This window comes from Trachypithecus francoisi, unplaced genomic scaffold, assembly GCF_009764315.1.
Source record: "Trachypithecus francoisi isolate TF-2019V2 unplaced genomic scaffold, Tfra_2.0 Lachesis_group3, whole genome shotgun sequence".
Lineage (NCBI taxonomy): Eukaryota > Metazoa > Chordata > Mammalia > Primates > Cercopithecidae > Trachypithecus > Trachypithecus francoisi.
The window spans coordinates 41,594,454-41,873,298 of NW_022681468.1; the positions used below are offsets into that span (position 1 = coordinate 41,594,454).

The 278,845-nt window shown below is 40.9% G+C and overlaps 3 protein-coding genes and 2 non-coding genes across 10 annotated transcripts; 2 read left to right on the top strand and 3 right to left on the bottom strand.

Moving 5' to 3' along the window:
- Positions 1-25,409: 25,409 nt before the first annotated feature.
- LOC117069494 (glycine-rich protein DOT1-like) lies at positions 25,410-27,301 on the bottom strand. The gene has a single exon (XM_033187792.1). The coding sequence runs from the start codon at positions 27,273-27,275 to the stop codon at positions 26,739-26,741; it is 537 nt and encodes a 178-aa protein (XP_033043683.1). The 5' UTR covers positions 27,276-27,301; the 3' UTR covers positions 25,410-26,738.
- Positions 26,702-209,532, top strand: PPP2R5E (protein phosphatase 2 regulatory subunit B'epsilon). Of its 6 annotated transcripts, none has more exons than XM_033187787.1 (14): positions 26,702-27,303; positions 30,705-30,868; positions 125,358-125,554; positions 157,765-157,866; positions 164,266-164,358; positions 184,167-184,297; positions 185,541-185,600; positions 186,885-186,993; positions 188,750-188,803; positions 188,907-188,957; positions 190,987-191,106; positions 196,271-196,398; positions 198,693-198,794; positions 204,789-209,532. In XM_033187787.1, exons 2-14 carry the CDS (start codon positions 30,712-30,714, stop codon positions 204,886-204,888), a joined length of 1,404 nt encoding a protein of 467 aa, XP_033043678.1. In that variant the 5' UTR covers positions 26,702-27,303; positions 30,705-30,711; the 3' UTR covers positions 204,889-209,532. The 6 variants fall into 6 exon arrangements, 5 of the variants coding, with proteins under 5 accessions (XP_033043678.1, XP_033043680.1, XP_033043679.1 ...); XM_033187789.1 differs by having other exon boundaries at positions 198,693-198,779; XM_033187788.1 differs by having other exon boundaries at positions 30,708-30,868.
- LOC117071906 lies at positions 99,009-99,150 on the bottom strand. The gene has a single exon (XR_004432631.1).
- LOC117071683 lies at positions 100,551-100,653 on the bottom strand. Its single transcript, XR_004432441.1, has one exon. It is a non-coding gene; the product is annotated as a U6 spliceosomal RNA (small nuclear RNA).
- Positions 209,533-264,096: 54,564 nt separating the features above from the next.
- On the top strand, positions 264,097-269,933 carry GPHB5 (glycoprotein hormone subunit beta 5). The gene is made up of 2 exons (XM_033187794.1): positions 264,097-264,300; positions 268,722-269,933. Exons 1-2 carry the CDS (start codon positions 264,097-264,099, stop codon positions 268,908-268,910), a joined length of 393 nt encoding a protein of 130 aa, XP_033043685.1. The 3' UTR covers positions 268,911-269,933.
- Positions 269,934-278,845: the final 8,912 nt, after the last annotated feature.

Sequence of the window (278,845 nt, forward strand, 5' to 3'; positions counted from 1 at the left end):
ATGTTACTGCCTACCTGTGGGAAAGAACTGTCTCTCTGTTCCTCCTACTTCTTACCCTTTAAATGCAAAGAAACAGCAGCAAGAAAGAAGCTGAGGAAAGGACTACTAATATTTTAATCAATATTCATTGAAATAAATTTGTACTAAGCACTTGCTTAGTACCAATGCTTAGTACAAGCATTTGTGTATGTGGCCCAAATCCAATCCATGTAATCATAATAGTCTATCAAAGCAGCAATGCCACTATTTCAGTAAAGAAAGCGTTTTTACGGTCGGGTGCAGTGGCTCATGCCTATAATCCCAACACTTTGGGAGGCTGAGGTGGGTGGATCACCTGAGGTCAGGAGTTCAAGACCAGCTTGGTCAACATGGTGAAACCCTGTCTCTACTAAAAACACAAAATTAGTGGGGCATGGTGGCACATGCCTGTAATCCAGCTACTCAGGAGGCTGAGGCAGGAGAATTGGTCGAACCTAGGAAGGTTGCAGTGAGCCGAGATCACGCCACTGCACTCCAACCTGGGTGACAGAGCGAGACTCTGTCTCAAAAAAAAAAAAAAAAAAAAGTTTTTAGGCCAGGCACAGTGTCTCACACCTGTAATCCCAGCACTTTGGGAGGCTGAGGTGGGCAGATTGCTTGACCTCAGGAGTTCAAGACCAGCCTGGGCAACATGATAAAATCCTGTCCTTACTAAAAATACAAAAAAAAAAAAAAAAATAGCCAGGTGTGGTGGCATGTGCCTATAGTCCCAACTACTTGGGGGCTGAGGTGGGAGGATCTCTTGAACCTGGGAGGCGGAGTTTCAGTGAGCTGAGATTGTGCCGCTGCACTCCAGCCTGAGCCACACAGTGAGACCCAGTCAAAAAAAAAAAAAAAAAAAAAAAGCTTAGGATGAGAAATAGAAAGTATTTCTGTTTGTTTGTTTTATAAGTTCATTTGATGTATTGGACGATCAGTGGTTAGTTCTCATCCACACTTACTGTAGAGTTTTGAAAATGGTAACACGTACATGGGTAACCAAAGTATAGAGCTTGTTTGTTGAATCTTCATCCTCATTATCCCTGTGTTTTCTGGACACAGGGATACAGTATGGGACAATCCTTATTCCTTCGGCCTAAACAGCTTTGTTGAGCCTAGTATCAATGTGCACATCTGGAGTGCCCATCTCCTTCATGGCAAATTTTTGGATCTCTTTGAGCGCCCAAGGGGCACCCTTCCTGAAGCCCATGCTATGGATGCGCTTGTGAATGTTGATGGCAGAAAGGCTCTTCTTGCCATCCTTCTTTGCAGGAGCCATCCTGCTGGGCCCAAGCTGGAAAGCAAGAGAACTACAGATTGTGGGAGAAAGAAAGCAGCAGTTCCCTGAAGGTATTTCTTGAAACACTGGAGGATAATAGAGCTAGCTCAAATGGGAATAGATGAGATTTATAGCCACTCCCCCCATCCCTGCAGCATATCTACTTTAAATTCTTGATCATGTTAATTTGTAGGTCTTAAGGCATTACATCAAAAAATCACAAATTACATCGCGAGCTAAGCTGAGGAGTTTAGCAAGATCTCATAACCTGTCTGGTTCTCTGACTTATTAAATGAGAGGTCAGGACAAACTGAGTTATCAGGGACATTTTTTTTTTTTTTTTTGAGACGGAGTTTCGCTCTTATTGTCCAGGCTGGAGTGCTGGAGTGCAATGGCACAATCTCGCCTCACCATAGCCGCCGCCTCCCGAGTTCAAGCGATTCTCCTGCCTCAGCCTCTCAAGTAGCTGGGATCACAGTCATGTGTCACCACACCCGGCTAATTTTGTATTTTTAGTAGAGATGGGGGTTTCTCCATGTTGGTCAGGCTGGTCTCAAACTCCCAACCTCAGGTAATCCACCTGCCTCAGCCTCCCAAAGTGCTGGGATTATAGGCATGAGCCCCCACGCCCGGCCAATCTGGGCCTTTTCTGCTCAAACATTGCAGAAAGGAAAAGGCAGAGATAACTAATGATGTCAATGACAATACGGCAGTCTCTTCCCAAACACACTCCCAAGCTTTTTTCATTGTTGTTGTTGAGACAGAGTGTTAGTCACCCAGGCTGAGTGCAGTGGCACCATCTCGGCCCACCAAAACCTCCACCTCCCAGGTTCAAGCAATTCTCGTGCCTCAGCCTCTCAAGTAGCTGGAATTACATGTGGGGAAAAGAAAGATCAGCCTGTTACTATGTCTATATAGAAAGAAGTAGACATAAGAGACTCCATTTTGTTCTGTATTTGAGATGCTGTTAATCTGTAACCCTACCCCCAACCTCGTCCTTGCCAGAGACATGTGCTGTGGTGACTCAAGGTTTAAAGGATTTTGGGCTGTGCAGGGTGTGCTTTGAAGTACCTGAAGGCAGCATGCTGGTTAAAAGTCATCACCATTCTCTTAATCTCAAGTACCCAGGGACACATACACTGCGGAAGGTCGCAGGGACCTCTGCCTAGGAAAGCTAGGTATTGTCCAAGGTTTCTCCCCATCTGATAGTCTGAAATATGGCCTCGTGGGATGGGAAAGACCTGATTGTCCCCCAACCTGACACCCGTGAAGGGTCTGTGCTGAGGAGGACCAGTAAAAGAGGAAAGAAGGCCTCTTGGCGGTTGTTGGCGGTTGAGATAGAGAAAAGCATCTGTCTCCTGCCCGTCCCTGGGCAATGGAACATCTCGGTGTAAAACCCAATTGTATGTTGTTTACTGAGAAAGGAGAAAACCGCCTTAGGGCGAAAGGTGGGATTTGCTAGTGCAGTGCTGCTCTTTATGCACTAAAAATGTTTATGAAGATGTTTGCATATGCATATCAAGGCACAGCACTTTTCCTTAAACGTATTCATGTCACAGAGATCTTTATTCATATGTCTTACTGCTGACCTTCTCCCTACGATGATCCTATTATCCTGTCACTCCCCTTTCTCTAAGATGGTAAAGATAATTATCAATAAATACTAAGGGAACTCAGAGACCGGTGCTGGCGTGGGTCCTCTGTATACTGAGCGCCTGTCCCCTGGGCCCACTTTTTCTTTCTCTATACTTTGTCTCTGTGTCTCATTTCTTTTCTCAAGTCTCTCGTTCCACCTAACGAGAAATGCCCATAGGTGTGGAGGGGCAGGCCACCCCTTCAATTACAGGCACGTGCAACCACGCTTAGCTAATTTTTGTATTTTCAGTAGAGACGGGTTTCACCATGTTGGCCAGGCTGGTCTCAAACTCCTCAAGTAATCTGCCCACCTTGGCCTCCAAAGGGCTGGGATTATAGGAATAAGCCACCACACCTGGCCTCAAGCTTTTGTAATGAATTGGTATAACAAGCTAGAAGTTACTGTTGAGCAGCATCTCTAGAGAATTTTTCATTTCAGTTATACTTTCAACTCCAGAATTTCTATTTGGTTATGTATAGAGAAATATGTATTTCTAGCTCTTCATGTCTTCATTGAGATTCTATATTTTTTTGCTGAGACATTTTTCTCATGCTTTTCTTTAGCTTTTTTTTTTTTTTTTTTTTGAGACAGGTTTCTGTCCTGTCATCCAGGCTGAAAAGCAGTGGTATGAACATGGTTCACTGCAACCTTGAACTCCTGGGCTCAAGTCATCTTCCCACCTCAGCCTCCCGAGTAGCTGGGAGTACAGCAGGCGAACATCACCACGCCTGGATAGTTTATTATTTGTTTATTGAGACAGAGTCTCGCTCTGTCGCCCAGGCTGGAGTGCAGTGGTGTGATCTCAGCTCACTGCAACCTACGCCTCCTGGCTTCAAGCAATTCTCCTGCCTCAGCCTCCCAAGTAGCTGGGACTACAGGTGCCCACCACCATGCCGGCTAATTTTTGTATTTTTAGTAGATACTAGGTTTTACCATATTGGCCAGGCTGGTCTCGAACTCCTGACCTCAGGTGATCCACCCACCTCAGCCTCACAAAGTGCTAGGATTACAGGCGTGAGCCACTGTGCCTGGCCTATTTTTTTTTTTTTCTTTGAGACACAGTCTCACTCTGTTGCCTAGGCTGGAGTGCAGTGGTGTGATCTTGGCTCACTGCAACCTCTGCCTCCCAGGTTCAAGCAATTCTCCTGCCTCAGCCTCCCAAGTAGCTGTGACTACAGGCATGTGCCACCATGCCTGGCTAATTTTTGTATTATTATTATTTTCTTTTTAGTAGAGACGAGATTTTACCGTGTTGGCCAGGCTGGTCTTGAACTCCTGACCTCGTGATCCACCCACCTTGGCTTCCCAAAGTGCTGGGATTACAGGCATGAGCCACTGTGCCTGGCCAATTTATTTATTTTTTTGGACAAGGTCTCACTCTGTTGCTCAGGCTGGTCTCGAACTCCTGAACTCAAGTGATCCTCCCACCTCAGCCTCCCAAAGTGCTGAGATTACAGACATGAGCCACCATGCCTGGCCTAAAGATATTTTAAATATCTTACTTAAAGTTTGGTAAGTACAAAGTCTAGGCTTCCTCAGGGAGTTTCTGTTGACTGTTTTCTCCCTGTGCCTGGGACACACTTTCTTGTTCTTTGCATGTTGTGTAATTTTCTGTTGGAAACTGAGGAGTTAAAATAATATAACATGGCATAATATAACATGGCAATAATTGAAATTGGATTCCCTTCTTTCCCCAGGATTTTTGCTGATGCTATTTGTTTAGTGACTTCCTGAACCCATGTTGTAAAGTTTGTATTCCTTTTTTCTTTTTTTTTTAGAGACAAGGTCTTTCTTGGTCTTCCAGGCTGAAGCACAGTGATGTAATCAATCCTAGCTCATTGCAGCCTTCAGTTCCTGGGTTCAAGCAATCCTCCTGCCTCAGCCTCCTGAGCGTTTAGGACTATAGGCAGGCACCACCACACCCAGGTAGTTTTTTTTCTTTTACTTTCTTCTTTTAATTTAATTATTGATTTTTATTTCAATAGGGTTTTGGGGAACAGATGGTGTTTGGTTATGAGAGAGGAGAGAGAAAAAAACCCGGTCCGGCAGCCAGTTAGGGTGGGTCCTCGGTGGAATCCTTTCAAACCAAAGAACAGCCTGCAGGCACAGATAAGGGAATTCGCACAAAGGGGCTTGCCTACGACATGCCCACAGTCGCACAGATAAGAAAGGTTGCACAGGTGACTTGCTCAGACATGCTCACAATGGAAAATTCTGTCTTCCGACACTTGCGTAGTAAGGGGAACAAAGCATGCGCACTAGGACAGGGGTAAGCTACCACAGATTCATGCCTTATGCAAATGAGATGCCCAGCCTTCACTGGTTTCTTATAAAAGCCTTTGCATTTAGCTGTAGAAAAACGGCAACCCTCTTCAGGTCGCCTCTCCGCAGCGGGGAGCTTTCTTCTTTCTTTTTTTTTTTTTTTTTTTTTTTGAGGCGGAGTCTCGCTCTGTCGCCCGGACTGGAGTGCAGTGGCCAGATCTCAGCTCACTGCAAGCTCCGCCTCCCGGGTTCACGCCATTCTCCTGCCTCAGCCTCCCGAGTAGCTGGGACTACAGGCGCCCGCCACTTCGCCCGGCTAGTTTTTGTATTTTTAGTAGAGATGGGGTTTCACCGTGTTAGCCAGTATGGTCTCGATCTCCTGACCTCGTGATCCGCCCGTCTCGGCCTCCCAAAGTGCTGGGATTACAGGCTTGAGCCACCGCGCCCGGCCTCTTCTTTCTCTTATTAAACTTTTGCTCTAACCTCATCCTGGGTGTCCGCACTCCTTAAATTTCTTGGTCGTGAGACAAAGGACTCCGGGTACTACCTCAGGCAAGGAGAGACTGCTACGTTGTGGTGCATTGGCAAGACTGTAACATGGATAAGTTCTTTAGTGGTGATTTCTGAGATTTTGGTGGACTCATCGCCCGAGCAGTGTACACTATATCCAGTGTGCAATCTTTTATCCCTCACCCCCCTCTCACCCTTACCCCTGAGTCCCCAAAGTCCATTATATCATTCTTATGCCTTTTTGTCTCTTTCTATATTTGCGGGGCGTTGGGAGAGATGGAGTCTGGCTCTGTTGCTCAGGCTGGAGTACAATGGGGCGAGCTTGGCTCACTGCAACCTCTGCCTCCCAGGTTCAAGAGATTCTCCTGCTTCAGCCTCCCAAGTAGCTGGGATTACAGGCACCTGCCACCACGCCCAACTAATTTTTGTGTTTTTAGTGGAGACAGGGTTTCACCACATTGGTCAGGCTGGTCTCGAACTCCTGAACTCAGGTGATCTACCTGCCTCAGTCTCCTAAGGTGCTAGGATTACAGGCGTGAGCCACCGCTCCCAGCTGAGTCTCTTTCCTTTTTCTTTTTAAATTGTTGTAGAGATAGGTCTCGCTATGTTTTCCAACCTGGTCTCAAATGCCTGGCCTTCCAAAGACCTGAGACTACAGGTATGAACCACTACACCTGTTATGCCCAGACCGTTTATTCCCCAAAGAAGACCACCAGAGTCCAGAGTCAAAGCCAAGCGGCAAGGATCTTTACTGCAAGTTCGAACTTGGTCCCTCTGTTCCACAACATACAAGAGGGCCCCGAACAGTGCGTGCGCTCGCTTTTTATAGCCCGATGTAGATGGGACTTGTAAGGTTACAGAGGAACAAGGGAATTCTTTAGGTTACAGCATTACAATTGGTTAACATATTAAGTTATACATTTAGCGGTGATCTATTGGTTCCCGTGCTTTCAGTAAAACTACAAACAGCTGTGTCGTTATCAGGGATTTTTCCAGGTGGTGTTTGTACTGGGCTCAGGAAGTTGAGAGATATGGGAGATACATGGTGTTTGTACTGGGCCGAGGAAATTGAGAGATATATGTTGTTTGTACTGGGCCCAGGACTGAGGAATGTGCCTGATTTCTTTCACACCCAGCCAAGTCAGTATTCCTTTTCAAGGGTATGGCACTGAAATCTGTTCAGTTAGCTTAGTAGTCAGCTGATTATTGGACCAGAGTTCCTCAAATTCCAGGAACCAATAAGTCTCCCAGTCTTTCCTGAGAGACTGTGCGTGTGGGGGCCTGCTTTCAATGCTCAGGCAGGATTTTCACAACTCTGCCTTAGCCTTTACTTTATGCTTGTGAAGGGCCTCGGAGTCTGACAGAGATGAGAATATAGGGACTTTCAGGCATTTTCTGGGCAAGTGCACAACCTTGCACATGCTCAAGGACTTGTAGATTCCAAGGAATGTGTTAAAGAGTTTCCCAAAGCTCCCTGTGGATATCTTATACCTCAGCTTTTGGAGTCTCTCTTTTGCCCAGGCTGGAGTGCAATGGCATGATCTCAGCTCACTGCAACCTCCACCTCTTGGGTTCAAGTGATTCTCCTGCCTCAGCCTTCCAAGTAGCTGGAATTACAGGCACGTGCCACCATGCCTGGCTAATTTTTGTATTTTTAGTAGACATGGAGTTTCAACATGTTGGCCGAGCTGGTTTTGAACTCCTGACCTCAGGTAATCCACCTGCCTCAGCCTCCCAAAGTGCTGGGATTACAGGCGTGAGCCACCGCACCCAGCCTCCAGATTTTCTTTTCGTGGTTTTTGTTCAGCTTCCGGTTTGCTCCAGTTGTTAACATTACCATAGCAACTGTAATGTTAAATAATTGTTACTGATGGTTTTTGACCAGTGCCCTCAGGGATAAGACTTTTTGCACTGAGTTCTAAGATCAAATAAAGACAAGCCCTGTGACTGGAAGTTTCCAGGGAATTGTCAGGCAGGTCAAATGATGAGAATTCTCTGTGAATGGTGCTTTGGGGAGCTCTAAACCCATTTGGTTTTCTACGGTGGCTGCTAGACTGTTCGTTCACCATGACACAGAGTAGCTGGTTTTCAAGATTGCTGTGGACCCAAAGAGATGGGGAGGGGAATAGGACAAGATAAATTGTCACAAAGTTCACTGTTCTTACCAAGATTCAGCCATTTTTCTTGAATAAATGCTCCTGGAATTGCTGCAAAACTTTTGTTATTGTACAGTGTTCCAAAGAAATTGATTTTGACAATTTTTGTCAGTGTTTTCAGTGCTCTAATGAAAGAGTATCTTTTCAAAAGTCTTTACTCTGTCATTCCCTCTGATGACACTCCAGAACCTAAGGAAGATATACCTAGTGGTTTCTATATGCTTTGGATGGTTGTAGGCTCATCACAGTTCTAGAGAAGAACATGGAACTTGTTTCATCTTTCTCATATCACCAGTGTATTGTTACTCTTACTGTATATTGTGCACTGGAAAGCCCTGCATCTCAGTTTTACTATTTGACAAGCTTTTCAAGTTTTAGAATACATTCCATTTATTTATTTTATTTTATTTTTTTGTGGTTTAAAACAAGACCTTTATTATCAATATAAAAGTTGGGGTGGGGGAAGAAAAATAAATACATAAAACAAGATACTTGTACTTATTCTATTAATACTGTTGACATCATATTAGTCTTTTTTTTTTATACTTTAAGTTCTAGGGTACATGTGCATAACGTGCAGGTTTGTTACATATGTATACTTATGCCATGTTGGTGTGCTGCACCCATCAACTCGTCAGCACCCATCAAATCATCATTTATATCATGTATAACTCCCCAATACATTCCATTTATTAATTGAAACCCAATTGGCCGGGCGCGGTGGCTCAAGCCTGTAATCCCAGCACTTTGGGAGGCCGAGACGGGCGGATCACGAGGTCAGGAGATCGAGACCATCCTGGCTAACACAGTGAAACCCCGTCTCTACTAAAAATACAAAAACTAGCCGGGCGAGGTGGCGGGCGCCTGTAGTCCCAGCTACTCGGGAGGCTGAGGCAGGAGAATGGCGTAAACCCGGGAGGCGGAGCTTGCAGTGAGCTGAGATCCGGCCACTGCACTCCAGTCCGGGCGACAGAGCGAGACTCCGCCTCAAAAAAAAAAAAAAAAAAAAAAAAAGAAACCCAACATGCTGTCTAAATTTGCATCATTAGGGAAATTGATCTGGTTGTGTGATAATGAAAGAAAGGGGAGTGATTCTAGATTCACATCTAATTTCAAATCCTCTTGTATGTCTTAGAAAGTTAACTTTACCCTTCGAAATGTCAGTTTTTTCATTTGTAAATAATATTACACCTACTTCCTGGGGTTATTGGAAGAACTCGGTAAGAGTCTAGCATGACTGCACAGGATAGGTGCCTAGTTAATACTGACCTCTCCTCTCATTCCCTCCCACCTCTGCTAAATAAAGGGCTCGATTTCTTTAAAATTAGTTATAGTTCAGGCAAATAGAAAAAAATGACATTCCCAGAAAAATAAGAAAGAGAAACCGAAAAATGTGTCAGATGATTTTTGTTGTTCATTTGGCAAATTGTATGTAATCTTCTGCCACTGCAATCAGCAATGTCCCATTGAATCAATTTACTATTCAATTACTGAACCATTAGTAAATCAATCTTTCTGATCCATAAACCAACTCTCAATCATCTAACTTTGAGATTACTCATACATTATGTCTCCTGCATATTAGTACTGCCTGGGTTTCGTGTATTTCACTGCCCATTCACTTCTTTATCATGTAAAGTGTCAGTATTAAAACCACACAACTTTGTGGTCAGCAGATTAGGAAGTATGTATTTTGAAATTTAAGATCAGGCTGGGCGCAGTGGCTCACGTCTGTTCCCAGCACTTTGGGAGGCCGAGGCAGGTGGATCACCTGAGGTCAGGAGTTTGAGACCAGCCTGACCAACATGGAGAAACCCCGTCTCTACTAAAAACAGAAAATTAGCCGGGTGTGGTGGCACATGCCTGTAATCCCAGCTACTCGGGAGGCTGAGGCAGGAGAATTGCTTGAACCCGGGAGGCGGAGGTCGTGGTGAGCTGAGATCATGCCACTGTGCTCTAGCCTGGGCGACAAGGGCGAAACTCTGTCTCAAAATAATAATAATAATAATAATAATAATAATTTTAAAAAAGAAACTGTCCCCATGATCTCATTAGCTACCATCAGGCCCCACCTCCAGCACTGGGGATTACGTTTCAACATGAGATTTGGGTAGGGACACAGATCCAAACCATATCACTATCCAATTGTATAATTTAATATTTATTATCTACCTCAGTACATGCCCAAAGATATTCACTACTAATAGTTCCATGTATATCCTTCCAATACTTTTCTAGGTATTTACAGGTGTGTGTTTGTGTATGTGTATGTGTGTACATAACATAGTTTTCCCTAGTATACATAGGATACTACTTTATTTATAGTTCTGTAGCCTGTTTTTTTCATGTGACATCACACACATTTTTCCATATAATATACACCTCCCTTATATATTTTTTCTCTCTCTCTGTCTCTTTTTTTTTTTTTTTGGCATTCTGGAGTGGGCCCAAAACATCTCCCTTATATCTAATGGCTGCCTAGTATTTTATAGTATGGATGAGCCATAATTTAATTATCTTGAAGAATCTCGCTCTTGTCGCCCAGGCTGGAGTGCAGTGGCTCCATCTCAGGTCACTGCAACCTCCACCTCCCAGGTTCAAGCAATTCTCCTGCCTTAGCTTCTTAGGTAGCTGGGATTACAGGCGCTCGCCACCATGCCCAGCTAATTTTTGCCTTTTTAGTAGAGACGGAGTTTCACCATGTTGGCCAGGCTGGTCTCGAACTCCTGACCTCAGGTAATCCACCTGCCTCGTCCTCCCAAAGTGCCGGGATTACAGGCATTAGCCACTGTGCCCAGCTGTTTCTATATTTTGTTATTGAAATTCTGCAGTGAATATCCCTGGTGAACATTAGCAGTATTTTTTATGAAAGAGTTCTGGGGGAGGATTATTTTTTATTTTATTTATTTACTTTTTTGAGATAGAGTCTTGCTGTATCATCCAGGCTTGAGGGCAGTGGCATGATCTCAGCTCACTGCAACCTCCACTTCCTGGGTTCAAGCGATCCTCCTACCTCAGCCTCCCAAGTAACTGGAATTACAGGTGCATGCCACCACACCTGGCTATGTTTGATATTTTTAGTAAAGATGAGGTTTCACCATGTTGGCCAGGATGGTTTCAAACTTCTGACCTCAAGTGATCCACCTGCCTTGGCCTTTCAAAGTGCTGGAATTATAGCTGTGAGCCACTGTACCCGGCCGGGGGGGGGGATTTTAAAGGGAAAGACATTCTAAGAATTTATGCTTAGTAATGAAAGAAATCTCAAAAGAGACATGATATACTCTTCTGTGTCAAATCAACATATAGCAAATTCATGTAGATAAATCACAAAAGCACTAAAACTGAAATGGAAAAAATAAGCAAAACCCACCAATAGTCAATTTGCAGAAAAAGAAATACCAATGACTACTAAATACATGGAAAATATTTTATTTTATTTTATTTATTTATTTATTTATTTATTTATTTATTTATTTTTTTGAGACGGAGTCTTGCTCTGTCGCCCAGGCTGGAGTGCAGTGGCCGGATCTCAGCTCACTGCAAGCTCCGCCTCCCGGGTTCACGCTATTCTCCTGCCTCAGCCTCCGGAGTAGCTGGGACTACAGGCGCCCGCCACCTCGCCCGGCTAGTTTTTTTGTATTTTTTAGTAGAGACGGGGTTTCACCGTGTTAGCCAGGAGGGTCTCGATCTCCTGACCTCGTGATCCGCCCGTCTCGGCCTCCCAAAGTGCTGGGATTACAGGCTTGAGCCACCGCGCCCGGCCGGAAAATATTTTAACTATTCTATCTCTGTAATCAACAAGATGAGAGGAGAAAGTGAGTAACAGTGTTGGCAATGTGGCATAACTTTATCAAAAACTTAAAAATATGACCAGGCACGGTGGCTCAGCACTTTGGGAGGCTGAAATGGAAGGATCACTGGAGGTCAGGAGTTCGAAACCAGCCTGGCCAACATGGTAAAACCCCATTTCTACTAAAAAAAAAAAAAAAAAGCAAAAATAAATAAATACATAGCCGGGCCTGGTGGCCTGTGCCTGTAGTCCCAGGTCTGAGAATCGTTTGAACTTGGTAGGCAGAGGTTGCAGTGAGTTGAGATCTCATCACTGCACTCTAGGCTGGGCAAGAATGAGACTCCGTCTCAAAAACAACCACAATACAAAAAGAACTTAAAAATATTCATATCCTGGGGCCGGGCACGGTGGCTCATGCCTGTAATCCCAGTACTTTGGGAGGCAGGAGCGGGTGGATCACGAGGTCAAGAGATGGAGACCATCCTGGCCAACATGGTGAAACCCCATCTCTACTAAAAATACAAAAATTAGCTAAGTGTGGTTGCACGTGCCTGTAATTCCAGCTACTCTGGAGGCTGAGGCAGGAGAATCGCTTGAACCCAGGAGGTGGAGGTTGCAGTGAGCCGAGATCATGTCACTGAACTCCAGCCTGGTGACAGAGTGAGACTCTGTCTCAAAAAAAAAAAAAAAGAATTCATATCCTTAAACCATGAATTCTACTTTCACAAATTTGAGGAAATAAATATGTCATAAGTAGACACCCATTGGGTACATCTCAGGGCTACTGCTCCTACTCTTCTCCCCACCACCCCCAAGTGAAGAATCATCCAGCCCAAAATGTCAAGCTCCTTCTCCTTTTCTCCTCCAATGCATCTGAAAACCGCGGAAAGCCTCCCAACACTCATTTTGTGCAGTGAGTCTCCTATCCTGACCACAGCGGATTGGACCAGGTGAGGGTACCTGAGCTAACCTGGGCTAGGGTCGCTTTCCCAGGAACTTTGAATTAACACTAAGGGATCCTCGCTTATGTTCTGGCTGCTCTATTAAATGGAGACAATGCAAAAATGAGAGCTTGACCTGCCATTTTGCCCAACCTAGCCTGCCCCTCAGAGAAAGTGAGAGGAGAATGACTGAAGTCCAATCACATCAAGGGACAGAGACAAAAAGGCCTGCGTGCTTTTCCATCCTATGGCTAGTCCCTGCTTGCTGAGGCTAAGTGCATCCCTGCCCGGAATCCTAATAGCAATTATCCCCCTGTGCGTATGCCAGCTCCAGTAGGTCCCTGGTAAAGCTCCTGCTGCTCCAACTCAGGAGAATCCCAGATCCTGATCAGTGCCTCAATATTACAGAACAGAGGGAGTGAGGGAAATATTTAATTTCCAACTCTGAAGGTCTGCCATGGAGAAGAGAGGAGCAGAAGGAAGAACTTAATACTGGTGGAGCACTTAGTAAAATGAAAATAAATATTCTTTTTTTTTTTTTGAGATAGAGTTTCGCTCTTGTCTCCCAGGCTCGAGTGCAATGGTGCAATCTCGGCTCACTGCAACCTCTGCCTCCCGGGTTCAAGCGATTCTCCTGCCTCAGTCTCCCGAGTAGCTGGGATTACAGGCGCCCACCATCACACTCGGCTAATTTTTGTATTTTTAGAAGAGACAGGGTTTCACCACGTTGGCCAGGCTGCTCTTGAACTCCTAACCTCAGGTGATCCACCCACCTCGGCCTCCCAAAGTGCTGGGATTACAGAAATGAGCCACTGCACCTGGCGAAAATAAATATTCTATATGAACCACTTTAGATAGTTCCTGGCCCACAGTAAACAATCCTTTTTTTTTTTTTTTCTGAGTTGGAGTCTCGCTCTATTGCCCAGGCAGGAGTGCAGTGGCACAATCGTGGCACAGTGCAACCTCAGCCTCTCAGGTTCAAGCAATTTTCTTGCCTCAGCCTCCCCGGTAGCTGGGGATTACAGGTGTGTGCCACCACATTTGCTGATTTTTTTGTATTTTTAGTAGAGACAGGGTTTCACCATGTTGACCAGGCTGGTCTCAAACTCCTAACCTCAAGAGATCCACCCGCCTCAGCCTCCCAAAGTGCTGGAATTACAGGCGCAAGCCACCGTGCCTGGTCTCTCATAGTAAACAACACTTTAAACAAACAAAAAGCAGGCCAAGTATGCCAGGCCAGGCATGAAGGAGAATTCCGAGTATAACCAGTATCACCGCCTCTCTTTCTCTTTTTTTCTCCTCCTGATCATAAGATATTGCACCAAACTCTGGGCTTTCATAGTAATTAGTCCTCGTTCATAACATCTTGTACTACAGTAGAGTGATAGTATTTTTTTTTTTTTTTTGAGACAGAGTCTCGCTCTGTCACCCAGACTAGAGTGCAGTGGCACTATCTCAGCTCACTGCAATCTCCGCCTCCTGGGTTCAAGCAATTCTTTGCCTCAGCCTCCCGAATACCTGGGATTACTGGTGCCCACCATGCCTGGCTAATTTTTTTTGTCTTTTTAGTAGAGACGGGGTTTCACCATCTTGGCTAGGCTGGTCTTGAACTCCTGACCTCGTGATCCACCCGCCTCTGCCTTCCAAAGTGCTGGGATTACCGGCATGAGCCACCAAGCCCAGCCGAGTGATAGTATCTATGTCTTTTTCATATTTGAGTTGCCCCAGAGTACTAAGTAGGTACTTCAACATATGGAATGTTATGTATGAGGGAATGATTAAATACAATAATGGAAATTTGGTTAGGAAACTTCTATATGATGTGTTTGAAAGGCTTATGGAAATATACTGATCATCATGAGATGATGAGTTCTCTTGAAGTTGAGCGTTTGCCACAGTTTGCCAATGAAGGCAATGACTTTTAGCTAATTATAACTTGTTTCATTTTAGGGGTCAAGACAGCTGTGATTATATACTTTGAATGAGTCTCTTTCAATGCATTTTTTTTTTTCAAAAATACTTTTTCATAAATACTCTGTTCCATTTGCCAATTGGCTTGTTAACTGGGTCATTAATCTTCCAAATCAGAATATATGCTTCCTCGACTTAGAAATGCCATCAAACAGAACATTTTCAAGTACTGGAGATGACTATTGCCTCTATCCTTGTTTTCAAAGCTCTTTAAACCGAAGTTTCCTACAACATTTTCTGCTCATTAAGAAGAAAGTTTTTCTAATGCTAGGGCATGTTAAAAAGAAAAATCTTAAGACACAAAAAAATAAGCTTGATTTGGATTCACACTGAAATTTAACTCTACCTGCAAAGTGTGCTTCTCTCCAAAGACAGAATAGGGTTTCTTTATGTGTTTTGAAAAAGACTTAAATATCAAGGGAAACGAGCTGGAAAGGCATTATGTTTTCTAGATACTCTACACAGCACTATATATAGACTGGAATGTGTCGAACAGAGGTCCCCAACCCTGGGCCACAGACTGGTATCAGTCCAAGGCCTGTTAGGAACTGGGCTGGACAGCAGGAGGTGGGCGGCAGGCAAGGTGGCATTACTGCCTGAGCTCGGCCTCCTGTCAGATCAGCTGCAGCATTAGATTCTCATAGGAGCACAAACCCTACTGTGAACTGTGCACACAAGGGATCCAGGTTGAGTGCTCCTTATGAGAATCTAATGCCTGATGATCTGAGGTGGAACAGTTTCATCCTGAAACCACCTACCCAAGTCCCCACACCCCAGTCAGTGGAAAAATTGTCTTCCACAAAACCAGTCCCTGGTGCCAAAAAGGTTGTGGACTGCTGGTATAGAGGATTTCCATGGGGGAAAGGTAATAAACTAGTTTAGAATTTCAGCGCCTTTCTTCTAGTTAGAATTCCTACCCAAGCTCTGCCACTTACTAGATGTATAACCTTGGAAAAGAAACTTAAGCTTTCTAGCAGATGTGGTGGCACCTGCCTGTAGTTCCAACTACTTGGGAGGCTGAGTCGGGGATTGCGTGAGCCCAGGAGTTTGAGGTTACAGGGAGCTATGGTTGATTCACCGAACTCCAGCCTGGGTGACAGAGATTCTGTCTCTAAAAATAATAATAAAGGCTGGGCGCGGTGGCTCATGCCTGTAATCCCAGCACTTTGGGAGGCCGAGGCAGGCAAATCACGAGGTCAGGAGATCGAGACCATCCTGGCTAACACGGTGAAACCCCGTCTCTACTAAAAATACAAAAAAATTAGCTGGGCATGTTGGTGGGCGCCTGTAGTACCAGCTACTCGGGAGGCTGAGGCGGGAGAATGGCGTGAACCCGGGAGGTGGAGCTTGCAGTGAGCCGAGATTGCGCCACTACACTCCAGCCTGGGGGATAGAGCGAGACTCCATCTCAAAAATAAATAAATAAATAAAAATAATAATAAAATAAAGAAACTTAAGCTTTCTGCATCTTAGTTTCTGCATCTAAAAAAATGGAATAATAGTGCCTACATCGGCCGGGCACGGTGGCTCAAGCCTGTAATCCCAGCACTTTGGGAGGCCGAGACAGGCGGATCAAGAGGTCAGGAGATCGAGACCATCCTGGCTAACACGGTGAAACCCCATCTCTACTAAAATACAAAAAACTAGCCGAGAGAGATGGCGGGTGCCTGTAGTCCCAGCTACTCAGGAGGCTGAGGCAGGAGAATGACGTGAACCCGGGAGGCGGAGCTTGCAGTGAGCTGAGATCCGGCCACTGCACTCCAGCCTGGGTGACAGAGCGAGATTCCGTCTCAAAAAAAAAAAAAAAAAAAAAAAAGTGCCTACATCAATAGGCTATTTTGAGGATTAAACAAGATAATACGGTCAGGCTTGGTGGCTCACGCCTGTAATCCCAGCACTTTGGGAGGCCGAGATGGGCAGATCACTGGAGGTCAGGAGTTTGAGATCAGCCTAGCCAACATGGTGAAATCCCATCTCTACTAAAAATATAAAACTTAGCTGGGCATGGTGGTGGGTGCCTGTAATCCCAGCTACTCAGGAGGCTGAGGCAGAAGAATCGCTTGAACCTGGGAGGTGGAGGTTGCAGTGAGCCGAGATCATGCCACTGCACTCAAGTCTGGGTGACAGACTGAGACTCTGTCCCCCCCCCCAAAAAAAAAACACCAAACCAAATAATAAAACAAAACAAAAACCAAAATAATACAAGTAAAGTGTCTGCCACAGTTCCTAGCTCATAGTGTTCAATGAATGGGAGTTATAGTGATGCAGTACTTGGACCATTGTTTCTACTTTCTTCACTTTATGATCTCATAAAAGGTCACAGTTAACCTCTGTATCTTATTAGTCTTTCCTTTGTAAGACAGAGAAAATAGTAGCCATATATTCAATTACTTGGATATACTAGTAGCAAGTGACTTAAACACAGAGATAACTTGGTATATAGTGTGAAAAGACCTGACCCTTGGATGAACAGGATTCAAATTGGTTCCACTCATTACTAGCTGTCTCACATTGGGCAACCTCCTTGATCCTCAGTTTTCTTATTTTTGAAATGAAAATAATATGTATCTACAGAGTTAAGGCTTAAATTAAAAAGTGCATATGAAAATGCACTAAATTGCTATGCACATGCTTGCAGTTATTTTTACCAGTACCATATGAGATTTTTACAAGTACCATACTATGCATTGTCCTTATTGATTTATTTTGTTTCAATAACAGTGTGCTCAGATTTCAGTTTTCACCCTCTTTTGGTTGTCTTGCCCCTTAGAATGTGTTAGCTCTGATTTGTACTATGTTCATAGATTTTACCCAATTATATTGATATCTCAAAAACAATGTTCTTTCTCTATGATAGACAAGAAGCCTAGATGTAACACTCAATCGTAGGTTGCATTTTCTAAAACATGGCCTTGGTGTATTAAGAGACTTAGTAAAAATAACCTATTGAAAAGCAGCATACAGTTTGCTAAATAAGGCTTATTTCCATGTTTAGTAGGTCATTGCCCTATTCTTTCCTTGTGTTCTAGAAGGATTTAACTCTATATGCATAATTCCTTTTTCAATTTTTTTTTTTCCTGAGCTCCCTGTCACTTAGCAAATGCATAGTTTTTATTTTTTATTTTATTTATTTATTTTGTTCGAGACACAGTCTTGTTCTGTTACCCATGCTGGAGTGCAGTGGCACCATCTTGGCTCACTGCAACTTCTGCCTCCTGGGTTCAAGTGATCCTTCCACCTCAGCCTCCCGAATTGCAGGGATTTCAGGTGTGCACTACCTGGCATGCACTACCATGCCAGGCTAATTTTTTGTATTTTTAGTAGAGAGGGAATTTCACCATATTGCACAAGCTGGTCTTGAACTCCTGACCTCAAGCCATCTGCCTGCCTCAGCCTCCCAAAGTGCTGGGATTACGAGTGTGAGCCACCATGTCTGGCCAAAAATGCATAACTCTTAAGAATATCTTCTTTGAGTTTAAACTTTTAAGAAAAACAGAAATCAGCCGGGTGTGGTGGCTCACACCTGTAATCCCAGCACTTTGGGAAGCCGAGGTGAGTGGATTATGAGGTCAGGAGTTCAAAATTAGCCTGACCAATATGGTGAAACCTCTTTCTACTAAAAAGTACAAAAATCAGCCAGGCTTGGTGGTGCGCACCTGTAATCCCAGCTACTCAAGAGGCTGAGGCAGGAGAATTGCTTGAACCCAGGAGGTGGAGGTTGCAGTGAGCCGAGATCACACCACCACACTCCAGCCTGGGTGACAGAATGAGGCTCTGTCTCAAAAAAACAAAAACAAAAACAAAAACAAAACAGGAATAAATTACACTTGATCAATTACATTAGGAAAGAACTCCTGGCAGGGTCACTTTAAATTATTTCCTTTCATGCTTAAGATTCATAAAGGTTTCATTTAGTTCTCAACATTTAGAAAACCTCAGATTCAGGGTCGAAAAAGTAAACTGAAGCTTGAAGAGGTTAAGTGACTTGCCTGCCAGTATTCTTTTAGGTGTCCATTGTAGAAATCAAACTCTACAGTAGCTTAAACAAAAAAGGGAATTTATTGGCTCATATAACTGAAACTAGCTTAGATATAGCTGAATCTAGCAGTTCCAACAAGGCTGATGGAACTTGGCATTTGCCAAAGTCTCTTCTAAAGGATTGGCTTCCACTAGGATGAAGGAAGGAAAAGGGAGACAGTTATAAGTAGCTCTAACTTATATCATTTCATGGTTTCTGATCCAAGAGGAAGAGAGGCATCCCTCCTCCAGCATTCGAAAAGCAAATCTTGGGGAAGACCTAGTTGAGTCATGTACCCATCTTGAGTCATGTACCCATCTCTCTGGGGGAGGAGGGAGGGAAGAAGGAAGCACCATGAGTAACAGTCCCATCAGAATCACATGAAGTGAGGGAGGGTGCGGGCCTCAAAGCAAAAGAAGGGGACGGTTGGGAGGCACATATTCAAAACACTAAGGCCAGACCATTATTAAAGGTAGGGCTGGCCGGGCGCGGTGGCTCAAGCCTGTAATCCCAGCACTTTGGGAGGCCGAGACGGGTGGATCACGAGGTCAGGAGATCGAGACCATCCTGGTCTACACGGTGAAACCCCGTCTCTACTAAAAATACAAAAAACTAGCCGGGCGAGGTGGCGGGCGCCTGTAGTCCCAGCTACTCGGGAGGCTGAGGCAGGAGAATGGCGTAAATCCGGGAGGCGGAGCTTGCAGTGAGCTGAGATCTGGCCACTGCACTCCAGTCCGGGCGACAGAGCAAGACTCCACCTCAAAAAAAAAAAAAAAAAAAAAAAAAAGGTAGGGCTAGGATGATAAACTGGACTCTCAGTCCTGGTGCAATTTTAGAGGTTACAATGAGGAAGAGAAATAGATAAGCTTAGAGCAAAAATACTTTGAGCCTCTTTTATTTTTTGTGTGCTTGTTTTTTGAGATGGAGTCTCACTCTGTCACCCACGCTGGAGTGCAGTGGTGCGATCTTGGCTCATTGCAACTTCCACCTCCCAGGTTCAAGCAATTCTCCTGCCTTGGCCTCCAGAGTAGCTGGGATTACAGGTGTGTGCCACCATGCCCAGCTAATTTGTGTGTGTGTATATGTGTGTGTGTATGTATGTGTATATATAATATATATATATATATATATATATTTGAGATGGGGTCTCTCTCTTGTCGCCCAGGCTGGAGTGCAGTGGTGCCATCTCGGCTCACTGCAAGCTCTGCCTCCCGGGTTCATGCCATTCTCCCGCCTCAGCCTCCTGAGTAGCTGGGACTACAGGTGCCCACCACCACACCCGGCTAATTTTTTATTCTTTTATTTTTCGTAGAGACGGGGCTTCACCGTGTTAGCCAGGATGGTCTCGATCTCCTGACCTCGTGATTTGCCCGCCTTGGCCTCCCAAAGTGCTGGGATTACAAGCGTGAGCCACTGCGCCTGGCCTAATTTTTGTATTTTTCAGTAGAGACAAGGTTTCCTATGTTGGCCAGGCTGGTCTTGAATTCCTGGCCTCAAGTGATTTGCCCACCAAAGTGCTGGGATTACAGGCGTGAGCTGCCGTGTCTGGCCACCTCTTTTTTTTTTTGTTTTTTTTTTTTAGAGACAGGGTCTCATTCTGTTGCCCAGGCTAGACTGCAATGGCATGATCATAGCTCACTGCAGCCTCAAACTCCTGGACTCAAGTGCTCCTCCCATTTTAGCCACCTGAGTAGCTAGGACAACATTTGTGTACTACCAGACCTAACTTTTAAATTCTTTTGTAGAGATAGGGGTCTTGCTATGTTGGCCAGGCTGGTCCTGACTTCCTGGGCTCAAGCCATCCTCCCTCCTTGGTCTCCCAAAGTTCTGGGATTACAGGTATGAGCCACTGCGCCCAGTCTGAGCCTCTTTTAAAGAATATGTATTAGAATGAAGGGCCGGGTTGGTGGCTCACACCTGTAATCCCAGGACTTTGGGAGGCTGAGGCAGGCAGATCACTTGAGATCAGGAGTTCAAGGCTGGCCTGGCCAACATGGTGAAACTCTGACTCTACTAAAAATACAGAAATTAGCCAGGCGACATGGCATGTGCCTGTAATTCCAGCTACTCAGGAGGCTGAGGCAGGAGAATCACTTGAACCCGGGAGGCAGAGGTTGCAGTGAGCTGAGACTGTGCCATTGTACTCCAGCCTGGGCAACAGAGTGAGACTCCATCTCAAAAAAAAAAAAAAAAAAAAAATTAGAATGAAGATAGAGCTCTGAAATGAAGTCAAATAACCATTTTGTTCAATTTTAGAAGTAAACAGATATTCTAAAATGGAAATCCCTGCTATTGCTAATGAATGCTCCCCCACACACATTGTCTAATTTAGTGTGGAAGTAGATTGAGAGGCATGCCTGTGATTTCCCTGCTCCTTGTTTTCTTCCTGTCACAGGGGGTATGCCAGAAGAAAATTTTGAGGGGGAAAAAAAAAACTCAACAGAAAACTTCCTAAAGTTCAGTTTTTAGATGGATAAGGAATTCTTAAAATTATTTTTTATGTTTTTATTTATTTATTTTTTTGAGACAGAGTCTTGCTTTGTCATTCAGGCTGGACTGGCACTATCTCGGCTCACTGCAACCTCCACTTCCCAGGTTCAAGCTATTCTCTGCCTCAGTCTCCCAAGTAGCTGGGACTAGAGGCATGCACCACCACACCCAGCTAATTTTTGTATTTTTTGTAGAGATGGGGTTTTACCATGTTGGCCAGGCTGGTCTCGAACTCCTGGCTTCAGTGATTCACCCACCTCGGGCTTCCAAAGTGCTGGGATTACAGGTGTGAGCCACCACACCTGGCCAGATAAGGAGTATTAAAAATAAGAAAATAGATGACTGTAGTCATAAGTAGTATTTATCAAGCAGTTAATAGATGCAACGCACTGTAGTAAATGCATAACATCATTTCAATTTGATGAGTATCCTGAGTTAGGAATTGTTAGTCTGCTTATTTACAGGTGAGGAAACCAAGGCTGGAGGAAAGGGTTAATAATCTGCCCTATCTCCTGACTGTCAGAGCTAAGATAACTTTGGATTTCAGAGTGGGTTCTCATCATCATGCTTATTATTAGGTATAGCTTTAAGCTCATTTAATTGTGTAATTTGATTATTTTACAAACAAAATTATTGCTTATGGTCCATTATTTTGTATTTTATCCTGTACGAAACAAAGGACACTTAAAATTGACTTTCTCTTCCTGTTTTTTTTCCAACTCTGCTTCTCTGTTGGTGATATAAGGTCTCTCCATCTTGATCCATCAGTGACACAGGGCTCTCACTAAGGACAGCGCAAGGGTCCTCTGATAGTCATCTCTGGAATGCAGCTTAAACTGCTAACTAGGGAACTGGAACACCTAAACACTTTAAATCTCAAGCAATAATTATACACATTAATCACATGGAAAGCTACGAATAAGCCACAACCTTTGAAGCACATCTCAAAATGTAACCAGAGTATTTAAACTGTGACCCAAGAAAATGTCACTGCTGAGGATGTTTCCTGGTGGGTAAATGTAACTCAAAGAAATATGACACCAAAATCCCTTGTCTCCAGTAGCCATGTGTATACTTTTTCTTTGAGAGGGAGTCTCGCTCTGTCACCCAGGATGGAGTACAGTGGCATGATCTTGGCTCACTGCAGCCTCCACCTCCCAGGTTCAAGTGATTATTGTGCCTCAACCTCCTGAGTAGCTGGGACTACAGGCGCGAGCCACCACGCCCGGCTAATTTTTGTATTTTTAGTAGTGACGGGGTTTCACCATGTTGGCCAGGCTGGCCTTGAACTCCTGTTCTCAAGTGATCTGCCTGCCTTGGCCTCCCAAAATGTTGGGATTACAGGTGTGAGCCACAGCCCCTGCAGTATATACTCTTTCTACTGTTTTCCTAAGAGGCAGCTATTGCCTCAGGCTTTCTCACCCTCACCATTCTTTCCTTTCAGTCCATGACCAGCTTTATGTACACACTTTCCCCCACCCCGCTACTCCACACACACCAAACTAGACTAGTCTACCTCTGATAATGATATCTAATCAGCATAGGTCTTTTCCTCCTCTACTGGTTGACAATTGTTCTGACAATGCTTCTACTTACTATTTTAGTCCTCCTTTAGTTCACCAGTCAGCCATCATTTGATAGTCAGTGCCTTTGTCTCATGACATGACTAGCTCACTAGTAGATTCATGATAAGCTCAGTTTTGGTATCTGGGAAGTGAATGCTTTCATCTGAGAGCAATAAACTACATTTTGTCACTAGATAATGGCCTCTCAGATGGCTATAATGTTTTTCTTTTTTTTCTTTTTGTTTTTTGAGATGGAGTCTTGCTGTCACACAGGCTGGAGTGCAGTGTCGCGATCTTAGTTCACTGCAACCTCCGCCTCCTGGGTTCAAGCAAATTCTCCTGCCTCAGCCTCCCGAGTAGCTGGGATTACAGACACCTGCTACCAAACCCGGCTAATTTTTGTATTTTTAATAGAGATGGGGTTTCACCATATTGGCTAGGCTGGTCTCGAACTCCTGACCTTGTGATCCACCTGCCTCGGCCTCCCAAAGTGCTGGGATTACAGGCGTGAGCCACTGCGCCTGGCCTATGTTTTTCTTTACAGCCTCCATCATGTCACACTACAGAATCCAACTCCTGGGCTCAAGTGATCCTCCGACCTCAGCCTCTGGAGTAGTTGGGACTGCAGGCATGTGCCACTGTGCCTGGCTTCCAAACTTCTTTTTTTTGAGACAGGTTTTCACTTTCTCTCTCAGGCTGGAATGCAGTGGCATGATCATGACTTACTGCAGCATGGGCCACCTGGGCTCAGGTGATCTTCCTACCTCAGCCTCCCAGTAGCTGGGACAACAGGAGCATGCCACCAGGCCCGGCTAATTTTGAAATTTTTTTTCGTAGATAAGGGGTTTCACCATGTTGCCCAGGCTGGTCTCTAACACCTGGACTCAACTGATCCACCCTCCTTAACCTCCCAAAGTGCTAGGATTACAGGCACTAGCTGTGACACCCAGCCGAAAAGATTCTTCCAAATATGTGTATTTGCCCATAAAGTACAGACATATGCTACCATCATTAGCTTAACTCAAATCAAAATATACACTTAGAGAGAAGTTCAATTCTCAATAACAGTGGATGTAGCCCGGGCACGGGGACTCACGCCTGTAATCCCAGCAGTTTGGGAGGCCGAGGGGGGAGGGTGGATCATTTGAGGTCAGGAGTTCGAGACCAGTCTGGCCAACATGGCGAAACCTCGTTTCTACTTAAAATACAAAAATTAGCCAGGCGTGTTGGTACATGCCTGTAATCCCAGCTATTTGGGAGGCTGAGGCAGGTGAATTGCTTGAACCTGGAAGGTGGAGGTTGCAGTGAGTTGAGATTGTGCCACTGTACCCCAGCCTGGGCGACAAAGCAAGACTCCATCTCAAAAAACAACAGTAAAAAAAACAGTGGATGTAAATTTACATTTCAAGTAGCCTTGATTTTTTTGTTTCTAGTCAAAATTTGGTTGAATTTATTTGATTGGTATTTTACTTTTGAAAAGTGGCTGTCAAAGATTTGATACTGGGCCGGGCATGGTGGCTCACGCCTGTAATCCCAGCACTTGGGGAGACCGAGGTGGGCGGATCACAAGGTCAGGAGTTTGAGACCAGCCTGGCCAACATGGTAAAACTCCTGCCTCTACTAAAAATCCGAAAAAAAAAAAGCAAGATTTGATACTGAAGAGTCAGTTCTAACATTTTCTTCTTGTTCTCCTGTGCTTTCTTTGCCAAGGACTCTTAAGAGTCATTTGTCTGTTTTATGAGGGTTAGTTTAATTAAATTTAGATAACATAATCAGTAAGTCCATTTAGCTGAATCCAGAAACTACAATAAGTCATATGTTGTCAGGGGCTGATTGGGTGGGCCCACCACTGCCAACCCCTAGGAATGGGGCAACTCCCATTTACCCTGAAGACATCTCCTATGCTGTTCTAGGCCAAAGCACCATTCCATGTATTGAGGGCACAGCCATTCACTCTATATAAAATAGTAGCTGACCGTAATGCCTTTTAGATTAAAATCAAACGTAAATATATTTCCTAATACTTTCTTTTACTGCATCCCAAATAGATTGTCTGGCGCTATTCTTGGAGTACCCAAACCCCTGGGATACATGGGAGAAATTACTGGTCCAGAGAACAATTTCTCACATAGGCAAGGATGTTTCCATTTTAAAAAACCTGCTCATTTCAGTTGCTCAGCCATTTTATAGAAAGTGAAATGACTTTGAAATGAATTGTCTTTATAGAGATCCATAATTTGCAAGCAAAATCCCCACTCTGTGACATGTTCTAAGCAACAGCTGTGAGAATTTCAAACGTGCACTATGCTTTTAACAGTTCAACTGTTGCCAAGGGAAATTGAATTGGCTTCAAAATCTTCCTTGGTTTTAATTCTGCATTTACCCTCAATCAAAGATTGAAGAAACAAGTCCTTGGGTGGGACACTGAACTTTCATGAAGACTGTACAGGATATTGAGATATGGAAATTTAAGGTTCTTGAGGGTAGGAACTAGACTGCTGGTATTCTATAGTTCATACTTAGTGGTAATGAACTTTATCACGGCAAACGTGGGCACTCGCCATAACAGTGGCCAATCATCTGGAGTCAGTAGGGGGAGCCTGCTTCCATCTAAGAGTCATCTTTTCGTTTTCCATTTCAGTTCAAAGCAGGAATATTTTTATCTTTCATGGCACAAAATTATTTTTCCACTCAAGAGCCATTTCTGGGAGTGTGCAAAGAAAATTTCAAAACTCTAGTGTTTAACAACACAAACAGGAGAAATGCAAATGCATTTTTCGTTGTCACTTGTACATATGGTACATATAGTTTTTATCTATATATAGCTCTATTCCCTAAACGTATCGAAAAGATGATATAATGCTGAGGGAAAAAACTAGGCTACAGATCGACACACATTATTAATATAAAAAGAAAAACTACTAAAAGGAAGTATGCAAATACTGTAGTTGGTTATCTCTGAGTTGAGAAAATATGAATGTTAAATTTTTATTGTTCCCTCCCCTCTCCATTTTCTAAGTTTTGAACAACTGGTACTCTGACGTTTGTAGCTAGCATTAATAATTTCTTTCTTTTTTCCTCTCAAAAAATGTAGGTAGGATGCATTCAAATACGTTAATCCAGGAATATTATCTGGAAATGTACCATTTGGCCGTTTGCATTCACCAAGCGTACAAACACATCTCCAAATATCACTTGTTCTAGATAGATTTAAGTAGGCTTCTCCATTAACTCTTTCGAGTCCAACTTGCCAATTAAAATCTCGAAACTCCTAGTTTGGAGCTGGGTCTTTCCGAGCTCTGAGCAGTCGGCTGACGGGGGGGGGGGGGGAGGATTTTCTGAATGAACACACTGCAAACTGTGGCGACAGCGTTTTCCCACCTGCATTAACTAAACAAGCGTTGGCCTCAACGCTCCAGGGGTCTGATATTCAAAACAGACGTTCAAGAAAAAGGAGACGAGGTGAGAGAATTCGAAGGTTCAGCGGAGAGCGACTGCTGGGGGTTTCAAGGGACCCATTTACACAACCAGTGGCGCACCGGCGCGGGCCGGAGGTCTTATTCCTGTCTACGCATCGCAGGGTCCCGTCCAGAGTGGGGCTCCTCTAAGCCCTGAGGGGCCACACTAGCTGCAGGGCGGGATCAAGGCTCGGGGGATCTCCCATCCTTAGCCGACCCATGCCCTTGGAACCCTCTGGTCCAAGACGACTGCCGCCAAAGCCTCCGCACAGCACGGAAAGCCAGCCAGCTGATCTGCTAGTCTTACACCTCCCGGAATTTAACAGCTCCTCTCAGGCCCAGCGGCTTCCCACTTCAGCCTGCCCTACCGCTGGGCGGAAGCGGCGGCCGCACAGCCAGAGATCGCGGCTGCATCCGGGTCCCTCACGCTTCGGCCCAATCCTCGACCTCCTCTCTTCCCACTCTCCTGTTTCTCCGCCCTCCTGCCGCCAATCCCTGATCATGTCTCAACCGAACGTGCTGTCAGGGGAGTGAAGGCGGATACTGGCCAATGAGGCCTCGCTTCCCGTTTGAAGTCTCCAGTGGGCGGGCGCCGGAGGCGGGCGCTGCTGGCCAGAAGGTTCGGTTGCGCGTGTGCCATGGACTCAGCCGCCCGGTGATATTGACAATAGGAGAGAGAAAGGGGCATTGACGGGGACCCACCGTGGGTAGCGAAAGGTGGCTCTGGCAGCGGTGGCTCCAGCTCCTGCGGCTCCTCCTCCTTCTCCTGTCCCCTTCTCTTGCTGCCGCTGCAGATCCAGTCTTCCTCCCTCCCTTCCCCCCCTCCCCACGTCGTCGCCGCCGCCGCCGCCGGGTCCGGGGCAACTAGCTGAGGCGCCGCCCGCCAGGAATGTGAGCGAGGAGCCACCGGCGGAGCCGCAACGGGGTCGGTGCCGATTTGATGGGACGGGCCCGCGGGGGAGGATCGTGAGGCCGCCGCCGCCACCGGAACGCTGAGGTTCGGGTCCGGCCGTGAGGCCTAGAGGCTCCGCCGCCGCGGAACCGGAGGGACCCCGCACCGGACAGCCGTCGCCCCGGGCTCCCCGCAGCTTCCCGGACCTCCCCGTGCACGTCCCGGTCCCGCCGCCCGCCCCCGCTGCGGCCCCCTCGCCCGTCTCCCGCCCCTCCAAGCCACAGATCATCTTCGGATTCTTCCCCAGAAGCTTCAAGGTAACTTCGTCCCTCCAGCACCGCGGCTCGCCCGCTTCTCTTCTTCCTCCCGGTCCTCCTGGGGGACCTATGGGGCACCGGCCTTGGGAAGGCCTGGCCGGGCAGGCGAGGGGTGCGGTGGGGTGGGGTGCAGGAGCGGGAGCGCCCGTCCCACTTGTCTGATTTACCTACAAATGCTTCTGATGATACCTCTCATTCACTCTGCCCCCTCCCCCCTTTTTCTCCACCTTCTGGGATTGGAGGCGTTTTTTGCCCCCCTTTATCCACTGGCGGGGGCGGGGAATAAAGGGGGTTTGGTGTGAGGAGGATTCTCTAGCAGCTTATCTTCTCCAGGGCTTGGGGTGTGGGTTAGAAGCAAAGGGTGTATGTAAGCATCCCCACAGACAAACCTCTTCCTTGTCTTTCCCTACTTCCCCTTACCCGCTTTGGATTATCCTGAGGCATGGAAATGCCCTGTGCCTGCTGATTAGAGGATGATAAAGCTTCGGGCACCCTGGCCCAGGGCGAAACCTGTTTCCCTGGGCTTTGCACGGACCCGCTGTTACCTTACGTTCAGTTTTGCAATGCTTCAGGGTTGCGATCCTTGACACTTATTCTGGGCCTCGGGCATAAGGGGTAAATGATTTTTTAAAAAGCTACCTATATATCGTCTGTAGGGATGAGAGATGAGGGATAAAGAAGAGACAAAAAGAGCGATGGAGGAAGAGGATTTACTGAAATTTTGTAGTGTTAAGAGTTAGAATGAAGTCTAAATAATTCACATACCCGATTGGAAAATCAGCCCCTAAATTTACAACGTACAAATAAGATGTGGAGCTTTTGGCTGATGCAGTCATTTTGATATTTTAAAGTGATCTTAACATCTATAGTCATTCATAGTTTGTGATTCTGTTTTGAATCCATCACATTATATTAAGGCTAAATTAGGTGGATTTTTAAAAACTTTTTTTTTTTTTTTAAAACTTTTTTTTTTAAAGAAAACCAAAGAAGACTTCCAAATTCCAAACGTCAACATCATATATGTGTGTGTTTTTAAATATTTTTGTTATATTTTCATTGTCAAAATCCACGTAATCCAGGTAACTTTTTATTCTCACGTGTTCACGAAGAAATTCCCTTACTCTTTTATTTAGAAGTTAAAAACCGCTTGTCTTGTGTATTGGAATGACAGGTGAGTAATTGCATTTCAGCATTTCCCCCATATGCATTATTTCTATCCGAGTCTGCCATTAGTCTTGCATGGAACCTCAGTGCCATGGAAATGATGGCATCTGTTTAAATTGGTGAATGAAATTAAGCTTAACGCTTGTTACTTTCAGGAAATAGCCTTCATTTTAGTAACTCAAGAGGGTTAAACAATGCAAAAGTGCTGTTCGGTTCCATAAGTTTAATGGAATGAAAATTGGTATTTGATGATGAACTAAACTTCAAGGTCTAAACCTCAAGGGAACTCAACTTGGTTGTTTCAGTAGGCTGTGAATTTATGTTTTTAGTTCAACTTTGGTGCTTGATTTCCTCATAGTTTTTATTAAGCTTTAATAACGTAAGGTGGCTTCATTCAAAAAGAAGACTTCTTTGAAATGTTTTAATTATGCCTTTTATGTGTTTTGTTTAAAGTAATCTAGCCTGTCCTCATTTGCAGTGTGGTATAGTTTATCACAGCTTACATAGCACATCCCATTAAAAGTTATGCCTAGATAGTTTCAGTAGTAGTAAATTTCACCTTGCTCTGATACATTGGTATAGATTCTTGAAGTACACTAAGGGTTTTAACTCCAGAACCCATTCATAATATTAAATATCTTGGGAAAATGTATCGATGGAAGTTTTCCAGCCACAGAATAGCTCCAAAAATTACTTGAAGATGTGAAGAGCTTTGCAGTTAGAAAATGGGCAGGCAGCATAGATTTCTTTAAGCCTCAATGAATATCTTTAATGCTTATAATGGAGTGGCACAATACATTAGAGTTCTGATATTGTTTCCATGATACTTATATTATTTTCACCAAATTTTCATGTTTTCCCATTAACATATGACTTTTCTTTTTTTTTTTTTTTTGAGACGGAGTCTGGCTCTCTCGCCCAGGCTGGAGTGCAGTGGCCGGATCTCAGCTCACAGCAAGCTCCGCCTCCCGGGTTCACGCCATTCTCCTGCCTCCGCCTCCCAAGTAGCTGGGACTACAGGCGCCCGCCTCGTCGCCCGGCTAGTTTTTTTTTGTATTCTTTAGTAGAGACGGGGTTTCACCGTATTAGCCAGGATGGTCTCGATCTCCTGACCTTGTGATCCACCCGTCTCGGCCTCCCAAAGTGCTGGGATTACAGGCTTGAGCCACCGCGCCCGGCCTTCTTTTCTTTTCTTTTTTTTTTTTGGAGAAGGAGTTTTGCTGTTATTGCCCAGGCTGGAGTGCAATAGCGCACTCTCGGCTCACTGCAACCTCCGCCTCCTGGGTTCAAGTGATCCTCCTGCCTCAGCCTCCCAAGTAGCTGGGATTACAGGCATGCGCCACCACGCCTGGCTAATTTTTGTGTTTTTTTTGTTTGTTTGTTTTAGTAGAGATGGGGTTTCTCCATGTTGGTCAGGCTGGTCTCGAACTCCTGACCTGAGGTTATCTACCTGCCTTAGCCTCCCAAAGTGCTGGGATTACAGGTGTGAGCCACCGTGCCCGGCCTTTTTTTTTTTTTTTTGAGATGGAGTCCTGGTCTGTGGCCCAGGCTGGAGTGCAGTGGGGCCATCTCAGCTCACTGCAACCTCTGCCTCTTGGCTTCAAGCGGTTCTCCTGCCTCAGCCTCTCGAGTAGCTGAGATTACAGGTGCAAGCCATTGCACCTGGCTAATTTTTGTATTTTTAGTAGAAACAGGGTTTCACCATGTTGGCCAGGCTAGTCTCCAACTCCTGACCTCAAGTGATCTGCCCACCTCGGCCTCCCAAAGTGCTGGGATTACAGGTGTGAGCCACTGGGCCCAGCCCTTTTTTTTTTTTTTAATACAGAATCTCACTCTGTCACCCAGGCTGGAGTGCAATGGCAGGATCCTGGCCCACTGCAACCTCTGCCTCCCGGGTTCAAGCGATTCTTCCACCTCAGCCTCCCGAGTAGCTGGGATTACAGGCACCTGCCATCATGCCCAGCTAATTTTTGTAATTTTGTAGAGATGGGATTTCACCATGTTGGCCAGGTTGGTCTTGAACTCCTGATCTCAAGTGATCCACCCATCTCAGCCTCCCAGGGTGCTGGGATTACAGGCGTAAGCCATTGCACCTGGCCAAGATAAGACTTTTTTTAACTTTAGCACATATTCGCATTTTCATGAACATCGTATATGGGAATTTTAGAATTTGTGTAACTCACATGTATGCTTCCACCTTGGGAATGTATGGGTTTATGATACTTCTTTCTCTTCAGTAGGGATATGTCCTCAGCACCAACTACTCCTCCATCAGTGGATAAAGTAGACGGATTTTCTCGGAAGTCCGTCAGAAAAGCCAGACAGAAGAGGTCACAAAGTTCCTCACAGTTTAGGTCTCAAGGCAAGCCTATTGAGTTAACACCTCTGCCGCTGCTAAAAGGTAAGGCTCATGACCAGGTGATGCATTCATTCTTTTTCAATTGATCTTTCTACATCTATATATAATATCCTTTTTGTAGAGTTTTATATGTATTGCAAATTGAAGGGATGGGATACTTCACACACATTGAAGTTCCTAATGTGTTACCAGATATACCCACTCTCCTTTTTAAAGGGTCAATTTAGTCTGTCTTTGGGCAAGTTAAAAGAAACTTATTATCAGGAGAATATCTCACATTGATGAGTAGGTAAACTAAGTACTAGAAAAACTTTAAGATATCTGCGTTTGTGTTTTTCATTTTTTCTTCTGTTGACATTTAGGTGGATACATTTTATGCAATGACAACTGCAGATTATGCTGCTTTAGGAAGTAGACCCTAGTAGAGAAGATGGTACCATTCATTAATTTACATATAGAAAATGGTATTTGGAAGAATTCATTTTTAAAAATCAAGAAAAACATTGTCCATTTATAGTTGTTTACATGCACTCTTGTTTTCAGATAGTACAAGTAGAAAAGGTATATGATGATCATACTTGTTTAGTATGATCTTTTCTTTGAAATTTGTTCATTTTTTAATTTTTACTTTTATCTTTTGAGACAGAGTCTCCCTCTGTTGCGCAGGCTGGTTCACGGCAACCTCCACCTCCTGGGTTCAATTTATTTTCCTGCCTCAGCCTCCCGAGTAACTGGGAGCACAGGTGCCCACCACCATGTCCAGCTAATTTTTGTATTTTTAGTAGAGACAGGGTTTCACCAGGTTGGTCAGGCTGGTCTTGAACTCCTGACCCCAAGTGATCTGCCCTCCTTGACCTCCCAAAGTGCTGGGATTACAGTTGTGAGCCACTGCGCCTGGCCTGAAATTTGTTACAAACAAGTTTTTTGGTTTTTTTAAAATTTTCTTTTGAGATAGTCTCATGCTGTCACTCTGGCTAGAGTTCAGTGGGGACAGAGTGAAAGTGTAGGATGAGGCCGGGCATAGTGGCTCACGCCTGTAATCCCAGCACTTTGGGAGCCCGAGGCAGGTGGATCATGAAGTCAGGAGTTCGAGACCAGCCTGACCAACATGGTGAAACCCCATCTCTACTGAAAATACAAGAATTAGACAGGTGCGGTGGTGGGCACCTGTAATCCCAGCTACTCGGGAAGCTGAGGTTCAAGCTGCTTGAACTGGGAGGCGGAGGTTGCAGTGAGCCAAGATCGTGCCACTGCACTCTAGCCTAGGTGACAGAGCAAGACTCTGTCTCGGGAGAAAAAAAAAAAAAAAAAGAAAGTTCAGGTTGAGGCTCACTGTGGCCTCTACCTCCTAGGCTCAAGTGATCCTTCCTTTCCTGAGTAGCTGGGATCAACTTCCCAAGTAGCTGGGGCTGCAGGAGCATGCCACCACACCCAGCTAATTTTTCCGGTTTTTTGTAGAGATGGGGTTTTGCCATGTTGCATAAGCTGGTCTTGAATTGCCTTGGCCTTCCAGTGCCAGGATTGTAGGCGTGAGCCACCATGCTTGGCCAACATGTTTTTAATATGAAGAGGTTTTTCTAAATTAGGCATTTCAACTTTTGTTTGGGTATGTGGTTAGTTTTTGTCCCTTTTAATTTGCATCATGTTTGCTTCCTGTTCATGAACAAGTGTTGTTTGAAAAATATCAGAACATAGCTTTTATAGTGTGGAAACTATCAGAGTTTACCTTTGAAGGTGGATGTTTATGTGCTTAATACTGAAGAATGGGAGAAAGGGGATATGAACAACACAATGAGCTTTAGTGGCTTGGAGGAAACCAGGCAACCTAGTTTGCTAGTTCATTATTGCAGACTTATTTCTGTAACAGTTTGTGAATTCAGAAGGTATAAGAAAAACTGGAATGTAACCGGAAAAGATCCTCAAAATTTAGCTTAGGGTATTTCAAGCTTCTATTTTTTCCATATGAATACTTTTTTTTAGAAAGGGAGAGAGATTCATGAATAAGATTCCAATGTTTATACAAAATTTTTGGAAACTGAATACCGATTACTGTAAAGATGATTTATCTACCAGTCAGTAAAGATGAGCTCCTATGAACTTTGGGGGAGACAATTTTGACTAGAGATTTTGCTGGTAAAAATGAAAATAGTCATTATGAGGCTTTGGAAAGAAAATGAAGGAAACACTCTAGATTGAACTATGCTTGAAATACAAAGTTGGGAGACACTGATGTTTAGTAATTTATTTAATCTGAAGTAGATACGTAATAGCTGTTAACGTCTGTATCTGTGAAGGACTTCATTCTGAGGAAGCCAGTTAAACTTTTTTTTTAGGATTAGAAGGAATTTAAAAACTTACACTAATTTCTTGGATCTTATGGTAAACAAATAAATTAGGACTTCACTGATCACTCATAGTCAGGGTATTAGTTTTGTGGGTAGTGAAAAGCATGCATGAGAACAATTTGGACACATGCTTTTTTGTTTGTTGTTTTTTCTTTTTTTTTTTATTATACTTTAAGTTCTAGGGTACATGTGCACAATGGGCAGATTTGTTACATATGTATACATGTGCCAGGTTGGTGTGCTTCACCCATTAACTCGTCATTTACATTAGGTATATCTCCTAATGCTGTCCCTTCCCACTCCCCCTACCCCATGACAGGCCCCGGTGTGTAATGTTCCCCTTCCTGTGGACACATGCTTTAATGTCTTTTTTCTCAGTTTAAAAAATTATGGTAAGGTATACATAACATAAAATTTACCATTTTAACCATGTTTAAACGTGCATTAAGTACCTTGACATTGTCATGCAACCCTCCCTACCATCCATCTCCAGAACCTTTTCATCTTCCCCAACTGAAGCTCTGTACCTATTAAACACTCACTTCCTGTTTCCACGCCCCCAGCCCTTGGCAACCATCATTCTGTTTTTTGTCTCTAGGAATTTGACTACTCTAGGTACCTCCTGTAAGTGATGCCATGCAATATTTGTCTTTTTGTGACTGGCTTATTTCGCTTAGTCAAGTGTCTTCAGTGTTCATCTCTGTTGTAGCAGGTGTCGGAATTTCATTCTTTTTTGAAGGCTGAATAATTTCAGTGTCTAGACATACCGTATATTTTTTAATCCATTAATTCATTGATGGACTCTTGGGTTGCTTCCACCTTTAGGCTATTGTGACTAATGCTGCCGTGACCATGACATACAGATACCTGTTTAAGTTCTGGCTTTTATTTCTTTTGGGTATGTACCCAGAAGTGTAATTGCTGGATCATATGTTGAATTTTTTCAGGAATTGCCATACATATTGCCACAGCAACTGGACCATTTTTCATTCCCATTAACAATGCATGAGGGTTCCAGTTTTCTATATCCTCACCATCACTCATTTTCTGCTTTTTAATTTTTTGATAATAGTCATTATAATGGGTATGAAGTGGTATTTCAGTGTGATTTTGATTTGCATTTCCCTAATGATTAGTGATGTTGAGCATCTTTTCCTGTGCTAATTGGCCATTTCTATATCCTTTTCTCACTTTTAAAAGTGAAGTCTGCTAGTATTGCCAGTTTTCCAAGAACTCTGCTTTCCAAGAGTGTGATTTTTTGACCTTGTATATTTTGCCAGCATGAGAGAATTGGAGAGTAACAGGACTATATACTCACAAACCTAATTCCAGATTGACTAACAGTGATTGTTAGGTAGTAAGCACATTCTGGATAAATATTCTGGAAAGTATTCTATAAATTAAGTATCCATCTCTGTCTATAGAATAACATAAGGAAGTATAATCAGCAATAGACTTCAGTAATGTATATTTGCTCTTGATTTTTTAGGAAGTAATTTATGGAATATAAAGAAAATATAGGAGGAATTTCTTTTCTAGGATTTTATTTTTTTGGCCATTGCCTTAAGAGAAACCAGGATAAACACTATATGCATGCTAAAGGATAATTATTGATTTAATTTTCTGTGGTATTGCTTTGACTAAATTGGGTTAATTTTATTTGGGGTACAATATAAAATGTGGTTGAATTTTGTGAATTGTTTTAAATAATGAAGTAAAAGAGGTGTCCTTAAGGTCTTTAATTTCAGGGGAGTTTAAATACGATAATTATATAAACAGAATGATTATATAACTCGTCTTTTTAATATGTCATTTTTGAATGCTCACTCATTAATAACCACTTGTTTTGTGCATATGCATTATCAGATTGTCTATTATATGCATCAAAGTCTTTGACAGATTTATAAATACTGCATTAATTCTTAGCATTTTAAAGTCTGTTCGCTTGCAAAACTGCAACATAATGTGAAGGAAAAGTTTTTGTTTTGCTCTATTTCTTTTTTTTGAGACCAAGTTTTGCTCTTGTTGCCCAGGCTGGAGTACAGTGGTGCCATCTCAACTCACTGCAACCTCTGCCTCTGGGTTCAAGTGATTCTCTTGCCTCAGGCTCCTGAGTAGCTGGGATTACAGGTGCCCACCACCACACCCGGCTAATTTTTTTGTATTTTTAGTAAAGACGTGTTGGCCAGGCTGGTCTCAAACTCCTGATCTCGGATGATCCACCTGCCTTGGCCTCCCAACGTGCTGGCATGAGTCACTGCACCCAGCCTATTTTGCCCTATGTCTAATAGGTGGGGTTTTGAAATCTGTATCACTGATGTTATTTCCTGTAGAAAGCAACACCACCTGTAATTCTGTATAAATATACCTGGTTTTTTTTTCCGTATCTGTGTGTTAGGAAATTATAGGATGAACTTTGCAAAGATAGACATTTACATTTTGCCATCTTTGTATGCTTTTGTGAAAGTGTTTTTAGAGAGTCTTAACATTTTTGAGATCGGGTATGGTGACTCATGCCTATAATTCCAGCACTTTGGGAGACTGAGTTGGGAGGCTCGCTTAAGCCCAAGAGTTTGAGACCAGCCTATGCAACATAGGGAGACCTCATCTCTACAAATAATTGTAAAAATTAGCTAGGGGTGGTGGTGTGCGCCTGTGGTCCCAGCTTCTTGGGAGGCTGAGGTGGAAGGATTGCCTGAGCCCAGGAGGTTGAGGCTGCAGTGAGCTGTGATCGTTCCACTGTGTCCAGTGTGGCTAACAGAGTGAGACCTTTGTCTCAAAAGAAAAACATTTTTTTCTTTGAGTCTAAAAGATTCTTACTCATCCACTGATAGGGAAAACCTAGTAGAGGTTTAGTGCCTTACTTGCTTGAAAAGAAAGTAAAATCTTGGGGGAGGTCGGAGGGGGGGCATTTGAGGTCAAGAGTTTGAGACCAGCCTGGCCAACATGGTGAAACCCCATCTCTACTAAAAATCCAAAAATTAGTGGATGTGGTGGTGTGCACCTATAATCCCAGCTACTCAGGAGGCTGAGGCAGGAGAATCACTGGAAGCTGGGAGGTGGAGGTTGCAGTGAGCTCATATTGTGCCACCATAGAAATACATAGACATAGACTCTGTCTCAAAAGAAAAAAAAAAAAAAAGAAAGTAAAGACTTGGATACTTTCCTTACACTTTCGCACAGCAGGACATGAAGCAAGCCTTGATTGTTACCTAGGTAAGTTGTTGAATATGACAGTCAAACTGAACACTTAGGCAGACACACAAACACACACGCACACAAATTTATGTTGATAATAATCAGTGGTAGGACCACCTGGTTGGGTGATTTATGTTCTCTCCTCACCCCAACCTCCCATGCCTCATTTCCTTGCATTGACTTTAAGCGATTCTGTAAGTTTAAATTTGGGTGAATGTTTTTTGAAAAATACTGCCTCTTTGAAGATGGAATTATAGTGAAAGGAGCATTGTTATTTCTTTTTTTGTTTGTTTTTTTGAGACAGAGTCTTGCTCTGTCACCCAGGCTGGAGTGCAGTGGCTCAATCTCGGCTCTTTGCAACCTCCGCCTCCTAGGTTCAAGCAATTCTCCTGGCTCAGCCTCCTGAGAGTAGCTGGGATTACAGATGTCTGCCACCACACTCGGCTGATTTTTGTATTTTTAGTAGAGACTGGGTTTCTCCATGTTGGCTGGGCTGGTCTCCAACTCCTGACCTCAGGTGATCCTACCCACCTAGGCCTCCCAAAGTGCTGGGATATTGGTGTGAGCTACTGTGCTCAGCCGCCATTGTTATTTCTTGTCTCACAATTCATTATACATTTCCGAGGCATTTTGCAGATAGTCTGTACATTCACTTTTAGATATTCTTGCAACTATGATGACTAGAGGTCCCATTTAGCAGAAAGAAACCCTTTGCCTCTTTGGTGTTGATACTCTTTCTCTAGTGAAAACACTTAAAAAAAAAAACCCACCATAGTTTTAAGGTTCAGCTTACATTTTTACTTTTTAGGGTGACAACTTGTAAGAACTTTAAAAATTATAATTTGAAACTAGATTTCGTGCCTTTTTTTTTTTTTTTTTTGAGACGGAGTTTAGCTCTTGTTGCCCAGGCTGGAGTTTAATGGCACAATCTTGGCTCATCACAGACTCCACCTCCTGGGTTCAAGCGATTCTCCTGCCTCAGCCTCCCGAGTAGCTGGGATAACAGGCATGTGCCTCCATGCCCGGCTGATTTTGTCTTTTTAGTAGAGACGGGGTTTCTCCATGTTGGTCACGCTGGTCATGAACTCCCGACTTCAGGTGATCTGCCTACCTCGGCTTCTCAAAGTGCTGGGATTACAGGCGTGAGCCACCGTGCCTGGCCGTTTTCGTGCCTTTTTAATGATTGGGTTGGTTAATTGTTTTTCGTCTGTATCTGCTTTGTGTATAGTAAAGCAGGCACATGCAATGTAATACCAGATTTTTATAACGAGTGAATACGCTAAAACCTAGTTAGGATAAGAGTAGTCTCTTCAGAGGCCAGGTACAGTAAGTAGCTAACACCTTTAATCTCAGCACTTTGGGAAGTCGAGGCGGGAGGATTACTTGAGCCCAGGAGTTCAAGGCCAGCCTGTGCAACATAGCAGGCCCATCTCTAAAAAAAAAATAAAATAAAAAATTAGCTGGGTGTGGTGGTACATGCCTGTAGTCCTAGGTACTTGGAAGGCTGAGAGAAGATAGTTTGAGCCCAGGAGATTGAGGTTGCAGTGAGCTGTGATTGTGCCACTGCACTTGAGCCTGGGCAACAGAGTGAAACCCTGTCTCAAAAAAGAATAGTCTCTTAAGGAATAATGTCATCGATTTTAGTGTTTACTACGCTCCATGTCGTGGTACAGTGTCGCATGGGCTTTGTTGGTCCACAAGAGTCCTTGCTTACCTCTAGCTGGGTTGCCTTGGACAAATGAGTTAACTGCTGAAAGCTTTGGTTTTCCTTGTCTGTAAAATGATGATGATGATAATAGTCAATAGATGTGACAATGCTACATTCAGTAAATACTAGCTGTTGTTATTTAATGGGGGTTTCAGAAGTTAGAATATGAATAATATGAAATTTTTATGATATTTTCCTAGTAAAAAGGTGGAAATTGGAAATTTCTCTGAAAATTATGAAGAGCATATTTTTGCAGCCACAAACGTTTTTCAGCCAAAAAAATTGAAAGAAGCAGTTTTTAAGTATGGTGAATTTAATAGAATAGCTATTCTAAATATCTTCACCTGAAGAGTTTCATCTACTGTATTAGTATCTTGCCATGTTATTTAGTGTAATGCTTTTTATTTTTTATTTATTCATTTTTTGAATAGATAATACAGCCATATGGTTCAGATTTCAAAGGTTCCGAAAGGATGTGTAGTGAAAAACCTTCCATCCCTTCTCCTAGTTTCCCTTCCCAGAAGCAACCAGTCATTATATTCTTGTATAGTAGATATAGAGATTCTTAAATCCTTGGTTGGATTTAAAATGCAGTGAGCAGCCTAAAATTATGTGAATATTTTGTATGTGTATATCCATTTTAAAAATGGGGAATCAATAGCATTTTTCAGATTCTCAAAGGTGTATCTGACTTGAAATGGGTTAAGATCTGTTGATCTAGTTTGTACCTTGGATTAATGATGTGTGTTCTTTAGGCATCTAAGGGGTGTGTGTCTGTGTGTGTGTGTGTTTTCAGAGACGGAGGTTCGCTCTTGTTGCCCAGGCTGGAGTGCAGTGGTGCGATCTCGGCTCACTGCAACCTCTGCCTCCCAGGTTCAAGCCATTCTCCTGCCTCAGCCTCCTAAGTAGCTGGGATTACAGGTGTGCGCCACCACACTCAGTTGAATTTGTATTTTTAATAGAGACAGGGTTTCACCATATTGGTCAGTCTGATCTCAAACTCTTGACCTCAAGTGATCCACCCATTTTGGCCTCCCAAAGTGCTGGGATTACAGGCATGAGCCAACACACCCGGCTGTGTGTGTGTGTTTTTAAAAAATAACCATAAGCTTTACTTTTGAACTTAAAGAACATCTATATGTTAATAGATGTTAAAGTTCAGTTTTAGACCCTTTGAAAAAGTGTGGTAATAATTTTTTTGGGGGGAAGCAATTTTAAGATCTTGAACAAAAGCAAGTGCCAAACTATGTTATGTTTTTCTTTCCTTTTTTTTTTTTTGAGATGGGAGTTTTGCTCTTGTTGCCCAGGCTGGAGTGCAATGGCGCGATCTAGGCTCACTGCAACCTCTGCCTCCTGGGTTCAGGAGATTCTTCTATATTTTTATGTGTGAAAGATTGTTCCCTATTTTAATGAAGAGATATTTCATTCACTTTTAGGCAGGAATATATATTTTTTAATATACCCTAATAGTTTGCTTCTGTAGCATAGATAAAATTATTGTACAGAGTTTTATGTGGGCCAAAAGAAACTGGCCAGGCATGGTGGCTCACACCTTTAATCCCAGCACTTTGGGAGGCTGAGGTGGGTGAATCACTTGAGGTCAGGAGTTTGAGACTAGCCAGGCCAACATAGTGAAACCCCATCTCTACTAAAAATACAAAAAAATTAGACAGGCATGGTGATGCGCGCCTGTAATCACCTACTTGGGAGACTGAGACAGGAGAATCTCTTGAACTGGGAGGCAGAGGTTGCATCACTGCACTCCAGCCTGGGTGACAGAGTGAGACTCTGTCTCAAAAAAAAGAGAAATCGAGAGTCAGTGTACTTGATATATTCATCACTTAAAAGTAGGATAGAAGCTTGCATTCATATTCATCCCATTAAGAATTAATTACTTAGTTCTGGCAGGGTATTGTGCCTTATGCCTGTAATCCCAGCACTTTGGGAGGCCAAGGGGGGCGGATTGCCTGAGGTCAGAAGTTTGAGACCAGCCTGGCCAACATGGTGAAAACCCTTCTCTATTAAAAATACAAAAATTAGCCGGGCATGATGACACGCGCCTGTAGCCCCAGCTGTTCGGGAGGCTGAGGCAGGAGAATCGCTTGAATCCGGGAGGCAGAGGTTGCAGTGAGCTGAGATCGCACCATTGCACTTCAGCCTGGGCAACAAGAGCGAAACTCTGTCTCAAAAAAAAAAAAAAAGTTCTTAACTTAGGGTTCATGGATTTCTGGTTGGGACAGTGTGCATCTGGATGGGCTTCAGGGTTTCTAGACCCTCCTAAAATTATATGTAAAGTTTCTGTGTATGTGCATTCTCTTTTTTTTTTTTTTGAGACGAAGTCTCGCTCTGTCGCCCAGGCTGGAGTGCAGTGGCCGGATCTCAGCTCACTGCAAGCTCCGCCCCCCGGGTTCACGCCATTCTCCTGCGTCAGCCTCCCTAGTAGCTGGGACTACAGGCGCCCGCCACCACGTCCATGTAGTTTTTTGTATTTTTTTTTTTTTTTTTTGAGACGGAGTCTCGCTCTGTTGCCCAGGCTGGAGTGCAGTGGCCGGATCTCAGCTCGCTGCAAGCTCCGCCTCCCGGGTTTACGCCATTCTCCTGCCTCAGCCTCCCTAGTAGCTGGGACTACAGGCGCCGGCCACCTGGTCCGGCTAGTTTTTTTGTATTTTTTAGTAGAGACGGGGTTTCCGGGTTAGCCAGGATGGTCTCGATCTCCTGACTTCGTGATCCGCCCGTCTCGGCCTCCCAAAGTGCTGGGATTACAGGCTTGAGCCACCGCGCCCGGCCAGTTTTTTGTATTTTTTAGTAGAGATGGGGTTTCACCGTGTTAGCCAGGGTGGTCTCGATCTCCTGACCTCGTGATCCGCCCACCTTGGCCTCCCAAAGTGCTAGGATTACAGGCTCGAGCCACCACGCCCGGCCTGCATTCTTTTTTGGAGGAGAGAATTCATTGCTTTCATCAGATTCTCAAAGATTCAACCCTTCCATTCACGCTGTCTCTCTATAGTTAAGAACTTTTGGCTTAGACTAAATGGGAATTGTGTTGTTACTATTTTCTGAGTATTGTGTTAGCTGCTATGCGTGCACATATGCATCTACCCTTACCATAAAACACTGTAAGGCATAAACAGCATTCATCATAATGTGCATCCGTCCAGTATGTAACCTGGATATTTATATGCAATATTTATATGCAAGACAGAGCATATAAATATTGAAGTGCCAAATGAATGTTCTCATAAAATGAGGTGGTCCTTTTCTACCTAGAATTTTCTTTCCCAACTCCTTATCATTCAAGTTTTAGCTCCAGTGGGACGTCCTTGGGGACTTCTTTGATGAGTTTAAAAAATAGTTTTTGGGCTGGATGCGGTGGCTCATGCCTGTTATCTCAGCATTTGGGAGGTTGAGGTGGATGGATCACCTGAGATCAGAAGTTCGAGACCAGCCTGGCCAACACGGTAAAACCTCGTCTCTACCAAAAATACAAAAATTTGGGGGCATGGTGCTGTGCACCTGTAATCCCAGCTACTCAGGAGTCTGAGGCAGGTGAATCACTTGAACCTTGGAGGCCGAGGTTGCAGTGAGCCGAGATCATGCCACTGCACTCAAGCCTGGGCGACAAGAGTGAAACTCCATCTCAAAAAGAAAAGAAAACAAAAGTCTCTGGCTGGGCACGGTGACTCATGCCTATAATCCCAGCACTTTGGGAGGAGGCAGGAGGATCTCCTGAGGCCAGGTGTTCAAGATCAACCTGGGCAACATAGTGAGACCCCTGTTCCTACCAGAACATTAAAAAATTAGCTGGAAATGGTAGCATGCACCTGTGTCCTGGCTACTTGGAAGGCCGAGACAGGAAGGAGGATTGCTTGCTGTAGGTGACAGCAAGACTCTTGTCTCTTGGGAAAAAAAGTGTTTGAAGTTTCTATTACTCTGCTGCTTTCTTATAATCTGTAATTATTTTATCTTTGTTTATTCACTTGTCTGATATATCTCCCCTTCCCCATTAAAATACGGTCTTCTTCCGTGTAGAAATCTTGTTTTTCTTATCTCTAGGGCTTAGAACAATGTCTTGTACATAATTGGCATTCAATAAATATTTCTTTTTTTTTTTTTTTTTTTTTTGAGACGGAGTCTCGTTCTGTCGCCCGGGCTGGAGTGCAGTGGCCAGATCTCAGCTCACTGCAAGCTCCGCCCCCCGGGTTCACGCCATTCTCCTGCCTCAGCCTCCCGAGTAGCTGGGACTACAGGCGCCCGCCACCTCGCCCGGCTAGTTTTTTGTATTTTTTAGTAGAGACGGGGTTTCACCGTATTAGCCAGGATGGTCTCGATCTCCTGATCTCGTGATCCGCCCGTCTCGGCCTCCCAAAGTGCTGGGATTACAGGCTTGAGCCACCGCGCCCGGCCTCAATAAATATTTCTTAGTAAATGAATGAACATTTTTAGTTCACATTTAGGTTGACTTAGTTGACTAATAAGTAATAAAGGCTTTTATTTTTCCTTCATAAATATGTAAGCCCCCTTTTTTTTGTTTTCAAAACCCAGGCCAATTTTATTCAAAATAAAATTTTAATGCCAATTTTTTAACTTATAATTTACACAAAATTATAAACTTCTTTAATGAAAACTTTTTGTTTTGAAAGGATCACATTGCTGAGTGTTCACTTAAAATCTTGAGTGGGTTTGTGCTTTGGTAATTCTGCACATTTCAGGTTAAAAACATAAGTGGTATCTTCTATAGAGAGAATGGAGTGGATTTTATAGATGACAAACTTAGAGTGATTCCTTTTACTTTGCAAATTCATCGCTTTCATTTTACAAAAGTTAAGACGTTAAGTCCAGTGAAATCCTTCTGTTCTGCGTATTTGAGGACTGATAGGCTAATCAGATCACCAGACTTTATATAGTTTAAGAGAGAATAGCATATCTGAATATTATAATGGACTTTCAGAGCAGGGTTTTATGGGCAAATGTTCTCTGATTTGTAAAACTTACATTTTATAATAATACTGGCTCATAATAGTAATTAGATTTTGTAGTGCTTGAAAAAGATCAGTAAAGGTTCTAGATATTTCGAATAGGCTAAAGTAGTTCTTTCGTTTGCAAGTGATGACATCCTCTTTTAATACTTAGAAATGGTTTTCTACCTTTTGTATCTGAAGATTATTTTTTTGAAAACTTATATGGAATCCTATTTTTATGTTACAGTAGAATTAAGCATAGTTTCCTTCAGTAAGAATGTAAGCCCTGGGGTCACACATACCTAGAGTTTGAATTCTGAGTCCACCATTAGAAGCCATTTGACTTTTTTTTCTTTTTCTTTTTTTCCTTGCATTGTCACCTGGCCTGGAGTGCAGTGATGCTATCTCGGCTCACTTCAACCTCTGTCTCCCAGGTTCAAGCAATTCTTCTGCCTCAGCCTTCTGAGTAGCTGAGATTATAGGTGCCCATGACCACGCCCAGCTAAGTTTTTGTATTTTTAGTAGAAATGGGGTTTTGCCATGTTAGCCAGGCTGGTATTGAACCCCTGACCATGTGATTCACCTGCCTTGGCTTCCCAAAGTGCTGGGATTACAGGCATGAGCCACCAATACCTGGCCAGAAGCTGTTTGACTTCTAAGCCTTGGTTTTCTTATATCTAAAACTGGGAGAGTAATAGAAGCCATATCATAGATTCAAATTAAATTCCAGAAAGCAGGTAAAACATTTAGCCTAGTGCTAGATACATTGTATGAGTTGAAGAATATTAACTAGTATAATGATAGGAAAACTGCGCTATGGGAAATGTTTACTAATGTCTTTTAGTTGATTTTTGTTCCTTTAACACATTACATGGATTCTTTCCATTTAAGGAAGAAAAATATGGAGTATATACAACTGTGAGAATTATACTTTTAAAGCAAAAAGGAGAAACTAGTTCTTATGGAACAATCTCAGCATTACTGTTTAGTTAATGTCAGTCTGAGACAGATTTGTTGTTTCTGGAATCAGAAGTTAAAGTGGCTAATGTAATTATTTTCAAGGGAAATTCCATTTATGGAGCATTACCAGGTAAAATTATTATTAGATAAACTTTTTTTTTTTTTTTTTGAGATGGAGTTTCCCTCTTGTTGCCCAGGCTGGAGAGCAATGGTGTGATCTCAGCCCCCTGTAGCCCCCATCTCCTGGGTTCAAGTGATTCGCCTGCCTCAGCCTCCTGAGTGGCTGGGATTACAGGCATGTGCCCCCACACCTGGCTAATTTTTTCATTTTTAGTAGAGACGGGGTTTCACCATGTTGGTCAGGCTGGTCTCAAACTGCCAACCTCAGGTGATCCGCCCGCCTCGGCCTCCCAGAGTGCTGGGATTACAGACATGAGCCACCTTGCCCAGCCTAGGTAAACTTAATTTGGAAGTTGTTAGGCCGGGCATGGTAGCTTACACCTGTAATCCTACCTAGCACTTTGGGAGGCTGCAGGTGGGAGGATCGCTTGAGCCCAGGAGTTCAAGACCAGCCTGGGAAACATGACAAAACTCCGTCTCTACAAAAGTTAGGAAAATTAGCCAGGTGTGGGGGCATGCTCCTGTCGTCCCACCTACTCTGGAGGCTAAGGTGAGAGAATCATCTGAGTCCGAGAGGTCAAGGCTGCAGCAGTGAGCCAAGGTCACGCTGCTGCACTCCAGCTTGGGTGACAGAGTGAGACCCTGTCTCAAAAAGAAAGAGAGAAAGAGAGAGAGAGAAAGAAAGAAAGAGAGAAAGAGAGAAAGTTGTTTACCAGGACAGGATCTTCAAACGTTTTTGTGATTGCTTATTTCTATCAGAGACTATAACTTCAGCCCTCTCCTTATATTTGTCCTATTATACAACATGAAAACATATACAGACATAGAGATGTTTAAAAAGAATGATATCGAACAATATGAAATAGAGTACTAATACTTTTGTGCCTCCATTTCTCTTGCCCATTCCCTAGCACACACACACTGGTCTGGAACACAGCTTTGTTTTGATATTTAGATTCAAAGAGAGAACTTTCTCTTTGGGTTTTGAGCCATGTGAGTTTTGCAGCATTTTATTTTGAACCAGCAAAGGACTTAAGAGGGCCAGGCGTGGTGGCTCACTCCTGTAATCCCAGCACTTTGGGAGGCCGAGACAGGCAGATCACTTGAAGTCAGGAGTTCGAGACCAGCCTGGCCAACATGGCGTAACCCCATCTCTACTAAAGATACAAAAAAAATTAGCCAGGTGTGGTGGCAGGTGCCTGTAATCTCAGCTACTTGGGAGGCTGAGGCAGGAGAATCTCTTGAACCCATGCGGCGGAGGTTGCAGTGAGCTGAGATTGCACCACTGCACTCCATCTTGGGTACAGAGCAAAACTCCATCTCAAAAAAAAAAGAAAAGTTGAATGAGAAACTTCTTTCTTAGTGTACCTTCTTGAGGTCTTTCATTGGCTTTTAAGTTTATTGCACCTTAAGGAAACAATCTGAATTGAGGATTTTACCAGTTTAAAGAGTATCCCAGATGGCTCTTTGTTGATGGCTCTTATCTTGTGGTCAATGGGTGAGTTTTAGAGGGCCCTTGACCCTCTTGAAATTCCAGGGAGTATTTTGTGTTTCTGTGCAGACTGACACTTTTCTGGACAAAGGTTTAGAGTTTTCATCAGGCTCTCAAAGGAGTTTCTCCAAAGGCTAGGAACAGTTGCTTTGGGTGGTTGGCATGTTTTCTCACTCAGAGTGGAGACAGAGAATTTGTCATCTCTCTCTGTAGAAGGGAGCTCTCGTGACTAGAGGTTTCTTCTCCTATATTCCTTTCCTGATTTTTAATTCTTTTTGATACCAAATAGAATTTTAAAAGGTAGTTGAAGGGAGAAGTTACTACATGACTCTAGTGTGTGCTTGGCTGGAAAATTTTGATCTGCATCCTTTGAAAAATTCAGCTGGGTGAATAGGAATACCAGTGATAAAATTGAGTGTGCCTGTAAAGAAACATTTTTCTGGAATGGCTGTGGACCTAGAAGAATTTGGGAGGAGAAACTCAAGTTGCTTCTGCTGGTAAAGAAATAGGTTAGCAATCAGTGAAGAAGAGATGTCTGTTGGTTTTTTGGTGTGCCAGGCAGTGTACCACATGGCGTCTCATTTAAGCCACATGCCCAACACCAAAAACAAGAGATGTTTACTTTTAACTGAGGGCAGAGTAACTTGCCCACTCCAGCAGGGAGAGCCAGGGGTGGGACCCTAGGCCCATCTGGCTCTAAAGCTGGTAACTTCCTTGTTGTGGCTGTTAGCCATAAATGTGTGCAGGTGAGAACAGCTAACCACAATCTCGCTCATGCTGTGCTGGGGGTGATTTACGTTTTTGCAAGTACTCTAAAAATTACGAGGAGACTGAAGGTGGTGAGAAAGCAAAGCGGAGAAGAGAAGAATGAGGGGAGCAGCCAGGCCTACAGCAGCACTGTGGTTGGTGATGGGGAGAGGTGTGGCGGAGTGGCCGGCTGTGGGCTCTGGGCTCCTCAGGAAGGCTGGCCAGGCTGGGGAGCTGGGCACAAGACGCTTCCCTGGGCCCCCCTGTGCAACTCATGCTGTGTCCTGGTGAAGCCATGTCAGTCATGTCAGTCACGGAATAGTAAGGAAGGGTTTGGTAAACTGGTAGCATTCTGGCTGCCGTGTCCTTGAACACTCATTCCTCCATCTTTGGGGAACTAACTTATTGTAGGAAAGGGTCTAGGTTCAAGTCTAGGTGATAATCCTAGCTTTGTGAACTGAGATGCGTTATTTAAACCTCTTTGGAACTTCAGTTTCCCTTTTTGTAAAACGAGACTCATGCTGCCCAAGGTGGTTGTGAGGAGTAAGTGAGGCATTATTGGTAAACTGCCTGAATAGTGGTTGGCTGCTTAATAAATATGCATTCCCTCATCTTTCTGTTTGCCATTGATCTTTCTTGAAGTCAGCCCTGTGGACTCGGATCTTGTTTCAGAATATGCAGTGTTGTGAGAGAAGCAATCTGGCAAAAGTTCATCCGTTATGTAGGCACCATGAAAGACTTTTATCTCACAGTGATGTTAAATTTTAATTTAATTAATTCAGGGCTGCTTGTGCCTGGAACACTGTTCAAAGTAAAATGTTAAAACATTAAAAAGAACATGTAGCAAATTGAGACTTGGCACCATTTCAGGAAAAGTACTGTCTTCTAATAAGGGAGATACAGGCTCGAATTAACCTTTTACTGAAGTGCCCCCAGGAAACAATATCTGGCAATAGTAGGGCATACTTCTCCACCATATCTTATGAGGAAATATAGTGAGAATTCAGAGTAGGTTCAGGCTCCTAAGGGCTGTCTTCTATTAGCAGTGTAGAAATCACAGCTGTTGTGTGCCTTACACATCATAAGCACACAACACTCTTTTTGAATGAATGAGTATTTTGAATGCAAGGATATTTATAGCAAAGGTGAAGAGTTTTTTTGAGGGTCAGAAGGCTACTTTTGATCTTTATCTCATCAAATTAATTTTTCAGGAAGATAGCCATGCATCAGAAGGACTGGTGTTTTCTCCCAATTTGTGAGCAAAGATCAAAAGGACTGGAAAGCCGATTGACACAGGGGACTTTTTAAAGTAGAAGGAAGTTTCAGTACTCCCTGTTCTGTGAGGTGTTCCATACATTCATGTGCACTTGTCTCTCCAACTCAAGCTACAACTGATACAACTAACTGGTGTTTTTTTTTTTTTTTTGAGACTGAGTCTTGCTTTATTCACTAGACTAGAGTCCAGTGGTGTGATCTCAGGTCACTGCAACCTCGCCTCCTGGGTTCAAGGGATTCTCCTGCCTCAGCCTCCTGAGTAGCTGGGATTATAGGCATGTGTCACCACGCCTGGCTAATTTTTTCATTTTTAATAGAGATGGGGTTTCTCCATGTTGGTCAGGCTGATCTTGAACTCCTGACCTCGTGGTCTGCCCGCCTCCGCCTCCCAAAGTGCTGGAATTACAGGCATGAGCCATCACGCTCGGCCAACTAACTGGTGTTTGTAACAGTAACCCGTCATCCAGAAATAATGCTCATTTCACTTTAAGAAAGTTTAAAGATCTTTTAATCAAAAACAGTTTAGATGAAGTTCTAAAACTTATGTTGAATAGAGCTATATTGTATTATATTTAGATTTATGTCTTAACATTTTAAAAGGCAGTTCAAGTAACTGGAATTTATTTTAACTGTATTGGTTTAGTGAGATGTTCTAGAAATGGTATATGCTTTAGATACTCTTGGGCTTAGGAGTGGTAGACTCCACTCATACTCTTGAACTGTGGCAAGATATGAATAAAATAAATTATACGCATGTGTTTTTCTTTTTCTTTTTTTTGTTTTTTGAGACAGAGTCTTGCTCTGTCGCCCAGGCTGGAGTGCAGTGGTGCGATCTCGGCTCACTGCAAGCTCCGCCTCCCTGCTTCACGCCATTCTCCTGCCTCAGCCTCTCTAGCAGCTGGGACCACAGGCGCCCACCACCATGTCTGGCTAATTTGTGTGTGTGTGTGTGTGTGTGGTGTGTGTGTGTGTGTGTGTTTTTTGAGACGGAGTCTCGCTCTGTCACCCAGGCTGGAGTGCAGTGGCCGGATCTCAGCTCACTACAAGCTTCGCCTCCTGGGTTTACGCCATTCTCCTGCCTCAGCCTCCCGAGTAACTGGGACTACAGGTGCCCGCCACGTCGCCCGGCTAGTTTTTTGTATTTTTTTTAGTAGAGACGGGGTTTTACTGTGTTAGCCAGGATGGTCTCGATCTCCTGACCTCGTGATCCGCCCGTCTCGGCCTCCCAAAGTGCTGGGATTACAGGCTTGAGCCACCGCGCCTGGCCGTGTGTGTGTTTTTTAGTAGAGATGGGGTTTCACCGTGTTAGCCAGGATGGTCTCAATCTGCTGACCTTGTGATCCGCCTGCCTGGGCCTCCCAAAGTGCTGGGATTACAGGCGTGAGCCACTGCACCCGGCCATGCATGTGTTTTTCTAAACGTGTATGAAGCAAACAGCTGTGAAAGAAGTTCACCTAGGACCTGGCTAACTCATTCTCCTCCAAGGGGTTTAAATTCTCATTTTTATAATTGTTAACAGTGGGCTTTGCAATTCTGTCCATTTATTCATTCGTTCAACACATTTCTGTTGAGCCATACGATACACCAGACACTGTTCTGGGAATACAGTGATGAGCATAACAGGATTGGTCTCTGATATGGAGTGATAGATATTAATCAACTGAACAGACAAAGATAGAATTCCAACAATGGCAAGTGCTTTTGGAGAAATAGGGGGGCATTCAGGGAAGGTTTCTCAGAGGAAGTGATTATGCTGAGAAAAGAAGACAGGACGGGTAGGTTGATAAGGTTCTTCTCAAAAGACTGTTGTAGCTGGAGATCAGAGACTGGATGGGCTATTAAAGTTTTCTGGGGCAAAATCCTCAAGGCTGAATTAAGAGGTTGTCTGTAGGAGCCAGGCACGGTGGCTCACGCCTGTAATCCCAGCACTTTGGGAGGCCAAGGTGGGTGGATCCACAAGGTCAGGAGTTTGAGACCAGCCTGACCAACATGGTGAAACCCCATCTCTACTAAAAATACAAAAATTAGCCAGGCGTGATAGTGCATGCCTGTAATCCCAGCTACTCAGGAGACTGAGGCAGGATATTGCTTGAACCCAGGAGGTGGAAGTTGCAAAGAGCCGAGATCATGCCGCTGCACTACAGCCTGGGCAACAGGGCAACTCTGTCTCAAAAAAAAAAAAGAAAAGAGAGTTTGTCCTTAGGCCAGGCGCGGTGGCTCATCATGCCTGTAATGCCAGCACTTTGAGAGGCCAAGGTGGGTGGATCACCTGAGGTCAGGAGTTCGAGGACCCCCCGCCGGCCAACATGATGAAACCCCATCTCTACTAAAAAAAAAAAAAAAAAAAAAAAAATTAGCTGAGCTTTGTGGTGTGTGCCTGTAATCCCAGCTACTCGGGAGGAGAATCACTTGAACCCGGGAGGCAGAGGTTGCGTCTCGAGAAAAAAAAAAAAAAAAAGTTTGTCCTTGATTCCAAGAACATTTGTACACCCTCAAATATACAACCACAGAATATATAAATCACCTCTAGATCCCCCACCCAGTCATAAGGAATAATATTTTCTCTTTTTTTTTTTTTTTTTTTTTTGAGGCGGAGTCTCGCTCTGTCGCCTGGACTGGAGTGCAGTGGCCGGATCTCAGCTCACTGCAAGCTCCATCTCCCAGGTTTACGCCATTCTCCTGCCTCAGCCTCCCGAGTAGCTGGGACTACAGGCGCCGCCACCTCGCCCGGCTAGTTTTTGTATTTTTAGTAGAGGCGGGGTTTCACCGTGTTAGCCAGGATGGTCTCAATCTGCTGACCTTGTGATCCGCCTGCCTGGGCCTCCCAAAGTGCTGGGATTACAGGCGTGAGCCACTGCACCCGGCCATGCATGTGTTTTTCTAAACGTGTATGAAGCAAACAGCTGTGAAAGAAGTTCACCTAGGACCTGGCTAACTCATTCTCCTCCAAGGGGTTTAAATTCTCATTTTTATAATTGTTAACAGTGGGCTTTGCAATTCTGTCCATTTATTCATTCGTTCAACACATTTCTGTTGAGCCATACGATACACCAGACACTGTTCTGGGAATACAGTGATGAGCATAACAGGATTGGTCTCTGATATGGAGTGATAGATATTAATCAACTGAACAGACAAAGATAGAATTCCAACAATGGCAAGTGCTTTTGGAGAAATAGGGGGGGCATTCAGGGAAGGTTTCTCAGAGGAAGTGATTATGCTGAGAAAAGAAGACAGGACGGGTAGGTTGATAAGGTTCTTCTCAAAAGACTGTTGTAGCTGGAGATCAGAGACTGGATGGGCTATTAAAGTTTTCTGGGGCAAAATCCTCAAGGCTGAATTAAGAGGTTGTCTGTAGGAGCCAGGCACGGTGGCTCACGCCTGTAATCCCAGCACTTTGGGAGGCCAAGGTGGGTGGATCCACAAGGTCAGGAGTTTGAGACCAGCCTGACCAACATGGTGAAACCCCATCTCTACTAAAAATACAAAAATTAGCCAGGCGTGATAGTGCATGCCTGTAATCCCAGCTACTCAGGAGACTGAGGCAGGATATTGCTTGAACCCAGGAGGTGGAAGTTGCAAAGAGCCGAGATCATGCCGCTGCACTACAGCCTGGGCAACAGGGCAACTCTGTCTCAAAAAAAAAAAAAAGAAAAGAGAGTTTGTCCTTAGGCCAGGCGCGGTGGCTCATCATGCCTGTAATGCCAGCACTTTGAGAGGCCAAGGTGGGTGGATCACCTGAGGTCAGGAGTTCGAGGACCCCCCGCCGGCCAACATGATGAAACCCCATCTCTACTAAAAAAAAAAAAAAAAAAAAAAAAAAAATTAGCTGAGCTTTGTGGTGTGTGCCTGTAATCCCAGCTACTCGGGAGGAGAATCACTTGAACCCGGGAGGCAGAGGTTGCGTCTCGAGAAAAAAAAAAAAAAAAAAGTTGTCCTTGATTCCAAGAACATTTGTACACCCTCAAATATACAACCACAGAATATATAAATCACCTCTAGATCCCCCACCCAGTCATAAGGAATAATATTTTCTCTTTTTTTTTTTTTTTTTTTTTTGAGGCGGAGTCTCGCTCTGTCGCCTGGACTGGAGTGCAGTGGCCGGATCTCAGCTCACTGCAAGCTCCATCTCCCAGGTTTACGCCATTCTCCTGCCTCAGCCTCCCGAGTAGCTGGGACTACAGGCGCCGCCACCTCGCCCGGCTAGTTTTTGTATTTTTAGTAGAGGCGGGGTTTCACCGTGTTAGCCAGGATGGTCTCGATCTCCTGACCTCGTGATCCGCCCGTCTCGGCCTCCCAAAGTGCTGGGATTACAGGCTTGAGCCACCGCGCCCGGCAGGAATAATATTTTCTCTTCACGTTTACATATTTTTTCTTTTTTTTTGAGACAGAGTCTCGCTCTTGTTGCCCAGGCTGGAGTGCAGTGGCGCGATCTCGGCTCACTGCAACCTCTACCTCCCATGTTCAAGCGATTCTCCTGCCTCAGCTTCCCAAATAGCTGGGACTATAGGCATGTGCCACCACGCCCGGCTAATTTTGTGTTTTTAGTAGAGACGGGGTTTCTCCATGTTAGGCTGGTTTCGAACTCCCGACCTCAGGTGATCTGTCCGCCTTGGCCTCCCAATGTGTTGGGATTACAGGCGTGAGTCACTGCGCCTGGCCTCTTTTTTTTTAGAGTCTCGCTCTGTCGCCCAGGCTGGAGTGCAGTGGCGCGATCTCGGCTCACTGCAAACTCCACCTCCCAGGTTCATGCCATTCTCCTGCCTCAGCCTCCCGAGTACCTGGGACTACAGGCGCCCACCACCATGCCTGGCTAATTTTTTGTATTTTTAGTAGAGACGGAGTTTCATCATGTTCGCCAGGATGGTCTTAATCTCCTGACCTCGTGATCCGCCCGCCTCAGCCTCCCGCAGTGCTGGGATTATAGGTGTTAGCCCAGCCTTTTTTTTTTTTTTTTTTTTTAAGTGAAAGCAAGTTTATTAAGAAAGTAAAGGAATAAAAGAATGGCTACTCTGTAGGCAGAGCAGCCTGCATATTCTTATGTTTTTATTGTTTCATGTGATGATTTATAATAGCATTATGATGGAAGATCACTTTGAGGTAGTCTTATTTTTGGAGTTGGAATTTTAAAAAGTTATCTTGTCGTGGTAACATTGTGCTTACTGTATTTTTATGATATTGAGGTTTCCATGAAAACAAGTTACTTCATCATTGCTTGACCTTTAAAAATATTGCTAATTTGGCCGGGCGCGGTGGCTCAAGCCTGTAACCCCAGCACTTTGGGAGGCCGAGACGGGCGGATCACGAGGTCAGGAGATCGAGACCATCCTGGCTAACACGGTGAAACCCCGTCTCTACTAAAAACTACAAAAAACTAGCCGGGCGAGGTGGCGGCGGCTGTAGTCCCAGCTACTCGGGAGGCTGAGGCAGGAGAATGGCGTGAACCCGGGAGGCGGAGCTTGCAGTGAGCTGAGATCCGTCCACAGCACTCCAGCCTGGGTGACAGAGCGAGACTCCGTCTCCAAAAAAAAAAAAAAATTGCTAATTTACTTTTAGACCATAAAAATGAAATGTACCACAACAAAAACATCAAATCTCTTAAAAAAAAAACCTGTAAATAAAATCTGTGCAGGCACTGTGGCTCACCCCTGTAATTGCAGTGATTTGGGAGGCTGAGGTGAGAGGATCTCTTGAGGCCAGGAGCTTGAGACCAACCTGGGCAGCAGAGTGAGACCCCTGTCTCTACAGAAGAAAAAAAAATTAGCCTGGCATGCTGGTAGTCCCAGCTCCTCCAGAGGCTAAGGCGGGAGGATCCCTTGAGCATAGGAGTTTGAGGCTGCAATGAGCCGTGATTGTACCACTGCACTCCAGACTGGGTGACAGAGTGAGACCAATAAATAAACAAAGAAACAAATCTGGGCCAGGAATATTGGCTTATGCCTGTAATCCCAGTGCTTTAGGAGACTGAGGCAGGAGGATCGCTTAAGGCCAGGAGTTGGAGGCTGCAGTGAGCTGTGATTACATCACTGCACTCCAGCCTGGGTAACAGAGTGAGATCCTGTCTATAAAAAATAAAATTAATAAAATAAAATCTATCTGTAGGCTCAGTTATATGTTCTGTGGATGCCACTGTGTTGTTAAAGTACACAATCTTAAGTTTTTATGTGTTTTAATTCACTATTTTATGAACTACTGCTTGGAATAGTGGGGAACATAATGCAATAGATTTAATTCATTAAGAGATTAAAAGTTGAGAAGATTAGATCTAGTATTATCGTCAGTACCAGTTGAAGTTCATTAAATGAGAACAGTAAAACCGCAGTTAGGTGAAGCAATTAACATTGGTGGTGTTATGGTTACTGTGAAGACTGGAAAAATAAATAATTGAAAGTATTTCAAATTTGACAAATTGAATGAAGTTAAAAATTGAATCCACCTCCTTGTCACTTGCTAATTTTAAATTTTCCTGAGCTATTATAATTTAAATTATTGAGAATTATCTGCACTGCATTTTGTGGGTGGTGAAAATTGAGTGGAGTGAGTGCTTTACAGTACCAGTGCTTGAAGCGGAACTGGATTTGTGATGGTTTACATAAGGAAGAAGGCATCATCCATGATTATGTCAGACTCTGACCTGACAGAGAGTCTAACAAAACAAATAAAGGACTATAGAGTTTGGGGCTTTTGATAGTCAGTGCTTAAATGACCACTCTTGTACCTAAATGGTTAATTAATTTCAAAATGTTTTTAGTCATTTCATGGCTAGTCAGACGTTGTGCATTCCTGTGAGCCCAAATCTATATTTAATATCAAAATATTCTTGGTAAAATTATGTTTTTTCACAGTTTTACTTAATGGAATATTCTTTTTCATTCGTGTGTTAATGTAGGGCACTACACCTACATTTCTTGACTAGGAGGATATCCTATTTTTATTTTATTATTTTTTTTGAGCAAGACTGGTAATAATTATGTACTGTCGTAACAGAATAATTTTACCACATCAGGGTGGCATAGTTAACAACTGATATTCATTAGTGCCCACAGATGCAAGGATAGTTGACCAATTCTCTGCCTCTTAAATAATACATATTTTTTGAGTCATAAGACTTAGGTTTCAAGTGGATCCTGTAAAGTTGATCTCTTTGTATGCTACATTTAGGGAAGTGAGTGTTTGTTTTTAAAAATCTATTTAGTTTGTCCATAGACTAAATTGTTTAAGCAAAACAATATATCACTATATATTATATATTAGGTTTGCTATTGAGCTCTAAAAAGCATTCAAAAAGAATTTTTGAGTGAAGTAACATTTGGAAGCTGTCAAACTTAGTACATTTCTCAAACGAACGATTAGCGTAGCCAAATGTAAGCTGCTTTGCTCTATGACAGATGTGAAAGCATTGTGTTCACCTGTCTTCCCAGCTGGTGTGTGTTGAGTTGGGGAGGTTGGAGATTGGGGAATTGGATGTGTGTGATGATCTCGGCTATCAAGAGCCTGTGAAACATTGGGATTGGTGGTGGTTGCCAAATGTAAGAAACAGGTTGATGCTACGTGGACAAATAGGAAATAGCTATTAACCTAACACCTTTCATTCAGTGGGAGCATTGAAAAGTCTTTTAAACAAAATCCAAAGAAGTTGCTAGGAGTTTTGCAAAAGTATCTTTGCAGCAGGTGGCTTAGAATATGAATTTCATGTTGTGTTAAGCATTTTTTCTTCATCTGTGAACTTTTACTTAAAGCTATTTTTATGAACTGAAATTACGGATTTGTTGCATGCATGCAATTTTGATTAGCAATGAAACCTGTATTTAGTCTATATTCTAACTTAGATTTTTTCTTTTTCTTCCCCATGCGAAGTTATGGTTATTACAATGTCCAAAACACTCATTTCTCATTCTTATCTCAAGATAATGAGTGTTGTCATTGACACGTCTTCAGTTTCTGTTGAGATAAGAAAATGTATTCACCCTTGTGGAATTTTCCTTTCATAATGAATTTATTTTTTTTATTTTTTTTATTTTTTTTTTTATTTTTTTTTGAGACGGAGTCTGGCTCTGCCGCCCAGGCTGGAGTGCAGTGGCCGGATCTCAGCTCACTGCAAGCTCCGCCTCCCGGGTTCACGCCATTCTCCTGCCTCAGCCTCCCGAGTAGCTGGGACTACAGGCGCCCGCCACCTCGCCCGGCTAATTTTTTTTTGGTATTTTTTAGTAGAGACGGGGTTTCACCGTGTTAGCCAGGATGGTCTCGATCTCCTGACCTCGTGATCCGCCCGTCTCGGCCTCCCAAAGTGCTGGGATTACAGGCTTGAGCCACCGCGCCCGGCCTGAATTTAAATAAAATAAGTGGCTATGACCTGGTATGGTGGCTCACACCTGTAATCCCAGCACTTTGGGAGGCCGAGGCAGGTGGATCACGAGGTCAGGAGTTCAAGACCAGCCTGGCCAACATGGTGAAACCCCGTCTTTACTAAAAGTACAAAAATTAGCTGGGCGTGGTGGCAGGCGCCTGTAATTCAAGCTTCTCCAGAGGCTGAGACAGGAGAATTGTTTGAACCCAGGAGACGGAGGTTGCAGTGAGCCAAGATCACACCATTGCACTCCAGCCTGGGCAACAGAGTGAGACTCTGACTCAAAAAAACAACAGTGTCTGTGAATGATAATGTTCACAAAAACAACATTATGTATGTTTGAAGTAGGTATGTAACGAGGGAAACCAAGGCTCCAAGAAATCACTGACGGTGCAGAATTCAGTGAGTGTGATTGAATTGGAATGTCAATCAGAATTGTTTTCTAGGTTATCTTCTTGACTTGGTAGATGCTGAAGTTTCTATTCTCCCTCGAGTTCTTACTTGTTATTCTAAAGAATTTGAATAATTCTCAGACTCTTAAGTGAAAGCTTCAATCAGAGGAGGGTATTTCAGTTGTATTTCATTGCTATTTGACTTCAACTTTATTGAAGCTTGAGATAGTGTCCCATATAGTTGTTTATTTTCTCCCATCTGTTAACACTTTTGACATTTATTTTTTTCTTCTGTTTTCCCCTCTCTTAGTAGTTTTGCAGGTGGGCTTGCTTAGGGTTGTACAGAGGTATGGCCCGGTCAGAAATACAGAAGTGGCATGGGAGCTAGGGAGACTGAAGATAAAGACATAGAGATACTGCATGTTCAGCAGGGTAGAGTTATGGAAAGAGGGATAGGTTTGGGAGCTAGGCAGAAATCTTAGAATTCTAGTCAGTTTTCCTTGTAAGCTGGGTGACTTTGGACAGATGACCTTCTCACAGCCTCTGTTTGCTTATCTGTAAAGTGATGATAATATCGTCTGCCTTGCGGGATTCATTTTAGAGGTGATGTATGTGAAATGCCTAGAGTAGCAGCTAAACGTGATAGGCGCTTGGTAATTGACAGTTGTCATGATATTTCCATCTTTGAGGTCAGAGGAATGGTCAGTATTCCATGTCCATTTATGATTGTATTCTTGCTCTTTAGGATAGTGCCTCCTCTCATCTTCACTGCTTAGAGTACCTCCTGAGGGAAACCATCCTTTCAGGCAGAAAAGGAATTCTTCATGTTTTTAAAGCAGTGCCGATTCTTACTGTAGTATTGCTTCTTACTCATTACTTTTTCTTTTCTGGTTTGCATCTTAAATATTCTTCTAGAGAGTCTCTCTCTCTCTCTCTTTTTAATGAAGAGAGTTTTTGTGTAATGTAATGTAATAAACTGAACATAGCTTTAAAGGCAGAGATGTATGATTATGGCTTGCTCTGGTTAGCAGGAAAGGTGTGCTTTGGACAGAGCATAGTCTGTGAAAGACCCATGAGTATCAAAGGTGGCCAAATGCTTTGAAAGACTCTGGGCATAAGGTTCCTTTTCTGGTTTTATCATCAATCTTTTCAGTTGTGACTGAGAGCTGGCGGTGTCTGGCATGTAGGAGGTGTGGAATAAGTATTTACTGAATGAATAAATATGATGATACTTCAGATATGAAGATTTAGTGGGGTCTAAATTTATTGGGTAGTATTTATTTGATTAGATTTGAAGAGCAGAAATAGTATACAAACATTAAGTGACTTTTGGTGCAGCCTTGACAATAAAACAAACTCAGTTTCCTGTCATATCTGGGGCTTAGACTAGACAGAGATTTGTTGGTTCACAAGAATTGCTGCTGGCATTAACCTGGCACTTTGCAGTTCTTCTTGAAATATGCCATAGAAAACATTGGGCTGGAGCCCAGGACCCAAAGAGCACAGTACCTTTGTGTCTGGGGCATGTGCAAGTGGAAGAGTGAGCTGAGGGAGAGGGTGTGATATTCTAGTCCTTTCTCTTACCCTGGCCCCTCTTGGCTTATAGGGATTCATATCCGCTCAGAGGCCCCAGTTCTGGCTCATCACCATTAATGAAAGATAAGCGCTATGTAAGTTCCTTCTCTGGTCTTCCGTGTAATTTCCCTTCCACTCATATGGATACCCAGGCTCTCTGTTTTTGTTTGATGTGTGTTCAGGAAATAGAAAAAACTTATTTTAATTCCAGCTTTCAGTAAACAATTAGAAAGGAAAAGTTTCTGTTTGTTGTTGCAGGAACCCCTCCCCGCCTCTATCCCCTGACTCCCAGCCTCTACAATCGGTTCATTTTTTTTTTTTTTTTTGAGACGGAGTCTCGCTCTGTCGCCCAGGCTGGAGTGTAGTGGCTGGATCCTGGCTCACTGCAAGCTCCGTCTCCTGGGTTCACGCCATTCTCCTGCCTCAGCCTCCCAAGTAGCTGGGACTACAGGCACCCGCCACCTCGCCCGGCTAGTTTTTTTTATGTTTTAGTAGAGACGGGGTTTCACCGTGTTAGCCAGGATGGTCTCGATCTCCTGACCTCGTGATCCGCCCGCCTCGGCCTCCCAAAGTGCTGGGATTACAGGCTTGAGCCACCGCGCCCGGCCCATTTTTTTTTTTTTTATATGCAGGAAGTGAATTTTAGGTTCTCCATGTTTTTATCCCTTCGTTAGTGTGTATAATTAAGAGGTAACAGGATTTGATGTGGTTTTCTAAAGTTTTTTTTTTTGTGTGTGTGTCCAGGAGAGCTTTTATTTGTACGGAACAGTTTTAAAAATACAGAATAAAATAGCTTTATCTCTACTATTATTCACAACATCTGGTCCAAATATTACATATTTTTAAAATACTTAAACGTTTAATGAAGCCATGTTAGAAAAACAATATGAAAATTCTTTTTAAAAACTCCATAAAAGAATTACACATCTCAAAAAACAACCCCACCCCAAATACCCTCGGTATGCAAAATAAACATAAAAAAAACAAAACTCCAGAAAGGTATACATAGCCAAAGTCAGTCACAAAAACTCAAGGAAAATATAGGCATCCCCACTGTTTTAAGAACAGTCAGAAATGTATTAAGGTGTCAAATGAAGACTGTTACTAACGAACAGAAAAGGAGAGTCATTTGAACTGTCAGTAAGATGGCAACATGGGGAAGGGTGTCCTAACTGCCTGGAAACACGCACAGCAATGCTAAGGACGTGGGAGGGTAGAGTGATGCTGAAACACAGTCAACACCAACCAGAAAGGACGGGAATGCCTGTGAGGCTGCTGAAAAGAGACCCCCAACGCTGGCAAAATCGGGTGGCCCTTCTTGCACTACTCAGGTTCTGACTGCAGGAGGGGCAGAGGGTGGTCGATGTCCTAGTCCCTGTGTCTAAAAAAGTAATGAGGGGACAGGGTACAACAGGCAGCACGTAGAAAAGAGTCCCTGGGCTCTTTTCCAAAGCCAAGGGGAGGCTCCCTGGAGAAGTGAGCTTTGTGAATGCTCAGGCCCAGAGCCGCACACGAACGCAGCGTGCAGCAGGTGTGGCTGGGCGTGCACAGCTGGCGTCCAGTGACAGCCATGCCAGGCCTGTGCCTGTAGCAAGTGTACACCCCATGCATGGCCACCCCCAGGATGCTACTTCTTCTCTGGCCAGATGGATTCTGGAATGAGGCTTCTGCTATCGCTCCATATTCACCTTCAATCTGGCCTGGGTTTTCTAAAGTTTTATGCAACATGAGAAGCACACTTAGTGAGTGGTTCATATTTTTGAAAGATTATACAGTATTTGAGGGGAGATTTTCTTTTACCGGAACCCCATTTTCCAAGTTCTTCATTTTGCTGGGCATAATTTGATAAGACTTAGCCTATCTTTGTCCCTTTTACTTGAGGGCGATGCAGTGTGTATTTTGAATACGCCAGTGCGTGATCCTGAGAGGCCTTTCTTTGGTGAGTGTATCTTCAGAAACAGAATCAGGATCCATCTTCAGAAATTTTCTTTCTTCCTGAAGACTCATTTCCACATGTCAAGTATAAACTAGGCCTATAAACTCTAGTGAGTGGTTTCATGTAACCATCCAAACAGTTTCTGTTTCAGTTCCAAAAAAGGTAATTTTTTTCCTCCAGCCATTAAATAGCTCAGTATTTTTTGTTGTTGTTGTTATTGTTTTTTTCTTGGCAGGGGGCAGGGCGGCCGAGAGTGGGGTTTTCCACTGCTGCTGTTGGGTTTTCTTTGGTGATAGGTGATGAGATGTTTCAGAAATCAAGCCATCTTAATACTAGTTGTTTAAAATTCAATATATAATACTAATGTTAGGTTTTTACAGAGTTTGAAAAGCTTGACAGAACATTTATAGGTAGGGAGGATTCTACTTAATTTATAAGGGTAGCTTGGAAGATACGTTTTAGTTTTCAGAATTACAGTATGTGACAATTAACTTTGTTTTAAAAATTTTTTTATTTTTTATATTACGTTAGTTATCATAAGTAACAGCAATTAATTTGGAAAAGAGAAATGGCCTAGAAGGAGATACGAGGAAACTTAACACTGGTCATCTTTGGAGAATAGGAATGGAAGGTTTCACTTTCTACCTTGACATTAAAAAAATTAGTTAAAAACAGAATGGTAGTTATGTGTCTTAAATCTGCCTTTCCAATTAATAGAAAGTAACAACTACTGAGAAGAAAAATGATATCTATGAACATTGGTGATCATCACATTAAGCCTTTGTATGATCAGTTACAGAGTCTGCCAGAGACTTTCAATACAGCATAAATGCTTTCACTCTTAAGTATTATTTGTGGTATGTATGTTTGTCCTCTATCCTTCCATCCACCCAACATCTGTCTACCCAGCTATCTGTATCTGCTAAGAAAGAGAAGTGCAGCTTGGTTTCTTTTGTGTGAGGAAAGAGCTTAATTGCTCCTCTATCTAGATGATCTTGAAAGAGCATTATTTTTGATGTTTGGCAAGAGGGTAAAGTACTTAGTAGTTTTCAACAATGGTGTGTGGGACATTGAAAAGGTAAATTGTATTGGTGTGAAATCTTTTATTTTCAGTGTTCTGAGATTCTTTTTTTTTTTTTTTTAATGACAAAGTCTCGCTCTGTCATCCAGGCTGGAGTGCAGTGGCAGAATCTCAACTCACTGCAAGCTCTGCCTTCCAGGTTCAAGCGATTCTCCTGCCTCAGCCTCCTGAGTAGCTGGGATTACAGGGGTGTGCCACCATGCCTGGCTACTGTTTTGTATTTTAGTAGAGATGGGGTTTTACCATGTTGGCCAGACTGGTCTCAAACTCCTAACCTCATGTGATCCACCTACATCCGCCTCCCAAAGTGCTGGGATTACAGGCGTGAGCCACTGCACCCGGCCAAGATTCTTATCTTGGTAATTTTTTGCACAGAGAACTCAGCTCCCTATCGTACCACATTTTAATGAGCTACACGGTAATTTATGACTTGTGCTCTTTCCTTTTCTAATCAGCTCATCAACACCAAGACCGTTCTATGTCAATTTACTTTAGAATTGAAATTTTACTTTTTGTATATTGCTGTTAGGTGGCTTGTATTTGATTTGGGGGATGAATAGATTTTGAGTCAGCTTTTGCTGCTTAACAAACCACTCCACAACTTGGTGGCTTAAAACAACAGCCATTTATTTAGTTCACCATTTTGTGGTTTGGCAATTTCAGCTAGGCTCAGCTATGTGATGGTTCTCATTTCCTCTGGGCTCACTCATGAACATGCCGTTAGATGGATAGTCTCACTCACGTATCTGATGGTTGGCTAGTGCTACAGGGATACCTGGGCTTTGTGAGTCTCATCATCCAGCAGGTTAGCCTGGGCTTGTCCACGTGGTGGCTTATGGGTTTCTCTAAAGCAGTAAGAGAGGGCAAATGCAAATGCTTAAGAACTTTTCAAATCTCTGTTTGCATCATGTTTGCTATTGTCCCATTGGCCAAAGTGAGTTGGCCAGCTGAAATTCCAAGGATGGAGAAAAACTCTACCTCTTTGTGGGAGGAGCTTTAAAATTATACTGCAGTGGCATGAACACAAGGAGGGAAAGAATTTGTGGCCATTTCTACAATCTGCCATAAATGTACTCGGGACTTCCCACCTTGGTTCAACGGATATTGTCTTTATTTTGTAATATGTCTAGAATCCAACCACTTCTCACTATCTTCTCTGCCTCCTTTGCTACCTCTTAGTCCAAACCACTATCATCTTTTGCGTCCCAACAGGTTCCCTGCTGCTTCCATCTTTTCCCCTGTGTTCTACACAGCAGCCAGAGCAAGCTTTTAAAAATAGAAGTCAGATTATGTCACTCCTCTGTTCAAAACCTTCCACTGGCTTCTCATTTCATTCAGAATAAAATTTAAATTACCTTCTGAGGCTACAAAACTTTACATGATGTGGCTCTTTCTTTGACCTCATCTTAACTCACTGCTCTTAGCCACACTCCCTCCTTGCTGTTTCTCAAACACACTAACAGGCCGTAGGGCTTTGCATTTGTGGTTTTCTCTACCAGATACTCAGCATGTCTCATTCCTTTACTTCTTTAAGGTCTCTGTTTATATGTCACTTTCTCAGAGAGGCCGTCAATGATACACTATATAAAATAACATTCTTGCTTACCAGTCTCTGGCTTGCTGTATTTTACTCCTTAGACTTATCACCACCTGACAATTGTTTATTTTCTATCCCCTCCAGTTTGACTGTACGCTCCATGAGGGCAGTGACCTTGAGTATTTTGTTTGCTGTTTATCCCTAGTACCTAGAACAGTGCCTAGTGCAGGGTGTATGCCACTTAAGCCTCAGCAGAATCACTGTCCAGTGACATTCATCACCTGGTCTTAGTGTTGGCTCATCCCTAGAAGTGAGGTGAGGTCTGTGTCCCATTGTTGCTGGGCTAGAGGCAGCTGATTTCCTCCCATTCTTTGATGCTCAGCTGGACCAGTATTGTGATATTTAAGGAAAGGTTCATCCTATCCCCTTTTGCCAACAAAAGTTTAATTTGATGACTTTGTGGTCATTTTTCTTTATAAATACCCATCTTCATGGATTTAAATATATAATCATTGTATGCTTATGGTTTACATAAGTGTATAAATATTCATATGTATGTTTTTTTGAAGAGGATGGCACATGGAGCAAACACTTTTTACTTAGGCATGGATGCTCAGGTAGTGGTGTTGATGCCTTCTTTGTGTACTCTTGAAATTTCTGCAAGCTCCCAAACCTTTTTATACTCAGATCTATGTACCAAATTGCTCAGGTCCCAGTGGGCCAGACTTCCACTGAGTGTTAGCTAACTCAGGGATAGAGTTGCTGTCCTTCAAGTATAATTTGTCTGTCAGATGGCTTTCCCATAGCTGATTCTCAGGCTTTGAATATGGATTCTGTTAGTCCACAGGCATTGACTCCATTTGCAGGTGTGTGTTTGTAACATATAGTCAAACCTCTAACATTTGGAATAATGAGATGAGATGGGAATGAGTAGGAGGAAGGGCAGCCTGGTTTAGTGAAATATGAGAATATTTAAAAATAGGCCTGGCACAGTGACTCACGCGGCCTGTAATCTCAGCACTTTGGGAGGCCGAGGCGGGTGGATCACTTGAGGTCAGGAGTTCAAAACCAGCCTGGCCAACATGGCAAAACCCTGTCTCTACTAAAAATACAAAAATTAGCTGGGTGTGGTGGTGTAGATCTGTAATCCCAGCTACTCGGGAGGCTAAGGCACGAGAATCGCTTGAACCTGGAGGCAGAAATTGCAGTAAGCCGAGATCGTGCCACTGCACACCAGCTTGGGTGATAGAGCAAGACCCTGTTTCAAAAAAAAAAAAAAAAAGAAAGGAATATTTTAAAATAAAGGCAATTATGTTAATTATATGATTTTTAAATTATAGCGCACGTCATAGACTAAGATACAACTGGGATATGAGTCCCATAAGCAACTGTAAGGGAAATATTTGCAGTCTACACAGGCCTAGAGAAGAAGTGAAGGATTTTAAGCAGCAAAGTCTGTGTAAGAGTTATTTGACTCAGACTTTGAAGGCTAAAGAACCAGATAAATCTAATTTCTTGAAACCTTTGATTTAGAAAAGTTACTGATTTTTATATTAATGGACCTGAAGATGTTCAGGTGCAGATTAACTTGTACTTAATTAGAATCACATTCTTCAAGTGTAAAATAGAAATTTTGCAGTGGAAAAGCTGAGACATGTGATTTATCTGCCTGGCTTCTTCTGGACATTAAGGTAACTCTCACTGGAGATGTCTCCCATTCCAGAAGTGGACATTTATGTTTCGCTGCCCCAAAGCTGGTTGAATTAGAAAGCTGGAAAGCAAAGCAAGAGCTTTAAATATTTAGTGGAAAGAGGGTGCTGATAATGACAGTTGGGATTGTGGGGCTCTTCTGGACTCTGGGTTCTTATGAGAGGAAGGGTTAAGAACATCCCCTTTTGGGGAAGACAAGCTAGGACTTCAGTCCAGTTTTGCCGTTTACTATTGGAGTGATCTTAGATAAGTTATTTAACCTCTATGCCTCAGTTTCCTTGGTGGTAAAAAGGGGGATAATGAGAGGGCTCATACTTTAGAGTTGTAAGGATTCAATGCAGTGATATGTGGGAAAGGCTTATTGTAGATGCTCAGGAAATGTTAGCTAATATATATAGAAGGCCTATTTTCTTAAGAATTCACGAAAATGATACCAGAAGGGCTTAAATGGGCACCCAGGACACAGTTTTATGTGCCATTGTGGTCCCTATGAAACTAGTGAATATATGCAGTTGTTTTGTGAGAGTGACAGAACAAAGAGTGACAGAGGGAGGGGGTTGCCATAGCATTGGGGTAAACAAGTGAGCGGCGTGGTCTAGAGAGGAAAGCATTTGTGTGCACAGTGGCTCCAAAGAGGTGTGTGAGGTGTGCAAGGAGGGAAGAGCATACACCTGGTAATGGGGGCCTGAGAGCTGCAGGGGTTGGAAGATAACACTGGTATGTGTAGAAGTGTGTGTGGGGGTGGGAAGGAGGGTGGAGTAAGGATTTATGGGCTTGGATCAGGCTATTATGTTGGATCCCAAAGGCATTAGGTGCCACTCAGGCTAGATCTCTACAAAGGGGAATAACACAAACTGAGGCTCCAGAAGAAAAGAGTTCTTTCTGTGGGTTTATGCTAGATTCCTAGGGTCAGGCTTCTCAAACTTATCTAATCAAGTGCCCCTAGGCATAAGATAGTTACCCTTGCTGGGACCTGCCCGGTGGCTCGCGCCTGTAATCCCAGCACTTTGGGAGGCCAAGGTGGGCGGATCACGAGGTCAGGAGATGGAGACCATCCTGGCTAACACGGTGAAAACTCATCTCTACTAAAAAATACAAAAAATTAGCCGGGCGTGGTAGCGGTCGCCTGTAGTCCCAGCTACTCGGGAGGCTGAGGCAGGAGAATGGCGTGAACCCGGGAGGCGGAGCTTGCAGTGAGCCGAGATCGCGCTACTGCAAGGACTCCTGCCTGGGCAACAGAGTGCAACTCCGTCTCAAAAAAAAAAAAAAAAAAGAAAAGAAAAAGAGAATTACCCTTGCTGCAGTTTTTTTTTGAAGTCTTGTTTTTTTTATTTTTTATTTTTAAAAATTCAGAGATTTTTACATTTCATAATATATTTGTTTCTTTTCATTCTAAACACTGGTGTTTTTAGTAAAGTTAATCGCACCAAGGGAGAAGTGCCATGTTTATCTTATGGCTTCTAAAAGAAACCCACACTGCCCTTCTTTTTTTTTTTTTTTTTTTTGAGGCGGTGTCTCGCTCTGTCGCCCGGACTGGAGTGCAGTGGCCGGATCTCAGCTCACTGCAAGCTCCGCCTCCCGGGTTCACGCCATTCTCCTGCCTCAGCCTCCCGAGCAGCTGGGACTACAGGCGCCCGCCACCTCGCCCAGCTAGTTTTTTGTATTTTTAGTAGAGACGGGGTTTCACCGTGTTAGCCAGGATGGTCTCGATCTCCTGACCTCGTGATCCGCCCGTCTCGGCCTCCCAAAGTGCTGGGATTACAGGCTTGAGCCACCGCGCCCGGCCCACACTGCCCTTCTGAGATTAATCCAGGAGCAAGGTAATTAACAGTTAGGGTAGTTGGATGCCAGGAAAGAGAGAGGTCTTTAGAAGGGGCCTTGTACTCATAGCAGGTAGGCAGTTGGTATTCCCTCATTGCTTCTTCTAGGCCTCTGCGGCCCCAAATCCTTTCAGTAAGGCAACTTGTGGTTTTTTGAAGGCCCACTGACGGTCCTTTAGTGCTCACTGCTTACCCAAGCTACTGAGATTCTTCCTTGTGCCCACTGCAGCAGTGGCCCGGGACAGGAAGTAAGGTACATTTAATACTCTTGTCCCAGGCTGGGCGCCTTGGCTCACACCTGTAACCTCAGCACTTTGGGAGGCTGAGGTGGGCGGATCACTTGAGGCCAGGTTTTCAAGGTTCCTCTATGCTGTGGCATGTGTCAGCACCTCATTCCTTTTTATGGCTGAATAATATTCCATTGTGCCACATTTTAAAAATCCATTTATCGGTTGATGAACATTTGGGTTGTTTCTGCTTTTTGGCTGTTATAGATAATGCTGTTATGAACATTCATGTACAATTTTTGTGGACATACTTTCAGTTACCTTGGGTAAATATTATACCTAAGTGGGATTGCCGGGTCATATGGTAACTCTGTTTTAACTTTTTGAGATATTGCCAAACTGTTTTCCATAGCAGCTCCACCATTTTACATCCCCGCTAGGAAGGCATGAGGGATTTAATTTCTCTAGATCTTTGCCAGCACATGTTATTTTCTCTCTTTTTGATTATAGTCATCTTACTGGGTGTGATTTGCATTTCCTGGATGGCTGATGATGTTGAACATCTTTTCATGTTCTTACTGGCCATTTGTATATCTTCTTCGGAGAAATGTCTGTTCAAATCCTTTGCCTACTTTTGGATTATCTTCTTGTTATTAAGGTGAAGAATTCTTCTTATATTCTGGGTATAAGTCCCTTATCAAATATATGATTTGCAAATATTTTCTCCCATTCAGTGGGTTGCCTTTTTTTGATGGTGCCCTTTGAAGCATGGAAATGTTTACATGCTCAGAAAATATTTGTCAAAGAATGAATGAAAGAAACACTACCTTTTCTTGAAAGTCTTGCCTTACTTTACCCAACGTTGTCATTTTGTCTCTTGGATACCTAGGGTGTATGCTTTTTTCGTGCTGATTATAATACTCCCCACATTGCTTTGTAATTTATTTGTAGTATTTTCTCCCTCACCCAGTGATACCTTGGGAGGCAGATGCTGTGTCTACTATGTTCCTAACTGAGTTTTGGGTGTGGGTAATAGGGTAGTATGTGGTGGTCACTGAATGTTGCCTGAGTGAATGCATGGATTTCTCTGTGGAAGCCTGTCAAGTGAAAGAGGGGATGCATCTGGTCCAGATTGTTGGTCTTCAGTTTTTATGAACCAGCTTAGATTCAGATTGTAGAGTGTATGCAGAAGGCTGTGATTCTCCAGCTTGCAGTCCATACTTTATCAGGGACTGCTTGGAGGCAGATGAGCTCAAAGAACTCAGCCTCCTTGCATGGGCTTCTAAGTGTGGGGAAGGGGTGGGGAGAGCAGAGTGAATGGCAAAGCGTTCAGTGTGTGAGCGGGTTGTCATTATTAATGTATTATAATAATACATTATGTTTATGTGAATTTCTTTAATTTTAAAGTGGTCACTACCAAGGTGAATTGTCTTCTTAACCTCTATTAGAGGTGTAAAGCTGCTTTTGGCATCTTTGGAAACTTCTTTTGGAGCTACCAGATTAGATGATCTTAGTAATATTTATTTATTTATTTATTTGACAGAGTCTCACTCTGTCGTCCAGGCTGGAGTGCAGTGGCACGATCTCGGGTCACTGCAGCCTCCGCTGTCTGGGTTCAAGCAAGCATATCTGGCTAATTTTTGTATTTTTAGTAGAGGCAGGGTTTCACTATGGTGGCCAGGCTGGTCTCAAACTTCTGACCTGAAATGATCCACCCGTCTAGGCCTCCCAAAGTGCTGGGATTACAGGCATGAGCCACCACGCCTGGCCGGTCTTAGTAATACTTTAAGATTTCTTTCAGCTCTAAGATTTCATGACTCAAAACTTTGTCTTCCCCGTGAAATCTTTCTGATTACTTTAGTCCTTAATGATCCCCATCTTCTTAACCTAAGTCATGCAAGACATATTTATGTGAACAGCACGGTATCATTCATTCATTCATTCAGCAAACATTGCATTAGGAACTTGGCTAGATGCTGGAGGAACAAAGATGACCAAGACAGCATTTATTTAATGATGTTTATTGAACACATATTTTATGCTATGCCCTGGGAGTAAAGGGTGACTAAGACTTGCGAGGCACTTGCATTCTACAGGCCATTGCTTTTCATGGATGTAGGTTTTCTTTTCCCAATTAGACTGTAAGCCTTGTTTTTTGTATTTCATTCCCCCAAACATATAACACGATGAGTAAGTAGTTTCTCAAGCAGTACTTGATTGACTCCTTTTCCCTCTTTTTTTTTTTTGAGGTGGAGTCTCACTTTGTCGCCTAGGCTGGAGTACAGTGGTGAGATCTCAGCTCACTGCAACCTCTGCCTCCTAGGTTCAAGCCGTTTTCCTGCCTCAGCCTCCCAAGTACCTGGGACTATAGGCGTGAGCCACCACGCCTGGCTTGTATTTGTATTTTTAGTACAGGCGGAGTTTTGCCATATTGGCCAGGCTGGTCTTGAACTCTTGACCCCAAGTGATCCTCCTGCCTTGGCCTCCCAAAGTGCTGGGATTACAGGTGTGAGCCACCATGCCTGACCAATTGACTTCTTAGATGTGTTTGCTTTTTGTTTTTGTTTTTGATTGCCAAGAAAAGTTTTGCTTGCCGAGAAAATGTGAGAGGTTTTTGGAACTTTGAAATTTATAATCTATACAATACGTATAGGTCTTGGGCAAGTGGATACTCAGGTGTCATGGTGGAAATAATCCATACCTGTGCCTGATTCTTGATTGGGAAGAAAAATTTGGAAGTAACTTAGAGAGTGAGTCAGAACTTCTCATATTCCCTAGCTCTTTTAATATATTTCATTTCTGAATAATGAAGTGATGTATTCAAATTTTGCACTCAGAGGACACTGGCGTGTGATTTTGGTACTGCACGCTTAATCAGAACTTGAAAGAGTTTTTGTTTTGCTTTGCTTTGCTTTTAAAACTAGGACTCTGGGCCGGGCGCGGTGGCTCAAGCCTGTAATCCCAGCACTTTGGGAGGCTGAGACGGGCGGATCACGAGGTCAGGAGATCGAGACCATCCTGGCGAACACGGTGAAACCCCATCTCTACTAAAAATACAAAAACTAGCCGGGCGAGGCGGCGGGCGCCTGTAGTCCCAGCTACTCGGGAGGCTGAGGCAGGAGAATGGCGTAAACCCGGAGGCGGAGCTTGCAGTGAGCTGAGATCCGGCCACTGCACTCCAGTCCGGGCGACAGAGCGAGACTCCGCCTCAAAAAAAAAAAAAAAAAAAACTAGGACTCTGCCCTTTTTAGTAAAGCATATTGAGGGTCGGAGAGGCATACTGATTGGGATTTTTCCAAGTGGTTTTCCTCACATCCCGACATCCGAGTCTTTTAAATAAGGACTTTCAAGGCCCTCATGCAATTCTGGTAGTTTCAGTATATCTAAGAGAAGACAGATTATTAATGATTTTCAGATGTGAAATTCATTAAACTATATAATAAATTAAAGTGCTTTTGGGGAAGGATAATGGTAGGGAGTATTGAAACAGAACATCTAAAACAATTGTTTTCCTTGCAGTGTTAACATGTGATATAAATGTGGTGTTTTTGTCTTTACTGCTTGCCTTATGTTACCTCCTTGCTCTGGAACAGTTGTTTTCAGACTTCAGTGTGCATAAGAATCACCTGAGAAATTGGTTGGAGTTGTTGATTTGCTGTCTTTTACCTGGGGATGTGCAGTCCAGATGGTTCAAATGCTTTTTGAGCAGACTGGATATTGCTTTGGAAGTGTCATAATGTTCGTTTCTAACCTCTACATAGTGGTCTGTTCCTGCCTGTCACCTCACACCCCGCATTCTTCAATGACCTCAGTGCCTTTGCTCTATTCATTCCTCCCAAGATGGAAATTCATCTTCTGTCTCCTTAAGGCTCAGCTCAAGAGGAGGCCTTCCCAAGAAGCTTTCTGCCTAGTCTAGCTCACTCTGATGATGCCTTTCCCAAAATCCCTCTGTACATGCAGTAGTTGAAAAAAAAAAAAAAAAAGGCTAACTTTTGCTGTTTGGCTCTTGTAGGTATTATGTAATTTTTTATTTATGGTCTGTATTGCTCGTTGGACCATTCCTGTATATTGCACTGCTTTACTGGTTATCTTGGTTATCTTTCTTTTTTTTTTTTTTATTTTTTGAGATGGAGTCTCGCTGTGTCGCCCAGGCTGCAGTGCAGTGGCGCGATCTCGGCTCACTGCAAGCTCCGCCTCCCGGGTTTACGCCATTCTCCCACCTCAGCCTCCGAGTAGCTGGGACTACAGGCGCCCGCCACCTCGCCCGGCTAGTTTTTTTTTTTTTTTTTTTTTTGTATTTTTAGTAGAGACGGGGGTTTCACCATGTTAGCCAGGATGGTCTTGATCTCCTGACCTGTGATCCGCCCGCCTCGGCCTCCCAAAGTGCTGGGATTACAGGCTTGAGGCACCGCGCCCGGCCTGTCTTGGTTATCTTTCAAGGTTCCCATGTACAACTTCAGAGATTGTGCAGTGCATAGTATTAATGTGCTGTTCCTCTGTCTTTGTATTTTTGTTTTTGAGATGAGGTTTCTTGCTATGTTGCCCAGGCTGGTCTTGAACTCCTGGGCTCAAGGGATCCTCCCGCTTTAGCCTCCTAAGTAGCTGTTACTATAGGTGTGTGCCACTACACCTGGCTCCTTTGTCTTTCTATGTAAAAAATAGTTTATTTCTCTTAATAAGATTTCAAGTGCCTTGAAAGTAGGAATAATCTTAGATTTTGTATTTTTCATAGCATCCAGTAACTTTATATTTAGCCTTCTCCTCCTTCTCCTCCTTCTCCTTCTCCTCCTCCTCCTCCTCCTCCTCCTCCTTCCCTTCCCTTCCCTTCCCTTTCTCTCTTTCTTCGTCTTCCTCCATCTTCCTTCTTCTCCTTCTCTTTCTCCTCCTCCTCCTTCTCTCCTTCTCCTTCTTCTTTCTTTCTTTCTTTTTTTTTTCTAATTTAAGACAAGATCTCACTCTCACCCAGGCTGGAGTGCAGTGGCGCCATCTTGGCTCACTGTAACCTCCACCTCCTGGGCTCAGGTGATCCTTTCACTTCAGCCTCCCAAGTAGATGGGAGTAAAGATGCGTGCCACCAGGCCTGGCTAACTTTTTAATTTTTTGTAGAGGTGGCATCTGTCCATGTTGCCCAGTCTGGTCTCCAGTTCCTTGGCTCAAGTGATCCACATGCCTTGGCCGGCCTCCCAAAGTGCTGGGATTATAGGCATGAGCCACTGTGCCTGTCTTCTTTCAATATTTTTAGTCTGCCAGGCATGGTGGCTCATGCCTGTAATCCCAGCACTTTGGGAGGCCGACACAGGTGGATCGCCTGAGGTCAGGAGTTCGAGACCAGCCTGGCCAAGATGGTGAAACCCCGTCTCTACTAAAAATACAAAAATTAGCCACGTGTGGTGGCGGGCGCCTCTCCCAGCTACTTGTCAGGCTAAGGCAGGAGAATCACTTGAACCCGGGATGTGAGGTTGCAGTGAGCCGAGATCCCGCTGCTGCACTCTAGCCTGGGCGACAGTTCAAGACTCTCAAAAAAAAAAAAAAAAGAAAAAAAATTAAAATCAGTTTCATATAGTGGAAATATGGTGGTATTCTTTTGTCTTATTTGGGAGAGTAGAACTGCACTAACGGAAATGATTTAGGATTCAGCCACAGAATCTGAAATTTGTTGAATTTTTTTTTTTAATTTTTAGAGCTCATTTTCTACCTGAGCTTCATTTCTGTTAAAGTTTTCTAAGTATGCGACAAGTAATGTTTTAAGAACCATTAAGGTACTGTTCATTGAATATCGTCTTGTAGAATATAATGTTGCTAAAGATTTTGATGTAAAGATTCTAGTTAGAAGCCTTGAGCTAAGTTTTTCTGAATCTTGCCCTGCCAGCCCTCCCACCCTCCAATTTGGTTTTCGGTGTTCTTAAAAACAAAAAACAAAAAAACAAAAACTTGTTTAAAGTTACCAGAGTCATGCATGTATTTTTGTAGAAAATACAGATGAACAGATGATTACCACTTCAAACATTTTGGTGTGTATTCTTCAAGCTTTTTTGTAGGGGTAGTGGTGGTGGCAGCTGTGTTTGTATGGGCTCATGGTCTTACTAGACCAAAACAATTTTTTTTGGAGGACTACTTCTAGCCTATCCCAATATAGTAATTAGTCTGATAAAAATTTAATAAGTCATCACTGTGGTAATTTATGATGATGCCTTTTTATCAAGTCAAATTGAGTAATTGACTTATCTAATTAGTAGTAGTAGTATATCTCCTAGTCAGATCAGTGCCTGGTTGACCCACAAGACAAAACTTTTGAATATAAAGCAGTCTTCTAGTGTATTAGGGAGTATGTGCTTCTGCTTTAATAAACTGTGTATCCTTTTTGAGAACCACTGAGGTGTGGGTGTTTTTTGTTGGTTTGTTTGTTAATTTGCTTTTTAAAAAGTATTGAAAACTGAGCCAGAATAGTTTTGCTTATAGTTTGAGGAAGGAGAGTGTTCATGTTCAGCTTCTCTGCATTTTGGAGAATGATACACAACATAATGTGTACGTTTCTCCAGTTGCGTTTTCATCCGTCCCATTTTCCAGGCAGACTAGAATCCATGTAACTGCTGACTAGTGCCATTACACAGTGACACCAGCTCATAGGAGGAGTATGGTATAGTAGAAGAGAACAGGCCTTGGAGATATGCGGCTTTCTACCTGTACGTGACCCTTAGCAAGACCTTCTTAACCCCTTTGAGTCACAGTTAAGCTTATCTGTAAGATAAGAGTAAGCCCAAACACAAAGGATTAATTTGATGGATAAAGTCTTAAGGTCCCGCCCTGTTTAATTCCTTACTTCTCCACATGGCCTACCATGAACTACCACCTTTATGATGGCCAGCAGGCATGAATTATCTTGAACTTCATTTTCGCTTCTATTTAAGTGGAGAAGATATCCCTTTTCCTGTTTATTAAATTCATTTTTCTGTCTCCTGGATTTCTCTCTGCTGCCTCTTCACTTTATGGGTGATCTCTTTTTGATTATCCTGGCTCTCTTTGTCCTTTTCTTCTTGGTGAACTCTTATTGATCTGACATGGTCACCTGAAGGAAGGTAGCCTCCTGTGACTTCGCCGGCTTCAGGGAGATGCCCTGTCCCCAGCACTCTTACAGCACTCTTCTCACAGTGGCTTTTGAGGTTTACTCGCCTGGTTTCCTAGTACAATGTAAGCTCCCTGAGGACCAAAGATTGTCTCTTCATTTACCTTGTGCAGGGCCTAGGTTAATGAGTTGAATGAATGGTGAATGGCAGCTCTAAAGAAAAAGCGCATAATTTTTGATTTAGGAGCAGTATCCAAAGTGCGTTAAGATCATGGACTCTGGGGCCATGTTGCTTAAGTTTAGACCCCTGCTCAGCATGTACCCTTTGACAAGAGCCTCAGTTGCTGCTTCTGTAAAGTGGGGCTAGTAACAATAGTACTTATTTTATAGTGTTATTGTGAGAATTAAGTGACCCAATAGATGAGTAGGGTGGAGAGCAGTGTGGCACATAGAGAGTGCTCACTTAAGAATTAGCTCTTTACTGTATATGTGTGTGTGTGTGTGTGTGTGTATATATATATATATATATATATATATATATATTTGGATATAGAGACTCACTCAATCTCCCTGGCTGGAGTGCGGTCGTGTAATCTTGGCTTACTGCAACCACTGCCTCTCAGGCTCAAGCAATCCTCCTGCCTCAGCTTCCCGAGTCGCTGGGATTACAGGCATGTGCCACCACACCTGGCTAGTTTTTGTAATTTTTGTAGAGACATGGTTTCACCATATTGCCCAAGTGATTTTCCCGCCTTGACCTCGCAAAGTGCTGGGATTACAAGCGTAAGCCATTGCACCCGGCCTAGCTATTGACTATTACTGTATTTCATGAGCTTTCAGACACCTTTTTCTGATAGTTTTCTATTGATTTTTGCTTTTATAAAATTTTATAAAATTTCAACATGGTAATATTTATCCTACCTATAGATGGCATTTGAGTATTGTGGTGGGAGTATTTTCTTTTTCTTTCTTTTCTTTTTTTGAGACGGAGTCTCGCTCTGTCGCCCGGGCTGGAGTGCAGTGGCCGGATCTCAGCTCACTGCAGCCTCTGCCTCCGGGGTTCAAGCAGTTCTCCTGCCTCAGTCTCCTGAGTAGCTGGGATTATGGGCGCATGCCACCATGTCCGGCTAATTTTTGTATTTTTATTTTTTATTTTATTTTATTTTATTTTTTTTTTGAGACGGAGTCTGGCTCTGTCGCCCGGGCTGGAGTGCGGTGGCCGGATCTCAGCTCACTGCAAGCTCCGCCTCCCGGGTTCATGCCATTCTCCTGCCTCCGCCTCCCAAGTAGCTGGGACTACAGGCGCCCGCCTCGTCGCCCGGCTAGTTTTTTGTATTCTTTAGAGTAGAGACGGGGTTTCACCGTATTAGCCAGGATGGTCTCGATCTCCTGACCTTGTGATCCGCCCGTCTCGGCCTCCCAAAGTGCTGGGATTACAGGCTTGAGCCACCGCGCCTGGCCATTTTTGTATTTTTAATACAGATGCGGTTTCACCATGTTGACCAGGCTGGTTCGAACTCCTGACCTCATGATCTGCCTGCCTTGGCCTCCTAAAGTGCTGGGATTACATGCATGAGCCACCGTGTCCTGCCAAGTGGGAGTGTTTTCATCATGCCACCTTCTGTGGGGTCCTCATGGCAAGTGAGATGTTGAGCAGGATGAGTCTTGTCACCCTCAGAACTTGGAGAAGGGAAGTTATGGGTGTCAGGAGGCAGGGCAGCACCTCCTGCCTCTAAATCTGGTGCCCTCTGCTTCATGCTGTGTTGATGGTTCCATTTAAAAAAACAACTTCCAGCTGGGTGTGGTGGCTCACATCTGTAATCCCAGCACTTTGGGAGACTGGGGCAGGTGGATCACTTGAGGCCAGAAATTTGAGACAAGCCTGGCCAACATAGTGAAACCCCATCTTGACTAAAATTACAAAAATTAGCTGGGCATGGTGGCGTGCGCCTATAATCCCAGCTACTCGGGAGGCTGAGGTGGAAGAATTGCTTGAACCCAGGAGGTGGAGGCTGCAGTGAGCTGAGATCTTGCCACTGCACTCCAGCCAGACCGACAGAATGAGACCCTATCTCAAAAATATAAAAATTAACAAATAACCCCAATTTTTATTCGGAAATAATTTTAGACCTAAAGTAGCAAAAATAGAGACTCAGACTGCTTCCCCTAATACTGGCAACTATCTTTTCCATTGTTTTTTATTGCTGAGTATGGTTCCGTTTTGACTATATCTCACCACCATATTTTTTAACAGCTTTATTGAGACGTAATTCATGTACTATACAGTTCACTCTTCAAAAGTGTGCAATTCATTAGTTTTTAGTATGTTCACAGAGTTGTATAACCATCTCTATATTTAGAACATTTTTATCACCTCAGAATGAAATTCTGTACCCATTAGCAGTCACTCCTCATTCCTCTCTCTACCTTTTCTCCCCAGCTACAGGCAACCACTAACCTACTTTATGTATCTCTGGATTTGCCTATTCTGGACATTTTATGTAAAATTTCCACCATCATTATATCTCATTAACATTTTCTGTGCAGGTCCTGGCTCTCCCTCTTACAAGTATCTGACTGTGGCCTTGTCATTTAATTTGTCTCTGCCTTGGTTCCCTGATTTGTAAAGTGGGAGATAATAATAGTATGTAGATGTAGGGTTGTAAGAATTAAATGAGTTAACATGTGAAAAGCAGTTGGCTCCAATTTGTACTCTATAAATTTTAGCTGCTGTTACACTAGGATGTCATAGTCTTTCTTTTCTTTTTTTTTTTTAAGAGATGGAGTCTCACTCTGTCACCCAGGCTGATTGTATAGTGGTGCAGTCATAGCTTGCTGCCACCTTAAAGTCCCAGGCTCAAGAGATCCTCCCACCTCAGCCTCCTGAGTAGGTGGGACCACAGATGCACTACCATGCCAGGCTAATTTAAAAAATTTTCTTGTGGAGGTGGCAGTCTTGCTATATTGCCTATCTATGTTGCTCTATTGTCTCAAACTCTTGGCCTCAAGAGATCCTCCTGCCGTGGCCTTCCAAAGCCTGCTGTGTCCACCCAGGGATCTGTCATATTTTTAACTGGTTCATTTATAGTCTTCCATATTGGTATTTATTGTTTCTGTGTCATTACCAGTTAACCATACAAGTATGTAACAATTATTCATATCAGTTTTAGTATTTTGTCCTACATCCTGAGTTTAGAATTTAGTCAATGTGAACTATTTCCTGTCACAAAGACTTAGTTGGTAAAAAGAACTGCAGCATTTGGCATTGTAAGTATGCATCTTCATTTGGCACCTTAGTGTATTTATTTGAATGAGAGGTGATGTACCCATCTGATTTAGTTAAAGTCAAAATAAATCTAGGGCATTGGTTTCTGAAAACCCAAGTTTTGCTTTCATTAAAGTGAATTTCTTTCAAGAAAAGTTGCTTTTGAAACTAATTTTCTAAAAACACATTTATTTCTCATAGACTTTCAAGATCAAAGAGGAGATAAGAGAAATTCATAGTGCCCAAAACATACCCATCCCCACCCCCTCTATAGATGGGAAAACTGCTGAGGTATAATTTGAGTGATCTGCAGGATAGTTAAATGAAGCTTGAGAAATATCTGTTTATAATAGTTATACATTGTCAAAATAATTTTCAACATAAATAATGAGTCAAATCCAGATTAGGACGTGGCAGAGGGATTGTGAAACACCGGACAAAAAACTGGAGATATTGGGCTAGGAACCAGAAGGTCTGGGATCAGGACTTGTTACTAGTCAGCTCAATGACCCGGAGCAAGCCACTTAAGTTCTTTGGGCCAGTTTCCTCATCTGTAAAATGAGACAATTGCACTAGAATAGATGGTCTCTTGGGGCTTATCCAGAACAAACATTCCATGGTTTCTTTCTTTCTTTTTTTTCTGAGATAGAGTCCTGGTCTGTCTTCTAGGCTGGAGTGCAGTGGTGCGATCTCAGCTCACTACAACCTCCTTCCCCTGGGTCCAAGTGATTCTACTTCCTCAGCCTCCCAAGTAGCTGTGATTACAGGCATGCACCACCACACCTGGCTAATTTTTGCATTTTTAGTAGAGACGAGTTTCACCATGTTGGCCAGGCTGGTCTCGAACTCCTGACTTCAGGTGATCCACCTCGGCCTCCCAAAGTTCAGGGATTACAGGTGTGAGCCACTGCACCCAGCCTTATTTCTCATAATAACAAGATACTACCAAATATTGATTAATTTAGAGAAATCTCTAAATTTGTGTTTTTGCTGCTCTTTTTCTTATCCTTATTACTGCCATAACCCTTCTAGTTTCACAGTGAGGTGGCTATTTTATGATTTGTATTTTTACATTTCTGCTATCATATATATTTGTCTCTCTTTTAGACAGCTCTGACCTGTGATACGTTCAAAATTGTATTAAGGTTGTAGATACAGATACTCTGACTGGGTAGTGGAGCTCAAACGAAAACCAACCTTCTCTCTTTGGTGGTGGAAATGGAAGCTGGCACATTCTGTGTTCCAGTGTGTCCTGGGGCCTTTTTATGAGTAGCTGCATTTCTTAAAAAATGCCTGTGATGAAGTAAATGTGCACATATAAATGATTTTCATGACTAATTTTGATTTTAAATTTGGAAATACAGTTTTATAGGGGGAAAACATTGGTACCTGACACACAATAAATTTTCACTTACGATTCCTAATATTTACTTTAAAGAGCCGTTCTGCTTGTAACTAGGCAGTTTTATATTTCATAGTCTCTGCCAGTGGTTTCTAATTTTGGGCCACGAATGCTGGAGAGGTATATGAAGTTGTTATAAGGGATTTGATTATCCAAATGAACCCCTGTCTGCAGACCGATTTGTGCTGGTGTTTTTCAGATGTATATAGGGATTTGTGACTAATGAAGATTTATTTAAGGCTGGATCATGCCTGTGATCCTAGCACTTTGTTAGGCCAAAGTGGGAGGATTACTTAAGGTTGGGGAAGTCGAGGCTGCAGTAAACCATGTTTGTGCCATCTCACTCCAGCCTGGGTGACAGAGTGAGACCTGTCTGGAAAAGAAAGAAAAGATTTATTTGAAAGTACTTCCTGAATTCATAAAAATGTTTTGTTATTGTGTTTTCTTTAGTGATATTAATAAAGATCCAAGACACTTAAAAACCTTCCAAAGGTTCATATATACAAAGCTTGAAAAACATCCTTTTCTAAAACCATGTCAAGCAAAGCATGATGTAGACTGAAAAAGAAAAAAGAAAAGAAAAGGATGTCAAGAAGTTAGTGAAATGGACAGAGAAGTCAACCTGATAGTATACATTTGTTTAAAAGCATGCATATATTACATAGTTTCTTCTGTAAGTAGAACTTAGAGAATTTAAGCAACCTTTGCTTTTTCACTGAATAAAAACCACACTGTTTGTCTTTAGGACATTAAGTCTCAAGAAAAAAACAACAAACATTTAAAAAATCCCTCACTTGGTTGATACTACCTGAAAAAGCTCTCTAAATTATAAAGAAGTGATACTAAGTTCATTTCTGATAAGATGGTTAGTTTTGTTGACTGAATTGACATCATGCTCAAAATAATACATAAGCTTTGGAACTAAATTCAGTTATTGCCAGAAGTTCACCACATGCCAAATGTATTATATTCTAAGTGAATAAGAAAATGAGATTTATTGATATTCATAATAGAAATATTGAACAGTAGAGAAGTGTGATGCCTGGTGATGCCACTAACATGAGTATGTTTCTGGCCATTAGAGGAGGACGTTGTATGACATCTTGCATCCATCATTGATCTATCTTTCCACTTTCTGCAAAAACACTGAGCAGTTTCATGTGTGTGTGTTTTTTATTTTTTTGAAATGGAGTCTCCCTCTGTTGCCCAGGTTGGAGTGCACTGGTGCAGTCTTAGCTCACTGCAACCTCTGCCTCCCAGGTTCAAGCAATTCTCCTGCCTCAGCCTCCTGAGTAGCTGGGATTACAGGCATGTGCCACTACGCCCAGCTAATTTTTGTAGTTTTTGTAGAGACGGAGTTTCGTTTACCATGTTGACCAGGCTGGTCTCGAACTCCTGACCTCAAGTGATCTACCTCTGCCTCCCAGAGTGCTAGGATTACAGGGGTGAGCCACCGCACCGGCCAGGTTCATGTGTTTTTTTTTTTGTATTTTTTTTTTTTTTAGTAGAGACGGGGTTTCACCATCTTAGCCAGGATAGTCTCGATCTCCTGACCTCGTGATCCGCCCGTCTCGGCCTCCCAAAGTGCTGGGATTACAGGCTTGAGCCACCGCGCCCGGCCCATGTGTTTTTACACTCATGTAGTTACCCTGTATTTTTTTAGTTATCTTTGGAGATGGAAGAGATGTGGATAATCCAGAGATGATGCTTGTAGTCAAGAAAGAATAATTGTGGCCTTTTGATGGGGAGCCAAGTTTTATGAAATGCCACAGAGTCAGTCTTCAGATCCAGGGTTCTAATTGGCTAGAGATCTTCAAAGTTATTTTGCCATATTGTTGTTTGAAGGGAAAGGAAATACTATCACACGTTGATATATCTCTATATAAAATGGTTAGAAATGGTATCATATAGGTATTGTATGTTTGTGATCATAACTGCCTGAATAAAGATTAAAATGTCATGGGAAAATAGGAAAACTTAAACAGAAGGAAATAGAGATAGTTTATTTTTAGCAATTTAGAATGTTCCATTTAAAAGCAGTTAAACTGGCTAGAGCTGTGGGCAGGGGGAGGGGTACTGTGGTGGTTTAAAGGCCATAGCTATTATGGTGAGTGCCTGACATTTTGATTTGAAGTATGTCTCTCTGCCTGTGTATTTTAGAACTAGAAAAATTCTTGAAAAACTACCTTTAAAAAAAAAAAAAAAACTGTGTACCCAGATAAAATAGTGTGTTATTCCAAATCTAGAATTGAGATTTTAGTTTTTATTGTTAGTTCTGTCAGTCTTTCAGTCATTTGGCTTCTTTCTTTCTTTCTTTTTTTTTTTTTATTATACTTTAAGTTCTAGGATACATGTGCACAACGTGCAGGTTTGTTACATATGTATACATGTGCCATGTTGGTGTGCTGCACCCATTAACTCATCATATCTCCTAATGCTATCCCCCCCGCATTTGGCTTCTTTGCTCGTTCTTTTAAGATTTAAGTTGGAGAAGAAAAATCACATCCATTAGTTTTGATTACTCAGATCAATAAATTGAAAAGGAAAATTAGAATCATTTAAATTTGACTGCATATGATGAAATTCTGCTAAATTAAACTATAAATTACATGTTTATTAAGCACTTAATAAACACTTACTAAAACAGTGTTCTAAATTGAACTATTTCCCTCTGTATATTTTCTTAGTTATTGATGGGTTATGGTTCAAGAGGGGAGCTGGGTGAGGTTTCTTAACTCTTTGAGGTTGGTTTGGCAAATTTCATTAAGCCTTAAGTGGCTCACTCTTTTCTTTTGAGTTAGAGTCTCACTCTGTTGCCCAGGCTGGAGTGCAGTGGCATTGATCTCGGTTCATTGCAACCTCCGCCTTCCAGGTTCAAGTGATTCTTGTGCCTCAGCATCCTGAGTAGCTGGGACTACAGGCGTGAGCCACCATGCCTGACAAATTTGTGTGTGTGTGTGTGTGTGTTTAGTAGACACAGGGTTTTACCATGTTGACCAGGCTGGTCTCTAACTGCTGACCTCAGGTGATCTGCCCGCCTCGGCCTCCTGAAAGTGCTGGGATTATAGGCATGAGCCACTGCACCTGGCCAAGTGGCTCACTCTTGAGGGCTCAAGCAGTGTTGGCATAATGTTACTGGATAGACGGTGAACACCAATACATCCCAGTGTATGATGCAGAATAATCCACAAAGCATGATTTATAGAAGTAGTGATATTTACCAAAGAAAATCCTAAACACTTAATTTGTAAAATGAACAGTGCAAATTATTTTTAAGTCTTGGTCTTGAAAAATACTGTAAATGGCTTAAAAAACGTATGCTTGGCCGGGCATGGTGACTCATGCTTATAACCCCAGCACTTTGAGAGGCTGAGGCGGGAGTATTGCTTGAGCCCAAGAGTTGGAGACCAGCCCAGGCAACATAGGGAAACCTTGTCTCTACAAAAATCAAAGAAACTAGCCGGGCATGGTGGTACGTGCCTGTTGTCTCACTTACTTGGGAGGCTGAGGCAAGAGGATCATTTGCACCCAGGAAGTCGAGGTTGCAGTGAGCCATGATTCCACCACTACACTCCAGCCTGGGTTACAGAGAGAGAGAGAGAGAGAGAGAGAGAGAGACCCTATCTTGAAAAACAAGCACCCAAAAATGCTTGCCAAAAAAAAATGAAAACAAATTAGTGTGCATTCTTTTAGACTTTTTTGTCTATATATACACATATATGTAGACATTTTTATTTTATTTTTTTTTAAATGGAGCCTTGCACTGTCACCCAGGCTGAAGTGCAGTGGCACAATCTCAGCTCACTGCAAGCTCTGCCTCCTGGCTTCAAGCAATTCTCCTGCCTCAGCCTCCCTAGTTGCTGGGATTATAGGTCACCACATTGCCCAGCTAATTTTTTTTTTCTTCTTTTTGTATTTTTAGTAGAGATGGGGCTTTACCATGTTGGCCAGGCTGGTCTTTACCTCCTGACCTCAAGTGATCTGCCCGTCTCAGCCTCCCAAAGTGCTGGGATTACAGACGTGAACCACCGTGCCTGGCCAGACATGTTTATTTTTATAAACATAGTACTGTACTCTTTCTCTCTCACTATATATATTTCTATGATTTTTTTTTTTTTTGTCTTTGAGACTGACTCGCTCTGTTGCACAGGCTGGAGCGCAGTGGCATGTTCTTGGCTCACTGCAACCTCCTTCTCCCAGGTTCAAGTGTTTCTCCTGCCTCAGCCTCCCAAGTAGCTGGGATTACTGGTGCACGCCACTGGGCCAGCTAATTTTTGTATTTTTAGTAGATATGGGGTTTTACCGTGTTAGCCAGGCTGGTCTCAAACTCCTGACATCTGGTGATCTTCTGCCTGCCTTGGCCTCCCAAAATGCTGGGATTACAGAGATGAGCCACCATGCCCGGCCTTTTTTTTTTGTTTTTTGAGATAAGGTCTGGCTCTATTGCTCAGGCTGGTGTGCAGTGGCGTGATCTTGGCTCACTGCAGCCTCCGCCCCTTGGGCTCAAGCTATCCTCCCACCTCACCCTCCCAAGTAGCTAGAACTACAGGCATGCACCACCATGCTTGGCTAGTTTTTGTATTTTTTGTAGAGATGGAGTTTTGTCATGTTGTCCAGGCGTGTCCTGAACTGGTGAGCTCAAGTGATCCACTCACCTCAGCCTCCCAAAATGCTGAGATTACAGGCATGATCCACCATCTTGGCCTCTGCGAATGTTTCATTTCCTACTGAAAAGGTTGTCATTTTTTTTGTTGTCTTTTTTTGTTAAATGGCTGTACAGCTGGGCGCGGTGGCTGACACCTGTAATCCCAGCACTTTGGGAGGCTGATGGGGGCAGATCACCTGAAGTCAGGAGTTCGAGACCAGGCTGGTCAACCTGGTGAGAGACCCCGTTTCTAGTAAAAATACAAAAAATTAGCCAGGTGTGGTGGTACACACCTGTAATCCCAGCTGCTCAGGAGGCTGAGGCAGGAGAATCACTTAAACCCAGGAGGTGGAGGTTGTAGTGAGCCGAGATAGTGTCACTGCACTCCAGCCTGGACAACAGAGTGAGACTCTTGTCTCATAAATAAATAAATAAATAAATGGCTGTACAGTCTTCCAAGGTGTGAATAAGTAGTAACTTACTTACGGCCACTTTCTTACTGATAACATCTGGAGCATTTTTATTTTACTGCTGTTGTAAACAACATTGGTGGGGAACTACTTAAGACATATCTCTGTGTTCACATAGGGGAGTATGTCTATAAGATAAATTCTTAAAAGTGGAATTCTGGGTAAAAAATAAAAGCCTTGGTAGGTGCTGCTACATTGCTTTATACATTGCGTTTTACATTTCTAGTAAAGTATTTGAGAATACCTTCTTCCTACAGTTTAATTTAAACAGCTAAAATTTAAAGCTATAATTTTAAAAAGAACAAGTAACCTGACTTTAGGAGTTGGAACATCATCTGAATACTTGACCATCATTACTGGTTAATCGGATTTTTAGAAGTTTACAAACTAAATTAGTGAGGCAGATACCATTACTTCCACAGTGATTTAAGAATCCTGTGTCATTTGAAGCTTACCTGGTTAATATTCCTAGAGTACTTCATTATATTGTTATCCTTCATGTGTGGTAATATCAGAAATTTTGTCAGAAATACGTTTTGCCACATGTGCAAAACTAACAGCTTGAGTACAGTTTGTCACGCTGGATACAGTGTAAGCAGCCTTTATTTAGCAACTGTTATCGGGGTCTTTGCTCCCTACTGATGATTCTCACCTAGGGGTTCTTTTGCACCCCCGCTCCCCCCCCAACACAGGGTAATTTGGCAATGTCTGGAGATACCTGGTTGTGACACTTGAGTGAGGAATGAAGTCGGAAACAGTAAGGACTTGCTACTGGCATCTAGTGGCAGACAGGCCACGGATGCTGCTGAATATCCTACAGTTCACAGAAGAGCTGCTCACAATACATAGTTATCTCGTTAGCTTGGCTTGGTGGCGAGTACCTGTAGTCCCAGCTACACAGGAGGTGGAGGCAGGAGGATCACTTGAGCCCAGGAGTTTGGGGTTAAAAAAAAAAACAAACAATCCACAAAACCAAAAAATAGCTATCTGGGCCTGACTGTCAACAGTGCTGAGGTTGAGAAACCCTGCTTTACACAAAGGAGTTAGGGTGCTCTATCATACAACTATCTGATGATTCCTTTGCTTAAACCGATTCTACCCTATTTCTTTTTTTGTTTTTTGAGATGGAGTCTCGCTCTGTCACCCAGGCTGGAGTGCAGTGGCGCGATCTCGGCTCACTGCAAGCTCCGCTTCCTGGGTTCACGCCATTCTCCTGCCTCAGCCTCCCGAGTAGCTGGGACTACAGGTGCCTGCCACCACGCCCAGCTAACTTTTTGTATTTTTAGTAGAGACAGGGTTTCACCGTGTTAGCCAGGATGGTCTCGGTCTCCTGACCTCGTGATCCACCTGCCTTGGCCTCCCAAAGTGCTGGGATTACAGGCGTGAGCCACCGTGCCCGGCTGATTCTACCCTATTTCTTATGGCTTCATGCCACACTCACCTTTAGTAGATCAGAATTTCTTGCCTAGAGTGGCTGGCTGCTCTTGACTTTGTGTTGTTGTTTCTAGCTTTTTCATGTTTTGCTCAGTGGTAGGGACAGGCAGGCCAATTTAGTAGAGCTTGGCAAAGTGAAGCCTGGTATCTTCTATGAGGCTATAAAAGTTGTCTAAAGACTCCATGTCTGGTTCTGATAAGGCTCCTGGTGATTTCTGGACTGGAAGACTTGGCTGTCATTGTTTTGCTGTTAAGTACCCCTTTCCACTCAGATGTAAAAGTAAAACACACACATGCCACCATCCTTCCCAACCAAACCAAAACAACAACAATAAAAAACCCAACAAACAGGCCGGGCGCGGTGGCTCAAGCCTGTGATCCCAGCACTTTGGGAGGCCGAGACGGGCGGATCATGAGGTCAGGAGATCGAGACCATCCTGGCTAACACGGTGAAACCCCGTCTCTACTAAAAAATACAAAAAAGAAAAAACTAGCCGGGTGACGTGGCGGGCGCCTGTAGTCCCAGCTACTCGGGAGGCTGAGGCAGGAGAATGGCGTAAACCCAGGAGGCGGAGCTTGCAGTGAGCTGAGATCCGGCCACTGCACTCCAGCCTGGGCGGCAGAGCCAGACTCCGTCTCAAAAAAAAAAAAAAAAAAAAAAAACCCAACAAACAAAAACAAAACACTTGATGATCAAGGAGAGCCTAAGATAACTCTTCTTATTCCACATTTCAAGTTTGTGCTTGATCTGTGCTATCATACAAGAAACCCAACTGGTATGACTGTCCTGAGTGCATTTCCAGTGAAGAGGCTGGGAGAGTCCAAAAGAATGTTTTGAGTCATCAGATCCTTTTAAAATGTCAGATTCTTTCCATGGGATTAATTTAAACCTGTTATGACCCTTTAAAAATCTTTATAAGAGGCCTCAGAGCCATAATAACGTGAAATACTGCTTGTTTAGTGAAAGTCTTCCTAAAGAGCACCTTTATATTTGGTTTAATTCTTTACATTGTCAACCATCATGTAAGAGTCAGTCAGGAATTTTTGAGTCCTTAACTGGAAAGAACAGCTGCGTGGTGCAGAAAGTCTCATGAAGTAAGTCTCCTTATGAATAAAAAGGAAGCTGTCCCATTAGAAAATAAAGCATTATTATTTTTTCTTCCTTTATCATGACAATTTAGGTTGTATTAGGTGTATATAGAGCATATATATAAAGCAAAGCATATTACGTATTTATAAAGGTGTAAAAAAATCAGTGTGCCTTTAAGATACACTTGCAATTCTTGTTCGGAGGTAGTAAGCTGTAGGTCAGGTTATTGAAGAACAGAGAATGATTAGGTTTCTTTTGTGAACACAGAGTAGAAAGTTTCTGGGCTCTTCCAGGGCCTAGCGAATGGAAAGTTTTCCCCTTTGTTTCTTGATGTGTTTTTTTGTCCCCTTTGTTTCCTTTATTGTCTTACTTTAGTGCTCCCTAATAAAAATATGATACAGACCACAAATGTGGGACACATATGTAATTTTAAATTTTCCAGTAGTCAGATTTAAAAAAAGTAAAAAGAAACAGAAGAAATTAATTAATTAATTAATTTTTTTGAGATGGAGTTTCATTCTTGTCAGCCAGACTGGAGTGCAATGGTGCGATCTCTGCTCACTGCAACCTGTGCCTCCCGGGTTTAAGTGATTGTCGTGCCTCAGCATCCTGAGTAGCTGGGACTACAGGCGCGTGCCACCACGCCTCGCTAATTTTGTATTTTTAGTAGAGATGGGGTTTTACCATGTTGGCCAGGCTGGTGTTGAACTCCTGACCTCAGGTGATCTGCCCACCTTGGCCTCCCAAAGTGTTGGGATTATAGGCGTGAGCCACTGTCCCCAGTCTGAAATTAATTTTAATAATTGCTTTCTTTAACTCAGTATATCTAAAATACTATCATTTCAACATGTAACCAATATAAAAATGAGCTATTTTTAGATTCTTTTTTTCACACTACATCTTTGAAGTCTCATGTGTATTTTATATTTATAGCATACCTCAGTAAGGACTAGTCATATTGCTGTTTTTTAAAATTATAGATTCAGGGAGTCCATGTACAGGTTTGTTACATGAATATATCACTCTATGCTGAGGTTTGGATTTGAATTGAACTTGTTATCCAAATAGTGAACACAGTATCCAGTGGGTAGTTTTTCAACCCTTGCCACCTGGCTTCCCCCTTCTGCAGTCCCCAGTGTCTATTATTCATATCTTTATGTTCACGTGTACCCAATGTTTAACTCCTACTTATAAGTGAAAATATGCGGTATTTGGCTTTCTGTTCCTGTGTTAATTCAGTTAGGATAATGACCTCCAGCTGCATTCACGTTGCTGCAAAGGACATGATTTCATTCTTTCTTATGCTGCATAGTATTCTATGGTATATATGTTCCACTTTTTTTTTTTTTAAATCCAGTCCACTGTTGAAGGTTGATTCCATGTCTTTCCTATTGTGAATAGTGCTGTGATAAACATGAGAGTGCAGGTGTCTTTTTGGTTGAACAACCATTTATTTTTCTTTGGGTATATACCCAGTAATGGAATTGCTGGGTCAAATGGCAATTCTGTTTTTAGTTCTTTGAGAAATCTCTAAACTGCTTAACATAGGGGCTGAACTAATTTACAATTCCATCATGTGTATGAGCGTTCCTTTTTCTCTGCAACCTTGCCAACATGTTATTTTTTGACTTTTTAATAGTACCCATTCCGACGGGTATGCGATGGTATCTTGTGATTTTGATTTGCATTTCCCTGATGATTAGTGATAGTGAGCATTTTTTTTTTTTTTTTTTTTGAGACGGAGTCTGGCTCTGTCGCCCAGGCTGGAGTGCAGTGGCCGGATCTCAGCTCACTGCAAGCTCCGCCTCCCAGGTTCACGCCATTCTCCTGCCTCTGCCTCCCAAGTAGCTGGGACTACAGGCACCCGCCTCGTCGCCCGGCTAGTTTTTTGTATTCTTTAGTAGAGACGGGGTTTCACCGTGTTAGCCAGGATGGTCTCGATCTCCTGACCTTGTGATCCGCCCGTCTCGGCCTCCCAAAGTGCTGGGATTACAGGCTTGAGCCACCGCGCCCGGCCGTTAATAGTGAGCATTTTTTGATAGGCTTGTTGACTGCTTGTATGTCCTCTTTGAGAAGTGTTTGCTCATGTCCTTTGCCCACTTTTTAATGTGGTTGTTTTTTTCTTGTTGATTTGCTTGAGTTTCTTCTAGATTCTCGATATTAGTCCTTTGTCAGATGCATAGTTTGCAGATATTTTCTCCCATTCTGTAGGTTGTCTGTTTACTCTGTTGATAATTTCACTGTGCAGAAGTGCTTTAGTTTAATTAGGTTCCACTTGTCAACTCTTGATTTTATTGCATTCCAGAATGATATTTCCTACGTTTTCTTCTAGAATTTTTATAGTTTTGAGATCTTACATTTAAATCCTTAATCCATCTTGAGTTAATTTTTATATATGGTGAAAGATGTAGGGGTTGAGTTTTGTTCTGCATATGGTTAGCCAGTTTCCCCAACACCATTTACTGAATAGGTAGGACTAATCATATTTCAAGTGCTCAGTAGTTATACATGGCTAGTGGCTGCTATATTGGTTAGCACAATTTTATTTGGCCTAGTTCTTCTACTCTGCAAGAATTTTACTACTTATTAGCTAGAGGTCATTCAGACATAGGTATTCATATACTAACATATACATAAAATTTAAGGAAAAAAGTATGTTTATAGTTACTTACCTCAGCTACTTGTTTTTAAGATACACAGAATATATCATGTTTCAGCATTGTAGGTGATGATATAAATTGGCCTGGACTTCATTGGATTTGTGGCTGTATGTGTGCCACTTTTCTAGTTACATGTGTTCTTTAAACATTGATATGTAGCTGAGAAAAGCATCACTCAAAGAAAAGGAAGATGACTTGTACTTGAATTAAAGTCTGATATACCATGGTAGAAATATTCTAAATCTCGGTGTCATCAGGAAACTTGTTGATAACTGAAATTAAGAATTTTGATATTGGCTAGGTGCAGCAGCTCATGCCTGTAATTCCAGCACTTTGGAAGGCCAGAGGGCAGATTGCTTGAACTTAGGAGTTCAAGACCAGCCTGAGCAATGTGGCAAAACCCCATCTCTACAAAAAATACAAAAATTGGCTGGAAGTGGTGGTGTGCACCTGTAGTCCCAGCTACTTGGGAGGCTGAGGTGGGAGGATCACTTGAACCTGCGAGGTCAAGGCTGCAGTGAGCCATGATTGGGCCACTGCACTCCAGCCTGGGTGAGAGTGAGACTCTGTCTCAAAAAAAAAAAAAAAAAAAAAAAAGGAAAACAACAACAAAAATTATGGTATTTGGTGACCAACATTGAGTATGGGGCTATATAAATCCATGAAGAAGAGTTTTGGGACAAATAGTTTGTATTGAGTGAGGGTATGTGAGAGGCAGTGATACTTGAAAAGTGAATTAGCAGTTTTTTAAGTTCATTTTTTTACTTTCCAAATCTTCTTCGGTGAGCCTACATTACTTTTACAATCAGAAATAAACTACCCCCCCAAATTAATGCAAAAAGTAATTAAATCAAAGCAAGAACAAAACCAAAAAACCAATACCACCAATAGTACACAAAAGTAAAGAGGTTCGAAGACCTGGATTCTAATTCTGGTTCTGTTGTTAACCATCTGTGATTTTGGATGAGTCAGTTAACCCCTCTGGGTTTCCACTTCTTCATCTATAAAACCAGAAATTAAAGTTGCTTAGATTCTTTAGGTCTTTTTGGTCATACAGTTGGGTAACACAGTTCCATGATAGCTTTCATGAAAGTCTTTTTGGGAATTTTTAATTTATATTTATATTTTATTTATTTAAGATGGAGTCTTGCTCTGTTGCCCAGGCTGGAGTGCAGTGGTGCGATCTTGGCTCACTGCAACCTCTGCCTCCTGGGTTCAAGCAATTCCCTTGCCTCAACCTCCTGAGTAGCTGGGACTACACATATGTGCCACCACACCAGGCATTTTTGTATTTTTAGTAGAGACGGGGTTTTACCATGTTGGCCAGGCTTGTCTCGAATTCCTGACCTCAAGTGATTTGCCCGACTCTGCCTCCCAAAGTGCTGGGATTACAGGTGTGAACCATAATGCTTGGCCCTTTTTTTGGGAATTCTTTAGAAGGAATTAGAAAGTCTAGGAGATTCTCCTAAAATCATTCACATGGCTGGGTACAGTGGCTCACACCTGCAATCTCAGCACTTTGGGAGGCCGAAGTGGGAGGACTGCTTGATCTCAGGAGTTTGAGACTAGTCTGGGCAACATAGCAAGACCCCGTCTCTACAAAAAGAATAAAACAAAAAATTAGGTGGACATGGTGGTGTGTGCCTCTAGTCTTAGCTATTTGGGAGGCTGAGGTGGGAGGATTGCTTGGAACAAGGAGTTTGAGGCTTCAGTGAGCAATGATTGTGCCACTGCACTCCACCCTGAGCAACAAAGCAATACCCTGTCTCAAAAAGAGTCATTCACATAAATGCCTGCTAAGTAGCAAGCAGTGCCCTTTGGCAGGAAAGCATTTGGAAGAAATTGTCCTAAGTAGGTGTGCGGGTGAGATGGGGGTGGAAAGAAGCAAAAACATGAGAACGAATAATAGAAATAAAATATTTATGTAATACAGTATAATGTAAAAGGTGCTTCCTGGTTTTGTGTCTCATTTGATGTCATTTTTTATATTGGAGACATAAGGGAGAATATAAGGAAGCAGTTGAGACCGTGTGAAAGACAAATAAAGAAGAGGAAGTTACTAAAACCTTGATGGTACTGTAATAAGGCAGTTGGAGTCACCTGAGAAAAGAATATTTGGACTGAATCTGAGAGGAAAATTAAGAAAAAGTGATTGTGTTGAGATGATCAGTGTGAGGATGGAATCCTGAAATTAAGTGTTGTTGAGCTGTAGAAATAAGAGGAAGTATTCTTTGACAGAGTGAATACATACAGCATATACTGTTGGGATTATTACTGGGTTTAAAGATGTTTTGAAAGGTGAAACACTAACTCGTTTAGAAAGGACTAAAATTACAAATTTGTTAAGACCCTCAAAACATAGATGTACCTCTCAGGCTTATATAGCAGTCTCTGAATGCTTTTCAGAAATCATTAGATTGATTTCAAAATGCCTACATCGTTGGCACTGACTTTTATCCACACTTTGCACTTCCCTTATTTTTAACCAAGCTTCTATTCTCCAAACTACTCACCTGAAGAAGCAAAACATCTATTGATGTTACCGGCAACCATGTTTAGGAGCATTGGAGAAAAAGACAAGAGGAATTTAAGAGAGGTGGGGTAAACGGTGATAGTTTTAATTCCAAATCTGATTTCCTACTGGACTGTATCACATTTCTCATATTTTAAAATGTCTTAACAACTTGAGCTAATGTTTATTTTCACTTTCAAGTAATATGACATTATGGAAATTGAGGCAATGTGTTAAAATACTAGGATACTGGTTTTGTGTTACTTTTCTCGACAGATAACTTTCTTAGATTCTTCCTAAGGTAGGAAATATTCTTGTTAGAGGGCCTGGGTATAGATGTGGGTTTATGGGCAGCTGTATTGGAAATACATTATTTGTTACAGGAGCATGTGGGTTTGAGACAGTTCAGCTGTATTCATGTTATGTGCTGGTCTCATAGGACTACAGGGATACAGATATAATTATATATAATTCAAGAGGGTATATATGATTGCATGATACAGTCAAATTAAGTGCTGTAAGAGAGATGCGAGTGAGGGGCCCCTGCGGCTCAAAGGATGGGAGAGATCACATCAGGTTCAGGGAATCAGCCAGGAAAGTCTTCATGAAAGAAGTGACATTTGAGAGAATCCTCTAAGAATGGGTGGAGAGAGAGGCTGGAGCGGAAAGGGGCTTTTGAAGTAAACAGATCAGGGGTCAGACATGGGGTTAGCTGAGCCACAGACTGGGACTTAGAGTTTATGCGGGATGGTGGGGAAAAAGGAAGCGGGAAAGCAGAAACAGGATAGGAAAGGAAATGGGAGGGTGGGAAACAGTGGAGTACTGTGGACCACGTGTGTTTTGCAGCTTTATATTCTGGTATAACCCAAATGATTTTGTTGGTAAACACTTGTGATGGGATTTTATATCTAGTGTGTATATAATTTAGTATACATTTCAAAATAAGAATACTGGCCTATATACATAATAGGTGTTTATGTATGAATGTGTGTGTAATTGATACCAGAAAAGAGTGCTTCTTTTGGGATTTGTTAGGGAACCTACCATTTGTGCAAATGTTTCTACTTGTGAGCACCATGAAAAAAAATTGCTCCCTGGTAGAAATGTTTAAAGGATCTGTGTGTGTGTGTGTGTGTGTGTGTGTGTGTAATGGGGAAAGATAGATGGGTGGGGTGGGGGGAGGAGAAATCAGGAGAGGGGAGGAGAGAAATGGGAATTGGGAAAAGAGGATCTAGAACTTTAAAATGTGATTAGGGTACATTTTTTTAGAGGAAATGCCTTTAGGGCACTTCACCATCAAAAACGTTTGTTGTCAGCCAGTGCAGTGGCTCATGCCTATAATCCCAGCACTTTGGGAGGCTGAGGTGGGCGGATCACCTGAAATCAGGAGTTTGGGACCAGCCTGGCCAACATGGTGAAACCCTGTCTCTACTAAAAATACCAAAATTAGCTGGGCATAGTTGTTCATGCCTGTAATCCCAGCTACTTGGGAGGTAGAGACAAGAGAATCACTTGAACCCGGGAGGTGGAGGTTACAGTGAGCTGAGATCTTACCACTGTGCTCTAGCCTGGGTGACAGAGGGAGACTCAGTGTCAAAAAAAAAAAAAAGTGTTTGTTGTCAGTATATGTACAATGACAAAAACAATAGTGTTAATTCTTATGAATTACTAAAAGTTAAAACACTTGCAGACTTTTATTTTTCTCTACCTTAAAAAAAAATCGTGGCTGGCCGGGCGCAGTGGCTCATGCCTGTAATCCCAGCACTTTGGGAGGCCGAGGCAGGAAAATCGCTTGAACCTGGGAGGCAGAGGTTGTGGTGAGCCGAGATCACACCGTTGCCCTTCAGCCTGGGCAACAAGAGTGAAACTCCGTCTCAAAAAAAACCCCCAAAAAACAAAAACAAAAACAAACCATGGCTTATTGCCTGTAGTGCCAGTTACTCTGGAGGCTGAAGCAGGAAAATTGCTTGAGGCCAAGAGTTCGAGACCTGCCCGAGCAACATAGTGAGACCTCCATCTCTAAAATAAATAAAAAAATAAAATAAAATAAAATGGAAGAGGGCATTCATATATCTTAATTCATATTGTTGCCAGTATGCTTTTTATTTTTATTTTTAAAAGAGTGTAGCAGTACCAGTTCTTTTGTGAATTAGCTAACAGGCTAAAATTCTTATTTATTTATTTATTTATTTATTTATTTATTTGAGACGGAGTCTCACTCTGTTGCCCAGGATGGAATGCAGGGGCGGGATCTTGGCTCACTGCAACCTCCGCCTCCCGGGTTGGAACAATTCTGCCTCAGCCTTCCAAGTAGCTGGGATTACAGGTGCCCGCCACCATGACCGGCTAATTTTTGCATTTTTAGTAGAGACAGGGTTTCGCCGTGTTGGCCAGGCTGGTCTTGAACTCCTGACCTCAGGTGATACACCCACCTCAGCCTCCCAGAGTGATGGAATTACAGGTGCGCACCACCAAGCCCGGCTCAGGCTAAAGTTCTATAAAAGAAATTGATGTTTCATTTGGATAGAATGTTTACTTTTGTGAAAACAGTACAAGTAAAAAAGCTCTTGAAAGAAATGACTGTTGAATTTGAATATATTAATTGCTTCAGAGGTATTTATTTTTCTTAAAGCGCTGAAAAGCTATTTAATTTTAAAATAAGAGTGCTGTTGCATTGTTCCTTAATACAGAAGCATTGTTGAAAGTGCAACCTCTCAGGAAAGATGAGCGAACTTGTTTTTTGTGGGTAGTTCTTTGCTGCTTAGGATTCCTGTAAATTTAAAAGATATTATTGGCTTATATGTTGTTATTGTGAATTACTAAAATATTAGGCCATAAAAATCTAACTTTGTGGTGCCCTGATAATGTTTTTAAATCTCTCCGTATCTTTTGCTAGCTTAAGGAAATTGGGAAGGACTTTGAAAATATACTTGGCCTAGACTTAGAATTTACTGTGTCTGGCCTTCCTGATCTTTTGAGTAGGTTCGGAATACTTCTCTTTGGTTTGAATTATAATTTTGTTTCTTGTGGTTCCAAAAGTTATCTGTAACAGCCTCGTTTTTGTCATTGCCTCATTCTTAAGAAGCTGCTTTTTTTGCTTTTGGTTATTTGTGGGGGTTTGACACAGTGTATGCTTAAGATAGATGAAAAAAAAATTAATAATAGTGTTCATGTGAGCAAGTTCTTTCTGAAAAAGGAAATGCTTAGAAATCCTTGGTGCTCTTCTTTATGCTTGATACTGTTCTTTATGTGTGTGCGTGTGTGTGTGTGTGTCAGAGGGGGGGGGAGAGAGAGAGAGAGAAAGAGAGAGAGAGAGAGAGAGGTGGATCATATCCATTCTGATGCCTTCAGTTTCCCTTCTCAGGCTTTTTAGTCTGTATCTCCAGGCTAGAATTTCCTCCAGTCCAGACTTGTATTTCTAGCTACTGCTCGGTCCCTTTCACAGGTTTCCTCCCTTTAGGGAGTGGCCCCATCATCTCCGTCGTGGCCTGAGCTTCATTGCTTTGGGCCCTGAGTCTCTCTGCTTCTAACTGCTTGGGAGTTGTGGTTTTTTTTTGTTTTTTTTTTTGACGGAATCTCACTCTATCACCAGGCTGGAGTGCAGTGGTGTGATCTCGGCTCACTGCAACCTCCGCCTCCCCAGTTCAAGCGATTCTCCTGCCTCAGCCCCCCGCTATAGGCGCGCGCCACCACGCCCGGCCAATTTTTGCATTTTTAGTAGAAACAGGGTTTCACCATGTTGGCCAGACTGGTGTCGAACCCCTGACCTCGTGATCCGCCCGCCTTGGCCTCCCAAAGTGCTGGGATTACAGGTGTGAACCACTGCGCCTGGCCTCAGGAGCTTTTTGAGTTTGTGCTGCTCTCTCCTTCCCCAATCTCGGCTCTGCTCTTTCCTTTCTTCCTGTTGTGGGAGTGTCAATAGGTCTCTGTCTCTAGCGTGGCCCCTGTGGACCCACCTTTGGGAGCTGCCTCCAGGAGCTGGTAGTGTGCTCCCTTGGCCCCCACAGCAGAAATGGAAGCTCTCGGATCTGAACCTGCCCAGCTTCTCTATAGTGGCGCCCTCTTACCTCCTCTAGGTTTACTGCCTGCCATGAATGTGCTGTGTATGTGCACCTACCTCTCTGTGCCCTTTCTGCACGGGCTATTTATTCTCTTGACTGGGAGAGCCCTTCTTCGTCTTGTGATTCTGGCCAACATCTTTTTGCTCTCTCAAGAGTTGGCTCATATATCACTACCTCTTTGAGGGAGAACTAGATATCTCCTCCTCAATTCCCACTGAGAGCCTTAATCTCCTATAGTACTTACCACAGTGATGTCATAATTAGGCAAATATCTATCTTTATGTCTGCGAGCGCATTCTATTTAAAATTGTGACCCCCCTCTCCCCATGTTCCTTTCCTTACTCTGCTTATTTTTTCTCTTGCACTTGTCCCTTTCAACATACTGTATGATTTTTAAAAAAAACTTTATATTTTAAAAGTACAGACGAGATCTTGCTATGTTGCCCAGGCTGGTCTTGAACTCCTGGGCTCAGGCAATCTGCCTGCCTCAGCCTCCCAAAGTTCTAGGATGACAGGTGTGAGCCACTGGGCCTGGCCTGTATTATGTTCTTATTTGTAATGTTTATTATCTGTGCATCCTGCCTGAGCGTAAACTCCAGCAGGACAGTGATCTTTGTCAGTTTTGTTCACTCAGTATTGTCGGTACCTAGAACACTGTCTGAGCCCTGGAAAATGCTCAAACTATTGAAGGAATGTGTATTTGTATGTCGAGGGCCCAGCTCACAGTAGGCACTGGGTAAATTAAACTGATGATGAACAGTTTATTCTGTTAGATTTTCTAGCGGGTGTCTGACTATGCCCTGTTTTGGTACTTAAAAGTAAATATAATTAAACACTTTTTGAGATTTTTATGCATTCAGACAAAATGTTTTGTTAACAGTCTGGTTTACTCTATTTATTAGTTTCAGATGTCCCAGTCAGCCAGATGTGTTTCATGCCTTCTCGTATTACCCCCCTTTATTGCGTGAACCAAAACCCAACAACTAAATAAATTAATATTTCACCAAAGGTCATGTTTTCAGAATACCATCTAAATAGAGGCTAAAATCACGCATGACCCATGGCAACAGTTTGTTGTTGTTGGTTTTTTTTTTTTTCCGAGACTGAGTCTCGCTCTGTCACCCAGTCTGGAATGCAGTGGCGTGATCTCGGCTCACTGCAACCTCCGCCTCCCGGGTTCAAGCAATTCTTGTGCCTCAGCCTCCTGAGTAGCTGAGATTACAGGCATGTGCCACCACTCCTGACTAATTTTGTATTTTTAGTAGAGACGGAATTTCACCATGTTGGCCAGTCTTGAACTCCTGACCTCAGGTGATCCGCCCACCTCAGCCTCCCAAAGTGCTGGGATTACAGACATGAGTCACAGTGCTCGGCCTCCATGCCACCAGTTTTCAAACCTTTTTGCTCATATAGGCTTGAAAGAATTTTGTAAAACAATGTATTTTTTGTATTGATTCTGAAAAGTTTTTTTTTTCTACATGTTTACATAGTTGCATAGCATGTAATTTCTAGGATATTTTAAAATGTTGACATTTAATAATTAAACTGTTTCGTTACTTTTATTTATGTATTTAATGATACTTGTGGACAGCAATTTGTTTCCTACCATCATCTTCTAAAAAATTGAATGAATTCTTTAACTGTTTGCTTGTTGAAGTTGTATTTCCATTGTACTCCAGAATTTTGTCAGAATAAAATATATTTTTAGACTGGAAAGTCTTATTAACTGTTCACCCTCTCATACTTCTCATACTTTAAAAATATAACATTTTAAAATAAAAAAAGTTAAAATGTCTTGTGACCATGAGGCTCTAAATGTTAACTGAATTCAGAAGTAAACAGAATTTGCCATTGCCATTATCACATAATTCAAACTAATGTAAAGGTATTATGTTTTGATAAATGATTGTTAAAAATTTAGTTATTGGAAATGTATCTCAATGAAATACACAGGACTGTGGCTTTTTTTTTGTTTTAAATTAAAGAAATGAGCTCTTCATACATGGGTGAATATTTTATTATTGCCAGAATGGGGATTTAGCATTTTTTTTTTTTTTTCCCCGAGACGTGTCTTCCTCTGTTGCCCAGGCTGGAGTGCAGTGGTGCAATCTCGGCTCACTGCAACCTCTGCCCCCTGAGTTCAAGCAATTCCCCTGTCTCACCCCCTCTAGTAGCTGGGATTACAGGTGTCCACTACAACGCCCAGCTAATTTTTAAATTTTAAGTAGAGGTAGCGTTTCAGCATGTTGGCCAACTGGTCTCGAACTCTTGACCTCAGGTGATTCATCCGCCTCAGCCTCTCAAAGTGCTGGGATTACAGGTGTGAGCCACCACACCCGGCCAATTCTATTTCATACTCTTCTTTTTTTATCGTGATAAAGCACTGATAAATCCTAATTATATAAGTAAGAGATAGGAATGGGAAGTGTTCTGTTATTGCAGCATCACTCAATCCTTTGAACTATTTCTGAATTATGTGTCAAAAATCAATTATCACCAAAAATTATTTTTGGTAACAACTGGTTAGATCCTCCTTCAGTATTGTTGAAAGCAGATAAACTACTAGATTTGCGAAAGAATTTGTTTTCCAGTTGTTATTTTCTTAACACTCAAACTGACCCTTTGTTTGGTGACAGAGAATGGAAGTGAGCTGTGCTAAGGTTTGGGATCAGTGAGCAGGTGTGTTTCTCCTTTTAATGTGAGAGAAGGAAGATTTTGAAAGGGAAGCTGAAAAAGGAGAATTTGCAGTGCCATCACAGACAAGATTTCAGGCTGGTAGTTTTAGGATGGAATACATAAAAAAATGGAGTCTTTGGCCAGGCACAGTGGCTTATGCCTGTAATCCCGGCACTTTGAGAGGCTGAGAAAGGAGGATCGCTTGAGGCTAGGAGTTTGAGACCAGCCTGCGCAAGAAAATGAGACCCTGTGTCTGCCAAAAATAAAAAAAATAGCAGGACGTGGTGGCTTGTGCCTATAGTCCCAGCTTCTTGGGAGTTTGAGGTGAGAGGATCCCTTGAGCTCAGGAGTTCGAGGCTGCATTGAACTATAATCACTCTACTGCACTTCAGCCTGGGTAAGAGTGAGACCCCACCTCTTTTTTTTTGAGACGGGGTCTCGCTCTGTTGCCTAGGCTGGAGTGCAGTGGCGCGATCTCGGCTCACTGCAGCCTCTACCTCCCAGATTCAAGCAATTCTCCCACCTCCACCTCCCGAGTAGCTGGGATTATAGGCACACCAACACACCCGGCTAATTTTTGTAGTTTTAGTAGAGATGGGGTTTCACCATGTTGGCCAGGCTGGTTCTGAACTCCTGACCTCCCGTGATCCACCCTCCTTGGCCTCCCAAAGTGCTGGGATTACACAGGCATGAGCCACTGCACCTGGTCGAGACCCCAACTCTTAAGAAAAAGAACATTGAGACGGTGGAAATGGATTTCCTTAAAATTATCTGTGGAGTAAGATTGGTAAAAGATTGGTAATTGTTGATCCTGGGTGATGAGTATGTGAAGGTTTATTATACTGTCCTTTCTACTTTTGAGTATATTTTAATATTTATGTTACAAAAAGGAAAAACAAAGCAAAAATTCTTTGTGGAAAGTTTCACCATGTATGCATTCAAATTTGAGTAGTGACCTTTGGCGCCACTAACACCATTAGTCTGAGTGTTAACAAAATAAGGCATTCTTTTAGGTTGAACTAGATGAAATTTCCAATATTTGACCATCTTGATGTATAAAATTGGCACTTGCATATGGTTTAACCTAATCTTTTATTGCATATATTGGTTCTTCCCTCTCCATCGGTTTCATTTCACTAACTGGGACTCAACTTGATGGCTCAGGGAGAATTTTTTTTTAGGCTCTCCCATTCTCAGAGATATCCTTTTCAGTTAAGATTTGTTGAAAAGAATTTTAGTTTGTTGTCAGTATGGTGTTAGGTGCTATATAGACTGAATTAGACAGGCAGCCACTTCTTAACCCTGAAGAGTTAAGTTATGTTTTGTTCAGTGTCTATTCTAAGTGTGGACAAACAAATCAGTCAGTTCATTTAGCAAGGGCCAAGTGAATGGAACTAGAATGGGGACAGGCAGGTGAAGCTTCCACCTGAATAGTACCTGAGAAGTTGACTTTATTTATTTATTTATTTTTACTATAAATGTGTGAGGTAGGAAAACAAGGCTGCCCAGCTCATGGCAGTTCTGAGGATGATCCTTGAGGGCTGATGTCAGCCTCCAGTCTTCCCTCAGGAGAAAAGCACCCTCCCTCCCCCACCCACAGCACCATGTGAGAGAGGCCCTGGAAGTTGGCTTTATATAGAAGTTAATCTTCCAAAGACCTCAGAGTGTATCTCTCTATGTTTTCATCTTTGTTATGAAACCTGGGATTAACAGACTGGAGATAGGTATTGTTCTTAATGATTTTTTTCTTTCTTTCTTTTTTTTTTTTTTGAAACAGTCTCTAACTCTGTCATCCATGGTTTAGTGCAGTGGCATGATCTCAGCTCACTGCAACCTCCTTCTCCTGGGTTCAAGCATTTCTCATGCCTCAGACTCCCGAGTGGCTGGGACTACAGGCATGGACCACCATACCTGGCTAATTTTGTTTTTGTATTTTTAGTACAAGATGGGGTTTCTGCATATTGGCCAGGCTGCTTTTGAACTCCTGGCCTCAAGTGATCTGCCCGCTTCAGGCTCCCAAAATGCTGAGATTACAGGCATGAGCCACTGTACCTGGCCAATTTTTTCTTTATTGGGAAGGAGATTGGCATCTAGAGAAGTTAAGTGACTTAATCTCCTCTCAGGGTAAGTCAGCATTGGAGCCAGGTCTCATGGTTTCTCAGTGTGTACTTCATATCCTAGATCAGTGGTTCTCAAAGCATGCTTTGGGGATCCCCAAAGGTTCCTGAGACCTTTTCAGGGGTCTGTGAGGTCAAAACTAATTTTATAGTAATACTAAGACATGATATGTTTTTCCCTCTCTCATGAATATACTGTGTTTTCCAGAATCTACGTAACCTGTACCGTTGCAAGAAATTGAAGCAAAAGTGGGTTTTGGGAATCCAGTTGCTTTCTATTAAGCCAGACATTAAAGAGATGTATAAAAGTGTAACATGGTGCCACTCTTCTCACTCATTTTTTTGAGGAAAATGTAGTTTAAAAAAAATATTTACAATTGTATTGAAATGAATTAATAAATATTAAAATTTTTCCCATTTTTAATTTTAATGTGGTAAATGTTGGTAGATATAATCCATATTTTTAAAAAGCTCTTTGAGATCCTCAATAATTGTGAAACCAAAAGTTTCAGTGAGAACTCTGGGTTTCAGTTTCATCATTCTCAAAAAGAGGCCAGATGTTAGGTTGTAGAGGACCACAAGTTGTCATTCGATGTGTTCCAAGTCATTTGAAAATAGTCTGTTTTCAGTTCTACAGGATAGATATCCACATCATAAAACCTTTATTCAATTTGCCCTTCTTTGGTTTCCTTATATGTAGTTTCAGCAGGTAACCAAGTATTAACTGAAACTAAGCCGTGTCATTTTTATTTCCCCATTTGAAGTGGGAAAGCAACCTCAAGTGAATATTTGAAGGATCTCCAAGCTGAATTGTTTGTCCATGTTTTGCGTAAGAGCAATATTAGTTGGATTTCATTGTTTCTTTCATGGATTTTTGGATTTGTAGTTTCAGTATACATTTAAAAATTGTATATATATATTTTTAAATTTTTTTCTCTTTAAAGGGGCCATGCTAATCTTCTCTGTATCATTCCAATTTTAGTATATGTGCTGCTTCAGTGTACGTTTTTATTAAGAGCTTTTTCAGTAGGATTCTGTATTGTATAGATAAGAGACCCTTAACCTTATGGCTGCCTTACACTTTTCTTTGAAAAGGTTTAAGGACCTTTCTTAAAATTAATATTTGCATTTATTTGGCAATTAAGTTTTATAGGTAATGTATCTAATTTGTTTTTCCCTTTTTAAAATTATTTCCTCTTCCCCTCTCCTTCCCATCTCCTTTCTCCGTTGCTGCTTTTTTTCTCTCCTCCCCTACTCTCTTTTAATTGCCAATATGACCTTGGGTGAAATACTTAGTCTCTGTATATCTTGGATTCTCCATTTGTAATGTGTGATGTTGTGAAATAATTTCTGTAAACCACATAGAACATTGCCTGGCTCATTATCAAGGCTCAATAAATGTTAGCTGCAGTTTTTGTTGTTGTTATCATTAAAGCAGGTTGGCAGTTCCTGGAATGTATTGAGTACTCAATAAATGGTGGTTATTTATATTATTTAATATTACCACGTTGCACATTTGCTTTTAGATGGTCTATTGTGTTTGGCTGAGGCAGATGTGTAGTAGGTGTAGTAGTAGTATTATATGCCGTCCTGATTTTTTAATGATAATGGTTTTCTTTTTTATGAAATGGTGCAGATGCTGATACTACATGGCTGTAATCCAAATATTTAGTAGGTATTGTGGCCTTTATAAGCCTACTCCCGAGAACAGCCCATGAATTAAATGGGAGGTGTGGAGATTTGGTCCTTGTAAATCACCGTTTAGAAATGGAGATGTATTGGATTCATATTTTGTGTATAGTAAAGTCATAAAACAGACTGTACTACTTTACAGTCTAAGTGATTCATCTTGTTCTTAGTTTTCAGCTGTTAGTGGACACTAGTCAGGTATAATATTCTTATTCAGTTAAGTTTGTGTTAAATATATGATCTTATTTGTGAATGTCATGAATAAGTAATTTATAGATTATTTTATGATTACTAATTGTTAATGGATCTAAAGGCACTTAAAATTTTAAGGATAGAAGAACAGTGACCACTAGCAGTATGAGTTCTGTGTGCTGGTAATACACCCACATAGTAGGGCATTGAATGCCTAAGAACTGCTAACCATTGATTGATTAATATGACTATTACTTGGGTGGATAGTACAGTCTGATTTAGAAGTCAGAGTATGGTATGTGATATTTGAACTGATTCAGCAGGGATTTGAAAGTCTCCTTATTAGAGGATATGCTGTTAATAATATAAACTTTAGTGGAAGGAGGAGTGGTCTTTTTGTAGCCTATAGGATATGTGCTTGAATATAGTCTCTGTTACTGAAATATATGTAATTTTGAGCAAATCCTTTTTCTTTGGTGAATTTGGGTTTTTCAGTTGCAAAGTAAGTATCAAACCTAGCCAGCCTAGCTCACTGGGTTGATAGGATCATTACATGAAATAACTCATTTTAATCCAGTGTTGTGCCTTCCATGAGAACAACAACAACAACAACAACAAAAAGCAAAAGGAGGGGGAAAAAAGAAGAAATAATACATTTTGAGGATGCTTGAAAACCTTGAGCATTATACAGGTTTAAGTTAGCATTCTTCCTACTTTCAAATGTGAGGGCATCGTTTGTGGAATATTCTGACTCCAGCTTGTGTTAATGCTTTTACTTTTTTTGTTGTTGTTTAGGTTTATCAATGACATATACAAGATTTGAGTATCATAATCCTCTATTTTTATGGCCATTACTTGAAATGAAGAATGTATGTATTCAAGTTTGAATATATAGACATGCATACAATAGCAGTGCTGTTCATGACCCTGTAGTTAAGGATTTGTCAGAGTTTCCACTGTAAACTTCCCTTTGAATGTTTTTTCATTTTAGCTTGGCTTTCCTGTGGGTTAAAATTATAGGGCCTGAATATTTTTGGATGGAAACTTTTTCCTTCTTTTTAATAGGGAATGAATGCATGCTATTAAAAAAAACTATCTTTTCTTACATTTTTAAAACATTTTATCATGAAAGTTTTAAAAGCCACTTCTAGGCAGCTTTTTTCTTTAAATCATTGTGTTAAATGTTGTGACTTCATCCCTATAAACAGTTTTTCTTTACCTTTGTAGTTTTTCCTCTAAAAATTGTCAGTCTTCAATGTATTATCTAAATGAGAGATTATAAGTAATTTTTGTAAACTAATTGTAAGATATAAAAAACAGTCATATATTGAATATCTGGATACCCATCCCAAGTTAAGAAAAAGTAAACTGCCTAGAATTTATAAGATTCCTTAGACTTTCATCACTAAAATTTTTCATTGGTCTTTGATTTAAATATTTGTAAAGTGTGTTGGAAACAGGCCAGGACTTAGACTGCCCCTTTATGTCCAGAACACCCCCTTCTAATGGGTGTCATGTGGTATGTGTGTTCTGGTCTCACATGACCGGATTGGGTGGCTCCATGATCCAAGACCATCCAATCTATAGACAAGGGGTAATGTGGCCCAGAGCTTCTACCCAACAGAGATGAGAGTGAAATGGTGTTCCAGCAGAACCTTTCTCTAGGGAAGTTTGAATTTGAGAAAGAGTTGTCGAAGGCAGGAATAGATGCTGACAGACCCAAGAAAAAAAGAAGCAAAGAAGTGATAAGCCATGTTGATAGGGCAGGGAGGGTGAGGTGTGCGTTGATCTGCCTTGATCATCGCTTCACTTAAATTACTGTTGTCAGGGCCACCTCCGTGTCTCATGTCTCTCAGCAACATTGGACACTTGTCCACATTTTCTTTGTGGAAACATGCTCTTCTTTGGCTTCTGTGACCCTGCTCAGGTTTTCCTTTTGCTTCTGGCTGTTTCTTATTCTGTTAGCTGGCTCTTCCTCCTCTACTCAACTTGTAAGTGTTGGGTTTCTTCAGAGCTCCTTCTGCTTCACTTTCTGCACTCTTGCCACAGGTGAGTTCATCCGTCCTATTGGCTTTAAGACCACTTATATATTACCATTTATATATGGTTGGTGCCCACATTTCTTTTCTTACTTTTTCCCCCCCAAATATGACATTCCTTTTGCTTATTTTATTTTTTTTGAGATGGGGTCTCACTGTCTTGCCCAGGCTGGAGTGCAGTGGTGCAGTTGTGGTTCACTGCAGCCTCAACCTCCCTGGGTTAAAGCCATCCTCCCATCTCAGTATCCCAAGTAGCTGGGATTACGGGAGCATGCTACCACACCCAGCTGAGGTGCCCACATTTCTATCTCCACCTCACCCTTTTCAGACTTTGGTCTTGTATATACAATACATCTCCATGTATATGTCTTATAAACATCTCTAATATAACACATTGTCAGTGAAACACTTGATTTCCCCTACCAAACTATTTCTTCCCTCTTTTACCTGCTGACTCCGCTGTTCACCCAGGTGCTCAAACCAGACAACCACGGAGAAGTGAGGTAAGTGCCAAGAGTCACCTTTGACCCCTCTCTGTCTTAGTCACTTTTCACCTCTGTACTCTCCCCCCAGAGTAGTTTCTATCAGCAAGCACAACTGATTCTACCAATTCTTTCTACAGTAAATTATCTCTTATTTGTCTACTTTGTCTCCAGTCCTTATCATGATTCTATAACAGTTGCCTCCTGTGTAGCTGTAGTCTCCTAACTGGTGTCCCTGTTTCTTATCTTGCCTCTTTTCCATTCATTCAACTCATAGTGACCAGAGTGATCTTTTTAACAATACAAAGCATATTCATGTTTCTCCCTTAGGTTTTAATAATACAAACCATATGCTCACTCCAACTTTATTTTTTTTTTATTTTTTGAGACGGAGTCTCGCTGTGTCGCCCAGGCTGGAGTGCAGTGGCGCGATCTCGGCTCACTGCAAGCTCCGCCTCCCGGGTTCCCGCCATTCTCCCGCCTCAGCCTCCGAGTAGCTGGGACTATAGGCGCCCGCCACCGCGCCCGGCTAGTTTTTTGTATTTTTAGTAGAGACGGGGTTTCACCGTGTTAGCCAGGAGGGTCTCGATCTCCTGACCTGGTGATCCGCCCGCCTCGGCCTCCCAAAGTGCTGGGATTACAGGCTTGAGCCACCGCGCCCGGCCGCTCACTCCAACTTTAAAACTATCATGATTCTTTACTGAATCTGGAATTAAATCCAGGTTCCTTCTCTTTACCTTTCACTATTTTCTTTTCACCTTGGCTTTTCTATTGCACTTTTTCTGAAATCACTAATTAGAATTTAATGTTAAAGTCAAATGCATATGGGTTAAAACTCCCAAGTTTCTAAAAACTTTAACAGACTTGATTTTCTCTCTCCATCTCATCCCCCTTTCCTGTTACTCTTCTTCATTTAATAAAATCCACACCAAAACCAAATTACAATTAGCCCTGTCCCAGCCTCTTGAGTCTGATTGCATCAGACATTTCTCAGACTTCTTAGAGAGCTGTTTTGGTTGTTTCATTAGCATTTAGAGGCATTTCTTTAAAATTACAGAAGGTTTTACTCTTGTATATCTTTAGTACACTGTTAGCACTGGAAAATGTCTCAGAGCTTTACTTTGTTTTTGCGGGCACTTCATCTTGGTTCTCTGTCCCTTTCTATGCTGAGTTTTCTGCCTCATTGTTGAGTTTTCTTTATCTTGTCTCTAGCTGCCCCATGGTTCCATTTTTAATCTTCTATTCTTAGTTTTCCACTTACTCAGTAATTGAGCTATCTGTTCCTTTGATTTCAGCTTACACCTTTATGGGAAAACTCTGGAATCTCTACCGTTTAATTTAGCCCCTTGTTTCTAGTTCTATTTCGAGTCTTTTTCTCCCTTGGAGTTACCTCACATTCCATTGTTGCCACTACAGTTCATGAACTTCCTTGACTAACTTCTCTGTCTGATTATTTCATTTTTACCGACAGTATCATCATTCTCCCAACCTGGAAACATTAGTAATCTTTGACTGTCTTTCTTTTCTGTTATATCTAATGTAATTCAAAAAAATCCCTTTGTTTCTTACCTTCTGGTATCTTTTTTTTTTTTTTTTTCTTTTTTTGAGACGGAGTCTCGCTCTGTCACCTAGGCTGGAGTGCAGTGGCCAGATCCGCCTCCCGGGTTCACGCCATTCTCCTGCCTCAGCCTCCCGAGTAGCTGGGACTACAGGCGCCACCACCTCACCCGGCTAGTTTTTTGTATTTTTAGTAGAGACGGGGTTTCACCGTGTTAGCCAGGATGGTCTCGATCTCCTGACCTTGTGATCCGCCCGTCTCGGCCTCCCAAAGTGCTGGGATTACAGGCTTGAGCCACCGCGCCCGGCCACCTTCTGGTATCTTAGTCTTCTTTTTTTTTCTCTTCTTCCACGGCCATCAGCTTCGTATAAGCCCTCATAACTCTTCATGCTTGGTTCAATGACATTGTTTTTGGCTAATTTGATTGCCTCCCATCAACCCCCTCAAAACCCTTCTCATTATGTTTGCTCCTGTCCAACATTTCTGTGTGGTCAGCCACATGAAACCCAGGTTACCCTGCAGTTTGTAAAGTCCTTGCTGGCCAGGTGTGTCCTTATTCCTCCCTCTCGTTTCCCACTCTTTCTAGTCACCTGTCTTCCATGCCCTAGACATGCGTCTCGTCTCATAATTTCTTCCGTAATGTGCTCACTCTCACCTCCATGCTGTTCTTGCCTAAAATATCTTCTACCTTTCCTTTGTTTATTCCTTGTTTTATTCATGCTTCCTTTTGGTCCCATCACTAGCTGAAAGCAGTTCAACCTAACTGACTTTCTTCTTGACCTTAGGCTGTACTGGTGATAATACAGGTTTGAACTCTCAGTTAGACTCCAAATTGTATGCGAGTTCAACAAATGTCAGGTGTTCAGAACAAAATGAAACGACCAAACCTCTGTGTCATTATATTTTCCTGAACAGTAAATTAAATCCAAACAAAGAAGGTTGAAGTCTTGAAGTAAGCCAGCTTTAGTGCAAAGGAGAAGGCTGGAAGGTTAGAGAAGGCTTCGAATCTTTTGAGAGACTTAACACTAATGTGAAGGGGTCTTTTATTTTATTATTATTTTTTGAGACGGAGATTCACTCCTGTCGCCCAGGCTGGAGTGCAATGGTATGATCTCAGCTCACTGCGACCTCCGCCTCCTGAATTCAACCGATTCTCCTGCCTCAGCCTCCTGAGTAGCTGGGATTACAGGCGCCTGTCACCATGCCCGACTAATTTTTGTAGTTTTAGTAGAGGTGGGGTTTCACCATGTTGGCCAGGTTGGTCTCGAACATCTGACCTCAGGTGATCCACCTTCCTTGGCCTCCCACAATGCTGGAATGGCAGGCACGAGCCACTGTGCCCAGCCTGAGGGAGCTTTTAAATATTAACAGAAATAACAGGCCAGCTGGAGAATCTAACCCCTGGTAGTTGCATTTTGCTTGGTGCAAAGAGGAGATAGATGACAGAATGCTTGTCTGCCTCAATCTATGTTAAGGAGTCTGTTAGGAAGATTAACCCTTCCAGATGGTCCTCCAGTATGTGTTGTAGGTATTAGATGAAAACAAAAATGATCAGTAGTGATAAGCCAGCTCTCATTAGTCTTTAGCAGAGGTGGGATAGTGTACAGGTACCAGATTGTGGAGGTCTGAAGCTCAGCAGGGCCCCCTTTTCAGCTGTGTGATGGTGGGCAAGTTACTAAATATCTTTGGGTCAGTTTTTTATATGTAAAAATAAGATTGGTAAAACCTACCTCACAGCGTTGTAGAGAAGGTTAAAGGAGTTAATACTTGTAAACTCCTTAGAACAGTGACTGCCACAGAGTAAGTGCTTACTAAGTTTTTACTATTATTATGTATACATGGTATGACTGGGAAAAGATGACTCATTCAAGATTTTCAGAAAGAACTATTTATTGTGAAACAGGAAATGTCTCTTTAGAATGTGTTATCTTTTTCTAATACCTGATCTGTCTTCAGTGACTCTTGTTTATTTTGGATTATTCATTCATTAATTAACAAGTGTATTTTGACATTGTTTATAGTCAAGATCCTAAAAGAGTATATTATCTGTAGGAGATCATGATATTTTCAATAGAGGATAGATTCTGAAAAATTGTGAGAGTTGTATGAATGAGGTTCTTCTGGCCCATCTGGGTCTATGAACAATCTATACATAAGACATCTGGTTTTATCAGAAATTTGAAACACACACATTTTTATGTGTACTCACCATTCCCAAAGAGAGCCTGGTGTGTGTTTTTGCAGATTTATGTAATATGAGAGTTTCTGGAATCTAGATGCATGTCTTTCAGAGTGGTCTCTCTTGAACTTGCCCCACTTGGTTTTTTTCAAAGAAATGTTGTCATCTGCATGCTATGCTTGTCTTTGGACTTCGGGGTGGTGTAAGAAATGGCTCAGAAGCTATTGCTTGGTCACTTTTGTAATATCACGGTGCATTAATGGTACAAGCAATGTGAATTGTCAAAATTTCAGAATTAGACATTTTCTTTTTTTATTAGGATGCTTTAATTTTTTTTTTTTTTTTGTAGAGATGGGGGTCTTTCTGTGTTGATCTTCCCACCTCAGCCTCCCAAAGTGCTGGGATTATAGGTGTGAGCCATTGTGCTCAGCCACTTTTTAAAAAAAAAAATATTGATAAAGGCTTATCTTTATGATCCTGTGAAAGTAGATTAGATGTCAGTAGAGTCTTCAGATAATTTGCTTGTTTTATGCTGGAAATTCCTATTAAAAGTATGCAATTGAATGAAGCCATTTTGTTATTGTTACTATGAAGTGTTTTTTAATAATATAAATATGTTCTTCCTAGAGATAATCCCTTAACCCTTTAGCAGACAGGATAATCAACCACCACATTGTCAGAGGGCAAGTCAGTTTTTTTTTTTTTTTAAAAGTATGGAAAGGTTATGAGTGCAGAGTGTGATTGTGGAATACTGTGTGCCTTGGGAGCTGGAAGTGGGCTGTAAGTAGGGAGGTAGGAGGCCAGACGCAGGGGCTCACGCTTGTAATCCCAGCACTTTGGGAGGTCCAGGCGGCAGGATCCCTTGAGCCCAGCAGTTCAAGACCACCCTAGGTAACATAGTGAAACACCATGTTTACAAAAACTACAAAAATTAGCTAGGTGTGGTGGTGCATGCCTGTAGTCTCAGCCACTTGGGAGGCTGAAGTGGGAGGATTGCTTCAGCCAGGGAGGTTGAGGCTACAGTGTGCTGTGACCATGCCACTACACTCTGGCGTGGGTGACAGAGTGAGACCTTGTCTCAAAAAAAGTAGGGGGGGTGGGGAGGTAGGAGATGAAGAGGACAAAAATCATTGTTTATTCTTTATAATCCTACTGCCACATTTATCTGTCCAAATAAGTGGAGCGGAAGTATTTCATTTTGGTGTAAAATTATTCCTTCTGGTTCTTTGTAGTGAAGTTGTTTCTACATGTTAGCCATTGACCCAGAATAATAAAACTGAATATATTGCAGCCTCGGTTCTCTTATAGGTAAAATGGGAATATTAACATGTATTAGGCAGGATTTTTGTAAGATTTTAATGAGAGGACATAATGAAGGACCTAAGCTGGAGATCCATTTCCTTGTGAGGTGCTTTTTTCTTTTCTGTCTCTCAACTTGGTCCATGAGATTTAGATACTTTAATTGTATTTTTTGCTGTTATTAATATGTGCAAATCTTGCTTCCACCTGGACTGTACTTTTTTTGAGAGTAGATCCATTTGTTTTCATTCTTTACAATATATGCTCTTCTTTTTTTTTTTTTTTTTTGAGACGGAGTCTCGCTCTGCCGCCCAGGCTGGAGTGCAGTGGCCGGGTCTCAGCTCACTGCAAGCTCCGCCTCCCGGGTTTACGCCATTCTCCTGCCTCAGCCTCCCAAGCAGCTGGGACTACAGGCGCCCGCCATGTTGCCCGGCTAGTTTTTTGTATTTTTTAGTAGAGACGGGGTTTCACCATGTTAGCCAGGATGGTCTCGATCTCCTGACCTCGTGATCCGCCCGTCTCGGCCTCCCAAAGTGCTGGGATTACAGGCTTGAGCCACCGCGCCCAGCCATGCTCTTCTTATAATATCTTCTTGTACCCTTTTTTGTAATGTTAAATGTTTTCACTTTTATATTTATCTATATGGTCATTTAATTAGGGTTTCTCTCCATTTGGTCTGTAAGCTTCATGAAGGCTAAGAACATGAAGTTTGGTTTTGCTTAATAATGTATATTTATAGCCTAGACTAGTGCATGGAATGTAAAAAGTCTTCTGTAAATATTTGTGGAATGAGTGAATGAATGATTGAGTTAAACTTGGTAGATTCTAAACAAATTCGTGTTGTGGGAAGGTTGAAATCACCTATCATATCCCTTCCAGACTTAGTCTGAACCCTTCTAGGAGGCAATTAAAAGTTTGCAAAATTTTAGTTAAGACCTTAGATCTCTAAATAACAGAGTGTGTGGGGAAAAGAAAGGTTTAGAAATACTTTGAAGTGGTTTAGTATTTTATGTTATTTTAGTGGGGGGGGGGTTAATACTGTTTGTTTTGAATATGTTGTAAAGAACTCTTAAGTGTAAGTTACTATTATTACTTTTAGTTAGTATGTATAAATATTAATATTTGTGAGTATGATGCTAATTTAAAATGTTGACTCCAAGGACAAAGCTGTCAAACATTGCTTGCTTATTTCCTTTGCACACTTAGCATAAACCTGATTATATAAGAGGAAGCCTTGATGTGTGAGACCCAAGTGGTGTCCTTATTTTGGCAGTGCTCATCCAGATTGTTGCAGTCTTCATAAATTCTTGCTTCTCTGTCCCAAATGCTCTGTTTGTCATTCATTCTTCCATCCAAATGCTAACTCTCTTCACCCTTCAGTATTTTGACATGTTGCTGATGCATGTACTCACAGCTGACTCATTTCACCTATTGAGTCAGCATCTTACCTTTCCTCTAATCAAGTTACAACTTTATTTTGAAGTTATTTCACTGGGTATTAGTAGGTCAAGCTCAATATTATTTTCTTCAAATATGCTTTACACAACCAGACATACCAAAAAGGGAGGGGAGATCTATATGTATTAACAATTTATATTCATTTTTGAAAAAAAAAACAAAAAAACAAAACTGGCATTGTGTATCACACAATGCCTAGAATATGGAAAATATTCAATAAACATTCTATGCCTTAAACACTTGAGCTATCACTGACAGAGCTACTGTTTCTAGGCTCATTTTGTAAAAGATACTAAAGCTCCAGCGGTGCTTTTTAACAACAACATTAATTGAGCCGCCGAAGTTTACTGACCACCAAATGTGTCCCAGATACTCTTCTATGTGTTATTTTTATGTACTCACTTAATTCTTAAGTAAAGTCTGTGGGATAGATGCTGTTATTATCCCCTCATTTATAGATGAGGAGACTAAGGGCCAGAGACTCACCTAAGCTTTCCCAGCTAGGAAGTGGCAAAGCTGACCTTGGACACCAGGCAGTCTAACTCTGTAGCCCATCGTCTTAGCTGTCACACTCTACTGCCCAAAATTGCCCAGCTGGAGCCTGATTAGAACCCAGGTCCCCCGATTTCAAAGTCCGGGTGTGTGTGACCCTGAGGACAACCTCAACCATCTGGAGGAATGCAGAATGGGCTTACATTTTTCTTTCAAGTTCCCAATTATGCTGAAAGACATCAAATTCATTGGACATCTTAAACGTTTCTGTGATGTTTTTCCAGAATTATAACTGACAGACTTTTGAGACAGTGGACCTAGTTGCCGAGCTTAGTTTTAACTTTAAAATTATACTTATTAAGGCCAACTCTTATTTCTCATATGTGATCTGGCTCCTTAAGTGGAAGATAGAGTTATATAATATGTTTTCTGAAAGGGAAAGTCATTTTCAGTATAATCTGAAGAGAAAATGTTTGTACTACCCCGTGGCACGTTTAGCTAAACTCTGGGTTGCAATATTAGACATAGAATGCTGAATTATATCAAGATTCAGAAAAAGGCTGTGCTTAGAATTGCACTGTAGGCATGCATATCTTTAGGTTTCAGTGACTGTCTTACCCTTGGAGATGGATGTTTTGTGGCCAGGAAACCAGCAGCATAGAAGGAACATGTTGTAAATAGTGTTTTTTCTTTTTGTTGAGATGGAGTCTCGCTCTGTTGCCCAGGCTGGAGGGCAGTGGCCCAATCTCGGCTCACTGCAAGCTCCACCTCCCAGGTTCACGCCATTTTCCTGTCTCAGCCTCTCGAGTAGCTGGGACTACAGGCGTCCACCACCACACCCCGCTAATTTTTTGTGGTTTTAGTAGAGACGGGGCTTCACCATGTTAGCCAGGTTGGTCTCAATCTCCTAACCTCGTGATCTGCCTGCCTCGGCCTCTCAAAGTGCTGGGATTACAGGCGTGAGCCACTGCGCCCGGCCAATAGTGTTTTTTTTTTTTTTTGAGACGGAGTCTCGCTCTGTCGCCTGGGCTGGAGTGCAGTGGCCGGATCTCAGCTCACTGTAAGCTCCGCCTCCCAGGTTTACGCCATCTCCTGCCTCAGCCTTCCGAGTAGCTGGGACTACAGACGCCCGCCACCTCGCCCGGCTAGCTTTTTGTATTTTTTTAGTAGAGACGGGGTTTCACCGTGTTAGCCAGGATGGTCTCGATCTTTTGACCTCGTGATTCGCCCGTCTCGGCCTCCCAAAGTGCTGAGATTACAGGCTTGAGCCACCGCGCCCGGCAATAGTGTTTTAAAATACTTTTCTGTTCCGAAAGTGTTAAGCTGCCCAGACATGTTCGCTGTCCTTTTTAAACTCTCTGCATTACTATTCTCCAAGTTTTTATTTTGGAGTCATATACTCAAAACTGTACATGAACGTATACACATACGTACATAAGTACACACTTGGAAGTTTCTCCATCTTTATTGTTTTATGCTTGAATAATTTTGCTTTTATACACACTAGGAAATAAAGCTTTGAAATGGGTTTCATGTCTCTTGGCATGGTATTTCAGATTTGAATTTTGGTTTTCCTCAACTCTTTTATGTGGGCTTACATTTGTATTTAACTATATTAATTAAGTAGTATCCTTTGTATGAAGCATGGGAGAGCTTCACAATTAGGGGACTGTGTACTACATGCCTGTGTACTACATGCCATCCCTGGATTTTACTGCCGAGATTATGACTTTAATTATAAATGTACACTCTGTATTACTCTTGGGATTAGAAGCTATTCCACTGTACTCAGTCCTGTGTCAATCTCAGGAGCTTAAGCTCTCATACTTTAAAACTCCCAACAGAGGTTCAAAAATAGCATCTCTAAGCTGGCATTGCAACATTGGATTAACTCTTGCTGTTGTTGTTTTTTTTTTTTGGATTTTTATAAGTTTTTTTTAAGTTTCATGATGACTTTGATCAACTATAAATTATGAATTAACAGATAAGTGGGCTGTTAAAATAGTTGCAGGTTCATTTTATTCTGAAATAATTGGCATTAATATTAATCTTCAAAACAAATGGAAAGTAGCTAGGCCATTTTATCCTTGAAATGCTTGAAAATAATGTCTCCTTTTATTGCTATTTTTTTTTGGCCGGGTTTGGAAGAGGGGAAGTCAACTGAATGTTATGTGCTTGCTGAAAATCTTTAGTTCCATTAACTTATTTCCTTACCTTACAAGCATGGCATAAATAAAAAATAATCTTTTTTCTTGAAGATTTTTGTTTCTCATACTTCTGAACCTGACTGAAAATTGGGCTTCAGTGATGCTGACGACTCTCAGGCACATCCTGGAAGTTTGTTCCATAATTCCTTTTTATCAAATTATGCTTTTATGATTTGCTCCTTGTCTTAAAAGACAAGTGCAGAAGAGAAGACAAATTGTGGTTATTTGAGAGTTCTAAATGGATGGCCTTTGTTTAATTCAAGTTTGATATTACTAGAATACAATTTTAACAAAAAATTAATGTGTCTTTAAAAAAATTATTTTTTGAATCAGGGTCTTATTGTGTCACCTAGGCTGGAGTGCAGTGGTGTGATCATGCCTCACTGCAACTTCTGCCTCCTGGGCTCAAGCCATCCTCCAACCTCAGCCTCCTAAGTAGCGGAGACTGCAGGCCTGGCTAATCTTTTGTTAGTTGTTTTTTTGTTTGTTTGTGTTTTTGGTAGAGATGGAGTTTTACCATGTTGCCCAGGTTGGTCTCGAACTCTTTGACTCAAGCGATCCTCCTGCCTCAGCCTTCCGAAGTGCTGGGATTACAGGTGTGAGCCACCATGCCCGGTCAAAAATTCAATGTTTCTAGAAACCCTTCAGAATAAATTTAAAAAATTGTTTAAAAATAATTTTGAAGATGTGCCAGAAATAGCAAATATAAGTATTTCTGCACAGAAGATAGTTTTAATAAGTTATGAAATAGGAAATCGATTCCATACAGTATTTATAGATACTTGATAAATATTTGTCAAATGAATGATGACTTTTTTGTGGAAAGCACTTTCCACCCTAGAAGTGATTTTTCGTTTAATCTTTACTCAACCCTGTGAAGTACATTTTCTTTTTCTTCTTTTTTTTTTTTTTGAGGCAGAGTCTCTGTCACCCAGGATGGAGTGCAGTGGCACAATTTCACCTCACTGCAACCTCTGCCTCCCGGGTTTGAGTGATTCTCCTGCCTCAGCCTCCCAAGTAGTTGGGGCTACAGGCACACGCCACCACGCCTGGCTAATTTTTATATTTTTAGTAAAGATGGGGTTTCACCATGTTGGCCAGGCTGGTCTCGCACTCCTGACCTCAGGTAATCGGCCCGCCTCGGCCTTCCAAAGTGCTGGGATTATAGGCGTGAGCCACCGTGCCCAGCCAAAGTATGTTTTCTTAATTTTACATGCAAGGAAACTAATGCTCAGAGAAGAAGTAAGTGGCTTGTCCATTGTCAGTCAACAGGAAAAGTGTGATTCTAATTCAGAACCAGATTCCAGGCCAAAGTCTTTACCGTGTCTCACAAGATCCAGGATGATCTTCTGCAGCCGCTTGTCTTTTCTTCTATCCTTTTCTTCCCCACTTTCCACTCCAGCTCCAGCCACATTCACTTCTTTGCTGATCATCCGATTCACCAGCATGCGCCTTCTTCCTGCCAGAGTACCTTGCACTTGCCATTTCCCTCCTTGGACCCTCTTCCCCAGACAGCCTCGGCTGACTACCCCACTTCCTTCAAGTATTTGCTCAAATGTCATCTTCCAGGTGAACACTCTGTTTAACATTGTACCCTTCAACCCCAGTGTGCCTAGTCCCCCTTGCCCTGCACACTATTATTCCCCATAGTATACATGTTATACCATGTTTATTATTTTTAGTTTCTGTTATTTGCCTCTTCCTGCTAGAATGTAAAGCTCAGGACTTTTGTCTCCTCTTCGTTATATTATCGCAGTAGTCCCTGGCTGTTGGTGGGTGTTCAATGAATATTTGGCGAATCAGTGAATGATAGAGTGAGTGAAGGAATAGAGGAGCCCGTGCCCTTTGCACTAGACCTTCCCATTTTTCATTTATAAATGATAAATGACAAATTTTTCAGGTTATTTTGCTGTAGAGGGCATTTCCAAATTATACTACTTAATGTTGTGTACTCATCTTCATTTTGAATTTTTTCCCCTATTTTTCTCTTATCCTTGAATATAAACCATTCTGTTTATTTTAAAAAGTCAATTCCGAGTTTTAAATAAGTTGTTAAAAAAATGAGACATTATCTTACTGGATATTAATAGGGGAACATAGTTCAGGGAACTGAGGAACTGTGCATTTTTTTTTTTTTTTAGTTAGGTTCTTTCAGATAAGCTGGCTTGTTTCACTCCTTCTTATAGTCATACATATTGGGTCATTAAAAACCATCTTGCCTGTAATCCCAGCACTTTGGGAGGCCAAGGTGGGCGATCACGAGGCCAGGAGTTTGGGATCATCCTGGCCAACGTGGTTAAACCCCGTCTCTACTAAAAGATACAAAAAATTAGCCGGGTGTGGTGGCGCATGCCTGTAATCTCAGCTACTCAAGAGACTGAGGCAGGAGAATCTCTTGAACCCAGGAGGCGGAGGTTGCAGTGAGCAGAGATGGTGCCATTGCCTCTAGCCTGGGTGACAGGGAGAGACTCTGCCTCAAAAAAAAAAAAAACAAAAACAAAAAAACCGTCTTAGTTTTTTTTTTTTTTTCCGAGACGGAGTTTCGCTCTTGTTGTCCAGGCTGGAGTGCAATGGCACCATCTTGGCTCACCGCAACCTTCGCCTCCAGGGTTCAAGTGATTCTCCTGCCTCAGCCTCCCAAGTAGCTGAGATGACAGGCATGCGCCACCACACCCGGCTAATTTTGTATTTTTAGTAGAGATGGGGTTTCTCCATGTTGGTCAGGCTGGTCTCGAACTCCCGACCTCAGGTGATCTGCCCACCTCGGCCTCTCAAAGTGCTGGGATTACAGGCATGAGCCACTGTGCCTGGCCATAAAACCATCTTAGTTTTAAAATTTGCATTTCATGACTTGATATTATTAATATACTAGGAAATAATTTATTTTATTAAATACATTATATCAAGCCTTTCCCTTTATTCTTTAGTCTAATTTTATTTCTAGAGGAATAAACTTATAATTTAAAAATGAAAACATGGGGAAATAAGATGCAATATGTAGAATTTACTTACTCAACTAACATTACGTACCTACTATATTCTAAAACGCCTGCTACGAACAGTTTATTAAAACGTGCAAGGCAGGTGTAGTGCTGGTTTAAAAAAAAAGTTGCAGTATAACGTAGCAAGTGCTTGAATGGAGGTATGTGCAGTTTCATGGGAATTTTGTGTTAAGAGTTTTAAGGACTCACATGGCTGCTGTTCCTTTACAATTGCAGAACGTATGATTTATCCTCTCAGCTTTTATGATGATCTAAATACAGTTGAAGGCCCGGCGTGGTGGCTCACACCTGTAATCCCCAGCACTTTGGGAGGCCAAGGCGGGCGGATCACGAGGTCAGGGGATCGAGACCATCCTGGTTAACACAGTGAAACTCCGTCTCTACCAAAAATACAAAAAATTGCCTGGGCATGGTGGCTGGTGCCTGTAGTCCCAGCTACTCAGGAGGCTGAGGCAGGAGAATGGCGTGAACCCAGGAGGCAGAGCTTGCAGTGAGCCAAGATCGCGCCACTGCACTCCAGCCTGGGCAACAGAGTGAGACTCCGTCTAAAAAAAAAAAATACAGTTGAAATCAGTACTGTCATTACAGCTAGAATTCTGTTTTCTGTGTTTCTAGAAAAATGTTGGAACAAAGAAGTAATATGGCTCAGAGATCCCCATTTACAGGCCCTTGGAAAAGTTGTTGGCTGTACTGGGAAAGGTGAAAAATAAGAGAGAGGAAGGTCAAGGGAGATAATATACAACTCTATGTGTGTATGTGTGCACATACATGTGTATGTGTGTGTGTCTGTGTATGAGGGATGATTGCCCACCCTCCTTTTTATTTTTATTTATATCTTTTTGAGACAAAGTCTCACTCTATTGTCTAGGGTGGAGTACAGTAGCACACTTAGGGCTCACTGCAGCCTGGGATCAAGTGATCCTCCCACCTCAGCCTCCCAAGTACCTGGGACTACAGACATATGCCACCAAACCCAGCATTTTTTTTTTTTTTTTTAAAATTTTGTAGAGACGTGATCTCGCTGCGTTGCCTAGGCTAGTCTCAAACACCTGGCTTTTAAATGATCCTCCCACCTTGGCCTCCCAAAGTGCTGGAATTTTGTGTGGGAGCCAACGTGCCTAGCACCATCCCTCCTTTTTAAAGGAAGGATTGTCTTTTATTCTATGGTTGTTCTTTTTCTTCTTTTGTTATTATAAAGGAGCTTTATTTTTATGAAATTATAGTGAAAATAAATGGTGGCTATGTTTTTAATGCCTTTACCTGAAGAAAAATGGACAAAATGCTTTTTTTTTTTTGTAATTTTACTGGCACCTGACATCCTCAAAAGAGGGAACCACTGACATGCATACTGTAGAATACTGTATAATTCTTGCAGCTCTTTTTTAGTAAAGTCTATCATGCTCCAGGAGTTCCTCATATTCAAAAGGCTTCGTTCTTTTCCTCCTGGCATCACTGCCCTGGAAATAAGCCCTTAGAAAATGAATTAATAATAAAGACATTGACTTTGTCAGAACCTTTGGTGGCATCTGTCCTGTGGTGAGTTTGGTGGCAGGAAAATAATTAAACCTCTAATTAGGAGTTGATCAGTTTTAAAATATTTTTTCCTGTGTTGACAAGTTTCAGTAACCACCTTGGCATTAGAAGATAAAGCATGACGGATAACATGCAGTGTTGGAAACACTGTGTCATTTATCATTGTGTACATTTATCACTTTGTGTCATTTATTGCTGTGTGCATGTGTGTATGTGTGCATGTGAGTGTGTTTTCTTTTTCTTCTGATTAGATCATTGTGTCAAAATAACATGAAAGCCCTGAATCATGTAATTTTGCTGCTTGAAGCCATACTAGTCTGTACTAGTGGTGGTGACCTTTGGTTTTTATTTATAAATTGGAGAGCATATTGTTAGCTTTTGGGAAAGGGAAACTGGAGAGCTTCATGACACAATAATAATAAATACGTGTTGATTGTCTAATTTGGGAAGAATAATTAATATGTTATTATCTAAAACTTAAACTTACCTGTGTATACTTGTTCACTAGCTTAAGGCTGATTTTATACTGTTTCAAGTTTTAAAACGTGAACATTTGTATTTAATAGAAAAGTTAACCAATTTTTTTTTTTTTTTTACTTTTATATTGCAACTTCTCTTAAATAACTAGTCATAACAATGGAAGTGTATCTACAGCTCTAATGGGAGTTAGTTGCTGTTATTTAGTAAGATCATCACCATTATCATCATCGTTATTGGGATGCTCCTTCCCTCCCCTGCAGTAAGACTGCTGGGGCAGTAAGCTACTGGGGTTCAGATACTAGCTGCAGCCCTTCCTAGTGTGTGATGTTGGACAAATGGCTTAGCCTTTCTGGGCATCAGTTTTCTCATTTGAAAAACTGGGATATTAATAGTGGCCACACCTAAGATATTCTGAGGATTAAAAGGGATAATGTGTGTCAGGAGCTTAGTACAGTGCTTTATAGTAGTGAGTGTTCATGATTATTATTGTTTCTGTTCTTTTCACCTGGAAATTTCAGTCAGTACCCACACCTTGATCTCATCCTTTCATCCTTTTGACATTCTTCTATCTGTGCTAGTCATTCTATGACACATGTTTTGAACCTTTAAAAAATACGTGTGTTAATAATCAGCAAAGTGTTTTTCAAGCTTCCTAACAGATTGGCAAGATTTCTAAAAGCTGCCAACTCCACATTCACCTAGTATAGCCAAGGCCAAGAAAGAACGCTTTCACTGTTGTAAATGTTTCCAGGGACCTTCCTTAGCTTGGAAACTAAAAGTTTTCACTGCTAGCTTTAAATAATGGAGAGAAAGAATTTCAGAGGAGGAGGGAGTGAAAGAAGGATTTTAGAGTGCTTACTTTAAAAACAGTGCTTTTTAACCGTAGCCACATATTGAAATCACCAGAGTCACTTTTATAAAATACAAATGCTTAGCAGTGAAATATCCCATCACCACCATCACCACCACCATCAACAACAAACATCTTTGAGCTCACTTCTTTGAATACAATAATAAAGTAATTGGAATGGTCAAGTGTTTGATGCTTATTTTAGTTTACAGATTGGTTCTGGGTTAGTTTCTTATTTGCTTATGTGTATGGAAATATCCTGTGTAATCAACATGTTATATTTGGCTCCAGTTCATAGGACATGAAGTCTAAGTTTATTATTTGATTCATTATAAAGGCTTATAGTTGTCTCCTTGTTTTGAGTAAATATTGTTGGTTATATCTGTGATTTACTGCTGTCAAAAGCAACTCCTATAATGGAAGCTTAATTCTACTAATAAAATAGGATTATTTTTAGGTTTCTTGGAATACGTGCTCCAAAAAGGTAGAGGTAAAATTGATGGCAATGATTTGGACAGACTACATGGGGAGGCAATTTGGCATTTTACCACATTTCTTAGTGTACCTAGCTTCAGTCTATCGTGGCTCAATCTACTTCATAATGTTTTATTTATGATAATGTTTTAGTATTAAGCATCTCCTTAGAACTATGAGACACTGTTAGTTTTCTGTAAATATAGACTCATATGTCTTATGCAGGTAAAATTCTCAGTGATTTTGTTGAAGTTTATGGAGAGTTGCACATGAAGGACAGAGAATACATAGATGAGGATATGTACACCTTAAGAGAAAGTTCTGTGGGATCAGAGACCATACTTACTATTCTTATTGTGTGCTGGTCCTGTTATTTTTTGTGAAAGTTGGAGAAATAGAAGTAAAAGGGCTAAGTGATTAATACCTTAGGACATTTTCAGGTAAGAAGTATTGTTAATTTAGATGAATTTTATTTTAGATCTTTTGAATGGAAATATAAATATAATTTATAGATATTCATTGAATATTATAAATATTGTTCATTAGCTCAAGTAATGTTATAGTTTAGCTTCCAATGCAGACATATGAACGTTTTATAGAAATATCTGTTCACTCTATTTCCACATGCATTTCAATAGTTTATGTGTAAATAATTTACCAGTCCACATTTTCTTTATTAACTTATTTTTTGAAACGATTAACCTTATTTTTATGATATCATGGGTAATAGATATAATGATGTGGGCCCCCTTTATTTACTTGGCTGGCATATTTGCAAATGTGAATTTAACGTTCTGATTTTTAACACCTTTTGTTGATTGGAGTCCCAGAGTACCAAACCCAGGAGATTGGGCACATATTTTATTTCTTCTACCTTTGTCACTTTTTGTTTTCCAAAGTGCTGGATGAGCTAGGCCGGAAGAAAATGTGGGGTGATATTGGATCCATGATTCTGTGCCCCAAACATTAGATAGGGTGGAATGATGGAAGCGGACTAGTAGGGAAGAATGAGCTGCTTCTGCAAATTGTAAACCACCCTCCCTTTAAATCATGATTAGGGTGAGGGGACTGCCCCTCAGCAAGAGCTAAACTGTATATAGATCCTGTTGACTTCTTTAGATACAAAGAGAATCTTTGTCTTAATCTGAGATTGCATCCTCACTTTATGTTGAATTTTATGTCCATTTTCCCATTACATGTCACACTCATAAATTTAAAAATTCTTCAGAGGTAATGAACACCTTGGAGGTAGGAGTAGTCATTTTCCCCTGCTTATTGATGAAAATTGATAGGAGAATACTGGGAGACGGTGATATAAAGACATACGGGGAGAATGACTACTGCTAAAAAGTAAAGAGAAGTACAGTACAGTGAGAAATACAGTTTAGCTGGTCATTGCATTCTTTTCTTGGTGGAGAAACATATTCTGGAAACCAACTTAATTTTAAGAATTCTTCCAGAGCAGTGGAATCTGACCTTATGAGATCTTATCAAGCTGTGATAATGGGATCAATTATTCTCTCTTTTGAACACATACTAACCTTGGATGGAGGAGTCATTGTGCCAGTGACCTTCACAGTATTACATAATCGCTTATTGATTGCTCATTATTTATGGCTGTGCTTCTGTGGGATCCCTTTCCTGGGAGCAGGGATGGCCTCTGCTGGCCAGAGGTTTTCACTGGAAGATAGATGACAGAAGCATCCACTGCCTGGTCTGCTTTGGGGTTCTAAGATGACCTTTAATTTTCCTAATTCACATTTATTTCTTGATGACTATAATTTGTTTTTTTCTTCAGTCTTGACTTCTGAAGTTTTTAGATTTCCAGGTGACTTGGATTTTGGAGGTGGGTAGCTTTTACTTGTTAAAATCTAGTGTTACTGTATTGTGGTCAGAATTCTTGCCTTTATGATATCTTTTTGTTTTTTATGAGATTCTCTTTATGGCTTCATAAGCAATCCTTTTAATAACTGTTTCTTTAAAAAGAATATTTGGATCTACTTCGGGGACTGCTTACATAGACACTAAACTTTTCTTATATAGTGGAAACCTTCTGCACTACTCAGAGATTGTTCCTTCTCTGATCTCTGGCCTGTCCTGCCTTCTCCCATTCTACCTTTTCACACTCCCCTGCGACTAGGTAGATGAGGGAGGAGGTTGGGAGCAGTCTTACTATGTGGGACAGTCTGAGGCCCAGACATTACAGGAAGAACCTCTTGTTTGGACTGGTCATCTTTCAACATGTATAAAACTTTCCTGAATTGTTACCATAAGGGAATTCCTCTTTAAGAACCCCCTTTTGGTTCATCTTGACTGTGTAAGTTTTTTAATCTAATGAAGGTAGGTCATTTTAGAAATAATTTAGTCTATGATAAAGGACAAATCACAGCTTTTGCTCTATGTGTGAATCCTTGGGGCATGAGCTAGAGGGGAGATAGGGAAGGGGTGTAGCATGATACTTTATGAATGGGGAGTCATTTGTTCATTTTGTCTGCTTTCTTCCTCCTCTTCTGTCTTTGCACACACGCTGTGTTCTGGAATAGGGTATTACTCTGGTCTTTCACTGTGTTTCAGTGTTGCATTGCACAGTGGTGAAGGGTCCAGGCTCTGGAGCCAGTCCACTTGGGTTTGAATCCTGTCTCCACTGCTTATTAACTGTGTAACTATGGGCAAGTCACTGGATCTGTGTTTTGGTTTACTCATTTGTAAAATTAGAAATAGTACCTACTGCAGAAGGCCATTGAAGGGATTAAAGGAGATATAATATGTATAAGTGCTTAGACAAAGTGCCCAATAAATGTACCCAGTATATTCAATAAATGTGAGTTATTATCCTTATTCTGCTGGACAGGTGGATAGCCTGCTTTACATTTGTCTATGATATTATATCAATTTGCACAAATAAAGGATAAATTTCAACTGCCTAACATTAAAAAGCAGGACTAAGTGTTAACTGCCTGAATTTTTTGAACTGCTAAGTATGTGAATCTCTTGAGTACTATTGCAGTGACCACAAATATTAATTGTTGTTGTCACTGCTTAAATGATGATGTACTTTTGGAGGAAAGGCTACAATTCATAGATGCTTTTATGATTTATATGTGTGGTGTTAAGGAGTTCTCCATGTAAATAGTCTGATTTTTAGACTTTATTAAAGTCACTATATCAAAAATTGAATTAATTAAAATTTCCCTGAAGATTTTGACCTGTAATGAATGCTACATTAATAAGCTTTTTCTTGGCCAGGGCGGTGGCTCACGCCTGTAATCCCAACACTTTGGGAGGCCGAGGTGGGCAGATCACCTGAGGTCAGGAGTTCGAGACCAGCCTGGCCAACATGGCAAAACCCTGTCTCTACTAAAAATACAAAAATTAGCTGGGTGTGGTGGTGGGCGCCTGTAAGCCCAGCTACTCAGGAGGCTGAGACAGGAGAATTGCTTGAGCCCTGAAGGTGGAGGTTGCAGTGAGCAACCACTGCACTGCAGCCTGGGTGACAGAACGAGACTTCATCTCAAAAAAACAAAAAAAACCCAAAAGCTTTTTCTTGCCCCTTTTGCAGCGTCAGTATTCCCATTTGGTTGCCAGGTCTGGGGTCTGATTTCGATCTCAAAAAATTTTAGTAATTAACCGTGATGGTCCTGTGCTTAAGCAGCCTTATTTTGTTTTTATTTATTTATTTTAAACGCCTAAAGCAGGTAGCACTTAGAGAGTTTGGTCTGACTGAATTTAGTTCTTAAAGTCTAAGGCTAAATATTTTAAAACCGATTAAATGTTGGGGGGCATAGGATAAGACCTATATCATGATACATTGTGCTTTTGGGGACCTAGGAGGGATGGGGGAAGGGAAACTCACTGGTTAATAATTTCTTTTTTTTTTTTTTTTTTTTTTTGAGACGGAGTCTTGCTCTGTCGCCCAGGCTGGAGTGCAGTGGCCGGATCTCAGCTCACTGCAAGCTCCGCCTCGCCGGTTCACGCCATTCTCCTGCCTCAGCCTCCTGCGTAGCTGGGACTACAGGCGCCCGCCACCTCGCCCGGCTAGTTTTTTGTATTTTTAGTAGAGACGGGGTTTCACCAGGTTAGCCAGGATGAGTACTATTAGCCAGGATGGTCTTGATCTCCTGACCTCGTGATCCGCCCGTCTCGGCCTCCCAAAGTGCTGGGATTACAGGCTTGAGCCACCGCGCCCGGCCGGTTAATAATTTCTAAATTCACTGCTGGTTTTTGCTGAGAGTAGCAGTGATGCTATACCTTCAAAAATACGGACTGCTTCTTGTTCTCTAATGTCTGGTAGAGAAAGCTTATGTATTTAGGTGTCCTATCTACTCTCATCTAGGTTTACTTAACTGGCAGTGTTTTGCGGGAATTGCCTGTGAGGTCCCGGGTAGCCATGCTGGCATTTGAGTTGTGGGGTGTAAGGCGGGGTAGAAGGTTGTAGAGAGGAGACTGGTGGATCCTGGGAAAATGAGGCTGGCCTTCACTTTCTGCTGCTGGTGGCTTTAAGCGGGGTGTTGTATGCTGTTGCCCTCCTCCCCAGGGAGCAGGCAGCCCAAGCCAGGAGTCCATCGTAAAGCATTTACCAGAAGACTGGCCACTGAGGATGATTGCAAGTGACTACACACTATTAAGGTCCTTCTTGATTAGTACAAAAGGAACATGGGAGTGTGATTAGAGACCTGGGCACTTTGCCCAGCTCTGTAACCCATTCATAGTGGGACCTCAGTGATTGTCTCTATTTTGTGTGTGTGTGTGAAAAATGGAGAATAATGCCACCTGCTTCTTTCTAAGGATGTTCTGAGGATTAATGAGCTAATCACCTTGGATGAAGGCAGCAGAGCCTACCCTGGTTATAGTTTTCATTGCTTTTCCAGGGAAGCTCTGGTTTGGGGGGATAAAATATTGGAAAGAAGATAGGAGGGAATAGGCTGTCTACAGCTTAGTTGGTATATTTGAAGTCCAACTGTAGATCAGGCTCCTTTCTGGCTGGGGAATTTCAACTAACCTAAAATTTCTACATATTTTTTTAGAAACAACACCAAGCCAAATGTCTGACCTGCTGTTTGTGGGAAAAGAGCAGATGTCCATTCTGGGAACATATTAATATAAGATGTTAGTGGTTTTCTCTCACAGTACAAGAAGATGGGTAAAAAGAGAATGTAGATTTATGTGGCATTTACTCTTATTTTCCTATTACTGGTGTGCTCTTTTTGAGAGTTGGTATTGTTTCATTTTGTAGATTTTTCAGGTTTCTTTCACAAAGAAACTTCATACAGATCAAGCCAAAACAAAACAAAAAAATATAAACACACAACAATAGCTTTAAATACCAAGGATGTCAGCATGAAATTAAAATGAATCAACTGACATTTCTACTTTGAAATTTTTTAGTAAAACTAATTTAAACCAACAGCGAAAGCTTTCTTATAAGGGAAGGTTTGACCTTTTTCAGTGTTTTTAGGTTTAAAGGTATTGACATTGGGGTGTTTTTGGTTAAAATTTGCTTCAACCTTGTAAAGTCTTTTGGGATTTTGGTAAATCCTTGGTTGTGGAATAGAAAATACAGTCAATTTTGTTGGTACAATGTAGTTTTCAAAGACAAGGTCACTGAAGTAGTAGATACGGTATCCCCTCCCAACCATGTGTAACTGTGAAAAAGAACACTGTTGTCATGTGAATTCTTATTTTTTTTGAGCTTGCCTTTGAAGTAACTTTCACAGAGAATTCCTGTTACCTGGAAATTGATGACAGACTTACACCATTTCCTTTTTTTTTCTTAGACGTTCCATCCTCAGAGCAGCCTGAACTGTTCCTAAAGAAACTTCAGCAGTGCTGTGTCATTTTTGACTTCATGGACACGCTATCTGATCTTAAAATGAAAGAATACAAGCGCTCCACTCTTAATGAACTGGTGGACTACATTACAATAAGCAGAGGCTGTTTGACAGAGCAGACTTACCCTGAAGTAGTTAGAATGGTGAGTTTCTTTTTTTCTCCGCGGACACTTTTAAGCATCTTCCATAGTGACTCACAGGTGTATATATTGCAAGAGTGAGGTCATTGGAGGTCAACTCCACAAATGAGAGCCAACCTTTGGAGAGCTAAGCAAAAGTAGTCGGCACAGTGCTAGAATTTGAAGAGCATGATTTCATGAGAACGAAATCCAGAACTTTCAACTACGACAGTGCTGAAGCAATGAATTACTTCAACATATGAAGCCAAGATTGCCAGGGTATTATTGGATTTCTGGCTTTGGCAAAAGAAAAGACACAGGAAAATAACAAAAGTCTTAGATCCGTGTTTGAAAAATATTCAAGCCTGTTGGATATCTTTTTTTTTTTTTTAATCTTATTCATTGTGGTATATTAGAAATGGCTTTATGCTTAATAAAATTAAGCCTCTCTTGACTAACCCTTCTCTTGATAATCTCCTTGAAGTCAGGGTTGATACCTTTCATGACTTTTGAATAGTGTCTTAGATTTTGTGTGGTCATTAGGAGTTATAAGAAAAAACATTATTAACATAATGTGAGTAATTACGTTTTTATTGTGTGAACAGTTATTTTAGTTTTTCAAAAGCTGAGCCAAAATGTGATTTTTCTGATAGATTTCTGTGGGAGAGTTGCCTTCCTTGGCATCCCAGAAGATCTTGGCGCTGGAGCGTGCATGCTATTTGGGGATGGGCTTTGCAGGGTGGGGAGGCTAGTCTACTGACTGGTGAAATAGCCACAGAGATCCCTTAAGGTCGGTGCATCATTCAGGAGCCCATTGCAGGATCTGGCACACTCTCTGTGTACTGCTGAATATCTGCCTGGCTTTTGTATTTAGTTCCTTATCATTTATATTCAACCAATGCAGAAAAGAGACTTTTGTGATGGAGTAGATATGTTTAAAAATGATAGTTCACATTTGCAAAGGGACTTGAATGATCTCAGCGTGAGAAACTGTGACTGATATATGAAGGTCATCTGAAAACGATGCCTAATATATTCCTCAGATCTATATCTGAATGTGTATTGGATTTGTTGTTAATTTACAGGAATGTAGCACTAGACTGTTTTGTAGGTTGAAGATGACCGTGTGGCTCTTGAGCAGTGCTTCTCAACCAGGTGTGATGTTTGCCTTACAGGGGACATTTGTCAATGTCTAGAGACATTTTTGGTAGTCACAACTAGATGTGGGAGGAGAGTACTACCAGCATCTAGTGGGAGAGGCCAGAGATACTGCTAAATATTTTACAGTGTATAGAGTGGCTCCCACAATAAAGAATTACCTGGCCCCAAATGTCACAAGTGCCACTGTTGAGAAACCTTGCTCTTGAGTTTGCATGCTATCTAAACCTCTTAATTTGATGCAGAGGATCTTCTCTAGTCTACCTGCCTTCTGCAGAGCACAGTCCCTGGTTTTAGCCTACCTGTATCATCAGCCAACAGAGGTATCGGTTATGACTTTCTTCTGTATCTTTCTATGGATAGTTCATGAATATATAAGTATATGCAAACATATGTATAAATATTTTTTGTAAGCACACAAATGGTGGCACACTACACATTTTCTGTACCTTGCTTTTTTCACTTAGCAATATGTATTTCAGTACATATAAAGTTCCCACATTCTTTTTATAGCTGCATAATATTTATTATGTGAATGTACCATATTTAAGCAGTACTCTATGAATATCCTTATACACACATCAGTTTGCCTTTCTATGAGGACATCTGTATATTTATTTTTGAAAATTTAATTTTTTAAGAGCAGTTTTAGGTTCACAGCACAATTGAGAGGAAAGTACAGAGATTTCTCATATGCCCCTGTCCGTACACAAGCACAGCCTCCCCCATTATCAACACCTCCCCCCAACTCCCACCGGAGTGGTACATTTGTTACAATTGATGATCCTACATTGACACATCATTATCACCCAGAGTTCGTAGTTCACATTAGGGCTCATTCCTGGTGTTGGACATTCTATGTGTTTAGACAAATGTGTAATGATATGTGTCCACCATTATAGTACCCTACATACCATACATCACTGCCCTGAAAATCCTCTGTGCTCCACTTCTTCATCACCCACCACCTTCAACTCCCTAGCAACCACTGATCCTTTTACTGTCTCCATAATTTTGCTTTTTCCAGACTGTCATATAGTTGGAATCATACAACATGTACTCTTTTCAGATGGGCTTCTTTTACTTAGTGATATGCACTAAAGGTTCCTTCATGTCTTTTCAAGACTTGATAGCTCATTTAGTTTAGTGTTGAATAACATTTTATTGGTTGAATGTACCATAGTTTATCCATTCACCTACTGAAGGACATTTTAGTTGCTTCCCAGTTTTGGCAATTATGAATAAAGCTAATATAAATATCCGTGTACAAGTTTTTTAATGAACATAAGATTTCAGCTCCTTCGGATAAATACCAAGGAGTGTCATTGCTGTATTTATTGTATGGTAAGAGTATGTTTAGTTTTTTTTTACTTTGCATTTACTTTTATTACTTGTTATAGGTAATGAGTGTGTTTAGTTTTATAAGAAACTGCCAAACTGTCTTCCAGGGTAGTGGTACTATTTTGCATTCCTACCAGCAGTGAATGAGAATTTCTGCTGCTCCACATCCTCACCAGCATTTGGTATTGATTTGATTTAAATAGCCTTTCTTTATTTCCCTGTTTCTGGACTTTCACGTATTCCCCACTCCCTCACCTCTAGTTCTAATTCTCATTTTCCCTTTAAGGGATGACTTAAAGTGCTACTTTTGTTTCCTGAAAAAACACAGTGCCTTTTCCTTCCTTCAGTTTGTCTGCTTCTTGGCAACTCACCATTTTGGGAATTTGTTCATTTGCTACTTTTTTTTTGTCTTTTCACATATTTATCTGATTTTTCTAATTAGATGTAAGCACTCCCAAGAAGGAACTGTGTCCTGCACATGTCTGTGGCATCCCTAATACTTCCTACCTAGCCCAGGTCTTCTTGAAATTTATTAAATGAATGAATTCCTCCTTAAAATGTAGGCATTTCAGTCTCTCAAATTATGATTAAGATATTGGATGTCATTGGATTATACCCAGATTTTAAACTGAGTGTTTAGCATAATCCAAAAATTCTGTGATTCATATGGACCTGCTTGGTCTTAAACCAGCTTTGGTCTCCTAAGGGAGACCTCCCCTCTTTTCCCCCTTTTCCTCCCTGTTCTCCAGGCAAAAAAAGAGACTCCCATTTGTATGTGTTTTAAAACACACTAGAGCTTTACCTTAGGAGGCATTGAATCTGTTAGTGTAAATGCTATTCTAGCGCATTAGAAAATTCTAGATGGTAGTTTAGCCTTCTTAGAAGTATAACTTATTTTTCATATTTGGTGATTTCTGAAATTGTTAGCTACTAATTATATATGGTACTTAGACACTCTGGAGCATTTACAGAAAAGGGGATATGATGATAGAGTAGAAAGAGACAAGGCGCTGGGTGTGGTGGCTAAGCCTAGCACTTTGGGAGGCCGAGATGTGTGGATCACTTGAGGCCAGGAGTTTGAGACCAGCCTATCCAACATGGTGAAACCCTGTCTGTACTAAAAATACAAAAATTAGCCTGGCATGGTGGCACATGCCTGTAATCCCAGCTACATGGGAGGCTGAGGCAGGAGAATCACTTGAACCTGGGTGGTGGAGGTTGCAGTGAGCTGAGATCATGCCATTGTGTTCCAGCCTGGGCAACAGAGCAAGACTCCATCTCAAAAGAAAGAAAGAAAAAGACAAGGCTTTGGAACCTTACAGACCTGAGTTCAAATGCCAGCTCTGGCCATAATTGCTATATCAATGTGAGCAAGTTACTTTAACTTTGGGGTCCTCTATTTTTGTGTGGTGCTAAGAGGTATATAGGGTGGGGGGAGGGTAGCCATAGTTTTCCCAACCCCTCTGTAAATGTTCCACCTAAGTAGCATGCTTATGCTTTTGTTTGCATATCAGGGTACTCAGCACCTCACATGCATATATAGTCCAGAGAATGTGTGCTTACTGTTCTGTAAGGAAAACTGAAACCACGTCCCACTTGGTGCTCTCATTCCCTTCTATTGTGCCACCTCTATGCCCATTGTATATATACAGCTTGGCACTGCTCACTTTCCTAATTTGTGTAATACCTGCCTTTGGGGGATTTCGTGAGGATTAGTGACAATATTTGTAAAAGTTTTAAAACAGTCTCTAACATGTGGCAAGTATTCAATAAATTTTTTTTTTTGCATTTCAATGATTTTATTAGATACTTGATTTTACAATTGTTTGTGGAACCCACTGTTAACTCTTTGTGCTTAAAATACTCCATCAGTGAGATGTGTTTTATTCCATTGCTACAGTGATTCTTAAGTTCTCTAATTCCAAGACGATCCTGCCTGTTGGGTAATTGCTGTCCCCACCGATTTCTCTTTCATGTTACTGTAAAACAAAATCACTTCACTAGAATTAGTGAGGGAAATGGTAGTGTTTTTTATGAAATATTAATGAAGCGGTAGATGGGTTTTGCAAACCAGGATGAGTAATGACGTATAATGGCATGTTACGGTATCAGCATTAGCTTTTGATCCAACTTGGTGGGACTTGTACTTTGAGAACTGGTATTCCTGTTAGGGGAAGAAAAGAGTAACAGATAAAAACAATCTATGTGTTGTGGAAACCATTTTTAACATTTAAATGAAGTCTGGATACCACCTACAGACTACTAGAATTGGGACAGAAAAGCAACTCTTATGGGTGTAAACAAATCACATGCACACCTCGTTTTATTGCCCTTTACAGATATTGGGGGTTGCTTTTTTTTTTTTTTTGAGATGAAGTCTCGCTCTGTCGCCCAGGCTGGAGTGCAGTGACGCAATCTCAGCTCACTGCAACCTCCGCCTCTCAGGTTTAAGCAATTCTCCTGCCTCAGCCTCCTGAGTAGCTGGGATTATAGGCAGGCGCCACCACACCTGCCTTATTTTTGTATTTTTAGTAGAGATGGGGTTTTACTGTGTTGGTCAGGCTGGTCTTGAACTCCTGACCTCGTGATCCACCCACCTTGCCCTCCCAAAGTGCTGTGATTATAGGCGTGAGTCACTGCGCTCAAACAAATTGAAGGTTTATGGCAACCTTGTGTGGAACAAAACTGTCGGTGCCATTTTTTCCAACAACATATGCCCGTTTCATATCTCTGTGCCATAGATTGATAATTCTTGCAATATTGCAAACTTTTGCATTGTTGCTGTATCTGTTATAGTGATCTGTGATGAGAGATCTTTGAAGTTGCTATTTTAATTGCTTTGGGACAGTATGAAATGGGCCCCTACAGCATACTTAATCGATAAATGTTGTATGTGTTCTGACTGCTCCGCCGAGTAGCTGTTTCTCAGTTTCTGTCCCTCTTCAGGCCTTCCTATTCCCCGAGACACAACAGTATTGAAATTAGGCCAATTAATAACCCTATAATGGCCTTTGAGTGTTCCAGTGAAAGGAAGAGTCACACGTCTCTCATTTTAAATCAAAGGCTAGAAATGGTTTAGCTTAGTGAGGAAGGCATGCCAAAAGCTGAAACAGACCAAAAGCTAGGCCTCTTGCATCAGTTAGACAAGTTGTGAATTTAAAGGTAAAGTTCTTGAAGGAAATTAAAATTGCTACTCCAGTGAACACATGAATGATAAGACAGTAAAACAACCTTGTTGCTGATAACTGAGAAAGTTTCAGTGGTCTGGATAAAACATCAAACCAGCCACAACATTCCTTACGCCAAAGCCTAACACAGAGCAAGGCCTTGGCTCTCTTCAATTGTATAAAGGCTGAGAGAGTTGAGGAAGCTGCAGAAGAAAAGTTGGACAGTAGCAGAGCTTGGTTGGCTTATGAGGTTTAAGGAAAATAGCGATCTCTCTAACGTAAAAGTACAAGGTGAAGCACCAAGTGCTGTTGTAGAAGCTGAAGCTGCAGCAAGTTTTCCAGAAGATTTAGCTGAGACATTGATGAAGGTGGCTATACAAACAACAGAGTTTCAATGTAGGTAAAACAACGATCTATTAGAAGATGTTGCCACCTGTGACTTTTACAGCTGCAGAGGAAAAATCAATGCCAAAGCTAGGGCCAGGCTGACTCTCTTGTTAGGAACTTATGCTGCTGGTGTGACTTAAGTTGAAGCCAGTGCTCATTTACCATTCTGAAAATCTTAGGGTATCTAACAACCACGTAAATCCACCCTGCCTATGCTCTGTAAATGGAACAGCAAAGCCTAGATGGCAACACCTCTGTTTATGCATGGTCTACCAAATATTCTGTATTCACTGTTGAGGCCCACTGCTCAGAAAAACATTTTGTTTTTTTTTTTTCCCCAAAATATTACTACTCATTGACCATCCACCTGGTTACCCAAGAGCTCTAATGGAGGTATACAAGGAGATGAATGTTGTTTTGTTTCCTTTCCTTTCCTTTGCTTTCCTTTCCTTTCTTTTCCTGTCGTGTCCTGTCCTGTCCTGTCCTTTTTTTTTTTTCGAGACGGAGTCTCGTTCTATTGCCCAGGCTGGAGTGCAGTGGCACGATCTCCGCTCACTGCAAGCTCCGTCTCCCGGGTTCACACCGTTCTCCTGCCTCAGCCTCCCGAGTAGCTGGGACTACAGGCGCCTACCACCACACCCGGCTAATTTTTTGTATTTTTAGTAGAGACAGGGTTTCACCATGTTAGCCAGGATGGTCTCGATTTCCTGACCTCGTGATCCGCCCGCCTCAGCCTGCTTCCCAAAGTGCTGGAATTACAGGCGGGAGCCACCGCACCCGGCCAAATGTTTTCGTGCCTGCTGACACACCATCCAATCTTCAGCTCATGGGTCAAGGAGTAATTCTGATTTTCAAGTCTTATTATTTAAGAAATTCATTTCTTAAGGCTGTAGCTGCCATAGATAGTAATTCCTCTGATGGATCTGGGCAAAACAAATCAACCTTCTGAAAAGGATTCACCATTCTAGATGCCATTTGGAACATTTGTGATTCACAGGAGGAAGTCAAAATATCAGCATTAACAGGAGTTTGGAAGGGATTGATTCCAACCCTCATGGATGACCTTGAGAGGTTCGACTTCAATAGAGAGAATAGCTGCAGATGTGATGGGAATAGCAAGAGAACTAGAATGAGAAGTGGAGCCTGAAGATTTGACTGAATTGCTGCAATCTCATGACCAGTCCTCAACGAATGAGAAGTTGCTTCTTATGGATAAGCAAAGAGAGTGGTATCTTGAGAGGGAATCAACTCCTGAAAATGCTGTGAACAATATTGAAACGACAACAAAGGATTTAGAACATTACATAAACTTAGTTGATCAAGCAATGGCAGGGTTTGAGAGGATTGACTCCAATTTTAAAAGAAGTTCCATTGTGAATAAAATGCTGTCAGACAGTATCACATGCTACAGATAAATCTTTCATGAAAGGAAGAGTCAATCAAAGCCACAAACTTCATTGTCTTTTTTTTTTTTTTTTGAGACAAGAGTCTCACCCTGTTGCCCAGGCTGGAGTGCAGTGGCACAATCTCCGCTCACTGCAAGCTCCACATCCTGGGTTCAAGCGATTCTCCTGCCTTAGCCTCCTGAGTAGCTGGGATTACGGGTGCTTACCACCACGCTCAGCTAATTTTTGTATTTTAGTAGAGATGGGGTTTCACCATGTTGGCCAGGCTAGTCTTGAACTCCTGACCTTGTGATCTGCCCGCCTCGGCCTCCCAAAGTGCTGGGATTACAGGCGTGAGCCACCATGCCCGGCCTCATTGTCATCTTATTTTAAGAAATTGCCACAGCCACCTCAGCCTTCAGCAACCACCACTAGGATGAGTCAGCAGCCATCAACATGAAGGCAAGACCCTCCACCAGCAAAAAAGATTACAACTTGCTGAAGGTTCAGATGATTGTTAGCATTTTTTAGCAATAAAGTCTTTTTAAATTAAGGTATGTCTGTTTTTGCTTTTTAGACATGAAGCTATTACGCAGTTTATAGACTACAGTGTATTGTAAACACAACTTTTACATGCACGGGGAAACCAAAAAATTTGTGTGGCTACTTTATTGAGATACTTGCTTTATTATGGTGGTCTGGAACTGATCCTATAATGTATCTGAGGTATGCCTGTAAAGCAAAATAGGCCATAACTCACCTGTGGAAGAGTAGAGTGGGTAGTGGAAAGAGTACCAGACAGAGAACATGGAAGCCACTGTCTCCATTTCTCATCTTCCGCCTAACTAGTGCTAAGAACTTGAGTAAGTAATTTTCTCTCTAAGCCTCAGTTTCTTCTGTTATAACTAGTGCTAAGAACTTGAGTAAGTAATTTTCTCTCTAAGCCTCAGTTTCTTCTGTTATAAATGGAGGGAGTTGATGATGAATCCCTCACATCTTTCCATCTCTGAAAACTAACAACTCTTTTGATCAACACAGTCTAAGAAATTTTGAATGGATTATGCCTTTCTTCAAGTTTACAGGCCATTGTGCAAGGTAGTTGCTTTGGAAACTAGTTTGTTTCATGTGTTTCTCATGGGGTCTCCTGGAGTCATATCTGATGAAAAATGAGAATCAGGACTTCCAACTCCTTTAGGCTTTGCTGCATTCTGCTTCACATCATCTCAAGTGTCAGGTGTCTGTCCCTGAGGCATATTTTTTTAACCATATTATGCTAATGCCTTTTTGGTTTTGTCGTTATGTATACATTTGAAAGATTTCTTGGAATTTCTGGCTTTCCAAATCACCTTGTGTAGATTTTTATTTACCTGAGTTTGAACTCTGTATATTTTATATTCTTTATATTTGCACATCCATCTTCTTTTCTCGAAAATGTTTCTTTTGGGGATACTTCAAATGTGAGATGAAATCTCATGGGTGAAGACATTGTTTTAGTTAATTCTTAATGTTTATTTAAATGACTCAGTGTCACACTTTGACATTTTGCTGATAAAAAAGACAGGACTTCGCTTTGCCAGTGAGCTCAAAATCTGGTAGAGGGAATACTCATGTCAACAGTAACGAGATAATGTCTTATGTGTAGTAATAAAGTCTGTACAAGGCAAGGAAGGAGTAAAGGGATATGAAGGTAGATAGAAGGGTGGTTAAGGAAGGCTTGACAGAATGATTATAGCCTCAGTAGGGTATTAAAAGATGAATGTGGCTGAACTTACAGAGAATTATGTGATGCAAAGGAATTCCCAAACCACATGATATATACAGGGAAACACAGTCATGCTATGTTGTTACAGTGTTATGTGTGTATGTGTGTTGGAGAGTGGGAGGAGGTGAATGATGGCAGCTGAAGATGTGGATGTGGCCAGAGTCTGAAAGAACCTCACAGACAATGGTTGAAAGGTTCTATGTGGGAGAGTGGCATGGTCAGATTTGTATTTCAGTGGCAGTGGGACAGAGAGATTGGAGGAGGCTGAGATTGAAGGCAGAGAGGAATCAATTAGGAGACTGCTTTAATGGAGAAATTGTGGAGGGCCTAAGCAAACTGCAGGCATGGAAGTAGAGAAGGAGAGGAAAGGAGCATTTGAGATTCACCTAGGAGGTAAAATTGATGCTGCTTATTAGCACTTACGTGAACTTTTGGAGTGTGAGAGAGGAAGGAGTCTCGGATAGCTTTGGCAGTTGGGTAGTTTGTGGTGTGGTGCTGTTGTTTGGGAAAGGTACAGCAGTAGGGAGAGCAGGCTTTGGATGGAAGCTGAGGAGTTGGTTTTTGATGAGTTAATGTTGAGGTTCCGATGGGAGACCTAGATGTGGAAAGTAGGGGGTGGAAATCGGTAGTTATCAGAACGGGAGTAGGGCAGGGGAGGGAAAGAACAATGAAGGAACTCTAGATGATACCAGTGAATCATTGTTTCAGTGCAGTGGTACAGGTGGGAGCTAGCGGGTTGAAGAGTGGATTACAAAATCAAGAGGTTGAGATGATGACTATAGATAATAATTGCTCACACTTTGGGTGTACTGTCTTCATTAGAGTAAAATTCTGTCACTTCTCTCCTACAAAAAGTATACAACTTTGTCACACTGATCATTTGCTGTTATTATTTTTATATTTTGTCTCTAGGACTTGGCTTTTCTTGGTTCCAAAGTCTGCTTCAATTCTTAATCTCTGGTTATACCTCAAATGGTAGAATATGTAATTTTCCAAAGCTAATTTAGTTTTAAGATAAAACATATTCACTGGTTTTTTCCTTGTTTGCTATTGAGGTCTTTCTTTGAGTTTTTTACATTGTTTCTTGGCCACCATCAGCTTTGTTTTTTCCCACTCTCAAATTATATCATGTCACTTGGTTATCTAAGTGCTTTTTTTTTTTTTCAAATATATTCTTTGATTTACCTGGAAACCAGAGCTCTGGTTAGCCTCTTAATACAATAATATGACTTTGTAGAAAATTATGAAGTTGCAATTAAATATCTCAGAGTCTGCCCACATGTACTCTTTTTTTTTTTTGAGACGGAGTCTGGCTCTGTCACCCAAGCTGGAGTGCACTGGCCAGATCTCAGCTCACTGCAAGCTCCGCCTCCTGGGTTCACACCATTCTCCTGCCTCAGCCTCCCGAGTAGCTGGGACTACAGGCGCCTGCCACCTCGCCCGGCTAGTTTTTTGTATTTTTTAGTAGAGACGGGGTTTCACCGTGTTAGCCAGGATGGTCTCGATCTCCTGACCTTGTGATCCACCCGCCTCGGCCTCCCAAAGTGCTGGGATTACAGGCTTGAGCCACACATGTACTCTTAGTAGTGCTTGGTTAACCTCACTACATTAGTAGCTGAAGGGCAGAGAGTTTCTTTTAATAAAATAACAACTATCTAAAAGTAGCCTTGGAATGATAGCTACTGGAGGGGGGGGAATATGAAATTTCCATTTTTCATCTTCCTGCATCTGATAAAGTAAATATAACCATGATAGTCCCCCCTTAACTGTGGGAATATGTTCCAAGATCCCCAGGGATGCCTGAAACTGTGGATAGTACTGAATCCCATATGTATATCCTATGTTTTCCCCTATACATGCATACCTATGGTAAAGTTTAATTTATAAATTAGTCACAGTAAGAGATTAACAGTAACAGTAAAATAGAATAGTTATAACAATATACTGTAATAAAAGTTATATAAATATGGTCTCCCTCTTCCCTCTCTCTCTCTCTGTCTCTGTCTCTGTCTCTGTCTCTCTCTCTCTCTCTCTCTCTTTCTCTCTCTCTCAAAATATCTTATTGTACTTATTCCATGGGTGACTGAAACCATGGGAAGTCAAACCACAGATAAGACGGGGACTACTGTATACATCCTGGCCAGAATCTGCCTTGGAGGCGACTCTTTAGATCCAAAGGAGATAAGATTTGTAGATATGCATTAATAGCAAAAGAGCCATTGGGGGTGGGTGGGTGAGGGTGGACTAATATGTATAATATTAGAATTATACATAATGGAAGAGAATTGAGTGATATCTGAGAAGCGTACTTAATAACTGAAGCTGGTGGGAAATTTGAAGGATAGGATAAGCGTAAAAGATAAGACCTGAGAATTAGATTAGAAATTAAAGAATTCCTTGGTACAAAGGAAATCATTTAAGGATATGATAATGAGATCTCCCAAAGACATTTGTAGAATGAAATCAGGAGGAATTTACTGCTCAAGGTTAGGAACAGATTGTTAGCATTCATAATTTTTCAAAGGGTAGGGAACCTGGTCTGTACTTCCTCAATTCCCATCTTACACTGTCACTCTGTGCTAATCCAGTTAAAGCTCATTTAACGGTACTGATTTAGCAGCTTGGGGTGCCCATAGATGGATTTCTTGGGGTCACTGAACCCTCTGATGTTAACTGCAAAATTTTGTGTCTTCTGTGTATTTTTTATTTTTTATTATTATTATTTTTTTGAGACAGAATCTTGCTCTGTCGCCCAGACTGGTATTTTTAGTAGAGACGGGGTTTCACCGTATTAGCCAGGATGGTCTCGAGCTCCTGTCCTCATGATCTGCCCGCCTCGGCGTCCCAAAGTGCTGGGATTACAGGCGTGAGCCACTGCGCTTGACTGTGTTCTGTGTATTTTTATAGGAGAAAATAACTTTCTTTTGCTTAAATTTTCAGAGGTACATGTGACTCAGAAATGGTTTAAGCGTGATTTTACCCTGCGTGCAGTAAATGTCTATGCTGGGTGTTGCTCACTTGGAAAAAAAGATTGGAAATGGGGTCCTCCCATTTCTGGCAGTAACTAAAGATGAAAAATGAAGTTGTTAGAATGATTTTACCAGTGAAACCATTTGGGCTAGAGTTTCTCTGTGGGAAACTCTGTGGGAAGCTTTTGGTAGTGAACTCAGTATCTTAAATACATGTCTGACTGTTCAGATTTTTTGTTTTATATGGTGTGAGTTTAGGTAGATTGTCGTAAAGTTACACAATTTAGACTTGTGGCCATATACTTAATCCTTAGAGTCTCTTCACAAAGGTGTGTACTAATGAAAGAAGATAGCCAGCACCTGTATGCCTTCCATTTTTACCTGCATAAAAATCTGCAGGAACTGCAATGTCTGAGTTAATTCAATCTTCACATTGAATGAGAACCACCTGTGACATAGGTAGTATCATAATAGATATCATTTTATAGATAAGGTAAAGGAAGAGAGAGGTTAAGAAACTTGTCCAGAGCCACTCACCTGGGTGATTGAGATTTGAACCTCGGTGATCTGGTTCCAGAACCCATACTCTTTTTTTTTTTTTTGAGACGGAGTCTCACTCTGTCCCCCAGGCAGAGTGCAGTGGCACAATCTTGGCTTACTGCAAGCTCTGTTTCCCGGGTTCACGCCATTCTCCTGCCTCAGCCTCCTGAGTAGCTGGGACTACAGGCGCTCGCCACCAAGCCCGGCTAATTTTTTTTTTGTTTTGGTTTTGGATTTTTTAGTAGAAACGGGGTTTCACTGTGTTAGCCCGGATGGTCTTGATCTCCTGAGCTCGTGATCCGCCTGCCTCAGCCTCCCAAAGTTCTGGGATTACAGGCATGAGCCACTGTGCCTGGCCCAGAACCCATGCTCTTAAATGCTAAGCTGTAATGCTTTCCTGGAATTATTCTTTCCAATAGGAATGAGGACTAAAACCCCTAAAAGTTGGAGTTTTGCCTCTGTACTATGTTTTTTTCTTGAGCTCTTCTTTTTTTTTTTTGAGACGGAGTCTCGTTCTATCGCCCAGGCTGGAGTGCAGTGGCCGGATCTCAGCTCACTACAAGCTCCGTCTCCCGGGTTTACGCCATTCTCCTGCCTCAGCCTCCGGAGTAGCTGGGACTACAGGCGCCCGCCACCTCGCCCGGCTAGTTTTTTTGTATTTTTTAGTAGAGACGGGGTTTCACCGTGTTAGCCAGGATGGTCTCGATCTCCTGACCTCGTGATCCGCCCGCCTCGGCCTCCCAAAGTGCTGGGATTACAGGCTTGAGCCACCGCGCCCGGCCTGAGCTCTTCTAAATAGGTAAAAAGGCCTTTGATTTAAGCCCTTCCCTGTATTTTGCTGCTTCTGACAAGGCCAGACCACATAGTATGCTCTGGGGTTAAATGTTCATATTTTTTTTTTTTTTTTTGCTTAAGCACAGTTTCTTCTTCACTCCCTCTCCCCTACCACTTCTGCTGCCCTGTATAATAGCTTTGCACGGCCTTTGTGTTATTCTTGAATTGTTAACGCTGCTTCTCAACTTTTCTGTCTACCCTACCACTTCTTCCCAGTCTGGGAAAGTAAATAGTGATTGAGGAGATGAGGAGAAGCCCAGGAGGAAGGCCTTGTATTTCAGAACACCCTTCTCTTCCACCCAGACTGCAGTCCCCTGAGTTCTTGTGCTTTCCCACTCCACTTCTCTCTCTGCCCCACCATCCAAAAATCAGGCTCCTCTGCCTGTTGGTGCTCCTTATGTGGTAACATTGGTGTGGTGATACCTTACCCGTGCATCGTAGAGGGGCCCCACCTTGCAGCCTTGTTTGTGTTGAATTGGTAGGACCCACAGAAAACATATGGAAATTGAAAGTGCCAGTGTATGAATTCAGAGTGAGAAGGGCACTGCTCAGTGAATAGCTGTTTGTGTATATTTGAACTGTGCCTTCTCTGCCTGCAGCAAATTATGCGAGCTGCCAAGGAATCCTTAGATTGGTTGGTTAGCCTAGATTTGGAGCAAGGGGAGTTAATTAGATGATTCAGACATCCCTCCATCTCCGTGATGGGCATCCTAATCCTTGGAAGCACTTGTGTGTGTACAGCCTGCTTTTCCTTTTTATTGTCCTTCCTGGGTCAGTGGCATAGACAAACAGACAAGGACCCAGTCTGGCCACTTACTGAAGTGTGTGATTCTGGGTGAGTCTCAACCCTCTAAGCTTGTTATTGTACTGTAACTCTAGGGTTGTTTTGAAAATTAATTTATGAACAATGCTTAGCACTGTGGTAAGCATTGTTAAAGTAGCCATATCATTATTGTCATTATTCATGGGATCACGTCTAGCACCCCAGTAGACTTACCTGTCTCTTTATATTGGTTAATACATGTTTCTGGTTACAATGAAGTCTTGCTAACCTGAAAGCCTTTTTTGTCTCTTTCAGACGACTTTCCATATCTTTTGTCTGTCTGTTGATTTCAAACTCTCTACGAAGTTTTATTTTCAAATCTTTTTTTTTCTTTTTGGGAGAATTCCCTGTGAATCTGCATATGCCCGTGTGTTTATAGTTATATATACATTTGCATATATACTGCCCTAAGTTCATCTAAATGAATTTTTCCTCATATACTTGCATATTCATATCCCCACTCTAGTAATAATTTAGCATTTCTCTCCTGCAAGGATTCTCTCTTAAGGAATCTGACAGGGATTTTAAAGTGTTTAGTTTTAATTTAAATGTGCTAAAGAGAGGGTTTTTACTCAGGAAGCCACTGAGCTACCCGAGATTGCTGTTTGCTTCATTTACAAGCTGTAGTCATTCTGGCTTAACTGCTTTAAAGGTTGTTCAGAGTTTTTAATATACTTAAAATTGTTTGACAGCTGTGACTTGTCTGGCATTGATAAATCCAATAATATCATCTCACTGTAATGAGAATACTCCCCCTGTCTCTACCCCTTCCCCCAGTGGCTAGCAACAGAATTTTGCAGGATAAGTTACAGTACTGCATTCAAGTTTTGGTTTCTCTTTTCTCCCACCTTTCAATTTAAACTTGAAGCGGAAAATGTGGTTTAAAGGTATAAGCAGTGCTTCTGGGAAAATCTATTAAGCACATGGATGACAAAGTGAGAAATCTTGCTTGTGGTATGTGCATGTGGGTCTTGGATAATCCCAGCTCTTGGTGTTAGTTTGTATGATTTGGCTGTCTGTCTACTGAGGAGACACAGAAATGAAAGAGAGGAATTTATTGGCTGTTTCTTTGGAGAAAGCTGGTTACACCACAGTGGTGCATGATGAGCAGTAAAAAGCTGAGAAAATGAGTGTCCTCAATGTGGAATTCACAGAGACAGGAGTGCCTGAGGCAAGAATCTGGCAAGCAGACAATGAGCAGGTCATTTCCAGGAGGCAGTTGGCTGCTGACCAGTATTTAAAGCCAAACTTGATCTGTAGGAAAACAAGAAGAAATACGCTATCCAGTGACTTTTCAGGAGCAAGTTGCCTCTGAGAAATGGTGCAAAAACACAAGACTCTAGAGTAGAAATGCCATTTCGGTGATGAATAGAGAGAGGTGAGGGTTGGCCGAGTAGTAGAGAGGGAAGGCTGGTGGGGTCATGGTGAGGAGGGTCAGGAGTAGCACACGTAAGAAAAGACATTTCTCAGTAAAAATAGGGCTGGTTATAATTATTTGCTAAGTTGGAGAACAAGTGTGTTTTTTTGACAAAATGGATAAGCAAGCTCTATTGGAAAATATGTTTCTATACTTTTCAGAAAGGTAGGGATTGGGGTCTTGGGAGGATAATGTTAGGTGCTAAATGGGCTGCTTTGAAATACTTCGGAATTGGCCTTCCTGCAGAAGGTAAGAGCTTTAGGAGAATAGGATAGACCACTCTCCAGAATAAGGCAGGCCACTTACTTTTCAGGGATTTCTGGCTTTTTTCTCATAGACAGATTAGGAAAAAAAAATCGTAGACAATAGAGAAACTGTTGGAAAATTAAGTTTTGTATTTGTGCTGCCCTTAATAACAAAGTGGAAAATGTATTATATCCTATTCTGTAAAGTAAGAGTAATTGTGTTACTGAAAATGGGTCCCGATCTAGACCCCAAGAGAGGGTTCTTGGATCTTGCGTAAGAAAGAATTTGGGGTGAGTCCATAGAGTAAAGTGAAAGCAAGTTTATTAAGAAAGCAAAGGAAAAAAAGAAGGGCTAGTCCATAGGCATAAAGATGGTTACCCATTTTTATGGTTACTTCTTGATTATATTCTAAATAAGGGGTGGATTATTCATGAGTTTTCCAGGAAAGGGACGAGCAATTCCTGGAACGGAGGGTTCCGCCCCCCGCCACTTTTAGACCACATAGGGTAACTTCTTGACATTGCCATGGCATTTGTAAACTGCCATGGCATTGGTATGTGGTACCATGTAGTACCATGGTATAGTGGTGAGGATGACCAGAGGTCACTCTCCTTGCCATCTTGGTTTTGGTGGGTTTTGGCTGGCTTCTTTATGCATCCTGTTTTATCAGCAAGGTCTTTATGACCTGTATCTTGTGCCGACTTCCTGTTTCATCCTGTGACTAAAAATACCTTAACTTACTGGGAATGCAGCCCAGCAGGTCTCAGCCTTATTTTACCCAGCCCCTGTTCAAGATGGAGTTGCTCAGGTTCAAATGCCTCTGACAGTTGTTTGAGCAGTAAAATAATCAGAAGGCAGTGGTGTTTAAAGCACATTTAAAATGTAAGCTCACAGGGTTGGTGGTCAGTTCCTGCCCCTAGTTCCCTCTCTTGGTTTCCTTCAGAAGAACTAAGATGAGACCAGCTATGTGTCACTGTCAACAGGGAGGGCTGGCTGTCTTGTCCTCCCCTGGAGGCATATCTCACTCAATTCATTAGGAAGCAGTAGTTTTGGGATAAGGAGGAATGTTAATCTATGGACAGAACCTATGGTTATATGTGCTAAATGTGGTTATATGGTAATGGTTATATGTAGGTCAGATGTGTTTTAATTACCGACTAGCTCAGGGCTTTCTTCTGCGAATGAAAGGTCACACACACAGAGAGACATGCACATAGACACAGAGTATAAGAGACAGTGACAGTTAGTTTTGGCAGTTTTTCTTGTTTATTTTTAGTGATTTCAATTAATAACACATACCTAGTAGTCAGAAACATACATCAGGAGCCTCAAATGTTTTGTGTATGCTTTTTAAAAAATTCGCAATTCAGGAGGCTTAATTTTTCTTTGACCATTAGCTGATTTTGAACTATAAAGTCCTCATAGCAGATGTCTAGAATTTGTGTTCTCAAAGAAGCCTTATGTTCGTATTGTTTTATCAACTTGTGCACTGTGGCTTTTACAGAAAATGCTGAATTCAGTTTTAGTAACCTTCTAGGACTTAGGACCCACAGTCCCCAGATGGTGAAATGCAGCAAAGCCTTGGTATCACATGGTTAACCTGTGTGGGGCGGGAATGCTTGAGGCTAACCCAGGCGGTAGGAGGTTCTGCACTGATTTATACACAGTAAGCACTATGACTATTGCAGTGTTTACACCTCTATTTTTGGATTCTAAGATTTAATATCAACAATCTTCACTTTTGGACTCTGCTAACATTTCCAATTTTGGAGAGAGTGCAATACAGTCGTTTCTGTGTGAAGTATCATTTCCCTGTGATAGTTTTGTGTGAAGATAACAGACGCTAGAGATAATTAATTTAACATTGCTGTCACCGTTTCAGCAGGTAAAAAGTTGCCTCCTATTTTGAGCAAAGTTTAATCTTGAAATAGGAGCCGAATGGGAGCAGAGGGTTCGTGGTCAGAATTTGTGGGCAGTAAGGTGGAGAGAGGCAGGGATGAATTTAGATTAGAGAGGGCTTGGCAAACTAAGCAGAGGAGGTTAAACTTAATCTTGTAGATGGCGAGCAGGGAGTTGTAAGGATTTTTGAACAGGAGGCGAAATGAAACTATATTCTTACTTTTCTTTTCTCCAGATCCTGTGAAGAAAGTCTGTGCTTCTTTAAGGAAGATTAGGCTGACAGATATAACCCAGGATGGCCTGTGGCAGAGGGCTGTTGTCTTAGGTTTGTCAGATGATTGCAGAGGAAGAGGAAATTAAGAATATGTAAAGAACTCACCATCTTCTATTTTTTTCTCCACCCTTATCAAAGAATCACCCGTAGTTTCAGTATTTAAATTCAATCATTACCCACATTTTGGCCAAGTTGTTCCTAGTCTTTTTTTTCTTTTAATATGACTTTTTTTCCCTTTAAAAAATTTAGATATACTTAACTTACAATAAAATTTGAAGAACATATCTTAGGCAATGAACTTTCAGTGAATTTAGCAATTATATATACTTGTATAGTCATCACCCCAAATGAGATCTAGAACATTGCCATCTCCCCAGAAAATTCCCGTTTTGCCTCTTTCCTGTTTTTCCTTGTTAAACCTTTTTTACAAAATCTTACTATATATGCAGTTTTGGATTCTGTTTTTTATTTCATTATCGTTATGGTGTAAACATGCTTTCCTGTAATTAATCTTTTAAAAGCATAATTCTAATGGTTCCTAACAGTCCGTTATGTGGATGTACCATTGTTTACTTAACTGTTTTTCCAATTTGGGATATTTAAACAGTTTCCAAATTTCCACTATTAAAAGTAAATCCATCATGAGCACTAAGGAGACATTTTGAAGTAATAAATAAAATGACTTGTTGAAAATTGTATATAGCAAATAAAGGAAAAGAGTTAACAAAAACTCCAAAGGGTTAAAAACAATAGTGAACTTCTTGAAAGAATGGGGGTGGTGGGAGGAGAATTCTCTTTGAGAGATAAATGGAGTCCAATGAGGGTGAAATTGGTTTTGACCAGCCTGAATTTGAGATGATAGTGAGATGTCAAAACTGCTCTGTATATAACTGGAAATAAAGAAATTAAGGATATCCATGTGCCCTGGACACAGAGGTCATAGTGGAAAAGGTGATAGGGGACTGAGTATTGAGAGGAGAGCAGCATACTGCTGGGATTTGTTCTACATTACATTCTAGTGCTGACTTTTATTTTTATTTTTGGGGAGGTTGTGTACTTCTTCATTGGATGAAATCATGACTTGGAGGCGTTCATTTGAATTTGGCATTCAGTATTCCCAGATCCTGAACATGCTTTATTTTTCTATTTTATTTTATACTAAGACCTGCTAATGTAGTTGGTGCTGATTCTGAGAAAGAAAACTCTTGTGAAGATCTCTCAGTTTATTTTGGCTAAGATTAGAGCACCTGCCATTTGTTTGTTTGTTTGTTCGTTTGCTGTTTTACTGGACTCTTCCCCACTAAAAAGAGACTGATATACTTTTTGTATCAGCAAATTAAATTACTTGAATTAGCAGAAATTACTGGAGAATGGAAGAAATAATAAGAAATAATCAGCCGGGCGCGTTGGCTCACGCCTGTATTCCCAGCACTTTGGGAGGCCGAGGCGGGCGGATCACGAGGTCAGGAGATCTAGACCATCCTGGCAAACACGGCGAAACCCCGTCTCTACTAAAAATACAAAAAAAAATTAGCCGGGCGTGGTGGCGGGCGCCTGTAGTCCCAGCTTCTCTGGAGGCTGAGGCAGGTGAATGGTGTGAACCCGGGAGGTGGCGGAGCTTGCAGTGAGTGGAGATTGCACCACTGCACTCCAGCCTGGGCGACAGAGCGAGACTCCGTCTCAAAACAAAAACAAAAACAAAAACAAAAAACACAAAGAAATAATCACTAACTTTTGAGTAAATAGGGTATATTGAACTCATGCGTATGTTTACTTTTTTTTACCTAAAATCTCCCCACAATTACTGAAATAAAAAAGTTACTACTGAAAAGAAATAAAACCCACAAGAACAAAGCAAAATAGAGAGATCTCAAAATTAACATTTTAGAAGCTAGAAAACAAATGAACAGTGGTTACTACCTTGGTTGATCAGAGAAAACGGAACCCGAAGCAGCAGCAAGGAAAGTCAAGACATAGCCAAGTCATGTGCACAACTCCGAGGAGCTTCAGAAAGATAACCTCTCAAAGGAAGGGTGCATGGGGGCGAAACAGGAGATTCGCTGGAAAGTCTGTATAAGAAGTAGCCAGAATTCCTTTTCTCCCATTCTCCCAAAACCAGGTAGCCATGTAACTGCTGTCTCAAATCCCAGCAGAACACTGAAGGTTTACTCTTTGGAGAGGCTAAACTAGAGGGAATCTAGACTTGGGGACATTACGCACAGCTGAGAGCAGTGTACACCTTTCTGAAAGTAGGACACTATGTTGAATTGAGACTAAACCCACTCAGTTCCCAGATACCTTACGCCCTCTAGCCAGGAGATTAGATGATTCTTCTCTGGAGAATCAGGCAAACCGAAGAGAAAAGACCTAAAGACACAACTTAAAAGGGAGTTCTGGAGGGAGGGGCATGAACAAGTGGTAAGGGATTAGCCCAGCCAGTCTCACTGTAGGCAAGCCCACTAGTCAGCTGGTGACATGTACCCACAGAGCCCCTATTTTAAATATGACTGTAGACGGTGGCTCACTCCTGTAATCCCAATGCTATGGGAGGCTGAGGCAGGTGGATTGCCTGCTCTCAGGAGTTTGAGATCAGCCTGAGCAACATTGTGAAGCCCCACGTCTACTAAAAATATAAAAATTAGCCAGGTGTGGTGGCACGTGCCTGTAGTCCCAGCTACTTGCGGGGCTAAGGTGGAAGGATCCCTTGTGTCCAGGAGGTTGAGACTGCAGTGAGCCATAATTGCACCACTGCACTCCAGCCTGGGCAATACAGTGAGACCCTGTCTCAAAAAAAACAAAAAACAAAAAAAACACTGTATGTGGCCCTGTGATTAAGAGCTATGTGTAGGGCCCTGTGGTTAAGACTTTCTAAGTTTGAGTTCTCTCTTCTGACATTAATACTTAATTAAAGCTTAATTAGTTTGGCCTAATTTAGAACTTTATATGAATGGAATTAAACAGCATGTATATGTTTGGGGGGTTTGGTTATCACTGCTTATCCTTTATACTGTTTGATGAACGTTTAGGTTGTTTCCAGTTTGCAGCTATTATAAATTCTGCTTGTATTAACTTGATTATTCTAGTTTGGCATTAATGATCACTACATAGAGGGGGCCAACTCAAATGTCTTTTTCCCTTGAATCTTTCTTTCTTCCCTCCCCTTCCCCAGTCTCTTCTCTTTTCCTGTCTTTGTGGCACCTCTGTCATCTGATGAACATGGCACAGGTCAAGGAGAGTGGAAACAGAAGACAAAATTATTTCTTTCACTCAGTTTTCCCCTTTTGTCCCCTTCTAATGAAGTGTTGACATAGTCTTCCAAACCATGCCTGTATTTACATTTGATCTGTATTCAAATTCTATTGTTTCTCTATTCTTGGTATCTCATGGACAGATTCCTTTCTTTCATACAGTTGGCAGTGCTCCGATCTTCTAGAAACTCCATGTCTAAGGGGACTAAATTATTTATAGAAGCAATCACCATATGTTAAATCTAGTTATAACAATTCATCATAACAATTATCAGCTAAATACTCCGACTGCTTCTAACAGGAGTAAGCAGCAATCACAATGAAAACGGTGTTTGTTTTTTGGTCTGTGTAAATCTGTGGTGTATACCCAGTAGAGTAAAAAATAAATACTTGATACAGGAAATATAAATAAAAATGATGTCTTTCTTATGTGTTATGAAAATAGTACATGGCTAAGACTTCTATTACTTTAATATTGTCTTTTGAATACTGGCTATATTTAAAAATTCTAATTGGGTATCATAAGTTTTAAGCTTTTTTTTTTTTGATACTCCTTTTCTTCAATTGCCTGTTAAACTTTTGATCATTTTAATATGTTCTTTCTGCCCCATTTCAGCAATCAGGTTTAATAGAATAGTTGTTATGTCCTAGAAAGCCCTGCTAATACAGATTTAAGTGTGACATTAAAATGTGTAACAATAATTACTAATTATTCCTAAAGTGTATTTGAATAATTACTAATTATTTCAAGATGTGTAACAATAATTACTAATTATTTCTAAAGTAATTAATCGCTTTAGAAATCTCCTTTTAAATCCTCTTCCAGATTTCTAGATGTTGTAAAACAAACCTCACAGCTGTCACAAGTGCTTGTTTCTTAGTCACATGTAAACAATGCACTCTGTCATTGGTTAAGTGAACGTCTTCACAAAAGTATAGAGCTTTGTCCACAAATGCAGTTTTATGATAAAGATATGAACAGGCTTGCTGGAGTGGCTTGATCACACCTATATGTTACAGTATTTCAGATAGTTCTTATCATGCAACTGAGATCTACACTTGTGATAAACAAGGATATTGAGGAGATTGTTTTGACTCAAGGAATCATGTAACTCAAATGAACATGTTTGGAATAATAATGTCTGAAAATTATAATTATTGATGATATTACATAGTAAATACAGTTAAATATTTAATATGTTAGGCAATAAAGCTAGACCTGCAGTGGATGGCCTATTCTAGGAAATTGTCAAACTGACTTAAATTTAAATTTCTGCTCCTTAGAATTAGGTGTTAAGGACATGCCTTTTTTTTTTTTTTTTTTTTTTTAAAGGTAGAATCTAGCTCTGTCGCCAGGCTAAGAGTGCCGTGGCGTGATCTTGGCTCACTGCAACCTCTGCCTCCTGGGTTCAAGCGATTCTCCTGCCTCATTCTCCCAAGTAGCTGAGACTACAGGCACGCGCCTCCACGCCCAGATAATTTTTGTATTTTTAGTAGAGATGGGGTTTCACCATGTTGGCCAGGATGGTCTTGATTTTTGACCTTGTGATCTGTCTGCCTTGGCCTCCCAAAGTGCTGGGATTACAGGCGTGAGCCACCACGCCTGGCCAGGACATGCCTTTATGTTATAATAACAGATTTGAATGGTTTCTTAAATTCAGATAACTTTTAAGTAGCTGGGTTAGTTCATATAGATGGCAAGGTTTAAAAAAAGGCTTTATACCTAATCTAAAGTGGAAACTACAATATATTTATTGTGGTAATTAAGATACATAGTTTGGCTTTGGAGACAAATTATTTGATTGAACAAATTACCAGTGAATTAAATTAAATGGTAATTGAAAGCTTACAAATTTTGCCATTTGTTTCCTAATCAAAGCATCGGCTTAAAAGATATTTGTCTGCTCTGATTCTGAGTTCCTCAAGCATAATTACAAATGCTTTGGGATCTTTCTATGTTTATCAATAATTATCTATAATTAATTTAAAGGAGCTGACATTTAAAGATGTCAGATTTGAAAGGTTCTTTATTATTGAGACCATTAACAACTCTTAAATTTGGTGTTACCAAAAGTAACTTGACATTATATATGTGTTTATTGTTTATTATTTTTATGTTAGAAAATTTGGTTAGAATTTTAGTTCTTATTCTTACGGTTGAATATTTATGTATGTATGTATATAGACACGGGTTTTCTGAAAACATTGTGACAACTCTGGTCTCCAACTCCTAGCCTCAAGTGATCCTCCCGCCTCGGCCTCCCAAAGTGCTGGGTTTACAGGTGCGACCCACTGCGCCTGGCCTTAGGGTTGAATATTTAATATAAATTCTAGTATGTTTGAAAATAGTCTTAGGTGTTTAAATGTCTGATTTAGAGATTTAAAGTAAGTCTTGCTTATATTCATATTTTTGTTTCAGATTTAATTGTGTTTTTAAAATGGCATTCATGGTAAATATTGATGATTTGCCTATTTTCTTTCAAGGTTCAATTTTGCCATATCTACTTAGATTCATCTTTTGTGCTAATGTAAAATATTATGAAAATAATAGGTCCGGGTGCAGGGGCTCATGCCTGTAATCCTAGCACTTTGGGAGGCTGAGACGGGTGGATCACCTGAGGTCAGGAGTTTGAGACAAACCTGGCCAACATAGTGAAACCCCGTCTCTACTAAAAATACAAAAAATTAGCTGGGTGTGGTGGTGGGTCCCTGTAATCCCAGCTACTCGGGAGGCTCAGGCAGGAGAATCACTTGAACTGGGAAGGTGGAGGTTGCGGTGAGCCAAGATCGTGCTATTGCACTCCAGCCTGGACAACAAGAGTGAAATTCCATCTCAATAATAATAATAATAATTAATAATAATAATACATGATGGCCTAAGTGTCAACATTGCATTTACTAGCCCTTCCTGGTTGTAAATGATTGAATCATTTTGGTTTCTTTTTAATACATAATGAATTATTGAATGAATGAATGAATGCTTAAACTGGATGAGAAAACTCAGGGATATCATTGAAATTGTTACTTGCATAAGGTCTTAATGTGAATAGTGCTGGAGAAATAATGGCAGCTTTAAATTTGCTGGAATGTTTTCTGTTTAGCATCATTCACATAGTCTTTTTGGTTAGAAAATTTACCTTTTAGATGTAATCTTAAAATTCATTTTATAGCCATAATTTCTCTTTGTTTGTATTTATAGCTGATATGCTTGCAATATTGTGTAATTGTATGAACTTACAGTTTCACAGATGAAAGGGGGAAACATCTTTGAGGTCAGCTAGTTCCTCTGCTTTTATTCAAGAGAGGTGATACTCAATCATCTAGAAAATATATTCTAAATCACAAAGATGATTTAAATTAACTTGTTATACTGTGGTACAAGTGATCCCCTGATCACATTACATGCCCAGTGTGCCAGAGCCTCAAATCTTAACAAATATATAACTACAGGAAACTCAAAGTATTCATGAATTTAAAAAAACATTCATTGTATTATCCTTATCTTTTGTGTATTTTTTATTAATATTGGCAGATACTTAATGAGTAGCTCTTAGGTGCTAGCCACACTCTGTTCTATTATAATATTTTCCTTAACAACAATAAAATGCCAGTCAAAATCATAGTGTAAAATTAGTAATTTCTATGGAAATGGTTTGGGAATGGTGAATTTTTTTCTGCAGTAATTTAAAGAACTATTAGAAATATAACAGTTGTATTTTGCTCTTGCAAGTCAAAAAGTAGTAAGTTTAATCAAAAACTGATAAAAATATGCCTAAATGCTTCTTCCTCTTTTGTTTATGAGGCCACGAACACAGAAACTTTGTAGTCTCTTCTTTCACATTTGGCCAAGGATTTGACTGTTTTGGTTTTTGTTGCAGCACCGTAATTAACAATAGTCAGTAGTAAACTAACGTACTGAAAAATGAGCAGCCGGACCCTCAAAGCAAGCAGTTAGAGGTTCTTAATATTAGTGTTATTTTAGGGTTATCAGATTTAGTAAATAAAAATACAAGGTATCTAATTAAATTTGAATTTCAGATAAATAGTGAATAATTTTTTAGTATAAGACTGTCCCAAATATTGCATGGGACAAACTTATACTAAAAAATTATTTGTCATTTATTTGAAAGTCAAATTTCACCAGTGTCCTGAATTCTATTTGGCACCCCTAGTTATTTTCATTGATTGTATATTAGGTGCCAGACATTCCGAGATGAATAAGGAGTCCTTAAGTGCTTCAAAATCCAACTGGGGGAGACAAAAAGAAGAGATGTGAGGAAGAGAACACCGGAAAGGAAACAGTGCGGTAATCAAGATGTTTGCTGCTGGAGGTCTGAACTAGCAGTGGGGATGAAGAGATTGTTATAGTTCTTTGTTCATGCTGAGTCATCCTTTGAGTGGCACTGGCAGGCAAAAAAACTTGGAAGGAGATGATGAGAAAGGAGAGATGAGAAAATGAGAGTAGTAAAAATGTTAAAAAGAAATGGGAGTAGGGAAGATCAGAGGAAAAAGAGAGAAATAAAAAAGTCAGGTCCATCCACAGTTCAGGGTTGGGTGGAAGGGGTGTATCAGAAGGAACCCTGGGAACTTTCCCTGGGAACTCTGTCTGCATTTCACGGTAATTTGTTACCTTGAAAAACTTGCAAGCTCTTTGAACCACAATTTCCTTATGTCTAAGATGAAGGGGCTGGATGAGATATTTCTAACCTGATCTGATTGTAAACGCTCATTAGTGGAGGTTTTCTGTCTTTGAAGGGGGATTGTCCAGGTTTTGACATCCTTTCCTTCCATCCCTTCAGCCTCGCTTTGTCCTTATCACCACTTTTTGGAGGCCAGGCCAGTGCCTTCAAGCCTCCTTTTTTTTCTTTCTTTCTTTTTTAAATAGAGGGATGGGGGTCTTGCTATATCACTAGAGCTGGTCTTACACACCTGGCCTCAAGTGATCCTCCTGCCTCAGCCTCCCAGACATGAGCCCCTGCTCCCAGCCCTTTCAAGCCTTTAGTTTGATCCTAACATCCACTGTGTATTTTAATATCTTTGTAATGAAAAGGAATTAGACTACTTCAGAGGCGTTTATTTCTTAATCTTTTTTTACTTTGCAGTGACACCAGTGTAGTTTAAAATACAATATTTGAAAAATAAATTTATCTAATATACTTTAAAATTTCCTTTTGTTCATTTTTGGCAGTCTGCTTTTGCATGAATAAAATAGGAGGCGTAGGGCTAGAACCTCATGTATTTTAATATAATAGAGACTGTTTGTGACTTTGGAAATACTTGAATGCATTTTAACCTAGCCACATAGGTTCTTCATAAAACTGTTGTGCGGTGGGGAGTGATATTGGTGGTTACTCATGGCTGTGATACATTTGCATAAGTATGCAACTGCCATTACCTATTTAATAATCCATTTAACCATAGACTATAAATTAAAAGTGACTGCCAGTGATAAAGGAAGATTTAATGTAAGCAAATTTACTATTTAGGACCTTGGTTTTTAACCATTTTTAGATGTTGGAAGTCTTTTGAAAATCTGATGAAGGCAACTGGCCTTTTCCCAAATTGGACTAATATACAAACTGTTCCAGATAAATCAGGAGATTTAGAGACACTCCTCCCCTCTTCCTCCCCCGCACCCCAATGGAAGCCCGTCCATGGATGACCTGATTTTAAATTTATGATTTTGGAGCTCAGCTGTACAGTTAAACTGGTTCATTCATGTAATTCTTAAATCATTCATTCATGAGCCAAGCTCTCTGGTATTGTGGGAGGCTGTGATATATATATATATTTTTTCTGATAAACCTTTGGCACTCCTGGAGGCTGTGGTTCTTAACTCTCGCTTGGCAGCAATAGTCTTATATAAACAAGTTCAAGACCCATTTTCATCTTGGAGTGGAAGGTGTAACTCACATAATGTATGTCTTTAACGTATGCTTTTTATAGATTTAGGACTGTGTTTATCATCCATAGTCCTCTTGCTTTAATACAGCTTTTAATTTCTATTTATAGTTAACCATTTCCATTCTTTTTTTTTTTTGAGACGGAGTCTTGCTCTGCCACCCAGGCTGGAGTGCAGTGGCTGGATCTCAGCTCACTGCAAGCTCCGCCTCTCGGGTTTATGCCATTCTCCTGCTTCAGCCCCCTGAGTAGCTGGGACTACAGGCGCCTGCCTCGTCGCCCGGTTAGTTTTTTGTATTTTTAAGTAGAGACAGGGTTTCACCGTATTAGCCAGGATGGTCTCGATCGCCTGACCTCGTGATCCGCCCGTCTCGGCCTCCCAAAGTGCTGGGATTACAGGCTTGAGCCACCGCGCCCGGCTAACCATTTCCATTCTTATCCTTATAATCACACAATTTTCAATTGCCTTTCCATTTAAATCTTTATTTATAAACTTTTTTTTGGTGCTCCCATAGAGCCAATCATCTTTAATGCTGCACAGTATTCCACTGAGTTGATAAACCTCTCTGATGCTGGACATAAAGGTTATTTCCAGTTTTACATTTTTTGGAGAATGTTGCAAGCGACAGCTTTAAGTAGCTTTTTCACTCTTGTCTTGGGTTAGTTTCTCAGGGCAAATTCTCAAGGATGGGAGTAATGGCTCATTTATAACATTTTTTATTAAGTCCCTAGTATATTCCAGGCTGGGTCAGAGGTTTGGCCATTTCCATGACACTTGATATGCTTTGGCATTCTTTCCCATTGTGGTAGACAACTACTTAACCAATCCGGTCAACTCTGAATTGTCCAACCCAGCAGACATGTGCTTCCTCATTCCTCATCTGGTGAATGTTTAGAAGTAAACTAAATAAAGCATGACAGGAAGATAAATCTGAAGAAATGACAGTGTGTAGCTAAATGAGATGTATATACTTCTAGAACTACCTGCCTTTTGGATTATTTACCCAACGTGGCCTTCTTTTGCTGTGTTAACTGAGAGATGAAGTTTTGACCAATTCAGAAGATGAGAACACAATACAGGGATGAACATCTTTAGAAATAACTTACATTTATTCAAGTCACCTAGAAAATTTTGAAATTTGTTCAAAGCAAAACCACAACACACAACTTTATTAATATATCCAAACTTTTACTTTGTGAATATTTATTAAATGTTTAGTATATGGTGGGAAGACAAATGTATTATATATTCCTGATTAGTTATTAGTAAGGAGAGACAAATAACCTAAACAGATAGTTGCTGCAGCATGTGGTGGACACTGTAAGAGAGTTTATATGCCCAGGAGTACAAAGGAAGAGAAGTTTCTGTTTCTTTACCCAGATTTTTTACTATAGAGAAGCCCCTTTTTCCCCCCCTTTCATGGTTTACTTTCACGTCTTAGGAGAGGAAAAACACTTGTTAAAGAGTGCAGTACATAATAAATGACTTAGTTGGGATGAAGACTCAGTTTTTGAAATACATGTATAGTTTAATGAAGATTCAAAGTTGAGTAATTAAAGAACCTTTGTCCTGTCAATTACATTATAGCTGGCTGGTTGAAGGGAAGTCATTACCTGAAAAGTAACTTATTTCTTCATAAAAATAATTTCTTAATCACTGGAAGGGGCAAAAATAAAATAATAGAGCTGTATTTGCTGTCATTAGCCATAGCAAAAGCATATTCTCATATGATCATTTTTTTCTGTCCTCTAAGCTAACGAATAAGAAAGTTGGTCTGCCTTTTCTTCTAGAGAGAACACTGGGGATCCTGACAGTCTGGGTCCAGTTATAACTCTGCTGGTTACGAATTGTAACCTTAGAGCTTAACAACACCCATGCTTCTGTTTCCTCAGTGGTAAATTAGGGATCATAATAGTGTACACTTCATAGGACTGCCAAGTCTAATAGATACTGCTCTGTGCTCTTCTTAGTCAACCTCTGAACAGCATTTGCTGCTCTTGACTTCTTCTTTAAAACGCTATTCTCTCTTAGCTTCTGAGACCCCAAACTCTAGTTGTTTTCTATTATCACCTGCTTCTTTTCATTTGCTCTCCTTGGCTCTTCTTCTTCTACCGAATTTCTAAATATTGGATGCCCAAGGACCCTTTCTCTCTCTCTGTCTCTCTTTTTTTTTTTTTTTTTTGAGGTGGAGCCTCGTTCTGTCGCCCAGGATGGAGTGTAGTGGCCCAATCTTGGCTCACTGCAAGCTCCGCTTCCTGGGTTCACGCCATTCTCCTGCCTCAGCCTCCCGAGTAGCTGGGCCTACAGGCACCCGCCACCACACCTGGCTAATTTTTTGTATTTTTAGTAGAGACGGGATTTCACCGTGTTAGCCAGGATGGTCTTGAGCTCCTAACCTCGTGATTTGCCCGCCTCGGCTTCTCAAAGTGCTGGGATTACAGGCGTGAGCCACTGCTCCCCGCCGACCATTTCTCTTCTTTTTGTTTACTCCTTTCCAAGGTGATCCCATTGGTCCCGTGGCTTTAAGTATTATCTATATGCTGCTGAGTCTTATATGTCTCTGGTTCTGACCTGTCCAGCTCAGAGGTCCAACTTCATATTTCTAATTGCCTCCTAGATACTGCTCCTTTAATACATCTCTAACTAGATCCCTAGATCTCTCCGCTAAAACAAGACAGCAAAGAAATAAACTTTTCCCTTTTCCAGTAATCTCCATCTTCAGTTTATGGCCTCAGATCTATGTCTTGTCCTTAATTCTTTCTTTCACATCATATATCCGCAGCAGCAAAGCATTACCTTTTTGAATCAATCTATTTCTGTCTGTCTTCCCTACCATCCTTGCCAAGCCAGCGTCATCCCTTGTCACATTCACAGCCTAACTTGTCCTCTTCCTGCCTATTCTATACATAGCCGTTGGAGTGATTTTTTTTTTTTAGGCAGAAATCAGATCATGCCACTTCTCTGTTTTAAGATCCACTAATGGCCTCCCATTGCACTAAAATGAAATTGAATCTCCTTCCCATAGCTTATACATCTGAGCTCAGTTTCCATAACTAGGAAATGGGGATAATTGTGGCTTTAACTAGAATACAGTAAGTTCCATGACGGCATGGATTTTTATCTGCTTTGTTCACTATTGTTTTCCTAGTGCCTAGAACAGTGTGTACACATAATAGGCATTTAATAAGTTATTTCATAAATACTTATTAAATGCCTATTATGTGTACACACTGTTCTAGGCACTAGTAGGAATGTACACATTCAGATTATATGGGTACCCCAAAGCCCTTCTTCTTTCCTCTTTCAGAGCAGCATATTAGCTCAGTATTTTCTGCATTACATAGGAAGGCCAACAAAGGCTTCTGATGCAATATCTGCTTTCTTTTTCCCTTCTCACTTTTTACACATGTTCTCCTGTCCCTCCCCGTCTTATTCTTCAGATCTGAGGATATGTCATTAGGAGAAAGATGAGTGGGTAAGTGGGGCAAGAAACAGAAACTGGAAAGGAATCCTGAGACTAGTAGCAAAAACATTTAAAAAATGTTTAAAACATAAACATTTTACTATAGAAATCTTTTAATAGGCCAGGTGTGGTGGCTCACGCCTGTAATCCCAGCACTTTGGGGCTGAAGTGGGTGGGTCACTTGAGGTCAGGAGTTCGAGACTAGCCTGACTAACATGGTGAAACCTTGTCTCTACTTAAAAATACAAAAATTAACCGGGTACGGTGGCGGGCGCCTGTAATCCCAGCTACTCGGGAGGCTGAGGCAGGAGAATCACTTGAACCTGGGAGGCGGGAGGTTGCAGTGAGCCAAGATTGCGTCACTGCACTCCAGTGTCGGTGACAGAGCGAGACTCCATCTCAAAAAAAAAGGAAATGTTGTAACGTATACAGAAATAATAGATAGTATAATGAATCCTCATCTCTTTATCACCCAGTTTTGACAGTTACCAACTCATGGCTATATTTTGAACAACCATTGTTTAATTTGGATCTTGCCTATGCTTAAGGAATACCTAGTTTATAGAGGTTTATATCAAAGATATAATTTTGCTCTGGGTATCATTACTATTTTGTAAACCAACTTGTTGAGGACAGATAAGGAATGTTTTTTTTTTTTTTTTTTTTTTTTTTTTTTTTTTTTTGAGGCGGAGTCTCGCTCTGTCGCCCGGACTGGAGTGCAGTGGCCGGATCTCAGCTCACTGCAAGCTCCGCCTCCCGGGTTTACGCCATTCTCCTGCCTCAGCCTCCCGAGTAGCTGGGACTACAGGCGCCCGCCACCTCGCCCGGCTAGTTTTTGTATTTTAGTAGAGACAGGGTTTCACTGTGTTAGCCAGGATGGTCTCGATCTCCTGACCTCGTGATCCGCCCGTCTCGGCCTCCCAAAGTGCTGGGATTACAGGCTTGAGCCACCGCGCCCGGCCAGGAATGTTTTTAAGGTTATTAGAAAAGCCTGAAATTTCACCATTATTTCAATCATAAGTTTGCAAATAGTGAATATACCTGATAAGGGAAGCACATGAAGCCCATTAGCAGTTATTTATTTCTTAGTGTCAATTGGTTAATCAGAAACATGCTTGACTGGTAAGTAACCAAGAGCAGGCTTTGATGGTAGGTATAAAATCATGGCAACCTAGGGTGGAAAGGGTTAAATAAGGACACTGAATAGTGTTCAAGAGAGTAGGATGGTGCTGCGTTGCTACTTTCGAGCTTGCCTGGAGGTGGTCCCCACCTAGAGCCTGTAGAAAGAGGTCCTTATTCTAGTTTGGTGATGTTCCTTGTGCACTGTTATCTGGGTTCCCCTCAGCTTGGCTCCAAGGACCTTGTGTAAAACTACGCAGAAGGTGCTTCCCATTAACTCTGTTGCTTGTTTATTTTTAGGTATCTTGCAATATATTCAGAACTCTCCCTCCTAGTGACAGCAATGAATTTGATCCAGAAGAAGATGAACCTACCCTTGAGGCATCGTGGCCACACTTACAGGTACTTTGAAATACCATTCGTTCTAAAAGAAAACTCCATTAACTCATTAGCTGATTAGCATGGGAATTCCTTGAAGGCCTTTATCCACCAAGAAATCAAATTAGAGTACATTAATGGAAAGTTAGAGAATGCTTTTTATGTTTCTTACTCTTGATAATTAGGATGCCAAAAGAATAAAATAGTGTCAGTGTGATGCTTTAGTGTCCCCCCACCCCATGTTGCAGGTACAGCCAGCAGTTCTTGTTCCTCTGTTAGAGCTTCTTTATGATCCTGCCCTCTAGAGCCTCAAACAAAGCACAGAATTATTTTCACATTACTATTAGTTGGATGTGATTAGCTCACAGAATATATATCTCATTTTTAGCAGTATGTACCCTGGGAACTTTGTATGCCTGTCTTCACGTTAACTACAAATGTGTTTCTTTAGTTAGAAGGACAAAACCAAACTAATAGCTATTTCGTTCACAGTATTGTAAGGAAGAGTAACAGCTGAGAGAAAGCTTGGGTGAAGGCCAATTCTGTTCTCTTGCACTGAGAAGGCCATGTTTTCCAATCATACTCATGTTCCAGGATGGATCAGGGGCATCACTGCATCTCTGTTTCCAGCACTAGAGCCGTCTATATTGTATTAACTTGTATAATACATACTGGTAATTTTCCAGCTCCTTCCTCCCTTGTGCTGCCTTCTCTCAAGGCCAAAATTTCTCAAAAGAATCGAGCAAGGAAATTTGTACATGTTGAACCCCAAAGTCACCCTTCCATTGAGTCAGAATATCCTCAGGTTGCTTGACAAATAGCAAAGGGGAAGGGGTGGAAGAAAATGAATAATACCTTGTACATCTTCACCCCTAGGCAGAAGCTGCTGCATTTTCATAGACATGTATTCATGGTTCAAGTTGACTTTTTGAAGAGCAAACAAATTGTGCAGCAGAGAGAGAAAGCCTAGAGATATTCTAAGAGTTTTTTCCCCCTACTTCAGAATTTCTGACGTAAATTTGCAAGTCTGTCTGTCCTGCTTTGACAACTCAAAGTTTCTGCAGGTACACACGTGTGCGATTTCCCTTTGTTACGTAGAAAACTTTTGGGGGCTCTGTTTTCTCAGCTCTTACTCAGGCATGTTATGCATATGTATTCCTACCTCCATTGCTAAGATTGGGTAAATTAGTTAAAACACTGTAGTTGATTTCCTATCTTAGATGTTTAATTTTTTTTTTAAGGTCCCAGACATACTATCTGCAATCTAAGAAACTTGTAAAACTATTTGTGCTTTTCATAGGTATATCCCAGATTGTGACACAATCCAAAAAAGAATTACTTTTTTGAATGGGTGAATTGTTATGTCTTATTCTTAATGTTTGGTGCCAGTTCATTGAATTACAGTTTAGTCTGGAAGAAACTTAACAACAACAAAAAGATGGTCTCCTCAGTTGTCTCACATCTTATGGTGGAAAAGACACAGAAAGAGATGTCTTCAAAGCCGTAGTGTATGGTCTTCTCTGTATTCCAGAGAAGACCCTGTGGACCACTCTTGCCATTTGCAAGAGCTTTTTGACTATTCTAAATCATGATAACCATAGACATAAATTTCCCCTAAAGTACAATAAAGTTTTACTCAATATTACAGTTAATCCTTCCCATACTTAATGACTCCGTAAAATACAGGACCAAATCAATTTCTGAAACTCGTAAGTTCTACCACAAAAAAACCACTCTAGCTTACACTGTCATTACTGCAGGAATATTAACCATTAGTTTATCTGAAACCCTAAAACCAAAGAAACAATGAAGAATGGTAATGAGACCGGTGCCCTTTTGGATCTAAAGGCAGAAACGGTATTATAAATGGGCTGGTTTCATCTGTGTTGACATCCTGTTCAAGGTTATTATCCTTTGGTCCTTTCTTTAGCTCAAGGGGAAATATGACCCACTAATGCTGGATCAGGTGAAGGAAACTTTTAAAATTTGTAAATCAACCTTCATTCATAGTAAAGGTTAGGTAACTAGGCACATTGTTGCCTTCACCATCTGTTGCTTTTGGAACAAGGCTCCTGACTTGGTCTCAAGAGTCCTGCGTTTCCTTTGTATATTCCTATAGCACAAAGTAGTCACCTTCCCATTTTCAGTGTTAGGTGGTTTTAGCACTAATGAGGGCACTCATTGAATGTATAAGAAATCTCTTTTTCTTTTCATGATAGGTCATTCATGTCATAGTCACCTATCATGAAGTTTAACATTTTACTTTTTAGTTGATCCAACTTATTTTTCTGACCAAAACACAGTGTAGTTTTAGACCTTTTCACTTTTTATTAACTTCATAATTAGTAGTACGCTTCCTTTTCTGGGACACATTTTGCAAGGAAAAAGGTATAAATACCTGACAGGAGGTCAAAACAGCAAAATGACATTGAGATGTGGCTGTTGAATGGTTGGCTGTGCTCATTGCCCAGCTAATTGACTGCTCCTGCATACCTTTTTGATTTAAATCTGTGGCCTATACAAATTACCGATTGGCCCGATGTAGTGGCCCATGCCTGTAATCCTAACACTTTGGGAGGCCAAGGCGGGCAGATCACTTGAGGCCAGGAGTTTGAGAGCCGCCTGGCCAACATACGAAACCCCGTCTGTATGAAAAATACAAAAATTAGACAGGCATGGCAGCACACGCCTCTAATCCCAGCTACTTGGGAGGCTGAGGCACGAGAATTGCTTGAACCTGGGAGGCGGAGGCTGCAGCGAGCCAAGATTGCACCACTGCACTCCAGCCTGGGCAACAGAGCGAGACCATGTCACCAAAAAGAAAAAAAAAAAAAAGTAAAAAAATTACTGATTATAACAAATTGTGGATCTTTTGGGATCTTTAAAAATAGACAAAAGAATAATTTTTAGTTCAAATATGTCAAAGGAGTCTACTCTGTGTATGTGATTCAACCTTTCAGTTATCTGAATTAGTATCTTGTTTATGTATTTTCTGAAATTAGGTGTGTCTTCAGTAGAATACAATTTTATAGGAGTTTCATTTACAATTAAGGGTTTGTTTTTAATGTTTTCCACTTGAGACTGACAAACAGGAATGCTAGCCTTTTACTAAAGTTCCTTGGAGAATTCACTTATGTAAACTTGAAAAGTAATTTGTCCTCCCCAGCCCCCAGTCTTTCTCTTTAGAAACTTAAGGGAGATTTTTGATTTTGACGTAAAATCTTTCTTTGAAATGCAGAGAACACTTATGCTTATTAATAAATATGTCTGAAGTGTTTCCACCAAACCATTTTAGACCATAACTGCTTTCAAGAGAACAGAGATGAGAGAGCACTTTGCCAGTCTTGCTGGAAAGCCTTGCCAGTCCACAGGTCAGCTTAGAAGATGAGAATCTCCCCTTTGTGACAACCAAAAGAGGGCTAAAACCCACTTGATGGGGTTATTTGAATAAGGCTGACATTCTATTTGTAAAACTGAGAGTTGACAGATGAGCGTATTAGAAAAGGAACAATTCTCTGAGGTCTTAGGACTTGGGCATTATTTTGACTAGCAAAATAACGTGTGAAACTTGGCAACGTCTGGATCATTAGGAAAGAAATTTTTCTGAATTCAGAGAGTTCCAAGGAGAAAAACAGTTTTTATAAGGAAGTAAAATGCTAATTTTACTTAACTTAAGACTTATTTAAGTCTTAAGTTAGAGTCTGACGTGACAAGAAACGTTTAAATCAGTGGTGTCTGGACCTTTAGAGTGGTTCTGAGACCTGATTTTCAGTGTCCCACAAGGTCAAAACTACCTTTATAACAGTGCTGTATATATGATATGTCCTTTCACTGTGCTGACGTTTGTACTATTCATTGCACAAGTGATGGTGGTTAAAATTGCTGCTACCTTAACGAGAATCAAGGTTACTTGTGTCAAACTGTTCAAATATTCTTCACTGCCATGTACTTGTAATTAAAAGTGTAAAAAAGCCGATTTCACTTGAGAACATCTTTGAAGAAACAGCGAAAATTAATAATTTTTAAAAATTTTGACGCTCAAGCACACATTTAAAAATATTATACATGACACAATGGGAAGTATGCATAGTAACATCCACTGCATACTGAAATATAATGGTTATCTTATGGAAAAGCATTTGTGTAATTGTTTTTGAGCTGTAACCTAAACTAGCCTTTTTTTCTTTTCTCCTCATGAAACATCATTTTTACTTGAAGGAATGACTAACAGACTATGATTATTCAGACTTGGGTATCTGACAGATATTTCTCTGAAACAAACAAGGAAACCATTTGACAATATTTGTTACCACTGGCACAATTAGAGTATTAACGCAGAATTTAGAATTAGAATTTTAGAAAACTTATATCTGTCTTGCACCTGTCACCTTGAGCTTGCAGCTTCCAAAAGCTTAAAGACTTTTTAAAAATAAAATTGAGATAATAAAGAATGTGATATTTTTAAATACTGTATAATAAAATGTGTCAACATTTGAAAGAGCTGCATAGCTCGGTGAACCAATATTTTCCAGTTGGCAAATGATGTTAGGAAACCATGCATGGATTAAGATCCATTCAAAGTGTGAGACAGATGATTGGATTTTAGTGTAACAAAGTATGAAAAGTTCATTGATATCATTTCAGATTATATGTTGCAACTAATCTTTAAGAAATGACAATTTGTTGAATTTAGTGTAGCATCAAAGAAGAATATCCACAATTATGTGGGAGAAAAAGAAACTAGTAAAATATGCTCCCTTTTTTTAACTACTAGATCTCCATCAGGCTCGATTTTCTTTATATGCTTAAACCAAAATGACATATCACAACAGATTGGATATAGAAGCAGATGAAAATCTGTCTTACATTAAGCCACATATTAAAGAGATTTATAAAACTATAGAACAATGACTTTCTTCTCAATTCTTTTGGAAAGTAAAGGTTTTTTTTCCCTTTTTTTTCAGGAACATAATTATGTTAACATATAATACACCTTGTTTTTAAGTGAAACAGTAAAATTTAAAAACTTTTTTCACTTTTTATTTCTAATTTGATATATATATCATATATATGATATATATCTCGTATAAACAAAAGCTTTGGGATCCTCGTTAATTTTTAAGTGCAAAGGAGTGAGACCAAAAAGTTAGCAAATGTTATTTTAGGAATAGTGATGATGATACATGTTAGTCATTGTGCAGAGGGCTTTATATGTGTATTACATTTAAACTTAGAGACTGTCCATCTCCATTATAACATTTAAGAGACAAAGTTTCAGAGAAATTAATTTGCTCAGGGTTACACAGTAAGGGAAAGAGGCATTCAGGATTATATATATTTAAAGTTCTTAAAAAGTCCTGGATTATATACATATATATTTTAAAGAAACAGAGTATTGTTCTCTTGCCCAGGCTTGACTGAAACTCCTGGGCTGAACCAGTCCTGCCTCCTCAGCCTTCTGAGTAGCAGAGACTACAGGCGCAGGGAGTTGCACCAGTTAAAGGTTCTGGTTTTGATATACTGTTGCATACCTCATCAGGATCTAATGTAGCCTTTAACATAGACTTATTATGCAAAGAGAATAGGCAGTGATTCCCCACTGTTCATCAATTATTTGAGGCTGACTTTTTGCAGATGGCTATATTGTGCCACACCATCTTATGGGATGAGTAGAAATTGCCGTAAACTTTCTGAAAAGAAATTTGTTAGTGAGTATCAAAAATTCTGAATGTTTGGATATCTTGTGATCTAGCAATTCCACGTTTAGAAACATTTCCTCATGACATAATTGAACAAGTACACGCTGACGTATGTTATGTGATGCACGTTGACGCAGAATGATGGAGAAATAATTGAGAAACTACTTAAATGTCTAAGCCTGGGAGATTGGTTAAATAAATTATGAATAATGGAATTATTCATTATAAATTATAATGGACTACTTACAGCTACTAAGAATGATAGTTTAGATATTATTGATGTAAATTGTTCATAATACATTGTTTAAATGGTAAAAGTAGTCTGTAAAACTGTGAAAGTATATATGGTATGTTAAATGAAGTATATACATAATATATTGTATAAATGGTACAAGTAGTTTGCAAAACTGTAAGAATATATTTATAGTACATTAGTATGTTGTAGAAGGAGATACATACATTGAAATGTTAACAGTGGTTGTCTCTGAATGGTAAGATTATGGGAAATTTTTCTTTGGTTGGTTGTATTTTCTAATTTTAAGTTTTAAAAGTTGAAAGCATAACAGCAACTGTGAGCCACAAGACAGGCTGGCGTGGTTTGTTGATTGATTTTAAAATCAATTTTCTAAGCCCTGTCACTTTTAGTGTTATAGGCTTTTGGTGGTTTGTAGTACTATTCCCAGTGAATCATAATTTGAAATTAACTATAATCTGTTTGTTGCAGCTTGTATATGAATTTTTCATACGATTTTTGGAAAGCCAAGAATTCCAACCCAGCATTGCCAAAAAATATATAGATCAGAAATTTGTATTACAGGTAAGCAAATTATTGTGGATGTGTGTATTTGTCTTACAGTTAACACTTTATCTCATTTTCTATTCATGTCTGTTAAAAAAATTTGCAATGACAGTTATGTGAACCACAAAAATATATATAAACAGAAGTTAATTTCCATTACTGCCTATTAAAAGTAATAGGTACATTTAAGTTTATTTGTGGTAGAAATCAATTACATTTCAAATAGACAGGAATGCTAATGCCTAAATCCCTACAGTTTTCTCTTAAAATTTAATTATAAAGGAATTTCATTTATATAACCTTGGTTTGTGTGAATTTTTAGATAGCTTAAACTTTTATATTTGCATAAGGATTCTTAAAGAACTGTGGTGTAGATCTGTTAAAACTGAGTAGGCAAGCTCAGACTTCAAAGCATGAGTAACCTGTAATAAATAATCAAAGTCAGGGTACTGATGAGATTTCACTGCTAGAAAATAGCACAGCTTAACATTCTAAAATTTCCCTAAAGGGATTAACTCTCATTCCTCCATTTGGAACATCTCTGGGAACACTTTTTCCTGACTCCTCGTTGTACATGTTATAACCGTGGATTTTCCTTTTTACCTGGGACTTGGGTGCTTTCATGGCACTGAAGTTTTAGATAACACTTCCTTGCTCCTGTTGTTGATATATTCATCTCTAAAAATGGATGCTTGAGCCAAACTGGTGTAGCTCTTTTCTGAGTGGCATATGGGGCATCTAATGTAGGAAAGAATAAATGTTTATCTCCTAGTAAGCCAGTAAGAAGAATTTCAACTTTAAAACATTAATTTGATCTAGCCTAGGCAACAGAGCAAGACCCTGTCTCTAAAAATAAAATAAAAAGTAAAACATTATTTGGCAGGAAATTGATCTCCTGTGCCTTACTGGGAGGGGGCTGATAACCTTTGTGATCTCATTTCCCTCCTTAATTAAATTAGTACATTTGGAATTTGGGATATGTAGGTTGAACCATACCCAATTTTTTGACTGTTTTTAACACTCAAAACAGCAGTTTCATAGGGTTCAATCCAACAGGGGCAGGCAAGCTTCCAGAGAGCTGAGGGGCGTGGAGGCCTCTCCACATCCTAAGTAAGGCTGAGTGGAATGAAACCCAAAGTTCAAGTGTCAGCTCAGAGCTGAAAGGCGCTTTGGTGCCTTGCCTGTAGGGCTCATTAGTACCTGTACACCCTATTCCCCTAGGTACATGGGACTGATCCTTGATCTTTACTTCACATTTAGAGTACTTTGGTACCGCACTGTTGAATCCTGGCTCACACTTTAACATGAGAGGGTTTGGAAAAGTGAAGTCTGAACTAGAAATGGAGAGGTAGATAAATAGATGGATATGTGGATCATGGGGTAAATAGGGAAATTGGTATGGATTGCTATGCCAAGGAAGCATAATTTATTTCAAAAAAATGTAAGTGATACATAGTAGATCTACATTTTGTATTGGAAAGCCTTGCATGTATATAGCGCTAATTGTCAGAACACCTTTGCCTGCTTTATTTGATTTGTACAACAATCTTGTAAAGTAGACATGGCTAAATTTTTATGCCCTCCCTTGCCCCCTGCCCCATTTTATAGATGCATAAACTGAGGTGTAGAAAGAGTATCAAGTTTGCTCAAGCACATTTCGTATTCTGGTTTTCTGTCCGTTGTGCCATGATGCCTCCTTGTGACTCCCTCACTGTAACTTGGAGTGACTTCGAGGGAGAAGTAGCCTTCACATCTGAACACTAATGAAATAATAGGGCCTATTTTTTGTGAATTAATGTGCCTGAGAAGATCAGATAGTAATTCTCTATTAGAGCCTGTATTTAGTTGACATGGAATCAGTAAATCCTATGGTCTTGCTATGAAGCCAGTGCTTTTCTCACACAAAAAACATCCAGGGCTCAGCCCAGTGTGCTGTCCATGGTAGACGGTACTGAAGATAATGAAACTTACAATACGAAAACATCAGAGAAACCCGGATTTGGAAAGGACGTTTTTTGGGTTATGTATTCTAGTTCTTTAGTGAATTAGTCTCCTTTGAGACCCTTTTTCAGTGAAGAAAAGCCATATACACAGGCAGCTTGTTCCATTTTTGTTAGGAAGTTCTTTTTTATGTTGAACCTGTCTATGCCCTTGTACCCTTTGTCCTTTTTCTCCCCAGAATAATATCTTAGTATGTCTCTAGCCCAGACATAACCTTTCAGGTCTTAGAACACAGCTTTTGTGTTCACCCTTTGACTCTTTTTCTCTGCATCAGTGGTTGCAATTCAAATGCTCATAGCCTCACTCATAGTAAGTCTGAAAGCCAGGGGTCAGACAATAGGATGTAGACTGGTTCCTGTTAAATGGGGCTTTGGCTACCCCTCTTCATTCAGTTATCCCCAGATTTTTCTCCTTGCCAACCCCCAAGATAAATAGAAATCCAGATTCTTCTGTTAAGTTTTCTGGTATTACTAAAATCCTGTGCAGAATGAACTAGCCCATTTGCCTTCTGGATCTAGCCTACTAGCTGTCAGTATGCACTTTCTCCTCCAGACCAAGTTCTTGGTTCTGTCAACCTTTTCTCATTGGTTAGTTTTGAAGCCTTCAGTATCCTGGATGTGTCCATTTGTCCCCTAATATGACATCTATATCCGAACAGAATGCCCTGAGCCTGGTCAGCCCAGTGTGGCTTCAAGTTGGCCTTTTCATTCCCTTGTCATGACTCTAGGTTTCTTAAAGGAAAAGTCTCATGAGCATTTCTTGCTGTAGCATGACATTGCCAACTTATGTTAAGCTTCTGGCTATAGCTGGCTTCTAATTGAGCTTTCTGCATATTGCTGCATGTTTCTCTTCTTTTCTCGTTTTTAAACAAACAGGGTCTTGCTCTGTTGCCCAGGTTGGGCTCAAGTGATCCACCTCAGTCTTCCAAGTAGCTGAAACTACAGATGTGCACCACCATGCCTGGCTTACTTATTGTTGGTTGTTACACAGTTTGCTTTTTTATCTAAGTGTAGTACTTGGCATATGTTCCTGTGGAATCATTTATCCCTTATTCATCTCTACCGTATTTACTGTGTCTTCCATCTTTATGACATCTGTGACCTAAATATGCTATTGGCCTCATCTAAGTCATTGATTAAAGTTGTTTAACTACGATAAAACACTACCCATTGGGTACAGTGTACACTATTGCGTATGGGTACACTAAAAGCCCAGACTTCACTGGCATGCATCTATTAGTCCATTTTGTGTTGCTGTAAAGAAATTCTTGTGGCTGGGTAATTTATGATGAAAAGAGGTTTATTTGGTTCATGGTTCTGCAGACTACAAGAAGCATGGCACTAGCATCTGCTTCTGGCGAGAGCCTCAGGAAGCTCATAATCACGGTGGAAGGCAAAGGGGGAGCATGTGTGTCACATGTTGAGAGAGAAGCAAGACAGAGCGGGTGGAGGTGCCAGGCCTTTTCTTTTCTTTTCTTTTTTTTTTAAACAACTAGATCTCACAGTAACTAATAGAGTGAGAACTCATTCATTACTTCAAGGACAGCACCAAGCCATTCATGAGGGACCCACCTCCATGATCCAGATACCTCTCACTAGGCCCCGCCTCCAACATTGGGGATCACATTTCAACACGAGATTTGGAGGGAACAAAACCCAAACTAATATCAATGCAATATATCCATGTAACACGACTGCACTTGTACTCCCAACACTATAAAAATAAAAATAATTTAAAAAAAGAAAAAGTTGTTAAACTAGCCAGGGCTGAGATAGGAGCCTATATTATTTTAGAGATTCCCAATATTACACAACTTCATAATCAGTAATTTTTGAGTTTTATCCTTGAAGAAATTTACTAGTACGTTATCCTTCCTGCATTTCTTAATTTTGATTGTAAGAAGAACATAGAGACTATTAGATGCTGTGGTAAAAGCCAGGACTCTTGTGTTTACAGCATTACTCTCATCTATAGGCCTTGTAACTGTATCATAAAAAGGAATGCCATTCATCTGCCATGTGGTATTAGTGAACGTCTAGAGCTAGTGCTGTTTACTGATGATCCTGCCCTAAGTGCTTGCAAACCATGGGTTTGTTCATCTGTCCTAAAATTTTGCCAGAGACAGGAAATAAGTGTCAGTAGTGAAGTTCATTTATATACTTTACATTTTCAGCCCCTTCCTCATTTTTCCAATTGTTGCCTTCTTTACTTTCCATCTGCTGGATCTGTTATAAATTTGACCTTCACACCAGGGCTCACCCCAGTTCCTGAATGAATCGTGAAAGTGGCAAGCAGGGCTTTTGGCAGAATCAGCACCACCACCGAGAGCTTGATTGAAATCATCTGACTAATCAGTGCATTAACTTCCATGTTGGGAATAACCCCTGGGCGCCTGTTAGCTCCCATTTTCCAGAATACTCTGCTCATTCATGTTGGTAACCTGTAAGTTGACCTCCTGTCCTTTTCCTGACCCTTTAGTCTGCTAATGACTTACCTTTGTTCCCAGTGCCTTCTAAGAGGGGGCCTTAATTTCTTAACTGGTTCTCCTGAGATCCCTTCCTGGCCGGTTTGGTTCTGCTGGGGAGTGGGTGGGATTTTTGGGGCTTGAAGGATTGATGCTGATATTTTACCCCCTTACCCCCATCTCACTCATTCCTCCTCCTCTTTCCCACCATGACTTAACTGTCCTTGAATTGACAGGTCCTGCCAACCTCTGCACTCTGTAGTCAGGTCTTGTTCACACCCCTGCTTGTCTTTGCATTTTTCTGAACTCCACAGTCTCCCATGGTGCCACCTGGTCCTAGGGTGTTTCTCTTGGAAACCTACATCCTTTTCCTTTTGACAAATCAGGATAACGTTTACCCTGTTTCTTTTCTTTGGGCAGATTTCTATTTTCTGTGGATTTTCAATGATCTCAAAAAAGATTCTTGGTAATCTCAGCTTAAAATTTCTTTCTTCAGTTAGACAGAATTTATTGTATCCATGAGATTTCAACTTATTTTCTGTAGCAGCTGAATATGTTCTTTGCAGTCAGTCTTCTGACTCATTCCTCTGTCAGTGAATACAAAAGCAAAATAGGAATTGAGCTGTTTTGCTATGACGTAGTGGAAAGTTAGAAAGCTTTGGGCTTGAATATTGACTTCCCTATGTATTATAAGTATATTTTAGGAGCTGAGAATGTGAGCTATGGGGTCAGAAGAAACTGCATACAAACTCTGGCTTCTCTGCCTACTTGCAGTACGACTTTCAGCAAGTTTGTATACCCATTATCTAAGCCTGAGTTGCCTCATTCATGACATGGGATAACAGGATAAATAAGATACTGTTAAGTAAAATAGGAGACACCTCAAAATTGACAGTTGTCAAGTCTGCTTAGTTCACTTGGCAGTGTGGATACAAAGACAGGATCCCTGCCTTCAATCTTAAAACAGGTGACTGAAAACCTTGGGCAGATTATTGACTACTCTGATCCTTAGTGTCTTTTTCTATAAAATTACATTAAGAGTCACCTGTCACAACAAGTCACAGCAAGTAGGCTTGTTATGAGATAAAATGAGATGACTTGTAAAAATGTCTACTGTTATCACCTATGGAGTGTAGTAGTTGCTCATTAAGTATTTATTCATCTTTTCACACCCCCCTCATATATTGTCTGCCCACATTGATAGAATGTATTTTTTTTTGATTCCAATAATTTTATTTTTATTTATTTATTTATTTTTGAGACAGAGTCTTGCTCTGTTGTCCAGGCTGGAGTGCAGAGGTGCGATTTCAGCTCACTTCAACCTCCACCTCCCAAGTTCAAGCGATTCTTGTGCCTCAGCCACCTGAGTAGCTGGGATTACAGACGTGCACCACCATACCCAGTTAATTTTTGTTTGTTTGTTTGATTGTTTTTTTGAGACACAGTCTTGCTCTGTCACCCAGGCTAGAGTGCAGTGGTACAGTCTCAGCTCACTGCAACCTCCTCCTCCCGGGTTCAAGCAATTCTGCCGCCTCAGCCTCCTTGAGTAGCTGGGATTACAGGTACTCACCACCACGACTGGCTAATTTTTTGTATTTTTAGTAGAGACAGGGTTTCACTATGTTGGCCAGGCTGTTCTCAAACTCCTGACCTCATGATCCTCCCGTCTCAGCCTCCCAAAGTGCTGGGATTACAGGCATGAGCCACCATGCCCAGCCCTAATTTTTTTATTTTTGGTAGAGACGTGGTTTCACCATGTTGGCCAGGCTGCTCTTGAACTCCTGTACTCAAGTGATCTGCCCACCTTGGCCTCCCAAAGTGCTGGCAATATAGGCATGAGTCGCTGTGCCTGGCTTCCAATATTAATTTTAAAATCTTCATTTTTTGAAATAGAATTTTAAAAATCTATATGAAACTTAAAGAAGGCTTGAGTAAATGCAGAAATGTGGCATATTCCTAGATGGGAAGACTATCAGAAAGATGTTCATATAATCTCCAAATTATTTCTACATTAGTACAGTTCTAATTAAAATTACAATTTTTTAAAAACTTGAAACGTTTAGAGTTCATGAAATAAATTTTTGAAAAAGATGACTAATGATACTTATTAAATAATAGACTACAAAGGAAAAGGTAAATTAATTAAAATGGTATGGCGTCAGAACAGGAGAATGGAACATAATAGTACCTTAGGTGGAGATGACCCTGCTGAGTGTGCCATAAAACTCCTAAGCAGTTGTACCAAATAAATGAATGAATAGACATATGAATAGATGGCTATATACACACGTACATTAAATTGGCATAATTGTCCTGAAGAGGACAATTCTATCAGCTTAAATTTAGACCCAACAAGTCCACGAGAAACGATCAGATATGTATAAAAGATGTATATACAAAGGTATTGAATGCACCATTGTTAATAATTATTAGAAAATTAGAAAATAACTTTTAAGTTCCTTAGTAGGAGGTAATTGAGCTGTGAACATTTGTAGAGTGAAATATTCATCAGTTTGTAAAAAGAATGTGATAGACCTACTCGTGATCTAGTTTTAAGTGAAACATGCATTGTCATAGAACAGTGTAATTTTTGAGCCTGTATCTGTTATTTTAGGGAAAAATAATGTTAGTATTTTTGTTTTAGTTCTTTTGTGCTGCTTTAACAAAATGCCTCAGACTGGGTAATTTATAAAGAACAGCAGTTTATTTCTTACCGTTCTGGAGGCTGGGAAGTCCAAGATCAAGGTGCTGGCATCTAACGAGTGCCATCTTACTGTGTGTGCCCTCACGTGGTGGAGGCAGAAGGGTGAGAGAGAGTGAACCCAGGTCCCAAATCCCCTTTTATAGTGGCGTTAATCTATTTATGAGGGCAGAACCCTTATGACCTCCACACCTACCAAAAGGCCTTACCTCCCAACACTGTTTCATTGGGGATTAAATTCCTATCACATGAAGTTTAGGGGAAACATGCAGACTATAGCAATATGCATTAATGATTTTGAAAGGAGTTCTACCAAATTGTTGTTAATTGGCTGGAAGGGGGTGATTATATGTGATGATCTTCGCTTCGTGTTTTTTAGATATCTCTGTTTTTTACATTTAAAAAATAATGAGCATATATGTTATAATCAAAAAGAATAATAAAAAATTTCATCTGCAAGTACGTTCTCATTTTATTGCCTTGCAATTTTTCATAAACCTCAGCTGATTTTGTGCATTAGTCTTCCTAAGACTATTTTTGTAGGATAGCCCATTCTTTTATGCCCAGTATTCATTGCTTCCTTCCTTTCAGCATTTATATCTGCCCTTTTTAAAATCTAAAGCGCAAAGGAAAGCTTCCTGTGTTGCCTCAAGTGCCTTTTTCAATACCTTGAATTTTTCTTCCTCAGGAAGCGGTATAGATTGGTGGTTAAGTGTACAGACTGATTTGAATTTGGGCTCTGCCATTTTTTTGTGTTTGACCTTGGACAAGTGACATAACTACTCTGTGCCTCAGTTTCCTCATCTAGAAAGTAGATGCAAAATATCCGTAATATAACCACATTGTAAGGTTGTTTTGGAGATTTAACAACTAAATACCTATACAAGCTCTCAAAAGTATTCCCAACACTTGGTTCATATTCAGTAAACGTTAATGCTGGTGCTGTCACTAATATTTTTATTAGGATTCTTGTTTTGAGAACTTTCTTAAGCTGTGTTTTCTTTAATAGCTTCAGTCCATGAAATCATATAGTGTTAGCCTGTCATGTCTTACCTAGCACGTTATGAATTATTTGAAATCCAACTCTTATTCTAAAGATCACTGATATCCATTGGACTCTACGTACATGGTTCTTCACAGGCTGTTGGGTTCTCTTAAGATGTTACATGGGTCTCCTGTGTCTCTGGATTCTGTTCAGTTCCACACTTTGCCAACTGATTTCCTCCAATCAGTGTTGGACATAAATGTTTATTAGTGCCAGGAATGTATAATTTATAATGTGTGAAAACCAGGGATAGCTCATTTAAATCTTTACAGAGGACAAACAAATGGTACATAATGAAGTAGTGTGGGTATGACCAAAGGAGTGATGGAAACTGTGGTGATTTAGAGAGCTTAGATCCTGTTGCCAATCCACTCCCAGTAACGGTTGGTCTCTAGGTAAGTGAGCCAAGTCTTGCTGGATCTTTTGGTTTTTCAAGACAATCTGGAAAGCCATATTTTGGTAGGGCCAGACAAAACCGTCTGTTGTTTTTCTTTTTTTTTTTTTGAGATGAAGTCTAGCTCTGCCACCCAGGCTGGATTGCAGTGGCTTGATCTCGGCTCACTGCAACCTCTGCCTCCTGGATTGAAGTGATTCTTCTGTCTCAGTGGCCCGAGTAGCTGGGACTACAGGCGCGCGCCACCATGCCTGGGTAATTTTTTGTATTTTTAGTAGAGACAGGGTTTCACCATGTTGGGCAGACTGGTCTCGAACTTCTGACCTCATGATCCGCCCCCCTCGGCCTCCCAAAGTGCTGGGATTACAGGCATGAGCCACCACACCCGGCCAACAGTCTGTCGTTTTTCATTCAAGGGTTTTGAATGTTTTTGTTTGAAGTGTTTTATTATCCTAGAATAGTATGACTGGCTTACTTGAATTTCATTGTGATTTTTATTAAATCTAGATTTACATAACCTGTAGCATTTTTTGTGTACTCACTTAAGTGTTTGCACAAGAAAGCTGTTAGAGATATATCAAAGATAGTCAATTCATTGCATAGTGCACTTTTGTCTGTGGTAGTGTTGATTTTAGACTTAAGTAACTTGGTAAACTGCCTTCTAGAGCTATGAGTATGTAGACTTGCCTAGGCTTATGGAACAATTTTGTCTATTATCAATAAAGATAATTTTCATCTGTATTGGGATGGCTGGGAAAATAGTTGCTTTATGATCCCCCAACCCCTTCTTTAGACCCAAATGAATTGCCAAACCTTGTATTATTTCATTGGGTGGATTATTGTGGCAAGAGTTTAGCAACATATTTCTAAAGATTGCTTTCAACTACTTTGCAAATCTGAAACAGTCAGTGGTTGCTAAGAGACATACTATTCAAGTATCCACGTAAACATATGTACTGCTGGAGATTGCTATTTAGTAATTTGTACTTCACATTTGCTGTTATATTTAGCTGAAAGGTGCTTTAATTATCATGTAAATTATGCAAATCATGCAAATCATTCAGCCTGTCCTTAAAAGTGACCTTTTGTTATTGTGTTTTTAAAAACTCAACACAAATTGGACATGAGATAAGCCAACCTGTTAAAAAATTTTTAGTTCTAGACTGAAATAAATTCCACGAGGCCTTGAATCTCAGCTCCAATACAAATGAGTTTGTATTTTCCGACCGAGTTCCTTGAATATGTCAAAATGTTTACATTTCCCTCTCACAGCCTATAGCAAATAAGAGTTTAGAGCATTTATTTCTACCTGGAATTTTATGAGATAGCCGTTACCAATTATCAGTTAACAGCAGATCACCTCATCCTGTCCTGTCCAGTGTGTAACTCAAAAATCTTGTAAAAAGGGCTTTATTGCTCTGACTCCTGCATTCAGAGCCAGCTTCCTGGTTGTGTAATTTGTGCAGTTACACTGGGCCCTGTGCTTAGAAGGGCCCTGTGCTTGGTTTAGTGCTCTGCTCTTGCTGTCTTGAAACTCCTAATACTTTTTGAGCAAGGACCACTGTATGTCATTTTGCCCCACAAATTATGTAGCTAGTCCCTGCCTGCTTCCCACTAAGTGCATCATTATTTAGCACAATAGCTCTTTCTTGAATTGCTGACCAAATTGGTTGTCTTAAAAACTTAAATCATAAGGTTGTCTTGAAATAGATAGAATGCTCAAGGGGAAAAAAGTGGACTTCTTTGGTTTGTGGAAAGAATGCCTGAAATTAAATGGAGGAAAATAAAAGCGTGTGACTTGGTGGAGTTATTCATATTTGTACGCCTTACACTTTTGAAAGTTTTATATTGAATTTCCATAGGAGTCTTGGAGTCAGAATTGCCAGAAGCTTGTGATCGCAACCTTTTGATCCCTTGTCCCCATTGTCCTTTCTCAGTGGTTGCCCCATAGGTTGCTTCATTTCATACAGTGCATCCCTTGAGTCGATCTGATTCATTGGAGTCAGACTGACTACCTTTGGCTCTGGCTTCTTTGTTCTGGGCTGTTTTCTCTGTATTTGGCCAAGGTGAAAGTATGAGGAAGATAGTTTTCAGACAGTGGGAGAAAGTTGCAAACAAAGCCAGAAATGTGGACATCTGATTTGAGTGCTCTGTGGCACTTTGGATGAAAACATTTAGAATACCAATTTTATCGGTTATCTACTTGAAGATTTTTGATGTTCTCTAAAATCTTACTTTACATGGAGTAGGGCAGGGTAATTCTTTATTGTAGCAGAGAGCATCTGGGTTTTTTTGCTCGAAATCTTTTGCTCTTAATGACTTTTAAAAATAGTTTTGATAATGCCAACTTTTAAAATTCAAATATGTTTTTATGGTTTTTAATGAAAAATGGCAAATCTCTTGCCTCATCTTCCTCCAAACCAGAGTCCTGTTTCCTGGAGGTAACCACATTTAAGTCTTCCAGTTGTTTCTATATATTTATTTCCATCTTTCTAAACAGCATGCTTATACTGCTATTTCTTAACTTGTCATTTTAGGTTTTATTTATGTCTGTCAACTTCCTACTGTAAACCATTATGTATCTCCCACTATAACTCTCTCTCTACATCCAATGTTGTATCACAAAATTTGAATGAATCAGATGATAGAATGAGTACTATTTATACATGTTGTTCATTACAAGGCACATGGTTATATTTCTTTTCTTGTAGAGCCTTTTTTTTTTAATTTAGGAAAATAGTTGCCTTATTTTTTACTTGCTTTCCTGTGTATTCATCACTAGTATTAAGGTATACTAGTATATACCTTAATTCTCTGAGAGTACCATACAGCCCTTCTCAGTATGACCCACATATCAACTAGTCTATCAGTTCCTTTTTTTTTTTTCCTTGGAGACCTTCTTCTTGGAGCCCTGGTCATCCTGCTCTTATTGGCACTGGTTGCTTGCTCTGGGCCACCCACACAGTCATCCCAGCACTTCCCTTTGCTGCCCTTCTACACTGTGTCCTTACTTGTTTAACTTCTTATTTGGTGGAACATACCTTCTAGATTCTTCCTAAAAAAGCATGAATGGGATGTAAATGTTCTGAGATCATTTGTCTGAAAATGTCTTTATTCTGCCTACTTTTTTTTGGGGGGGGGAGACAGACTCTTGCTTTGTTGCCCAGGCTGGAGTGTAGTGGCATGATCTTGGCTCACTGCAACTTCCAGCTGCTGGGATTACAGGCGCATGCCATCACACCAGGCTAATTTTTGTATTTTTAGTAGAGATGGGGTTTCATCACGTTAGTCTAGGCTGATCTCAAATTTCTGACCTCAAGTGATCAGCCCGCCTTTGTCTTCCAAAGTGCTGGGATTACAGGTGTGAGCCACTGTGCCCGGCCTGCCTACCTACTTGATTGATGTTTTGGCTAGGTGTAAATTTGGAACTTTCCCAGATGTTTTAAGGAATTGATCCATTGTTTCCCAGCTTCCAGTGTTGGTATTAAAAAGCCCTGCACCAGCTGAATGCCTTATCCTTTATAATGACGTGTCTTCTTTGTAACTTCTTTGAAATCTTCTCTTTGTCCCCACGTCCAGAAAGTGATGTGCTTTGGTGTGAGTCTTTGTTCATTTGTTGTGCGGAACACTTAATGGGCCATATCTGTATTGACATTCATGACTTTTTTTTTCCCTGGAAATTGAATTGAATTATTCCTCAGATAATTTCCTTCTGTTCGTTTTCTATTTTTCTGTCTCCATGTCTTTCTAGATTGCTATTATGTATTGGATCTCTTGGTTTTTAAAATCTTCTTCTATATATTATCTCTGTTTTTTGGTTGTATGTTCAGGGGTAGATTTGCTCATTTTAATGTTCTATTGCTTCTGCTAAAATTTTTGTTATATGTTGAACTTCTGAAAGCTTTTAAAAAATGTCCTGAATATTTACCTGAATAACAGCACTCTGTTTTATTTCAAGGATCCAGCATATTTGTTTATATTTGAGGATGTTATCGTTTCCTTTTTGCAATTTTTTTGGTACTCCTAGCATGGTGCTTGTTTCCTCTGAGTTCCTTATAATTGTTTGTTGTGGTCTTTTATGTTAAAATATCTGGTGATCTTTGACTTCATAGTCATAATTACATGTTAGTCTACCGAAAAGTTGCTTAGAACTTGTGTATGTTACAGTGTGCACATGTGTGTTTATATTTGCATAGTGACACTTGGCATCTGGTGACTTTGAATGGGATAACTGGTCAGGGACCTTGCCATTTCATTAGGAAACCCTCAGCTGTTAGCATATCTGTAGGTCTTTCCTCTTGAGGCTGTCAGTTTCTTCCAAAAGGGACTTTCTGATCTTCTGACTTATATAGCATTGGGAGCCTGGTCAGGTAAGAAAGCTGTCAAATATATCCCTTTTAGGTATGCAGAGTTTTATTTCATCCCATTATTTCCAACAATTGATTTACTTAATGTGTATGATGTCTCCAAGACTAGATACTTACTCATTCTCTCCAGACTTACATTGTAAATCATCAGTACACTACATGGGATCTGGGGGGTCTTCTACAGACTTTCAACCAGTCCTCCTGTTTTTAGCTATTTCTCACACCCTTACCATCAAATATATCTGGTGCCTTTAGTTTCTAAGCCTTTTAAGGGTTCTGTGGAGTGAACTGGCCTGCTTCTTGTTGGCTTCCTTCCCTGCTTGCAGAATGGAAAAACACTTAGCAGACTGGAGAAAGAGGAAACCTAAGATAGTTACCTCTTGTCATCCACTTCCATCTTTGAGAAGTCTACAAATAAGTCCAAATTTTCTCTCTACTTCCCTCTATGCCAAGGCTTTCTTCTATTCTTATTGTTTCACTGTCATTTTAGGGAGGATTCAGGAGGAGAGAGGTTCCGTTCCCCTGCCTAGCTGGAAGGCCCCTATAGCCCTTTTTCATTTCACTCTTCTCATTTCATTGTAGATTTATGAGTTCAAAGAAAGGTTATTTGGCTAAATCACTATGTAGTTTATCCCTATTTGTGAGCTTCAAGAAGGCTGGTTTCTGTAAACTTGGAGTTAAGTGTGTTGACAGGTCTGTCTTTCCTGTGTAATCACCTTGGAAATGCTCCAGCTTCTTAACTTCTTTTCTTTGACTACAAGCTGCCTGTTATATTATGGATGGCACAGTCCACTTAGGCATTTACAGGTGTGGGCGTGTATTTCTTTTTTTGTGTGGAAGTGATTGGGACTATAGATATGACTAAGCACACTCATATTATTTTGTTTTGGAAATCAGAGCTCATCCTACTCCCCCTTTTTTTGGCCTGTGCACTATTATATTTCTGTCTCATGCATCATAAAATCATCAAAAGCATGTTCTACAAAGAAGCAGAAAAATAGTTTAATACTGTAGTTCATCTTTCTTTCTCATAGAACATAATACATTTAATATTTGTGACTTTGTAAATATCTAAAGTTAGGCACCCGGCAATGCATTTTGTTTGAGAGCCTAATGAAAACATCAGTTAAACATTTCTTGCTTAATTATTATGTATTCATTAATCTCAAGATTAAGAGTATATAAGGAAAGTTGATTCAAGTTTTGCTAATATTACACACCCTCAAACCTCCTCTTATATTGGTTATAAGTTATTCATTAAAGCCTTTTGAAACACTTAAAAGTAGAAACCAAATTTAAAAAATAAAACCTACAAGGTTAATTATTTCTATTAGCCTTGGAATGGGATTGGGTGGATGGGTGGACTGGGTGGGTGGATTAGAGAGCTTTTGTCATTTGGAACTTTATTATAGATAAAGAGATATTGAGTCTATATGGGGCCTTTTTTTTTTTTGCTAGTTGGAGCTACATGCCTTTCTTTCCTAGATAGAATGTTTTCTTGTGGAAATGTGTTAACTTGCCCATTGCCTCCCCTGATGGGCTCCACAATTGTTCTACAATGTGTATGTCCAGCAATGAGGACCATCGCTGGCACATAGAAAGAACTCAGTACGTATGTAGTTATTGTATTGCTGAATGGGCAGAGAGCGGTAGTTCACAACGTCTTCTGTTTGGATAGGTTGGTAGTAAAAGCATGTACTATTGAACCGGTGAGGAGCACTCTTATCCCACTTCTAACTCCTCATTTCTTCATGGGTCGGCCTGGATGTCTCTTCCTTTAGAAGCCTTCCCTGATCACTCCACTTCTTCCAAGTACAGTAGGTGTGTCTGCTGTGTGTTTATACAACATCCTGAACTACTTAACATGCTGTTTATTTAATTGTTTGTATTCCCCATTAGAATAGGCTCTGAGAAAGCAAAGACTGTATCTGTCTTGCTTATCATTGTATCCCTGACAGCTTGCCCACTGGCTGGCCCTTAATAAGCACACCATAAGTGTTTACTTGAAATACTCATTTTTAAAATGAATGAATGAATGAATGAATGATAGATGGATGGTGGATGGCATTGTGTAGCTAAAAGTTGTGTCCTGTCTGTCTACCTATTTTTGAAGACCATCCTTTAGTTTGTGTTTCCTGCCATGTTTGAGGGGCCTTTTTTTGGCCCATAACTCTGTCTTTTATTTAAAGTAAAACACCAAACAAAAGCACATTCGATTATTGACCATGAAGTTTTAATTCTGCTGTCAGTCTCAACCTCATGTCTTAATCACCTGAGGTCAAACTTACATATGTCTCGATAGCCTTTTTGATGACGATGGTAGTCTGCTTTAATTTGTGTGCTATGTGCTCTTGAAATGTTTTTCTATAAAGACACTAGAACTGAATTTTACTTTATTTCAATGATGATGAATGTAATAAAAAAACAACTCAGTAACATTCAAACCGATTTCCAAGTTTGTTCTTCAGCCAGAGGAACTTGCACACTGACTTTTTGTAAAGGTAGCAGATATATTGTGTTGTAATTCATACACCTAAAATTCGCCATTTTAAAGTTTCCAATTTAGTGGTTTTTAGTATATTTACAGAGTCGTGCAACCATCACCACAGTATCATTGTGGGATGTTTTCATCATCCCCTGAAGAAATTCAGACCCATGGGAGGCTGAAGCAGGAGAATCTCTTGAACCTGGGAGGTGGAGGTTGCAGTGAGCTGAGATAGCGCCATTGCACTCCAGCCTAGTGACAGAGCAAGACTCTGTCTCAAAAAATAAATCCAGACCTATTAGTAGCCACTCCCCATTCTGCTTTCTGCCACTGTGGATTTGCCTATTCTGGTTATTTCACATACATGGAGTCACACATTGTATGACCTTCTGTGTCTGGTTTCTTTTACTTAGCATGATGTTTGAAAGATTCATTCATGTTGTAACATATATCAGTACTTTGTTCCTTTTTATGGCTGAATAATATTCCCTGGCATCACATTTTGTTTATTAGCTGACAGATATTTGGGTTGTTTCACTTTTTAGCTGTTATGAATATTGCTCCCATGAACATTTGTGTACACATTTTTGTGTGGACATGTGTTTTCGGTTCTGTTGGATATATACATGAAAGTGGAATTGCTTAGTCATATAGTAACTCTGGGAGATTTGAGGAACTGCCAAACTGTTTTCCAAAATAGCTGCACCATTTTACATTCTTACCAACAATGATGAGGGTTCCAGTTTCTCCATATCCTCGCCAACACTTTTTATTATCCCTCTTTTTCATTATAGCCATCCAATGAATATCTCCTTGTTGGGTTTTCTTTTTTTTTGTTTCCGAGGTGGAGTCTTGCTCTGTCGCCTAGGCTGGAGTACAGTGGTGCGATCTCGGCTTACTGCAAACTCTACCTCAGGTTCAAGCAATTCTTCTGCCTCAGCCTCCTGAGTAGCTGGGAATACAGGCGTGTGCCAGCACGCCTGACTAATTTTTGTGTTTTTAGTGGAGATGGGATTTCACCACGTTGGCCAGGCTGATCTCAAACCGTGACCTTGTGATCTACCTCCTTGGCTCCCAAAGTGCTGGGATTACAGGTGTGAGCCAGGGTTTGCTTTTCTATAATGATCAATAAAATAGAGCACTTTTCATGTGTTTATTGACCAAAATTTGTATACTTCCTTTGCGATTTAGCTGTTAAATAAAATCCTTTGTCCATTTTTAAACTGGGTTTTCTTCTTATTGTTGAGCTTTTAAAATTATTTTTTCTGTTTTTTTTTTTTTGTTTGTTTGTTTTTGAGACAGAGTTTCTCTCTCTGCTGCTCAGACTGAAGTGCAGTGGCACGATCACGGCTCAGTGCAGTCTTGATCTCCTGAGGCTCAGGTGATCCTCCCACTTGAGCCTCCCAAATACCTGGAACTACAGGCACGTGCCACCAAGCCTGGCTAATTTTTGAATTTCTTTGAAGAGACAGGATTTTGCCATGTTGCCGAGACTGGTCTCAAACTGTTGGGCACAAGCGATCCACCCGCCTCTGCCTCCCAAAGTGCTGAGATTGTAGGTGTGAGCCACCATGCCTGACCTAAAAGTTCTTTATATATTGTGGATACTAGTTCCTTATCAGATATATGGTTTATAAATACAGTTGACCTTGAACAGTGCAGATATTAGGGGCAGTGAACCCCTGAGCAGTTGAAAAGTATATGTATAACTTGACTTTCCAGAAACTTAGCTACAAATAGTTTGCTGTTGACAGGAAGCCTTACTGATAACATAAACAGTTGAATAACACATATTTTGTATGCTATCTGTATTATATACTGTGTTCTTACAATAAAGCAAGCTAGAGAAAAGAAAATGTTAAGAAAATTATGAAGAAAAGAAAACACATTTTCTGTTCATTAATGGGAGGTAGGTCATCATAAAGATCTTCATCCTTGTGGTCTTCACGTTGCGTAGGCTTAGGAGGTTGGGAGGAAGAGGAAGGGTTGGTCTTGCTGTCTCAGGGTAGCAAGAGTGGAAGAAAAAAAAAATTTTTTTTTTTAATTGAGACCGAGTCTTGCTCTCTCTCCCAGGCTGGAGTGCAGGTGCAATCTCGGCTCACTGCAACCTCTGCCTCCCAAGTTCAAGCAGTTCTCCTGCCTCAGCCTCCTGAGTTGCTAGGATTACAGGCACCCATCACGACACCCAGCTAATTTTTGTACTTTTAATAGAGATGGGATTTCACCATGTTGGCCAGGCTGGTCTCAAACTCCTGACCTCAAGTGAACAACCTGCCTTAGCCTCCCAAAGTGCTGGGATTACAGGGGTGAGCCGCCACGTCCAGCCAAGAGTGGAAGAAAATTTGCATGCAAGTGAACTTGCACAGGGTCAGCTGTATCTTCTCCCAGTGTGTGCATTCTCTTTTCACTTTGTTGATGGTGTCCTTTGAAGCATGAATGGTTTCAATTTGGGGGAAGTCTAATTTATTTGTTTGTTGCTTATGGTTTGGGTCATATCTAAGAAATATGACCTAATCGAAGGTTATGAAGATTTATTCTTCTTTTTTTTTTTATATAATTTAGCTCTTAATTTTAGGTTGATTTCATTTTGAGTTAATCTGAATGTATATTGTGAGGTAGAGGTTCAGCTTACTCTTTTGCATGTGGATATCCTGTTGTTGCAGCACCATTTGTTGAAAATACTATTCTTTCCCCGTTGAAATGACTTGGCATTCTTATTGAAAATCAGTTGACCATAAATGTGAGGGCTTATTTTGGGGCTCTCAATTTTATTCCCATTAATCTGTATGTCTGTCTTTATGCCAGTACCACACTGTCTTGATGACTGTATTTGGACTAAGTTTTGAAATAGAGAAGTGTGAATCTTTCAAGTTTTGTTTCCCTCAAGAGTATTTTGGCTCTTCTGGCTCTCTTGCATTTCCATATTAATTTTAGTATCAGCTTGTCAATGACACAAAAACAAAGCAGCTGGAATTTTTGGTAGACATTGAGTTGAATCTGTTGTGCCCACTGGCATTTGGCTGAAACTTTAGCTTGTTACCTCTTTTGGACTAGTTGTGTGGACTTCATTTTGAGCACATAGATGTGATGCTATCAGGATTTGGTTATTAACTTTAGATTACAAATGTTTGGGAACTTAAACATGTTATCCACAGCTGGGCATGACCAATATGGCGAAACTTCGTCTCTACTAAAAATACAAAAAGTTAGCTGGGTGTGGTGGCAGGTGCCTGTAGTCTCAGCTACTTGGGAGGCTGAGAATTGCTTGCTTGAACCCAGGAGGTAGAGGTTGCAGTGAGCTGTGATCATGCCACTGCACTCCAGCCTGGGCAACAAAGCAAGACTCTGTCTCAAAAAAAAAAACAAAACAAAACCTTTTTCACATATAACATATGTACAGAAATAATCAACATTCACTTCGATGACTGTTTACAGAGTGAGCACACCTACATAACAAGAGTCCGGATCTAAAAAGGACTGTTACCAATATCATTGAGACTTTTTGATGCTTGCTTTGATTCAGATTTTTTTCATTTTCCTGAATATTCTAGTAGAGCTGAAGGCTTATCCTTTTTTTTTTTTTTAAAGACTGAGTCTCGCACTGTCACCCAGACTGGAGTGCAATGGTGCGATCTTGGCTCACTGCAACCTCTGCCTCCCGGGTTCAAGTGATTCTCCTGCCTCAGCCTTCTGAGTAGCTGTGATTACAGGCGCCCACCACCACACGTGGCTAATTTTTGTATTTTTAGTAGAGACAGGGTTTCACCATGTTGTCCAGGCTGGTCTTAAACTCCTGACCTCAGGTAATCCACCTGCCTCAGCCTCCCCAGGTGCTGGAATAACAGGCGTGAGTCACCACGCCCAGTCAGCTTATTTTAACTGTGTATTTGGAATATCAGTAGGTAGCATAGTGAAGTGGTTGAGATCATGGACTTATGGCCTCAACTGCTAGGATTCAAATTCTAGCTTTACCACCTATTAGCTGTGAGACCGTGGGCACGTTTTTTAACCCTTATGTGCGCCAGTTTCCTCTTTTGTAAAAGGGGGACAAAATTACCTCATCGGGAGGATTAATATGTAGATTGCGTGGAAAATTGCCTGATGATCACAGTAAGTGCCATATGTGTATTAGCTATTATTCATATTATTACTTTTATTGTTGTTATTTTGTATTTGTATTTCTTTAGTGGAATATAAGCTCCTTGTCTGACTTGTTTATCATGATATGCCCAAAAACTAGCACTGTGCCTGGCACATAATAGATATTCAACACATTTTTGAGGAAAGAAGGAGGGGATTTTAAATAATAGAATTCCTAAATCCTTTTCTGAAACTGCCTTTGACAGCTGTAATGTCTCATTTACAACAGCTTCTGGAGCTATTTGACAGCGAAGACCCTCGGGAACGGGACTACTTAAAAACAGTCTTACACAGAATTTATGGCAAGTTTCTTGGTCTTAGAGCATTTATCCGAAAACAGATTAACAATATTTTTCTAAGGTAAGTGGAGGGTGATGGGGGAATAAAGAGAAGCAAAGTTGGTATTTTTATGGAAGTATTAAGTAAATCTCAAATATCTGAAAACAGTATACTGACTTCTCTTTTTCCCTTTCTGCCTTCCTTCCTTCATTCTCCTGTCCTCTCTCCTTCCTCTCCCTCTACTCGCTTCCTCCTTCTCTCTTCCCCCATCTTCTCCTCCCACCCTCTTCCTCCTCTATTCTTCTTCCTCTCCCCCTCCTCCCCTCCCCCTCCTTCTTCTCTACCCCTCCTCTCCCCCTACTTTCCCCCTCCTCCTCTCCCTCTCCTGCTTTCCTCCTCCCCCCTTCTCCTCCTCCTCCTCTCCTCCTTTCTTCTCCTCTCTTCTTTTCTCCCCTCTCCTCCTCCTCTCTTACTCCCTCTCCTTCTCTCCTCCACCATCTCCTCCTCTTTCCTCCCCTCCTGCCCCCTCCCGCTTCTCCTCCTCTCCTTCCTCTCCTCTTCTCTCCCCCACCTTTCCCTCCCCTGTCTTCCCCCCTCTTCGTCTCTTCCCCCCTCCTCTCTTCCCCCCCTCTCCTCCTCTTCTCCTCCTTCCCTTCTTTTCTCCTCTCTCCCCCTTCTTCTCCTCCTCTCTTCGCCCGTCTCCTCCTCTCTTCCCCCCTCCTCCTCCTTCTCCCTCTGCTCCTCCTCTTCCACCCTCTCCTCCTCTCCCCCCCCCTTCTCTTTTCCCTCCTCTCTTCTCCCTCTTCCCATCTTCTCTTCCCTCTCCTCTCTTCCTGTCTCTCCCCCATCCCGTCCCCCCCTCCTCCTCTTTTCCCTCCTCTCCTCCTCCTCTCTTCCCCTCTTCCTCTCCTCCCTCTCCTCCTCTCTTCCCCATCCTCTTCCCTTCTTCCTCTGCTCCTCCTCTCTTCCATCCTCTCCTCCTCTCCCCCCTTCCCCCTCTCCTCCTCTCTCCTCCTCCTCTCCTCCTCTTTTCCCCTCCTCTTCTCCCCATCTCTTCCCATCTTGTCTTCCCTCTCCTCTCTTCCCGTCTCTCCCCCATCCCCTGTCTCCCCCCTCTCCTCCTCTTTTCCCTCCTCTCCTCCTCCTCTCTTCCTCCTCCTCCTTCTCCCCCTCTCCCCCTTCTTTTCCCTCTCCTCCTCTCTTCCCCGCTCTCCTCGTCCTTCCCCTTCTCGTCCTCCCCTCCTCCTCCCCCTCCTCCTCCTCTTTTTCTCCCTCCCTTCTCCTTCTCTCCTCCTTTCTCCTCCTGTTTCTCCTCTTCTCTCAGGTTTGTTTATGAAACAGAACACTTCAATGGTGTAGCTGAACTGCTGGAAATACTAGGAAGGTGAGCACGGTTTTTCTAATTGCTAATTTCAGGTGAATATTATTTTAAAAATTAGGTTCAAGTGGCACCAGGAGATGCTCACTTAGTTCTCTTGCTCTATGTACATTGGGTCTCTCTCATTTATGTCTGTTAGCATATTTTCCAACTGACTGTACAAGACACAATTTCCTGTTTCCCTTCTTCCACAATTATGCATTGCCAGTTCCACTGGAATGACTGAAAGAGCTAACAGTTCATTCATTAGTAGAAAGATGATACATCTAATTATGGTCGGACCAGTTACTCCAAAACATCTTATTCTCATTAGTTTTTAGGCTATCTGGTCCTTTGCCTTATCTGTTGAAAGCAGGTTTATAATAATTGGAAAGATTGCCATTTTCAAAGGAGTTGTGTATCCGGGTATAGTCCTTGAACAGCTGCTGCTTGGAGTAGTGGAATAAATTGGAAAGAGCTGTGGTCTAAGTTTCTACACACAAGGGAGGATAATGTAGCTGGACAATGTGATTACTTAATATTTTCTCCTAATATGAAGAGAAAAAGAAGGTGGAGTCACACAGCTTTCTCTCAGTGACTTTCCTAGGCTGGGCAGAGGTTTCAGGAATGAGAAAGAATGATGCCTGGAAATGGTAAAGGTCATATTTAAGGCGGAAGCAAGCAAGGCGGGCCATTATTTGGAGAAGGAAAAGGGAGGGAAAATAAAGAGTTTTGATAAAGAGCTTTTGGAAACCATCTAATTTTAGGAGCACAGGAGCCTTTGTTGGGTAATCAGAAGCAAATTTTCTTCTCATAAATTTCCTTCCAAATTATTGTATGCCTTGAAGTCATTAAGAAATCCTGGCTGGGTGTGGTGGCTCATGCCTGTTATCCCAGCACTTTGGGAGGCCGAGGCGGGCAGATCACTTGCTGCGGTTAAGAATTCTAGACCAGTCTGAACAACATGGTGAACCCCGTCTCTACTAAAAATACAAAAAAATTAGCCAGGCATGGTGGTGGGTGCCTGTAACCCCAGCTACTTGGGAGGCTGAGCATGGGAATAGCTTGAATCTCAGAGGTGAAGGTTGCAGTGAGCTGAGATTGGGCCACTGCACTCCAGCCTGGGCAATAGAGCAAGACTCTGTCTAAAAAAAGAAGAAAAGAAAAGAAATTCTGAATGCCACTGGGGTGGGTATTATGTTGTTTTGTACAAACGAACTGATTAAGTTTAACTAATATCACAAGAACAGTTTGTCTCAGTTTAACTTGTTGTGGTAACATTGCTAATTTGTGTCTCTTTTTTCTCCCTAGTATTATCAATGGCTTTGCTTTACCTCTTAAGGCAGAACACAAACAGTTTCTGGTGAAAGTATTGATCCCCTTACACACTGTCAGGAGCTTATCACTCTTCCATGCACAGGTAGGAGGATTTTGTACAACTACTTTTAGAAGCCAAATAAAAAGTTTGCAAACTCATTGTTTTTTTGATATTGATATAGCCTTTTTTTTTTTTTTTTTTGAGATGGAGTCTCGCTCTGTTGCCCAGGCTGGAGTGCAGTGGCACAGTCTTAGCTCACTGCAGCCTCCGCCTCCCTGGTTCAAGCGATTCTTCTGCCTCAGCCTCCCGAGTAGCTGTGACTACAGGCGCGCACCCCCACGCCTGGCTAATTTTTGTGTTTTTAGTAGAGACGGGGTTTCACCATGTTGGCCAGGATGGTCTGCGTCTTCTGACCTCGTGATCCTCCCATCCTGGCCTCCCAGCCCTTTGCCAGGCCTATAGCCTTCATTCCTAAAGGAAAGAGACTTATTAAAGTTTAAAATACTCCATGAGGGAAATAAAAATGTATGCATTTTTTTCTATGCACAGTAGAATCATGGAAATATTTTTAAAGCAGGAGGAGCCCTTGTTTGGTTATTTTATTTTACAGAGAACTTAGATGACTTGCCCAAGTGCACACAATAACATACTGAACATATTACATATAATAAAATGCACAGGAGCCTAGCAGATGTAGATCTTTGGACTATGTAATCATGTTTTAATGTTCTTGAATGTTTTGTTCCATCCTATTTGCATTAGTCTATCAGTTGCCCTTTTTGCCTCCTGTTCTAGGTCACTCACCATGTCTTTATCACTTTCTACACATAAACACTCTCACAAGTAAACAAATCAATCAGTATTTTCACATTTTTTTCCCCTTTAAGCCTTCATCACTTTAAAAAGCATACACTGTCTTGTCCGCATTCTAATTTTTGTGCTAACACTGCCTTGCATGGTCACTATGTCACTGGGGGTAGATAAATTATTGGGTAGTATTTTTAATTTTGGATAGGAAAATTTTAAATACGACTAGACTCTGACTCCTTCTTACCCGCATTGGGAAGGTTTTGAGTTTGCATAAAAACGTAACACATTTTTCTAAGCACTGGTCCTCTTTAAATGTGAAATTCTGTATTTCAAGGAAAAATTAATCCATATGTTTCTAATTTAGAACACCATCAAAATGGTCTTTTGCAAGGGTGGTTTTCTTGTCTGAGAATCTTTGCAAGCCCTTTTACAAATCTTGCCTTTGGTTTTGAAATGGGATATCATATTTCATGATTATTATTTTAAACAATCTTAGTTAGATGTGTTAGTACCAGATGTAGAACTATTCTTCCATTTCTCTAGGGTCTAACTGGCAGGTACAATCTTTCATCTCCTTGTGAAACTGCTTTAGTTTGCATGTGCCATTTCAGGCAATTGGCAAAGTTTTTTATTAAGTGCTTACTTCCCATAGAGGACTCTTGTGGAACTACAGTAAAACTCAGTACTGTTGATGTTAGCAAAGAGAGAAAGGAAGCCCCTGAGATGTAGCTCAAAGTGTATGTGGGTGAGATAATTCCACAATATGCTGAGTATGATGTCTCACCTCTGCTTTTCATTAGCTGCATACTTCATGTCCTAATACTTTTTTTAAAAAAAAATTCCCTGGAGCCATGTTAATATTAGTCTTTGGCTTGAAAAAGTAGTTTCTTATTTTGCTTTATATAGATTTTATTTTTATGATAATTAAAATGAATTGAATGTGAAGTTATTAAAACCAGTCTGGAAACCTTTTAGGAAGTTTTAATATTATATCTTTTGAGCCCTTACTGTATAGAATTTAAAATTTTGCCTTTTATTTTTTACTCAGCTGGCATATTGTATAGTACAGTTTCTGGAGAAAGATCCTTCACTCACAGAACCAGTAAGTCTTTCTTCCATAATTTCAAAAACTTCAGAAAAATTACCTTTCCCAGAAATATATATGAAAAATTAAATGCCATTTGTTTTTCTCCTTTTCGTTTTAGGTTATTAGGGGGTTAATGAAATTTTGGCCTAAAACATGTAGTCAAAAAGAGGTAAGTGTTTACTGTCAGAGAGTGTTCATAGTTTACTGAGTATTTTACTGAATGCCAAGCATTGGGCTAAGCATGTATAAAACCACATCATCAGGGCCGGGCATGGTGGCTCACGCCTGTAATCCCAGCACTTTTGGAGGCCGAGGTGGGCAGATCACTTGAGGTTGGGAGTTCGAGACCAGCCTGACCAACATGGAGAAACCTCATCTCTACCAAAAATACAAAATTAGCCGGGCGTGGTGGCACATGCCTGTAATCTCAGCTACCCAGGAGGCTGAGGCAGGAGAATCGCTTGAATCCGGGAGGTGGAGGTTGCAGTGAGCTGAGATCGTATCATTGCACTCCAGCTTGGGCAAAAAAAGTGAAACTGTCTCAAAAACAAAACAAAACAAGCAAAACACAACAAAACAGCATCATCTCATTTAAACCTCATTGTAACTCTATAAGGCAGCGCTATCAAAACTCTTGTTTTACTAGTTTTGAAACTGTAGAGGGGTTAAATAGTCTGCCCCAGTACACTAAGTAAGTACAGATGATTAGGCCTGAACTTGCCTCCTTAACTCCTGAACCCTGGCTTTTTATTCACTGTGCTATTCAGCCTCAGGTAAGCCCAGCCCAGGCCAGGCCCCAATCATGTGTCCAGTTGTCTAGCTTTGTTGATATTCCCTTCCTAGTGGCCCCCTTCATAATATGAAGGTTTTGCTGAGTAAAGCTGGATCTTAACTGTGTCATCTTAGGATAGACAACAGACCTTGAGTTTCAGCCATTCACAAATGACCCTGGAGGGTTCAGACCTACAATCATTTGTACCTTTGCTGAGAACTCACCAAGCAGGTGTTACTTTGTGAGGTTGTTTTAGGGTAGTGCGTGAGTTTCTTAGCTGGAGGTGAGCCTAACTGAGCACCAGATCTGCAGCCACTCTTCTGGCAGGTTAGCAACCATGTGGAAAATGGCTCAGAAAAAAAGATCAGCTGTTAGTTTTATATTTGGTTAAAATTTTGGGAGAAATTCCATATACATATTAACAAATGGCAAGGGTCTACTATATTTTACTTTTAGCAGAAATACCTTCCTTCTCAAATCAGTTTCAATTCTCTAAACCCTATTTTAATTTCAGAAAGTCATTTAATTAAAATCTGTTAGGTAAAGTTGAACTGTGCATTGCTACCCAGATACATTTCAAAATATGAAGGCATTGTTATTTTTCATATTTTGATTGCTCACTTTATTTTTTTCAAAGTAATTTTTTTATAGCTAAATACATACACTGGTTTTTATTTCTCTGTCATTTTCCCATTATATTTAAAACAATTGACTCTACTGTGGATTTGGCTGTATACTGTGATCTAAAAACTCTGTTTTCTTGCGGCACCCGGTGCTGAGTTCACAAGATTCACTGTGCTCTATAGAGAGCAAGCGTGTGTGTGTGTGTGGTGTGTGTGTGTGTGTGTGTGTGTGTGTGTGTCTAGAATGCGTCAGTGCGTGCTCATGGGTTTAAAGTGGCACCTGCATGTGGGTGAGTCCGCTCATTTGTGTTTCTTGAACTTTTTGTTGTATTAATGAGTGCGTTCTAGAGCATCAGGCATGTAGCAGGGGCTATAAGTATTTGGCAAATGACCACGTTTGGACTTCTGCTCTTCCATGTAGGAGGGCTACCTTCTCATTGTTTTTTTAAAAAAAAAAAGTGTTATGGAAAGAGAGCTGGGTTACTAGTAATAGAGAGGAAAGCCCTACGGGGTCAGTTTTGCTTCTCAGGGGCCGGTGCAGTGTGTGAGTTACCCTTGTTCTGTGTAACATATATAATAAGTAAGAGTATTTTTTCCAAGTATGTAGAATTTTTCCAAGTACCCTGTGGTGAATTCTTTGTGGAACAAACATTTTCTAACATGGGATAATGCCTGGTTCATTTATGTTTGGTTTTATGTGTAAATTTTTCTTACAATAGTCCAAACTCTCATTAGTCCTCCTTGTTCTTCTGGATTTTTTTTTGTGACATGCCTCACATCTTGTGTTTTGCTTGTACTTACAGGTCATGTTCCTTGGGGAACTGGAAGAAATATTGGATGTGATTGAACCTTCACAATTTGTTAAAATCCAAGAACCTTTGTTTAAACAAATCGCCAAGTGTGTATCTAGCCCCCATTTTCAGGTTAGTAGTAAAGAGGACATGAGCCAGGGAGCATGAGTTATTTTGGTTAAATTTTATTTGTTTCAAAAGCAGTGTAATAGACACTAGCTACCTCTTGTTTATTTGCTATCTCCTCACAGGATAATAATTTTAACAGTGGCCGCCTTATCTTGAGCGCTTGATACCTAACAGCCACAGTAATGGTGCTTTCTCTCCAGTAACTTTAATTCTCCTAACACCCTGCAAGGAGGGCATTATGTTTTTTTTATAGACATGCAGATATGAACACTGAAGCTCAAAATGGTCAAAAGTATTTCAGATAATTCCTAAATAAGTGGGCTGGTGGGGTTTCTCTACTGTGTAAGAGAGAATGCTAAATAATGTTTAAGAGGAAAAGGAGAAAACCTAATATTCCATACTATGCTAGATACTTTACGTACATTGTTTATAAATGTCCCATTATTCGCTGAAGCTTTTCTAGATGAAAAAAAAAAATGAGGCTCGGAGAACAATTTACTGTAGGTCCCAAGTCGATAGAGAATAGAGTAAAATTTTGATCTTTGGTGCAGCTGCTTGCTAAAGCCAGTGACCTTCCCATGACACTGCTCTGCCTCCTCGTGGCCACTCAGGGGCAACACTTTTCTTTCTTGGGGCCATGGCTGCTGTGCTGTGGAACCCATACGGGAGGGAAGAAGGGTAAACTGGGGGAACACACATTAGGTTTGATCCTTTGGCTGTCTCACCTAAGGCCTGTTTCATAAACTTAGACTGCCAATTGATTGGAAGAGATTGTATAGATTGTGGTTCTTAGCACAGAACCAGACCTCTAATGGTGTCATTTGATGGTGGACTTTTTCCCTAAGCTGTCGTTATGCTGCATAGTTAGAGACACTGGCTGCTGCTGCTGTTTTGATTTCTGACCAAAAGACATGTTAATATGTTAAAGCAGTAACCTTATGGCAATCTAGCAGTTGTACCACAAAGCAAGAAAAAAGAAGGTAGAAACTGTGACAAGCCTGAATAAAAATGGAAAAATTACAGAACAGTATATAGATATTTTGATACCATCCAGGGCCTTAAGTGCTCACATATCTGGATTGTTTACCTTATTTTTTTCAGTTTTCAGCAGGATGTTTGGCATTATGGAGGTCAAGGAACAAGTATCTTTTTTTTTTTTTTTGAGGCAGAGTCTCACTTTGTTGCCCAGGCTGGAGTGCAGTGGCACGATCTCGTCTCACTGCAGGCTCCGCCTCCCGGGAAACAAGTATCTTTTTAAAAATGAGCATCACCAGCTGGGCACAGTGGCTCATGCCTGTGATCCCAGCACTTCGGGAGGCTGAGGCGGGTGGATCATGAGGTCAGGAGTTTGAGACCAGCCTGGCCAACATGGTGAAACCTGGTCTCTACTAAAAATACAAAAATTTAGCTGGGCGTGGTAGCGGGCGCCTGTAATCCCAACTACTCGGGAAGCTGTGGCAGGAGAATCACTTGAAACCGGAAGGCAGAGATTGCAGTGAGCCAAGATTACGCCATTGTACTCCATCCTGGGCAACAAGAGCGAAACTCCATCTTAAAAAAAAGAAAAAGAAAAAAAAGAGCATCACCAGAAGGCCTAAGTGATACTCAGAAGCTTAGAAAAGAGAGGCCATATCTTGGTCAGCTTGGGCTGCCATAACATAACACCATAGACTGGCGACTTAAACATGTATTTTCTCACAGCCGTGGAGGCCAGAAGTTTGAGATCAGGATGACAGCATGGTTGGTTTCTGGTGAGATCCTGCTTTCTGGCATGCAGATGGCCCTCTTCTTGCTGTGTGCTCATGTGGCCTTTCCTGGCGTGTGCATACAGAGAGAGGCAATCTCACTGTCTTCCTCTTCTTATAAGGCTCCCAGTCTTATTTGGTTAGGACCCCACCCTTATGAGCTCATGTAACCTTAATTACCTCCTAAAAGTCTTGTGTCCAAATACAGTCACGTTGGGGATTAGGACTTTAACATATGAATTGTGAAGGGCACACAATTAATTTGTAGCAGAAAGAAAAAAGAATTTTCAATTATTTGGCAGAAGTAAAATTGAGAATAAAGGAAAGAGGCTCTTATTTATTTCTTAAGTGTTCATTAATAAGCGTTTACTGGATAAACCTACAAACACATTAATAAATGTTTGCTGGTTCATCCATAAACATTTATTAATGAATTTGCTGGTTCATCCATTTATTGAGTGACCACCCTATGTAGCCAGACACTTCTCATTGTTTGCCTCAGGTATGTCATTAGAGTCTGAGGTCTGCATGCTGGTGACACCGCCTCTGTGTGTGCAGAAGGACAATGGATCCCATGAAAGTAGTGGCTCTGTCCTGTTGTCAGACACAGTAATTTTTAACTTTGCATAAACATACCTTTCCTCTTTAAGGAGCTGGATACATACTTCTATTAGTGGGTTTACATATTAAAATGGATATATAAGAGATTAAGGAAGTTGTTAGAGTTAAATGGCAGGTAAGTATTGGACTCTGGAGGAACATCCAAAGAGATCATGGGAGGATGCTAGTAAAGAAGGAGGCACCTAGGATTTTCCTCCAACCAGTTAGAATGTTCAGAACAGCCTCATTCTTACTCTTTTTTTCTCCCTCTCCTTGCCTCCTGCTTTATCTGCATCAGCTACCTCATTTGCTTTGATGATTCCCAAACACATTGTCCTCATCCATGCCTCTGCCCTCCTTTCCTTAATGCCCTCTACCTGGAATGCCCTTTCCTTCATCCTTCAAAGCCCAGCTTAAATGCCACTTGCCTATGTTACATTTCTTTTTTTTTTTTTGAGACGGAGTCTTGCCGTGTCGCCCAGGCTGGAGTGCAGTGGTGCAGTTGTAGTTCACTGCAGCATCTGCCTCCCGGGTTCAAGCGATTCTTGTGCCTCAGCTTCCCGAGTAGTTGGGACCACAGGCGCGCCCCACCATGCGCAACTAATTTTTATGTTTTTACTAGAGACGGGGGTTTTGCCATGTTGGCCAGACTGGTCTCGAACTCCTGACCTCAAATGATCCACCCACCTTGGCATCCCAAAGTGCTGGGATTACAGGCATGAGCCACCACACTCAGCCCCACCTATGTTACATTTCTGCCACTCTTCTGTTTCCCAGGTCATCTGGATTGTTGATTCTACTCTTCCCCTCCTTCCCCTGACACTTTATTCATGTATCTGATACAACATGTGTCACAGGTTACTTTGGATAGGCTTGTAGATGCCCCTTCTCCCACCAGCGTGTGAACTCTTTAGGGATAACAGAGTAAAGAGGTTAAGAATAGGGACTTTGGAATCTGCCACTTACTAGCCATGTGACCTTGAGCTAATGGCTTATCTCTCTGAGTCTCAGATTCTTCATCGACAAAATAGAAAAGTAATGATACCAACTCTGTTGGTTGTGAGGAAATGAGATATTATATATGTGGGACACTTAGCACAGCATCTGGCATATAGTGAACATGCAGTAATGATTGTTTTCTTTGTACTCTTAGGGTCTAGTGCCTAATGAGTCCCAGGGTTTTGTTTTATTTTGTTTTTTTGAACCAAGCTGAATAATATAAATGGAAAAATTCTGATTTCTCATTGTCTTTCGGTAGATACATCTTATACCATTTTGTTCTCTTCTAAAACACAGCTTCTTAATCTGTATAAATGAAGGAAGCCACCCCTTTTTCCCTTTTCCCCTGTAACTACCCTTTTTAGAGATTTTAGGTTTTGTTTTTGAGATGTTCCTTTGAATTCATGAAATCCAAGATGAGCCAATCAGGCCCAGCAGACCAAATTAGAGCCAGTTGATAGCTTGGTGGGCAGAGAAAAGGGATCTAAGAGATCTGAGAGGGTAGGTGCAGCCAGTGTCCCTGAGACCAGAAACTGAGCAGAAATCTCCTGGCTTTCACAGGAAGGGACCAGAAATAAACTCTGGAAGAAGCCCTAGAAGTGAGGCCCTAGTCTTGACCATTTATTACCAGTGTAATCTTGCCTACATTATTCAGTCTCTCTGAATCTCTGTGTCCTCATCTGTAAAATGAACACAGTGGTATCTCCTTTTGGGATGGTGGTAAGGATGATACATTCTACTTGCCATGTAGGCACAGTGCCTGCCTATAGGAGGTACTTAGTAAATATTGGCTGCTCTACAGGGATGGACAACTGTGGGTGTTCCTCAGTAGCTGTGACTGAGTGCTAACTATATGCTGGGCACTGGGTTTGATCTAAGTGTGTGTGATGAAAAAGGTGAGACAGGAAAGGGGACCGGTAAGATGTGCTAAAATGATGTCAGAAAAGTGTGGAATCAGAAGACCTGGCAGAATTAGAGAAGAATATAAATAAACAGGAAAACTTCTTTTCCTTCCCTGAGTTGATGAACCACTTGAACCACTCTGGATTTTTTTTTTAGGTAGGAGGGGAAGACAGGGTCTTGCTCTGTCACCCCAGCTGGAGTTCAGTGGCATGATCTTGGCTCACTGCAACCTCGCTCACTGCAACCTCTGCCTCCTAGGCTCAAACAATACTCCCACCTCAACCTCCCAAGTAGGTGGGACTATAAGCACATGCCACCAATCCTGGCTAATTTTTGTGTTTTGTAGAGGCGAGGTCTCCCCATGTTGCCCAGGCTGGTCTCAGACTCTTGGGTTTAAGCGATCTGCCTACCTCAGCCTCCCAAAGTGCTGGGATTACAGGCGTGAGCCACCGTGCCTGGCCCACTTTGGAATTTTCTAAGATATTTAAAATCTGCAAACATTTAAAATGTGGGCTGGGCACAGTGGCTCACGCCTGTAATCCCAACACTTTGGGAGGCTGAGGTGGGCGGATCACAAGGTCAGGAGATCGAGACCATCCTGGCCAACATGGTGAAATCCCATCTCTACCAAAAATACAAAAATTAACTAGGCTTAGTGGCGCGTGCCTGTAGTCCCAGCTACTCGGGAGGCTGAGGCAGGAGAATCGCTTGAACCCAAGAGGCGGAGGTTGCAGTAAGCTGAGATCGCACCACTAGCGAGACTCCATCTCAAAAAAAAAAATTAAAATGTGATGAATATTTAATTTTAATGAATGATTTAAAAATAGCCTTTTAAAAATCTTTTGTTTGGAAATATTTATAATTTTGTTTTATCTTTGTCTTTTTCTCTCTCCTAACATTTTATTTTTCTTTTCCCAAAGGTGGCAGAAAGAGCACTCTATTATTGGAATAATGAATACATCATGAGTTTGATAGAAGAAAACTCTAACGTCATCCTTCCCATCATGTTTTCCAGCCTTTATAGGATTTCAAAAGAACATTGGAATCCGTAGGTTTTCAGTTTCTTTCCTCTGTTCTTTTCTTCCCTTCCTTTCTTTCTTTCCCTTCAGCCTTATTATGTGCCAGATGCTGTCCTTGTTGGTGAAGACGTATATGAACAGATAAAATCCTTACCTTCTGGGGATTCACTGACTGGAGAAAATAAACAGACAATTTAACAAAATACCAGTTAAAGTATCTGTTTACTAGACAGTCTTCTTGATCTGTCTGTGAAGGCAGCAGATCTTTTGGGGAGGCACTGCAGCTGAGAGGAGAGGTGTGTAGATACTGACGGCATGGCCATGCTTAGACTGAATCTGAAAGGAATTTGGCAGGTGGATGGCATGGGGAGAGCCCTTCCAGATGGTGGGTCCATCCATCATATTAAAAGTCACAAAGATGTCAAAAGCACCTGTCAGTTTCTGAGACCTGTGAGTTTGGGAGGGCTGAGGCACAGAGTCTTTTGGGTAGGGTGCTAGAGGGTGTGGCTAGAAAAGATTGTGGGACTCGTGTGAGACTTCACCAAGTAGATGATGAGGAAGTACTGAAGGGTTGTAAGTGGGGAAGTGGTCTGACTAGGTTTGCATTTTAGTGTGATCTGTTTCTTAATAGCTAACTCAATTGCTATATGTATCTCTTGGAAAGGAAGTTTAAAATAATCAAGGAGAAGTTTAACATCCAGCCCGAAGAAAGTTAAAGCATTCTGAATTTGAATGCTTTTACATTTTTCTCTGTGGAATAGAAGGAAAATTTAATGTGGCATTTAAAAATTGGTAGATACAATTCAGTATATTCATAATACGTTTATCTTTAAACATTTTGCATGTAATTATAATATGTCACATTTCTCATTTTTCAAATTTGCCAAATTTTATTAATAGAACTTGTAAAAATAAGGAGCTGATAAACAATTAAGTCCCTTTATACAGATAGTCCCTTGAGGACGTTCTAGCAAGTGTCTGTAACTACTCAGTATACTATATTTGGTGCTTTCCCATCACTGCCCTTGGGAGGAAGGTCATTCTGGAAACTTAACAGAAAAGAACTTAAATTTTCCTTTTAATGGCACAAGGCAGAAGCTACACAGCAAGTGTACTTTCTTGTAAATGTTTTGGAAACATCAGACTCATGGTTTATTTAATATATGGCTAATTTTTACCAATGCCTTTTTCAGTGGTATTAGGAGCATGTTTGTTGCAAAACGGAAGCAACGGATATTTTTGCAAAAGGAAAAGCTATTTAGACTCTAGTCTGAAGCTATCAAGCCCATCAGAACCTTGTCCTCACATTGCCTAAGTATGGGCTACCATTTTGGCTGTTTAGCTGTATAGTGTCCCATAGCTAATAGCAACCATCCCAGCTTGCCAGTTATCTTACCAGCATATATTTTGGGTCAGCAGGACTGGTGCAGATCACAGCTAGACAAATAACTCATGTTGAACCACCCAGCCTACATGGGGGCTTGATTTCATTTCTTTGGATAAGAATAATATATATATATATATATGTACACACACACACACACACACACACATTTATGTATAACATTCGTTTCTATGGAAGTAGCTTCTGATTTTGATGAATTATGTGTTATTTAGAAAATAGAATTCTATGCAAATTCAGGTGTCTAAGGTTAGTGCTATCACAGATCCTTATTTTAGGGTGAAGCTGCTTTACTATTATATTTGCCTTTTTATTAAACGAAATTATCAAATGCCCACAGGCAACCCTATTCAGGGTGCCAATAATTAGAAGGACAGGCCAGGCGCTGTGGCTCACACCTATAATCCCAGCACTTTGAGAGGCCGAGGCGGGCAGATCATCTAAGGTCGGGAGTTCGATACCAGCCTGACCAACATGGAGAAACCTCGTCTCTACTAAAAATACAAAATTAGCTGGGCATGGTGGCTCATGCCTATAATCCGAGCTACCTGGGAGACTGAGGCAGGAGAATTGCTTGAACCCAGGAGGCGGAGGTTGTGGTGAGCCAAGATGGTGCCATTGTACTCCAGCCTGGGCAACAAGAGCGAAACTCCATCACAAAGGGAAAAAAAAAAAATTAGAAGCTGCAAAGTTAGATTTTTTTTTTCTAGTTCTACCACCCCTCAGAAAATTATCTTGCCTTGAAATCTCTTAATGTGGAAGTGAACTGTAGGTCATTCTCAGTTGTTCCAACTAAAAAGGGATACAGACAATGTGCAGTGCGAGAAACCATTCAGACAAAAGTTGTGCTTTTGCTTTCTTCATTCAGTATCCCATTTTATAAGACTAACTAACACGTTCCCTTTCTTCTGTGCTTTCCAGGGCTATTGTGGCGTTGGTGTACAATGTGTTGAAGGCATTTATGGAAATGAACAGCACCATGTTTGATGAGCTGACAGCCACATACAAGTCAGATCGTCAGCGGTAACTTTTTAAAGCTTTTTTGTCAGCTGTGCATAAAACTATTGAGTTTTTTCCTTGCTCTTTGCTGAAGTTGCCTAATTGTACCCCAAATCTTAAGCAGCACAGTTTTGTTTACAGTCATGCGTTGCTTAACAACCAGTATATGTTCTGAGAAATGCATCCTTAGGCAATTGTATTGTGTGAACATCATAAGTGTATAGTAATTACACAAACCTAGATGGTATAGCCTACTGTGACACACCTGAGCTATATGGTGTTGCCTGTTCTTCCTAGGCTACAATCCTGTACAGTGTGTTACCATGGTGAATACCGTAGCCAATTGTAACACAGATCACTAGGCAGTAGGACTTTTTCAACCCTGTTAAAATTTTATGGGACCACCGTGGTATATGTGGTCTGTGTTGACCGAAATGTTGTTATTCGGCAGATGACTGTATTTATATATTCATTTTTGCACGCTTATTAACTGTGTCTTTATTACTGTGCCACTGAGTAACAAAGCTTTGTGACACTGTCATTTTGATAAAGCCTGCTTTCCTCCCTTTCTTTAATAATATTTTAGTTCTGCCTCAGGGTTAAGAGCCCAGCATATAACTGGTATTTTAGGTTCACTTAAAGGGACCATCAGGTAGTTTTCTCTCTGGGATTCACTCCCACTCTGAACTTACTTGAAGTGTAATTGGGCAGATCTTGTACTTCACTCAAATAGCAGGGGGAATGAGGCACCATTTTTCTAGCTCTTGGGCCCAGGACTTACTAGAACCCAACAAATTTATTACAATTTAAAGAACAGTGAAAAGAAATGAAGGTTAATAGTCTGGTATTAACCAGAAATGTTTGAGACCATATGGGAGAACAAAACAGTGGAACTCTTTACAATAATACATGCTTATGGCTTACTAAAGCCTTTCTTGGTTTCGTTTAGAGGATTCTTCAGTTTTGTTATATCTTGTCCAAGGTGTTCTACTTTCCAAGAGATGTACTTGGGGAGATTATAGAACTCTAGAGAGCTCTTAGTAGTTGAGTCTCTGGTTTGACTTTGATCACCCATAAGCAGAGGTCTTGCTGAACCTCTCTGGTTCCCTTGGTGCTTTGTCTCATTTTTAGTCTGTCACTTGCATTTTATTGATAAAAAAGAGCAATGAGGGGAATGGTTTGGTGGCAGAGGGACCATTGCAATGGTTTTCTTTTTTAAGTTACCAGGGATGTGGTTTATGAAAACCAACTTAATTATGGAATATGGTGAGTATTTAGCTGAGAATCTCACAAGTGGCTGAGATTTTGTACCCAGAATATTGGGATTAATATCAATTATGTGATATGTTATTCCACATGTATAAACAACTTTTAATTCACTATATTAGCAATTTTTGCAAATTATAAATTCATAATAACCCTCCTTGCCCCAAACTTTAAATCTTTAAAGGATGTTACTTAAAAAACAGGCCAAGGGTACATTTTAATATTATGGTGTACCATTAAAGGTGCATTGTGCATAACATCTTCTCTTTTAGAGCAACTGAAAACTCATTATTATTATCCTAGTTGAACCAGGATTAAATTTGTAGAATCTCATCAAGAATATTGAAGAACTTGACTGGGCACAGTGGCTCACACCTGTAATCCCAGCACTTTGGGAGGCTGAGGCAGGCAGATCATCTGAGGTCAGGAGTTCGAGACCATCCTGGTCAACATGGTGAAACTCCGTCTCTACTAAAAATATAAAAATTAGCCAGGCACAGTGGCATGTGCTTGTGGTCCCAGCTACTAGGGAGACTGAGTTGGGAAGGTCACTTGAACCTGGGAGGTGGAGGTTGAGGTGAGCTAAGATCACGCCACTGTACTCCAGCTTGGACATTGGAGTGAGACTCTGTCTCAAAAAAAAAAAAAAAAAAAAAAAAGATACTGAAGAACTTATTTCTACTCAAATTATTTGGTTTATATTTAGTGAACTTTAGTAATAAAACTATTTTCTGATTATAATCTAAACTAAATAGATCAAACCCTTGAAAAAGCTAAGAATTAACTAAGGGGACCAGGAATAGATAAAACTATGAGGTTGATTGTGATATTCTGGCATATTACAGTTATTTATAATGAGTGTACTTTCTTAATGAGAAAATGGGGGCCGGGCGTGGTGGCTCACGCCTGTAATCCCAGCAATTTGGGAGGCCGAGGCAGGCAGATCACCTGAGGTTGGGAGTTCACGACCAGCCTGACCAACATGGAGAAACCCCATCTCTCCTACAAAGGACAAAATTAGCCGGGCATGGTGGCACATGCCTGTAATCCCAGCTACTCAGGAGGCTGAGGCAGGAGAATCACTTGAACCTGGGAAGGGGAGGTTGCCATGAGCAGAGATTGTGCCATTGCACTCCAGCCTGGGCAACAAGAGTGAAACTCCGTCTCAAAAAAAAAAAAAAAAAAAGCTGGGTGCGGTGGCTCATGTCTGTTATCCCAGCACTTTGGGAGGCTGAGGCGGGTGGATCACGAGGTCAGGAGATCGAGACCATTCTGGCTAACATGATGAAACCTTGTCTCTACTAAAATACAAAAAATTAGCTGGGCGTGGTGGCAGGCACCTGCAGTCTCAGCTACTTGGGAGGCTGAGGCAGGAGAATGACGTGAACCTGGGAGGCAGAGCTTGCAGTGAGCCGAGATTGTGCCACTGCACTCCAGCCTGGGTGACAGAGCAAGACTCTGTCTCAAAAAAAAAAAAGAAAGAAAAAATGGGTTTTTAAAAGTAAGGATAATAATAATTTGTCAAATGAGCAATAGAAGGGTGTACTGACAGATGGAAACATTGGTTTCTCCATAGGTGTGGGAATAGGACAAGAGAATGAAGAAATGTATTTGGTACTATCAGAGAATAACTGAATGGACAGTTTTACTTCAGGATGGCGAGAAGTTAATGGTTTCAGTTCAGATCAAATTTTGAAATATTACAAATCTGAAAATGGTGGGTGGAATAAGTAGTTAACACTGTTAGATACATATGCCAACATCAGTGCTATGTAAAATTGAAATTAGAAGAGAATTTGACAATATCCCCTGCATGACAGTGTGGTTAAGTGTTAAAATTTCCACCTACAGGGAGAGAGAAAAGTGGGAAAGATTGGGGGTGACAATAACTATATCAGCAATATTTAGAACTTTTAAAGATAAAGTTGTCAGTGTGAAAGCTGTGTGATAACTGAGCATAATGCTCAGTTGGAAGAAAAGCCCCACAGGATAAATTGCGTTGATTGCCATAAATCTCTTGATCAAAAACACGAAACACTTTGGTAACAAGATGATGAATGTTTTAATGATGTCAACACTTAATTAACCAATTTATGCCTAGTGTTCCATTATTGTAACGCTAAGCTTGTGGGAGTTATTTCTATCCCACTGCTCAAGGTCATCGCCAGGTTCTGATTTTTCACAAAAAAATTTTGCAACCTTTGGCATAAATTGGTTAAAACTGCAAATTAGGGCAATGTGAACCTAAAATACATTGAAATGTTTTTTAGTTGAGTAAAATTCCAAGCCCTTGCTTATCATCCCCTTCTACCTCCAAATAAAAAGGTCATATTCATTGAAAGTCAGCAGGATCTATGGAATTGATTTATATATACCCAAATTGTGTTCTTTGCTAATATTTATTTAGTCCTTGTATTATCCCCAGACTGTACTTAGAAACAAAAAGTGATAATTTGCCAAACAGCTTGATTATGTTTAGAACCTGGAATGCACCAGGTGTGGTGGTGCACACCTGTAGTCCCAGCAACTCAGGAGGCTGAGGCAAGAGGATTGCTTGAGCCCAGGTGGTTGGGGCTACAGTGACCTATGATTGTGCCACTGCACTTTAGCCTGGACAACAGAATGAGACCCTGTCTCTAAGAAAAAAAAAAGAAGAATCTGGAATCCGTTATGATTAGATTGGAGGATTATCTAATCTTGCCCTTATTGTCCTATAAGTGCCATTTTTTCACGGTCAAAATTAACAAATAGGTAATGAAATGAAAACTGTTCTGCTCACTGAAATTTGTATTGTACAGATTTGTATTTGAGATAGCTGAAACTAATTATGGTAAACAAGGCCTAAGTTATGAAAATATTACCTATTAAATGATATTAATTACCATATGGCTTTAGTAAGCCATAAGCATGTATTGTAGAGAGTTCCACTGATTTGTGCTCCCATATGGCCTCAAACATTTCTGGTTAATACCAGACTATTATGGTATTATAATTCAACATTTCCTCAAGTCTCTGGTGGAATAAGAATATAAAATTACTTAGGTTTTTCTAGAGTTTTTTGGGAGTTGGAGGGGATGAAGAGTAATCTCTGTTGCTCTGTTAATTAAAAGTTATTAATATAACTTTTAAGAAACATTGGTTATAATGTTTTAAAAAATGAGGCATTGGAATTACATACAAATTTCACTCAACCCATGTGGATTTCCCTGAGTAGAAATTGTACTGTGGCTGAAGTTTTAATCCTTGCTGCGTGAGGTAGTGCATGAATTATGTCCCCATGTCTGAGATCGTGGAGCCCCCATTTTCAGGAATTATCTGAATTCCTGGATTTATGAATGTTAATCTGGGTCTGCCTTTTTTGTTTGTTTGTTTTTGTTTTTGTTTTTTTTTGTTTGAGATGGAGTTTTGCCCTGTCATCCAGGCTGGTGTGCAGTGGCGTGATCTTGGCTCACTGCAAGCTCCTCCTGCCAGGTTCACGCCATTCTTCTGCCTCAGCCTCCCGAGTAGCTGGGACTACAGGTGCCCGCCACCACGCCCGGCAAATTTTTTTGTATTTTTAGTAGAGACAGGGTTTCACCGTGTTAGCCAGGATGGTCTCGATCTCCTGACCTCGTGATCTACCCGCCTCGGCCACCCAAAGTGTTGGGATTACAGGCGTAAGCCACCACGCCAGGCCTTTTTTTTTTTTTTGGAGATGGAGTCTCGTTGTCACCCAGGCTGGAGTGCAGTGGTGCTATCTCAGCTCGCTGTAACCTCCGCTTCCTGGATTCAAGCGATTCTCCTGCCTCAGCCTCCCGAGTAGCTGAGACTACAAGCACACGCCACAATGCCCAGCTAATTTTTGTATTTTTAGTAGAGACGGGGTCTCACCATTGCTGGCTAGGCTAGTCTCGAAATTCTGACCTCGTGATCCACCTGCCTCGGCCTCCCAAAGTGTTAGGATTACAGGCATGAGCCACTGTGCCCAGCCTGGGTCTGCTTTTTATTGGTCCACTGCAACATGGAAAAACCAGAGACAGTGCAGTGAATTATTTTTAATAAATGTGAATGCATTTAACTTACAATATAGTCTTACATTCCTGTATCATGTACTTCCTACTTGGTTGATGTTAAAAAATCCTTTTTTTGTAAAAATGTGGTAATTTAAAAATATCCTTGGCGAAATAAAGTTTGTCGATTCTTATGTGGACATCCAATTTTTTTGGGGAAATTTTACCAAACAGTGAAATCCCAAAGTCTGAAAATCACTAAATTTAAAATCAGTAAAATTGATATTGAACCCAATTTGAAGGCTTGATGCATTAAAATTTAATACATAATAATATCAGCCAAGTTCTTTTCAGATCATTAAAAGTGAAATCACAAGTTTTCAGTTTCTTCTAAACTGCTGAAGAATTTAAATGTACATGAGGTAGGAAAAATAGGTACGAATAAAGGAGCAGATATATTTTCTTGACCTACTATATTCTCTGTATCAGTGTCATCTCCAGCATCCTTTTTGATAAACTATTTGGAGATAAAGAAGAATTAAGATTTTTACTAAGCTGCAAGTGAAAATCACTAATATGCCCTTAATTTTACAATAACTGATGCATATAAGTCATTCCCATTTTTGTTTCTTAGTAGTTTTAAAGTTAATTTTCTGAATTAAGCTAAGTATAAAGGGGTGTCAAGGTGAAATTGTAAAATATTCATTGTTGCATAATCTCATTAAACCTCAGCTGTTTACATTGTACTGTATTTCTTCCTCAGTGAGAAAAAGAAAGAAAAGGAGCGTGAAGAATTGTGGAAAAAATTGGAGGATCTGGAGTTAAAGAGAGGTCTTAGACGTGATGGAATAATTCCAACTTAACAAAAACAATGACAACAACATTACTAACCTGTGGAGTCACACATTTATGTAGTAGAAGATGGAGCAACAGTTTTCTGTATTGTGCAACTTTACAGTAGATTTCACATTTGTTTCATTATTACAACAGCACTGTATATACCTGTCTCTAAGTAAAGGAAAATACAAAATAAGGACTTCAATCCAAAGTTTGGACAGTAGATGGACTTCTCAGAACTTTGCAAACATAATCATTGTTCTAGCCCTCTTTTAAAAAAAAATCGGTCTTCAAAGATCTGTTGATGAAATTGCTATGTCAAAATTCCATTATCGGGAGTTCCTTATTTATCACTAGCAGAGAGTATGATACAATTTTCAAATGTGAACAGTCTTAAATTTAGCTTGTCTTTCTGCTAAGCTGTTAAATGTATTTATGGTAAAGGAAGAAAAAAAGACTGTCATTTCCTTATAAGTTTGTATAACATCCTCCTCTGGATAACTTGACTGTAATTTGACATCTTTTTCTTTTGCACATCTTCCTGAGTTGAATGTCCATGTGGAATGGGGTCATGAATTATGAAAGTCCCTGATAAAAGTTCTGTTTACTGGGGTGAACATCTTTCCAGTAAGCAGGTAGTCCTGGTACTCCTTCAGTTTTAAAATTAGGAGTTAAAAGAGAAGAGGTGATAAACATAGTAGGGAAGGGAATATTGGATTCATGCATCAGTTTATGGTGAATCCAAATCAATATCTTGAATCCTTTGAAAACAGGCACTGGGACATCACAGACTTCAGTACCTGACCAGTATTAGTTGCATATATCATTGAACACACATACCAGAGATGTTTTAGAAATGCGAGAAAAACATCCCTTTGGACCATTTGAAATAAGAAAGACAAACACTAAACAATACAACCATGAAATTGATCGCCAGGATTGCAAATCTAATTGGGAAAAGAGTTGAGCAAACAGCTTGGACTGTTTGGAGTTGTTGCCTTACTTTTTAATATGTATTTATAAAGTATTCCAGCAAAAGAGGATGTAGCCTCTGGGAAAAAACAAACATGTTACAGTGTTTTTTGTAGATTCTCGTTCTATATCTCATCACAGCGCCAGCCCTGTTTTTAGCCGGAAAGGATTCAGGATAAACATTATTATGCATTCTGAATTGGATGCATATTCCTAACTACTGTATTTGTTACCAAAAGTGGTTCTACAAATGCTACTGAAAAAAAATCTGGAAATACCTAATGTCCTGAGTATTAATAATAAAGTTTAAAAATGCTTTTATATCAAAGGTGCATCGTGACCAAATTGTTTAAGAAAAAAAACCAACAAAATCTAGGGCTGTATTATATATATATATATCTTATTGGCTCTCTGCTTTGTATTTAAATGAAGAGTCTTACATCTTGGGTAGGTAAACTGCTGATAAAACTTGTGTACAGTGTGTACTTACCTAATGCAGTTGAATTATTATGTACTGAAAGATACGTGTTTGGGGGTTTATTTCCAGGATGCTTTTGCTTGTTATGGACATGGCAGCAGTGAGTTGGTAATCCTAAACCATCACTTCCAGCAGTATTCATGGAATAGAGCTGATTCTGTGTTCATGTATTGAATTGTGATAGTAGCAAACATGAACATTTGAACTATTGTTGCTCTTAATAGAAATACAATATAAATATGGGCTTGTATATTTTCTTCCGTACATTTAAATATAAAGTAGAATATGCAGTTTTATTATTTTCAAGAGAAAGGAAGAAAAACTGCTGACCTTTCTCCCCCATAAAGTGTTTCAGGATGATCAGGTCACAGTGTGTATGTAAGAGTCAGCTAATTATGGATATTGTCATCTGGGTAACTTTGTAAAAAAACAAAAACAAAATTGGCATTGTTAATTCCAAAAAAACCCCCCAAAAAACCAGCAGTTAAAAAAAAAAAAAAGTCATATGCAACACCAGGCACAACATGGTTTAATGGAATTAATAGTTTTTTTTGTTGTTGTTTGTTTTGTTTTGTTTTTTAAAGAACATTGATGGGGATTCACTGTAAAGTTGGCAGAGGCTGCCAAAGACAAAACAACTGACTTTAAAAATGCTGGAACAAAGTGATAAAAAATAAATTTTTAACAAATCTTCTCCTTTTTAGCCCTTGTCATTTTAGCCCTTTAGTTTCAACTTTGCATTATATTTATTTTTGATAGTATAAACTTTTGTTTGCCATTAATTCATCTTTTTAGGTAGAAGACATTAAAATCACAGGTTTATGAAGAATCTCTACCCATTGGAATGAAATGCAGTCACTTGAGATGAGAAAGGCCAGGATCCTTTTTTGCACCTTACCCTGTCTTCAAGAGGAAAGGTGAACACTTAGAGCTCTCCTCTTTGATGTCAATTTTGTATGTTGATCATTCCAAACTGAGAAGAATAAAATTTTAGACATATTTAGAGAATCAATTAAGCTATATGTCTAAAATTCATAGGGCAACTTCTGAGAAGAAACACTGTCTTTTTCTTTTTTAATGGAAAGTGACAATGTGACATAGTCACGTTGTGTGCGGTGACGCAGAGTAACTGAGGTAATCTGACTGTTGCACTATGTGACATATTTCAGGATGTACTTGCTGCATTTGCAGCAGCCCTCTCTCTCCGTCCCTTCCCACAATTCTGCTGTTGCTGCAACTTGAGTTAATTGTGACAAATGCATCTTTGTGTTATATTTTGTTTGCTTCATAATTTCCAGAACTATATATAAATATATTTTTAAAATAGCAAATATTGTAGTTAGCGAGTGATGATCACTCCAACCTTATCCTTACCATATTGGTTTCAGGGATAGGATTAAGAGTGTCTTTGGAAGAGAAAAATACAAACAACCCTGTGGTTTAGAATGATGCTGAGGCCTTAGGCTGTGGGCCTAGAACAACTATGTGAGTGAATTCACCCATCTCATACTTTGAATCAAGCATGCATTCCTTTTTCTCATTGTGCAAGTATCCCCAGTTGTTTTCCTTCAGTGTTGAGTTTTTGTCCTTTTAAATTTTATTGTATTTTGCTCTCCCTAACATTTGACTGTTTTTTATAAAAGAAAAGGAAAAAATAAAAATAAAAAAAAAATAATACCCCTGATGCCGCTGGATACTCACAAGCAGGGTTATGCTCCTTTATCTTAGGCTTGTTTGCCTAAATGAAAGGGTTTAATTTATTTTGTACCTCCTATGCGTGGGATAGTCCAGGGTGCAGAGCCAGGACTCGCTTGTAATTGCACCTGCTATACTTAAACGTATAGCCCTAGGCTCAATCACACTATGGAAAGAAACAAAAAAAGTATATTTAGAGCTTTAAAAGCTTTTTTATTTTTTTGTGGGGATGAGGGTGGGATGGGAAAGGGATGTATGGATGTTACTGGCATTTTTAAGTGTTTTAGAGTTTTTTGGGGTTTGGAGTGGTTTTTTTTCCTTGTTTTCCTTTTTTCCTTTTAATTGGATGCACTGACCTGGCCCAGGAAATGAAGAGATTCTCTTTTGATGCTATTACCAATGTTATCATAAAGTGACAGTCACCTGTAACAAAACGGTGGCACCAGACATGATCACTGATGTTTTATTTGCACATCAATATTTTTATTTTTGTATTCTGGCTCAGCTGCTTCTCTGAGTGGAGTTAAGGAATGAGCCACAAAGGACTTTTGTAGTAGGTATATTGGCATTGCATTTTATATTCCTCTATATTTAATTTTTAAAATCTAAAAGAGGGATTGTGCATCTTGAGAGAAAGTTGAGCAAATTGTGATCTAGCGGAATGTTAATTTGTGCTGCTTCTTGTGCACGATAGCAGCAGTAGTATCTCTTGGAAATAAACATCCCATATTATGATGTCTATGAATATAGGTTTCCTTTTCTTCCTTCCCTCCCTCCTTCCCGCACCTTTCTCTTTTTTTTCTCTCTCAGCCTCTCTTTGCCTCCCTCCCTCTTCCCTTCCTCTTTCTTTACTTTTTTTGAAATCACTTATTGTAAATAAGTTGTAATCCAAACCTCATGTATCAATGGGGAACTTTCAAATATAAATATTACCAATGCATTTTCTGGTTGTTGTCTGATTTTTGATTGAAATATAATGAGAATGACATGTCTGTTGCTTTTGGTTTGAGGACTTCACTTTAGCTTCATAAATCTTTTGGTATTTTAGTATTTCATTGTTTTAGCAGGAGAGGGCAGCAAAAGTTCATTTTCCCTGTTAGTAATGCTGTGGTTCATGATCGGTTTTAAATTTAGCTGTGTGTGTGTTTTTTTAAACAGCATCTCTTTGTGAGTAGAGGTAAAAATGAAACATTTTTGATATGAAAAGTTGCATATGAAAATTATAGACTGGTTCAACCAGACAGTGAAGACTTCTGATCCACATCAAACGTAAAATGCCACAAAACAATCTTCCACCTCTGGCTAAAACATGCTACTTCCTTTTCAAACACCATAAAATACAAGCTGAGTCTTAAACACTTGGAATTTAAAATGTTTTTCTTTGGAAATGATTTGCTTTCTTCAGAGTGGTAACAGAAACAAAAACGAAGGTGCTCCCCAAAAAGAAATGTAACCTTCCCCTTTCACAGATGTGTGAGAGGTTCTGTACTCTGGGTGCATCATAATAAAGAAGCAGTGAAGAGTTTTCAGGTGCCTGACTGTTTTTGTTTGTTTGTTTCTGAACTCCGTGGCCTTTTGAACCATACAAATACTAGATTTGATTAACTTAGCTTTGAGGCAGTGGGGTTGGTATGTTCAGGCTTTCATTTTGAGAAGTCAGTTTATGATTATGAGTATGTAATATTGGGAAATGGTCCAGTATCTATTGCTGTATAACATACTACTCCAAAAGTAGCAGCTTAGAACAACAACAATTTATTCTCATCACAAATCTATAGTTTGGGAAGGACTTAGCGAGAACATCTTGTCTCTGATCCTCGAGTGTCAACCAGGGTGTCACAGGTGGGGCAGGAATCTTCACTTCCAACATGACTCACTTACATGTTTGACAAGTTAGTGCTGACAGTTGGCTTGGAGTTCAGCCAGAGGTCTCAGTTCCTCCTCACAGTACTTTCTTCTTGGGCTTCCTCACAGCATGGCAGCTGGATTCTAGGAGGCAGGAAGTGAAAACTGCCTCTTCTATGAGGCCTGGGCTCAGAAACTATCATGACATCACCTCCATCATATTCTATTGATCAGGTGGTCACAGAGCCTGCTCAGATTCAAGTGGAGGGGGCATAGTCCTCACTGTGAATCAATGAGAAGTGTTTTCAGTAATTTGCAGTTATCTGTAAGCTACCATAGGATAGTTTTTTTTTTTAAGTAAAGTATTTGATTTAGGTGTGATCTACTCCCTTAGCTAATTAAATTACATCAAATTTGGAACCATGTGGAATTAACCAATTTATATTTCATATTAAAATTAATCTGGGTTTGGAAAGGAAAAGCCCTTGTAAATGTCGGCAATTTTGTATTTCAAAGCATAACCACTTGTTGCACCTGAAGATCAACCTCCTGGTAAGTTAGAAGAAACTTGTACAAAAAATTTTAGGATTCAAGAGAGTTAAGAGATGATTTTAAGAAAATATCTAATTCTTTGCATAATGTTGCTTCCTGTCTATAAATATTTACAAGAATGGAGGCAAAATGTACAATAAAGATACAGATTTTTGTATTAGTAGTATGTCTATTAGTAATGTTGCTATTAGATTAAGTTTACATTATGCTTTTAAATTTTTTTAAGGGAGATCAAAGTATGTGATAGTTAAAGGGGAATTAGTTTGACTTTTTTTTAAATGATAGTATTGCTTTTTTATTATTAGGCACGTACTTTTTGTGGACCACTGGAAACATGAGTAGATAAACATTTTTTTGCCTCTCAGCCAAGTGAGAGAACCTCTGGATAGATTCTTAATTTTATTATTAAAAAAAATCAATGAGATTATTAGCCTCATTAAACACATGGGGAAATTGAGACTCACAAATAATGGGTCCAAGTGTATATGATGGATTCGTCTATGATGCATGTTCATACACATTCTCAGAAAGGCAGAATTATTTGCTTTTATGATTGTTTTTTGTGACCTAAGAAACCATTCTTCCCCCATTTTCCTATCCCAGGCCAAAAAACGTTGTCTTATGTTTTTCTGGAAGAGCTTTATAATTTTAGCTTTTATATCGAGGTCTGTGATTCATCTTGGATTATTTTCTTATGTGTAGGTTGTAAAATAGGAATCTAGATGCAGTTTTTCCATGTGGATTCTCAGTTATTGTGGGGCCAGTTGTTGAAAAGTCTCCCAAAGAACGGCTTTCTTGTCAAAAAGCTACCTTAAAAGTGTGTATCTAAGTCTGGGTTCTCTTTTCTGTTCTGATGGTTGATATTTTTATCCTTATGCCAGAACCACACTGTCATGATTGCTGTAGCTTTATAATAGTCTTGAATCAAGTTGTCTTTCAGTTTTGTATTTTTCAAAATTGCTCTCAGTATTCTAAGTCCTTTGCATTTCTACATAAAATTTAGAAGCAGCATGTAAAAAAAAAAAACCTGGGTGGGATTATAATTGGGGTTACATGAGGGCTGTGCTTTCATGAATGGATTGATGCCGTTACTGGGAGACTGGGGGTGGGTTTGTTATTACAGGGAGTGGGTTCATTGTATTTAATAAAAGGATGAGTTTGGTTCTCTCTCTCTTCTCCCTCTCTCTCTCTCCCTCCCTCACTCCCTCTCCTCTCCTCTCCCTTTTACCTCCCCATCTTGCCTTCCATCTTGGGATGAAAAGCAGGAAGGTCCTTGCCAGATGCCAGCACCTTGATATTGGACTTCCCAGCCTCCAGAACTGTGAGAAATAAATTTCTTTATAAGTTACCCAGTCTCTGGTATTCTGTTATAACAGCACAAAATGGACTAAGACATAATCCATAAACATGGTATTGCTCTTCATTTAGTCTTAATTAAATGTGTTGTTAGCCGTAGATTTTTCCTAGATGCCTTTTATCAGATTGAGGAGGTATCTTTATTTCTAGTTTGCTGAGAGTTTTTATCATGAAGAATGTTATTTGTTAAATGCTTTTTAAATATATTAAAATGATTTTTTTATTGTCCTTAATTGCATTAAATTTCTGGGATAAACTATCTGTAGGTTGTAAGATAGGAATATAGATCTCTCTCTCTCTGTGTGTGTGTGTGTGTATGTGTGTGTGTGTGTGTATCATTGAACTTAAATCTCTAAATTTATTATCTTTCATGATATTTGTGGTAAGTTTCTAGTCAAATATTTGAAAGAATTATTTTTCATATATTCTCTCTGCCCCATTCTTTCTATTGTCTTCTTCTGTGACACTAATTCTGTATTAACTTTTTGGTATTGTACTATAGATCACAGAGGTACTGTTGATTACAAATTTTTTTAAATTGAGATGAAATTCACATAGTAAAAGTAGCCATTTTATAATGTATGATTTATTGGCATTTGATATATTCACAATACTGTGCAACCATCATTTCTATCTAGTTCAAAATATTTTCGTCCCCCTAAAAGGAAACACAGTACCTGTGAAGCAGTCACTTCCTATTCTTCCCTCAGCCCCTGGCAACCACTAATCTGCTCTCTGCCTTTATGGATTTACCTATTCTGGATATTTCGTATTAATAGAATCATATAATATGTGACCTTTTGAGTCTGACTTCTTTCACTTAGAATAATATTTGTGAGGTTCATTTATGTTGTAGCATGTATCAGTACTTCGTTCTTTTTAATGGCTGAATAACCTGTCATATGGCTATACCACATCTCTTTATTCACTTATCAGTTTATGTGCATTTAGGTTACTTTTACTGTATGGCTCTTATAAATAGTGCTTCTAGGAACATTCATTTTAAGTTGTTGTTTGAATACCTATTTTTAATTCTTTTGGCTATATTGGTAATTGTAGAATTGCTGTTTCACTTTTTGAGAAACTGTCAAACTTTTTCACAGCAGCTGCATGATTTTACATTCTTGCCAGCAGAGGGTTCTAATGGCTCCACATCCATGCCAGGACTCGTTTTCTCATTATTGTTGTTGTTGTCATCTTAGTGGGTGTGCCATGTTCTTTTTTAAAGAGTATCTTTTTTTTCAGTGTTCTTTAAATTGGATAACTTACTGATTTATCTTTAAGTTCACTGGTTGTTTCCTGTCATCTTTATTTGCTGTTAAACCCATACAGTACTTTTTTTCTTTTAGACATTGCATTTTTTACCTTAGAATTTCTACTTGGTTCATTTTTATAGTTTCTCTTTGTCTGTTGAGTTTGCCTATCTCATCATTCACTGTATCTCTTAACATGACTGAGCATAATTAGAATATTTGTCATAAATTTCTTGTTTGCAAATTCCAACGTCAGGGTCATCTCAGGATCTGTTTTTAAGTCTTTTTCTTGAGAATTTGTCACAGTTTCCTGTTTTTTCATAGGTCAAGCAATTTTGGATCCTGTCCTGGTTATATTGAATATTATGTTATGGAAACTTTGTATTCTGTAGTATTTCTCTGAAGAATTTTGATTATTTTGTTTTAGCAAACAATTAACTTGGAAGGACTCAAACTGCCACCTCCTCTGGGGCAGCAGCTGAAGCTCAAATCTCAGTTCAATTATTTTATCCTTCCCTGCAGTTTGTTCTGTGTATGCAAGGGCTGGGTTAGCCATAGATTTGGACTGAGTTATATGCAGGATTTGGTTTGCTCTTTTCTGAGTCTCTCTTTTGTAGGGTATACCCTCACTCCCAGTGTCTATGGTTGCCCTGAACTCTCTCTGATTCTTCAGACCAGAAAGACAGTTTTTCTCTTGGTGTTCTACCTCACGTAGTGTTGACTCTCAGCCTAAAACTCATAAACATGGAACCTTACCCAATATCATCCTTTTCTTCCTGAGTTGACTTCCCTCCAGAATATGCTTTTCAGGGCTTTCTAGTTGCTTTCCTTCTTTTGTATTTTGCACTTTGTTCTTTGTATTTTGGCTAGATTTTATCATGTTTATCTGCAAGAGGAAGTTTAGTAGGATTTCAATCAGATATTCTGAAAGCAGATTTTCCCTCAAAGGTTATGTTATGGAGAACCATAACTTTTTCCCCTGACACATATCTATTCTGCATATCAGGCATCATGCTAAGTCAATATTATTATAGTTTCCCACATATCAGCCATTTACATATTACTGTCACGAATTTTGCCATAAACAGTTGACTCTTCAACAACGTGGGCATTAGGGGCATTGACTCCCCTCACAGTTGAAAATCTTTTGACTTCCGAAGAGCTTAACTGCTAATAGCCTACTGACCAGAAGCTTTACCAGTAACATAAAAAGTTAGCTAACATATGTTGTGTATGTTTGCAAGTTTTGTATGTTATATGTATTATATACTGTATTCTTACAATAAAGTCAGCTATAGAAAAGAAAATGTTATTTAGAAAATCATAAGGAGAGTATGTTTACTGTTCACTAAGTGGAAATGGATTAGCATAAAGGCCTTCATCCTTGTCATCTTCACGTTGAGTAGGCTGAGGAGGAGGAGGAAGAGGAGGGATTGGTCTTGCTGTCTCAGGGGTGGCAGGGGCAGAAGTAAATCCATGTATAAGTGCTATTCAAACCCATGTTGTTCAGTGGTGATATGTACTGTGTTATACTTGTAACTTAGCTTATTTTAAAATGACTCATTTTAATTCAAATTTATTTGTTTTTTAAACTTTTTATTTTTAGATAATTTTTGACTTAAGGAAGTGTTGAAAAATAGTACCAGGAATTCCTGAGTACCCCACTTACTCCTCAACTTCCCCTTGTGTTAACATCTTCTATAACCGTAGAACACTTATCCTTGGTACAATTATCTTAGATAAAGTACTATTAACTAAAATACAGAACTTATTCCAATTTCACCAGTCTTTGCTTTAAGCCCTTTTTGTCTTTCAGAATTCAGTCCAGACTCCACATTATATGTTATGTCTTCTTGGTCTTTTCCAATCTGTGAGAGTTCCACAGTCTTTCCCTAAATTCCACAACTGATACTTTTGTACTTTTCCAGTGGATTTTCAGAAAGCCCCTCAATTTGGGTTTTTCTGATATTTTCTCATGATTAGATTGCAGTGAATACATTGTTTGGAAAGGCATTTCAGAGATGATATGCCTCTTTTAGTGCGTGATATCGGGGGTACATGTTGTCAGTGTGTATTACTGGTGATGTTAACCTTGATCATTTGGCTATGGTTCTGTTTAGAAGGACTTTGCCCCATAAAATTACTATTTTTCTTTTTATAATTACTAAATACTTTGGAGGAAGTACTTAGAGACTATGTAAATGTCTATTTCTGCTCAAACTCTTGTCTGCTGATTTTTAGTACAGTGTTCTAATGGTAGTTTTCTATTTTCTCTCATTCCTAATAAATTTATGAATTGAAATTCCTCTGTAAGGAAGAGTAGTTGCTTCTTCTCCATTTATTTATTGCTTCACATATTTATATGTATGTGGACTTGTGGATTTAATTTTATCCTTTGGGTTATAATCCAGTACTCTTATTATTTTAAGTTGTTCCATTGGAAGCTTTTTCAGGTTGGCTCCCATGACCTTTTGATATGTGCACCCCACTCCATACACACACCCGTCTTTCTTAAAGCACTTTCTTTCTTTCTGGCACCACTACATGCTTCAGGCTTATTTTACATTTTTCCTGCCCTAGCCCCAGGAACAACCAGTTCTTTAGTGAATCTTGCCTTCTTTTATTAGAGAATGGTAGTTAGAAACCAAGATCTGGATGCTAAATGTGTTCATTGCTACTGTTTCTAGCCCCTCCCAGAAATCCTAGAGATTTTTAGAATATAGATGTATGTACACTACTGCATATACACATCTGTATTTCCATATTTATCTGCATATATTTTTAAAAACATGAATACATTATTAAAACCTCCAGCTCTAATCCAGCACCACAGAGTTCATTCTAGCTTCTCCTTTTCCTTATTTGTAACTCCCTTCTCCAACAGTGATAAAACTGGTAATGTCATCTGTAATATATTTACTTATTGTTCAACTTTCATATACAAGTAAGATAGTTTCAGAGTTCTTAACCAATACCTATATAAGAAACAAGTTTACCAACTGTAGTACAGCATCTGTATACAGTTCTTTTTGTCTTTAGCTTCACAGTATTCATTTAAAGCACTACTTTCCACAGCAATTTAGGTCAACTCCTTTCTTCCCCATCCACTTCAGTGTGGTTATTATAATTAATTTGTAACAAAGTTAGTCATTTGTCATAGTCTTCTTTTTGTCTTTTCCTTCACATCTTGGTTGATTTAAAAAACATTAAATATAGCACAATTTATTTCTTTGTCTTATACAGTCCCATGGTTTGGACAAATCGCATAGAACCTGGTATCTACCACCACAGTTCCATGTGGAAGAGTTCCATTGCCCCTCAAAACTTCCTCATGCTTCTCCTTTATAGACAGTTCCTCTTGTCAGCCCAAGTCATAGGAACCACTAATCTATTTTCCTCCCTATAGTTTTGCCTTTCCAGAGTGCCATATAAATGGGATCATACAATATGTAGCCATACAGATGGACCTATCTTATTTCACTTAGCAAAATGCATTTAAGATTCATCCATGTTGTGTGAATCAATAGTTTACTGCTTTATTGCTGAGTATGTTCCATTGTTTCTTTGTCTACTTGCCAGTTAAAGGACATCTGGGTTGTTTCCAATTTCTGGTAAATAATTTTGAATAAAGCTACTATAATCATTCATGTGCAGGCGTTTGATAACAAGTTTTCATTACTCTTTGGTATATACCTAGGATTACCCAGATTCAGATTTATAGGGTCCACTGGGTGGCCATAAAAATGGGTGAAAAAGACTCTCATCAAGGTACATACTTCTGTAATTTTCACAATATATGAAGAATAAAGAGTAGACAGATTTTAAAATCTCCCAGTAGGGGGAAAACATTTAGAGAATCAAGAATCAGAATGACGAATCTCCTCAAAAGTATCACTGGGTGAAAAAGACAATGGGACAATGCTTTTAAATTTTTAAGGAAAAGTGATTTTCAACCTAGACTTCCATATGCAGCCAATCAGTTGTGAGGGTTGAGGTTTTAGACATGCTGTATTCAGAAAATTTATATCTCATGCATTTTACTTAGGTTCAAAACTGCTTGAGGATGTACTCCAGCAAAACAAAGAGAATAAAACAAGAAGGCAGAGGACAGGATCCAGGAAACTCCTAGGAGGGCACCAATGGGAAATACAATAGTTATATAGCAGGCCTAGAAAGCAACCAGTGCAGATTGAAGCATGGGGATAAAACACTCTGCAAGCAACAAAAAAGGGGCAGGGGAAGGTTGAAGGAAGGGCTTTGTAGAAAAACTGATACAATAATTGGAAAGGATTAATGAAGTGTAAATGGCAGACAGGGTAAGAGAATAAGACAGCCAATTAGAGACTCTAGGGGAAAAAGCTTTGTAAGAGGAAAAGTAATCAGTATATTACTGGGCTGGAAGAGAATATTTATAGTCATATTAGTCACAAACTTTGATTATTGATTTAATTAATAATGGTGCTATAGCTCTATTAGGGTGGGAGCGAAGAGGTATAGGTGGTACAAGAGAGCTGAATCCTTAATGTTTGTAGAGTTGCTAAAACAAGAAAGAGCAGTATAAGCAAATTGGAAATGTGGAAGCAATTACTGACAGTTTAAGACGTTAAAATTAGTTAAAAGTGGTCAAAAAACGAGAGAAGAGAGTGTTCATGCAGGAGGCATAACCATGTTTTACTGAAGAAGTCTCAATGCCTGAAAAATGGGTCAAATAAATAGCCTGCATTCTTTTTTCAAAAGCTCAGCGTCACAAACCTGAGACAGACTCAGCAGATTGAGACAGGCCTATTGGTATAAAGGGGCTTTCTTTGAGGCCAGCGTGATGACATATATAAAGAGAAAGGAGATCCACATCAAGCATTAGGAAGGAACAGATTGCCTGATACCTCCCCAGATACATAATTTTTTTTTTTTTTTTAGCTTTTGAGAATGCAGGGGTCAGGAATTGATTTGTGCCAGTGTTTATTGTATCCCAGATTAGAAAGAAACCTGGCACAAATAGCCTCCTAGTTTGCTTGAATGAGGAAATGTGAACATCAGATGGTGTTAATGAGTTAGGCGTTTACAGGCTATTTCACTGACACAAAACGGATATTATCACTGTTCCCCATTGCACTTCAGCACCTGGAGTGTCTCAGACAATAGTGAATTCACGTAATGAGCAATCTGAAGTGTCAAGTGATGATGACTGAACAAATCAAGCTTGTGGATTTGCAAAGGAAGGCCAATTTCTTTGTGAGAACTCCGGAACAACATTGTCTCTTTAGAAAGCCCAGTGCTGGCTACAGGAGGTCTGGCTGGCTGGGAAGGGGCCACATGGAGGGACCTGAGAGAAAGCCATTGGCGGGGAGAGGGAAAGGAAGTTTATTGCTTCCGCAGACTGTAAATCTCAGGGCCGAAGGTCACCAGGCAACCTTGTGAGGGCTGTAGTTTCATATCCTTCTTATTGGTAATTTGATGAGGAATTATCACAGAGAGGAACCTCTGAAGATCCATAAATGTTGGCTGAAAGGACAATTTAGCTAAATTACAGCAGATGGGGGAGAGAAGGGAAGTGCTGGGGAGAATCATTTTAAAAGCTTATGAATAAAAAACACATCAATAGGAGGCTTTATTTTCATTAAGAAATTACATGCATCCTTTCATTTTTACTGTTTATCAAAGTGTAATATCCTTGCAGAAAACTGCGTGTGTCATACATGAGTGGCTTGCTGAATTTTTACTGGTTTCTTTTTAAAGACAAAAACGAGAAACTGAAGTGAGAGAAGATAGGTTGGGAAAGACTGTATTCTGCTCTGTCACCATCTAGTGACAAGAGGCTGTGGTGCTCCAGTGTATACCTGGTGGCCAAGTGTGGCTTTGTCTCCACTTCTAGAAGGACCAGTCATGATTTCCTCAGGCGTGACTTCCTGTGGGGGTGCCCACAACAATGACCGTCCTGGCCAACTGCATGGTGATATTCAGCAACACCTGGGAGAGCAGTATGTCTCCAGGTTTAGGTTATAAAAGAAACAGAACTGTGAGCACCTAAAGGAATACATACAAATATCTTGCTATGTTTTTTCCCAGGAAACTCATGGTTTGTTTCCATCCTGTGGTTCATCACTGATTCAGATAAACGAGAGAAAGCCTGAAGAAAGGGCAATGGATTGATGTCACTCCTCTTTCTAGAACCTTTCCAAAACTACCTGATACGCAAGGGATAAAAACTAGACTCCTGACCACAGCCTTCAAGGTGATGCTACCTCTCATCCTCTCTCCCACTGCTCCTCTCCTTTTCTCACCCATCCTAACCCCACTGGCCACCGTCCTGTCCTTGGCCATGCCTCAGGACCTTTGCACTTGCTGTTTCCTCTGTCCCTGGCACTTTGTATGGTTGGCTGCTTTTCACCCTCTTTGCTTAGATGTCAACTCGTCAGTGGACTCTTTTGACTGGTCTACCTAAAACAGGATCCCTTCTCCCAAATCAATCCCATCTCATCATCATATTTATTTACTGAATAGCTGACCGCCATTTGAAATTACCTTTTACTTAATTTGTTTACTTACCTGTTGACTACCTCCCTTTCTAGAATGTCAGCTCTATCATGGCAAAGGCTTTGTCTGTCTCACTCATAGCAGTAGCCCAGCTCCTAAAATAAAAGTGCCTTGCACATTGTTGGTACCCAGTAAGCATGTGTTGGATAAATAAGTGAATGAATAATAAATGCATGATAAACATATCCACTAGCCTAAGTATTTGCAGAGTGAGTCCATTTTTTTTCTCCATGGGAAGCCGCCACAGGGCCTTGAGCATAGACGTCTGAGTGCTATGCTCTACATAGAGACTCCTGGAAAGCCCTGGTTAGTTTGCTAAAGTTTTTATCAGTTATCTGTTGCTGTATAACACTTTATTACAAACTTAGCAATGTAAAACAAAACACATATATTGTCTGAGAGTGTCTGCGGATTAGGTATCTGGGCATGGCTTAGCTGGGTCTTCTGCTGAGATCTCTCATGAGGCTATAGTCGAGGTGTAGTCCAGAATTATGGTCTATTATTAAGGACTGACTGGGGAAGGATCTGCTTCCAGGCTCACATGGTTGTTGGCAGAATGCAGTTCCTTGCAATTATAAAACCGAGAACCTGTCTCTTGCTGGCCTTTGGCTGGGTGCTACCTTCAGTTTCTAACTGGCTGTTGACCAGAGACGATCCTCAGTTCCTTACCCTGTGAACCTCCCCACCATGGCTGCTTGCTACACAAAGGCAGCAAGGAGTCTTCTAGCAAAGTGGGCTTATGCAGCGTGATCACAGAAGTGGCATGTCATCACCTTTGCCGTATTCTATTGATTAAAAACAAGTCATGAGCACAGGCCGCACTCAGGAGAGAGGATTACACAACAGTGTGAATGCCAAGAAGCGGAGATCAATAAGGCCATCTCAGAATCTGTCCACTACAGTTTGCTCTCTGATTCTCAATGATTTGCCCCCTCCCACGTATCCCTTCACATGCAAAATACATTCGTCTTCTCCCAAGGGGTGAAGAGTCTCATCCCATTATGGCATCTGTTCAAAGTCTAGAATCTCACCGTCTCTCGGAAACTTCACTCTGGGTGAATTTCCCCTAGATCTGTCAGTGTTTAAAACTAGAGAAACAAGTTATCACCCTGCCCACAACAAACAGTTGTGGAATAGGCATAGGATGATAGCTATAGATATTTCTGTGTCAAAGGGGAAAATGGGAAGTACAAAGGAGTCCTGAGAATAATCCTCTTTGGCTCTTGACTTTGTCCTTTGAGTTGTTGGTTCCACCCTCCGAGTCATCCATCCTTTTTTAAAGTAGAAGATAGCATGCATTTGCAGCTTAGTTGTATCAGCTTGTTTTCTTTCTCTTTCTTTTTTTTTTTTTTGAGATGGAGTTTCGCTCTGTCACCCAGGCTGGAGTGTAGTGGCACGATCTTGGCTCACTGCAACCTCCGCCTCCTGGTTTCAAGCGATTCCCCTGCCTCAGCCTCCTGAGTAGCTGGGATTACAGGTGCCTGCCACCACGCCTGGCTAATTTTTTGTATTTTTAGTAGAGATGGGGTCTCACCATGTTGGCCAGGCTCGTCTCGAACTCCTGATCTTGTGATCCGCCCGCCTCGGCCTCCTAAAGTGCTGGATTTCAGGTGTGAGCCACTGCGTTCAGCCAGCTTGTTTACTATAAGTAGGATTTTGGGAGTCCAAATGCACCTCTACATTTTGTACTATCTCTATTCCCTTCAGTCCAATTTGGCAGTGGTTTTGCCGAAATAACTTCCTTGAAAACTTTGCAGGTCTTCCACGGATTTCATTGGGGTTCATGTCATTCAACAAAAGCCACACCTACAGATCTTTTTGAGATAGCCCTTCTCTACTTTGGTCTGTTGCTGAGAAGACTGAGGGAGAAGGGTTTTAGGCTTCCCAGGTCCCTCTGGTTTGATTAAAGCATCTGTAAGGCATGCTTTAATGTGTTGAAAGGGCCCTTTGAGTGACTGAAAACTACTCTGTCTTAGATTCTGTCTTAGATTCTAATAAAAGGTTATTTAGTCACAGTCTTGGCCTTTTCTCCATGCCACATTTTCCTGACAGTGCTAAGAAGCCATTTCTTAATTTTAACGTATTTTGCTATCTAGGCAATCTAATACTTTCCCAAATGATTAAGTCCTGGTTCTTTGTTGTTTTAACGGGTTTCCTTCAATTTATCTGTATCCTTGTGCAATTTATTATAAGCAGCAAGAAGAAACCAGGTAGTTCTTTCTTCATCTTGCTTGGAAATCCCTTTAGTTACATAACCAAGGTCATTCCTTAATGTTTTGCTTTCCGTGTACCACAGGAAACAACTTTGCTCAGCTTTCTGCCACTCTAAGCATCTCCCTTCCTCTGGTTTCTAATAACGTGTTATTTCCTTCTGCACCTTCATCAGCAACCATCCTCAAAATCCCTTCTACTTATAGCCTATTTGAGCCAATTTAGGTTTTCTCTACGATACTCTAAAATTCATCCAGTCTCTGCCCAATTCCAAAGCCACTCTGACATTTTTAGGTATCTGTCAGAGTAGCACCCCACTTCCATGTGTCAAAATTTCTACTGATAGGCTTTGTGTAAGCCTTTCATCAAGCAGAGTTAAAGAAGGTTGACAGTTGGTTCACTTGCATTCCAGAAGTGCTGAGCGAAGGTTTACCATTCTTCCAGCAAGGTTATAGATGTAAGAAAAGCTATTGGATGACAGTTAGCTTTTTTGGGCAAGGATGATACTGTTGTCCTGGCCCTGTTATTTTATCATCGTAGACAGATTTATCTTCTCTGCACATTTATATGCCTTTAGGGTTCACTATCTCTGTGCTTCATGAGTAGGACAAATTCTCTTGAAGCTAAGTTATTGGTATAGATTCTGGGGTTCTTGGGAAATATTAGCATCAAGGAGGACACAACTGGGTGAGAGTAGCTTAAAGGGGAATTAGGGATGGGACATTTGGGGATGGCTTTGTGCTTTGTGATTCCTAATCCACCTGGAAAGACATGAACTACCCAGCAGGCTCTTGGATCACTGCCCACATATTTCCTCCAGCAGGCTGACCTTCGAGTAGGATGGGCAGCTCCCATGATGACTGTCCCCTGGAGTGGCAGTCAGGGAACCTCAAGCATCCTGACACATGACAAAAAGGCTTCAGGCTGGAAAAGCCATATTCTGCTTCTAACAAGCCAAGTTGTCATGGTAGGCCATGGCTGATGTCCACTCCTGGGGATACTCCCTGAAGGTGAGCCTTGGGATCCCAGCTGGGGGCCTCCTGCAGCTCAGGAGTGCTGCTTGGCATTCATGGTTGGTCCCTATTAATCTGGAATGTTTCTCTGTAGCAGACACCAAAGTGACAAATCTCCAGACATTTGAATGCCCTAAGGATCATGCCTGTCTAACTTGGTATGTATCTCATGAACTTAATTCAGCATGATATCTTGAATGTCATGGGCATGTCCTTCCGTCTTGGCATCCTTACATCACGGTTGACCAAGTGCATCATTCTTCTGCGTGGGAAATTGCTACTGCATGAGCAGCAGCATCCTTACAGATGTTTCCATTTCATCCAGATTGATGTAATCCTTAGTCCTAGTGAGGATCCTATTCTCTATGGTTATGTAAATATATTATCTTTCTCTTTTGGAAGATTCATTTTTACCCCTCACTATTGGGAAAGCTCCTTCGATGGTGGCTGGCCCAACCTCATATTCACCCCTGAGAGTCTTTGTCCAACTTTCCAACCAGTTTTAATTAAAACTCACAATCTGTTTCCCGTTTTGGATGGAGACGGGGCTCCCAAGGACAGGTCATATAGGTAACGATCATTTTAGTTGATGTGATAAATAGGCAGTTTTACAGTCTCTTGCTAAGTAGAAAATGCTAATTCTTTTAAAAAAGATAATTCTTATTAACTCTTTAAAAAGTAGTTTCCAATTCACGTCAAGTTGTGTCACATTATGTCTCGCCATCAAGCCTAGAGTGTAACCTGTCCAGAGACAGAGGACAGGCTGGCTGAGCAGAGCCTCCTTACCATTTCTCCACCCCAGCCTGTCTCCTCTTAAGAGCAGCTGGGCTTTCCTATATTGTCTTCCCTTGAGTGTAGTGAGTTGAACAGTGCCCCTCCAAAAGATACGTCCATCAGGAACTGTGAATGTGACCTCACTATATAATCAAGTTAACGATCTTGAGATGTGATCATTCTGGATTTAAGGTGGGCCCTAAAATGACAGGTGCCCTTATAAAAGAGATAGAAACACAGATACACAGAGGAGAAGGTAATATAAAGACAGAGGCGAAGATTGTGGTTATGTAGCCCTAAGCCAAGGACTGCTGGCAGCCCTGAGAAGCTAGGAGAGAGGGATGGAATGGTCTCTCTCTCAGGGCTTTCAGAAGGAACCACCCCTGCCCACACCTTGCTTTTGGACTTCTGGCCATGAGAAGGGTGAAAGAGTAAGTTACCACTTGGTGGTGATTTATTACAGCACCTAGGATGCTGATGAATAAGGTATGTGGCAGAAATATGAGACATTACTGCTTGCAGCATTATCTGATATGGGGGATAATCTGTATTATCTTCAAGAGAAAGAGCTAAACATCAGAGGAAGTGATCTGGAGTTGGTGTTGTGGGTCTAGGATGGCTACTGCAAGGTCTTCAAAATCAAAGGAAGCCAAGATGGGGCAGAGGCTACTGTGGCTCAGTCACACCAGGTACTTGGCTGAAGGAGTATCTCAGAAGAGTGTACTTCTGTCATATCAGACCAGCCCATGCTTTCTAGCTGGAGAATTAACACTTGCTGGGACAAGATTTGTTTTCATGTAAAGATTTTAAAGAAAAATGACCCTAGCCATTGCCAGTGGAGAGACTGAATTGGAATTGGAAACTCATTTTCCTCTCACTCAGCGGAACGCAGTTCTCCCTTTGGAGCCATAAAAAATCTGTGCTTGGGAAAATGTTCATTCGCATCTGGCTTATGCATATGCTAGACATTGCCAGATATGAATAAGGGCAGAAGCTACAGCCTCATTTTTCATGTGGTGAGGAGTGGAGTTTCCTGGAGGGTGAGGGCATACCAGTTGGGAATGAGAGGGTCTGTGTGTGTGTGTATGTGTGTGTGTGTGTGTGTGTGTGTGCAGGGAAGAGGGGACATCACCTACTTTCCAAGTGAAGATTAGCCCTTTGTGGTTTGACATGTTGAGAGGACTGCAGGTCAGCCTAGCACTCCTCAAGCATAAGGAGATGTCTGCAGATTGTCCCCTTCTAGGCTAGTACTATCAAGAGTCACAAAAGAGGTACTCAGGTTCATTCTGAGTGTATCTGGATTAAGAAACATTGGCCTGATGCCTTGGCAGAGTCCTTTCTAGCCCTGAGTTGCTACAACTTTATAGATAGAAGTTGAAAGCTGGTTTATTTGACATTTTATCAGCCAGACATCTCTACAAATGCTGGCACATCTAGATCCCTACAGGGTAACAATAACTGGAAATAGTCTAAATAGAGAAGAGGGAAATAATTGGCTGCTCTCCATTCTTGGTCAGCCATAATGGCAAATCTATGGACTTTCATGAATGACAACATTGCAGCTGGTGGAGGAGCTGGAGGATCTGAGTTCTAGCCATTACTAGCCTTGTCTTCATTGAGATAGAACAACTTACTAAAGCAGAGGGTAGAGAGCCCAGACTCATGACCATGAGACCTGGGTTCCAGTTGCAGCTGTGCTGCTAATTTGGTACACATTTCTTGGGTTTTCAACTGCCAAACACCTGAATTTCTTTCCTACCCTTGAGAAAATCCAGAGCTCATCTCCCACCCCTTTTCAGAGTTGTAGAATCTAGAGGAATGCCTCCAGAAGAGACGTCATTTCATTGTGTCATGAGGGGAGTTCCGCTGGATGTCTGGTAGGGGAGGCACAGCAGAACGGTTTGGTGCCAGAGGGCAGGGGTACCAGTGACGGCTTGTACTGTCCAGGGCCACCCCATGTCAGCCTGACTGAGGCAGTCCTGCCCTGCTAATGTCTGAGCCTGTTCTCCAGACTTTTTTCTCATTTCTCTCTCTCTCAATCTCTCTCTCTCTCTCTTTTTTTTTTTTGGGGACAGAATCTTGCTCTGTCACCTAGTCCGGAGTGCAGTGGTGCAATCTCAGCTCACTTCAACCTCTACCTCCTGGGTTTGAGTGATTCTCATCCCTCAGCCTCCTGAGTAGCTGGGATTACAGGCATGCGTCACCACACCCAGCTAATTTTTTGTATTTTTAGTAGAGATGGGGTCTCACCGTGTTGGACAGGCTGGTCTCGAACTGCTGACCTCAAGTGATCTGCCCACTTCAGCCTCCCAAAATGCTGGGATTACAGGTGTGAGCCACCGTGCCTGGCCTTTTCTTATTTATTTTAAGTTCACTAGAGTTGGTTTCTCTTATTTGCACTTTCTGGAATTCTGTTTAAAATGAAGCTCCTTGGAGCTCTAGAATGAAAAATTGGAAGCTAACAGGATCAAGGGGCTGGCTGAGGGGTTAGAATACAAGCATGCTTATACTTTCCTCCTGATCAGGAGGTGAAAGACTAGGTTTAAAAAACAGTCTTAATGTGTTCAGTTATTCATTGCAGCATGGTTTGTGGTAGCAGAACACTGGAGACAATGAAGCAATAGGGAACTGATGGAATATCCTTTGCCATAGCATGTAGCAAAAAATAAAGGATGAGGAGCTCTCTATGAACTGGCAAGGTGAGATCTCAAAGAGGTATCATTTTGTAGAAAAAAAAAAGTAATTTCTGAAGAGTTTAGAGTATGCATTTTTTTTTTTTTTTTTTTTTTAGTACAAAAAGAGGCAAATATAAGGATTTTTTTTTTGTTGTTATTTCCTTGTATTTGCCTAAGGAAACACTGGAAACATAAGTAAGAAATTAATATAAATGGTTGCCTGAGGGAAGAACAGGATAAAAGGGGTCAGAGTGGTAACAGAACTGTTAATATTGATTGCTTTAAAAATCATATAAATGTATCTTTTTTAAGAAAAGGATTTCTAAGATGTTGTTTCTTAAGTGATATATACTATATGTAAAATCTATCTCTTTCTTATTTCTGTCATTTATCTAACTAGAATTTTAAAAATTCAGGATGATATTTAGTCTTTTGCTTGGAGTGAAGGCCTTGAGGAGATAGATGTTCCAAGTGGAGAGAGAGCAGGAGCCAGGCTGGGGAGGCAGGCAGGGGCTAGATCACACACGGCTTCCAAGGTCATGACATAGGGTTTGGATTTTATCCCAAGAGCAATCTAAAGTTACTGAAAGGGCTTAAACAGGGGAAGAACTGAGTCCAATTTCCATATATTGACTTTCTGCTGCTCAATGTTTTGGTCATTTCACTGATAGAGGAAATGTAAGTTGTTTGCAACTCCCAATACTGTATCTGAAATTCAGCTTTGTTAATGGATTAAGTGTCTAATATAAAGGCCCTTCTCCAGTTAAAGCAGCTTTTCCTAAAAACCATAGGAATTTGATTTTGAAATCTTTGGTAATCAGTGCGAGTCAATGGGTTGCTAACCTCATGACTATTAGTCGAAGTTGGTGAATACCTTTTGGAAAATGTATTGAGATTTTATTTGTTTTAGTTCTACCATGAGTAAGGTTAGGTTAAAAAAAAAAATAGTGAGTTCTAGAAACAAATGAGCAAAACATCAAATGATCTCTCTCTCTCTTTCTCTCTCTGTCTTCCCCTTTCCCTCTTTCTAGTTTTAGTCTATATCTTCTGTAGGGCCATGGTTCTCAAAGTGTGGTCTTCAGACCCTGGGATCTTTTCAGGAGGTTTGCAAGGTAAAAACTGTTTAAGATGTCATTTATTCTTTTAGATGTATTGACATTTGCACTGATGGCATAAAAGCAGTGGAGGACAAAAGTGCTGGTGCTTTAGCATGAATTAAGGCAGCAACACCAAACAGTAAAAGTAGTCATTAAAATTTTTACCACCGGCCAGGTGTGGTGGCTCACACCTGTAATCCCAGCACTTTGGGAGGCCGAGGCGGGTGGATCACCTGAGGTTGGGAGTTCAAGGCTAGCCTGACCAACATGGAGAAACCCCGTCTCTACTAAAAATACAAAAAAAATCAGCCAGGTGTGGTGGTGCACCTGTAATCCCATCTGCTCGGGAGGCTGAGGCAGGAGAATCGCTTGTACCCAGGAGATGGAGGTTGTGGTGAGCCGAGATTATGCCATTGCTCTCCAGCCTGGGCAACAAGAGTGAAACTACATCTCAAAAAAAAAATTTTTTTTTTACCACCACGTGGTCGGGCGCAGTGGCTCATGCCTGGAATCCCAACACTTTGGGAGGCCAAGGCGGGTGGATCACCTGAGGTCAGGAGTTTGAGACCAGCCTGGCCAACATGGTGAAAACCCTGTCTCTACTAAAAATACAAAAACTACCTGGGTGTGGTGGTGCATGCCTGTAATCCCAGCTAGTCAGGAGGCTGATTCTCCTGAAGCTCAGGAGAATCACCTTGAGCCTGGGAGGTGGAGGTTGCAGTGAGCCGTAGTCACGCCACTGCACTCCAGGCTGGGCAACAGAATGAGACTCTATCTCAAAGAAAAAAAAAAAAAATTACCACCGCACATTCTCAGTTAAAAAAAATAATGCTAGTTTCACTTATGAAAATTCTTGATAAAGCAGTAAAAAGTATTAATTTTACTAAATTTCCATCCTTAAATCATCTTAATATTTTGTGTGATGATGCTATGAGAGGTTTACACAATGTGGGTGTGCCACATTTTGAACTATAACTATTGTCTTGAGGAAAAGTGCTGTGTGATTGAGAGCGGGAGTAGCTGACTTTACCCCCCATGGAACACAATTTTTACTTGAAGGAATGACAGACAAACTGTGATTATTTAGAATTGGATACTTGGCAGATATCTTCTAGAAAATGAAGTGAGTGACCTGTCATTTCAAGGAAAATAACTGACAGTATTTATTGTCAACAATACAATTTGAGATTTCAAGGAAAAATTAGAATTTTGGAAAACCTGTTTCTGCTACTGTGAACTTGACAGCCTCCAAAAATGTCAAGATTTTTCTGATGAGAATGCTGGTAATATTAATTAATGTATTTTTTAAATTTTGTATGACAAAATATGAGAACACTTAGAAGGTTTGCCCAAGTCAGTGAACTAATGTTTTCTAAGTGATTGATGCAGGATATTACAAACTCCTGCCTGGGTAAGAGATCCGTTCAAAATGTAAGATAGATCAGCAGATTTTAAGCTAATTCAGTATAAAAAGTTTATTGATATGGTTTCAGATTCTACATTACCACTAACCTTTAAGAAACTACCACTTGAGAAAATTAAAATTTTTACCACCACACATTCTCAGTTAAAAAATCGTACTAGTTGGCTGGGTATGGTGTCTCACGCCTGTAATCCCAGCACTTTGGGAGGCTGAGGCGGGCAGTTAACCTAAGGTCGGGAGTTCGAGACCAGCTTGACTAACATGGAGAAACCCCGTCTCTACTAAAAATACAAAATTAGCCGGGCGTGGTGGTGCATGCCTGTAATCCCAGCTATTCGGGAGGCTGAGGCAGGAGAATTGCTGGAACCCAGGAGGCAGAGGTTGTGGTGAGCCGAGATCATGTCATTGCACTCCAGCCTGGGCAACAAGAGTGAAACTCGGTCTCAAAAAAAAAAAAAAAAAAAAAAAAAAAAATATATATATATATATAGTACTAGTTTCACTTAAGAATGTCCTTGATAAAGCAGCAAAAATTATTCATTTTACTCAATTTCAGTACTTGAATCAGTTTAATATTTGGGGTGATGATATAAGTATGCTTAATGTACTTCTGCTGCATATTGAAATGTAAGTTTTGGTTGAGTTTTGGTTTAGTATCAAAGAGTACCCACAATTATCTAAAAAGAGTATTAAAAGATTCCTCTTATTTCTGACTATGTATCATCGTGAGGCTAGATTTTCTTCATATAAGTCAGCTAAAAAAAAATACAATAGACTGAATATAAATATACCCATGAGAATCTAGATGTTTCTATATGTCAGACATTAAAGTGATTTGTGAATGTGTAAAAGAAAGCGATGATCCTTGCTATTTTTTGACAACATGGTAATTTTTTCCACAAAAATGCGTCATTTATGTTAAAATGCAATGAGTTTATTATTGTTATTTTAAAATTAATAGGCAGATTTTTTTTTAATTACTGAGTTTTAATTTTTATTGTGGTAGATATTGATGAATAGAACCAACAAAAACAAAAGCTCTTGGGGGACCTCAATAATCTTTAAAAGAATAAAGTGATCTTGAGACCAACAAGTTTGGGAACCAGTGATCTAGACAAAGCTTATGTCTGTTCACATGTACAGCCAGTATTACTCTTGTGTTCAGTGATTTCATGTGATTAAGTCTTTTTTGTTTAAACAATTTTTTTTAAGAGACAGGTCTTGCTCTGTTGCCCAGGCCAGAGTGCAGTGGTGCAGTCTTGGCTCACTACAGCCTTGAGCTCCTGGGCTCAAGCAATCCCCCCTGCTTCAGCCTCTTGAGTAGCTAGGACTACAGGTAGGTACCACCATGTCTGGCTAATTTTTAAATTTTCTGTATAGATGGGGTCTCGTTGTGTCACCCAGACTGGAACCCAATGGTGTGTCATAGTTTATGTAACCTCAAACCGTTGGCCTCCAAAAAGTCCTCTTGCCTCAGCCTCCCAAAGTGCTGGGGTTACAGGCATGGGCCGCTGCGTTCAGCCTGAAGTTTTAATTTCTAAATTATCAGTTGAAGTGAAGCACATACAAATACATGTGTAGGACAGGGAATGATTGAGTCAACAAGTTTTAAACATCACTTTTGATAGTTTATTATTCTCTTTTCCTGTAAAATGAAGTTAATATCACCAAACTCATAGGGTGGTTGCTGGATTAGATAATACATGTAAAATGCTTGATACGATTCTACTGGTTTCTCAATGTTTTTTTTTCCTAGTAGATTTATATATATGCTTTAATATGTGGACTTACCTGAGTGGTACATTTCTCTCTTGCAGCTTTACTAGCACATTTCAGTGTGGTATATATATTCCCATAGATTTCTCCCTCATCACCAAGTGAAAGTTTTGTACAAGGAGTAGTTTAGATATTTTTCTTCGTGAGGAGAGTGAGTGCAAGTAGTAACCTCTGAGTAACAATTGTTGTCGCTTTTCTTCAAAGAAAAGTATTCCGAAGTCTGCTACGGAATACTTACAGAGAGCTAGAAAACCCAGTATGACACCACATTGTCCTAAAGCTATCCTGGAACCTCAATGAATTTGAGCGACAAGTTCCTAAGAGAAGAGATTACAGAATTCCTTTAGTGCATTAAAAAACAAAAAACAAAAAACTCTACTCATAACCTTTTTCCTCCATTTGACAGACTATTTCTAAAAAGCATTACCATTACTACTATTTTCTGTTTCTTCAGATTTACCTACAATCCCTCTCAAAAATTTTTGGCTGTGATGTCTGAGATTTGAGAACAATCACAGTCATTCTTGTGACTAGAAACCAGATAATGAAATTTGTGTTTGGCTTAACTACCAGGGAAAAAAGCATGGAGAAATAAGCCACATGTATTCTCCTTTGATCAAATGTCATGGTTATAAATAATAGAAATTGTGGTTTACTTGGAGAGTTGTCTAAATGGTATAGAGTTACTATGTTACTCTAAAGTAAACAAACATATCTCTTTGTTTTCTTTGTGGTTTCTTTGTAAGATGTGTTTTTAAAAGTTTTATATTTTAATGATATGGCTTTCATTACCATTGGTGACATCTAACTGGTGGCTTATGAACATGAAAAGAAGATTAATTATCTAGGAGAAACTTTGAAAATGGCTGGAGAATGTTTCAGTAATATGTGGATATGCTTTCTGAAAGAAACTTTCCCTGGATCTAGTTGTGGAAGGAGTGAGGTAGAAATCCACTTAGAGCCCATTAAAGAGAAATTGGATAATGGAATTGGAAGAGACATGTAAAAGTTAACTTTTCCAAATTATCTTATTCTAAATTCTGAATAAGTTGGCTTTATTTGCCTACACACTGATTAGGTTTACTGTAACACTTGATTACTGGGGTCTCTTGCATTTTTGTGTTCTTTCTCTCATTTTCTGATAATTGCATATTGTATTACTTATTAACATTAACACCAAAGGGTAAGGATTATAACAGAGAAGAAACTTAACAGCAAGATAGGAGTCCGATGGTTACTTTCAGCTTGACTTCCCTCCCATTTCTAAAATGGAAATGATAATATTCTCTACTTCATAGGATTGTCCCAAGGATTAAAAGGGATAATTTGTATGAAGTGCTCAACATAGTGCCTGGTACATAGTAAGATCAAATATGAATTGTAAACCATTTTATATGAATTTGTTTTGTTGATTGAGAGGAAGGGGGAGGTCAAATTATTGGCTGATATGAGGCTTAGATTTTATCTGTTTCCATCAGTCTCTCTTGAATTAACTGGTCAGAAATATCATCAGCAATATCCCTATGGACCAACCCTAAGTAATCATGCTTCTGAACTTCCTGACCTAAATTCATGAATATTTCAGGTTAGTGAGTTCAATGCCATCTCCCCTGTTGCAGCAGCTTGTGTAACAAAAACCTGCAGGTGAGGGACACTGTTTTGGTGTCATTGTGTCAGGCGGGATGGAGCTGCAACTAATAGAAAATAGGAATAACCATGGCTTATGGAATGAAAACATTTATAAACTCACATAATAAGTCTGATAATTAATTTTTTATACCAAAAGGGCCAGGGACTTTACTGTCACCACTCTGCTGTCCTCATCGTACTGATTTTCATTCACAGGCTCGTATCCTCCTGCTGGCAAGATGGCTGCCACAGCTCCAGGCACCATGCCCTCATGTCATTACATCAGGAAGGAGGAAGAAGAATTTCTCCTTACAGATCTCTTTCCACTGGAGAGGAAATTCTTTTGTAGACATCTCCCAGGAGACTTCCCTGTCTTTGCTTGAGTTCCCCAAAATGCAGAGCCTGAGTCAAAATTTTAGATCTTAAAAGGCATGGCAAGGGAAGCAATGAAGAACCCAAATGAGGTAACAAGGATGAACAGAATTAACAATAATGGTGAACTCTGTCCGATGGTGACCCTGGTCTTCTAGTATAGTATATAAGGCTCTCTCTCTCTCTGTCTCTCGCTCTCTCTCAATCTCTCTGTGTGTGTACACTCAGGATTGTGTGTGAATTCATTTATCCATTTCACTCATTCATTCATAAACTCAGTATACATTGAGCATCTACTATTCTGGGTGCTGGAGATTCAAAATGTGACATGGCTCTTGCTGCAAGAACCCCATGGGCTGTCTACCCTCCCTGTTCCTCTCTCCCTTCCTCATCTATTTAGCTCAGACTCCTGCCTCATTCTCTCACCCAATTTTTTGGTGACACAGAGTTCTCAAGCCTCTTGCCTTTCAGCTGGCCTGGAGGATCTTGGCTCAATTTACTTTGCTTTCTGCTTTTCTGTACCCTTGCTGGCCTGGGGTACTGGTTGCTGCTGAATAAAGTCATGTAGACCTGGGAATTGGTGTCTCTGCAGATGCGTCATTTCATCTCATCTGACCCCTTATTGCAGCCTGTCTGCCTGTTTACTCAGCTCAAACCCCTCTGTCTCCATGCCACTCAGTGACTATTGTAAACATTTGCTTGTCTTCTGTAGACCCCCAGTCCATTTTTTTCCTCTCTCTTGCTTGCTTTCCATTTTAGAGAGATGTATACTTCCTAAACTTCTTTTTGGTCCCTCTCTGGCAAACTCGTCTGCTCTTTTACTGAACCCTGTTTTGGTACTATGCCATTTACCTTCAATAAGAAGCAACTTGAGACAGCCTAAACTTGATCTGATACTGTCTATGGAGATGGTGTGGGAACCATCAGTGGGAGATGGTTCTCATCAGTGGGAGAAAGTTCTCACAAATCCCAGAACCAGGAGTTGCTGTGATTTTTTTTTTTTTGAAAAACTTTATTTCATATATGCTATATGAAATATGTATCTATTTCATATATATTTCTACCTATATTTACTCTAGTTTCCTCCCTTCCTGCCTTCCTTCCTTCCTTTTCTCTCTTCTCTTCTCTCTTTGTCTCACTCTGTCACCCAGGCTCGAGTCCAGTGGCACCATCATGGATCACTGCAGCCTAGACCTCCCAGGCTCAAGTGATCTTCCCATCTCAGCCTCCCAAGGAGCTGGGATTACAGGGGTGCATGCCACCATACCTGGCAAATTTTTATATTTTTTGTAGAGATGGGGTTTCGCCATGTTGCCCAGGCTGGCCTCAAACTCATGAGCTCAAGTGATCCGTCTGCCTTGGCCTCCCAGTGTGCTGGAATTATAGGCATGAGCCACTATCCCTGGCCTATTTACTCCAATTTATATCTCTTTTTGGATATTTAAATCTTCATCAGAACTTTCCTTTGGATGAAAGGAACCTCAGAGTTAAGTCTGTGCTTTACTACACAGCATAAGAGTGGGCACCAACTGGGTGTATAGCAAGACACACCAGAAAGGGAGTTGGCCACCGACTCAGGGCATTGTTGTAGCAAAAGGATCCCTGGGCTGGGGGTCTTGCACCTACAATCTGCTCCCAGCTCTGTTCCTTGCTGGTTGTGTATTCTGGAGCAACTTGCATTGACTTTCTTGGTTAGTAATACAATAAAATGCCTCTTAGATGTCCTACCATTCCCTCTCATTCATCGCAAAATTAGTAGATATTTTTAATGAAAGTTCTTATAAATTCTGGATAATGTCGGGGCTCATGTCACATGAATACCAGAAGCCCTTTGAAGAAGACAATTAGAAAGAAACAAGAAAGTTATGCTCAAAGTGTTATCTTTTCTGTGTTGGAAACCAAAGGCTTGCTTTGCTACATGTTGTATGCAGCCTCCAGCATTGAGGGCTGGGGGGAGGGGGCCAACATACACCAGTTTAGGTGTATCTAACGTTGAGAAAAGCAGCATTTTCAAGGCATGTGAAATATCCACCCTAAAATGTCTCAGTATAGTAAGTGAGGCCTCAACAGATAATGAAAAAGAAAGAGTCATATCGGGATTTTAGGGAAGGAGTCACAATGTAACAATATGATTGAACCTTTTTCAGGAATGACATACTAGATGTCAGTCTGTGTTTTTGCAGCAGGTGAAATAGGATATTGCATTGTGGTTCAAAGGGTAGGCAAGACCTCAGATGCTTTTCACTGAATGTCTCCTTGTCCTCTATTCTCTAGTAAATCACCCTAATGCAAGAGATGTGCCCAGAGCAACTTCTTAGTCAAACTATTTGTTTAACACTTTAGAGTGTCTGGCTGGTGACGTTTTCAGTAATTTACAGCCTTGCTCATTGTGCTGACAAAATATTTTCTCCTGCGCTGAATTGCTACCTTTATTCACATTGCCTGAATATGAGTTAAATGACCTTTAATTTCTGTGGAGGAATATTTCACTTTGTAGATGCTTTGTACTTTGATATCAGTTTGGAAAAACTGCTCTCTGTGAAATGTATTTTGAATTATTGTTTCTGTCTCCTTTTCCCTTTCAAGAAAGAGTTGTATTTATCTCTTTTTCTTAGAGCTCAGGCTTTCCCAGGAGGAAAAGTGTTGAGGCAGCTCCCAATCTAAGAGTGGTGCTTAACTCAAAAAATATTCCAAGTCAAGGATTGTGTTCCAAGATCTCAGGAGGCCAGTTATTCCACAAAAAAAGAGTTCCCCAGGCTTGAGGAGTTCCTTTGGAGTCAGAGATTTTAGTGGTCGTGGTTCATTGTCCACCCAGGATCCATTTTCTCTACTTCTCACTTCCACATACAATTTTGATTTTCTTCAGGCATCTTTCTCATGCAACGACTTGAAGCTGCGGAGGCTGACACCAGCCTTCCCTACAGGTGGGTCCTGATTCATGTGAACCAATCATGGAATTCCCTCCTGCTCATCAGTGATTGGTTCAGAGGTGGGCGCTTGAACTAAAGGGGACCAATCAGACTGAAAGGAATGACTTGGGAGAGACTTGCTGGCTCTCAGTGGACATGAAAGAGAAAGTACCTTGCTCCAGTTGCTGCTGCAGCCATCTTGTGACCATGAGGGCAGCCTCCATGTGAGGACAAAGCTGATATGCTAAAGAGGGAGGAACAGAGAGAATCTCAGGGATAAAGAGACCAAGCTTTGCTCTTTCCTTGAGCCTGTTATTCTACCTCTGAAATTTTGCTACTTGAAACAACAAATTTCCTGATTTTGAAACCTATATGAGTCAGGCTTTCTCTTGCTTCAACAACGTATTCAGCATAAGTCTGCTATGTGCCAGGCACTGGCGTAGATACTAGGTATGCAGCAGGGTACAATATGGTCAGAGTACTTACCTTCATGAAGCTGGCTTTCTGGTAGCAGAGAAAACAACACACAGATAAATCTACACTATAGCGCCAGGGAATAAAGCAGGGTAAGGGGATAGGGAGTGTTGCTGGAGGTCCTGTGTGTGAGAGGCATGCTATTTGAGGCAGTTTGATAAGGGAAGTGAATAAAGTGAGAGAGTGAGCCATTAAAACATCTGAGGAAAGAACTTTCGGAGGTCCAAAGGCAGGAATGTGCTTGGTGCATTTTAGGAAAACCAGAAGGCTGACAGAGCTGAGTCGAGTGGAGACTGGTGATAAGAGGGCGGCAGTGGTGGGAACATAAGAGTCCTTGGAGGCCAGGGTAGGGACTAGGAATTGTCTGTTTAACTACTGGAGAAAGTTGAGAATGGGTATTGTTAGTAGCACAAAGCATCTTGATGAGCACAGAGCTAAAGTAACTTGGGCTGAAGATAGAATCTGGGAAGACCACTCTCTAACAGCAGGGCCTGCTCCGAGCCTTTGAATGGTCATTGTGCCCATTTCGTCTCCAAGGGACTCGTCAAATCAAGCATCTCTTGCTGAGTTTTTATAGGTTTGAATAATCAAAATTCAGTATAACTGTGCACATATGCATATATGTATGTATATACATATGATATTGAGAAAGTACCTATTATTCCGGTTGGACTAAGAAATTAAGTATTGTTTTAAGTCAAAAATAAATGTTACATCTATTTTATCACATGCTTTTGCAGCCTCTATTGAGATGACATCATGTGTTTTTCCTCCTTTGGTCTATTAATATGGAGAATTATATGAACAGATTTCCTGTTACTGAATCATCCTTGCATTTCTGGAATGAGCCCAACTTGGTCATGGTATATTATTTGTTTAATATGTTGCTGAATTCAACTTATTGATATTTTCTTTAGCATTTTTACATCGTTACTTATAAGAGAAATAATACAGTTTTCTGATGTTCTCTTAATTTATTTTTGTTTTTGCGTTAGTGTCTTTGTAAAAAGAATTGGGATGTTTTCCTCCCTGGGATTGTTTAAATAGTGTCATAATTTTCTTTCCTTGAGGTTTGAAATAATTAAGTTTTAATGGCTAACACAATCCACTCACCTTAAAAAATTAATTGTAATTTTTCATATGACTTTCCAGTTATGTCCATAGGCTTACATAATTGTTAAACAGGTGTAGCTCTAGCATTTATTATGTATAGTTCTGGATTTTGATTTTCCTCCTTAACCTAATGTCAAATGTTTTTCCACATGCTGTCGTCTTTATAATAATTTTAATGGATAGGTATTATTCCATTGTGTAGATGGAACATACTTTAATATTTTCCTATCCTTGCATGAGTAGGAAGTTTTCTGTTGCTATTTTTATAAGATAATGCTGTAGTAAATATATTTTGCATATATTGTATTCTCATTTAAATTCTTTTCCTTTAAGATAAATTGCCAGGAATGGGAAAGTAGAAAACTTTCTATGACTTTTGAGACACACGGGCAAATCATTTTCCGTAAGATTTGTGTCAATTTGCATGGGCTGTAGAATTTGGGTACATTATTTGCATAACATCATCAGTATTGGGTGTTATTTTAATATATTTTCTGTTATTAGTTATAAAATGGCACCGTAAACATCTTCTAGTCCCCAGTCTCAAGGGTGGGGAAAGGAAGAGGAGAACTTTCCTTTAAATGCTGCCCATTCCGTGGAGACTTGGGAGTTGATTTTGTCACTGTCATTTCCCAGATGTAGTAAGAGTTAGGCCTGAGCTCTGAATGGGGTCCCAGTCCCAACAATCGGCTGTGTTGTACTAACTAAAGCTAAGTCCCAGTCCCAGAACTCAGACGTTGTCACCTTTTGTTTTTGTTTTGTTTGGTTAATATTGATTGAGTTCTTATAATAGACTAAGCACAGTGCCTTAACTGTATTTGCTTCCAGTTTGTTACCAAGCAAGACACAATGGCTGGGAACATGAAATTCTATAGGCAGATGGTCCTAGAGCCTGCTCTTTTAAAGATAAAAGAGCTAACTTTTAAAGATAAAGTGCTTTCCATCTTTACTTCCTCACTGACTCTCTGATTTTGTGACTATATACACAGATCACTGTCTTCTGAGTATTTAGGTAGCTGGCTTAGGGAGGGGAGAGAAATCTTGGCTCTTCAACACTGCACTTGTGGTTCTTGCCTAGTTAATTTATAAAAAGCAAAACATGACTTGCCACCTTAGCAGAGAAGACAGTCTTATTTTTGTGAAATCAAAGTACTTTGTAACCATGATGAATCTCCAATGTTAATAAACTGTCCCCAGGGAGAGGTTCTGATTGCAAAAGCCTCCTATAGAATAATCAAGCTCTCTTTTTCTCAAGCTGGGATGCTCACGCCGGTGGTGTCTCCAGCCAGGAGGCTGATCTCGCCTGCCTGGCCAGGGACTCGGAGAAGGAGTAATTGGAGAGCAGAAGTCGGTCAAGACCATTTCTATGGTTTTTAGTTTTAAAAGTGAACTGGGGACATTCAGAAATGTAAAATACTCTTCATAGTGAGGAAAAAGGAAATGGTAGAGTCTAGAAACCAGATTTTGCGCTCTGAAGTGAGTAAAGTGAAAGAGGGGGCAGAGAGGGGAAAGGAGTGGGTTCTTAGATAAAAGTTGGTTTTGAGTGACACGCTAAAAACTGGTAATTTTTTGAAATGGAAGCATGTCAGAGTTGCTATTTTTCTCCCTCGCTTATATGAGTATACCGCCATTGTTTAATATAAATATTTATTGAGCATGTGGATGTTCTTAGTTGTGTGTTTGATCCTGGGGATACTAAATCAAGATTTTGTCCCTAGCTTTAAGTTAATTGTGTTTAATGTGAAAAAAAAATTACATGAACTTAAAAACGGTGATTGTTAGGTCAAGGTGCTACGGGATCCCTGAGGAGATAAACTCTTGGGTCTAAATTAGTAGGTACTAAGCTACAGGGCTCTGTATTCGACTTTTTGCGCCTTTTCTTTACTCCACATAATTCCTGGAAGATCTTGTTCATCCCAAACCGTTTCTACCAACCCTGTGCGCAAACAAAACAGTTGTTTTCTTTCTTGCCCCAACCTCTTTCTGGAGTGCAGACCTACCTTTCTACCTGTGAGTAATCTCTACTGTACTGTCTGGCAAATCTTTCAAAGTCAGCAGAGTACACTCACCTGCTCCCAAACCTCTTCCCCCAAACTCCCCTGCTGGCCAGTAGTACAACCGTCTATCCCATCAGCAAAGCCAGACAAGCCACTGGACATGTATCCTCTTCCATCATCCTTTATAACTAGATTCTGTCGAGTGTCAACCTTCCAGATAGATTTTGATTGCTCTTTCTCCTTTTTTTTTTTTTTTTTGAGACAGGGTCTCACTACGTTGCCCAGGCTGGAGTGCAGTGGCATGGTCATGACTCACTACAGCCTCAAACTCCTGGGTTCAAGTAGTCCTCTCACCTCTACCTCAGCTTCCCGAGTAGCTGGGATGACAGGCACGTGCCACCATACCTGACTAATTTTTGTATTTTTTGTAGAGATGGGGTCTCACTGTGTCGCCCAGGCTGGTCTCAAACTCCTGGGCTCATGCAGTCCACCTGCCTCAGCCTCCCAAAGTGCTGGGATTACAGGCCTGAGTCGCAGTGTCTGGTCTCTCTCCTCTTTTATCCACACTTCCATTGTCTTCTCAGGATTTCTGCCTTCATTAACTCAGTGGTCTCATGTCTGGTCACTGAGTCTCAATCTCACCTTTCAATTCCTATCACACACACACTTTAGTTTTCAGGATTGGATTCCTATCGCACACACACTTTGGTTTTCAGGATTGGATTCCTATCACACACACACTTTAGTTTTCCGGATTGGAAGGATCTTTTTAAAACTCCTATCTGAAGGCCGGGTGCGGTGGCTCATGCCTGTAATCCCAGCACTTTGGGAGGCCAAGTTAGGTGGATCATGAGGTCAGGAGTTCAAGACCAGCCTGGCCAACATAGTGAAACTCCATCTCTACTAAAAATACAAAAAATTAGCCAGGCATGGTGGCAGGCACCTGTAATCCCAGCTGTTGGGAGGCTGAGGCAGGAGAATCGCTTGAACCCAGGAGGCAGAGGTTGCAGTGAGCCGAGATCACGCCATTGCACTCCAGCCTGGGTGACAGTGCAAGATTCTGTCTCTAAATAAATAATAAATAAATAAATAAATAAATAAATAAAACTCCTGTCTGATCATTTCACTCCTCTGAATAAGATCCTTAGTGTCTTCCCAGCAGAAACTGGACCCTGCTCACCTCTGATGTGTCCTTCCTTTCCTATTACTTTTCCCTGTGCCTTCATGACTTTCAGTTCCTGAACTTTCTGAGTTACTGCTTACTTCTGAGCCTTAAAATGTGTGCAGAATACCCTTTTCTTTCTCTTGGCACATTTACTTCCCAGCTCTTCACATGCTCAGAGGACGTTTCATCCTGGAAAGCTTTCTCTGCCCCCTCCAGGCTGGTTTAAGTGTCCTTCTAACCCGTAGCTCCCTACACAAATCTCTATCATGGCATTTATAATTGTTGTAATTTTTGGCTTATTTTTCAGCTGTTTCTTTAGACGAAAAGCTCCTGAATGATAGGGACTTTTAGTATGTTTTACACCTCTATCCCAGAACCTGGAATAGTGCTCGACAGATGACTATAGAATGAATGTTGCTGAAAGAGGCAATTAAACCCTCACTCAATGAATATGGTCAAGAATCTAGGACCTAACAAATTACATTCTAATAGATCTTATAGAAATAACAACAAAACTATTTTTGTGAACTTTCAGAAGCACGGAGGACAGCAGTAGTGCCAAGAGATCAATGAATGTTGCCCAAATTTAAAAAAAAAAAAAACAAAAGATGAGTTGTTGAAATTAGAAAGGTAAGCCTGAAAGGTATATATTACTTTTTTTTTTTTTTTTTTTTGAGTCTCGCTCTGTCGCCCGGACTGGAGTGCAGTGGCCGGATCTCAGCTCACTGCAAGCTCCGTCTCCCAGGTTTACGCCATTCTCCTGCCTCAGCCTCCCGAGTAGCTGGGACTACAGGCGCCCGCCACCTCGCCCGGCTAGTTTTTGTATTTTTAGTAGAGACGGGGTTTCACTGTGTTAGCCAGGATGGTCTCGATCTCCTGACCTCGTGATCCGCCCGTCTCGGCCTCCCAAAGTGCTGGGATTACAGGCTTGAGCCACCGCGCCCGGCCTAGGTATATATTACTTAAGAAGGCAATATTCATTGGCAGTCAACATGAGCTCACCAAAGCGTCATGTCAAACTAAAAAAAAAAAAAAAAAAATTCTTTGTAAAAAAAATTCTTTTTTTTTTTGAGACAGAGTTTTGCCCTGTCACCCAGACTGGAGTGCAGTGGTGTGATCACAGTTCACTGTGGCCTCAACCTCCCAGGCCCAAGTGATCCTCCCACCTCAGCCTTCCTAGTAGGCTGGGACTACAGGCATGCACTACCTAATTTTTTAATTTTTTGTGGAGATAAGGTCTCACTGTGTTGCTTAGGCTGGTCTTAAACTCCTGGGCTGAAGTAGTCCTCCCACATTGGCCTCCCAAAGGGCTGGGATTACAGGTATTAGCCACCCAAAAATTTCTGGGTCAAAAAAATTTTTTTGAGAGGTTTATGAAGCCATTAGATAAGAAGGATATAGTGCCTCTTGATTTCAGAAAAATGCGTAAAATATCTTATACTTTTTTTGGCACAGTGGAGGAGAGGACCAATGTACATGAGGTCACTACTGATATTCGAGGGGCTCTGTCTGTGGCCCTGATATGGTTTGGATTTGTGTCCCCATCCAAATCTCATGTCAAATTGTAATCCCCTATGTTGGAAGTGGGACCTGGTGGGAGGTGATTGGATCATGGGGGTGGATTTTCCCCCAGGTGCTATTCTTTTTTTTTTGAGACAGAATTTCACTCTTGTCGCCCAGCCTGGAGTGCAATGGCACCATCTCGGCTTACCACAACCTCCGCCTCCCAGGTTCAAGCAATTCTCCTGCCTCAGCCTCCCAAGTAGCTGGGATTACAGGCATGTGCCACCATGCCCAGCTAATTCTGTATTTTTAGTAGAGATGGGGTTTCTCCATGTTGATCAGGCTGATCTCGAACTCCCGACCTCAGGCAATCTGTCCACCTTGGCCTCCCAAAGTGCTGGGATTACAAGTGTGAACCACCATGCCTGGCTCCCAGGTGCTATTCTTGTGATAGAGTTCTCATGAGATCTGGTTATTTAAAAGTGTGAGACACCTCCCTCCTCTCTCTCTTCCTCCCTCTCCAGCCATGTAAGATGTGCCTGCTTCCCCTTCACTTTCTACCATGATTGTAAGTTTCCTAAGGCCTCCCAAGCCATACTTCCTGTACAGCCTGTGGAACATGAGCCAATTAAACCTCTTTTCTTTATGAATCACCCAGACTTAGATATTTCTTTATATCAATATGAGAACAGACAAATTCAGACCAGATGTATTGTGACCAGCCCTTTTCCTTTTCCCCTTGAAATTCTTCAGGAAGCGGGGGGCATTGGCAAGTTTTTTTTTTTTTAATTGGATGAAGGAGAAAATACTCTGTTTGGGGTTCAAAAAAGGTGTTATGTATGTGCACATTTGCCTTGTTTCCTTTTTCTCTCTTTGACCTTTTGAGGTCACAATAAGGGCCTAGGTGAGACTTTTGGGTAGAATAAAGGGAAAGATTATAAAAACGTGTTTATTTATTTTTAAATTTTTTATTTCCATAGCTTATAGGGGAAGAGGTGGTATCTGGTTACATAACTTCTTTAGTGGTGATTCATGAGATTTTGGTGCACCCGTCACCCAAGCGGTATACACTGCACCCAATTTGTAGTCTTTTATCCCTCACCCCCTTCCCATTCTTTCTCCCTAAGTCCGCAAAGTCCATTGTGTCATTCTTATGCCCTTGCATCCTCATAGCTTAGCTCCCACTTAGGAGTGAGAATATACGATGTTTGTTTTTCCATTCCTGAGTTACTTCACTTAGAAGAATAGTCTCTAATCATCCTGGTTGCTAGGAATGCCATTAATTCATTCCTTTTTATGGCTGAATAGTAGTCCATCATATATATATATAGTTTATTTATCCACTCGTTGACTGATGTGCATTTGGGTTGGTTTCACATTTTTGCAGTTGTGAATTGTGCAGCTATAAACGTGTGTGCTAGCTTCTTTTTCACATAATGACTTCTTTTCCTCTGGGTAGATACCCAGTAGTGGGATTGCTGGATCCAGTGGTAGTTCTACTTTTAGTTCTTTAAGGAATCTTCACACTGTTTTCCATAGTGATTGTATTAGTTTACATTCCCACCAGCAGTATAAAAGTGTTCCCTGTTCACTGCATCCATGCCAGCATCTATTATTTTTTGATTTTTTGATTATGGCCATTCTTGCAGGACTAAGGTGATATCACATTGTGGTTTTGATTTGCATTTCCCTGCTCATTAGTGATGTTGAGCATTTTTTCATATGTTTGTTGGCCATTTGTATATCTTCTTTTGAGAACTGTTTATTCATGTCCTTAGCCCACTTTTTGATGGGATTGTTTGTTTTTTTTTCTTGCTAATTTGTTTGAGTTAATTATAGATTCTGAAGATTAGTCCTTTGTCTGATGTATAGATTGTGAAGATTTTCTCCTACTCTGTGGGTTGTCTGTTTACTCTGCTGACTGTTCCTTTCACCGTGCAAAGGCTCTTTAGTTTGATTAAGTCCCAGCTATTTATCTTTTTTACTGCATTTGCTTTTGGGCTCTTGGTCATGAAATCTTTGCCTAAGCCAATGTCTAGATGGGATTTTCTGATGTTATCTTCCAGAATTTTTATAGTTTCAGGCCTTAGGTTTAATTCCTAGATCTATCTTGTGTTGATTTTTGTGTAAGGTGAGAGATGAGGATCTGGTTTCATTCTCCTACATGTGACTTGCCAGTTATGCCAGCACCATTTGTTGAATAGGGTGTCCTTTCCCCACTTTATGTTTTTGTTTGCTTTGTCAAAGATCAGTTGGCTGTAAGTATTTAGGTTTATTTCTGGGTTCTCTATTCTATTCCATTGGTGTATGTACCCAGTTTTGTACCAGTACCATGCTGTTTTGGTGACTATGGCCTTATAGTATAGTTTGAAATCAGGTAATGTGATGCCTCCAGATTTGTTCTTTTTGCTTAGTCTTGCTTCAGCTATGTGGGCTCCTTTTTGGTTTCATATGAATTTTAGGATTGTTTTTTCTAGTTCTGTGAAGAATGATGGTGGCATTTTGATGGGAATTGCATTGAATTTGTAGATTGCTTTTGGCAGTATAGTCATTTTCATGATATTTATTCTACCCATTCATGAACATGGGATGTGTTACCATTTGTTTGTGTCATCTATGATTTCTTTCACCAGTGTTTTGTAGTTTTCCTTGTAGAGGTCTTTCATCTTTCACCTCCTTGGATGGCTATATTCCTAAGTTTTTTTCTTTTCTTTTCTTTTTTTGCAGCTATTGTAAAAGAGGTTGAATTCTGATTTGATTCTCAGCTTGGTTGCTGTTGGTGTATAGGAGAGCTACCAATTTGTGTATGTTAATTTTGTATCTGGAAACTTTGCTGAATTCTCTGATCAGTTCTAGGAGCTTTTTGGAGTCTTTAGGGTTTTCTGGGTATACAGTCATATGAGCAAACAGCAACAGCTTGACTTCCTCTTTACCAATTTGGATGCCCTTTATTTCCTTCTTTTGTCTCACTGCTCTGGCTAGGAATTCCAGTGCTGTGTTGAAGAGAAGTGGTGAGAATGGGTATCCTTGTCTTCTTCCGGTTCTCAGAGGGAATGCTTTCAATTTTTCTCTATTCAATATTGTGTTGACTGTGGGTTTGTCATAGATTGATTTCATTACATTGAGGTATGTCCCTTGTATGCCGATTTTGCTGAGAGTTTTAATCATAAAGGGATGCTGGATTTTGTTGAATGCTTTTTCTGCATCTATTGAGATGATCATGTGATTTTTGTTTTTAATTATGTTTAAGTGGTGTATCACATTTATTGACTTGCATATTAAGCCATCCCTACATCCCTGGTATGAAGCCCACTTGATCATGGTAGATTATGTTTTTGATATGTTGTTGGATTCAGTTAGCTAGTATTTTGTTAGGGATTTTTGCATCTATGTTCATCAGGGATATTGGTTTATAGTTTTCTTTTTTGGTTATGTACTTTCCTGGTTTTTGTATGAGGGTGATACTGGCTTCATAGAATGATTTAGAGAGGATTTCCTCTTTCTCTATCTTGTGGAATAGTGTCAGTAGGATTGGTACCAATTCTGTTTTGAATGTCTGGTAGGATTTTGCTGTGAATCTGTCCGGTCCTGGAATTGTTTTGTTGGTCATTTTTAAATTACCATTTCAATCTTGCTGCTTGTTATTGGTCTGTTCAGCATATCTAATTCTTCTTGATTTAAGCCAGGAGAGTTGTGTCTTTCCAGGAATTTATCCATCTTCTCTAGGTTGTCTAGTTTTATGTGCATAAAGGTGTTCCTTTATGTGAGTGATCTTTTGTATTTCTGTGGTGTCAGTTGTAATATCTTCTGTTTTGTTTCTAATTGAGCTTATTTGGATTTTCTGTCTTCTCTTCTTCGTTAATCTTTCTCTCAATTTTATTTATCTTTTCAAAGAACCAGCTTTTTGTTTAATTTATGTTTTGTATTTTTTTTGTTTGTTTGAATTTCATTTAGTTCTGCCCTGATCTTGGTTATTTGCTTTCTTCTTCCGGATTTGGGTTTGGTTTGTTCTTGTTGCTCTAGTTCCTTGACGTGTGACCTTAGATTTTCTGTTTATGCCCTTTCAGACTTTTTGATGTAGGATTTAGGGCTTTGAACTTTCCTCTTAGCACTGCCTTTGCGGTATCTCAGAGGTTTTGATAGGTTGTGTCACTATCGTCATTCAGAATTTTTGAATTTCCATCTTGATTTCATTGTTCACTCAATGATCATTCAGGAGCAGGTTATTTAATTTCCATGGATTTGCATGGTTTTGAAGGTTCCTTTTGGAATTGATTTCCAGTTTTATTCCACTGTGGTCTGAGAGAATGCTTGATATAATTTCAATTTTCTTAAATTTATTGAGGCTTGTTTTGTGGTCTGTTGTTTGCTCTATCATGGAGAATGTTTCATGCACTGATGAATAGAACGTCTATTCTGCAGTTGTTGGGTAGGATGTTCTGTAAGTATCTGGTAAGTCCATTTATTCTAGGTTATAGTTTAAATCCATTGTTTCTTGACTTTCTGTCTTGATGGTCTGTCTAGTGCTGTCAGTGGAGTATGGAAGTCCCCCACTATTATTGTGTTGCTATCTCTCTCATTTCTTAGGCCTAGTAATAATTGTTTTATAAATTTGGGAGCTCCAGTGTTAGGTACATATATATTTAAGATTGTAATATTTTCCTGTTGGACTAGTCCTTTTATCATTATGTAATGTCCCTCTTTGTCTCTTTTAACTGCTGTTGCTTTGAAGTTTGTTTTGTCTGTTATAAGAATCCTGCTCACTTTTGGTGTCCATTTGCATGGAATGTATTTTTCCACCCCTTTACCTTAAGTTTATATGAGTTCTTATGTGTTACGTGAGTCTCTCAAAAGCAGCAGATAGTTGGCTGGTGAATTCTTATCCATTTTGCCATTCTGCATCTTTTAAGTGGAGCATTTAGGCCATTTACATTCAACGTTAGTATAGAGATGTGAGGTACTATTCCATTCATCATGCTACTTGTTGCCTGTATACCTTTTTTTTCTTTAATTGTATTTTTGTTTTATAGGTCCTGTGTGATTTATGCTTTAAAGAGGTTCTATTTTGATGTGTTTCCAGGATTTGTTTCAAGATTTAGAACTCCTTTTAGTAATTCTTGTAGTGCTGGCTTGATAGTGGGGAATTCTCTCAGCATTTGTTTGTCTGAAAAAGCCTGTATCTTTCCTTCATTTATGAAGTTTAATTTCACTGCAGACAAGATTTTTGGCTGATAATTGTTTTGTTTTAAGGAGGCTGAAGATAGGGCCCCAATCCCTTCTAGCTTGTAGGGTTTCTGCTGAGCAATCTGTTATTAATCTGATAGGTTTTCCTTTATAGTTTACCTGATGCTTTTGCCCCATGGCCCTTAACATTCTTTCTTTTGTTTTGACTTTAGATAAACGGATGAGTATGTGCATAGGTGATGATCTTTTTGTGATGAATTTCCCAGGTGTTCTTTGAGCTTCTTGTATTTGGATGTCTAGGTCTCTAGCAAGGCTGGGGAAGTTTCCCTCAATTATTCTCCCAAATATGTTTTCCAAACTTTTAGATTTCTCTTCTTCCTCAGGAGCACCAGTTAGTCTTAGGTTTGGTCATTTAACATAATCCCAGACTTCTTGGAGGCTTTGTTCTTATTTTTGTATTCATTTTTCTTTGTCTTTGTTGGATTGGGTTAATTCAAAAACCTTGTCTTTGAGCTCTGTGGTTCTTTCTTCTGCTTGTTCAGTTCTATGGCTGAGACTTTCCAGAGCATTTTTTATTTTTGCATTTCTGTAAGTGTGTCTATTGTTTCCTGAAGTTTTGATCGTTTTTTATTTATGCTATCTATTTCACTGAAGATTTCTCTCCTCATGTATCATTTTTAAAAAATTTCCTTAAATTGGGTGTCACTTTTCTCTGGTGCCTCCTTGATTAGCTTAATAACTGACCTTCTGAATTCTTTTTTCAGATAAATCAGAGATTTTTTTCTTGATATGGATCCATTGCTGGTGAGCTAGTATGATATTTTGGGTGTGTTAAGAAACCTTGTTTTGTCATGTTACCAGAGTTGGTTTTCTGGTTCCTTCTTATTTGGGTAGGCTCTGTCAGAGGGAAAGTCTAGGGCTGAAGGCTGTTGTTCAGATTCTTTTGTCCTATGGGGTGTTCCCTTGATGTAGTATTCTCCCAGTTTTCCTAGGGATGTGTCTTCCTGAGAGCCAAGCTGTAGTGATTGCTCTTTCTCTTCTGGATTGAGCCACCAGCATGTCTACCAGGCTCCAGGTTGGTACTGGGGGTTGTCTACACAGAGCCCTGTGATGTGAACCATCTGTGGGTCTCTCAGTCGTGGATATGAGCACCTGCTCTTGGGGAGGTGGCAGAGGGATGAAATGGACTCTGTGAGGGTCCTTAGTTTTGGTTGTTTAATGCACTATTTTTGTGCTGGTTGGCCTCCTGCCGGAAGGTGGTGGTGCTTTCAAGAGAGTATCAGCTGTGGTAGTATGGGAGGATCAGGTGGTAGGCAGGGCCCTAAAACTCTCAAAAGTATATACCCTTCGTGTTCAGTTACCAGAGTGGTTAGGGAAGGACCATCAGGTGGGGGCAGGGCTAGGCGTGTCTGAGCTCAAACTCTCCTTGGGTGGGTCTTGCTGAAGCTGATGTGGTTCCCAGGTCAATGGAGTTATGTTCCCAGGAGGACTATAGCTACCTCTGCTGTGTCATGCAGGTTGTCAGGGAAGTTGGGGAAAGATGGCAGCACAGGCCTCACCTAGCTCCCATGCAATCCAAAAGGCTGATCTCACTCCCACCGTGCCCCCTGCAACAGCACCGAGTCTGTTTCCAGGCAGTGGGTGAGCAAGGCTGAGAACTTGCCCCAAGCTACCCGCCTCCCCACTGCAAAAGCAAGTAGGGCTTTCGCCCTTCCCTGCCTGTGGTCTGTACCCCAGATTCAAACCCACCCCCGAGTTCTGGCCAGGAGACTTCTCGTTTGCTTGGAATTGCTACAAAGTTCAGCTGGAGGTTTCCTTCTCCCTGTGGCCTTTTCCCAGTGCCTCTGGCAGTCCTTCCCAAGTACTCCTGTGAGGCCAGGCAGACATTGCTTCTTAGAGGACCCAGAGAGCTCACCGGGCTTTTCCCGCTGCTTCCTCTGCCCATGTATTTCGCTGGGCTCTCTAAATGGACTCAGCTCCAGGTAAGGTCAGAATCTTCTTCCATAATCTAGGCCTTCGGGTTCCCCATTGAGGGTGTGTGTTTGGGGGTGGACAATCCCCCTTTCCCACTTCCACAGTTTGGGCACTCACAGTATTTGGGGTGTCTCTTGGGTCCTGCAGGAGCAATACATTTCCTTCAGAGGGCCTGCGGGTTCTCTCAGCTTTCCTGATGTATTCCTGCAGTAGTTCTGGAACAAAAGTTTATGATGCGAGACTCCACATGATGCTCTGTCTGAGTAGGAACTGCAATCTAGTCCTCCCTCCCTCCTGTCTGCCATGATCCTCCGTATTCTCAAGATTATAAAAACTTCTATCTCCCTCTCTCATTTTTACTTAAAAACATGTCAAATCTTTTAGCACAAAAAATATATTACATGGTTAAAAAGTCAAATACTATACCAAGAGTTACAGTAAAAAATGGCATTCTCTTGCTCCACTTTCCCCTCTCCTCTAGGTACAGTTATCCCGGGGCAACCATTTTCAACTATTTTTAGCTGTTTCTTCTCCATTCCCAAGTAATATGCCTATACCGCTATTTATTGATTTATAAATTTTAGGCTTTATTTGATGACTTCCTATTATGGAAGATGAGCGAGCAGTATAAGCTAAGGCCTGGTGATAGAATAGGTCACCAGCCCATTTCCTCTTTCCACATCCTTCAAATGCAGTTACCCTGCTGCTCCAGTTTAGATTTGCTGCTCTTTAGACCTATTATATGGCTATTATTTCTGGACTTCAATTCTTTCCTGCATTGGATCCCTGATTCCTATGTTAGATAGTTTCTTCTTCCTTTATGTACTTCCTTGTTTACATTGTGTGGTAGCTTCCTGAGAAAGGGTATGTGGAGTATACAATTTTTGAGATCTCTCATGTCTGTATTTTTTTTTATTCTACTCTCATGCTTGACTGAAGGTTTGGTTCGGTATAGAATTTGGAGATAAAAATCATTTTCATTAGAATTTGAAGGCATTGCTCCATAGAAATGTGAAGAAGCTATGGTGGGAACAATAATTGTGTGTTCACTAATTTATTTCATCTTCTTGGATAGGCAGGACAACTTTATTCCCTAGCCTTATTTGCAGTTTGGTCAGGGCCATAAGACTTAGTTATGGCCAATGTAATGTGGGTGAAAATGATGTACCCACTTTCAGGTTTACACAATTCTCCAGGCTCCCTCTTTCCCTTCCATGGTTGTTTTATAGGTCACATCTTGAAGATGGTGGCACTACAAGACAGGTCTTTGGTCTCTTAATGATTGCTTAATGAAATTGATGAAGGAGAGATCTATTTTAGTGCCTTGTCATTCTGCTCGCCTTATAAAACTCATTCCCAAGGTAGCAGCAATTTTCCTAAAGTCTTGTAAGCCTATTACATGGCTATCTTCAATGACATGCCTGGGGCACATTCATAAGTTCTTGTTTTTATTAAACTGACACTGGTTTCAAAGTTCATTATTATTTACTATTTTTGATTCCCTAAGGCCAATGTGAGTCCATGTGAGTCAAATTTCTTCCTTTCATAACTTTTTTTTAGGGTGCTTATGATTTGATTCACTGCATGGAGGCATTTGAATGCACAGTCATGGAATCATAAACTGTCAGGGCTGGAAAGGGCGTTGAAGATGCTTTCATCCAGCCCCCTTGCTTTTCAGATAAAGACATTGTGGCCCAAAGATGGGTGGTGGTTGATTTTCCTACAGTCAACAATGCTCCTAGCAGTAATTGTTAGTGTTCAGAGATAATAAGTAATTGTGTTCCTTTCTTTGCTCTGAGCTTGGAACTAATAGAAATATAAGATGCAAGAATCTGATAGGAGGAGATAAAAATATTGGCTTTCTTATTGAATGAAGTTAAATGAGAGAGCATAGCTTGATATGTAGTCAAATGGCCTTTGCCCTGAACTGAAGCTACACATTTGACAGACACTGGTGGTTACCTACCTTACAGCTATTCCCTGTTTTTATCCCTCACTAGCAGATCTGGTCTCCAACTATAGAGGCTGAAAATGCCTGGTACTGTTATTCTCAGCCTTCCTTGATACCTAGATCATGTGATTAGGGGGAAATCTGCAGGAAACTTCTGTAAGACTTTTCCTCTTTTGAAAGAGAGATACTTGGTGGCCAGGTGCGGTGGCTCACACCTGTAATTACCAGCACTTTGGGAGGCCGAGGCGGGCAGATCACGAGATTAGGAGACTGAGACCATCCTGGCTAACAGGTGAAACCCCATCTCTACTAAAAATACAAAAAATTAGCCAGGCATGGTTGTGGGCACCTGTAGTCCCAGCTACTTGGGAGGCTGAGTCAGGAGAATGGCGAGAACCCAGGAGGCGGAGCTTGCAGTGAGCCGAGATTGCGTCACTGCACTCCAGCCTGGGCGACGGAGCGAACCTCTGTCTCAAAAATAAATAAATAAATAAATAAATAAATGAATGAATGAAAGAAAGAAAGAAAGAAAGAAAGAGATGCTTGGAACAAGATACCTTCCTCTCTTGATTCCCTTTCTTTTTGCTTTAGTCGTTGTGGTTTCAGGACACTAAGGCTGGAGGTGGGGAGGCATGTCAACACGCTGAGGATGACAGAACAGAGAAAAGGAAAGCATCTGGGTCCTTGATGACATTGTAGAGCAGCAACACCAATGGCAGATCTCCCTGACTCTGGGCTTCTTGTTACTTAAACTGAAGTAAGTTTATGCCCCTTCAGTGGCTTGTACCTGTAGCTTGCAGCCAAAACCATCCTAACAGATAAATATTCCTGAATTTTAAAATCTCCAAGATGTCGAGTCACCATGTTTATTTTCCAATCTCACCACTCAGATAAGAGACTCAGGGTGGGAGTGTGGAGTAGAGAGACAGAGGCCACATGTATCCTGCCCAGACTTTTCCCTCTTGCCTGCCATGGAGAAGTGAGAATGGGAGATAAACACCCCGACCCCAGCCAATCCTGATCAAAATATTGGGGGAAGAAAATGATTACATGGGAGTCTAAAAATAAAAGGCTCTTATAATTTTTTGAATTGAGAAATTACATCCATAATTTTATGTGATAAACAGAGTTGAACTGAGTGTGTGTGTGTGTGTGTGTTTCAATAGCATTTCTCAAACTTCGTACTCTTGGCCGAGTCTGCTGAAGGCCTTATCTGTCTTCAAGGCAGTTCAGAAAATAGAGCATTAATAAGTGTTAGGCATGCCTGAAATGTGTATCTTGTTTCCAGAGCCCCGGACATGAACAATGCAAAAAGGAAGAATCTAGTTACTACATCTTTGAGGCACAGTAATTTCATTATGAAGTTTCCTTCTTTACTTTTCCCCCTGAGGGGAAAGGATTATTAAAGTTAGGTCATTGCCCACTGGGCTGTCAGAAGAGCCCAAACTCCTTTATCCAAAGAAAGCTACAGAATGGCAGAAGTGATAGAAGCAAATAGCTGGCTGTCAATCAAATCTAATTTCCATACTCTCCTCATTGATGAGATATTTCAAGCTGCAAAGAGGGAAAATATTTTTTTCTCCCTGAAATAATTGAAGTTAGTGTCATAACACCCAACCAAACAGAGCAAAATGCCAAGAAGCAGATGTGTATGCTGACCATTCACAAGGAGGGGTAAAAGTGATCAGGTTTAATGTCCTGTGATGGGAAAGAAGATAATAGGAAGTGGGTGCTGACCCTGTTGCCTGAGCCTAATGCTTCCAGGACCAGTTGTTGCCTGGGTAAGCTCACACCCCCATGTGTGGGTCCTACACTGCACCAACACAAAGATCTTGGTGTTTCATGATGGCATCTGTATGGCCCACTGAGTTCTCATTTAGATATGGGAAGGCAAGACTTTTTGGATTGACTATTTGCTGTTCTGGAAATATTTGCCGAACTTTAATGGAGACTGACAAAGATATGAGTCAGGAGAAAATGAGAATAAGTGTTGTTTAGTGTTCTCCACAATCATTTAGTCAGTCATTTCCTTAAGTGTTTATTGGCTACTGTGTGCAGGCATAGGGGATGTAAGAGTGGGTATGAGAGTCATGGCGGGCATAGGTACTTGGAGCTAATGGTCTAATAGGGGCTAGAGACAAATGAGCTATCACTCACTGATGATGCAGTGTGAAAGGAACTGCTGTAGGGGAGGTACTTGGCATGATGAGAGCACATGGCCTGGGTGCCCACCTCAGACTTGGAGGATGAGGATCAGGGTGGGCTTCCAGAAGGAAGCAGCAGCTAAGCCAAGTCCTAGACGATGAGCAGGGGCAAAGCAGATGCGGCAGGAGTTGGGGAGCTGAAAGGGCAAGTGTGAAGGCAGAGGAGAGGCATCGGTAAGAAGTGCCTTCAAGGGCTCTGAATTAGGAAGGCTGGGTCAGTCACAAGGCATTTGGGAGACAGAACCACAGGATTGTGTGTGTGTGTGTGTGTTTCAATAGCATTTCTCAAACTTCGTACTCTTGGCCGAGTCTGCTGAAGGCCTTATCTGTCTTCAAGGCAGTTCAGAAAATAGAGCATTAATAAGTGTTAGGCATGCCTGAAATGTGTATCTTGTTTCCAGAGCCCCGGACATGAACAATGCAAAAAGGAAGAATCTAGTTACTACATCTTTGAGGCACAGTAATTTCATTATGAAGTTTCCTTCTTTACTTTTCCCCCTGAGGGGAAAGGATTATTAAAGTTAGGTCATTGCCCACTGGGCTGTCAGAAGAGCCCAAACTCCTTTATCCAAAGAAAGCTACAGAATGGCAGAAGTGATAGAAGCAAATAGCTGGCTGTCAATCAAATCTAATTTCCATACTCTCCTCATTGATGAGATATTTCAAGCTGCAAAGAGGGAAAATATTTTTTTCTCCCTGAAATAATTGAAGTTAGTGTCATAACACCCAACCAAACAGAGCAAAATGCCAAGAAGCAGATGTGTATGCTGACCATTCACAAGGAGGGGTAAAAGTGATCAGGTTTAATGTCCTGTGATGGGAAAGAAGATAATAGGAAGTGGGTGCTGACCCTGTTGCCTGAGCCTAATGCTTCCAGGACCAGTTGTTGCCTGGGTAAGCTCACACCCCCATGTGTGGGTCCTACACTGCACCAACACAAAGATCTTGGTGTTTCATGATGGCATCTGTATGGCCCACTGAGTTCTCATTTAGATATGGGAAGGCAAGACTTTTTGGATTGACTATTTGCTGTTCTGGAAATATTTGCCGAACTTTAATGGAGACTGACAAAGATATGAGTCAGGAGAAAATGAGAATAAGTGTTGTTTAGTGTTCTCCACAATCATTTAGTCAGTCATTTCCTTAAGTGTTTATTGGCTACTGTGTGCAGGCATAGGGGATGTAAGAGTGGGTATGAGAGTCATGGCGGGCATAGGTACTTGGAGCTAATGGTCTAATAGGGGCTAGAGACAAATGAGCTATCACTCACTGATGATGCAGTGTGAAAGGAACTGCTGTAGGGGAGGTACTTGGCATGATGAGAGCACATGGCCTGGGTGCCCACCTCAGACTTGGAGGATGAGGATCAGGGTGGGCTTCCAGAAGGAAGCAGCAGCTAAGCCAAGTCCTAGACGATGAGCAGGGGCAAAGCAGATGCGGCAGGAGTTGGGGAGCTGAAAGGGCAAGTGTGAAGGCAGAGGAGAGGCATCGGTAAGAAGTGCCTTCAAGGGCTCTGAATTAGGAAGGCTGGGTCAGTCACAAGGCATTTGGGAGACAGAACCACAGGATTGTGTGTGTGTGGTGGAGGTGGGATATGGGACAGGGAGGTATCTAGAGTGAATCTTAGGTGGTATTGTTTACAGAGAGGAAAAACATAAGATGAATAGGGTGGGAAAGAGCCTGGGGAGAAAAATAATGAACTTTGTTTGGGACATAATGAGGTTGCACTCTTTCTGTGACATCCAAATAAGGAGATCAAGTAGATAGTGAGGAAATCAATGAATGGTGTTAGATGTTTATGTGCTTAACATTCAGGCTGTTTCAGCTTTCTGTCCTGGGTCTAGTTTGTTTTCTATCCATGGCTTGTTAACCCAGAATCTTGAGTTTAAGACTTATACATTACCCAGCTCTTAAGTCTCAAACTATATCTCTAATCTTTGGCCAGCATTTTGCAAAGGTGGGCCACTGACTCCAAGAGACACTCAGGACCCAGGAGCCACAGACAGAAATGGGTGTTACATCAGTTGTTAAAATGCTGCTGTTCAGTACACACACAGTTGTGATGGCTTCAAGATCCTATGTTGTATTTTCCATCCCTCCAGACTGGGTTGCATTTTTTTCAATCCTACTCTTCATTATAAAAGTCCTCCATCTTCTTGATTATATTAGTTTTTCTTTTCTGGACCTGATTCTGGCTTTATTGTTCATGAAATGTCAGGGTCATCTCTGCGTAGGAGAAATTTCTATCTATAAATCACTCCGATGCAAGCTATTCAGTGTTGTTAAGGTAAGAAGCAGTGATTGAGTGAGGCAAACAGGCATATTTCTAAAGATTGAGACTTTCAAATCAAGTAATTTGGTTCAGCACATCAGAAATCATGGTTCTGGGTAAATCAGCATTTTGATAAGTTCAGAAAAAAAATTCTCTTTTATGGACTCACTGCTTTAAGCTTTGAAATTTCACATGCATCAGCTGCATGGGCTCAGCTGGTGAGGACTCACATATTTCTATAAATTTGATCTAATGACCCCTCACTTTAGGCCAAGGTTTCTCACTGAAGCAGTATAACAGAGTGGCTAAAGCAGTCTGATACAGTGCAAATCAGTTAGCCAGAGCCAAATTTGAATCCCAGCTCCATCGCTGATTAGCTGGAAAGCCATGGTTAATTTGTGTAACTTGTCAGAAAGGGTAGGTAATAAAACAGTTCATAGGTTTGTGGTGGTTATTGTTGTAAGAATTAATAGATAAGCTACTTGAACAGGGTCTAGAAGGAGTTCAAATAATTACTTCTTGCCACTGGGCAGCATCGGCACTGTCCAATATGGTAGCCACCACATGTAGCTCTTGAAATGTGGCTATTTTAAATGAGATGTATGGCCAATTATATGTGCTATCAATGCCGACCGGATTCTTTCACCCAGGCTGGAGGAGTGCAGTGGCATGATCACAGCTCAGTGCAGCCACGATCTCCTGCAGGGGGTCCTTCCACCTCAGCCTCCCAAGTAGCTGGGACTACAGGCATGGGCCACCATGCCCGCTAATTTTTGTTTTGTTTTTTTTTTTTTTGTAGAGATAGGTTTTGGGCATGTTGCCCAGGCTGGTCTCAAACTCCTGCGCTCAAGCGATCCTCCCACCTTGGCATCCCAAAGTGCTAGGATTACAGGTGTAAGCCACTGTACCTAGCCAATGCCAACCAGATTCTAAAGATTTAATATAAAAAAAGGATGTCAGAAGAGTGTAAAATATTTCATCAATAACTTTTTATGTTGATTACATGTTGAAACATGGACATTTTAGGTAATGTTGGGTTAAATAAAATCTATTTTATTTCTAGCAGTTATCACCTACTGATTATTTAAATTAATTTAACTGTTTTTTTTTTCTTTTACCTTTTTAAATGTGACTACTAGAAAATGTAACATTGCATGTGTGACTTCTGTCTTTATTGGATACCTCTCCTTTAGACATAGAACTTACCACGAAGGGCTTTCAGTATCTGAAGCTGTAGGCAAAGTATTCGCCTAGGTCACCGTAGCAACCTCCTCAGCTGGTCTGTTTGCTCCGTCTTTCTCCTCACTATACCCTAGGGACATTTCAGAGTGCCTGATCTGCATCCGAACTGCTCCTTCCATTCTTGGCCCTGGCTCTTCCTGAATATACTCTATGCTCAATCATGATGAAAGTAAAACTCATTACATCCTCATTCATGTGTTCAGTTATTCACTCGACAGTTTTTGATAATTAACTGTGAGCCAGGCAGTGTTCTAGGCATTGGAGAAATAGCGGTGAACAAGACCGACAAAGCCCTTACTCTGTATATGGTGTCTTCTACCTGGAATACATTCTCTCTCTCTCTCTCTCTCTCTCTCTGTCTCCACCTACCCCCTCAATAACTGGAATCACCTCTTGAGGAAGTCTCTCCTGACAACACTACTCCCCACACCTTTTTTTTTTTTTGAGACAGAGTCTTGCTCTGTCACCCAGGCTAGAGTGCAGTGGCCGGATCTTGGCTCACTGCAACCTCCACCTCCTAGGTTCAAGTGATTCTCATGTCTCAGCCTCCCTAGTAGCTGGGATTACAGGTGCATGTCACCACACCTGGCTAATTTTTATATTTTTAATAGAGACAGGGTTCACCATGTTGACCAGGCTAGTCTTGAACTCCTGACCTCAGTTGATCTGCCTGCCTCAGCCTCCCAAAGTGCTGGGATTACGGGCGTGAGCCACCATGTTCAGCCTCCACACCTTAGTTTAAGCTCCCATAGCCTCCTATTGTCATTTTTATCATAAGACTTATCACATTCACTGTTATATTAATTTTCAAAAGTCAAATTTTTTATTTTGAGAAAATTGTAGATTCATATGCAGTTATAAGAATACAGAGAGACCACTTGTACCCCTTTCCCAGTCTTCTTCAATGATAACATCTTTCAAAACTACTATACGATATCACATGAAGGCACGGCATTGACACAATGACTGATCTGGTTCAGAGTTCCCATTTTACTTGTATTTGTGCGCACGCGTGTGTTTAGTTCTGTGCAATTTTATCTTTCTTTTGTGTATCCACCACTACAGTCAAGAGACAGAACATTTCCCACTGGGTGCATTGGCTCATGCCTGTAATCCCAGCACTTTGGGAGGCCGAGGTGGGTGGATCACCTGAGGTCAGGAGTTCAAGACCAGGCTGGCCAACATGGTGAAACCCTGTCTCTGCTGAAAACACAAAAAATTAGCCAGGTGTGGTGGCGTGCACCTGTAATCCTAGCTATTTGGGAGGCTGAGGCAGGAGAATCACTTGAACCTGGGAGGCAGAGGTTGTAGTGAGCCAAGATCCTGCCACTGCACTCCAGCCTAGGTGACAGAGTGAGACTCTGTCTCAAAAAAAAAAAAAAAAAAAAGAACATTTCCATGAGGGCAAAAATTCTTCATGTCGTCTTTTTATAATCATAACACTTCCTCCCCGCCCCTGACCCTTGTTAATCCCTGGCAACCACTGGTCTAGTTTCCATTTCTATAACTTTCTTATTTCAGGAATGTTATACCAATGGAGTCATACACTACATAGCCTTTTCCCACTCAGCATAATGCTCTGGAGATTCATCTAAACTGTGTGTTTATTCCCTTTTATTGGTGAGTAGTATTCCATGCTACAGATGTACCACAGTTTGTTTAACCATGCACCTGTTGAAGGGCTCTTGAGTTGTTTCCAGTTGGGGCTATTATGAATAAAGCTGCTTTGAACATGTATAGGTTTTTATGTGAATATGAATTTCCATTTCTCTGGGGTAAATGACCAAGGATGCAGTTTTTAGGTCCATATATGTTGGTTTATTTATCATCCTCATTAGACTATTGATACTTTGAGGCCAGCTTGTTAGCTTCGTTCACATGTGCATCAAATGTTCTTTGTATGTATCTGACATATGGTAACACTCGATGATACGCTCAATAAAATACAGAATCCCAGAAAGAAGGAGGGACGGAGGGAGTAGGAAAAGGAAAGGAAGGAGGACAGAAATCTTTGAGTACTGTCAGTTGTCAGCTTACCCCCCCTGCCCACCACGTCCCAACATCATTATATTTTAATTTTTTAAATAAACCCAGTGACCCCAGTGTGAGACAGTCGTTGCTTAATACCTGTTAGTTAAATGATACAACACTCTGGCGAGTAGAACAGCTCTCCTCTACCCTTCTCCACCCTCCCATCACTGGAGTGTGGGGATGGACACACACAGACACATGTGTGCATACTCAGTGGCCAGGAGCCTCGGAATCTTTTCTGGAACAAAGTCAAGCACTAACGAATGAAGTGCTGTTGCTTTGAAGCTTAGCTAACAACAACCTTGGCCATGTCTGTGTGACTGCCCCGGGAATTACAAATGAAGAGTCTGGGGCCCAGCAGCTTTGTGGACTCATTCCAGTGAGGATACAGGATGCAGCTGAAATAAAGAATGCCTCTTTGTGACTCATTAAACTCTGCTCTGTTCCTTTCTATTACGCATGTGTCTGCCATGCCCTGCAAAGCTATGATATTCAAAAGTGGAAGAGTCAGGCAGAAATAAAAACATTTCACTTCAGCGCCCAAACCATGTGCCCCTTAATTTGAAATAAATCTGTGACAACTGACAGATAATTCTTTCAGACAGTTATGGAGAAAGGCTTGACTTGTCCTAGTAAATCAGACACAGGAGTCATTATTTTTAGTCTCGTTAAAAAAATGTTACCATAGCAACTGCACCATCATCTCGGGCAAATGTTATCTCTTTAAGTCAATAACACGAGGAGCTGACCACAAATACCCAGTGCTTTGAAAGGAAGAAATGACTTTTCAACAAAATTAATTTCTTCCAAGTCTTCACTGTTCATCTTCATTCATATGCGCAGAATTCCTCTCCTCTCTCCCGTGGAAAATAAGCAGTATTAAAAGCAACATACCACTTTATAAGACTCAAGGCTGACCTTTCTTCTGTCATTAATTCTGTTAGTTCCTTGAAACTCATAGCTTCATATGTGGCTTTTTTTTCCACCCATGGGAAGCATAATGCTAATTAATTTGACCCTTGGGCAGAGCATTGTGTATTTTGAGAACACAGTGTGGAAAAACATACTAGAGCATGCACATCTTTTCTAAACTCTGAAGAGATGGTTTCAAGTGATGCAGCAAACAGCTTAGTTCCTGTGGGCTCTCATTTCGTACCTGTGCAAGACCGTGGATGCTCAGGGAGCATTGGCTGGCTTAGTTTGACTCCATATTTGGTCAGAACTGAAATTGAGTGTTTGTGAAGATTTATTAATATATTGAAATTTGCAACTGTGATAAAGCTTTTACCCTCAAAATAAGAGATTTGGACTTTAAAAATTAAGCCTAACACTTTAGATTTTTTCTTCTACTGAAAACATGTTGTTAATTTTAGTGTCAGATTAAAGCACCCCACGTTGGCTGGGAAAGCAAGGTTGGTGCTTACCTACGTCCTGGCTTCAGAATGCTAGTGAAGTCTCATAGTCCCCAAAGACTTTGCTTCTTCTCTTCTCAGACTCACATTTTTTTTTCACCTCTAATACCTTCGAAATCACGATATGCCTAACAACTGCTGGTGTGATATAATTTTTTATTGGCAGCTTTTTATTTCTTAGTGGTACACATGATAATGATGCGTTTCCAGGGAAGGAAAGAGAAACAACAATTACTGCCTGCTTATCATGTATCAAGCCCTGTAAGAAGTAATTTATAGACATTATTTTGTGGAATCCTCACATGACCCCTATGATGGAGGCATTTTCAATTTTGTAGGAAACTGAGACTCAGGTGGGCTACCAGACCTGCCCAAGATCATACGTTGGCCGGTGTCAGAATCAAGATTTCAGTACAATGTGGCTGACTTTATGGTTGTGTAACCTTCTGCACTCTCTCTCTGACTTGTCCTCAGCTTCTTGTGCTCATAAAATAGTCTATAAATATTTAAATTCTGGAACTGAGAAGGGCCTTGGGAGTCACAGGGTCCAACCCCACTGTGTTACAGATGAAGAAACTGAGGCTCAGAGAAGTGACTTGCTCAAGGTAGTCCCAAAGGAGATTGTGCCACTGAGAATCCGCATGGCTGCAGGAGGGAAGGGAGTGTTTCAGGCTCTGTCAGTGTCTCCATCTCCTGCACACAGTGTGCACCCCAGGATTTCCCCACCTGGGACCGCCTTCCCTGGACCAGGCCTCAGTTTCTCAGTCACCCCTTTGAGGCACTAACACTTGGCTCATTCCTCTGGAGTCACGATCCCCCTGGAATTCAAGATGATTACTCACGTACACCACTTCTCCTTTCTTTCTACCCCTAGTGAACCTATATCTTGTGCCTCACCTTCCAAGGTGACAATAAATCCATGTAAATATGATCATGGAACAAAAGGAGAGAAGATTCTCCAGAGTCTATCCTTGGAGACATTACTCATATGTTTCTTTGCTACCTCAAGAGAGGGGCTTTAACGGTGGGAACTTCAACGTAGATTGAAGGGAAGGTGGCAAACACATGCACACTATGGTGCAGAGATATTCCGTGGGTAGCAGGGCGTTTATTAGCCTTTGAAGTCACACTACAAACTCTCACTCTGCCCATAGAGAGGTGTGACACAGCCTACATTGCAAAAGGTGGCATCCATACACCATTCTCCTTTCCTACACCCAGGATGAAGCTGATGGGCCACTGCCCTTTGCCTTTAGAATGACTTCAGCTGCCTTTTTTAACACAACATTCCAGGTAGCCGCTTCTCATTAACTGTAGTTGGTGACAGGGATGAAATAGACCCATTTGCCATTCCCAGTGTTGTTGAAGGCTTTGGAAGTAGGCAGGTTACAAAACGATTGAGTTTCTATTTCTTCCAATGTAAAAACAAGAAAATAATAATTAAAGAATTGTTGTAAGGTCTAGAGATAACATATGTAAGAGCACAGCAGACTCCATGGTACCTGGTACATAGTAGATGCTTAGTGACTCTAAATTGTCATTCTTATAAAGTTAATGCTGACAGGGTGGAATGCGTGATGCCACACCTCTGCATTATAAAGAAGTTGGGGATTGTGAAAGAAAGATGCTCTTGGCCTTTGCAGTCTGTCTTTATTTTGTGACTCTGCAGACACAAGTGTGTATGTTTCAGGTCTAAAAGGGTTGAACAGCCATCTTCAGAAACAGCCCAGGATGGCAGCTCACTACCAATTGGCTAGCTCTTGGCCAGCAAGTTAGGAAGATCAGGCCAGCTGAGCAGTCCGTCCCCAGAGTACTCCGGTTCTGGTTATGCTACTCACAGGCTGAAGGGCTGAAGAAAGTCCTTTATTCCAAGCCTAGTTCAATTTTCTATAAAACACATGTAATAATTCTGCTCTAGAGAGAGGGGTGGCAAATTGATGGACTCCCCGGGCATTGTTATCTGTTTTGAAAATGAAATCTATGATGAGCAGCACATGTATTTAAAGAACACTTTCCTTTGCAGAAAATGGAAATGGTTTAACGTCTTCACTTTGTTTCACTAGTTAGTTAGTGTGCATCTTCAATGTCTCTGCCTATGTCATTATTTACTATGATATTGAAACTCCTAAGGACAAAGATGATATCTGCTTCATTTACTTTTTAGAGCATCCAGAAAAATGCCATGAACAAGTACATTTTTAATCCACTCATATGCTGTTATTGTAGATGGAAATATAAACTATATCCCATACTCCAAAAAGTATTTTGTTCTTATTTTAATCATTTAAGACCAACTATCTGATGAAACATCTGTATCAGAGCAGCACTGAATGTCCTTACAGTCAGAACAAATACATGCCTGTTGGTTTATTTTAATTTTAAAACATTAATATTGACTGACTCTCTATTACAAAATGTAGAATATGTGAATATGTAGAATATGTGAAAAATGCTGAAAACCATATAAAATAAATGAAAAGTTTTCTTTAATTCCCATGCTGGAAGATAATCACTTGGAACATCTTGGTATTCTTTCCTAAATGATTCATTTTAAGGTGATATTGATATCGTCTAATTCTTAGCTAGTTTTAAGACTTTCAACATGTTTCTTCTCACTGTGATTTCCATCTTTTCAGGTAGTGATCCTGCATTCTTTCCAGCAAGAATTATTGTTTTGTTATTTTTCAGTGTATTAAAACATGTTGTCAGTTAAAGGAAAGGGTTTGCTATGAGCTGCTAGTCACTTACCCGTTTCAAAGGAAACTTGTGGTTACCATGAAGGAAAATTTAATCCATCTGCCACAATGCATTTGTTCTCTTGAGAACCAGGTGGAACTACCGCTGACTATTTCCTTAGGATTATGCCACCCACCAAGGTAACTTTCTGTTTCAGTAGGTGATGTGGAGAAACAAAACAACACCCTTTAAGTTAATCAGTTTTGGAAAATAGAGACTGGCTTTCTATTCCATGGCTTTGATGTGTTTAGTAGTTCCTGTAAGGATCTGCCTCTCTTTGTTTTGATTAACAAGACCTTTTCTATATATTTGAGCAATCAAGCAGCCCAGTAACAGAAGGTAGAGACATTTACCCAGAGCAAACTTCTACCATTCATTGTGACTCCCTGAAATCTTAGTGCAAGTTTCAGCTCTAAAAGAAGCATTGGTTCCTGCAAGATTAGGTAAGTGCTTCTCCATATTTGTAACCTCATTCCAGAGGAGGGGAAGCCCAGAGAACTTGCTACAGCAAGGTCAGAAGTAGGAACTGTGAAAATAATGAATTCAGTGGGGGGTAAGGGTCCATGAATGCCATATCCTTTATACTTCAAAATCCAGGTGAGTTCTGTCTAGTGGGCCAAGCATGAAGGGGGTTGATTCTGGCTCCTGAAAGAGCACGAGGAATGACCAAGACCCAGAGAGGATGGACTTGACAGTGGATTGAGGTTATGTTTTAAATAACTCCTATGCTTTCCATCATTTGGATTTAAATTGAATGTTAAGTAGGTGCTGTTGCAGTGGAAGTCTAGAGCAGAAGCAATTTACAGTGAGTAGGACACATTTATGAATGGCCACCAACTCAGATGATAGATTTCATGATATTTTCTGCGTATCCATGTTTAGTGGTGAGTTGGTTTAGTAGCGATGCATATAGCGAATACTGTTATTAATATTTACCTCCCAAATCATTCCCCATCATGACATTGAAAATATAGTTTCGAGCAAAGTATGTAACATGGCACCCAAATACCCTGGACCTGAATAAAAATAATTTATATGTATTCATGTATTCTGTTGGATTATGAATTAGTTTTGGTGTTACTCATATTTTATGTTTATTTTGGAAAGACCACTGGGACAAACTTCTTCAGCACACAAGTCAACTGCAGCAGTTAAGTTACAATAAGGAAAAGCCTGAGAATGCACTTGGAGGGTGGGCATCTAGAGAGGGCCATGGAATCCACACTGGCACCAGTTACAGGAATCGCTGGATGCCTGTGTTGGAGTTTGTGGGCGTTTACAATTTCTGGGCTCATTTTCCCTGAAATGCTAGGAGCAAGGTCCCTTTGATGGTGACCAATGCATGGTTGGCTGTGCCATTGAGGGCAGCCAGATCTGTTAAACTCTGTCCTTTCCCTCTCCGGAAGAGCAGCATGAAGCTGGCATTCCTCTTCCTCGGCCCCATGGCCCTCCTCCTTCTGGTTGGCTGTGGCTGTGTCATTGGCACCTCCAGTGGGAACCTGCGCACCTTTGTGGGCTGTGCCGTGAGGGAGTTTACTTTCCTGGCCAAGAAACCAGGCTGCAGGGGCCTTCGGATCACCACGGATGCCTGCTGGGGTCGCTGTGAGACCTGGGAGGTGAGTTGCTAAGATGTGCAGATGACAGTATCTTCTGGGCCAGCAGCTTGGGTCTGATTCTCAAGAGTTCACTTTTTAAATGATATGAGGTGGAGCTGGGACATCTGCCCTTTCCTGTGGATTTAAAAAACCAAAACAAAACTGTGATTGGCATCTTCCAAAAGTGATTTGAAAAGCATGATGTTGCCCCTCTAACAAAACATTGATAAGATTAAGAATTTGGTTTACATTGTGTCTGTGTATCTGGGAATCATCTCTGGGAGGTCACGATGTACTGTTCTACCCATTTTACAGATAACATGGAGGGATTCAAGGGAGAGTGTCTGCAAAGTCACAGAGAGTGTCAGTGTAAAGCTGGAAATCAATTTGTGGTTCAAGCTTGTGACCCAAACTCTTCCCTGTGTTCCTTCATTTTGGGTAAATTAGCCAGTTTCCAAGAAAGAGGCCCTGAGCTGAAGGGTGAGAATTGGTCCCAGACCCCTTCACTGCCTCTTCTGCAGCCCTGTTCCTCTTGAAGTCCCTGGGAGCCCTCTGGGGTTATCACTGACGGATCCATTAAGTTCCTTCATATTCAATGATACCTGGCCTTTTTAGAGACATTTAATTTAAAGTGGGGATAACACTCTCAAACAAAGTTAAAAATCCTATTGGGCTAAGAGGAGCTGTCTGAGTGGTGAAGAGGAAGAGAGCCATTCAGCACCCCAGCAGATCACACTCCGTAGTGACTGTGGGCTCTTCCCCCTGAGGCCCGCCCACTTGGTAACTGATGAGTTGCTAGCTCTGATCCTGTCACTCCCTGACCCCAAAACCTTGAATGTCCACACACTACTACAGATTCAATTACCAACTTTCAAAGTCCTCAGCAATATGGCGTCTGCCTGCTTTCCTGAAGACAATACATTTTCTTACTCTGGCCTTGGTAAGTGACTTTCAAAGGTTTTGTCAAATAGCCCTCATGGATCTCATTTTGGTCCTTTCCTGATATCCCTTCTCCTTCTCATCTGTCATTATCATATTTATTCCTGATGCCCATCTGCAGTGCCAGCTCCTTTTCTGGGCCTTTTTTGACTTGCAGGTAAGCCCTTGACTATGCTCTACTTTTTGTCTTACTTCTTCCCCCACCACACTCGTTAAATTTTTTGAGGACAGAGGTTCATTCTTATAACTTTCACAGCTTTTGTCAAGGTGTCGTGTATGAACAAGGTATTCAATACACATTTGTTGGTTGACTGGGATGGACCTCTCCCTGGAGCTGTGAATCCTCCAGCCTAATGGAAGGCCACTTAGAAGGGTACCTGCACTGTGAGTGGACACTGCCATTGGGAACAATAGCCTTCTCTTCAGGGACCCAGAGGGTGGCCTGCTCTTGCTTAGGTACAATTAACAGCCCTATGAATGGAATTGGGTCATAGTGATGAAATCTCTAAATTGGATGAAACGACTCCATCAAAGTAGTTTTCTTTTTGCCTCATTCAGGGACTGAGCCCTACTAGCCAAATGAAAATCGGGTTTTGCTAAGTAGACTTTGCCTGTCAATTGGCAGCAAATTCACTTGGGGCACTTGGCGCCTCCTCCTGTTCAGGGACTGGCCTGGCAGGGCCTCTCCCGTTTGCATTTAGTGTCTGGGCTGTTTGAAGCCCTCTCTGTGCCGAATCCTCAAACTCCTGCTTCCCCTCAATTCAGCCCATCTTCTCTTCTTTTTAAAAACTGATGAATGTGTTTAATCGGATCATGGTCACCCATAGGAGGTCAGGAACTGTGCTCTCACTGGAAAAATGGAAGCACCAAAACCATTAAAGGACAAGATTGTCTCTGATCTTAGCCAGCTTTCATTCATGTCTTGACTGTATTATGAAAAGGGAGGTTACCTATAGAAAATAAATAAAAGAATGAGGTTCATTTTCCCAGCAATCTGAAAGTTTCTGAGATATAAAGCCCTTGATTTTTTGGGGGGAGGGAACTTAACTGAAAGCATGTCTGAAAATAAGGATGTTCATGATGACAGATTGGCTGGATTTACATTTGAAGGTGGAGCTGTTGTTGAAAATAGCTATTCCTCATAATCTGCATATAGCGTTGCCAGATTTAGCAAACAAACAGACAAACAAAATAAAACAAAGCAACCAATACCCTCCCCAGAAAAACCCAAACTGAAATGAAACCAGAAAACCAGGAAGCCCAGGTAAATTTGAATTTCAGATAAGCAACAAATAAATTTTTAGCATAAGTCTGTCTGTCTCATATAGTATTTAGGACAGACTTATACTAAAAAAATATGTATCTGAAATTTAATGTTTTTTTTTTTTGAGACAGAGTCTCACTCTGTGACCCAGGCTGGAGTGCAGTGGCGCAATCTCAGCTCACTGCAAGCTCCGACTCCTGGGTTCTGGCCATTCTCCTGCCTCAGCCTCCCGAGTAGCTGGGACTACAGGAACCTGTCACCACGCCTGGCTAATATTTTTGTTTTTTGTATTTTTAGTAGAGACGGGGTTTCACCATGTTAGGATTGAAATTTAAATTTTTTGAGGTGTCTGGTCTGCCTAGGTTCCCAGAGTACCAATGGTAAGAAGACGTAAAGCAAATATGGAAGGTAGGAGAAAACAGTTGAGGACAAATTCAGCTTCTTTGGTCCTTGTCAAAGGCAAGGCTGGCTGGGCGCGGTGGTTCATGCCTGTAATCCCAGCACTTTGGGAGGCAAAGGTGGGCGGATGGCGAGGTCAGGAGATAGAGACCAGCCTGGCCAATATGGTGAAACCCCGTCTCTACTAAAAATACAAAAATTAACCGGGCATGGTGGCACGTGCCTGTAGTCCCAGCAACTTGGGAGGCTGAGGCAGAAGAATTGCTGGAACCCGGAAGGTGGAGGTTACAGTGAGCTGAGATCGCGCTAGTGTACTACTACTCCAGCCTGAGTGACAGAGCGAGACTCCATCTCAAAAAAAAAAAAAAAAAAAAAGGCAAGTTTGTTATTTTCATGACATTCATGCAAGAACTTCATCTTGAGTTACATATTCTTTTTTGCCTAGAACAAAGAAGAACAAAAAAGCAAAGGTACTGTCTTTTGAAAGCTTGTTATTATTTTCATTATTACTTCCTTATAATAATTGCACTAATAAGAACAATGGATTACATTTATTGAACACTTACTTTGTGCTAGACATTGTGAATTGCATATATCATCTTACTTTGTCTCTCAAACAATGGTGGGAGGTAGATATTTTGCTTTACAGAGGAGGAAACTGAGTCTTCAGGAAGTTAAGTGAATTTTCCAAGGTCTCCAGCAAGTGGCAGAACAGGGACTCAAGCTCCATAGTTCTGACTGCAGGGCTCGAGATTTTAACTCTGGCTAGGTGCTGCTATTTTTTCTGATCTATGTGTTCTGTTTATCAAAATTATCTTTGAAATTAAGATTTATAAAAGGTGAAGAAAGGAAATGAATCTTTTGATGATCAGAACAGTGCACAGAGTACTCGGGAACCTGTCTTGTAATGTTTTCTGTCATTGATTCAATGACAAATAGTTATTGAAACCCTCCCGGGGTCTGTTTTAGGTACGGGAGGCACAGCGGGCAAAAATCTCTGTCCTAAAAGAGCTTACTTTCTAGAGTGGGAGGAATATCACACAAATGAAAGAAAGGTAGACTATGTCATGTGGTATTGATCAGTGCTATGGTGAAAAATAAAGCAGGATGGAGAATGGGAAGTTTCTGGGAAATGGAATGTTGCAATTTTAAATAGGATGGTTGGGAAATGCTTCCCTGAGAGGGTGACATTCTAACAAAAACCAAGGGTTGGTGAAGGAGTGAATCATACGGGAGAAGAATGTTCCAGGCAGAAGGAACAGTAAGTGCAAAGGCCCTGAGCTGGGACTGTTCCTGCTGGGTGGGAGGAACAATAAGGAGACCGCTGTGAGCCTAGTGAGGAAGTCAGTGGGGTGGGAATGGTTGCAGGCATTTCAGAAGGTAGAGGTGTAGTGAAGGTGATGTAGTTCTTGAAGGTGATCATAAGGTCTTTGATTTTTGCTCTGAGTGAGATGGGAAATACTGGGGCTTTGGGCAGAGGAGTAATATGATCTGACCTATGTTTAAAGGATCAGTCAGGGCTGCTGTGTTGCAAATAGATTGTAGGGAGTAAAAATGGAAGAGGGGAGACCAGTTAGAAGGTGTTTGCAATGACCAAGATGATTCATTTGCTGACTACACACGGAGCACTTGCTGTGTGCCATGGTCTCTCCTGGGAGCTTAGAATATGGTCTTGAATGAAATCAGCTTATTGCTTTCAGGAGTTTGTTTTTTACTGGGAGATGATAGAGCAACAAGTAAATCAATGAATAACAATTTCTGATAGTGATAAATGATACTAAAAAACTGAAACAAGATCATATGTTCTAATGAATTCCCTGTTTTCTACCTGTGGGGACAGAAACCCATTCTGGAACCCCCCTATATTGAAGCCCATCATCGAGTCTGTACCTACAACGAGACCAAACAGGTGACCGTCAAGCTGCCCAACTGTGCCCCGGGAGTCGACCCCTTCTACACCTATCCCGTGGCCGTCCGCTGTGACTGTGGAACCTGCTCCACTGCCACCACGGAGTGTGAGACCATCTGAGGCCTGCATGGTCTGCAGAGCGCAGCTAGCGGTCTCAGCCTCACAGACCCACCTGTGTGAGCAGCACATGCAGTTATACTTCCTGGATGCAAGACTGTTTAATTTCGACCATACCCATGGAGGAGGTTACCTGTTGACCCTTAGGTCCAACTCAGGCAAAAGGCCCAAATGCAGCCTACTGATGCTAAAAATTCGAAACAATATTCATGCCTTCACCAAAATAATTTCTCCAGTTCACACACCTGCAAATTAATTTTTCTTTGCCTTGAGTCTTGGAACATAATTTGTGTATCACAATCCTCCCCCAATTTGGACATATAATATGCTAATGATTTAAACACATTGGATGTAATTAGAAAATGGGGCTGGAAAGTCTTTAAATTCTCATGTTCTATTTAACCACTGATCTCCAACCGGATTTATGATTAAAGGGCTAGAAATGAACAAAACCCATGTACTAGTCTTCCTCACCCCCAAGGAATTCCAACTGCAAGCTTCTTTAGGGAAAATGCTCCCTTCCCCTTTTAACTGAGCAGTTATCTACACAAGAAATAAGACTGTTCAGATACACAAAGAGAGCAGCTTCAATGAAAAGATGTTTGGATTTGGATAATTATTTTCCCTAGCAAAATTCCCTAAACTCCCTTAAGAGCCTTAATAAAGAGGCTATGGTGGGATTAAAAGAAAAAAAAAAAAAACCCCAGAAATAAAATATGTAACTAATAGCTATCTCATTTAGCCTTAAAAAGTTATTAAACTAAACTCACGTTTTAGAGTATGATGTTCTCCCAAAGCTATGGCAAAATGGCCAATCACAAGTATTCTTCCCGATTTATCATATTTTAAATTTAAGTTGTAACTTACTAAACTCAGAAATTTTACATGCTTTTAGGGGTAAAACTGCATCGCTGGCTCAGAGGAAAAAGTCTGTGATTTTCTAGCTCCTGCCCTCTCTAAAATCTTACAGTAGCTAATTCTGTGGCTGGAAAAAACCTCCAGAACTCGAATGTTATGCAAATGTCTTTAATTCTGGCATTTTTGGTGTTGAATTTAACCTTGTTCCTTTTTCATAATGTGCCAGGAAAACCTATATTAATGCCAATAAAGCATGTCCTCTGTCTTTTGAATTCATGACAACTTTCAAGAAAGTCTTTTTAATTTTTAGTACACTTGGAATAACAGTGAGAAGCACACCTCAAATAAACTACAAGGTTATTTTTACTTAAGCATTAATTTGGCACGTCATGTTTAGTAAGGGACACAGACAGATGACTCTGTAGCATGAGTCCCAGCGGTGGCACAAATGCATAGACATAGCCCTGGGAGCCAGGAGTCCTTCTTGAATAAGAATTCAACGAGTCCCCCTGAAACACAGTAAAGCAAATGTTGAGATTGACAGTCAAGTACTGGGATGCAGGGTGAACATCTGGGAACAAAGGGCAGGAGCAAAAGTCACCCAACCTTTAGCAGATGTGTTGGTAGGAAAGAAAGTCACTGTAACGTAAGAAAAAGGCAAGTACTTGGGGTCTCTCCTGGAGCAGTGGGTGATGATTAGGGATGAATCCTGGGTGGTGCCACTCAAGTGTTTTCAACCCACCCCTAAAGACTTTCCTCAGAATTTTCTGAGGCACAAAGGGCTTGTCAGGATTTGAGAAAAGATGACCACAGCATGAATAAGGGTCCCGGCAGGAAACCAGTGATCTATTGCAGTGGGATACGGAAGAGATGATTTATAAATGTGTGAGCAGAATTAAGGAAACCAATAAGTGGGGATGAAACAGATCTGGTTCAGCAGCAATGGACAACCCTAGGCTGAAGGAGCGAGAGGAGGGAGTGATTGTCAGACCCCAGAGAGAACTGTGGGAGTGAGATCCACGACAGGAGCTGCAGCCTTTGCTAGGAGGATGCAGCCCTTCCCAAACTGAGACCTGGTAGGGAGGGAGGTGGGGGAGCAGACACCCATCCTCACTCTCCTCCCTGGTCTTCTGTTGAATTAAACGGGAATCAAGCTGGGTGTGGTGGCTCATTCCTGTAATCCTAGCACTTTGGGAGCCCGAGGTGGAAGAATTACAACATGGTGAGACCCTGTCTCTTCAAAAAATAAAAATAAAAAATTAGCTGGGTATGGTGGTGTGCACCTGTACTCCCAACTACTCAGGGGGCTGAGGTGGGAGGATCCCTTGAGACTGGGAGGTCAAGGCTGCAAATGAGCTGTGATCGTGCCACTGCACATCAGCCTGAATGACAGAGCAAGACCCCATCTCTAAAAAAAAAAGAAAAAGAAAAAGAAAAAGAAAAAGAAAAAAACAAAAACAAAACAAAACAAAAAAACCACGTGGGAATCAAATGGGAAAGCAGAGAGTGAGAAAACCCATTGATTCAGTCCATAAATGTTGGCCTGCTAGGCACTAAGTTGAAGAAAGGTAGAGAGTGGATTTAAGGGGCCAAATGAATAAACTCCAGCTTAGCTGTCTTTTGGGAAGCTCAGCTTGAATGCAGGAGGTAGCATGCTGTAGCATCACAATTAGAGTCATGGGTCACTTAACAAGGGTACATTATGAGAAATGCATCATTAGGTAATTCTGTCATTGTGAGAACATCATAGTGTAATTACACAAACCTGGACGGTATAGCCTACTACATAGCTAAGTATAGCTTATCGCTGCTAGGCTACAAATCTGTACAGCAGATTACTATACTGAATGCTGTAGGCAACTGTAAAACAATGGTAGGTATTTGTGTATCTAAACATAGAACAAGTACAGAAAAAATATAATCTTATGGGACCACCACCATATGTGCCGTCTGCCATTGACCAAAATATTGTGCAGTTCGTGACTGTACTGACTGCCTTGTAGTAAATTGATCTGGAATACACATGGGAAGGCATGCACTGGCTAATACAATAATATTTGGGAGATATTGAAGACCATGTAATTATAAGGACTGTGGGATTAGTTGGTGGTTAAGTGCAATAAAAGCCCTCAGGCATGATATGAAAGCTGATTTGAAGAGACTGTCTTCGAATGCAGCTGAAGGACAGACTGTGCTGAAAATTAGGCCTAATATCTAATTGACAAAGCAGCTGAATTAATAAAAGGGCTGAATTTACCACTCTGGCAAGTCTCCTATACTTAAGTCAAGGTCCTAATAGGGAAAAAGTGAGACATAGAGACCTGGAATGGGAACAGTTAGGTGGATGACGGACTCGAGGTTTCCCTGCAGAGGAACGTCCTGGCTCCTCCTGGCTAGTGGAGAGCATACTCCCCTTGCCTGGAGACCATGCCGAGGAGGATGCTTTACATGATGATACTCGCCCTCCTCAAATATTGCCTACACCCCCGTATTATTCTAGATGGTTAATTATGGTCAAGTCTCAGGATGATCTGGCTGGGGAGGGGCTTGCTCTGAGGTGGGAGGAACAAGCATCTCCCCTGAAGGAGCTTCAGGATTTGACAATGTAAACCAGGAGGAATTGGTAAAGTGTGCTTAGCAATGGATCTCGGGGGTTTAGACAAGGATATGGCAGGTGGAGTGCCAGAATATAAGACTGGATAAGAAGATTTCATCCATATGCAGGCATTATGAGAATATAATGTAATCAAAAGGACACCTGGCTCTGGTCCCAGTGTGCTGTTGGGATGTATCCTTCAAGAGTGGGGAAAATGGTGGCTTGCATTAATGAAAGAAGATGCCAGAACTGTCCTGGCAGAGTACTGAGGAACAAAAGGCACTGAGAGGTGGGCCTGCCAGAATGGATTTATTACGTAAGACCAGAGAACTCGCCAGTTGGCTGTGTTCATCTGGAGGGTTTAGTGGCCATTTCTTTTACAAAGCAACAAAGAATGACTAGTGAGGGGCACATCTCAGAAAAGCTCGATCGTCGCTGTCCTTTCTAGGCTGAGGTTGATGCCTGGGGAAGCTGCTGTGGAACTGGGATTCCTGGTGTCAGTGTAGGTGATAGGGATCTAGGACAACAGGGACCAGGTGGCAACATACAGCTGTAAGAGACAAGGTGGGCATAATTGTTCTAACAGATAGCAAAGCTGCAGTGGCCACCAGAGGGCTCTGATCTGCAGATCTGTGTGCTGATAGTTCATGATATTCAAACAATTTCCTCAATAGATCTATGTTATAATCAGAGAATTTATTAGTGAAAAAGAGGAGAACCTCTATCAGGATTTATACTGTGCTAAACTTGAATCTTTTTCAAGTCTCCCTTTTCCTTTCTCCCTCCTTTCCACAAATATTTATTAACTTAAATTTTGTCAGGGTACTGTGTTTGGAAAATAACAAAACTATACGGATCTCTTACTATAAGCAGAATCCTTTATATTAACACTTCTTAGTTATTGTATTAACTATGCTAGTAAGCATTGTCATTGTCATTTTACCATTAGCATTTTACAGATGATGAAATAGAAGCTCAGAGAGGTCAAATAACTTGTCCAAGGTCACACAGCTAGTAAGTAGCACATGCTAGGTTTCTTTGAATCAGAACCAAACGTTTTCCACTAGGGCACAGTGCCTTTTTGGAATCCTCCTTACAAGTCATTCCTGCTTGGAGAAGTCTTTAAGTTTATCGTCCGACTATCTCTTACCACATTGATTAGCATTTCTGCCATCTTTCCTGGAGGTGGCTCCATGCAAGGTCGGGCTGTTTTATGGAGACTGGAACTTTTCTCTGGGTTTCCTGTATAACCTCTAGGAAGATAGTGTTTTGCTGTAGCTTAAATGAAAGCTTACCATGGAAGAGACTGAGGGAGAGAAAGCAGAGCCTCGAAGGGAAATTCAAAGAGACTGTTGTGGAACTGAGGGATGTATGTTCTAAACTTTTTTCCTAGGCATGTGAGGAGTGGTGCAGGGGAATTGACTCTGGTGCATAAACTAACTCTCAGCAACTCCTCACTCTTGGAAATGTGTTTATTTTTTATTCTTCCGTAAGCTATTGGAGTACAGGCGATATTTGGTTATATGATTAAGTTCTTTAGTGGTGATTTGTGAGATTTTGGTGCACCCATCACCTGAGCAGTATACACTGCACCATATTTGTAGTCTTCTATCCCTTGCTCCCCTCCCACTCTTCCCCCAAAGCCCCCAAAGTCTATTGCATCATTCTTACGCTTTTGCATCCTCATAGCTTAGCTCCCACATTTCAGTGAGAACATACGATGTTTGGTTTTCCATTCGTGAGTTACTTCACTTAGAAAAATAGTCTTCAATCTCATCCAGGTCACTGCAAATACTGTTAATTCATTCCTTTTTATGGCTGTGTAATATTCCATTGTATATATATACCACAGTTTCTTTATCCACTTGTTGGTTGATGGGCATTTTGGTTGGTTCCACAATTTTGCAATTGTGAATTGGGCCACCATAAAAATGTGTTTGCGGCCGGGCGCGGTGGCTCAAGCCTGTAATCCCAGCACTTTGGGAGGCCGAGACGGGCGGATCACAAGGTCAGGAGATCGAGACCACCCTGGCTAACACGGTGAAACCCCGTCTCTACTAAAGAATACAAAAAACTAGCCGGGCGATGAGGCGGGCGCCTGTAGTCCCAGCTACTTGGGAGGCGGAGGCAGGAGAATGGCGTAAACCCGGGAGGCGGAGCTTGCAGTGAGCTGAGATCCGGCCACCGCACTCCAGCCTGGGCAACAGAGCCAGACTCCGTCTCAAAAAAAAAAAAAAAAATGTGTTTGCAAATATCTTTTTTGAATAATGACTTCTTTTCCTCTGGGTAAATACCCAGTAGTGGGATTGCTGGATCCAATGGTAGTTCTACTTTTAGATCTTTAAATAATCTCCACACTGTTTTCCTTAGAGGCTGTACTAGTTTACATTCCCACCAGCAGTGTAGAAGTGTTCCCTGTTCACTGCATCCACACCAACATCTACTGTTTTTTTGATTTTTTGATTATAGCCATTCTTGCAGGAGTGAGATGGTATTACATTGTGGTTTTGATATGCATTTCCCTGATCATTAGTGATGTTGAGCATTTTTTCATGTTTGTTAACCATTTGTATATCTTCTTTTGAGAATTGTCTATTCATGTCCTTAGCCCACTTTTTGATGGGATTGTTTGTTTTTTTTCTTACTGATTTGTTTGAGTTTGCTGTAGATTCTGGATTGGTCCTTTGTCAGATGTATAGATTGTAAAGATTTTCTCCCACTCTGTGGGTTGTCTGTTGACTCTGCTGACTGTTCCTTTTGCTGTGGAAAAGTGCTTTAGTTTAATTAGGTCCCAGCTATTTATCTTTGTTTTTATTGCATTTGCTTTTGGGTTCTTGGTCATGAAATCCTTGCCTAAACCAATGTCTAGATGGGATTTTCCAATGTTATCTTGTAGAATTTTTATAGTTTCAGGTCTTAGGTTTAAGTCCTTCATCCAACTTCAGTTGATTTTTGTGTGAGATAAGGATCCAGTTTCATTCTCCTACATGTGACTAGCCAATTATCCCAGCACTATTTGTTGAAAAGGGTGTCCTTTCTCCACTTTAGGTTTTTGTTTGCTTTGTTGAAGGTCAGTTGGCCGTAAGTATTGGGTTTGTTTCCGGGTTCTCTATTCTGTCCTCTTGGTTTTTGTGCCTATTCTTGTGTCAGTACCATGCTGTTTTGGTGACTATGGCCTTACAGTAGAGTTTGAAATCAGATAGTGTGATGCCTCCAGATTTGTTCTTTTTGCTTATTCTTGCTTTGGCTATGCGGGCTCTTTTTTTGGTTCCATATGAATTTTAGAATTGTTTTTTCTAATTCTGTGAAGAGTGATGGTGGTATTTTGATGGGGATTGCGTTGAATTTGTACATTGCTTTTGGCAGTTTGGTCATTTTCACACTATTGATTCTACCCATCCGTGAGCATGGGATGTGTTTCCATTTTTTTTGTGTCATCTATGATTTCTTTCAGCAGCGTTTTGTAGATTTCCTTGTAGAGGTCTTTCAAATCCTTTGAAAGTTAAATTGAAACAAAAAGAAATATAAAAGATAAATGAAACAAAAAGCTGGTTCTTTGGAAAGACAAATAAAATTGATAGACCATTAGCAAGATTAACCAGGAAGGAAGAGAAAAAATCCGAATAACCTCACTAAGAAACGAAACAGGAGATACTACAACTGACACCACTGAAATACAAAAGATCATTCAAGGCTACTATGAACACCTTTACTCACATAAACTAGAAAACCTAGAACAGATGGATAAATACCTGGAAAAATACAACCCTCCTAGGTAAATCACCGAAGAATTAGATACCCTGAACCCAAGGTATATACCCAGGAATATACCCAGCTGTATTCCTGAGTTTTCTTCCTTTCTTTCTGGTTTTTTTCTTTTGCAGCTATTGTAAAAGGGGTTGAGTTTTTTTATTTGATTCTCCACTTGGTCGCTGTTGGTGTATAGAAGAGCTACTGACTTGTGTACATTAATCTTGTATCTGGAAACTTTGCTGAATTATTTTATCAATTCTAGGAGCTTTCTGGAGGAGGACTTAGGGTTTTCGAGGTAAACGATCATGTCTTCAACAAACAGTGACAGTTGGACTTCCTCTTTACCGATTTGGATGCCCTTTATTTCTTTCTCTTGTCTGACTGCTCTGGCTGGGACTTCCAGTGCTCTGTTGAAGAGAAGTGGTGAAAGTGGGTATCCTTGTCTTTTTCCAGTTCTCAGAGGGACAGGTTTCAACTTTTCCCCATTCAGTATTATGTTGGCTGTGAGTTTGTCATAGATGGATTTTATTACATTAAGGTATGTCTCCTTTATGACGACTTTACTGAGAGTTTTAATTGTAAAGCGATACTGGATTTCGTTGAATGCTTTTTCTGCATCTTTTGAGATGATCATGTGATTTTTGTTTTTAATTCTGTTTATGTGGTGTATCACATTTATTGGCTTGTGTATGTTAAATCATCCCTGGCATGAAACCCACTTGATCATTGTGGATTATCTTTTTGATAATCTTTTTGTTGTTGGATTCAGTTAGCAAGTATTTTGTTAAGGATCTTAGCATCTATGTTCATCAAGGATATCGGTCTGTAGTTTTGTTTTTTGGTTAGGTCCTTTCCTGGTTTTTGTATTAGGGTGATGCTGGCTTCATAGAATGAATTAGGGAGGGTTCCTTCTTTCTCTATCTTGTGGAATACTGTCAAAAGGATTGGTACCAATTTTTTGAATGTCTGGTAGAATTCTGCTGTGAATCCATTTGGTCCTGTACTTTTTTTGTTGGTAATTTTTAAATTACCATTTCAAACTTCCTGCTTGTTATTGGTCTGTTCGGGGTATCTAATTCTTTGGTGATTTACCTAGGAGAGTTGTATTTTTCCAGGTATTTATCCATCTGTTCTAGGTTTTCTAGTTTATGTGAGTAAACGTGTTCGTAGTAGCCTTGAATAATCTTGTGTTTCAGTGGTGTCAGTTGTAATATCTCCTGTTTCGTTTCTTAGTGAGGTTATTCGGATTTTTTCTGTTCCTTCTTGGTTAATCTTGCTAATGTTCTATCAATTTTATTTGTTTTTTCAAAGAACCAGCTTTTTTTTTTTTTTTTTTGAGGCGGAGTCTCTCTCTGTCGCCCGGCTGGAGTGCAGTGGCCGGATCTCAGCTCACTGCAAGCTCCGCCTCCCGGGTTTAGGCCATTCTCCTGCCTCAGCCTCCCGAGGAGCTGGGACTACAGGCGCCCGCCACCTCGCCCGGCTAGTTTTTGTATTTTTTTTTTTTTTTTTTAGTAGAGACAGGGTTTCACCCTGTTAGCCAGGATGGTCTCGATCTCCTGACCTCGTGATCCGCCCGTCACGGCCTCCCAAAGTGCTGGGATTACAGACTTGAGCCACTGCGCCCGGCCTAGAACCAGCTTTTTGTTTCATTTATCTTTTATATTTATTTTTGTTTCAATTTAATTTAGTTCTGCTCCGGCCTTGGTTATTTCCTTTCTTCTGCTGGATTTGGGTTTGGTTTGTTCTTGTTTCTCTAGTTCCTTGAGGTGTGACCTCAGAATGTCAGTTTGTGCTCTTTCAGTCTTTTTGATGTAGGCATTTAGGGCTATGAACTTTCCTCTTAGCACTGCCTTTGCTGTATCCCAGAGGTTTTGATAGGTTGTGTCATTACTGTCGTTCAGTTTGAAGAATTTTTAAATTTCAATCTTGATTTCGTTTTTGACCCAATGCTCATTCAGGAGCAGGTTATTTAATTTCCATGTATTTTCATGGTTTTGAAGCTTCCTTTTGAATTGATTTCCAGTTTTATTCCACTGTGATCTGGGAGAGTGCTTGATATAATTTCAATTTTCTTAAATTTATTGAGGCTTGTTTTATGGCCTATCATATGGTCGATCTTGGAGAAAGGTCCATGCATTGTTGAATAGAATGTATATTCTGTGGTTATTGGATGATGATGTTCTGTATATATCTGTGAAGTCCATTTGTTCAAAGGTATAGTTTAAATCTATTGTTTCTTTGTTGACTTTCTGTCTTGATGACCTGTCTAGTGCTGTCAGTAGAGTATTGAAGTCCCCACTATTATTGTGTTGCTGTCTATCTCATTTCTTAAGTCTATTAGTAATTGTCTTATAAATTTGGGACCTCCAGTGTTAGGTGCATATATGTTTATAACTGTGATATTTTCCTGTTGGACAAGGCCTTTCACCATTAGATAATGTCCCTCTTTGTCTCTTTTAACTGTTGTTGCTTTAAAGTTTGTTTTTCTGATATAAGAATAGCTACCCCTGCTCACTTTTGGTGACCATTTGCATGAAATGCCTTTTTCCACCCCTTGACTTTAAGTTTATGTGAGTCCTTCTGTGCTAGGTGAGTCTCCTGAAGGCAGTAGATAGTTGGCAGGTGAGTTCTTATCCGTTCTGTGGTTCTGTATCTTTTAAGTGGAGCATTTAGGTCATTTACATTCAATGTTAGCATTGAAATGTGAGGTACTGTTGCATTCCTTGTGCTC

Excerpts from the sequence above, each read along its gene's own strand:
- PPP2R5E (XM_033187787.1), top strand. The coding sequence starts at position 30,712 with ATGTCCTCAGCACCAACTACTCCTCCATCAGTGGATAAAGTAGACGGA. Across the intron at positions 188,804-188,906 it reads ATCCTTCACTCACAGAACCA|GTTATTAGGGGGTTAATGAA; the intron begins GTAAGTCTTTCT and ends TTTTCGTTTTAG. Across the intron at positions 196,399-198,692 it reads TCAAAAGAACATTGGAATCC|GGCTATTGTGGCGTTGGTGT; the intron begins GTAGGTTTTCAG and ends TGTGCTTTCCAG.
- LOC117069494 (XM_033187792.1), bottom strand. The coding sequence starts at position 27,275 with ATGATCTGTGGCTTGGAGGGGCGGGAGACGGGCGAGGGGGCCGCAGCG.
- GPHB5 (XM_033187794.1), top strand. The coding sequence starts at position 264,097 with ATGAAGCTGGCATTCCTCTTCCTCGGCCCCATGGCCCTCCTCCTTCTG. Across the intron at positions 264,301-268,721 it reads GTCGCTGTGAGACCTGGGAG|AAACCCATTCTGGAACCCCC; the intron begins GTGAGTTGCTAA and ends CTGTGGGGACAG.